Source organism: Tenrec ecaudatus, chromosome 16 (assembly GCF_050624435.1).
Source record: "Tenrec ecaudatus isolate mTenEca1 chromosome 16, mTenEca1.hap1, whole genome shotgun sequence".
In the NCBI taxonomy this organism is placed as follows: Eukaryota; Metazoa; Chordata; class Mammalia; order Afrosoricida; family Tenrecidae; genus Tenrec; species Tenrec ecaudatus.
In genome coordinates, this window is record NC_134545.1 from 78023347 (window position 1) to 78311704 (window position 288358).

At 44.3% G+C, this 288358-nt stretch overlaps 3 protein-coding genes and 1 non-coding gene across 5 annotated transcripts; 3 read left to right on the forward strand and 1 right to left on the reverse strand.

Moving 5' to 3' along the window:
- Nucleotides 1–40627: 40627 nt before the first annotated feature.
- On the forward strand, nt 40628–195784 carry EXOC6 (exocyst complex component 6). 2 transcript variants are annotated; one of them, XM_075534169.1, is made up of 22 exons: nt 40628–40748; nt 68901–69072; nt 70310–70357; nt 70451–70541; nt 74673–74718; nt 77170–77374; nt 80214–80366; nt 83927–83995; nt 85430–85513; nt 90116–90162; nt 90273–90393; nt 92216–92287; nt 95087–95184; nt 100159–100264; nt 103201–103310; nt 107602–107713; nt 109339–109473; nt 125799–125978; nt 146979–147120; nt 157472–157545; nt 193353–193465; nt 194566–195783. In XM_075534169.1, exons 1-22 carry the CDS (start codon nt 40648–40650, stop codon nt 194696–194698), a joined length of 2412 nt encoding a protein of 803 aa, XP_075390284.1. In that variant the 5' UTR covers nt 40628–40647; the 3' UTR covers nt 194699–195783. The 2 variants fall into 2 exon arrangements, with proteins under 2 accessions (XP_075390284.1, XP_075390285.1); XM_075534170.1 differs by lacking the exons at nt 146979–147120; nt 157472–157545 and having other exon boundaries at nt 194566–195784.
- LOC142429991 (U6 spliceosomal RNA) lies at nt 76751–76857 on the reverse strand. Its single transcript, XR_012780485.1, has one exon. It is a non-coding gene; the product is annotated as a U6 spliceosomal RNA (small nuclear RNA).
- A 1547-nt stretch (nt 195785–197331) lies between the features above and the next one.
- CYP26C1 (cytochrome P450 family 26 subfamily C member 1) lies at nt 197332–205996 on the forward strand. Its single transcript, XM_075533444.1, has 7 exons — nt 197332–197535; nt 198036–198260; nt 198936–199211; nt 200033–200188; nt 202149–202478; nt 205199–205559; nt 205677–205996. Exons 1-7 carry the CDS (start codon nt 197332–197334, stop codon nt 205994–205996), a joined length of 1872 nt encoding a protein of 623 aa, XP_075389559.1.
- A 3916-nt stretch (nt 205997–209912) lies between these two features.
- On the forward strand, nt 209913–213431 carry CYP26A1 (cytochrome P450 family 26 subfamily A member 1). Its single transcript, XM_075534027.1, has 7 exons — nt 209913–210126; nt 210315–210539; nt 210752–211042; nt 211127–211285; nt 211773–211907; nt 212503–212655; nt 212935–213431. Exons 1-7 carry the CDS (start codon nt 209938–209940, stop codon nt 213274–213276), a joined length of 1494 nt encoding a protein of 497 aa, XP_075390142.1. The 5' UTR covers nt 209913–209937; the 3' UTR covers nt 213277–213431.
- The last annotated feature ends 74927 nt before the right edge of the window (nt 213432–288358 follow it).

Consider the following 288358-nt stretch of genomic DNA (forward strand, 5'->3'; position numbering starts at 1 on the left):
AAACAATTGCATAATCCTGGTTAACGGTCACATAGGGTTGATTATCTGCCTAGTTTGCTTCTGAAGAATTTATTTGCATTAACTTAATCTCTCCAACAAATCAATGAGATTTTCCATTACATAGATAAGGAAACTCCAGGCACAGGGAAGTGCCCAAGGACACACAACTAACAGGGGCAGAGATTGGATTTAAACCCAAGCAATGCGACTCTAAGGCCTGAGCTCCTAACTGCTGGAGCAGAGAGAAGCCTCTTGCCATCCTGCCACCTGACTACATGGCTGGGCACATTGGGCCCATCACCAGGTTTGGAAGAAAAGCTGCACTGCCTGTGGGAGGTGCATCTTTCTCATCAGGGTTCCGTGTGGCCCGGAAAGTTGGACACAAGCACTCCTGTCTGCTCTAGGAGCTGGCAGGTTGAGTAGGACTGGGTTATGGGACATGTGTTTGTGTGAAATCAGGATAGCCATCCTGGCAACTATTTATACTAAGAGAAATGGAAATAACAGCGACAGTATTTTATTATCTAACTCCTTCAGTCCCCTGGGCAGGTCACTTCAGCCTCCTGTCATTCACTCATAAAAGGAGAGAGGCTCCGCGCCTGGGACTGGGTCAAAAGGCATGTCTCCTCTGGGAGTCTGTGGGTACGCCTTCAGGTGAGATCTGCAAATTCAAAAGCACGAGCTGCTCCACAGGAGAAAGGGGTCTCTACGCCCATAAAGAGTTACAGTCTCAGACACCGCGGGGTAGTTCTACCCTGTCCTAGAGGGTCACCAGGAGTCAGCATCCACTCAATGGCAGTCGGTGTTTTCCTGTGTGTGAGGGACTCACCATCCTGCCTATCCTCTGTGGTCCTGATAGGGAGCTCTATCAAGGCCCCTTGTGTGAAGTAGTCTGCATCTTTTAGTTGGTCCCCTATCTGAAGGGGATTCTGAGAGAAACAATAAAAAGAGGTGGGCAAAAGAGGCCCCCTACCATCAAGTGCAAGTACTGCCACTGCCTTAACAGGAGATTTGAATCCAAGATAATTGTTTAGGGTTACTCTAAAGAATTCACTCAGTCTCCAGGGGTCCTCAAACTGCGGCCCGCGGGCCACATGTGGCCCACCAAGGACATTTTCCGGCCTGCTGGATGTTTTTGCCCCGTTTGTTTTTTCACTTCAAAATAAGTTATGCGCAGTGTGCATAGGAATTTGTGGATAGTGTTTTTTAAACTACAGTCAGGCCCTCCAACAGGTCTGAGGGACAGTGAACTGGCCCCTGTTAAAAAAGTGTGAGGACCCCTGCCACAGGCTAACACACAATCAATCAACACATTCCTGATGTTATGCTTAGTGAATAAAGCCATTTTATTATTAGCGTTTACTTACATCTATTTATTAACATTTGCAGAAGAGAACCCACAACACCTAAACATAAATCAGATGAAGCTTTCTTTTTTTGATTAATTTTTCTTTCACCGAACAGGAAAATACTCATTAACAAAAGTTCTGAGAACAATGCAGTAACTGGAGGTTATTAATATGAAAATATTGCCGATTGTTCCTCCGGGAGAACTCTCCCGGGGCAGCCCACTTCCTGTCAAATGACTCAGCAAAAGCTCTCAATCAGGCTTGTTCATGCTTAATACAATTGTTCAGCGCAACATTTATTTCTTATCTATAACGCACCCCTGTGATTGATGATTCACGATTCCTTTCCCTGATGTGCTCTGAATACAAACTATTTCTTAAGGTAAACAAATGGCTTCAGTATTTGAAGCAAAACATTTCCGCTTGTTTAATACTATTTCCTATTTTGTGCAGGGGAAAAAAAACTCACCCCAAACTGTTTTTGAGGGAATTGTTTGTCTTTAAAAGAGGGGAAAGAAAATGACTGGAAGGTTGTCTGTGAGGGAGGGCGTGCTTGCTTGGGGCAGGCTGAGCACAGTGCCCTGGAGTCAGAGTGCTGTGCCCTCGTAACTAGACCCAAAGAAGGCGGTGTCCGAAATTCTGGTCGTAAGGGATTTTGCTTTCCGATTAGAGAAAAGTCTATTTTGCTTTGGTTGGCAATAGCCCTTGTAGCATGTGCGTTCCACCAAAGAGGATGAACGATGTCCAGACAATTGTCAAAAATACTCGAAGGAAGAAGACAAGATCTGTAATAATTTCTAGTGACATTTAGCAATTACGTGTACTAAGATATAGTCTTCAAAAGCCAAACTAAAACAAAAGAATTTTAATAGCCAGCTGCAAAGATGTACGTGACAGATGTAGGCCACTAGGGCGCGCCATAATCTAGCTCTGTGACAGCAGTGCTGAAACTTGCCTTTGGGGTCCAGGTGGAAACAAACACACACGATTGACTCTCGGTGAGAAGACTAGGAAGGGCAGCTTGAACGTTTCCAGTCGAACAGCCAACCTTGAAAAGCCGCAGAATTAGAAGTTTCAGGATTTACTTGGTTTGAGGATTTACTGTATTTCCACTGTAACAATTGTGTGCATTGAGGAGCAGCCACGGTAGATGATAGATGATGCGATTTTGGCCTTTCTCTCTGTAAAACCCCATACTTACATGAGGATTAAAGAGAAAGGAGAATCGTGGTTAATTAAAATGAGAAGCTCAGGGTTTGTTTTTCAAATTAGAAAAAAAATAGTCAATTGAGTTAAGCAGTGAACACTGTCTTTATCACTCTTCGGACCTAACTCGTCGATCCATTCAGCGATCAATCATTCAGTACACGATGCTGCCCTAGCATCGCGCAGGGGACTTGCAGTCTAACAAAGAATAAGGCACATTCCTTACTTTTGAGTAGCTCACAACCCAGGAAGGCAGATAAATATAAAATAAAACCAGCAGTATCAAGAGATAAGAGTTTTGATAAAGACATACACAAAAGAGTAATGAGAGAGAGCGGTAAATCCTACTACATGATGAAGTGACATTCGACCAGTATCTTGAGCGATATGTCATAATGAGAATTGACACTGGTGCTTACCAGTGATGGGTTACCAAATAAGCAAAGTACGTGCAGGCTTGCTTGTGCTTGCTCACTAACCTGTAGTGAACAGACGCTAGGCATACCTAGAAGCAGGATCTTCAATGTGGTTGGGGAAAAGAGTAAACCTGTTCACTGCAGATTAGTCACTAAGCACGAGTAGTCCATGCTTACCTTGCTCCTCATTGGGTAATTGCCCCTGGTCAGAGAAGGTACTACTCCCTACCTCATGTGATTAGTTGGTGCACTAATCACAAGAAGCACTGTTATGTCACAGAAAGAACCAGAAGATGGTTCACTTTATTATCATCTCTCCTCCCCTGGTTCTGGAGGTTGTGGAAATGACTCGTCCTCCGGCATTGACGTGTGTGGATGTTGCATTTCAAGACTACTGCTGGAGCTTCCAACAACCTGAGTTGTGAGATGATCTCTTTCTCCCTCTTCTGGCTCCTCAGAGGTGCAGTTTCTGAAGCCTGGCTCACGAAAGTGCTGCAGGAATCCAGATGGACCTGAGGCCTTGGATGAAGGCTCCGTAGAGTCCTCGTGGGGCCGGTGTGGGTGAGAGAATCAATAAATGGCCACCTTCATTTCTTATCACAAACCCTTGGGCTCCATGCCAACTCATCTCTGAGAGGCTTTGCCAGACCCTCATATAACTGAGCAAAGATCCATCCCAGAGGCCTGGCCGAGCTACCTGGAGGCCGCTGGATCACCAAAAGCCCAAAAGCAAGCCTACTGCCATCGAGTTGACTCCAACTCAAAGTGGCTTCATATAGTGCTTCTGAGGCTGTAAATCTTTAAAGGGGCAGACAGCCTCATCTTTCTCCTTCAGCGACACTGATGGGTTTGAACCGTTGACCTTGTGGCTTGCAATCCAGTGCTTACCTGACAGCCCCAGCAGGGCCTACAGATGTCCACAACCCAAGGACTGCCTATACTAATAAAACTAAAACAATTTTATTTTATTTTATATAGTCTTTCCAGAAAAACTGGTCTCATGATTAAATATTTATCAAGTGTCCTTCGCTTTTGTGCGAAGACGACTCGGTGCATAACTGTTACGGAGCCCCTATCTTGTGACAGCAGCGAGCACACTAGGTAACCATGGCTACACCAGCACTAGCAGCCCGAGAACACAAAGGGCCCGAACTTGGCTCACTTTTCTTTTTTTAAAAAACATTTTATTAGGGACTCATACAACTCTGATCACAATTCATACATACATCAATTGTATAAAGCACATCTGTACATTCTTTGCCCTCATCATTTTCAAAGCATCTGCTCTCTACTTAAGCCCTTTGCATCAGAGGTCCTCTTTTTTCCCCTCCCTCCCTGCTCCTCCTCCCTCATGAGCCCTTGATAATTTAAAAATTATTATTTTGTCGTATCTTGCCCTGTCCCACGTCTCCCTTCACCCCCTTTTCTGTTGTCCGTCCCCCCCTCTTTCCAACCCACTCACCCTCTACCCTCCTAGTATCACCCCTCACACCCTTGGTCCTGAAGGTATCATCCGCCCTGGATTCCCTGTGCCTCCAGCTCCTATCTGTACCAGTGTACATCCTCTGCTCTATCCAGCCTTGAAAGGTAGCATTCGGATCATGGTAGTTGTCGGGGAGGAAGCAGTTAGGAACTGGAGGAAAGCCGTATTCTTCATTGGTGCTACATCGCACCATGACTGACTCATCTCCTCCCCTAGACCCCTCTGCAAGGGGATCTCCAGTGGCCGACAAATGGGCTTTGGTTCTCCACTCTGCACTGCCCCCTTCATTCACTATGGAAATATTTTTTTTCTTCCTGATGATGCCTTATACCTGATCCCTACGATACCTCGCGATTACGCAGGCTGGAGTGCTTCTTCCGCATGGGCCCTGCTGCTTCTGAGCTAGATGGCCGCTTGTTTATCTTCAAGCCTCCAAAACCCCAGGCACTATCTCCTTTGATAGCTGGGCACCATCAGCTTTCTTCACCACATTTGCTCACTCACCCGCTTTGGCTTCAGCGGTTGTATCGGGAGGGTAAGCATCATCTCCACTCTTCCCTCAGGCCAGTATCCCCTTGCTCACCAGACCCAGCCACATCACCTGTCTCTGTTCCCTCTAACTTCTTTCCAAGTGACTTGCTCACGAGCCGTTTACCACTTTGGAACGTCTCCGTGGAACCCTGTTCTATTCTCCTCTCCTCCGCGGCTGCTTGTCTTCTCCCCCGAGCCTTCCTGGGATTGACATTTGTTCCTTTCTAGCACTCATTGTTGGGTTCCCGATCCAAGGAGACTTTGAAAAAATCGTGAAAATCTAGAATTAGAAGAGAATGGGCTTTTCCTATGGATTTTTGATCATATTAAAATGATCTAGGTTTTTATTCCTCTCTTTCCTCATCTGTAGCTGTATGCCTCATCATTCATCTACCTGCCCGCCCATTCAGTAGCTGTTTATCATCTTTCCGCGTGCTCTCCTATTTTCCGGGAAGAGTTTTATATGTACTGAGGCATATACACTGGTGGGCAAAACCGAAGTTGTTGCCTGCCTTGGTCAAGCTGGCATTTTTAAAAAGGAGACAGATGATAAAGGGGATTTTAAATGTGACATATACAATATGTTCAGAGGTGATAGCCCTCAAGACTCAAAAACCAAATGCACTGCCACTGAGTTGATTCTGACTCATAGCAACCCTGTAAGTGATGAGCACAAAAAACCAAACCCAAACAACAAGAAGAACAACAAAACCCCCACCAAACTCACTGTCGTCCAGTCAATTCCGACTCTCAGTGACCCTATGGGACAGGATAGAACTGCCCCTGTGGGTTTCCAAGACTGTAATTCTTCACAAGAGTAGAAAGTCTCATCTTTCTCCCAAGGAGAGGGCTGGTGGTTTCGAACTGCTGACCTTGATGTTAGCAGCCCAACTCATACCCACTAAGCCACCTGGGCTCCTTTCTCCCCATCAGGAGTACAGCATAAAGCAGAGGAGAAGGGGTGGGCATAGGGAGCGCTGAGTCAGGGTTAAGTGGTGTGGATTTGTTTACAGGGAAGGCACCGCACGTAAGATCTTTCTGAATCAAGGAGTCAAGGAAGAGAAGGAGCAGCCAAAGGGATTCTGGGGGAAAGAGAGCTGCAGAAAGAGGAGAAAGCAAGGGCCCCGAGGTGGGACAGGCCCGGCAAAGGCTAAGGAATATTGAAGAGGCCAGCATAGCTGGTGGAATGAGCAAAGGGTGGGCCATCGGAGGGGAAGTAACGGAGTGGGGGCAAGGGGGCATCATGGAGGGCCTTGGAGCAGTCTTAAAAGCAGGTCAATGTCTGAGTCATCTCTCCCTAACTCTCACGGTGCTGACCACAGCACCCGGCCCATAGGAGATGTGCCATGAATCTTATTTGGATGTACAAATAAATAATAGTCTCCTCTGGGTACACTCCATATTAATAATATATTTTTTAATAAATAATTTTATTGGGGGCTCTTACAGCTCTTATAATAATCCATACATCAATTGTATCAAGCACATTTGTAAACATGTTGCCATTATCATTTTCTCTTTTTTTAAAATTAAATACTTTTATAGGGGCCTCTTATCACAATCCATACATTCATCCAGTGTGTCAAGCACATTTGCACAATACTGCCATCATCATTTTCAAAGCATTTTCGTCCCACTTGAGTCCCTGATATCAGCTCCCCATTTCTTTCCCCTCCCTCCCCTGCCTGCCCTCCCTCAAGAACCCTTGATAAGTTACAGATGATTAGTTTCCTATCTTACGTGGTCCTCCATCGCCCCTCACCCACTTTTTCCATGTCTTTATGAAAGGGTGGCACTCAGAACAGAGCCTCCCAGTTCAGTATGATCAGCATGAAAAACGGGTGAGCTACTGTTTTTATTGCAGCATAGGACGACAAAGGGGGTGGCCTGGTGCACAACAGCTCTAAGCTCACCCACCCAGCGGTTCTGCCAGAGAACAAACTGGTGACCTGCTTCCATAAAGATGGTAGCCAGGAAGCCCCTCTGGGCCAGTTCTGCTCCTTCACGTGGGGCCACTGTGATTTGTCATCTGCTCACTGGCACACCTTCATCAACAAGCGGACCACATGCAGTTGGGTTACACATTGACTGGCAGGGCTTGTATTAACAGGTCTTGATTCAGGTCTCTGTTCATGTCATTCTCTCGGCCTGAAACACTTTTTCCACTTTCTGTCATTCACTGGGGAAAATGTTTATTTGTCTAGTAGCGTTGCTTTGACCTTGTATCTTCTAGAAATCTGCTTCTATCAGTGTTTGGAGAGGAAGGGATCTACAGAGTGGGTTAAAACCATCATGTCTTAGTTTACATCCTCTGGGTTTTAGTTCAAGTGCAGGACTCACATCCACCCCTTCTCCATATCACTGGGTATCACAGTTCTCTAGTGTTGCTATGACACAAGTATTATAAGAGGGTAGCTTTAACAAACAGTTATTTTTTCACCACTTGGGAGGTAGATGTTCAAATCAGGGTGCTGCCTCTGTGGGAAGCCTCTCCCGGTTTGATTTGGGGGAATGTCTTGGCTCTCTTCAGCTTCTGGGCCTCAGTGCCTTGCCAATCTTCTTGTGGCACGACATCTGGCTTGCTTTCTGGTTTGGTCCTTTATTGGAAGGGATTGACTTAAAACACACCCTGCTCTTTTTTAAAAAGAGGGATTGACTTCAAACATCAAATACACCAAACTCCCTGCCATCGAGTCAGTTCCTAGCCACTCTATAATACCAGGTGGAGCACCCCCTGGGGATTTTTCATGACTTACTTTTTTGTTTTGTTCTGTTTTTAAATCATTTTATTGGGGGCTAATACAACCCTTGTCACAATCCATACATAGATCAATTGTGTAAAGCACATTTGTACATTCATTGCCCTCATCATTCTCAAAACATTTGCTCTCCACCTAAGCCCCTGGCATCAGTTCCTCAGTTTTCCCCTCCCTCCCTGCTCCCCACTCCCTCATGAACCTTTGATAATTTATAAATTATTATTTTGTCATATCTTATACTGTCCAATGTCTTCCTTCACCCACTATTTTGTTTTTTATCCCCCAGGGAGGAGGTTATATGTAGATTCCTGTAATTGGTTCCTCCTTTCCACCCTATCCTCCCTCTACCTCCCGGTATCACCACTCTCACCACCGGTCCTGGAGGGATCATCTGCCTTGGATTCCCTGTTTCCAGTTCCTATGTGTACCTGTGTACATGCTCTGGTCTAGCTGGATTTGTAAGGTAGGATTGGGATAGTGATGGGGTGGTGGTGGGGAGCAAGCATTTAAGAACTAGAGGAAAGTTGTATGCTTTATCATTGCTGCACTGCACCCTGACTGGCTTGTTTCCTCACTGCGACCCTTTTGTAAGTAGATGCCCAGACTTACTTTTTATGGGAGGGGAAAGCCCACCTTTCTCCCTAGGGGCTACCACCCAATTCATAATCACCTTGCCAGTGGGGGTCCTTCAGATGCACCCTGACAAATGCTGCATCAGTGCAGAATTGACATTCCATCACAAAGAGGACTCTGGCCCCAATGCGGTTATAACCACAGGCGTTTCCCTGAGTTTCCCTGCCGTGGAGTGGACGCTGACTCAGAGCCACCCTGTAGGACAGGGTAGATCTGCCCGCTGGGTTGTTGAGGCTGTCATTCCACAGTATCTCTAAAGCCTCATCGTACACCCGAGGAGCAGGTGGTGATTTTGAACCGCTGACTTTGCAGTTAGCAGTCCAATGTATACGGGAACCCACTATTACTTCAGTTTTTTCTTCTATGATATGAAGACGATGATGATGACATCTCCTTTAAAAAAATTTTTTAAAACACCTACTTCTTAGGCTTGTTGCTTGGAATAAATAATTAGTATGTGTAAGGCACTTAGAACAAGTCCAAAGAGCCCTGGTGGCATGGGGGGTTAAGTGTAGGGCTGCTAACTGTAAGGTCATTGGTTCAAACCTACCGGTGGTCCATCTGAGAAAGACAAGTACAGCTGCTTCCGGAAGGATTTATAAACTTAGACACCCCGTGGAGCACCTCTGCTCTGTCCTCCCCGGGCCCATGAATGGGATTTGCCGCCACGGGAGCACGTTTAGGATTTTGGAATGATGTTTGGCATATGCCAATTACTACGTAGTTATTTGTGTAAAAATGCTTGTTATCTTGCTTGCATTCTAGTCTTTGTTGTACTGCTAACAGGGAAGTAAGTACATGTTAGGTAATTGTTAAACATGTCTTTGGCCACAAGTTTGGTGATCCAAGGCGCCTCCCAATTCTAAAATGCTATGATTTTAGGGAAGTGTGTGTGTGTGTGTGTGTGTGTGTGTGTGTGAGAGAGAGAGAGAGAGAGAGAGAGAGAGAGAGAGAGAGAGAGAGAGAGAGAGAGAGAGAGAGAGAGAGAGAGAAAGAGAGAGAGAGAGAAACAGTGATTATTTCTGTGAGACAAGAGAAGAGGGAGGGTTATTAGCCTGGGTTGACTGGAGTAGCAAATTCATAGACACTCATATGTGTCTAAGAGAGAGCTTTATATTAAAGAGTAATGGTATAGTAAGAAAACATCCCAGCCCAATCCAGATCAAGTCCATAAGTCCGATATTAGCCCATATGTCCAATACCAGTCTATAAATTCCTCTTCAGACTCACGCAACCCGTGCAATGTCGCTGAATGCAGGAAGATTACAGGCCAGTGGGTGGAAAGTCTTGTATATCCCGTGGCGGTGGAAGCATCTCAGTGCTGGCATGGGTCTTCACAAGGCTCCCCCAGCTCCAGAGCTCTGGCTCCATCAGCATAGCTCCATGTAGCTTGTCAACAGGAATGTCAAGCAGAGACAGCAGGGAGGAAGACAGGAGTTCCCAGAATCCTCAGGAGAAGGTCATGCCCACACAGAGGTACCATTGACTATGACCTGCTTGACAGGCTAGACTGCATCCCCTTGAAAGTTGACAGGAGATGATGTAACTGCCATAGGGAGGGAGGAATGAGAAACATCAGATGTTGCTGAAGATGAGAAGAGGAGACAGTAAGAAAAACAGGAGAGGCAGAAAGGTGCTAACCAAGTTGGCTCCCTGTGCCAGCCTTCAGGGGCAGTGCTGGCCTAGGAGAGTCTGATGGCTGACCAGAGAAGATGGCAGGAAGGAGGGCCATGTCAGATATGGCTCACCTTTGTGGGTGTTAGAAAGTGAGTTCTGTGGGGAGGAAGTGGCCAACATTTGTGCCCACACTCAGTCGTGTTCCAGCGCTTGAAGTTCCACTGTCAGGAGTGTATGGTTTGGTGGCCGGCACCCCTCTAGCAGATCAAAGGCAGATACTATTGTGTGACTTATGAAGAACTGCTGCTATCTCAGACATCACCCCTGGCCCTTAAATACAGAATGCCTGCCCATATACCAAAATGGTCTAAAAATATCAAGTGTAAAAGTTGAAGGAAGGTTGGTCTAGGTAACTGCCTGGGAGTTCACACACTTGGCTGCTACTGATTTTCTTATGTGTGTGTGTGTATTTTTTTCCATCTCATCTCACACGTCACCAGCTCAATGAAGAGTTTGGTAGCTTTCATGTCATCTTTTTGAAATCTCAGGCTTCGATGTTCTTTAGCATTTTCTGGTTTGTTAGCTGTGATTTTCAGTTGAGCGCTAGGAGAGTGCTTAGTTCTCACCTGGCAGCATAACAGATTCCTGGGTATTTGGTTTTGGTGCTATTGTGTGGGAAATTGATTTTTAAATTTCATTTTCTAATGGTTTGTTGTTAAGATAGAGACATACATCTCATTTTTAATCTAGAGGTCTTGCTAAATTCATTCCTTCATTCTCTCAGTTTATTGAGCCATTTAGATTTCCTAGGTTATACCATCATGTAATCTGCAAAGGTATTTCTTCTTTCTTATAGATCTTTATACCTTTTTTAAAAGTCCTGTCTTATTGCACTGGCTAGGATGTCTAAGGCAATTGCAAATCAAGTTAATGCCACTGAATAACCAAGTACGATGTTAGCAGTGGGTTGGGGGCAGATCCCCGTCTCAGTTGTCAGGTGACCTGCCGACCACAAGGTCAATGTTCCACCCACCAGGTACTCTGAGGGCCAAAGGTGAGGCGATCTGCCCCTGTAAAGAAGTGTGGCGTTGGGAGCCCTGTGCGGGGTGCTGTGAGTCATAGCAGACCCGGTGGCAGTGAGCTTCATTCTGGTGGTTGTAACACAAATTCGAAGAGTGGGTGGCTTTAAAGAACAGAGACTAATTTTCTGACAGTGCTGGGGTCTTCCCATCCAAATTAGGGTCTCAGCGGTGTGAATGCTCTCTGTGTTGGGAGCCCTGGGCCTGCCTTGTCTCCATGGCTTCTAGATGCTCCTCCCACCAGTGTTCGCTGTGTGTATCTGTGCCCATTCTGTTCTTTTCACAACTCAGATGTGGTTAGGTGTAGGCTCTGACCTACTCAAGTATGATCTCGTTAACATACTAGATAATGCCTTACTTCCAAACAAGATTATATGTGTGAGTATGTTGTTGCTAGTAACCAAAGCCCAAACCATTTAGTTGTCTCAAATCAGTTCCAACTCATAGCAATCCTATAGGACAGAGTAGAGCTGCCCTTGTGGGTTTCCAAGGTTGTACATCTTTACGGGAACAGAAAACCTCGTCTTTCTTCCAAGGAGTGGTTGGTGGGCTGGAATTGTGGACCTTGTGCAAAGCAGCTCAGTTCCTAACCCACTCTGCCACCAGAACTCCTTCTTGTTGTTAAGTGCTGCCAATATTGATTCCTAGTGACCTCATGTGACATAGTAGAACTGTACTGGACTATAATCTGGACTGTGATCTTTATGGGAGTAGATCACGAGGTCGTTCGCCCAGGAGCTGCTGGGTGAATTAGAACCACCAACCTTTTGGTTAGCAACAGAATGCCTAACCATTGCACCACCAGAGGGCTATGATTCCGGTACATCTTTGGGGCAAGGGTGCACACAATTCAATCTACAGGAATGCTCTTTATCCTTTTAAGGGATAAAACTATGTAGTTTGAGGAGATTATTTTTAATGGATCTGTGTTAAACTGGGCTGAATAAAGGAACAAATCATATGTGTGTAAGAGAGAGCTTTGTATCAAGGAGCATTTTAATACTGAGAAAGCATCCCAGCCCAGTCCAGATCAAGTGCATAAGTCGGATATTAGTGTGATACTAGCCCATAAATTCCTCTTCAGATTCACATAGCCACTCGCAATGATGTCGTATGCAGGAAGATCACAGGCCTGTGGGTGATCCAGTGGATCCAGTGGCAGTGGGAGCATCTCAGTGCTGGTGCGGGTCTCTCTGGTGGCTCCTGCAGCTCTCCACGTGTCTCAACCACAGGAAAGTAAAGCAGAAAAAGAGTGTGCCCCATCTCCAGGGAGAAAGAGAGGAGGTTCCCAGAATCCTCATGCGAAGGCTGCGCCCACAAGGAGGCATCATTGGGCTGGGGCCTGACTGACAGGCTAGACTCCACCCCTGCACCCCTATCAAGTTCACATGAAATTATGTAACTACCACAGGATCCATCAGCTATATAAGAAGCCCTGGTGGTGTTGCAGGGACCGCACTGAGTTGCGAATAAGAACATCAGGGGTGTGAACTCACTGGTTGCTCTAAGGGAGAAGGATGAGGCTGTGCACTCCTGTAAAGATTCCAACCTCTTGGAAACCCACAGGGACCAGTCTACTCTGCCCTACAGGGTTACTATGACCGGGAAGGCTGTGAGTGGCAGCAGAAACAGATAAGGTAAAATTAGGAGAAAAAAGAGAATTGCTTCACAGGACAGCAGAGGGTAGGAATGAGAGCGTGAAAGTCAGACTCCCCCATGGACTTGGACAGAGCAGGGGAGGGGGCACTTGTGCCAATGAACCTACTGCAAATAATCCTTCCTGCAAACAGTGCCTCCCACTGGTGGCTGGATCCAGCGCAGAGCAGCAAGGCTGGGGTTCTAGTCTTGATGAGCAAAGTGAGCAAAAAACTCAGGGAGTTTTATTTGCATGCAAAATCTACTTTTAAAAAAGTTGGTTTCTGGTCCTAGAGGAACTGGGGTCCTTGCTGGGTAAGAGACTTGATTCTAGAGAAGGGAGAAGAAAGGAACAGGGCCCTATCAGCAGCATCTCTCCGTAGCTTTCTAGAAAGAGACCCAGAGGCTGGGACTTCTTGGCTCTGGCTCTACTGACAGTTTGGGATGGCTCCATCTGAGATGTGGAAGCTGTGCTTTGCGTGGGAGGTCACTCGGCAGTATCTCTGGTCTCTTACCCACTAGATGTCAGTAGTATCTGCCTCCAGTTGTACACACACACACACACACACACACACACACACACACACACACACACACAGGCATTTTGCCTCAGGTTGGGCCTGAGAGGAGAGAGAGGATATCCATGTCTTTGAGAACCGCTGGCCTAGGACCTCTTGGATGTTTCTTTTCAGGGCTCTGACTTGATCCTAGGCTGGGTCCGCTGTTTGAGCATCTGCTGGCAGCCATGTCAGAGGTCGAGAGGGCAGCATTCCATCACGGCCAACCTCCTGTTTTACGGCCCTCCTCTTACAGAGCGGCTGTTTAAACCCGGCCCATTGCCTCCTTTCCTCTTCCTTATTTGGTGACGTGGTTGCCAGCAATGGGACCAGGGAGGCTGTTTTTCTGTGACTTTCGGGAGGAGATTCTCTCCTGTCCCTTCAATCTGTGCGGACTTCCGGCAGGAAATGGCACTCAAGGAAAAGTTTGATTAGAAGGAAACTGTTGGTTTGGTCAGTGGAAACAGGAAGTTGTTGCCAGAAGAAAGTCAGAAAATGCTCTTGGCAGATGGGAGAAGGGCAGAAGAAAAGGGGGGGGGGGAGCGGGAACGGAGGGGTGAGGGAGAGCTAAGGAGCCAAAAGGTCAAGCAGGTCAATGGGCCAGGGACTTTGAATCCCCTGGTGGGCTGGCTGGACCATACAAGGGTGGTGGCGCACTGCAGTGGGAATGAGTCATGTGGTAACAATGAGTCGAAGACATGTGATTGGTTCATTACATGATTTAAAATATACGGTTGTACTTTTCTAAGAGTGCTCTTTTTCCATCAATACCGTTTCCCCACCGGTGTATTAAAGGCACATGGCCGCATTGTAGAATCCTCTTGCATAAGCAGAGAGACAAAGACGGAAAGTCAAAGCAGCAGAATTCCCATGGCTGCCTGTTGCATTTTTTTCTCAAAAGAACAATTTGTCTATTCGAGAGTCAATTTTTTTAACTGCGTGACATCCACAGATGGATTGGCCATCACAGATATATGTTCGTGGGTGTGTGCAGCATCTAGGAATTTGCTCCCGATCATGGATGGGGCAATGGCTTCGATGTTACGAGAAATACAATTGTGAATCAGATAGACAGTCTTCTCTTAATCTTATCATTTAAAACTCTGGGAATAAATGACAACACAAGGTAGAAAGTTGATCTTCCCTCGCCCCCTTTCTTATCAAAAACGCTGGGCATAAATGACTTAACACCAGCTAGAAAGTTGATTTTTTTTTTTTCTTATCAGGCCTTCTTCGTGCTAGAGGAAAATACTCGGAGGCATATTTCCGTCCCTTCCATCACAGCAAACGCCCAATACTGTGTTAATCTGCCCTGGAGGAAGATTTGGGGTTATTGGTGAGGCTGAAAAAAAATGTTTCCTCCAAAGACTTGGCAGTGGTTGACAACAGCAATCACGTCTTAGTTTTTAAGTAATTTGTGTTTACATATCCAGAGCAGGACAGATCCCTCCCTCATTTGACAGTTCCTGGTTTATATATCCAGAGTAGGACAGACCCTCCCCCCATTGGACAGTTCCTAGTTTACATATCCAGAGTAGGACAGCCTCCACCACTATTAGACAGTTCCTGATTTATCCAGAGTGGGACAGACCCCCCCCCATTGGACAGTTCCTGATTTATCCAGAGTGGGACAGACCCCCCCATTGGACAGCTCCTGATTTATCCAGAGTGGGACAGACCCCCCCCATTGGACAGTTCCTGTGCAGTTTGTTCAGTGACACTGGCTGCATTCCTCACAGTGAGTTCTGATTCGCTCACTTTCTGTATGTTCTCTTTCCAGTGCTCCAGTTGCCCCAGCCCGTCTTGCGGGTTGAGACCCCTTTCGGGGGGCGTTGAATGACCCTTTCACAGGGGTCGCCCGATTCAGCACAGTAGCAAAATTATAGCGATGAAGTAGCAACGAAAATAATTCTCTGGTTGGGGGTCACCACACACGAGGAACTGTATGACAGGGCCGTGGCATGAGGAAGGTTGAGAACCACGCACTGCTCTAGAGTAACTGTTGGCCTGTTAGTCTCAAGATCTTGTTTTGTTTTTTTTTTAGTAGAGAACGCTGGGTCATGTTGTTTGCTTTGTTTGTTGCTGTGCTGTTTCACTAAAAGGTGGTTTCGGGATAGTTTGGGCTCAAGTTTTAAAGAGAATCTCAAGGGCACGGTGTCAACTGATGCAGCAAGTCTGGACTTTTTATGGACTTGAGTTCTGTTCTACAGTTTTCTCCCATGCTATCAGGCCTCATCTCATGTGGCCTGTTTAGACCAGTCAGTAGTGCGAGCGGGGCACCATCTAGTTCTTCTGGTTTGGGTTGTTGCTTGTGTAGGCAGTTAGCCATATAGATAAGGTTCTCTTTGAGACTTTGGAATCTTTCTTTCTCTTTTGCTCGTGAAGAGAAGAGGCCAATATTTGATCCTTCGATGGCGGGTCACAAGGTTTTTTTGAGCTCAGAAACTGCTTGCCTCACTAGGTGGCAGAACATGAACTCTGTGAACTATATTGGGCCAATTGGCTGAGTTGTCCGATGGAAACTAAGATGCTAAGCCTTCAAACCCAGAAAACCCACTCTCTGAGATATCTATCTATTGAGAGAGATATCTATTGTTGTGTACTTTATGAATATGCCTACACAAATCTTTACTTCTAGCATGTATCGATACATATACCTTAATACTTGTCCATACACCTGCATGGAGGTGGAGTGAAATTTCTGAATATGGCTTTTCTAGCCAAGACTCTGTAAATCCCACCAAATGATTGGGCAGGACTGTGCAAATAAGACACTGACACGAAGAAAGAGGAGCCCTCGTTGAAGCAGAGAGAGAAACCCTACGGCCTTGAAAGAGCACCTTCGAGAATTGTGTGTGGAGGCTGCTGAGACCAGATGCACGGAGACTGTGGGATGGACACTCAGAGGAGAAGCACTGGGACTGTGGGGTTCTTTCTCCTCATGTGACCTGAGACTGTGGGACGGTGGGACAGAGAACCTGGGCGGCTGCCTTCCTGGCCCTTGGAGGCCAAGGCCAAGGCCAAAGGACTGTGTGGCTAAGAGACTGAGGACCGGACACAGATTTGGCTACCATGTGGCAGAGAGCCTAAGAACCAGAGCAAGGGCCTTGGCTGCTGGCTGAGACCAGTGACTGTATCCTTACTGTTTGCTGTTCAGGTCTGGTGGTAACTTACCATATATATACACTTGTGTGTAAGCTGAGTTTTTCAGCACATTTTTTAATGCAGTTTTTTTGTGGTAAAATTAGGTGCCTCGGCTGAAATTCGGGTCAGCTTATACTCGAGTATATACGTTATTAACTTCCTTAATAAACCCCTTCCTTTCCTGTGAGCATTGTCTGTGAGTTGTATGTGGCCATGGCAAGGAATTCTCAACCCCAGCCCAGATGCCGAGTGGTGTGGGAGGAGCGGTTGGTGTCAGAAGGTCCGACTATGGAATGAAGGCTGGACCTTGGAGGCATGTCTGACTCTGGCCTTCTTACAAGAAGGAAGCCCGAGGAGGTCAGATGTGTCCACCTCCATTGCGGTTTGCTGCATGCACGCCTAGGCACCTACATGCGTGACCACATACTCACTCTGTGATCATTGCTGCCACTGTTGCCAACTTATCTCTGTCGTATTCTTTAGAACAAGAACCTTTTTCGCTTGAGCAATTCTTAGCGACAGTATTGACTTTGGCAGCAACCATTCACCCTTGCTCGGTGTCTGTGGGTCAGCTGGGCGTGGGTGGGAACCGTGATTTCCGGTTGTGGCAGCTGGAAGGGGCTGTGCTTCTCCCCGCAGGTCTGCAGTTTGGTGGGAGGACCCTGCTTCATATTTCTGTCATCTTCCTTGGACAGCAAGTTAGCCAGGGCTTGTTTTTCTCAGCGGATGTCAGAGATACAAGAGGACCAATAGAAGTCATGAGTCCTGAAAAGCAGCCTCGCTCTGGAACTGCCGGTCAGCTCCATTATCATTGGCCATCAGAAGTCACATGGCCATGGCCCAAACCATGGTTCAGGCTAGAGCCCTCTGCCCACAGTGAGGTATTGGCCAGGAAGCAGGAAGGCGTGGAAGTAGACATCATGGTGTGTGGTTTTAGTGTGGTTAACTTTGGGAGACAGACCCTCAGAGCTCCTTGGAGTGGTGGTTGAAAAACCGATAAACGAGTTTAAAAAATAGGTTCCCATTTTAAGCATGTCACTACCTAGCCCTTTAAATAGCCACTTTTTTTTTTTTAAGAATAGCTACTTTTAAGCAAGAGATTATGAAGTTAAACTCAGGGAAATACTGTGCCCATTTAATTTTTTAAGCCTCCTTGGGGTTGGCTGTAGGCCACATTTTCCCTTGTTATTTGGGGCATTTCGCTCCTACGCTCTTTCTTCCTCTCAGTGGTAATCAGTCTGCTTACCTCCTGACATTCATATGCCTCATTTCTCCCCATCAAAACCTATTTTTCATATTAGAGCTGACCAACCCATTCACATGAGGCATACTCTCTCGTGCGCCCACTACCATCGAGGTGATGCCGACTCATGGAAACAGGACAGGGTCGAACTGCCCCTGTTGAGTTTCCCAGACTGGAACTCTTTTTCTTTCTTTCTTTCTTTCTTTTTTCTCTCACACTATAACTCTTTATGAGAGTTGAAAGCCCTGTCCTTCTTCCATGAAGAGGCTGGTAGTTTCAAACTGCTGACCTTGTGGATCACAGCCCTATGCATAACCACTATGATACCACCTCACATGAGACATAAAAGGCAGCTAAGCAGTCAACCCTAACTGCTCCTAGGACCATTTGTATTTGAACAGGGATTAGAAGATAGAGACCCTGCCGACATTCGACACAACAGTGACAAGTGTGGAGAAGCAAAAGGGCTCACGGGGAGGGACAGGGAACATCTCCTAGATCGCAACAGGATTTCTCGCAAAAAGTACTGACTCCTGCCCTAAAAAAATAAATTACATTGAATTAGTTGTTTATTGTGTAGTAAGTCCAGTCTGTCCTGCCTATTTCGCATCTGTCTTTGAGAAGCAAGTCCATAAATCCAGCAGCCACTAGAAGGGAACTCTCTGAACTGTGTCAAGGTTAAGGATAAGTAAAACGTTACAAGTGGACACAGGACGGCAACAGCTGCACCACGTTCTTGGCAGCAAGGACATTGATAGCACGAAGACAGACCGTGAGCTCCGTTCTCGCCGCTCCTGTTGGTGAACAGAAAGTCCTTAGAGCAATTACAAGGAAAACGACAATTGTCTTTCCAAATACCCTTCTTGGCACGGAAAAGCTGATGGCTGCTGCAGGGGCGGCGGGGGGATGTGGAAGACAGTTGGAAGAAGACAGGGATCAGACCTATGAGAACGTCCTGGCTGAGATTCAGTCTTTCGAGCTGCCCATCGAAGCGACTTTACGGTAGGGCTCACTTATGTTTTATTGTGTATTCTGGAGGGGCAAGATGGCATTCTGTTTCCTGACTTTCAATGCTGTTCTCTGTGGCAGAGTTCAAACGAGGCTTTGGGAAGTCGTTCGGTGTACCCCAACCCAAAGTTTTCTTCTCCCTAGAGGAATTACAATAACCGAATAGCCACTTTGTGCGCAGTCTTCTTGTTTCCTTCAGGCATCAGCACAAGCCTGAAAGACACAGCTGAGATCCCAATGATCCAAGAGGGTCTTGTGTTGTCTCCAAATTGATTTTTACCCTGGTGATACGAGATTTCGATGGTTTGACCAAAAATACCACTTGGTGGAAAACTTCCAGAACAATTAGACAGCTCAATGAAGCCAATTTAACCAATTTACATTTGGGTGAAGGTGAACTGAAGAGAGAGAGAGAGAGAGAATATTTATTTGTATTTCTACTCTTGTCTTAGTGTCTGTGATGATTTCTGATATGTATATTTTTATTGCCACACAATCTCTAAAAATAGCTTCTTTGGTAATATGGGTATTATTTCTTTGCGCGGTTTAAAAATAGGATTAAAACGAAAGCCCATGTAGCTTTGTGTTAAAAGGCTGGCTCTTAAAATGTAATTCTCTCTGGTGTGCTGCCTGTATCTGACACCTATCACTGTGGGAAGACGGCAACAATCACTGAATGTGACAGTGACGTTCAATAAATATTTGTTGACTAATGTTTGTAGATCAAGTGAAAGGGTTTGAGTGTGTGCGTGTGTGTTGTCTTCTCTTTATTCTTAGAAAGGCACCAGAGTGCTTAGAAATTTGCTATCAATTACATCAGGATAAATATCTCCTAAATATTTTAGCTTGATTTTGCATTCAACAAATATTTGAATCTCTTCCTAGCACCGAGAGTAAGCAACTCTGGGGACATGGGACACGATTGAGATTTGTTGGCTGACGGTCGGAGGCCTTGCTAGAGATGTTGCAAAGCAACGGTGGCGATATCGATAGTTCACGTGCTTTGGACTTCTCTGGGTATCATGAGCATCCTGTGAGCAATGACAGGTATTTTTAATCGGAGGCAATCATTAACTCCAAACTCGTTGCCATCAAGTCAACGCTGATTATCGTGACCCGAAAGGACACAGTCGAACTGTCCTCGCGGATTCCAAGACCGCAGCTTTTTATGGGAATAGAAAGTCTCCTCCTTCTTCCCAGGAGTGGCTGTGGTTTCAAACTGCTGGCCTCATGGTTAGCAGCGCACCTTGTAGCCCACTTTGCCACCAGGGCTCCTTGTATGCAGTAACAGAAGAAACCCGGGCTCTTTGCCAAGGGGAAACTCGGGAGCACCCACCCCTCTCCACCATGGAACATGCAGGAACCACCATCCGCTAACACTTGGGCATTTGCCTGGCGGCTTGGTCAGCTGTTTAAAGAGAAGTCACAGAGAAGGGGCTGAGGATTGTTTTAGCTGCTGTTGCCTCTGGTGCCATTGCCATGTCCAAGTTCTCAGCCTTCCACCCTTGACCCGACTCATGTTTGCCCTGATGTCACAATCCCGGCCAACATCCACAAGCTTCATTTTTCTGGAGAACCATCCTCTCCGCTACTCTTGCTCTGGTTCTGACCCTGGGCCTGGGCCTGACGTTTTGCTTTGGTTCCTGGATCGTCTGTCCCCCTTTGCTCTCTCTGGGCAAATGATTTTCTGAAAGAAAAACCATCTGTTAGATCCGGCAGCCATAGCACTCCCTTGGCATCACCGCACAAATATCCCTGGTTGCTGTGTTGCCACCACCATGGCCAGGAATGTCCACTGTCAGCTGTGGCTGGGCTGTTTCACATGGGGCCAGGGCACTCTTCTCTGAAGGTCGCTGCTTGCTACACTGGAGCTGTGTTGGAGGGCACTGCAGAGTCACCGTGCCCGGAACTAACCGCGACCCGGGCCCGTGCTAGCCCCATCGGAGTAGGTTGGCATTTGATGGTTCTCTACCAAGATGAGAGGGGGCTTCAAAACGTTCCTGGAAAAATGACAAGGTCATTGGATTTTTTGTTCTGCCATCTTTGAAGCTCCCCGAGTACAGATGCAGGTCATTGATATCTCAATGTCAACCACTTATCTGTAACACATGAGTTAGTCCATGGGCCAAATATGAGGGTTGGACAAGAAAGACAGATCTCTCACTTTGGCTAAACAAGACTGTGTGGTTTGGTAATATACCTTGAGATTTGCTTCCTCCTGGTGCTTGAAATTCCTCCCCTTTATTACTCTTGGCTCTGTCTGTCAGACAAAATCCTTCTCATGTTCCCAAGACACAGCAGTTGTTTTTCCTGCAAAGCCACTCCTGACCCCCCCACGCCATGTGGGCACTCCTTTTGAAGTCCTAAAATAGTGTTTCCCAAAGTGTGGGTGACACCGCCTCCTAGGAGGTGCTGGGGTGATGGGGTGGAGTCAGGTGGTGCTGCAAAAACAGATACCTACACTTCATCCTGGCTTGTGGCTAGAGTATCAAAGTTTTTCACTGCCAGGGCGTTGCTGATTGATGTTTGTTTGTTTTCCTGAAAAAAGGGGTGGTAGGCCCAATAAGTTTGCGGAACTACGCCCTAAAGAATTCAGGGTGCTTATTCTACCTCACTTGTGTGTGAGCTGAAGATTCCTCAGAGTAGGTCCTGTGTCTTGATTATGTCTATTTTCCCCCTACCAAAGCTCCCAAAGTGTCTGCCACTGAATAGCTAGATAAATAGAGCTGGATTAATTTAGATATGCAAACTTGTAAGTCAACAGAAAGGAGGGAGTATAGAGAACAGGTTGTAGTTTCAGTACAGAAGAGGAAGTAGAGTACTTTAATAGTTCTAAGCTCTAAGGGGAGAGTGGACAACAGTGGGAGTGAGGTGGTGGCTGGAGACAGCACTGACCAGACAGACAGCAGGCTCTGGCCCCAGGTCCCAGAATGGATAGAAAGGGCTTTCCAAAGATGGGATTGGGGATACCAACAATCACACATTCCCGAGGAAAGACCTGCAGCTGTAAATTGTGATAGAAAAAAGTATTGGCAAGTTCTCCTGTTCTTTCTCCCCTGTCCTGGAATTGCATTGCTTCAACAAACATGTTCTGCGGTACAACTATCCATGGTCAGCTTCCTCTCCCTGCCCACCTCTTTCTGGAGGGAGGGAATCTGAGGGGCCCTGCTCAAGGTCAGGGTTTAATCAGGGCCAGGTAGGATTTGCACTTGGAACTAAACTGTGTTGTCGAGTTCCAGTTCTCACAGGTTTCCTTGTAGCTCGTTCGTGTTGCCAGTGAGACCCCCTGTGAAAGACGTCTCGGGCAGCTCTAGCGCTTGCATTGGGTTAAATCATTGACTTGCATGACACATGAGTTTGCAACTTGGGAACAAAATCCCAGGGTGAAGAAGTGGAAGTTGGTGTTTGCCACAAGCAGACGGTGATTGAACTTAGGAGAAAGGGAGAGTTTGAAGACAGGCCTATTGCTAGTGTTGGCATTACTCTATCATGTGTCAGCTTTGGACCTTCAAAATCTAGCTGGCAGAAAATCGGTAGGTGCAAAACCACCAGCAGGTGTAATCTGGGGAGGGCTTTGCTATCGTGTGTGTCATTCGTCCCCTCATGTTCTCATTTCCACTGGACTTTCTCCCTGCTTAGATTTCCCGATTTTTCACTCTGTTGCCTCCGTTTGGCCTAAGCGCCCTGATGACATAGTGGACTATGCCCTGAGCTGGTAACCGCAAGCTCGGCAGTGCGAACCCACCAGCCGTCCCATTGGACACAGATGAGGCTGCCTAGCAAAGATTAAAATTCTCAGAAACCCAAGAGGGATCATTCTATACGCTGAATAGACTCATTGGCTATGAGTTTGGATCGCCCCCCCCCTCCACCACCCCACAATTTGACTTAGATATACCCAGTTCTTTATAAGCCTTCTCTTCAAAAGTACGTAGCTGGACCTGGTTGGCTTAATGGCTGTATGGAGTCACGCTAAAGAAGACTACAATGCCAGTCAGCATTACCAAATTTCTTGACTGAAGATAGGCTGTATGTCTCAACAGCTTATCAACTCCAATAGATTGATAGTGATTGCCTGATTTCTCCTATGGAGGGTGATTCCGATGAATTCGCAATGGCGGCTATGGTCTTGGGGGTCCCGGGGAGGTGCAAATGGTTAGCGTGCTGGCTGACTCTGAGCTGGCTGGCGTCCGCCCAGAGGCACTGCAGTTGCAAGGCCGTGTGCTCCACTTCTGAAGAAGCGGAATGCAGTTCTCCCCTGACACCTGCGACCACTAAGCGTTGGAGCCCACTTGATGGCAATGGATGCTTGGCTGTGGCCCCAGGACAGGGCAGTGGCCATGTTCCTAACATGTGTTTACCATACTCGCACTAGAACTTCCTGCAGCCAGGCCCCACCTTAACTCTGATCTCCATGGAGACTGTCTCAGGCTTAGGTGTAACCTGGGGCTCATTACACTTCTTGGGGTGGAGCTAGTATGTTGTTTGCCCCTTAGAACAGGCCCGAAGTCGCAAATTGACTGAGCTAATTTGGCTTCAGAGGTCACAGCATGCCTTGTTACTGAGATAAGAAAATCTTTGGACACAGCCATGGGAGTTAGTGGGAGGTAAAGGGTGTGTGTGCGCATGTAAGGGAGTGCCTGTCCAAAGAAAGGCCTGCAGTGGGCTGGGAAAATAGGAGGAAAAGGGAATTGTACAAGATGACGTACCAGAAGAGATTTTTGTATTGTTTTATCATCACATAATTGTTTCACACTTGTATTCACAGACCTCTCGGGCTCTTTTCCAAAAGCTGACCATGAAGTTTTACCAGTTTAACAGCAAACAGGATATTGTATCTCTTTGATGCTGAAGTTTTTATGAGTGAAGATAGCATGCTTTTAGGAAAGGACAGAAGGCATTTCAAAGCAAAACAAAATCTGCAAAAAAAACTAGCCTCCCGAACCATGAAATGATAGGTGACATGCAACGCACGTGTGTGTGTGTGTGTGTGTGTGTGTGTGTGTCCCCTGGTGGCATAGTACTTATGTGTTGAGCTGCTAACCCCAAGGTCAACAGTTTGAAACCACCAGCTATTATTTCTTAGAAGAAAGACGAGACTTTCTATTCCTATAAAGATTTACAATATTGGGAAATCACGGGGGCAGTTCTCACCTGTCTTAGAGGGTCGCCAGGAGTCAGAATAGACTTGGTAGCAGTGAGTTTGTTTGTTTTTTAGATGAATTATGTCATGTAACCACCCCGAAGCTACTCAGCCCACTGCCATCAGAGCCTCAGGCTGACTGAGCCACTCACTCACTTCCTGAGCCACTCACTGTAGGTTGGGTAGGCTTGCTTGGTCATGGTGAATTTCTTTCTTTTAAAATTTTACTTTATTTGTTGTTGTTGCAAACATACACAGCCAAAGCACCTCCATTCAAATCTCTCCTGATGTGCTTCAGTGGTATTGACTGCATTCCTGGTGCTGGACAACCATTTTCTGAGTTATTCCTCCCCCACTCACAGCCATTACATTGAAAGGCCCCTAAGGCTGGTGTTAGGAGCCCTGGGAGCATCGTGGGTTGCGCCTTGGGGTGCTAACGCAACATCAGCAGTTTGTAATCATCAGCTGCCCCAAGGAAGAAAGATGAGGCTTTCTGCTCGCATGAAGATACAGAGTCTCAGAAACCCACGTGAGCAGTTAGTTCAACCCTGTCCTCTAGGATTGCTATGAATTGGAATCGACTTGATGGCAGTGAAATTAACTTCTATTAAGGAGCCGTGGTGGCCCAGTGGCGTAGACATTAGGCTGGGTTGCTGAGTCAGAATCTACTCATCGGCATCGAGTTTGGCTTAAGAATGTTCTTATTTGGAGCAGAGGATACCAGAATGATGTTTCCCTATATTTTATTGACTACTCAAAGTCATTAGACTATGTGGATCAGAACAGATTATGGATAATATTCTGTAGAATGGAGACTCAAAACACTTGCTTGTGCTCACGTGGAAGGTATGTATGCATGGACCAAGAGGCAGTCAGTCATTCTAACAGAACAAGAGACTACTCGTGGTTTAAAGTTAGAAAAGCTGTGTGTTAGAGTGAATCCGTTCACCATACTTATCCAATCTGTATATGCCGAGAAAATCATTTGAGGAACTGTACTATATGAAGAAGAATGTGCATTAGAATTGGAGGATGGCTCATTAGTAACCTCTTATGTGCAGATAGCACAGCCTTGATTACTAAAATCCTGGAAGAATTGAAGCACTTGCTGATGACAAAGACTACAGCCTTGAGTATGGGTTATAACATAATGTAAAAAAAAATCAAAATCCTCACAACTGGACCAGTAAACACCCGAAAATAGATGAGCACTGTTAAGAATTTAATCTTGCTTGAATACATAATGCTTGTGGAAGCAGAGATCAAGAAATCAGATGGTTGTATGGGTTGTGATAAGAATTGTCCGAGCCCCCAATAAAATGACTAAAAAAATTAAATGGTATATTGTATTAGGCAAATCTGCTTCACAAAACCTCTTTAAAGTGTTAAAAACAACAACAACATGGATGTCACTTTGAGAACTAAGATGAACTTGACCCAAGCCATGATGTTTTCAATCACATGTGCGTGGGAAAGCTGGACCGTGAATAAGGAAGACTGCAGAAGAATGGATATCTTTGAATTATGATGTCTGTGAAGACTATTAAATATACCATGGCTTGTCAGAAGAACAAATAACCCTGCCTTGGAAGAAGAACAGAGGTATGCTCCTTAGACACCAGGTAATGGTGAGACCTCGTATCACATAGTTTGGTCATGTTATCATCAGGGACTCATCCCTGGAGAACATCATGCTTGAGGGTCAGTTAAACAAAAAAAGACCCTCATTAAGATGGATGCAGTCCACCGGGACTGCAACACTGGACTGTGGATGGTGCAGGACCAGGCAGCACTTCACTCCATTGCACATCATGAGTAAGAACCACCTCCACAGCCCCTAACAACAAGAACAAGCTTCCCATCCAATCTTCCTAGTTGCTTTTATCAACGTGACCCCATATAGATAGATTTTAATATTGCATAATACTCACGACAGGTGCTCTTAACTGGTTGAGCTAAACATTTGTTTGGATTTAAGATGACTTCATGGGCTATTTTTATTTTAAGGTTCAGCTCCCTATTCCATTTCCTCGGGTTCCTGACTCCTCCTTCTGTTGCTCCTGACCAGGGTCGGCAAGCAGCAGCTCTCAAGCCATAGGGGGCTCTTTCAGTACGTACATTTGGCTCTGAAGTCAAATTGAAAATGAAAATAAAACTATCATAGTTTCCTGTCAAGGATGTTTGTTTGTAAAAATATATTTAGGGCTCTAGAATAATTTTTTTAATTGTTGTGAGGGACAGGATTGGCCTTTCGGTCTCAAGAGGCTGCTGACACCTGCACCAGGCAAATATGGACCAACTACTGTACCACGGCCCTTTGTCTTTCTGAACTCAATTTTATACCCATAATACATCGCATACTGAACCAGTCTCCCCAGAGGTTAAATGTGGTTATAATGCTGCATTGGTATAAAACACATTTATTATAGAACCCCACTCTAGGGGAATGAATAACAATTGCAGGTGAGCGAATACACTGGATGGTGTAAGTTATAGCAAATAATAATAATAATATATAATAGTAAGTGTTCTGGGGGTAGGGGAGGGGAAGGAGGAAATAAAGGGGACCTGATATCAAAGAGTTCAAGAAGAAAGAAATTTTTGTTTTGAAGCGGATGGGGGTAGCAATTGTAAAATGATGCTTGATCTAACTGAATTATGGATTGTTATAATATCTGTAAGAGCTCCCAATAAAATGATTAATAAACAAAATAAAATACATGTATTAGTAATTATGTTTAGGACTTTCTTTCTTCCTTAAATATTATGTATCTCAAATAAAAATTATACTACTCAACACTAAATGCTTGCTTAGAATTTCAAGATGTTGTGCGTGTCTATTTACTTCAAAGCTTTAATATATACATGTATAGGACATTTATGGAGGTCTAAATACAGGCATGTGCATATGTAAATATGTTTATATATAACAATAGGAAAACAGATCTATGTACATATATTTATGTTAAATATTAAGGTAGCAGACAGACATTAGGCCTCTACTCAAGTACTCCCTCATGCAAGAATACTTTGTTCTAATAACCTGGCATTCTGTGATGCTCACCTTCCCGACATGATTGCTGAAGACAAATGGGTGCATAAGCAAATGTGGTGAAGAAAGCTGATGGTGCCTGGCTATCAAAAGATACAACATCTGGGTCTTCGTAAATAGCAGCCATCTAACTGAGAAGCAACAAAACCCACATGGAATAAGCACACCAGCCTGTATGATCATGAGATATCGACAGGATCAGGTATCAGGCATCAAAGACCCAAATCAAAACAAACAAAAAGCATTCCAATGGGAATGAAGGGGAGAGCAGAGTGGAGACCCAAATGCCATCAGTAGTCAATTGGATATCCCCTGTCAGAAGGGCCAAAAGGAAGAGACAGCACACTTATTTATTTATTTAAAACATTTTATTGAGTGCTCTTACAGTTCTTTTTTTTTTTAACAATTTATTGGGGCTGATACAATTCTTATCACAGTTCATACATATACATACATCAATTGTATAAAGCACATCTGTACATCATTTTTTTCTCCTCTTTTCTTTTTTTACATTTTATTAGGGACTCATACAACTCTTATCACCATCCATACATATACATACATCAATTGTATAAAGCACATCCATACATTCCCTGCCCCAATCATTCTCAAGGCATTTGCTCTCCACTTAAGCCCCTTGCATCAGGTCCTCTTTTTTTTTTTCCCCTCCCTCTCCTTTCCCCCCTCCCTCATGTGCCCTGGGTAATTTATACATCGTTATTTTGTCATATCTTGCCCTATCCGGAGTCTCCCTTCCCCCCTTCTCTGCTGTCCCTCTCCCAGGGAAGAGGTCACATGTGGATCCTTGTAATCAGTTCCCCCTTTCCAACCCACTCACCCTCCACTCTCCCAGCATCGTCCATCACACCCTTGGTCCGCTCTTACAGTTCTTGTAACAATCCATACATCAATTGTATCAAGCACATTTGTACATATGTTGCCATTATTATTTTCTAGACATTTATTTTCTATGAGCCCTTGGTGTCAGTAAAGATATGGATAGAGGTATAAGCATAGGTGCGTACGTGTTAATACATTAATTCATAAAAATAGAGGTATTGGCCTATGCATTAGATACATTTTAAAACTTGCTTTACAAAGAGAAGGGAAAGAAGAATTTTAAAACTCGTTTTACAAAGAAGGGTGCGTCAGGGGGCGGGGAGAGACACACACACACACACACAGAGAGAGAGAGAGAGAGAGAGAGAGAGAGAGTTCCAAGGGTCAAAAGAGCAAGCTAAGTGGGGAAAGGGTGAGGAACAGATACCATGCAGTTCAGGATGATGAATAAGAGGTATCACGGTGAGAAGGCAAAAAGCATAAGTAGCCATGTTACAAACTGGGCGAAAGCATGAAGAAAAGTGGAGAATGGAAGTCAGAGAAAATAATATTGCTGTTTAATTGCCCAGTGGAATTGAAAATGCTGAATTTGGGGGTGAGCAAGTTCACAGTGCTTTCAGGCCATTGTTAGGTGGGCAGGATGCGCTACCTAATGCGCGGGGCCTAATGCAAACGAATTGGGTTAAACATTATTTAAAACGTCAAGATGGCGACAGCCAAGCATTCCACCAAAGCACCAGGCGCTTCTAAGTGTGGGTCCTGTGTGGCTGTCGCTACAGGCCGCCCGCCTGTCTGAGAGCGGAGCTCAAACATTGGCACAGAGCAGGCTTTCAATAAAAACGGCTGTTGAATGAACAGAACTTGGGGCTAATTGCTTTTGAACGCCTCTGGGGACTGGCCCATATTTCAGAAAAGCTGGTTTTATTTGGCTTTAATTTTTAATTTCCTGCTATTGTTTTCCGTGGGCTCCATGTCGCTATGGAACAGCTTTTTATGGAGATCGCTTCGCTGCAGAAATTATCTCCCAGGCCAGATGGGCTGCGGTTGCTTTGTTCAGATTCCTTTGCACTTACTGAGCATGGCCACTTGGGGTCACTGCACTAGCAAGGCAAGAACCACGGGGCTTTGGCAATGCACTTGGGAAATCAGTAGCTTATTACAGCCAACGGGTAAGGATGGCCTGTACTTTACATTTTGATATTTTTATAATTCTACATTAGACTATTGAAAAGTGTCTGAAGAAGACTAGCAGAGTTTTGAGGGTATAAAGGCCGGGGAATGTTTGCTTATTGAGTTCCTAGGGGTGGGGAGAGCTATCTTTTCCTAGAAATGTACCTCATTTCATGAGCTATCTTTTTGCACTTTTGTCATCAGAAGGATTTGCATGAGGGTGAGTCACTTAAAAGATATTAATCAGCCGATGCTAAGTACAAGCACACCACTTGTCAATCACTTTGTTGCCCTGTGGTGGCTCAAGGGTTGCCGTGATGCTGATACTGCCCCCCCAAAATAGAATCCCCCCGTTATGTAATTAATTAATTAAGTGATTGATTTTTTTCTTAACAAAATAAACTTATCATCTTCAAAGTACTCCCCATTTCACTTAATGCATTTATTAAATATGTGATTCCATTCTTGGAAACATTCTTCAAACTCATCTGTTTGGATGGCTGACAGCACCTCCTCATTTTTTTCTTCACGTCTTCTACATCATCAAATCACTGTCCTTTCATGTCCCTCCTCAGTCACAGAAACAAAAAGAAGTCACATGGAGTGAGGTCAGGTGAGTCAGGTGCATGGAGCAAGAGAGGCATGCTGTTTTTGTGTGAAAAACTGGTGCACGGAGATGACTGTGTGAGCGGTGCATTGTCGTGGTGGCAAAACCAGTCCCGTGTCTGTCACAAATCAGGCTCTTTTGGTCACACACTGTTACACAATCTCTCTCTCTCTCTCTTATGCAATCTTTTCAGAACCTCTAAATAGAAAGCTTGATTAAGAGTCTGACCTGGTGGAATGGAATCCAAATGCAATGTGACATGCAGAATGATTTGCCATAAATCGACATTTTAGCTCTTTGGAAATGAGGAAACCACTTGTACACTTTAGTTTTTTTTTTCCTCCATAGCGCTGTCCTTGTAAGCTGTGTTCAACAGTTTCTGCGGCATTTTTCCCAAGCAGAAACCAAAGTTTCATAGCCACATGCTGCTCTCTTAAATCGGCCATCACAAAAAACGAGGTTTGAGCAAAACTGCTTGCATGAAAAAATTCATTCTGACCAGAGAGAACCTTCCCAGGTGACAGCACTGGTGACCGAGAGCGAGTTGCTTGACGCTTGCCCAGTGGGAACAATGAGTGCTGTGAAAGCTCTACCCAGCAGAGCTTTATTCTATTTGATTTGGGGGGGTACCCCCTCATACATCACTGGTATTTTGAATACTAGCAAGGTCACCCAAAGTACTTTCCGACTAAGAACAGAGTACACAGGATGAGGCTGTTCCCTTCACAGGAATGAGCCACTGAAAATCTTATGGATAGCATCAAACAGTGTCAGTTAGCTAAAGTGTAATGATTAGAGACAGCGTTGTCAGTGATGGTGCCAGACCACGGGCCCCTTGGGCGGGAGGCTTTCCTAAAGCAGAGTGGACCATAAGGGTGCCACTGGGGGCAGAGCCTTTGTGGCCTTCATTTGACGATGGGGTGCAACTCAAAATGGGAAGAAATAGCTGTGAGCATCAATTAAAAATCAAAACTTGGAGTGTACAAAGTAGGAATCTGGAAAACTTGGCAGTCATTAAATGGGAAATGTAACACACCAAGGTATTAGTGAGCTGAAATGGACTGGCATTGACCTTTTTGAATCAGAAAATCATGTGGTTTACTACACCAGGAAAGACACAATCAAGAAGGATGGTGTTGCCTTCATCGAAAAAGACATTCATTTCAAGATCGATCTTGAAGTACAATGCTGTTTGTGATAGGATAATGCCTACCCACATAAAAGGAACCCAGCCAATACCACTATTCCTCTGATTTATGCACTAAAACTAGTGTTGCAGAAATAGAAACGTTTTGCCAACATCCTCGGTGTGAAATTGATCAAATATGCAAGCAAAATGTATCGATAATTATTGGCAACTGGAATTGAAAAAGGTGGAAATGAAGAGGGGGGAGCAGTCAATGGAAAATATGGTATGAGTGACAGAAACAAAACTAGAGATCGCATGATAGAATTTTACAAGACCAATGACTTGTTCATCACAAATACCTTTACTTCAACAACACGTGGATTTCTCCAGATGTAAGACACAGAAATCAAATTGATTACAACTGTAAAGATATGATGGAGAGGCTCAATATCAGCAGCTAAAATATACAAGGCAAGAAGCCTTGATGGCGCTGTAGGCACTGGGCTGCTAAGCACAAGATCGGATGTTCAAATCCACCTATCTCTTTGAGAGCATAAGATGAGGCTGTCTGTTCCTGTAAAGGTTTAAAGTCATGGAAACTCTATATATCAGTAGGTTATATCCAAGACAATGGGCGGACCTGCTACAATACCTTGTCCTTGGACCAGGCTCACGGACATAGAGTGCCTGGAAGTGGAGAGAGAGACTTGGCGATTTAGTCCCTGACCAACATATTTGTCCTAACCCCAACCAAGAGCATGTGATTTACAAGTTCAGGATTCAGGGGCCAAGAGTCAAACCAAAGATCTCGTCCTCTTTCCCCCTTCTACAGCGGTAGGAAATGAATTTTAGACAGTCTGCACTATGCAAGCATCTAGAAATCATGAGGTTCCGGGACAGAGCACCCTGATAGACAGTCAGGATATGCTGTTAATGATTAGAAAAAAGAACATCTATGTGTCATGTCTGCTTTTTAATTTGTCACAGAGGAAGCTGGGCCACCTGGTTGCATAACAAACAGTCCGATCATGCTAGACGCCAGGTTCGAACTCTTGGTTAAACACTAGACGTGTGTTATCTCCTGCTAATTGGTTGATCACTTTTCCTGGTGAGCTTTTATTGTCCTGAAGTCATACTTGAAGAAAATGAGGATTGGACAAGTTACGTCACCCTCTTAAAGCCCGACGCTTAGTAAGAGATGAGTTGGAATTTGGAATCAGCAGTTAAATGCCAAACCAGGACAGTTGTACTCTTCAGCTTCTTAAGGGAGCGGTTTCTCAAGAGGAGTTTTAAGTCTCTAGACCAGTGGCTCAGAGATAGAAGGTAGTAATGATCTTTATTGTCAGATTAAATCCTTACTGGCTGGTTAGTTCTGTATCTCCTGCCTTGCCAATCTTCCTGATGTCTTTTTCTCCTGCCCCAAAGTTCTGAGGTGAGATTATGAGATGGCTCTCTGGAACTCAGCAACCGCTGCCAGAACACAGCCTGCAGACATCTGCAGTGTGCGCTGCACCCCCGCCTCTTAGACCTCAACTCTTACCGTCACTGAGCAGATTCTGACTCACGGTAACCCTATAGGACAAAGTAGAACTGCCCCCTTATGCTCTTAAGACTTTAAATCCTTACCCAGCAAACACTTTCATTTTTCTCCAACAGAGTGGCTAGTAAGCTTGAACCATTGACCCTGTGGTTTAGTTCAGTGCAAGCCCACTATGCCACCAGGGTTTGACCTCTGGCCAGCAGGACTTGACTGATTAAATTATTTCTCCTTTGGGTAAGCCAACATTAGACTATTTTGTTTGTCTTGCTAATTACCAGGACTAACAGGGACTGGTTAATAGCTCCGTCTCTACCAACACTGGCTGGGTGGCCTTGGGCAAGTGACTTCCAAAACTCATTGCCATCGACTCAGTGCTGACTCATAGTGACCCTATAGGACAGGATAGAACTGCTCCTGTGGGTTTCCAAGTCTGTAACGTTTTACAGGAATGAAAAGACCTGTCTTTCTCTCTTGGAGTGGCTGGTGGTTTCGAACTGATGACCTTGCGATTAGGAGCCCGAAGCACAGCCACTGTGATAGCAAAGCTTCTAGCAATAAAATAAATAGCAATATGACTTTTATTTTGGTCGATACCCATTGTTCTTTATTTGAGAGCCTTTTAGAATGTATAATTTAAAAATGCTTATGTCTTTAAGGAGTCCTGGTAGCACATTACTTTAAGCGCTCCGCTGCTAACCGAAAGACTGGTGGCTACTCTGCAGGAGAAAGATGCGACACGCCGCTTCCATAAAGAACCACAGCCCGGAAGCCCTATGGGGAGTTCTGCTCTATCCTATAGGGGTGCCATGAGTTGGAATTGATTCGATGGCAGTGGGTTTGGTTTAAGTCTTTTACTCTATCCATTATTACAATCTACACAGCTATTTATTTAGGACTTTTTCATTTTGTTCACCAAAAAAGCCCCTTCGAGTTATAATGTAACTGTCAGCAGTCACAGAGGGACCATGCAGAGGCCGTTGGAGAAGGGAGAAGTGGTGAGCAGACTTCCTTCCACCTTGACCTACGCTGTGGGGAAGCTGCTGCTGCTGCTTATGTTGAAGTAATCTCCATGGGCAGGTGTCGACATTGATCTGGTACGAGGAATGCCTGCCCAGGGCTGGCTTCCCAGAGGGGAGGGAGGGGGTGAGAAGACTTGAGGCCGGGCTTGGATAGATGGTGTTAGAATTGGTGAAGAGAAGGGGAGGAGATCTCGGTAAGGAATACCAGAGAGGACTGTCTCAGCAGGAGGCACTTGTTCACAGAAACCTGGCCTGTGTCGTGCCCTGCTCTCCTCGCCTTCCTCTACTCTCCACCCTGAGCTCTGGCCAGGCAACAGTGAATATCCCGACCACACTGATGGAGCTACCCTAGCCAGCCATATCCCGCAGAGAGACCTGGCTTTTAGTCTTTATATATATATATATAGTTATAGTTGTAGTTATTTATTTATAGTCATCTTTGTAGGAGAGCATCAAACTCATCTTAAGTTCTTATATTTGGGGCTCAGATTCTATCTATAACAGGTTTATTATCCCCTCTCGAAGCTAAGTCTTTAATTGGGCCAGAGTGCCATCATGAGGGGTGTGTAGGGAAAGGGTGCAGACCTCGCTGGGTGACATTGTCACAGGAGGTGACAGCTAAATTGCTGCCTATCCAATCTTTTTTGTGCAGTATCTCAGCAGAAATTTATTATTTTTAAAATTAAAATATCCCTGTAGTTAGTGATCACAACAAAAACATTTTTCATAAGCCCAGCTTACATGTATCATATGGAAAACTGGTTGTTAATTTCCTTTTGGAAACTTCTGTAGATCTTGGCCCAGAGCTGTCTTTATTGTCCAATCACAGGGATGCTTGGAATCATGTGATCTTGTCTGCGGGCACACACTGCCAGGGCCACATATGTTTTCAAGACTATAACTCTTTTTTTCTAAAATTTTTATTAGCACCTAATCCTCATATCCTACAATTCAATAGTTCAATCATGCAATCATATCAAGAAAAACTTGTACATCTTTACAAGGTAGAAAGCCTCATTTTTCTCCCGTGGAGTGGCTTAGTGGTTTTGAACTACTGACTTTGCAGTTAGCAGCCCAAAGCAGGCCAACAGAGTTCCACCTTCAGGCAGTACAAATGTTTTTATTGTCACTGATTTTGTTCAATTTGTTGATGTTTTAGCAACAATATTGTGGAATGTCAGTATTAGTGAACTGTTAGCAATGGCTTTTTTTTTTAGCCTGGAGTAGTAATTAAAGGAAAAGGAGAGAGCTGAAGAAATACTTCCGCTCTGATACGAATGATGTTGTAACAAATAATGTTGTCATTCGGGCGTAGAAAGGTTTTGCAAAGCAGTTTTGTTGCTAGTATTCACATAATAATCTAGGAAGCAATTTACAACTATATTTAGCACATGCTACTCTATGACTAACGTTGATAATAAACATTACTAAAGACCCTGTATGATCTAGTGTGGGAGGAGGCTCTGGGGGGGGGGCGTATGTGTGACCCCATGAGTTACTGCTCTGCGGGATACCAGCATCCTGATACCGTTGAACCAGTGTCTAGGTAGGACAAGCGGCTAGTGATTAACTGCTTACCTAAAGGTTGGTGGTTTGAAGTCACTCAGTGGCTCCATGGCTGGAGCCCTGGTGGCATAGTGCTTATGCATTGGACTGCTAACCGAAAGGTCAGTAGTTTGAAAACACGAGCCCCTCTGTGGAAAAAAAAAAGACGAGGCTTTCTACTCCTGTAAAGAGTGACAGTCTCAGAAACCCACTGGGCAGCCGTTCTGCCCTGCTCTATAGGGTTGCTATGAATCAGAATTGACTCGATAGCAATGAGTTGTTAAGTTTGAGCAGGTCCATGGAGGACCAGGTCTGATGAACTGCTTCTGTGTAGCCTACAGCCCAGAACATTCTTTGGAGCAGTTCTAGTCTGTACCACATGTTGGGATGCAATTGCCAGGTTCACAGTTCCAAGCCACCAACTGGTCCTCGGGAGAAAGACGGGGCTTTCTACTCCTATAATCAGTTCCAGTCTCAGAGGCTCCAGGGGCAATTCTACCCCGCGTCCTACAGCGTAGCTAGGAGTTGGCATCGACTTGATGGCAGTGAGTTGGGTTTGGGATGTATAGGAACTGGAACTCCAGCAGCAATGCCCTTGACTTACCTCTGCATTTAATGGCACTCTATAAAGAGTCCGTTTGGAGAAAGCAACTTTTTGCAATTTAATATTGTTTTAATTCCTAATTGTTACCAATCACAGAATAATCCAAATACCTACTGGGGGAATAAATGACTTGGGGGCCAAGTGTGAGCTCTTCTGGCTTCAGTAGGGAGACGGTGGAGAATGAGAATGCAGCTTTACACGGGCCCAAGGCCAAGTGCTACAAGACAGATGCCACATCTACGTCTACCCTCCATCCTTTTCCCCTACGCCAACCATCCCTCCCACATGCTCTACTCTCTACTGCTTTTGATAATTCGTTGTAAAGACTACATGGAACGCGGGGACAATACTCACAGTTTCCGGGGTTTATTAGGAGAGTTGACAGGTTAGCACAAGTCAGGATCAGAAAACATTCGGGATATATAGGCTTTTGTCTACAGCAGTGCCTCTTCTCAGCCAGCAGCTGCACCTGTCTTGGATCTTCAGCCTCTCAGCCACGTGGTCCTTTGGCCTCTGCCTTGTTCCTTGGCTGAAGCCCACAGTCTCCGTGTTGCCCTCGGCTCTGCCTCCAGGTCCCAGTGCTACGACCTCTGCTGCTTCTGCTTAGGCAGGGATCTTACATGGGCTGTGCTGTGACTCTTCTTTCCTGCTGGTCACAGGATTCATCCCGCTCTGCTTCTGAGGTGGTGCTCGTATACCCAGAGGAAGAGCAAAACTGGCCAATCCTCTCTCTTAGTGTCTCACACACTATTTGCATGGCTCTCCCTGTTCTTTTGATGGGAGTGATTGGGAAAAGGATAGAAGAGCCACCACTGAGTAATTTCACTTCATCACCTCTACCTTATGTTCAGATCTGTGAAGCACTCCTTCCTAGCTCGCTCTGAATTATTTCTGATGGCTTTAGGGCTGTCACATTGTTTGGTTTCAAACGGTTTCGTTTCTCTAAGCTAGGTCCAGAACTCTATAAGGAAGTACAGGAAGTTACACATGTTTGTTTAAAAGTTATCTCTGAGTTCCAGGACCTTGTGATGTACCTGTGAACACAATAAGACCATAAACAGCACTGGTGAAGTTGGAAGAGATTGTGTATTCTCAAAGCACAGGAAGTGGGATTTCCCAGAAGTGGTCTGGATTCTCCTGCACAATAAAAACCCAACCAACCAACCAACTCTACCCATAGGGCCAAACTACCCCAGGGGGTTTCCGAGGCTGTAATCTTTATGGAAACAGATCACCATGTCTAGTTTTCTCTCCCAGAGCGGCTGGTGGGTTTGAACCAAGCACTTAATCACTGTTTTACTAGGGCTCTTTCCTGTACCAACAATCCAGTGGGAAGAGGGGTCAGGTTTGATTTCACCCTGGCCTTAGATAGACTTTCTGGTGGATGAGCAATTGGGTGTAGTAGGGATTCCATGTTTTTTCCAGGCCACTAGGGATTGGGAAATTGTTCCCTGTTTCAGGGGACAATTGTACAAAACCCCACAAGGGTATGAAAAGGAACTATTCGAAATGAGTGCGAACTCTTGAGCAGTAGATAAATGTGCAAATTCAAATCCGGTATCTTGGAGAAGGTTTTAATTAGAATACAGATTCTCAAATTGATTTGGCCGACTACCCCCTTTACAGAAAAGAAAAAAACAAAAACCACTCCCCTTGGCGATTCGAACCTTTTTGTACTCCAGCCCATACTCTAGGATAAAATGCAAGTATCTACTTTTGCAGCACCCTGGATCGTTCCAGCACCACCGCCCAGTTCTCCCACTTTGGGAAACACTGAGTTAAAGGAAGCTTTATAAAGGCGATACAGTTGGGGTTGAGCTCTCTGTTTTTCCAGCTTCTCATGGTCTTTGGTGCAGGTTTACAGAGCAGATCCTCAGCAGTCCATTCAACCGTTCATCTGCATTTTGTTTCCACTCATCCACTGCCAAGTCCCTCTGTGTACTTTTGCCTTCTTTGCTTTCCCTCTCAACTTTGTCATTGAGTAAATGCTGCCCTTGTGGTCTTGAATAGTTTTTTTAAGCAGAATATTCTAGATCAATAAAGTGTGTGTGTGTGTGTGTGTGTGTGTGTGTGTAACATTCACTGGGCCCTTCTAAAGTGTGATAAGAGAGCATAATGGCTTCCCACAGGGGTCCATACCCTAATCTCTGGAACCTGGACATATGTTACCTTACAAGCCATAAGGGACTTTTAAGATACGATGAAGGTTAAGGATTTTGACATAGGAGATAATCTTTGCTTATGTGGATAGGTCCAACCTAATCCCATGGGCCCTGCAGTGTGAAGTGAAAGTACTTGATATGGTTCTTCTTCCCATAGTCTGTGACCCCCACCAGATGATTGGATAGAAGCATGCAAACAGGGTGAATTGGATTCTCTGAGTGGATCGGGCAGTAGTGCTTTGTACCTGTGTATAAAGTAGATGAGCCCTGGAGGTGGTTTCATGTTGCGCTGCCAACTGAAAGGTCGGCAGTTTGAAACCACCAGCTGCCTCTCGGGAGAAAGATGGGGCTTTCTACTCCGTAAAGAGTGACAGCGGGCCTGGATTCGATGGCAGTGTGTATTTTTATGTTCCCTACCTCGGGGGCTGGATAAAGTGAACCATCTCCCAAGTATGAACAGAGACTCTCCTGACCACCAAGAAAGAAGAGCCACGATCCACGCGTGCCTGCAGAAGTGGCCCGAGACAGAGCAGACAGGTTTATAGCTGAGTGCCTTTGGTCAGGAGGCTGGCTTGTAGAGCAAGGTGCCCTTTGTGTACTTATCAGCACTAAAGGAATTTTGTAACACTTGCCAAAGCAGGGCAGAGGTTGGGGCTGAGGACCGGGCAGGGGTTGGCCTGGCTCAGAAGAGACGCTGTGGACAAAAGAACTAGATCTTTCACATTTCTGCTGCTGCTGGACCACCTGTTCACCTCCTTCAGCAACCCTGTCATTGTGAGGGTGATCTGTGAGCTCTGTGCAATGGGTTATCAGAGATGGCCAAGAAGTGGAGTGCGGTGGGAAGGCCGCTGGTGGCAGAGCGCGGTGAAGAAGGTCGGAGGGGGGTGAAGGCATGCTTGGTCTTTGCCTTATAGAAATCTGCTCGGCCTGATGTGGACTTGGATTCTTTTTGCTCCTTCGTGTGGCCAGGGGAGGGCAGACATAACCTCTCCCCACATTCCTTGAGACCTTAAAAGGGTAGAACCTTTCCTGGCTCAGGCCCGAGTCTGAGGGAGAGGTGAAAACAGCAGAATGATCGGAGAAATGTGATATTGGTTCCTTGAAGATGGAGGAAGGGGGTGACGGGTGAACCAAATGGGCAGCCTGTAGGGACTGGACAAGGCAAGGAACCCAGTTCTTCCCGAGAACTTCCAGAGAGCAACCGAATGCCTAGTGAGATCCATGTAAGAACACCGAAAGACAGTAAATCGGTGTTGCTTTCAACTGCGAACATTTGCAGTAATTTGTTACAGCAGCAAGAGAAAATCAATCCACACGAAACTGCAATATCAGGTAGGCATGACTCTTTTTGTCATTTACAATTGCTCTTGTTGGGTACTATGGAATCGATTCTTACGTGCAGCAGAGTGACGTAAAGCAGAATGAAATCCTCACATTTGTTTTCCTGTTTGAACCCACTCTGGCGGCCACCACTACATCAGTCCATCTTGTCGAGGGCCTTCCTCTGTCCCCTTGACCCTGCGCTGGACCAAGCACGCCATTCTTCTCCAGGGACAGATCATACGTCCAAAGGACCTGAGATGAAGTTTTTCGATTTTTGCTTTTAAAGAACATTCTGGCTGTACTTCTTCCAAGACAGATTTATTTGTTCTTTTGGCAGCGCATGGGACTTTCCATACTCCTTGTTAGAGCCATGATCCAAGTACATCCATCCTTGGGCCTCTCTTACTCATTGTGAATGGAAAACGGAAATACGGAGGGATTCCATTTTTGCCAATGTCATATAGTGAAGGAGCCAGGAATTAAATGGAGATCTGTCTTTAGAGCTTGTCTCTCCCCTGTCCTGCAATCTGGCCTCCACACCTGCCGGGGATTTTTGGCAGGGAGGAGAATGGAGGTCGTTGTCAAGGGAAAACTCACCAGAGTATAAATGATACCTTGTAGAGACAAATAATAAAGAGCTTGGTTGACTCAAAGGGAAAGTCAGAGACTGGGATTAAAGGATACCAGAGAATTGTCCCTGAGGCTGGGTTTGTACTGTGTTCCAGATTAATCTTTCTCTGTCCCTGCTTTGAACATGACAAACTGGGTTACTCAGCATCCTGCAAACATGTCATTAAACAGGACTCCTTTCTACACTGGTGCCTTTGCTCAGCCACCTCACCTCTTTCCCACGGGATGCCCCTCTGCTCTCAAGAGCGTCCATCCCTACTCAACCCAACTCAAAGCAATCTGGGGACCCTGGGATTCTCGGACTTCGGCATGAAATCACATACTCCCCACTGGACCTCCCATGATCCACTGCCATCTATCTCATCAGTTCTGACTCATAGCAACCTCCATAGCGTTTCAGAGGCTGCAAATCTTTACAGGGGCAGGAAGCCTCATCTTTTGCTCCCCTTGCAGCTGGTGAATTCCAACTGCTGACTGAATGATTACAGATGTAGGGCTCCCATAGTCGCTTTTCATTTCCTGTCATTTAATTTTTCGGGCGCCTGTCATTAATTCCTAAGTTGACTGGCCCGGGTGAACTTCCTGAGGGTGGGGACAGGAGCCCATCCACAGCAGGCCCTTCATGGGCACCTACTTCCTGGCTCATTCTTCAAATAAATCTTGTTACCACATACACTGGTGCTTTTTCTTGAGCGCACGTTTGCCAGTTCTCTGGCTCACCGCCCCCCACCCCACCCCACCCCGACCCCCCACATGGTGGTGAGGTGTCATCTGGTCCATCATCCACTGCCAGCGACCCCGGGTGACAGAGAACTACCCAGCAGGCTGCATTGTTCCACGCTCTCATGGCTTGCCTCTATATTCCTTGCGGGCGGTGGTTTTCTTGCCCACTACCCTCAAGCAGGGGGTCTGCCAGCGCGCGGCAGGGGGTCTGGCAGCAGACACCATCACATGGTCAAGCCCAAGGGGCCCCTTGCTAGAGGACGCCTAGGGGCCGGTCGGGGCGCCTGGCGGCGACCTCGGCCAGTGTCAGCGCCCAGCGCGGTCAGGACTGTGACCCTTCGCAGGTGGCGGCTCGGGCACGCCTCCGCGCGCCGTCCCCCGCGCGCCCCGCCCCGGCCACGCCCCGGCCACGCCCCCGCGCTCGCGACACGTCCCGCTCGCCCCCGCCGTCCGCGCGGCGCCGCGCCTCGCGCGCCCCGTCGCTGTCGCTTCCAGCCAAGATGGCGGAGAGCGCCGAGGCTCCGGGCGCCGTCCCGGAGCACGAGCGGATCTTGCAGGAGATCCAGAGCACCGACACCGCCTGCGTGGGGCCCACCCTCCGGTAACGCTCGCCTCCGCTCGGGCCGCCGGCCGCCCCCGCCCGCGCCCGCCCTCCTCCCGCATCCCTCCTCCCTCCTCCCTCCGCCCCCGGGCGGGGCGTCCGCCGCCCGCCGCGCTCCGGGCGGCCCGACAGGTGGTGCGCGCGGGGCGCTCCCCGGCCTGGGCGCCCCGGGCCGGGGCCGCTGTGAGCGGCGCACCTGTCGGCGCGGTGGCGGCGCGGCCAGGGTCCGCCGCGAGCGCTGTCACTGCGCCGGCGGTGGGTGTGGCTGTGGGGGCTCTCCCGGCCCGGGACCCCGGGAGCCCGGGGCGCCGCCCCACAGGGGCTCTCCGGGCCCGGGCTCCCCGGGACGCGCCTGGGGCCTGGCCCGGTCCGTGCCTGCAGCGGGGCGGCTGCGGTGGCCGGGCTGTCATCGCCACCCGGCGAGGGTTCCCCGGGCGCAGCCCCTTGGCAACCCTGGCGCGCGCGCGCGGGCCTGCGGCGGGCGTGGGAGAATTGACAGGGAGCGGAGCGGCCGGCTCCAGCAGCCCCCGCACGGCCGCGGGTGGGCGAGGAAGGAGCGTGGGCTGCGAGGGAGAGCCAGGGCTCACGGACTTGCTCCCCTGGGCCAGCCTTCCGAGGCCAGGACGCTTTCACTTATTCACGAAGGTTTCATGAATTTTGCATCCGTTTTCCGTTTATTTAAAAAAAAAAAAAAGAGCTCAACCTGTCCCCCTTAAGAACACGGTATTAGGCCGTCACTATTCCATGCCAGACTTAATACCTGCTGCCCTCACAGAGTTAGGCACCCTTCAAGAATAGACGCCAGGGGCTGGTCCAGTCCATTGGGAATGGATCCATGCGACCCTTATCTTGTACGTGGCTGTGAGGTTTCGGAACCGGATCGCCAGGCCTTTCTTCCAAGGTGGGCCTCCGGGTGGGTTACAACTGTCAGCCGCTCAGTTAGTACGCAGTGCTTACTCCGCAGCGCCACCCACGGAAGATAGCTCTGATCTTTAGCAGTGATGATGATCGATGACATGTATGATTCATTTAGTCAGGGCTATTGGGGCAGATTTTGTTCTGTTGTTTGGGTTTTCTTCAGCCTATGCGTCCACGAATAGTTTCTGGACCTGTGGGCGTAGTAGAGCAGTCCATCTTGCTCAGGTCCCCGTGCAAATTACCATGCCTTGGAGCCAGAGCTTCCAGGTGCTTGACTTGCCTCTATCCTGCCATGGTGGGCAAAACCATTGGACCTTTCTAGGTCTCATTTGCCTTATTTGTAGAACGAGGTGATGCCAAATAAGCCTGAGATAGTGGGAGCTTTGCCTGTTTGTACTGTTTCCAACACCAAGCATGTGTTTGGCATGTGATACATTTTCGTCATGAAATTCCTGCTAGGAAGCCAGAGTGTATTTCCTTAGTTTTCCAAAATACTTCTAGAAATTCTACATGGAAAAGAAGTGTTGTCCTACGGCATGGCGAGACTGTATCAGTACAGAATGTGGTACAGTTAGCCGAAAAGTTCATTTTTGAAAGTCTTATTGGTTGTGAAGGAAAGGCCTCATGCTGGAGAAACAAAATTAACACATCTGGAACAAGGTTTTGAAAGAAATTGAGACACTTTAGGAATACAGTCAATCTCTAGTTGTGGGTTCCGTATTTGGGAATTTACATACTAGCTAGAATTTATTTGTAACATCACAATGAAAACTGAACTGTCCTTTCATGGTCATGTGCAGAGTGATAATTTTTTTAAGTTACCTTAGACATACATTCCCAGCAGAGGTCAAGCAAAGCAGTGCTCTAAATCTTCTTGTTAACAAGTGCCCTTTACACTCTATTTATTGGCACATTGTTCTCAAATTTTTGTGCTTTCTGCTTTGGATTTTGCTGTTTATAATGGCCTCCAGGCAGGGTAACTGAAGTCTAAGTCCCGCCTAATGTTCTAAGCATACGAAGGCTATGATGGGCTTTATAGAAAAAAAATGTGCTAAGTATGTTACCAAACACTGCCATTGAGTTTATTTCAAAGCATAGTGCCCCTATGAGCTCTTGTGGCCTGCTGCAAGGTCGGTCCTTTGAACCCACCAGCTGTGGGAGAAGGAGGCTTTCTGTTCCTGTAAAGATTGACAGCCTTTGAAACCATGTGATAGATTGACTCTGTCCCATAGAGTTGCTGTGGGTAGCGTTCCCGATGAGTAGGGTCACTAGGCCAGCTAAGGAAGGGTAATTCGTTCAAGAGATGTAGTTCTGTCAGCAACAGTAACACACGTGAAACAAGATTTTGTTAATTTTGACAAAAAATGTTGCAGCCAGCACCTCACAGAAACCTAAAGTTGGGCCTCCCTCAGAGCAGTGGTTCATTATTTACTCTTCAGGGTTCAGGGTGACTTTCTAGACCGTGGCCGGTGTGAGGAATATAAATTGAGAGTGTCCTTCTGTTCTCTTTCGGCCGACAGTTGTCACCTGCTTACTTTGTGGAAAGCCATGCTTTCCTTTAGCGGACTCCAGTGAGTCATGCCTGCCATCTCATGTGTTCAGTCGCCGTCGAAGCGACCCAAAGCAGAGTAGGACTGCCCCAGAGGGTACCAAGGCTGTACCCTTTCCCAGAGCAAACTGCCGCAGCAAACCACCTGCCTTTCAGTTAGCAATGATCCTTAACCACCTCGTGTACAAGCAGTCGCTTTTCATACGTGCGTGAAAGGCACTCTGCTAGTCCTATCTGTTGAACAGTGATTAAGCTACCGCTGTTTCTCCCCTAAGTTTTGTTTAGTTTCATGGAGTCAAATCTAAGTATTACATTAAAAATAATCTCTTATTATGGAACATTTAAATGTGTGAAAGTGAAATGGGGTATTGGCCCACTGTGAACCCATTATCTAACTTCTGGGTAAGGTTGGATCTTTTCCTCTGCCCATTCTTCCTGGGTGATTTTAAAGCAGACCCCAGACATCAACTCTCCTGAAGTATTTGTGTTAACATTGTATTGTGGTTGCTATTTCCTAATCTTGTAGCTGGCTTGGTGGCCTATGGGTTAGGCATTGGCTTGCTAACCACAAGATCGGTAGTTTAAACCCACCAGCTGCCTAGCGGGTGAAAGATGAGCTGTCTGCTCTCCTACAGGTTTACAGCCCTGGACAGACTACGTAAGGGCGCTGTGAATGGAAACCCGCTCTGTGGCTGTGGGTGTGGCAGGCGAATATTACTCCCTCCTTCCTCCTGCCACTCCGGTGGCAGTCTTTTCCCATCTGATCTTTCATTTGTTTGTCAGATCTGACATGTTGGGGGACATGGGAGGGGTGTACATCATTGCACACACGTTCATTTTTCTTTTTCTCTCATTCCTCTTTTTAAGCTGCTTACTTCAAGATGATCAGTTCAAATCCCCCAGCCACTCTGCAAGCGCAAGATGAAACTATATGCTCCCATAAAGATTTGCAACTGTGCAAACCCTAAAGATAGGTCACTGTACGTTGGAATCGATTAGAAGGCAGTGTTTGCTTTTATGTTAATGTAAGAACTTACTAAGCAGTAATAGATTATAATTGCTATATAGTATTCTGTACCTTCACCATGTTACAGTTAAAATGACTGATACCCATTCCCTGAGTAATGGAGAAATTCAGGGTGCCTTCAACCCTCAGTGATTGCAGACAAAGCCATAATGAACATCATCGTCCATTTCCCCTCTGCGTTGTGGATGAGAATTTTTCTGGGACAGATCGTAGGAGCTGGGCGACTTTGTCTGTCTGTTGTGTCCCTACTGCCACACTAGAGGCCATCCTCTTTAACCTGGCTTATTGCACCGAGTTTGTCCTTCCTCCCTCCCTCCTTGCCCCATTTCCGTCCTCTCTCACCGTGCAGCCAGACTGGCCCTTGGGTTACACTAACCATGGTCTGCAATGGTCCGTAGGGGAACCAACATCTTCTCTCCCCTTTGGTTCAGAGTTTAAGTTCCTTTAAATGACTTTCAAAGTGTTTCATGAACCTATTCCTTCTTTTGCATTTGATGCTCTCATCATAATGATTTTTTTTCAGTTCCTTGAACACAGTTTTCTTTCAGCTCTAGTTTCACAGTACTGTTTCTTCTGCCTGTAACCAGTCACAAATATCAAAAACTACCTCTGGTCTGATCACTCTGGATCACAGAGTAAGGCTGACTTCTGGGAATTTATCCCTGGTTTTTATAACATCTGGGTCAATTACACCTGTCAATTGTCTTATAACAATTTATTGCTGCTGTTGTTGCTAGATACCATTAAGTTGGTTCTGACTCAAACCCCCCCATATGCACAACCGAGGGAAACCCTGCCTTGTCACATGACCCCACCCCATCCTCATCATTGTAGCTGCACTTCAGCCCATTGTAAAGCTACGATGTCAGCTCATCTCGCGGATCTTTCTCTTGTTCGCGAATCCTCTCCTTACCAAACATGATGTCCTTCTCCAGGCAGTGATCCCTCTAGATAACATGTCCTAATTAACATGAAGCGAGAGTCTTGCCTTCCTCCTTTCTAAGGAGCGTTCTTGGCTGTACTTCTTCCACGACAGAAGCTTTATTCTTCTGGCAGACGATGGTCCTTGCAATATGTTTTGCCAACTCTATAATTCAGGCCCACCTTAGTCCTCAAAATGACATTTTTAATCTTTAACATTTAAAAGAGTTCTTTTTGCAGCAGTTTTGCCCAGGGCAGTATGTTGATTTATTTCCCAATGGCTGCTTCTATGTGCCTGGGAGCCCCGGGGGCATAGTGGTTACAAGTTGGGATGCTATCCACAGGGTCATGAGTTTGAAATCACCAGTGGCTCCTTGAGAGAAGGACGGGCCTTTCTACTCAGGAACAGTTCCAGTGTCGGAAACTCAAAGGGGGCAGTTCTACCCTTTCCCATAGGATCACTATGAGTCGGCATCAACTCGATGGCAGAGAGCTTTTTGGTGTGGCTTCTATGGGCACTGATGGTAGAGTTAAGTAAAGTGAAATCCTTGACAACTTCAGTCTTTTCTCCATGTATCATGATGCTCTCTCTTGGTCCAGTTGTGGGGATACGGAGTTGTAATCTGTATTGAAGACTTCAGTCTTTAATCTGTCAGTAACTGCTTCGAGTCCATTTTGGTTTTAGTAAATACACTTGTGTCATTTGCAGGCTATTAAACGGCCTCTTCCGATTCTGATAACATGTTTTATTCATCTTGGATTATTTGTTTAAGATACAGATTGAATATATATGGTTAAAAGTTACAAACCCGATGCATGTCTTTCCTGATTTTAAATCATTCAGTATCCTCTTGTTTGGTTTGTACAGGTTCCACGTGAGCACAATGAAGTGTTCTGGAATTCCCATTCTTCCCAATATTATCTATAATTTATTAAGATCCATAAATTTGCATGCCTTTGCATAGTCAGTAAATTCCAAGTAAATATCTTCCTGGTATTTTGTGCTTTCAGTGAAGATCCAATGATGTACTCCATTCCACTTCCTCTTCTGAATAGTGTGAATATGGAAATTGTTGAACAGTATCATTCATGTATTAAAATTTTGCAGAACATACTATAAGAATGACTTTATCCATTAATCAAAGGGAGACTGCCAGAAACTCAATCCTGATTCAGAAGACGATGAGAAAGGGATGTCATTGCGGATGTCAGGTGGATCTTGGCTGAAGGCAGAGAATATCAGGAAGATGCTTATGCATGTTTTGTCAAGTATGGGAAGGCATTCAACAATAGGAATCATAAAAATTTAGGGATAACATGAAAAGTAGGCATTCTAGAACACTTAATTGTTTCTGCATAACTTGTACATGGATCAAGAGGCAGTCATTTGAAAAGATTGAGCAATTGTGGCATACAATTGGCAAAGGTATGCAGCAGGTATCCTTTCACCTTGCTCATTCAGTCTGTGTCCTATGCAAATACTGTGACAAACTATATGAAGAATTCAGCATCAGGATTGAAGGAAGACTCATTAATAACCTGCTATGTGCAACTGATTTACTCTGCTTGCTGGGAAAAAAAGATGATTGAAGCACTTAAAGGTGAAGGTCAAAGGTCACAGTGTGCAATATGGGTTACATCTGAACATAAAACAGAAACTGTCGGTCCAGTTGTGAGGATTTTTGTTTTCTTCACCTTGAGTTGTAATCCACACTGAAGGATGTCGTCTTTGATCTGCATCAGTAACTGCTTATTGTCTGGTCTGGTGACCAAAATCATGATAAACGTTGAAGAAATTGAAGTTGTCTAGGATTTCATTCTCATTGGATCCCCAGTCAATACCCACGGCAGCAGCAGCCAAGAGTTCAAGGGCTGCCTTGCCCCTGGAGAAGGACCGCATGCTTGGTACAGTAGAGGGCAGAGGGAAAGAGGCAGGACTGACAGTGGCTGCAACAATGGGCTACAATATAGCAACCGCTGTGAGGATGGCAAGGACCAGGCCGGGCTTTGCTCTGTGGAACGTACGTACGTGGGTTAGGGTGCGGTGAGTCAGAACGGACTAGATGGCACCGAACAACGTTTGGGTTAGGAAAATCTGCTGCCAACAAAATGAACGTTGTAGTCATTTTATTACGGTTTAGCGTGCAGTTTGTAAAACAGCAAAGGAGTTGTTTTAGAGTGGCTGCCGTTGTCTTAATGCGAGGGCACTCGCCTTGCTTCCTCCCTGCAGGTCTCAAATCCACTCTCCTTCTTTCCTGCCCCCTTTTGCCTTTTGGACTTTGTTTGGGGGCAAGTTCTGAGGAATAGGCTCCTCACTAGTACTCTTGTTCCCTTTCTAGGCTTGTCTCTGGCTTGGCAGCCAAGTGCCTCCTGGGGTGAGTTCCATTCCGAGTTTGAGGAGTGTCTCCGGGCCCCAGCCTCGAGATTCGACTGTGATGTTCATCGTGTTCTGCATTTTTCTCCTGTTCTGCTCAGGACCGTCCGTCGTCCTGCTCGAGCACTGGGTAGCGATACCCTGGTACCATCTAGTTCTTCTGAACTCGGGGTCACGGAGGCGATGGTTTGCATCGTCCCTTCGACCTTTGGACATCGTTTTTCTTGAGTTTTAACAGTTTTCTTCATCCTTATTTTCTTCAGATGAGGGAGGAAGAAATAGTTGCATCTTAGATGGCTACTCATTAGCTTTTCAGACCCTAGTGGCTGCTTATCACATCGGATGTAGAACTTTGTCATCATGAACTATGATACAACCCCATCCCCAAGACTGTGGTCCTAAACCCTAAACCCAGTGGCTCAGTCCCATCATTTTCTTAAGTTGTTTGGTTATGGCTAAGAAAGTTTCATAACTCTGCCACCTGTATGCTGTCCTATATGCATGGATATATTTACTCACCCACTGCCAGCAAGTTGATTCTGACTAACAGTAACCCTGTACAGGACAGAATTGAACTGCCCCTTTGGGTTTCCAAGACTATAAATCATTATGGAAGCAGAGCCTCTTGTTTCGCCCTCAAAGCAGCTGGTGGGTGAATTGTCAGTTAAGATGATAGTGGCTACCCGACAGCACCACCAGGGTTCCATTTGCATGCACTGTGAGAGCGAAAAGGCTTTCTGGACTAATAACTGCATACACCCACGGATTCTTGGTAAGACTTACAGCATTGTTCCTAGAGCCTCCCCCACGGGTATGGGGTTGTAAGAGTCAGAGCAATATATAAACTCACTGATTCAGATATCAAAGTCTTGATCTCAGTAGGCTTGACTGATTTGAGATCAAAATAGACAAACAAACAAGACTTAAAAAAACCAGATTTTTAAATCCATCTCTCACACAAGGGAGATCTGCTATCTATCTGTAAACCAAAGCAAACCTACTGCTGCTCTTCAGGTGATTCCAACCGATAATGACCATACAGGACTGAGTGGGACTGCTCCATCGGATTTCCGAGGTTGTAAATCTCTGTAGATGCAAAATGTCTTTCCTCCCCTGCATAGTGACTGCTGGTTTCGAACTGCTGAACTTATGGTTGGCAACCTAATGCTTAACCCACCGTGCTACCAGTCTTCTTTGGCATCATCTATGTATAAATAGTCCAGCATGAACATAAGCCTGTTACCTTCCAAACAAACAAACAAAACCCACAACAGACTTTTCTTCCTCTTTCCCACCATTTCCTGGTTACTAGTAATAATCTTTGGTTTCTGTACATTGCTTATTTCAGATAAGGGGCTCGTAAAGTGTTTGTGCGTTGGCAACCGATTTATGTTGCTGCGCCCTGCATCAGAACGTCAGTTCTGCTTACTGCTGCATAATACTCCATTGTTCGGGGCGACTGCCTCTTGTCTCTGTTCTTCTGTTCATGGATGGTGGTTCACTGGTTTTCCCCGTGTGGTCTTAGGAGCAGGGCTGCAGGGAACCTGGGTGCTATTTCCTGTTGGTGTTCCTGCGTTCCCATTTGCTAAGGATGTGTCGGGGATTGGGATGCTGGGTGCTGTCGTAATTCTAGGTTCAGGTTTTTGAAAAACTGGCCAATCCTTCTTCACAGTGACTAACATTTTGCCTGCCCACCAGAAGTGGTTGAAGTTTCCAGTTTCTCTGCAGTCTTGTTTTAGCTTTTTCGATCATTGCCATTCTCCTTGGGGCAAAGCGATATAGATCATTATGGTTCTGATGTGCACCTTTCTAATGGCTAATGATGGTGAGTAGTTTTTCATGTGCTTGTGGGCCATTTGAATATCCTCTTTGGTGAATTGTCTTTTCAAATCCTTTGCCCATATGCTGGTTGGCTTGTTGGTTATTTAATAGAAGGGTTTAGTTTTGAAATGGGGTTAATTTTCCAGATGTGGAGAGCCCTTTCAGTTTACATTTGTTGTTGTTACCCTTTCTGTTGCATTCTAGTTAGATTTTCTGTGTGCATTATTTGTATTTTGAAATCACTTAGCTTTTACTTGTGGCCAATACATGGTTAGCTTCTTAGTTTTTCATGTACTCCTAAAAGAAAGTGTTCTTTTTACTGGGCTTCAGAGGCTTGTACAACTGTACAACACGCCCCCCCCACACACACACATCCACATCTTATTGGTTAACTTGACTATGTGTAGCCTTTTTCAAATGTATATATATAACCCTTTTTGGATTATGAAAGATGTATTATAAAATGATTTTAAAAAAGAAAGATGTATTAAATTCCCTTTAGTGTTTTCCTTTTCCTTCATTTCCTGTAGTGTCCGTTTTGTGAAAGCTTAATGCTGAATTATTATATCCCTAAATATTAACACTAGGTTATATCTTTATTTTGAATTATACTTTTCAGCATGATAAAGTACACAAATCAGAAGTGTTATACTGAGACACAAATCCTTTGGAGAATTCTTAATGGAAGGTTATTACTCCTGGAAAAAAAGGAGCACTAGTGGTGCAGTGGGTAAAGCCCTCACTATTAACCTGAAGGTTGAGGAGTAGAACCGGCCAGGTGATCGCTGAGGGCAAGTTAAGGCAGTTTGCGCCCATAAAGGCTGACACCTGTGGAAAGCCTACGAGGCAGTTCTACTCTGTTTCTATAGGGTTTCTGTGAATCAGCATCAACTCCATGGCTAATGTCAATGTTGTTGGTGGCGTCAAGTCAATTCCAACTTACATGACCTTACGTTCAACAGAACAAAATGCCGCCCGACCTTGAGCCATCCTTACACTCATTGCTGTTTGGCAGCCACCCTGCTCATCTGGCTCACTGAGGGTCTTCCTCCTTTTTGCTGATGTACGGCAAAAAAGATGTCTTTTTTCAGGGACTGGTCTCCTAATAATATGTCTTATGTCAGTGAGACAAAGTTTTGCCATCTTGGGAGCATGCTGGCTGTATTTCTTCTAAGTCTGCTTTGTTTGTTCTTCTGGCAGTCCATGGTACTGTCAGTATTCATCACCAGCACCATGATTCAAATATGACAGCTCCTCTTCAGTCTTCTTTATTTCACATGCATCTGAGGCCATTGGAAACGCCATGGCTCGGCGGGTCAGGCGCACCGCCGTCCTCAGAGTGCCGTCTTTGCTTTGCAACACATTTGAGGTCAGGTGCAGCAGGGTTGTCTAACGCAACGTGTCGTTTGATTTTTTTTGAGTGTTGGTTGTGGATTTAAGCAAGATGAAATCCCTGAAAACGTCGATCTTTCTCCGTTTATCGTGATGCTGTGTATTGGTTCAGTTGTGAGGGTTTTTTTCTTCCCTTTACATTGAGTTGTAATGTATACTGAAGGCTGCAGGCCTTAATCTTCATCAACAAATACTTCAAGTCCTCTTTGCTTTCAGCAACAAGGTTGTGTCATTTCCATATCGTAAGTTTTAATGAGACTTCTTTCAGTCCTGATGCCATGTTCTTCAGTAACCCCGTTTCTGAGCTTGTTTGGTCAGCACACAGATTGAACAAGTATGCTGAAGGTATACGGCCTTGAAACACACCTTTCCTCATTTAAATATATATAGTATTCCCTGGTTCTGTTCAACTGACTGCCTCTTGGTCCATGTACAAATGCTACATGGGTAGAATGCTGGAACTCTCTCTCTCCTTTTCAGTGTTATTCATGCTTGGTTTTAATCCATATACCTTATGTACTCGTGTATAAGCCGAGTTTTCCAGCACATTTTCAATGCAGTTTTTGTGGTAAATTGGGTGCCTCAGCTGATTCAGGTCGGCTTATATTCGGGTCTATACGATAGGTGCATGTCTCTGTAGTCAAAACCGCACAAGTAAACATCGTGCTGGCATTCTCTGCTTTCAACAAAGAGCTATCTGACATCAGCAATGGTCTCTCTTGTGTGCCAAATCCTCTTCTGAGTCTGGCTTAAATTACTAGCATCTCCTTGTGGATACAGTGCTACAATCACTTTTGAATTATCGTCAGCAAAATTTTACTTGCATGTAATATTAGTGATATTGTTCAATAATTTTGCGCATTCTGTTGGGTCACCTTTCTTTAGAATGCATACACCTGGTTTCTTGGCATTGATGAGTGAGAGCTTCTAGTCCTTCTTTAGCTTGGTGGGACATTTTATTTGCTATTCCATCAATTCCTAGCTTTGTTTTTTGCTGATGCCTTCAGTGCAGCTTAGACTTCTCTGGTATCATTGGTTCTTGATCATACGCTACTCCTTGAAATGGTTGAATGCTAAACAGTTCTTTTCAGTGCATGACTCTGTGTATTCCTTGCATTGCTTCTCAATGCTTCCTGCATCATTCAATATTTTGCCCATGGGTCCTTCAATATGAAAACTTGAGGCATGAAATTTTTTTCAATTCTCTCAGCTAGAGATAAGCTGAGCATGTGTATGGCAATCAGTGTGATTTACCCCTGGAAAAGACCTTGGTAGGGCACATAGTTCATCTCATAAGCTATTAGAAAAAAAATCATGATGTTGACGTTTGATGTTTTTATGTGGTTTCTAAAGGCGTCTTGGAAAACAGCCCACACTTATGAACCTTAATCTACTTATTTTAGATGATTTTTAAGTTCATATTTTAGCAATTCAATTTGTTATTCTAAAGGTCAGTTAAAATGAAATAAATTAGGTGTTTCCATTTCTCTTTTTTCTTCTTTTGCATTTTACCAAGTAGGACAAAAGTCAACAGGAAGAGGTATCTCCTTGATCCAGAGGGTAAAAACAGGAAGAAGGACGTCCGTACAAATCTGTGTTAACTGCTGGTCAGTTCAGGCTTCGCCTTAGAGGATGGTCATGAACCATCATCAGTGGCTGTTTTGATATCCAGAATGGCAGAGAGTAGTTAATATCAGTAGGACAGAATGTTGACCCCAGATACAGGAAGTAATATTAACTGAAACGGGGCACTCGGTTCTCTGCTATGCATGGACAGGATGCTTTTAGTGAGAACACATCACAGAAATTGCACATAGGGGACAACAAAGAGCAACAAGCTAAGTGGACTGCAACTTCAGAAACATAGGGGAAAAAAGCTTTTATTTTTTGCTTTTCAGTCAGGTCATATGATCATTTTAATATATGATTTTAACTTCTTTCTTTAAAAATCATTTTATGGAGGGCTCTTACAGCTCTTATAACAATCTATGCATCAATTGTAACAAGCACATGTGTACATATGTTGCCATCATTATTTTTAGACATTTACTTGCTACTGAGCCAAAATCAGTGTGTGTCAATGCTGCCATTTGAAGATTGTTTAATGGGATGTCTTCAGTTGAATTCGACAAAGCACCTGGGAATTATTTTAGAAAGCAATTTAAGAGTATGTGTAGCAAACAAATGAAATATTCCAGGGGGAAATATGCAGAGGGTGGATATTTTATGTGCAAATTTCTTTCTGTGAGAAAAGAGATTAGACTCTGTGTTTATAATTTTTTCCCCTCTTTTGGTTGCTAGAAACTCCCAATTGCTCTCGAGCTATAGAATAACAACTTAATTGGGACACCCAATAGCAGTATCATAAGTTTTTTACATTATTGTGAATTCTTTATATACCAGCATAGTATACAGGCCTTAAAAAAATTTGCTGCAAAGTGGAATTAAAAGAGAACGGTATTTTTCCATGAACTTTTTGAATCCTCTCTATATTATATAAATTTTGGGAAAAATAAAAGGGTTGTGTGAAAACTAAATGATCCTACATGCACAAAAACAAGACAGAGCAAAACCAAGCAACAATATACAACAGAACAACAACAACAAACCACTGACAAAGAACAATACAAAGCACAACAAGAAAGAAAAGCTCGTAGTTAGTTCAAGGATCATGTGTTGCCTTTAGGAGTGTTTTCCAGTCCAGTCTGTTGGGGCACCACGTCTTGTCCCCAAAGTCCACCTTCAGCATTCCCTGGGGACCTTGCCGCTCTGTTCCCTTGCTGTTCCGCTGCACTCCCCCAAATGCTTTGCCTCAGGTTGGGCGCAATTCCCACACTGTGTCTCTGGTGCTGTCCACCACAGGGCTATGGGTCAGTGAGGGACGTCATGTCTCAGTGGGGCTGGCCATGTCTATTATGTCTATTATTTTTATGTCTATTATTCTAAAGACCTGGTTGACATTCTGTTTTCCTCGAGAGTCTATTTGCATATTCTTTGCCTTCAGACAGACTGGAAGAGATCCATATTTGTACACATTCCCCAAAAAAGTGACCCAACAAAATGCACAAGTTATAGAACAGTATCACTGACATCACATGCAAGTAGAATTTTGCCGAAGATCATCCAACAGCAGTTACAGCAGTACATTGACAGGGAGTTGTCAGAGCTCAGCCCAGATTCAGAAGAGGACGTGGAACAAGGGATATCATGGCTGATGTTAGATGGATCTTGGCTGAAAGCAGAGAATACCAGAAAGATGCTTACTTACGTTTTATTGACTCTGCATTTGACTGCATGGATCAAAATAGATTATGGATAGCCTTTAGAAGCATGAAAATTCTATAACATTTGGAACCTGTACAAGGACCAAGAGGCAGTCATTCAAACAGAACACGACAATATTGCATGGTTTAAAGGCAGGAAAGGTGGCCATTAGGGTTAAATCTTCTCACCATATCTATTCAATATGTATGCTGAATTATATGAAGAAGAATGTAGCATCAGGATTGGAAGAAGGAATTGCAGAATTGCATCTCCAGCCACTGTTCAAATAAAGGTTACGAACCACTGCTGTATGAGTTACCTTGCAATAGAGCTTCTAAGACTTACAGCATGATTCCTGATGTAAGGCTTCGAACTAACAGTTCAGTATGGGCAGCTTAAACGAGGGTAGCATCTGCACTGCATGGCAACGAAATCTCTTGTGTGGCTGTTAGTCTTCCTCCAATCCTGATGCTGTATTATAGTCCAGTGTCTCAGATTTTTACTCAACATATAGCTTGAAAAAGAGTGGTGAAAATATACAACCCTGACACACTCCTTGCCAGATTTTAAACCATACAGTAGTCCCATATTCTGTTTGTCTGACTGCCTCTTGGTCCAGGTGCTTAGTCCGCATGAACATAATTAATTGTTCTGGAATTCCCATTCTTTTTCATGACATCCACAGTTTGTTATGATCCACACAGTCTAATGTCTGCATACTCAATAAAACAACTAAGGCTAGGTGCATGAGCGTTTCCAGTGATTCATCGGCTTGTTGAAGCATTTTAATTGAAATTGAGTCAATTCTTGGAGCCTTGTTTTTCGATAATGCCTTCAGCTATAGCTTGGAATCCTTCCTTCACTGCTACCAGTTCTTGATCTTGTCCTATCTCTTGACATGGTTGAGCATCCGTGAGTTCTTTCTGGTACCGTGACTGTGTACCCATCTATCATCTTTTGATGTTTCCTGCCTAGTTCAGTGTTTCCCCCATCGAATCCTTCAAGAGGAGAACGCAGGGTGTGATTTTTCCTTCAATTCATTATTTGAGAAATGCAGAGCATGTTCTTTTCTTTTGATTTCTTAACTCAAGGTATTTGCACTTCTCATTATAATACTTCGCTTGTTGTCTTCAACTGCCCCTTGAGCTTTTCTGTTCGGCTCTTTCACTTCACTGCTTCCGTTTGCTTTTGCTACGGAAGAGCAAGCTTCATCGTCTCATTTGATATTCACTTTGCTCTTCATTTCTTTCTTGCCTTTTTAATGACCTTTGCTTTCTTCATATATGATGTTCTCGATGTCATCCTACAGCTTATAAGGTCTTCTGTCATTAGTGTTCAAAGCATCTCATCTTTTGAGATGTTTTCGAAATTCAGGAGGGATACACTTAAAAGTCGTAGTTTGCCTTGTTTTCATCATTTTCTTCTATTTCAACCTGAACTTCCAAACTCGGAACTCACTACCACGGAGTCAGTTCTGACTCCTAGCAACCCTATAGGACAGGGTAGAACTGCCTCTGTGGGGTTTCGAGTCTATAACGTTATACAGGATAGAAGCCTTTCATTCTCTTTTGGAGTGGCTGGTGGTCTTGAACTACTGACCTTGCAGTTAGCAGCCCAGTGTATAACTAGCCTGCCAAGAGGGTTCCTCTCAAACTCAACTTACATAGGAGTGATTGATTGCCTGTTTCCCGGGCACCCTTGGCCTCATTTTGAGCTGTTCCACAGTTAGCCCCTGGCTACTATTGGAATTCTCAGTAGGCTTTTCCCGCAGAAGTGGTCCATTTGATTTCTGGCATTCTATCTGACATAGTTCATGTATATAGTTGTCTTTTCTGTTGAAAAAGGTATTTGCAATGACGAAGATGTTGGTCTTCCAAATTCTGTCATGTCCTCCCAGCTGCCTTTCTATCCCCATGGTAGTATTTTCCAACTACTGCTCATTTCTTCCTTTTTGTTTCCAACTTTCGCATTCCAGTCACCAATAAGTATGGGCGCATCTTGATGGCATGATGATCCATTGCATGGTGAAGACGTTGGTAGACTGATTTCCTCACCATCAGCCTGAGTGGGCTTGCTACATACATTTGATGAACAGTTGCATTGACTAGGCTTCCTTGTGAGTGGATAGACATCATGCCATCACAGACAGCACTGTCTTCCAAGGTAGATCTGAACCTGTTCTTTCGGATGGTGCATGCTATTTAATTCCTCTTGAATTTGTCAGTCTCCATATAGTAAACCATATGATTGCCCTACTCAAAATGTCCAGTCCCAGTCCACTTCAGCTCACTCACGCAAGGATAGTGACCTTCTTGAGTTCCATTTCATTTTTGATGCTGCTGTTCCTCCCTCCCCTCCCCTCCCCTTAGAAGAACCCAGTCCCCACCACTGCCCAATAGGGATAGGCCAATACTCCTCCAAGCCAGGCTGTCCAAGCCGTATCCTCCTCTTCAGCCCTGGGTTGTTTTCCTCTCCTGCCTTCACTGTGTTTCCAGGATGGGTGTCTATCGCTCAACCCCTAATGATCCCAAAACACCCTTCATGGCTTTGTTGGGGACAGGGGTCTTTCGGTCTTGTGGATGGGAGGGCCTGGGTGATGCAGGAGTACATGCTGCTCACTGGGTTCCCCCCATCAGTCCCTCATGGGGCTGTCCTTCCCTCCTATGCCCCCATGTTCCCATGAGAACTGATAAATCAGTTTCTTTGGGGTCCGGTCTGGTCTCTGTCCTTGACTTTAAATTGTAGCTGCTGCTGGCTGCTCACCAGCTGATCCCACCCACTCAGGTTGCTCCTCTCTTCCACCTGTGCCTGCCCAAGCAGGGGCATCAAGAAACTATAAAGGGCTGTATAGGTGCCAAGCAGACATGGCCATCTGGGGGCCCTGGGTATCTCAGTATCCCACCTCAGGGTTCAGCCTTCCTGTTCCTGCTGGGTCCAGTTCCTGGGGTCCTGCTTCCTCCCCAGCTCAAAGAGTAGCCCCCTTTTAGGACAACAGGCTGCCAATGGCCTGGCCTTCCTCTGTGGGTACCCAGAACCCACCAGGCAGCCCTCCTTCCTCCTCCTCTCCATTCTGCCCAGAACCGTGTCTTGGGGAGCTGGCAGCCCCCGTCTCCCTAGCAGTGAACTACTGTCTGAGCAGCCTGGACCACCTTTCTTTGTGTCCCAGGGGTCATAGATCAGTGACCCCGTGCGGACCTTGGTGTGCATGACTGCTAGACTTACATCTGTATCAGTGCGCATAACAGCACAGCAGACTTTTACTACTGTCGAAAACGCACAACAATGCATAGTCAATAAGCGAGGAGACGGCATAAGCAAGCCCACCAGCCCCTCTGTGGGAGAAAGAGAAGCTGTCTGTCCCACCTGGGCGTCTAGTCAGAGAGCCTCGTGTAGGGTTCCCGTGCGCCGGATGGACTCGATGGCAGTGTCTGTCACCCCCCCACCCCCAGGTGTAAGATACCTGCTCTTAATGTATTTGTTGTAAATCCACTGATGCTCAGATTTTCTTTAGTAAAATCCTTATTATATGTGTTTCAGCATTGGAATGCCTACTGTATGTCAGACACTTGTAATACATAAAAGTGTGTACTTTGGAAGATTGCCCCTGCTTATGCATAGGAGCCTGAGATTGCTAGAGAATTTCTAACGTATATGGTTCCGTTCTACTTTTTTCAACCCTTTCAATGGCGCACTGGTTAAGTGCTCAGCTGCTAATCACCGGGTGAGTGGTTTGAAACCACCAGCCACTCCATGGGAGAACAATGTGCTAGTTTGCTTCCAGGTTTACAGATTGATAGTTTGTCCTATAGGTCCCTATGCGTTGAAATGGACTCGGTAGCAAACATTTTTAATTAAAGCATTGAACAATAGGATAAAGCTTATTTTTAAAGGGAGGAAGGAGTCTTCCTCTTGGCTTTGTAGGTATTTAGTTGCTAAGTAGGTTGAGTATAAAAGTCACACAATTGGAAGTGGTGCTCAGAGGCAAAATTTTGGATTTTTCAGAAATTAACTTTTGGTGTAGGGTGCCCTCTAGTGGACCTATGCACTGAGAGCTGGGTCCTTTCTTGGCACAGTGTTTGGGAATTGAAGACAGAAAGAGAAGACGTCTCTATTTTTCAAGGAAGTAGGAGATAGAAAAGACACTACGTAATTTTAAAACAAGTTTAATGCTTCCTACAAATATATAAAAATAGTCTATTGTATGAGAAGACTTCAAAAAGTTCATGGAAAAAAACTATTACCTTTTAATTCCTTTTTCCCACAAACTTTGGGACGTTCCCTGATAGACTGTATAGTACATATGTGGGTAATTAAAAAACAAGCATTGCCAAAGCATCATCAAAACTTTTATTAAACAAAAATATAAAAATAGGAACTTACTGTTTCCTGACATCCCCTCCATGTAGGGCTCTGGAGGCGATCTTTTCATCTCTCTAACCCAGTGGTTCTCCACCTTCCTCATGCTGCCACCCTTTCATACAGTTCCTCATGTGGTACTTCATCACTGTAATTTCACTACTGTTATGAATCGGGCGACCCCTGTGAAAGGGTCATTCGACCCCTCAAAGGGGTCGCAACCCACAGGTTGTGAAGCAGTGCTCTAACTCTTTCCAAAGACTTCTGCACCCTTCAATTTCCACCACGTGAAACAGCAGTTCTGACATCCTCAAGGGATCAATCATGTTTCTTTTAATGGCTCACTGAGCTTGGGGGACAAAAAGTGGTCCAAAAGGCCAAGACCAGGGCTGCCGTGTGGATTGGGTAAGGTTTCCCACGGAATGCCATTGGGAAGCCCATGAGCGGGTGCACTGTCATGATGGGAAAAACCTGTTTTCCCTTGGTGCAATTGGCCTGGCCTTTTCTCACCAGTGCAGGTTTCAGTTATCTTAACACTTCTTCCTAATAAGCCTCCGTGATAGTCCTGCGCCCTCAAAAATTTTTATTAAGATTACTGCTACCCATTTGGAATGGAAAAAAAACAACAAACCCAACCCAGACCACTCACATCATCTGATCTGGTCTGTGCCTTGAAATTAATTGGCCCAGCAGAACCCCCTCAGGCTGTTTTGCGTGGACTGATTTTTGAGGCACCTTAACAAGACTTAACACAATATATTACTGAGGAAACTAGCCTGCAGCCATGCGTTGATCTCAGACACCTTGAAACACGTTTTGTTGGGACTAACCTTAATGAATGTATTTTTTATATACCCTCATATGATAGGATAGCCTAGACTGTCAGAAGTTGAAGCTTGATTCAGAAAATGACATGGATTGAGGGAGATTATTGCTGGTACCAGGTGGATCTTGGCTGAAAGCAGAGAATACTAGAAAGATGTTTGCTTATGTTTTATTGCCCATGCCGAGGCATTTGACTGCGTGGATCTTAGTAAATTACTGGAGCAGTGTGAAGAAGAACCTGTCCATAGACCAAGAGACAGTCATTCATACAAAACATGGGGTTACTGTGGGGCTTACAATCTGGATAGTGTGTCGGGGTTGTAAATTTTCACCATCTTTGTTCAGTCAGTAAGAGAAACCAGACCATCCTAGGGAGAATGTAGCATTGGGATTGGAGGAAGACCAACAGCCTTTGATGTTGGAAGTGAAGAGGCCTTGAAGTGCTTTTTGACGAAGCTCAGACTCCAGCCTTCAGTATGGTTTACACCTGAACATAAAGAAAACAAAAATCCTTACAACTGAACCAACAGACAATATCATGATGAACAGAAAAGATTCAAGTTCTCAAGGATTTCATTTTGTGTGGCTCCATAATCAACATCCGTGGATGTAGGAGTTAAGAAATCAAGTGACATGTCACATCGGGCAAATCTGTTGCAAAATAATCCTTTAAAGTGTTAATAATCAGATGTCATCTTGAGGATTATGATGCACCTGACCAGTATCATCGTATTTTTATTTATTTATTTTAGATTTTCTTTTTCTTTCAACAGTTTTGTTGGCCTATAACTCGCGTATCATACAATTCAGTAGTTCAGTCATATTAAGGAGCGTTGTACAATCATACAGTCATTTTAGAGCATTCTCTTCTTTCTTATACTCATTGTTCTTAGCTTCTCATTCCCCCCACCCCCAAGGCTCCTCTGCCCTACCCTCAAGAAACCCTTAATCCAGTTATTGTCTCTATAGATTTACCTATCCTGGATGGCATTTTTAATTGCTTCATATGCCTGGGAAAGCTGGAAACTGAGGAAGGAAGACCACAGAAAATTTGATGGCTTTGACTTATGTTGTTTGTAAAGACTATCCATACTGTGAAAATAATGCACAATCCCATATTGGAAGAGCAGCTAGAAGTCTCCTTAGGAGTGAAGACGGCAAGATGCTGTCTCTTTTACTTAGGACATGATATCAGGGAGGACAAGTCCCTGGAGGATCAGTGAGGAAGAGGGGCCCTCGCAGCGAGATAGATCGATACAGTAGTTGCCACCGTGGCTCAAACACAGCCACAGGGGTGAGGCCGGCTGGGATGGGACAGGGCTTTCCTCTGTTGCACATATATTGCTCATAGGGTCTCTAGGAGCTGGCGGTTACATTGGGCTGCTTACCACAAGGTCAGTAGTTCAAAACCACCAGCAGTTCAGTGGGAGAAAGCAGACACTTTCTATTTCCGTGAAGATTTACAGTTTCAGGAACCTACAGCGGTGGTTTTACTCTGCCCTGTAGGATCCCTCTGATTCAGAATCTACTTGATAGCAGTGAGTTTGGTTTTGGCTTTATATGTAATAGAATTGGAGACATTTGAAGTAACTGGATATATTACTCAATCTGGAATGATCCAGAAGGAACTGTCTGAACTGACATTTGAAAGAAGTATAAGATTAAGTTTCAGGCATATGGAGGAAGAAGATTATTCTGGGGGAGGGAAAAGACGTTAAGGACAGTTTGCGAAAGGCTTGGTGTTAAAAGCAAGGTGGGGGGGTGGAGGGAATGAAGAGGAGTGACTATCCTGGAAAAAGTTTAAAATTGAATATAATTTAAAAATATGCTGTGTAGATTTATAAATTGTGTGGGTGGATGACTTGGGGGCTCCAGTGCAGGTGCTGTTAGTGGGTTCTGCTCGCTATCTGCTGCTCCCCCCGCCCCCCGGTGAACTGGGCTGGACCGTCCGGGTGGCTCACTCGCCACTCCCATTGTTGGCAGGTGATGTCTCTGACAGTTGGGAGTGTCTTGAGGGTAGCCTCTCCTGAAGACCAAGTTCAGGGTAATCAGTCATCTTATGTGACAGAGACTGTCTAAAGAAGCCCTGGTGGAAGTTGTGTAGTAGCATGTCCTTCATATTCTCTTGGTCAAAGTAGTCACAAGCCCGTGCAGATCCAATGGGCGGGGTGTGGACCCTGTCTCCCAGTGGATATCATGTCAAACAGTGTTGGGTTTACATTATGAAATTACTCGATTTAGAGACTAATTGTGTTCCGTATTAAAATGGTGTTTGTATACATCTGTTTCCTGCACTTGAATTAAATGTCCGTGGCAAATGGTTGCTGCTTACAGAATATTTGTTTGAAAGAATTCTTCTTTTTCTTTGGGGCGGGTGGGGGGGTGGTAATGCCTTGCTTTGAAGTGATGTCATTTCTTACTTGACCCCGGATTCAGAGTACCAGGTAGGACGGTTTGTTATTTGTGCTGGTTCTATTTGATTAAATGGTCCGAAGGATGGTAAAAGTAATGGATGGACCTTTTGCTTAGTAACTCTAGTTACATCAAGATTGAGTGGCTACTTTGAGCAAGTCTATGGTTTTTTAATCTAGAAGGATAATGTCTTTCCTATGTGTTGTGTAGATGAATGTGAAAGAAAATAATTCCAAGTCATCTGATTTTATTTTAAAAGTTTTTCCCCCAAATGATAATAATTTGCTATCTTTGACCCGTATTCAGTTACATCTCTTTTAAAGATGAGGCTGTTGGCTCCCATAAAGATTTTTCCCATTGGAAACTATAGGGGACAGTTGTTCTGCTTTATAGGACCAGAGTTGGAATTGAGTAGATGGCGGTGAATTTGGTGTCTCTGAAGACTACGGCGAGAGAGCGAGAAGTCTCATTTCTGACTCTCTTGAGGGTTTTAAGTGAGCTATAAATTGAGAGATGAAGAGATTGCCCCACTTAGGGGTTCCGTTCAGTGTACATTGCCAAGGGTACGAGAGCGTACCAGGAACAGAGCAGCCACTCCGGTGGGAGCAGAGGCAGCATACCTGAGCTTCCCGAGCTTTCAGGGTTGGGCACGGTATCAAGAGAGACCACTCTTTGAAAACAGACCTCTAGTTTGCTGAAGTAGAGGGTCTGCCTCTTTTTTGCTGATCCTCCAGGTGGATTGATACAGTGGCTGCAGCAATGAACATAACAATGTGAGGACAGTACAGAGCTGGGCAGTGTTTTGCTCTGTTGTATATGGGACCGACTCAGTGGTACTCAACAACAATGACAAGAACAACAATAGTACCAATCTATTCTCTTTCTTAAGAGCATTGATGGCATAAACACTGGTTGGCATAGAGCTTATATGATCATGTAATTATCAACACATATTAGTTGATTGAGCCATCTCAATCATAATTCCTGATCATACTGAGCCATCTTACTTTGGCTCTCGAGTAAATGCTCTATCCTGAATGAACATGGGTAGGTGAGAAAGGCATGTCGTATGTTATATATATTACAACTGGCCCAAGTCATGGTATTTTCAGTCGCCTCATATACATGTGAAAGTGGGACTGTCAATAAGGAAGACCACAGACAAATGGATGCCTTTGAATTACGGCTTGGGGAAGAATATTGAAAGTAGAAGAACAAACAAATCGATTTCAAAAGGACAGCTGGACTGTTCCTTACAAGCAAGGATGGCAAGACTTTGTCTCATGTACTTAGGACATGTTATCGGGAGAGACCCGTCCCTGGTAGAGAATCAGTGAAAAAGAGGAAAACCCTCTCGAACAGTGATTCTCAACCTGCGGGTTGTGACCCCTTTCAGGGTCAAACGACCCATGCACAGGGGTCGGCCGATTCATAACACTAGCAAAATTACAGTTAGGAAGTTGCAACAAAAATAATTTTATGGTTTGGGGGGGGGGTCACCATAAGATGAGGAACTGTATTAAAGGGTCGCGGCATTAGGAAGGTTGAGAGCCACTGCTCTGGAAGATGTATTGACAGTAGTGGATGTAACAATGGGCACAAGTGTAACAATAGTGAGGATGGTGCAGGACCGGGCCGTGTTGCCTTTCGTTGCACCTTGTGTCACTCGATGGTACCTAACAAAAACAACACGAGGGGCACAGAGAACCGTTGATGACTTAATCTGGTCACTAGATCTCAGAAGCTGTTTTGCTATGTTATTGCTCTGCTATACTTTAAGGCTTAACATGTCCCATTCTGAAAGACCTTACAGTAATAATTCATTTGCTTCTGTTTAAGGACATTTTTCATATCTTGGCTTTAGATCACTTTGTCAAATGATTGATTTGATCAGTTTTCTAAATGTATCAAACTTACAGACTTACCAAAAGCCTGGATTTTAAAAAACTTTTTAAAGTAGATTGCAAGCAATTTGTATTGCATAGGATAATTTGTAGCTTTTGAAAAATAGTAATAATTTTTCATTACTTTAAATGTTCTTTGAGAAATTTAAGGGAAGATTTAATTTATTAAAAGCTGATATTCATGGACTAATAAACTTAAAAATATATTTAGTGTTCAGAAAAATATCTATAATCAGTATTTAAATTTTTAATAATATTAACATTGGTTCCTAGAACCCCAAAAGCATTAAGTTAAAATAAATTTATGAATAATTTTTATAAGCAGTTTAATTCATGAGATATACAAATTTGGTAGTTGCTAAAAATAAACAAAAATTAAGACTGAGGTACTAGAATTTAAGCTTCATATAGGTCATTTGAATTGGTGAAACGATAGTAAAAATGCTCATAGACTGGGAGAATAAAGAATGCTCAAAATGGTGCAAAAGCATTTTAGAAAGTATAGGAGACGTGAAATTCAAGCTACTATGTGATTTGTGAAAGTGGCAATAAAAACTATGTCGTTCATGTTAGAAAAGGAATTAGAAAATAAGTACCAGGGCAGTCATTCTTAAATGGGAAAATAAGTTTTGTTATGTAAAATTTCACCAAAAACACACAAAAATATTATCTTTTAAATGAAATGACTGAAGTTCCTCAGTTAAGACATCTGATTTGATGGCTCAATTTCAGTGAGCCAATTTTAAAATGAAAATCCCTTTGTATTTTTATCATATTACCACTAGGTGGAGCCCTATACACACAATTTAAGATGGCCTGCCTGAAGGAGCTGTGCGCGCCATAGGCCTGACATTCTATATGATAACTAATATTTTAACATGTTGGTTTTACTTTGGTGTAGAAGATTAGATATAATGAAAATAGAACATGTATTTGTTCTTAATCTACATTCTTGCTAGTTCTATCATATATGCAGGTATATATTTATAGGAGCTTGGCATAGACTTGTCCAGTAGACATAAACATTTGGAGGATATTTTGGGAGAAAAAGTTTTTTTTTTCTCTAAAGTTTAGGACAGCAATCTATTTGGCCTGCCTAATGTATTCATTGGATACAACGGTTAACTCATTTAGGGCTCATGTAGTGCAGAGCGACATTTTCCCTGCATATGAGAATTTTACAGAATCATGATTATCAGACAAAGACAGAAAAAGGAAAACAGATTATTCAGAGTCCTTTAAGCCGAGGTCTTTGTTTCATATTTTGCTGCATTTGTAATTTCATGTCACTCGTTACCGTCAAATCGATTCTGACTCCTGACGACCCTACATGACTTAATGCTGCTTAACGACGAGCTACGCTTCAGTTCCCACCCTTCTCCCGCCGCTGCGTGATTTCACCTGATGGATGCAGCAGTGCACACCAGGGATTCCTCAGTGAGTCAGCAGCGGTTGTTGGTCTTAAAAGGTGATCCAGTGGGTTGCTCGCCCCAGAACTTCCTCTCTGCATTTCATGCTACTTAGTGACTGTGTCAGTCTGGGTACATTAGAGAAACAAATCCACAGAAACTCATATGTCTAAGAGAGAGTTTTAGATAAAGGGTAAGTGTATATCAAGAAAACATCCCAACTCAGTGTTACCCAAGCCCACAAGTCCAACATTAACCTAAATGTCCAACACCAATCCACAAAGTCCTCCTCCATCTCACAAAACACAGGCAATGATGCCGACTGCAGGAGGAAAGCCGAGTCAATGAACATGTAAGCACCTCAGCGCTGGCTGGGTCTCCACACAGCTGCTCCAGCACCCAGGGCTGCATCGGGGTAGGTCCATGTGGCTTCTCCTCAGGGATATCTTACAGGAAGTAAGCCTTGACAGCTGAAGCAGGGAACTGGCTAAGTCAGCGGCACCCTGGTCTGACCATCAGAAAGCAAGTGATCCAAGAACTCAAGAGGTGAGGCTTACCGAGCCATTTCTCTCGCCACCCTTCAATTAACCCCACATGTGTTTATCGCCAGGTTTGCACAATAAACCTTAACTCTCTCAGTCACCATTGTTGCTTGGTGAGTCTGTTGGTCACACTGGGTCTGAGCACTGGCTTGGGGCCAGCTAGACCGCGGGTTCAATACTGGCTCTGCCGCTGGTGCTGGTACTGCTACAGGAACCCCGGTGACATAGTGGTTAAGCGCTCACTTGCTAGCGAAAGGTCCACGGTTTGAACCAGCTACTCGGTGGGAGCAAAAGATCACAACCTAGGAAGCCCTCTGGGAGGACCAGTGCTGACCGGGACGATGTCTTCATTTTCTCAAACGGCATCTATGAAGATGACAAGAGGACCTCCATCATAAAGCCATGGTGAACATCTAATGAGCTAGTGAATGAAAAACGCAGAGTGCACAGTAAGTGGTTGGATGTTTGTTAGGGCATTTTTATTATCACCATCATTTAAGCACCAGTGACAGACCCGACTGGCTTCTCTCCCGGACCCGTTTAGTCAACGGGTGGGACAAGTAGTGTAGTGTACATCTGTCTACTCTCCATATCCTTCCGCTTCCACCATCTCTCCAGATGATTTCTGTGATTAAACATAGCCCTCTTCCGAGAAAAGGAGGATAATTTCTATGTTCATCTGCGCCAACAGATTTCTGGGGTAAGAGTTGCTTTTGCTTCAAGTCTTCGCGTACTTATCTGCCTGGTCTGCCTTTCTCTGTTTACTCAGCTCTTTATTATTGGCCTTAACTAGCAAATCCTTAGACTAGTTACTTTGAATAGTATATTTCCTCAGAATGCGTAAAGGATGAAATCAACTAGATGTAGCGACCAATTCCATTTTGTGTTGCATCTATTAAAATGTGAGCGTCAAAACTAAAAACAAAAAATCCCCCAACTTTTGAGGGTCCTTCCCAAAACCCATGCTCTGCCAGTTGAGGGATTTTGGGATTCTGGCCCTTGCTTGACCCTTCAGTCCTCCCCCCACCCCCCAGCACGTTTCAGTTGCAATCTATCCCTGGGGTGTAGAACTTTCCTGCACCTTGACTTCATTATTTCTGTGAACTTCTGCTTAGAGTGACCTTGATAAGGATTGTGGGTGACAGGTGATTGGGATTTAGTTTGTGTTCCTTTCTGGACCAGCAAATGGTTATCAAGGGTCAGGAGACGGTAGTTTAGGGCATAATCTCTCATTTGCAGTACTAATTCGTTGAAATTACCTTTATTTTTAAAATTGGGACTAAAGATTCTATTTTAATAGGAGAAGGCAAGGTACGTAAATAGTTCACCTGCTTCAGGCTTCGGTTTCTGCCAGTGGAGGCTGGGTACTGTGACACTCTCATCTTCTGTTTCTCCATGCTGTTCCATCAGCAGCAAAAGAGGAGTCCCGTAAAGTGCTCCAGTAGACGCAGTCGGAGCCCTGGGTCACTCTAAAACAGGATCGTTTGCTTTACAACTCTGGTTTCTTCCTCTTTCCCATTACCATCAAGTCGGTTCCCAGTCGCACAGGCAGAGTGGAGCTGCCCCTGTGGGTTTCCGAAGCTGCAAATCTTTACAGGGCTTGAGAACCCCACCTTTCGCCTGGAATGTCTGGTGGGTTCAAACTCTGGACCTTGTAGCTAATAATTGAGTACAAGAATGAATAAAATCTTCTAAAACTGATCATGGTGATGCTTGTTACTATTCTTGATGTGATTGAACTATTGAATTGTGTGATATGAGAATTATGTGCCAATAAAACTCTTGGGAAAAAAGTATTTGGTCTATGTAGGTAAATATATATTTAGTATATATGTGGGCCATATGAATAATGATACAAAGTAGTGTATGATTACATGTCAGAATACACATACATTCTAGAAGTTGACATGTCCTTCTGATAAAGAGATTACTTGTTGTGAAAATGGCTGGGGAAGACCTTGTGGAGGGAAATGGAACTTGAACTAAAGCATAAAGCAGCAGCAGCTGGAGGAGTACAGTGGGGGTGGGGTGGGGACAGCAACACTACCAACCAAGTTCAGCAATTGGCTTGAAGAACTCACGGAATTCAACATAGCTGTTCGTGCTCCTGGTTACTGTTTATTGCAGCCAAAGGATACAGATGAAAAAGATCCAGAAAAGTGCATAGCACAGGTTCCGAGAGCATTCCAGGCACGAGCTTCCAGTAGTCTCCCAGTGGAGTGGTAGAGGCAGTAGTTACTTCTTCTGTCAAAGTGTGTGGCAGCCATGGAGGAGCGCGCCAGCCTACGTGGTCGCGGGGTGCCGAAGGGATCAGTTATCAGGCATCAAAGACAAAAAAGTCATACCATTGTGTGCTCACCTCCACGATAGGATCATTGAAAACAAATGGGTGCATAAGCAAATGTGGTGAAGAAAGCTGATGGTGCCCGGCTATCAAAAGAGATAGTGTCTGGGGTCTTAAAGGTTTGAAGGTAAACAAGCAGCCATCTAGCAGGGAAGCAACAAAGCCCACATGGAAGAAGCACACCAGCCTGTGCGATCACAAGGGGTTGAAAGGATCAGAACAAAAAAATCTTACCACAGTGAATGAGGGGGAGAGTACGGAGTGGAGACCCAAATCTCATTTGCAGGCCACTGGAGATCCCCTTGCAGGGGCATTTTTGGGAGGAGACAAGCCAGTCAGGGTACGATGTAGCAACGATGAAAAATGCAACTTTCCTCTAGTTCCTAAATGCTTCCCCCTCCCCCACTATCATGATCCCAATCCTACCTTGCAAGTCTGGCTAGACCAGAGGATATACACTGGTACAGTAGGAATTAGAAACACAGGGAATCCAGGGCGGATGATCCCATCAAGATCAGTGGTGTGAGTGGCGATACTGGGAGCGTAGAGGGAGGGTGGGTTGGAAAGGGGGAACTGACTACAAGGATCTACATGTGACCTCCTCCCTGGGGGACAGACAACAGAAAAGTCGGTGAAAGGAGACGTCGGACAGGGCAAGATATGACAAAATAATAATTTATAAATTATCAAGGGTTCATGAGGGAAGTGGGGAGGGAGGTGAAAAAGTGAGGAGCTGATGCCAGGGACTTAAGTGGAGAGCAAATGTTTTGAGAATGATGAGGGCAATGAATGTACAAATGTGCTTTACACAATGGATATATGTATGGATTGTGATAAGAGTTGTATGAGCCCCTAATAAAACAATTTTAAAAATGTGTGGCAGCATGCAGGAAGCAGGGCCCTTGCTGGCCCGAATTTAGCAAATGAAGGACGTTTTCACCATTATTTCTAGTCAAGGTAATACTGTCGACCGTCATGATCTGCTCGAAGGTTTAGTTTAAGAGGCCCTCTGTGGCAAAGATTGGGCTTAGTAAAGAATACGTGTGGGTGCACTGGGAGCTTAATGTTGCCGTCCCTGTGTTATGTACTTCCAGGTCCGTGTATGATGACCAGCCAAATGCACACACGAAGTTTATGGAGAAGTTAGAGGCCTGTATCCGTACTCACGACAAGGAAATTGAGAAGATGTGCAATTTTCACCATCAAGGCTTTGTTGATGCCATCACGGAACTACTTAAAGTCAGGACTGACGCGGAGAAACTGAAGGTAAGCGGCGTGGTAGGACTCCTCACCTTACGGAGGCGTCAGTCGGTACTGCATTTGTACAAACGTGCGCGCCTTATTCAGTGCGCTGCTCAGGAGAAGGAGTCTGGTGTGTCTGTGAGGCTCTCTCAGCACACTTGTTTTGCTTATGTAGCGATAGTCTCTTCTTCTCCTAAAGCAGTGACTCAATAGGAGCTCTTTCTGTGTAGGAAAAGGAGCTTAATAAAAAATGCTTACAGTCAAAGGCTCTTTTTGCAGATTTAGATTTTTTATTTAAATGGAAATCTAATATCGATAAAAAGCTATATTCAAAATATTTAAACACATTATAAAAGACTGTGTTCCCAAAACAACTTTTAAGTGTTGGGACTCTGTTTTTAGTTGAACAGCAATGTACAGTCTTGTTTTTAAAAATTGGCTTGCATTTCCTGCCAGACAGCAAGTGCAATTATTTGTTAAATGAGAGCTGGATTTGTACTGTTACAATAGAAAATATTTAATTATAAGAATTGCCCTGTTTATCATTCTTTACATTTGGTGAGCTTAGCCAGCAGAATGGCTTGGTCTCCCAAAGGTTGTGTAGAAAACCATTACATAGAGGATATTCAGATAACAAGGGACCAAATACAGCATCAATGAGGTCACTGAGCATCTTTGTTCCGAAATTAATGAGATTTTAATAAAGCAGAATGAGCTTCCTTACTGTGATGACCTAATGAGTCACTTAGTATGTGGGAAAATTCGAGGTTAAGCTCTGCGTGCACCTGCAGCACGGACATGTGGCTGCGGCTCGCCGTTTCCGTGTTTGATGTCAACCAGCCACCCAGTGTTTGCATTCAGCAAAGTATGAATGTTTAATTACCAGAAAATGCAGTCACCATTTCCTACAGACAATGAATGGCACATAGACCTCGTTGAAACTTATCAAAAAGGGACCAGTGGTCAATTGGGTCAGTGATTTGAATTGTTTGACAGACTTAGAGAAGCAAGAAAAGTTCAAAAATCCTGAGTAAATTTGAGAAGTTTGCCACAGAATCTGTTAAAAAGAACTGTCATAAGTAATTGAAGTTAACAAAAGCCCTTTTCAATCAAAAGTTCAAGTTCAAGCTGTAGAGTTAATTTGAATTTGCATTCCTTTGTTCCAAGTTTCTCATGAAGCATGGTCTGATTACAAGGGTGAGCGGTTACATCAGGGCAGTTTTATGCATATTTGTCTAACTAAGGTGAAATTATTTTTAAGGTGCAAGTTACTGATACCAACCGAAGGTTTCAGGATGCTGGGAAAGAGGTGAGAAAATGGTTAACTTTGTGTGTGCGTGCGTGCTTAATAGAGAATGCAAGTGAACCGTTCCTTTCAAACTGTGAACATTGCTTTTCCAAGGTGATCGTGCAAACAGAAGATATTATTCGCTGTAGAGTCCAGCAGAGGAATATTACAACAGTAGTAGAAAAATTGCAATTATGCCTTCCAGGTGAGTTAAACTTTAATATGTTTGACTTGGTGGAATTTAAGGATAGCATATTGTCATCTTTTATTATGGGAATTTCAGATTCTTGGGCGCCCTACCCAAACCTATTATCCTCTTATCTTCCTTCTTCACCCACCCCACACACACACCCCGGAATTTTCCTAGTTCGCCTGCATCGTCAAGCCCCTCTTAGACCATCGGTTGTCAGTCTTCTAGAATAGCTTCTACCTTTCATTCACCTCTGCCCGTGACCCGTCTGTCTCTGCTCTGCTTCCATCCTTTCTCCCCTCTCCCATGCCACCTGCTTTTTCCCCCTCTTGGAATATTTAGCCATGAGGATGAGTGTCTTTTTATTACGTGTCTTGCCATTGTCTAATGCCTTGTCTAATCCTGTTGCTTTCTGTTTGTCGCTGAAGCATTATTTTGCTTTCCTCATCATTTCATTTTGCCGACAAGGTAAGGAAGCATCACAGAGTGGCTGTCTGTCTTCCATTTCCCCTCTTGACTTTCCTCCTGTATTTGGAAAGACCGCTAGATTTTTGAGGTTCTGGTCTCTGTTAGGGCACAGACAGTACTGGGGCATCAAATAAATCCCGAAGAGACTAACCAGGAGTGTCTCTACCTGGATTTAATATTCTTTTAAGTTGGATGCATCCTGTTCAAACAACAGGAGCCAGTAGATGTAATTTTTTAATTAATATAGTAAGCTCAGTCCACCTCAGTGCCTCATATACTCCCTTATTTATTGTTTTAAGTAGGAGGTTAAAACTCCGGATCTGGGAGAATGGAATGAGATGCTTTGTATAATATTTGTGTGAGTTTAGCTGACCATACAAATTATGTCAAAACGATCAGCAGTGTCATTTCACCAGCCACTTAAAAAAATACCACATTATTGTTTTTTGACTTGTAAGAATAGCTTTTCATTATCTGAGCTTGTACTCAGTTTAATATCTGACCAACCAGGGCTGCTGTAAATTCTGAAACCAAACTCACTGCCATCAAGTTGATGCCAACTCATAGCCACTCTATAGGGTAGAGTAGGACTGCCTCTGTGGGCTTCCGAGGTTAATTCTTGGTGGGAGTTATTGTAGGGAACAGCAGGTGGTTTCGAACTGCCGACCCAGCAGTTAGCAGTCCAGTGCATAACCACTAAAGCCCCAGGTCTGCTGTTTGCCTTGAGTAAGTAAATAAAATGTCTGTGTATTCTGTTAGGTTTCAGTGTTGCGATACCTCCGGTACCTACAGCCGTAGAATGATGCTTAATCAGAAACATACATGGGAATAGTCCCAAAGATAGCCTCTAAGTTGGAAAGCTTCCCTCCTGGTGTGGTAATAAGCCTGAAAAATAAGGTAGCGATGGAATGAAAACGCTGAATTCCATGTGTCCCTGGTGGTCCTTTTGAAACAGAGGAATGAGAGGAAGTAGAGGTTGCTTTTGTTAGTGCTGCTTGTTTCCAGGCTGAGCAGAAGCTCTGAGTCATGTGAACGTTGTGTGCCGAATAGCCATGTCCAGAGCTCCGTCCTTTTGGCTCTCTCCTTGTACCCAAATGACCATTCTAAAACAGACGCTTGTTTCAGGCTTTGTGGTAGGGAAGGAAAATGTAAAGTTGGAAATGGCATACACCTGGCTCTGAAGGATCCCACAACCTACCTAGTGTGAATAAAAGATAAGTTAACCTGCCTACAATTGCCCAGTTCTGCCCTGGCTTAGGGAGACTGTGAGGGGGATATAAGAATAGTCCTATAGGATCGAAATAAGGACATCTATAGATATAGGAGACTTCTTAAAGAAATGGTATGTTTTACTAGTGCATTCATTTTACATGGCCGTTTTTGAGGGAGACATTTTTACATGAAAATAATTATGACAGGTGTGACATTTACATGCACTGTGGAGGTAAAGCCAGGAGACTTTAAAATAATTGATTAATTTATGTATCCAAACCAAACCACCTCAAGCCCATTGCACCAAGTTGACTCCTGTATAGGGTTTCCAAGGCTGAAAGTCTCTATGAGAGCAGCCAGGCTCAACTTCCTCCTGAGAAGCAGCTGGTAGGTTGAACCCCTGACCTTGTGGTTAGATGGTCTGTTGCCTACCCGACCGTGCCACCTGGGCTCTTTAGCTCCAAGTTTTATGTTCACCCTAAAGCTTTGGCTGCAAATGTGAGAAAAGTTGCATTGCGATAACCAAATCCAAACAGTGCCATCAAGTCAATTCCCACTCTCAGGGAGCCCTAATGAGGTAGCCTTCTGCTACCAGCCATAAGGTCAGCAGTTTGAAACCACCGACTGCCCCGAGAAAGAAAGACGAGGCATTGTGCTTCTGCAGAGTTACAGTCTTGGAAACCCATAGCAACGCTTCTACCCTGTCCTGTAGGATCACTGTGATACATTGCAATATAGGGGTTCCATGAGAGATAATAATAGGGTCCTGTGAAGTTTCTCTCATTTCCGACATGGAAACAACACCTTTTGTAACTTAAAGACCTGGGGAGTCGCAGCGATGACTGTACAGAAGGCAGGGAAACTGCTCTCTCTCTCTGCTGTATGACAACATGAGCTGCTTAATCAGCCAATAACAATGTAGTCTTCACTTTATGATGGGAAATTCTGAGGATCAGTGAATCTACATGGTTACATTAAATCCTTTTTGGTGTCAGTTTGTTATTTTGTTGTAACTTATGCTTTTTAAATAATTACATTTCTGGGTCTTTGATAATAAAATGAATGAAGATGCTTTATCATGTTTAGTTCATTGTAGTGATTCTCATTATAATTCACACTCTGCTGTAAGCTTAAAGTTTTTAAAATGGTGGTAAAATATATATATATAGCAATAAGTTTGCGTTAGGGCCATTAAAAATATATGATTCATGACATTAAATACATTAGTCATATTGTGCAACTAACAACACTATTAATTTTCATTACCTCAAACCAACTCAGAGCTCCTTAGCAGAAATGCATCATCCCAGCCCTCACGGCCTTGTTTTTGTTGTTGTTAAGTGCTATTAAGTGGGTTCTAACTCAGAGCGACGCCTGTGTACAGCAGAGCACAACACCGCCTGGTCCTAGCCATCCTTACAGTCGTTGGCATGTTTGAGTCCATTGCAGCAGCCAACTGTGTCGATCTCTCTGGTCAAAGCTTTCTCTTTTTCAGCAACTTTCTAGTTTACTAAGCATGATGTCCCTTGGTAAAAATGGAGATGATGAGAACAGGGCCCTGTGAGACCAGAACATAGGAGCTGGTTGCAGATTTTGACATTTAAAAATATGTTTTGTCTCTCTGCATGTGCCTATTCTACATATTTCTTATAAATGGGATCATGTAATAATGCCCTTTTGCATCTGACTTACTTCACTCAACTTAATGTTTGGAAGATTTCTTGCCTACCTCTGGTAACCACTAATAAATTTTGGTGTGTTTCCATTTGCCTATTTCATATAAATGGGATTGCACAACATCTGTCCTTTTGTGGCTGAGCTGACATATTTCATGCATCATGTTTTCAAGGTGCCCCTCTGTCGTAGTATGTATCCGAACTCCATTTCTCTTAAGGGCAGAACAATATTCCACTATATGGATATATCATATTTTCTCCATTCATCATTTGAAAGATGTGGGCCATTTGTCATGGGCTATTGTGAATACTGCTGCAATAAACATCGGTGTACACCTATTTTGTTGTAAGCTTTTGAGGTTTTTCTTTCCTATAAAATTCTATGACTAGTGTTATTTTACTTGGTATATTTTATCAAACTCAATCTGCCTATCCAACTTTTTCTTTCAACTAACTAAAGCCTGAACTCCCATTTCGACTGCAGGGAAGAGGTGCTAATTAGCTCTAAATATGTGATGCTTGTGTGCTACTGTATGAATTATGACAGCTTCTATCAGTGGATTCTGATTCATAGGGATCAGCCACATACAAGTGCCACAAGTTTCTGCTATACTGTTCAGTGTAGGTGGAAATTGGAAATTAAAACCTAATTTCATTTACTTGAAATGCAATATTTATAGTGTTAGTAAATTCTAATTAGTTCATAATATACACCTCTGTTTGATTTTCATGTCTTAAAATATTTCATTTCTGTTAGAAAGCTAAAATATGTTATATATTTTTAATGCAGTGTTGGAAATGTACAGTAAGCTCAAAGAACAAATGAGTGCAAAAAGGTAAGTTGGTTTCTTTTATAATTGTTTTTAATAAAAATCTTTCTTTTTAATAACTGGAAAACAAAAACATACCAAAAAACTCACACCTTAATTGTCCAGGTGACATACTTGCTTTTTAACACTTGAAAAAGTACTTTTTCCCAATGCAATGTGTCATTTGGTTTCTTGACTGGAAATTGTCAAACAATATTACCGACATCACCTTTGAATAGATAACATTTGGCTGGAACTAATTCTAAGCCAGTTGCCTCAGCCAAACGAGTTGCTGGCAGAAATTCAAGCTAGGTTCAGCAGGAGACATGGAATGAGGTGCGATGGAGTCTGGCCGAAAGCCGAGAATAGCACTTCTCCTTGCCTTCTCTCACGGCGTGGTTTCCCCTGTAAGTGCCAAGGAATAGATCCATTCTTTGAAGTGGCAACAGGTGCATTTAAGGGGAAGTACAGGTTCACTTACTGGGTTTTCTGACTCGGATCCTTCTGATGTGGCTTATGTAATACGAATGCTCTATACCTTGAGAAGACAAAAATCTAAAGTCCAGGGCCCTAGGTCACCAAGGGCTGAAAAGACATTCACTTCAGAAGGCATGATTGGACCTAAGGAACACTTTAATATTGCAACTCAAGGTTTGAAAATTTTCTTCACTTCTTGCGGCTGGAGGAATGCTGAGTGGATTCTTCCCTTTAGGGCTTTGTACATCGCAATAAAGGGCTTCGTCTTTTTGAGCTGTCTTTTGAAGCCTCTTGCTCAGTCCTCATCATTTCCTTCATTCACTTTGGCCACTTTACATTGCATGGGAAGATGTGGAGTCTCTTCTGACATTCGTTTTGGCCTTTTCTCTCTTTCCTGTCTTTTAAATGACTTCGTATTCTCTACGAGTTTGATATCCTTGATGTCACCCCAACTTGCCTGGTGCTCTGTCATTAGGGTTCACTGGGTCACATAGTCTTCTTCTAAGGCAGCTGTGCGTGGATTTGAACGTCCTAAGTGCTGGTTAGTAGCTGGGTACGAAACCATTCGTACTGCCCAGGGGTCCTTATAAATCCTTCACACAGATGTCTACTGTCGGATATGATTTGAAGGATGCTGGCAACTTTGGAAACGCTCATTCTCGTTTTAAGCAATTATGGTATCCTTGCTACTAAGTGATTATGCTAATCATGGTCCCCTGGGGTGTACCGGGTAAGCATTGGACTGCTAACTGCAAGGTCAGCAGTTCAAACTCACCAGCCACTCTACAGGAGAGAGATGAGGCCGTCTGTTCTTGTAAAGTGTACAGTCTTGTCTTGGAAATCCAAAGGAACCATTCTTTTCTGGCCTCTGCAGTCATTATGGGTTGGAGTAGTGCTTGTTTTTTTGTTTTTGTTTTCGGTTAGTCAAATTATATGCTTACTCTGTGTTTCAATTTTAGAATATTAATAATATTACATTATAGAATATTAATATTAATAACTTCCATCTACCTCATAAAAGCCTAAAGAAAGAGTTTGTACCTGAAAGCCTGTGCAGGTTCTCTATTGCACACACGTAATTTACTACTTGCTGTGTGCTTAGCTTGTCACATTCACGGCCATCAGCTGACTTCCACTCATTATGACCCTGTAGGGCAAGAGTAGAACTGCCCCCTAAAGAGTTTCCAAGACTAACTGTTTATGGGGTTAGAAAGCCTCCTCTTTGTCCTGTTGGACAGCTGATGGATTCAAAATTCTGACCTTGAGGTCAACAGCCAAACTCATAAGCCGCTACGCCACCAGGGCTCCAGAGCTCGCCACCCAGTGCCGTATAAATAGTAGGCATTCTGTGAATATTTGTTGAACTGAAAAAAATGCTCTGCCAGTGCTTTTGTGCCTGATTTTTGTGACACTTAATAATGATTCTAATTCCCTTAAATAGTATTTTTAAGTCCCTTTAAGTAAATTTTGCTATAGTTAGAATTAAGTGTGTGCTATGCATTTTTGTTGGTGGTGTAGGAGGTGGTGATACATATATGGGAGAAGTATTATGAAACCACACATCCAATAACTAATTTATTTTTAAAATATGGAACGCTTCATGAATTTGTGTGTCATCCTTGCACAGGGGACATGCTAGTCTTCTCTGTATTGTTCCAATTTTAGTATATGTGCTGCCGAAGCAAGCACCAATAACTAAATATTATAAATGCATATGTTTAAGATATTGTGATGATTATGAAAATGCTTTTGATATTATAAACTTAGATGACTTGAAGTAAGTAAAACAGGAAATTAAATATATTCATGTAATCCATGAATTTTTATCCTGTAATTTACCCATATGGTTTATAGTTTTTGTTTATTAGATATAAGTAACTACTAATTTTATTCATTTTTAACTGTAACTGTGTCTTTTTGATGGGAGTGATGAATTAATTAGTTGTGTGAGCTTGTAAAATTAATGTAATAACTTTTAATGTACTTCTTAAACTTCAACAGATATTACTCTGCTCTGAAAACAATGGAACAGTTAGAGAATGTGTACTTCCCGCGAGTTAGTCAATACCGGTTTTGTCAGCTAATGATAGAAAATCTTCCTAAACTCCGTGAAAATATTAAAGAAATCTCCATGTCTGACCTCAAAGACTTTTTGGAAAGTATTCGAAAACATTCTGACAAAATAGGTGAAACTGCTATGAAACAGGTGAGATTTAAATGGCGAATGTTCATTTAAATGCTATTTAGCATTCTAGAAAGTTTTATTCTCTTATTTGCATAAAATGCTTACTTTTACCCATTTCTTATCTTTCTTTGTCTTTTTTTAGAGTGGATTTTATTAATGTTTTTCTTTAGGTGACCATGGAAGTAGTAGTTAAGAAACCAAATGACATATTGCATTGGAAAATGTGACCAAAACCTATTTAAAATATTACGAATCCAAGATATCACTTAGATGCTTAATTTGCACTGGACTGAAACCATGTCTTTTCTATCACCTTAAATGCCTGCAAAGCTGGACAATGAAAATGGAAGACAGAAGAATTCAAATCATGTTGATGAAGAAAATTGAATGTACATGAACTACCAGAACTGTCATAAATTTAGTCCGGATTCTGAAGAGGCTGTGGAACAAGGGATATCAAAGCTGCTGTCAGATGGATTTGGCTCAAAGTAGAGAATACCAGAAAGACACTTATTTGTGTTTCATTGATTATGCAAACTGTGTGGACCAATTATAAACTGGATCACCATGAGAAAAACGGGAATTCCGGAACACTTCATGGTGCTTATTTGGAACTGGTACATGGAGCAATGGGCAGTTGAGCAAACAGAACAAGGGCATACTGCATTATTTAAAATCAGGAAAATCAGGTGTGCATCAGTGTTGTATGCTCTCCCCATACTTGTTCCATCTGTCTGCTGAGCAAATCAGAGGTGCTGGATTATATGAAGAAGAGTGTGGCATCAGGATTGGAGGTTTGTTAACAGCCGATGATAGGTGGATGGCAACCTTTTTGGCTCAAAGTGAGGAGGAATTGACGCACTTGCTAATGAAGATCAATCATTGTAGGGTGCAGTATACATTACAGCTCAATATAAGGAAGACCAACATCCTCACAACTAGACCAATAGGTGACATGATAGATGGAGAAAAGGTTGAGATTGTCAGGGTTTGGTCTTACTTTGGATCCACAATCATTGCTCACGGTAGCAGCAGTCACGAGATCAAAAGACATACTGCATTAGGTGCGTCTGCTGCACCAGATGTGCCGTGGACTGTGAAAAGAACACACCGGTCTGTATGAGAAGAAGTAAGCTCCAGAGTGCTCCGTAGAGGCAAGGATGGCAGACTTGGTTTACATGCTGTGAACATGCTGTTAGGAGAGACCAGGCCCTGGAGAAGGACATCCTGCTTGGTAAAGTGGAGGGGCGGTGAGAATAGAAAGGCCTTCGACAATACGGACCGGCACAGTGGTCGCAACAATGGGCTCAGACAAAGGAACAGGGCAGTGTTTCAATCTGGGTGGGAGCCGACTTAATGGCACCTACCGCCCCCCAGAAGAACAATTGAACCCATTTTAGAGGAGGTACCGCCAGTATGTATGGCAGAGAATGTGCCTCTGAGTATTCTGTTTACCTAGGCCGCCATTCCCCAGCACTGCCTCCATGGCCACTGGAAACAACAACCACCCTTTGTTCAAGTTAATTAAATACTTGGTTGAAAAAATCAAGATCTTTATTTTCTGTTCTGCTGACTTTAGACATGTCATCAGGAAAGACCAGCCCCTAGAGAGGGCATCATATCTGGTAGAGTAGAGGCTCAGGGAAAACAAGCCAAACTCCACATGCAGTGATTTGATACAACAACTGTCTAAGCATGCTCTCACACGCCAGGGCCAGGCAGAGCTCCATTCTGTCAGGCACAAGGTCCCGTGAATCAGAGCCGCCTCAAGAGCCACTATGAACAGTAACAACCGTTTGTGCAATTTAATCCAATAGTTGGTTGGCAAAATCAAGACCTTTATGTGCTGTAAATAAACAGAAACGACAAAATAAGGTCGAAGTCAAGCTCGTGTGAGTTGCCAGTGCGTGCACTCTGACTCGTGGTGTCCCGTGTGTGTAGAGCCGAGCCGGTTCCAGAGGGTCGTCAAGATTGTGCCCTTTTGCAAGCAGATCACCGGTCTGACTGCCGCGGTGTTTCTGGTGGCCCCAGCCTCCAGTCTGTAGGCCAGTAGTTCAGGTGCTTCCCTGTGTCACTGTGGGACTGGGTCCTGCTGGCCATCCTCTGCACACTGGCCTTAGGCCATTTTCTCTCTCGTGGGAATAATGATGCCTTAGGTGTGGGTGGAAGAGTAGGAACGTCAGTGATAGGGTGGGGTTGACATATTAAATCGGTAGCCTGCAAAAGATAAAGACGATGCGTAAGTTCCAACGTCATTGCGTTGATGTCGATTCATGACCCCAAAGGACGGGGAAGAATTGCCCTTGTGAGTTTTGGAGACTGTAACTCTGTATGGGGGGCTGGCAATTAGGAAGCAAACATCTACATACCCCATGGATCCATGAGGAAAGCACAGTTGAAATCAGAAGGTATTTTGAACTGACTTATAGAGAAAATAAAGCCTATCAAGGTATATAACATACAGCAAAAATTGTGTCAAAGGTATATTTACAGTCTTAAATGTATAAATTAGAAAATGAAGGCTGAAATGAATTGTCTATCCTTCTCCAGCAGCTAGAGGAACAATAGCCAATTAGACAAAGTAGAAGGGAGGAAAGAATAAACATAACACATAACTACCTGATAAATAGAAAACAAAATAGGGAGAATAAGTAAGCCAAAAGTGGGGTCTTATTCTCGCAAATAAAACTGATAAATCTCAGAATATTTTTAAAAAGGAAGAATCATGAATTTAAAAATGTATCACTACAGATCCTATACCAATAGACATTAAAAAGAGAAGTTTTATGAACAAATTTTGTAACCAATTTTGATCTTAGTAAGTGTTAAAATAACCTGAATGTCTCTTCTTTCAAAATAGGCACAGCAGCAAAAAACTTTCAGTGTGGCTTTGCAGAAACAAAATAATGTAAAATTTGGGAAGAATATATATATAAATGATAGAATTCCAGAACAGAGGCATGAAAATGTATTAAAGCATGCACTTGAGGAAGAGGATGAGAATGAAGAAGAGGTAATAGAATTTATCTATTTGTTATAATGTACATCTGTGTGATTCTCTGTCTTCCCATGTATAAGTTCAACTTATTTTTTATGAGTTTTTACCACCATGGAGTTATGTGAAATATTAGATTGTATCACTTCATAGCTAGACAGACTATATTGTCGATTATATGTATACGTCACAGATAGGTGAATCTAGGGGGTTTACCATAACTAGCAATACAAATATAAAGCTATTGTTTTTTTTGTAGTGGTCACACATTTATTACATTTAATTTTAATTTTGTGATAGTTTGACTTTGCTATTTGGACTAAATCTGGATAGCCGACCATTTAGTTTCTATTGGAGGTGAGATACTATGAAGTAATTCTAATATGATTAAAATTAAGATTGATTTATTTCTTAAAATTAGGTTCTAATAAATACGTTGTTGTTAGGTGCTATTGAGTTAATTTTGAGTCTTAGCAATCTCATGCCGCAGAGCTGAATGGTCCATGGGGTTAAGGCTGTCATCCTCTTGGCAGCAGATTGCTAAATCTTTCTCTTTCGGACTCACCGAGGTGGGTTCAAATGGCTTTCGGTTTGTAGTTGAGTGCCTTCAGGCTTCTGAAGGGATTTCGTTAAATTGTCCTTAAATGGATATATTTTCTACTTCTATTACTGCTTTTCTTCTCTCCAAGAAGTCTTATGTTGAGCTCTCCTTTATCTTTTCCGTTGAAGTCACTTGGCATCCCTATTACTGTATATGTGCCAGTTTTCTGTTTACTTATGTTATTTTCCATATAAATTTGTTTTCCATGCCTTACACTGACCAGTGTCTCCCTTCATCCACTTTTCTGTTGTCCGTCTCCCTGGGTGGGGGTTATATGTAGATCCTTGTGATTGGTTGACCCCTTCTCCCCTTACTCTCCTGGTATCACTACTCTCATTATTGGTCCTGAGGGGTTTATCTGTCCTGGATTCCCTGTGTTTCCAGCTCTTATCTGTACCAGTGTACATGCTCTGGTCTAGTTGGGTTTGTAAGGTAGAATTGGGGTCATGATAGTGGGGGGAGGAAACATTAAAGAACTAGAGGAAAGTTGTATGATTCTTTTCTCTCTCTTTTTTTTAAGTCGTATATTTTATCAGTGCTATATTGCACCCTAACTGGCTCATCTCTGCCTTGTGACCCTTTTTTAAGGGGATGTCCAATTGTCTATAGATGGGCTTTGAGTCTCCGCTCCGCACTCCACCTCATTCACATTGATATGATTTTTTTTGTTCTGAGTCTTTGATGCCTGATACCTGATCTTATCGATACCTCATGATCACACAGGCTGGTGTTTTTCTTCCATGTGGGCTTTGTTGCTTCTCAGTTAGATGGCAGCTTGTTTATCTTCAAGCCTTTAAGACCCAGATGCTATATCTTTTGACAGCCAGGCATCATCAGCTTTCTTCACCACATTTGCTTATGCACTCATTTTGTCTTCAGTGATCGTATCAGGAAGGTGAGCATCACAAAATGCCAGGTTATAAGAACAAAGTGTTCTTGCGTTGAGGAAATACTTGAGTGAAGGCCCAATTTCCATCTACTACCTTGATACTTAACATATAAATATATGTAAATAGATCTGTTTCCCTATTGTTATATATAAATATATTTACATATGTACATGCCTGTATTTAGACGCCTATAAATGTCCTTTGCCTCCTAGTTCTTTTCTCTATTTCCTTTTCCTTTCCTCTTGTTCCACTGTCATGTTTGACCTTCATTTGGATTTCAGACGAGATTGGGCACATTCAGGGTGGTATGGCCATAGACTCATGTGGACTTCAGTAATTCTTCTCAGCTACATTGCCCTTGATCAAGCCCCACCAGGCATCCTATACACTCTTTGCCATCAATTTTAATCACTTGTGTTCCCTTGTCCCTGGGTTAGTTGACACCCCTCCTGCCTACCTCTCTCCCGTGGCCCCCCAGAACTATTGGTCCCATTGTTTTCTCCTCCAGATTGTTTATCCTGCCTATCTTATCTGGCTAGACATGCAGAAACAATAACACAAAAACAAGACAGAGTAAAACAAAGCAACAAAAGAAAACACCCCCCCCCCAAATAAAAACGACAACAACAAAAAACCAATGACAAAAAAAAAAAGACTATAAATAGTTCCAGGTCTGTTTGTTGACCTTTAGGAGTGTTTTCTGGTGGAGTCTGATGGGGGCCATGCCCTGATCCCAGAATCTACTGTTGGTATTCCCCGGGGACTTCATCGCTTTGCTCCCCTTGCTGCTCTGTTGCACGCTCTTAGCATTTTCACCCCAGTGTGGTGGAGTCAGATTGGGCACAATTCTCGCACTGTGTCTCCAGTGTTGTTCCCCATAGCGCTATGGGTCAGTGAGGGACGTCGTGCCTGGTGGTGGTGCCGGCACTCTGTGCATTGGCTGCTCTGATCAGGAGTATCGTCTTCAGGGCTTGGTGGGCCAGGATATGTTCCACTCTTTCTCTTTCCCTCTTCTTTTGCTCCTGTGTGCCCTGGTCAGACGCGCCCCTTGCCCTGAGCTGTAGCTTGGTTCTGTCCTCAGAAGTGCATTCCTCTTGGGGGTGGGTGAGTATCCATGTAGTTGGGATTGGGGCCGCCCCGCAGACCTCTCTTGGTTCCCTGCTTCACGCCGATATGTTGCCTTCACATCTTGGTACCCCTATTGAAGTCTGGTCCCTCTCGCCTTCCCCTCTTCCACAAGCTTTTTGAAACTCCCTTGCAGTTAAGTTATATTATGAAAATAATTTAAGTCCACTTTGGGATTCATGAGAACAGAAATATGTTCCCTTAAAGGTGCTCTTGTATTCTCGTTTGGCCAGCTTTATCCTGCTATACTCCATCAGTCCAAGGTGCAGTTTTTCACATTATAACATCTCATCCTTCAGGATACACATTACAGTTGATAGTTTCCATTGAGAGCGTTTATTTCTGTCTCAGCGGACCATTAAGTAACGATGCTGTTCACTTGAAGTTGATGGAATGGCAGGAAATCTCGTTATTTAGCTACGTCGGGAACGGGGAAAGAGCCCTGGTGTTACAGCACTCTGAGCTGCTGACTACACGTCTGTCTGTGGTTGGAACCCACACGCCACGGTGCAGAAGGAAGACGGGCTGTCTGCTCCCGTAAGAAACCTCTGCTTACAGGCTTGGCTGCTGCTGTTCTTTTAAATCTTCATGGAAGCAGATCTCCGTGCATTTCTCCCACAGAATAACTGAGTATATTCAAACCACCGCCCTTTGAGAGGACAGCCAAGCACTTAACCATTGCACCAATAGGGGTCCTTCATATTACATATAATATGTACCTTATTACTTTATAATACGCACCAACAATAGCGATAACCCTGTTAAGAATGAACTGATCAAAAGTAAAGGCAAACTTAAGAAGACTCTGTGTTTATATTGTGCTCTCCGTGAACTTGTACAATAAATGAATGAATTTCAGTGTGTGGTTCAGTCATCTCCTTGTCTGTGTTTAACTGTACATTTTCCCATAAAGCATTAGTAGTTCTAACTTATCATTTTAAAACAATGGTTTTATTTTTCAGGTTTTAACTGTTCAGGATCTTGTTGATTTCTCCCCTGTTTACCGATGTTTGCACATTTATTCTGCTTTGGTAAGAATGTTTTTTGACATATTAAAAGAACATTTATACCTTTTAGGCTTATTTTCAGTAACCTAATAAGGCTTATTTTAGGCAAACCATTTCTCAAAAAACTGTCAATTTTCACGCAATAACTGGTTTTTTTGAAATATTTATTGTGTGTGGGGTACTTACCTTAAAAAAAAAAAACCTCATCAGCTTCTGCTTTCCAGTGATATACCACTTAGTGCATATGATAGCAGGAGCCCAGGTGGTGAAGCCACCAGCCTCTCTGAGGGAGACAGAGGAGGCCGTCTCAGAAACCCCCAGGGCAGTTCTACTCTGCCCGAGAGGGCCACTATCACTCGGAATTGACTTGATGGCCGTGAGTTTTGGTTTCCTTTGGTATTTTTGTTTTAAACTGGAAAGAGGAAAATAATTAAGTCACAAAAGAGTTAAGTTGTATATACTTATTTATATATATGTAAATCATTTTATTGGGGATTATACACTCTTATCACAATCCATAATACATCAGTTGTGTAAAGCACACTTAGACATTTGTTGCCCTCATCATTCTCAATATTCGCCTTCTGCTTGGGTTCCTGGAATCAACTCCTCATTTTCCTTTCTTCCCCTCCCCCTGGTATTTTGTTTTTAATATATTGCAATAACCTTAAAATACTATAATTTTCCCCTTCCTGCCTCTGTGCCTTTTGGGGATATAATTGAATCCATAAAATTAGATCTAGTTTAAGGGGTTAAAGCCCCTCAAAATTCATGCCATTTCCATGTCTTTCACATTCCTTCTCTTGCCATTTTCCTTAAGCTGCATTATCCACTCCAGCATCAGATCCAAAGTACAAAAATCTCATCTGAAAAATGTAAATCCATGATGGATAAGATCCTAGGTCTGTTACATTTGGGGTAATCTTTTCCCCCCAGCGATGGACCTATGAAACCCAGGTTACAACTATTCTGCTTTCAGAGTGCAGTGATGGATTGGGTACCAGGCAGGTATTTCCCTTCCTAAAGGAAGAAGTGGAAGGAAAGAAGTCATGGGTATAGAGTAAGTTTTAAGACCCAGTAGGGAACAATCTCACTAGCTCTTAAGGCTTGAAAATACTACTCTGTTCTTCAGGGCATTGAAGTCCCTCCGCCCTGGGGTCAGCCCCATTTTTCAGGGCCACTGGGATGAGGATCCATCCCTTGACTTTGGGTAATTCTATTAACCTAAGTGATAATTTGAGTAAATGCCAAACTGTTTGCATTTAACTTCAATCTTGCTAACAATGGTCATGATACCAAACAAGATGACTCTCTTTGAAGTATAATGTCAAAGCATGCTTGGGGATCTTTGGTGTGAAGCGGCAGTCAGCGTTTATATTTCAGGTGTTAGAAACAGAATCCCTTGAAGTGTGTGTGTTGTATGTTGTGCTTTTCATTATCCAACTGATTTTATTTTAGGGCAGTGAGGAAACATTTGAAAATTATTACCGAAAACAACGAAAGAAGCAGGCAAGACTGGTTCTGCAGGCCCAGTCAAATATGGTGAGTGTGTGAGACTTTTGAAGTGATCATGTTGTCACTTCACCCTTTGCCCTGCTTTGATTTTGTTACAGCATGAGGCACGATTCATTCGACAACAAATATTTATTGTACACCTACCATGTCTAGCCTTTGATTCGGGTACTGAGGGTGTAGCAGTGAACAAAGCTAGCGCCGTTTCTTGGGGCTCTTCCATCCTTTCAGCGAAGATAGACAGTGAGCTTATGCAAGAGACAGCGAATAAATAAAAAGCTAACAAGAAAAAAGAAAATAGACAAACTGTCGGGGAATGGTAATTGCTATGAAAAAGAAGAGATTTGCTTCTGAAAACATGGAGTCATCTGGACCGTGGGCAGCCTTCCCACAGGAAAAATAAGGTTGGCTGCATAAAATATTGAACATTTCTTAAAGATCTCATTTGTTTATTCATTTACTTCATGTAAGTGAGATCTAGTCTTTGTCCTACTGTGACTTAATCTGCTCAGCATGAAGGTTTCAGGGTTCATCTGTGTTGTCACAGATGTCAGAATTTCATTTCTTTTTTGTGGCTGAGTAGTATTTCATCGTGTGGACATACTACACGTTTTATTCCCTTATTTATTGACGGACATTTCCCATGTTTCCGCCCTTTGGCTCTTGTGAAAAATGTGGCAGTGAATGTAAGTATTCAGGCTTCTGTTAGCATATTCCTGCCTTCACTCTTTCTGTGTGTGGACTTGGCCTTGGCGTTGCTCCCTTACGTGGTAGTTAGTGGTCAGCTTTTGAAGAACTGTCAGACTTTTTCACAGTAACTATGACATTCCCATAAGCAGTTAGTGAGGGTTCTGGTGTTTTCACAGCCTAGCAACCTCTCTTGCTTTCTGGGTTTTTTTGTTTTGTTTTGTTTTTCAGTCATTGCCATTCTGATAGGAGTGAGGTAGTATTTAATTTGTAATTTTGATGTGCATCTTTCTAATGGTTCCTTGAGAGCCCCGGTGGTGTAAAGGGTTAAGCATAGGACTATGCACTGCAAGATCAGCTATTCAAAACCACCAGCCTCCCATGGAAGCAAGGTGAGGCTTTCTACTTCTGTAAAGATTAGTCTCAGAAACCCATCTTCCTCTGTCCTGTAGGGTCACCATGAGTCGAGACGGACATGCTGGCAGGACTTGTGTTTTTAGTTTAGTGGTTCCTTAGAAGAGATGAGAGTAAGGCTTGGCTCACATACTTTGGGCATGTTATCAGGGGAAACCAATATCTGGAAAAGGACATTATTTTTGGTAAAATAGAGATTCAGTGAGAAAGAGGAAGGACCCTAAATGATCTGGACTTACGCAGTGACTGCAACACCCAGCACGATTGTAAGGATGGTCTAGCATTGGGCAGTGTTTCATTCTGCTGCACATAGGATCCTTGTGTGAGGCAGGGTTCTCTAGAGAAACAAAACCAGGACACTTATGATTTTATATGTATGTATGAGGATAGGTTTATACAGCGAGAAGGAATCTAGCATTTAATTAGTCCACACAGTAGGACAGAGGGTTCAGTTCAACTCATTTCAGTGGACTAGTTAATAAATTGGAAGTCCCTTGACTCATGTGGACTGCTGGGCCCAAGGTCAAGGAAGCCAACAGCAGAGTCCTCCCTCAGGGAAGGCAGGCAGAGTCTGCCCACAGGCAGCAAGCAGCAGGGTGGGTCACCAATAGCAGTAGCTTGGGAGCTTAGCTAACAGGCCCTGATGGGGTTTCGAACACAAGCAATGCAACGTGACAGGATCCACCAGCCTCTAGCTCACGCAAAGTGCACACCAGCAGTGTGGTGAAGCAGGTCTCAAAGGAGCCTCAAGCCCTGGCGATAGGATCCATGATCCACAGGTTGGCCTGGCCCACAGGCAGTGTAGCTCACAGGCTGCACCAGAGAACTAGCTAAAACAGCCACATGCTGCAGCAGCACACCAGAGAACAAGGGGGGAGCAGGCCCTGCAGAGCCATTTATCTCTTTGCCCTCCAATCAAACTGCAACCTGATTAATCCCACATGTTCCTATTGGCCAGGTTGGCATAAGAAACCTAACTGTCACAGTCGCTATGAGTCAGAAACAAATTGATGTCACCCAACAACGATGACTGATGAGGGCAAGCCTCTTTTAATGTGCATGTAGCCTTTTGGGTACCCTTGGTAGTGAATTATCTTTTCAAGTATTTTTGAGCATTTAAAAATCGAGTTATCTTTTAATTGTAAATTTTTGACAAATACTGTCGACCTAAAATTTTATATCCAGTGAAGTGGGAGCAAAGATAGATATTTTCAGACAGGAGCAGTTTGACACAAACAGATCCTACTAAGGAGACCCTGAAGGATGCACTTCAGGCACGAGGAGGGAAGCAAATGGAAATTTGACATCCAGGCTTTGACTCAGTTCTTCTCAGTAAGGCCTGGCTAATGAAGTGACACCAGAATGGCCCCAAATTTATAAAATGTGGGGCTACAAGGGATGATTGCCAGAATGGGGAAATGACAGGTCGGTGCTCGGCTAGAAACTCAGATGCACAACAAGCAAATCTCTTGAACAGCAGAGTAAAAAGCAGTGGTGCCCAGCTCAAAGCTGAGTGGTGACTGTACCACTTTGAATGTATGTCGTTCTCCACAGCCTTGGGGGTAATGTTGGCTTTTGCATCAGGCTTGTGCAAGCATTCACTACCTCTCCCAAGTCCCTCATAACAGGGCACTGCCCCTCAAATTTCCCCATTCTGGTTCTTGTTGCTCTGTACTCACATTTTAAGCTGTGTGTCTGTCCCCGTTTGCTGCATCGGCTGTGAGGGACTTGATTCAGACCAATTTGAAGCTCACTGCGAGATACAGGAAGAAGTGAACAGCAGAGGAAGTGGCAATATGTGGATAAATCTGTTTTGACTCTATAAAATATCAGTAGTTTTGTTGGTCTTAAACAAGATAGAATTAAAATATACAACAACATGTAAACATTGGGTGGGATGCAGATTAAGGAAACTAGATTATTCTAGTTTCAGAAGTGTCCCGAAGAAGAACAAAAATACTAATTTTAGAGTCTGCTTACCTGTATATAATACATTTTCCAGAGTAACTTCCAACAGACTAGAAACAGCCTATAACTTTGATATAGTAAAGCGTACAAGGATAGAATGATAAATACTCATGTACCTTAAAGTTATCAGTGCCATTGAGTCGATTCCAACTCATAGTGACCCTCTAGGACAGGACAGAACTTCCCTTGGGTTTTCAGAGGCTGTAACTCTTTACAGGAATAGAAAGCCTCATCTTTATCCTGCAGAGAGGTTAGTGGTTTTGAATTGCTGACCTCGTGGTTAGCAGCTCAGTATGATAATTCTAAACCTGTAAGCACTTAAAAACATTGACTCAAATAGTTAAAGCAAACTTTACATAAGTACAATGAGAAATCGAAAAATCTGCTAGTAGATTTTAACATAATTTAATTCATTAACTTATGCACTAAGCAGACCGATAATCAGTAAGAAAGAATACAGGACATTGTTAACAAACTTGGTTGGATGGAATATATCAAATTCGGTTCCTAGCAACTGCGGAGACATATTCCTCTTAAGCACAACTACTAGAACATTCTAAAAATCATTGCTACACACGGCATTATAAAGCAGCTATCAAGAAAGGTCAAAGATGTGGTGTCATTTAGACACATATCCTGTTCGTAGGGGTTAAGCTAAAAAGAAATCACTCCCTGCCCTCGAGTCGATTCTCACTCACAGCGACTCATAGGACTGATGAGAACTGTCCCTGGGGGTGTTGAGGCTGTAAAACTTCGTCAGAGCAGGAAGCCTCATTTTCTTCTGAGGAGCAGCTTGTGGTTTAGAACTGCTAACCTTGTAGTTAGCAACCCAACTTGTACAGGGCTTCTTAAAAAGGAATAACCCCTCTCAAAAACGCAGAGGAAAAAACTCTCATGTTTGAAATTTGTGATCATATTTATAAAACATATAAAAAAGTAACTTATATTTAATATATGTGAAATTAGTTGAAATGAAAGATTTCATGTAAATATTTATTAATATAAGTCAAATAATCACATATTCTCCTAGTTTGCCTTTTGTGTAAGTGGTGAATACTTGTCTGATGCTCAAGTTCTAGACAGTAAATAATTGCAGGCCATCTTTTAGGAGTGGCCGGGACCAGAGGAAAGGCCACTAGAGAGGTTTCCACAGAAGCTATTAAGACCTGATTACTACTTTTAAAATATTGCTCTGGCTGCTATGTGGGTAAGAGCCTGTACGGGACAAAGGGGGAAATTAGCGAGACTAGGTGGAAGGATAAAGTAATTGCCCAATTGAGCCCCAGATGATGGCTTGAACTACGTAGTTTATATTGAGAATAGGGTTCTGAAATCCTAGTTACTCGTTTATTACCTATCTACTCCTTCAAATGCAGGTTCCACAAGGGTAAGACTTCTCATTATTTACTGGCGCTTCCCTCATGCCTACAAAAGTATACACCAGGCAGAGTAGGCCTGTATTAAATATTTGTTAAATGAATGAATGTTATGGTGACTTGGAGCTTACTTTTTATGTCACTGGTATTTGTTTCATTTAAATTAATTTCTATTTTTTATTTAAAGCATGAAACAGTTGATGGCTATAGAAGATATTTCACTCAAATTGTAGGGTATGTATCTAATATGTAAATTACTCTATCATAATTTTATATTAAATGCCAGCAATATTTACTTTATGTGACTTTCTATAAGCATGTTATGTCGGTTATAACTCTTTTAGGTTCTTTGTGGTGGAAGATCATATTTTGCACGTGACTCAAGGTCTGGTCACCAGGGCATACACTGATGAACTTTGGAACATGGCCCTCTCAAAGATAATTGCTGTCCTTAGAGCTCACTCCGTAAGTCAGACAAACGGTGTTTCCATCTGTTCAATTCAGTTCCTCCAAGAACTTCTGAAATGCATAGAACCAGGAAAACACGAGATCTTCATCATGCTGTGTTTGTTTGGTAATTACTCAGATTTAGTAATGCCAGACTTTGGTTTGTCCAATACTATCAGGCAGCTTTGCAACAGACTGGGAAATCCCAAGGTACTTTTCGTCCATTTTTTTTTTAAATGAAGAATTAAGTTGGGCTCATCAGTCTCAACTGACCTCTTTATATAATTGAACAGCACGGTACAGAATGGGTTTTTAATTATCATTTCAAATTCTTTGTTTCGAAAATGAACCCCACAATTAAAACTCAACAGAATATGTTTCCGATATGTACAATTTGTTTGCAGTAGTACCCTACAATTATGAATTTCTTTGAAATTGTCAGAATTTGAACTTATTTTGATATAATCCATAATCTTTATGGATTAAGGTAAAATGACCGACTGGTTTTCAGTGTGCCCGTTGGAAATAATGAGTATGCTGGTAGCAGAACGATTACTGCGATGAAGACTTGCTTCATGTAGACCTTTCCTTAGGTGTTTTAGTAGTTTCCCTTAAAAATGTTCCCATATCATGATCTTAATATTTATAATAATGTTAACATTTATAAGGAATTTAAAATATTTTGAAGGAAGATTGTTTTACATGACATCTAGCTGATAACTATATGACATTGTTATTTAAGAAATGTGAACTCTCGATACCACTGTTTCTCCAGTGGACCACGTTTTTCAGTGGATAAGTGTTTTCCCACATATTGCTGAAAGAATGCCTATTTTACCATGATTTATATTCAGTTCTGAATATTTTAGTACATCCCAAACTATAGTATACTCCCAAAAACCTACCCACTGCCATCGAGCAGAGTCCGACGTGGAGTGACCCGATAGGACAGAGAACTGCCCCCCAGGATTTTCAAGACTGTAAATCTGTACAGAATCCAACTTCCACGTTGTTCTATGGAATGGGCTACTTAAACAATAGTGTACTTCTTATAGTTCAATAAGGTCACAGCAAATGTAAGTAACATTCTCAAAAGTTTATGCTATTCTTGAGTATAGAGTAGGTTTTACTATTCATTTGAAATTAACAATCTTTTGTGAATTACTCATACTTAAATATGCTATTCCTATATAGAAAAAAATATTGAGAGTTTCAGAAAACTCTGGTAAAAGTATAATTGAAAGTTAACAGAAATTTTTCACAAACTTTTGAAGCCCCTTAAACTTCCAGTGTCTTTTTATTCATAACTTTTTGAAGTCGCTTGGCATGTGTCTCTTTTCTACATTTGAGAACCTGCCTAAGTTCTGCAAAGTTCTCGCCACGATGGTGGGAAACTTGGTCATAGTAATGGTGCAGGTTGTACAACACGATGACTGTGATTGGGGTCCCTAAGTCGGACACAGGAAAGTGTGGTATTGGCCGATGTGTTAGCTATATTTTTAAAATTAAAAAAAATACATGGACTATATAGAAGTCAATTTTTTTATTTTAAGAAAAACTCTTTCCTTATACTCTAAAGACTCTTAGGACTATAAGTATCATTGCTTTGGCCAAAGTTTAGTATCTTCACATTTCAAGAAAAACTTCCGTATGATTGAGTTACTTTAGGTATGTCATGCCATGATTTTTCCCTGAGAGTGTTTCCTGAATATTGAAAACTTGTTAATGATCTAAGTAGATTTATTTTAAGTTTGGCAGATTACAAAAAAACATTTTTTACACTTTAATTTCTTAGTTGCTTTTTAAACAAATGCCTTTTTCCCTGTATTTTTACATCCAGTCTTATTGCACGGACCCTGATCTTGTTTTGGAGCTGAAGAATCTCATTGTAATATTTGCAGATACTTTGCAGGTGGGTGATATTCTTACATTAAAACAATAGCTATCTTGAGCACTTAAAGATACACCAAATGCAGACATATTTTACCTCACACACCATTCTCTGCTTTTATTTCACTGTCTTCTACGGCACTCTTTACTTGTTTATCTACCTGGCTCTGTAATTTCAGTGCAGTGGCCACACAGACTCACAATGTTCACAATTCATAGGGTTTGTGAAGGATGTCAACAGCTTATAATGCGTGTGAGCAGTGCTCAGGACCCAGGTGCTCAGTCAGGACATCTTACAAAGTTATTTCAGGCCTGTTAATACATTCCCAAAGGGCGTGCTACTTCACTTCAAGCCTCAACCCAAAGGTTCTCAGCTTCTGCTCCATGCATCAGCAAACCCCATTCCCCCAGAAGCACCCAACTCCACAAGCCGGCCTCCTGCCCAAAAGCATTCAGCTGTACCGGCTCTATGGGCTGGGCAGTCCACCACACCACACTCTGTCTCATGCTCCTGGCTCTGCGCCTGCTCCTCTGCCAATCCTCTGATGTCACAGTTGTCTGTCTTCGGGATCGAGGAGGTTCGCTGCACCAGGGATCTTGGGGTCAGAGGCTTCACTCTTGGCTTTTGTTGGTGGTACAATCCCCCTCTGCTTCTCAGAGGGCTCATTTTATACTCAGATTGATGGCAATCACAATTAGCCTTGTTAACAGTTACTCACTGGTTAATCCTATTGGTGTCGTCCCCCACCTTACTCGGACCCATGCAGGAAAAGGTTGTTTGGTGGGAATTACAGAGACTCACTTGAATTACTGGAATTAACTCACTGCCCCTCTAAGAGCGCAGATGTCTTTTTTATATTCCTGATGCCCTTGAGGCCGTCTGCCGCTCCTCGGATCTTCAGTCTTTAGTATTCAGTGAAGCTCATTGATTCTTGAGATGTTCTCTAATTGCAGGTAGGGTAGGGTATACTTTGGCTCTTGTGGGCTCGTTTTAATTTTTCTTCGTTTTAACTTGAACTCACTTATAAACAATCGTTGACCCGTTGGCCCCTTTACCTTGTTGTGACGGAGGATATTGAGTATTTTATTGACTATGGAAAGGCATTCATGTGGGTGAAAACAAATTATGGATCATATTTTGAAGAATGGAAATTCCAGAATGCTTCGTTGTGTTCATGCAGAAACTGTACATAAACCAAAAGACAACTGTTTGACCGGAAAAGTGTGTGTATCAAGGTTGTATCCTTTCACCATACTTATTCAATCTGTATGCTAATAAATTATCTAAGAAGCTGAACTATAGTAAGGTAAATGCAGCATCAGGATTGGAAGACAACCTGAAACATGCAGATGACACAGTCTTGCTTACTGAAAGTGAAGGGGACTTGAGGTACTTACTGATGCAGATTAAAGACGTCAGCTGTCAGTATAGATTACACCTCAACATAAATAAAACAAAAGTCCTCACAATTAGACTAGTAAGCAGCATCATGATAAATGGAGAGAAGATTGAAGTTGTCAAAGATTTCATTTTACTTGGACCCACAATCAACGTCAAACATCAAGACATCAAACTGAGTGTTGCATTGGGAAAATATGCTGTAAGAGAACTCTTTAAGGGGTTAAAAAGCAATGATGTCACTTTGAGGACTTAAGTGCACCTGGCCCAAGCCATGATATTTTTCAATTGCCTCATTTATGTATAAAGCTGGGCAATGAATGATTAATGCCTTTGAGTGAGGGTGCAGGTGAAGAATGTCCACTATACCCTGACCTGCCGGAAGAACAACCCACCTGCCTTGCAAGTCTAGCCAGAATATCTCACCGTTTCTGACATGTTACCGGGGTGGGCTAGACCCTGGAGCAAGCCCTCGTGCATGGGGGTTACTGAAAAAGAGGAAGGCCATCTATGGGGTAGACTGACACAGTGGCTGTTACAGTGACTCACAGCGAACATTGGGCGGTGGTACAGAACAGTTTCATTGTATTGTACATAAACTAGTCATGGGCTGGAACTATCTTGATAGCCCTGTGTTACATGGCAGTATAGTATGTGGGTTTTTAAATCCCGTAAATGTTATGACAGCGAGTCTGTAATACTCTCTCTGCAAAACATAACCTTTAAGGTTTTGGGTAAAAACAAACAAAAACAAACTTCTGCTAAGTATTTTATTCTTTTAGATGCTACTGTATCTGGAGTTATCTTACTTTCCTCACTTCGAGCACATTTTAAGGAGCCCTGGTGGTGTAATGGTTATGGAGTTGGGCTTTGGACCACATCATCAGCCATTCAAAACCACTAGAAGGTCCTTGGGAGAAAGACTGGGCTTTCTGCTCCAGTAAACAAGCAGTGTCTTGGAAACCCACAAGGGGTCTACCTATTTGAGTCAACATTGTCTCAAGGGCAATGAGCTTGGGCATTTTTTTAGGACCTTTTAAAGGCGCCTTCGCTGCGCAATGATCAGAGGCTCAGGTGCTAACCTGCCCTCCCCAGCTGCCCCTCAGGAGAAAGAGCATCGTGATCTATTCATGTAAAGATGGCCGCCTGGAAAGCCTGTATGGCAGTTCTCCTCTGTCCCACAGAGGTGTTGTGAGTCAAATGAACTCCGTGGCAACCAGCAACAGTTATAAGAATACATTTGAAGGCAGAAATTGTAGTCTCGACTATAACGAGAGGCATGGAAAAATGATTCCTGCCCCGTAAAACTCTCCAGACCCTTCCTTACCTCATGAAGATTCCTTACCAGATGATTCTTCGATAGTCTCAACATTTAAAATATGTTTTCATATTCTTGACTTAATGACTTCTTATTTATTTTAGGGTTATGGTTTTCCAGTGAATCGACTTTTTGACCTTTTATTTGAAATAAGAGATCAATACAGTGAAACACTGCTTAAAAAATGGGCTGGAGTTTTCAGGTTAGTGTCAACTGAGGTACCTTAATATGGTGATTAAATGTGACACACGGTCAAATAATTGCTTTGCATTTAGCAGTAAAAAGCTTAATATCAATTTTTAATTGTTCTCACTTTTAGTTCTAAAGAGACATCTGTACCAAAGTTATATCAGTTATTTCTTGTTTTGTAATTTATTTTCAATATATGATTATATTTTCATAAGATTATAAATATTCAAAAATGTCTAGGGTTAGAGTATGGTTTTAAAAATTTTTTGTGGCCAGAATGCTGCTTTGCAAAAAACATAATTAGGTTTTTAAAAATCTCACATCATCTAATGAGGAAAATCACTTATCCCCCAACCATAAATAACTATGTAACTTTGAATTGCTATCAAAAGAAAAATACGCCTTTATAAAAACTTTGATACTTCTGCCTGTCTGCTGTCTGCCTTCGATCAGGGACAAATTCCAACTATACGATTGGACTTCAGTTCAATTTCTTCCTTCTTCTCTTTCTCCCTTTAGGAAAACACAAAAACAAAAACCTGTCTTGATGTGCTACATCCAAGCCACCCAACATGTCCTCTGTCAATAGTTGATGAAATTGAAATTAAAAATGGTTAAATTATTTGGCACCATCGTAGCTTTTACTTCATCAATTTTCCAAACTGGAGGTCTGACCTAACACTTTTATCATCCACTCCATAAACCCTCATTAGAACATTTTGTATGCAGACAAGTATAACTATCATTGATTTTAGAAACAGAGGTAGTATTTCTTGATATGATTAGCACTCTGCAGTATGTGTATCATGATCTAATATGTTGATATAATAGCAAGGTAAGTAAAAAGGTATTGGTATTAGTTCATTTCACTTCATACATGCACAAGTTTATTACAAACAAACCATGTTACTATATCGCTGGGATCATTGGATAGCTGCAAACAAGTTCTCTCAGTATTATACTTGCTTTTGTCTCCTTCTCAAAAAACAAACAAACAAACAAACTCACTGCCATCAAGTTGATACCAACTCATAGCGACCCCATAGGACAGGGCAGAACTGCCCCTGTGAGTTTCCTGGACTGTAACTCTTTCCGGTAGAAAGTCCCATCTTTTTCCCTAGGGCGCCTTTAAAAAACATCCACTGCCAGTCAATTCCAACTCTTAGTGACCCTGTATAGGACTTCCCAGACTAAATCTTTAGGGAAGCAGTTAACTTCATGTTTCTCTTGTGGAATAGTTTATGGATTTGAACTATGGACCTAAAAAAAGCATTGTGAAAAAAAAATCAGTGAGCTTAAGGAGCTGGTTTTTCCAGAATTTTTTTTTAAAGCAAGATGGAAGCTACCGGAAGCAGTGGTCGTAAATGAAGCATAAGTGGATCTGTCAACATGCTCCAGAGACCAAGGCCTAATCCAGACAGCAGCTTCCAAGGGCATCTCTTCGGCTAGTTAAACTCAAGGCAGAAAGGTCATCTCAGACGGTTTGGGTGATAGTTTTTGGAGATCCCCAAAGGGACAATCTGGATAGATTGTCTCTGAGGACACAAGATGATCACAGGACTTATTAGAGAACATTTTAGTCAAATTGGAAACTATATTGGTAAGAAAAGGGTCACGTTTCCCCCATCACACAATACACTTAATCATTCTTTGAAGGTAGTAAGGACTGTCTTATGAGAATTTTATAGAGAAAACTTACTCTATCCACCTCAAAGCCCTTCTCTTTCAGACTTCTCTCTTCTCCAACTCCTCCCCTTCTCCCCCCAAAAAACACATTTCAAAGGAATACGAGTCGAGCCCCTCAAAGAGCACAAAATTCTCTAGGGCAGGGTTAGAGAGAACTGCCTCCTTAGAAGTATGTAGACGTAAATAAACAAAGGATAGGACAGGCACAGTGGCTTCACATTAGGGTATTTTTGTTTAATGAAGATGCCGGCTTTGTCACAATACTTCTTTACTTACCCTTCTGTGATGCTCTTCAGAATGTATGGTGCTAGCCTACCCGCAGTGAAGGATATTTTTATTTTTCCAATGACTCCAGTTTACTAAGTCAGCCTTTTTCGCCTATCTCCCTAAAGACACCTATTAGGGAAATTGTTCTAGAAGATTGGGGAAACCATGAGACATTGTTCTCTGGGAAGCTAATGGGTTCGTTCTCCATAATAAGAGCGGTGGGGTGAGGTGGGATGGGGAAGCAGTGATACCACTTTAGTTGTAATACATACTTTCCAAATGGCTACCTTCAACATCCCACTACACCAAGCTTGAGGCTTTGATTTTTTTTTAACATTTTATTAGGGGCTCATACAACTCTTATCACAATCTATACATATACATATATCAGTTGTATAAAGCACATCTGTACATTCTTTGCCCTAATCATTTTCTGAGACTTTGAATTTTAAGTAGCAGAATTGAATCTTCCTTTGTCTCTGATCTAGGCCTTCAAAGATTTTATCAGCATTGAATTGACAACTTTTAAATGAGGGAAAAGTAGAAGTTATAGTCAATATTGAATAATTAAACTTTATCTACTCCTGTAATATACTTTATCATCTGTCTACTGTCATAGTTTTTTATGTGTATTTCTCTTCCACTGTATACTAGAATCCATATTTTATTTTATTTTTTTGTTCTTGATTTCCTAGCTCGAGTACAATGTCCTTTACATAATATGAAGTCAATACGTGTTGTAGACGTCACTTCAGTAATCAGATTACTAACAATAAGCCATTAGGTGCCTCCCAGTCAGGTCTACTACCTCCTAGCAACCCGGTGTGCCACAGAATGGAGCCCTGCCTGGGCCCGGCCATCCTGCCCTTGGGGTCTTCTAGCTTATTCCTATAGCCACTGTTAGCCAGCTGGTTGAGGGTCTTCGTCTCGTTCATTGACCCTCTACTTTGCCAAGTCGGGTGTCCTTCTCCAGGGACAGATCTCTGCTGATGACTTGCTCAGAGGACCGGAGAGAAGGGCTCGCCGGCCGGGCTACCGTTTTAGGGAGCAGTGTGGCTCTGTTCTCGCGGGACTGATTTATTTGTTCTCTGGAAATCCATGGTGTTTTCTGCATCCTTCACCAGCACCATAATTCTTCCTTACTCGTTGTCTAGCTTTCATATTCCTACTACAGGATAGAAAATACCATGGCTTCGGTAATATGCGCCTCCATCTTCAAAGCGACATCTTTCTTTTTGATTATTTGAATGTATCTTTTGCATCAGGTTTTGCCAATGCCATTTGTTTGATCTTTGAGCAGCAGCTTCCATGGATGTTGATGGCGAGTCCAAGTCAGAGTTCTTGCGCTGCTGTTGATTGGTCTAGCTGTCAGGAGTTTGGATGGATGGGTAGAAAATGGTTTTAGATAGATATGTAATCAATTATGAAGGCTATAATCTTTGATTCTTCCTCACTAAATTCATCACATTCTCGTCACTTTTAGTGAGCAAGTTATGGTCTCTGCTAATGTCAGGTTGTTAATAAGCCTTCCTCCAACTCTGGTGCCACGTCTTCTCATAGGCCAGCGTCCCGAGTGCTTGCTTGGCATGCAGAGTGAGTAAGTACGGTGCAAGGATGTAACCTTGGCATCTACCTTTCCTGATTTTAAACCATGCCATAGCTCCTGTTGCCTTCAAGCGAGTGCCCCTTGGCCCAGGAGGTGTAAGTTCTGGTCTTTTCTTTATCTTTTTAATGACCTGCTTTTTGATGTTGTTTTTCATGTGTGAGGGCCTTGCTATCACTCCACAGTGTACCTCCCTTTGGTTTGGAATGCTCAGTGCGTCAAGTCTACTCTTGAGATGGTCTGGAAATGCAAGTGGAATATACCCAAGGTTGTGTTTTGGCTCCTGTGGACTTGTTTGGATTTTCTCTTGCTTTAGCTTGAACTTGCAATTGCTGACCTCTTCACATTTGACCCCATGCCTTTGTTTTGGGTGATGATACTGAACTTCTCCATCGTCTCTTCTGCAGTTGTAGTTCATAGATGACGTCTGTGTGGTATATCCAGTGAGGATGGAACTGTATATTCATTGCTTATGTTGCTGAAAAAAGATATCTCCAGTGATTAATTCGTTGTTCTTGTAAAATTCTATATGATTCCTGGCATCATTTCTATCACCAGAGTTGTGTTTCTACCTGACAATCTTCTTTATTTCCAACGTTCTCATTTCAATCACCAGTAATTATCAATACTTCTTGATTGCATGTGTAATAAATTTCAGACTGCCAAAGTTAGTAAAATCTTTAATTTCCTCACCTCTGTTATTAGTGGTTGGTGCATAAATTTGAATAATTATCTTATTAACTGTTCTTCCCTATAGGCATACGGCTAGTGTCCTATCACTGACAGTGTTGTATCTCAGAGTAGATCTTGCAATGTTCTTTTTAACAGGAATGCACAGCTGGCAGTGTCTTGTTCTGTGTACCTGGGATTACTAGGCGTGGGAAAAACTCCATAGACTCGAACAGAGCCACAGCCCTTGCATCAGGCCCATGTCGGAAAGCACAGAGCTATTTTGTGATTAGGAAATGTCTCCGCCTTCCTAATTTTAAAAGGTTCTCTTCCAGTGAGAGCACTAAGAGTGATTAAGCCAATAGAAGACCTTGCCTTGATCTCCGAGGGGGGTATCATCTAAAGAAAAAAGACACACAACTAGAGAATTGTCTCTTCTCAAGAAAGATGATTGGAATAGACTTAATCTCATGACTAGATTTGATTTTATAGGTCATTTTTTTTAGCTGTATCATCCGCGAATTGTTCTAGAATCGGAAACAAAGGAAGAGATTGCACATGAATTGCAAGGAGCAATTTGGTGTTGAATAATGCTGTGTGATTATAATGCTGTGTGATTAGCCAGTGTTTTCTTATTTGAACCTCTCATTAATAAATGCAAAACACTTTTCGGAATAGCTTTTTAAAAGAAAAATTCCGTAACACTTCAATGATGCATTTTTCCATCGTTAAGTTTTCTACGTCTCCCTCCTATTTTAACAGGGATATTTTTGAAGAAGACAACTACAGCCCCATCCCTGTTGCTCATGAAGAGGAATACAAAATAATCATCAGCAAATTTCCCTTTCAGGATGCAGACCTTGAAAAGGTACAAGCTACTTTTTCATTCAAGAACTTCCATGAAAATACATTTGTATTAGTTAATACTACATAGCATTATGAGCGTGCCTCCCTTTCCCTGGCCATCTTTTTGGTGGCTGTGATTTGACGCCTTCGAGCGGTTTGGTTAGGGTTGAAAGACCGTGTCACCATCTGGACAAGCATTCCTTCCTTTTGGTGAGATTAAGAAGGGCTTCTGGGTGATGGCAGGAGCAGTGTCCTGGAGATTGGGTGGATTCCCAGGGCAGGTGCCACTAATAGTGGGTGCGTTCCAAGGAAAAAAGTGTATTCCAGCTAAAAAGATAAGCCTGCAGCACTCTGGAAGATTTTTTATTGACAGCTTCGTTCTAAAAGTACATTTCTTGTTTGAAGAAGGGGTTTCTGAAGTCAGTAGCTCCCTCCAGAGGTAGGAAGTACGTGGTTTTGGACTTGAAATGTCTGAGCCACAAACGTGACAGAAAAAGGAAGTAGACAGGCATGCAGGATATCTGTGCACATAGAATGCACATGACACATGGGTGCACACAGGCACATACAGCCATGTCTCGCTGGTGTATATGTGGACTCATTTCACGGAAAAAAGGATATGTTTATTTCCTGTTACCATAATCTGTTTGCTTCTTTATTCTTGTTTAATCCCTATATTTCTTTATTCTTTTTTCCAACTTTTAATAATTTAGTCCTTTTGTACACGATTATCTCTTCTGAATGAATAAGACTGTGACTTGTGACTATAATTTTTGTTTTGTATTTTTAAACACAAACTAAAAATATTATGTGTAATAGATACTGAATATAGAAGCATGTAACTAAATGCATAACATTTTGATTATAACACACTTAAAAATTATAGCTTATCAATTATAGCAAACATTCTATTGCCTTGTAGTTGAGTTTAATACACACAAAAGACCAACATACGTATTTTTTTTAATTAACAGAATGTTCTCTATTTGGACTTTCACATCTCCTCTGTCACTGAAGAAGTGGAGCAAAGTTATTTTTAGTGTTCTTTCCAATTACATTAAACTATCCTGTTTGTGCAATTACAAAGATGTTTAACCTTGCTGGAAACCCAAAATATGCAGTACTTCTTAGAATTAAGCTCATTAAGGGTTGTGTTCATTTGCCCACATAGCACTCAGCATTAAAATTCTCACTGCCATTGAGTTGATGCCGACTCCTCTCGACCCTGCAGGACAGAGTAGAACTGCCCCTGTGAGTTTCTGAGACTGTAACTCTTTATGAGAGTAGAGAGCCCTGTCTTTCTCACATCGAGTGGCTACTGGTTTCAAACTGCAGACCTTGTGGATCATAGCCCAAGTAGAACCACTGTACCACCAGGGCTCCTTAATAAGGTAAAAAAATACATGGAAAATTTAAATGTGAACATTTAAAAATAAATCCCCCAAATTATTTAGTAACCTTCTCTTAGTTTTATGTATTTTTAGTTTTAAAATAATTAAGTATAATTTTCAGTTAAGCTATAGAAAACGTAAGACAGCCTCTCATGTAACTTATTATTTTCAGAGTAAATTATGAATAAGAAGGACCAAGACGAACATTTATGCAGAAGCCTGTCTTTTTTGCAAATATCTATGCTAGTTTGATTAAAGCCATATGGCTAAAATAAAATTTTCATACTCTGTTTTTTAATGTCATTGAAATAAATTCTCAAAACTGAAGTGCCTCAGACAGTACTGGGCTCCCTCCACATAAAGGAAATTGGAGGTGAGTAGGCACTTACATTGTTATGAGCTGTTGTTAAAGGACATTAGCTCTTCAGTTACAGGATCCTCTGAAGTTGGAAACCAGCTCTGGTCGGAGAGGACTCTCCACATCCATTGTCATTGCTGCTGCTTTGTGTGGGCCTCCTCGTGGAGTCATCAGTGACCGTATGGGACCAAGGAGGATTGCCCCCTAGGATTTCCTGGGCTGACCCCTTTCCAGGAGATCACTGGGTCCTGTCTCCCATAGCGGGGCTGGTGGCTTCAAACTGCCAACCTTGCCGTTAGGCGCCGAGCGCTTCTCCAGTGCACTGGCTGGGCTCCTTTCCAGTGTACAGTTGTGTATTCCCATACCGCTCCTCCCCCGCCACATACACGGCACTGCGCTCTGTGCTAGATTTTCAGTTTTTACTGAGAAGAAGCGTACAGTCCAGTGAGTGAGAGAGGAAAACGACAGTTCACCGAAGCCGGCAGTGCTTCCGATGGAGACAGTGTGCTCAAAGACTGTGCATCTGCAGTAGGTGGACGTGGATAGATGAAGCTGGAGACAGAAAAAGGGCCAGATTTTGGTAACCCTGGTGTAGTGTCAGTGAGTTCAGCCTATTTCCTGAGGATTATTAGAAGTCAGCAAAACGTTTTGAGCAGTACAAGCATCATCACATTTGTGCTTTCAGAAGATTTATCCGGCTACTATGTGGAAAATCTCTCTCACTGTCATCAAGTCAGTACAGACTTATAGTGGCCCCCTGTGGGTTTCCCAATCTGTTTATGGGAATAGAAAGCCCAGTCTTTCTCCTGAGGAGCGATTAGTGGTTTCGAACTGGTGACCATGTGATTGCAGCCCAACGTGTAACCACTGCACCAGCAGGGCTCTAGGTGTGGCGAGTGGGGAAGAATAAAACCAGTGACAGAACTATCATCAAAACACACAGAGGCATGGGCAGGGAGATGCTTTCGTTGCTTGTTAGAAACCTGGCAATGTGATTAAGAAATGGGTAAATCGCCGTCATAGTTCCTCCCCAAATACTTCTTTTCTTTAAAATCTCCCAAACAGCGTGCAAACTATAACAAAGTACACTTTGTGATGCAGCTATTGGCTGTGGATTCAAATATGAAACCAGTTGGTTTTCTCTATATCATTATGTAATTAAAACATTGTTTCCTAAATTTAAAAAAACCCTTTTTTTTTCTTATGCAGCAATCTTTCCCAAAGAAATTCCCCATGTCTCAGTCAGTGCCTCATATTTACATTCAAGTTAAAGAATTTATTTATGCCAGCCTTAAATTTTCAGAGTCACTACACCGGAGGTAAGTTTACTAATAAGAAATGTAATTTTATTCAATTTATTAAACATGAATGCTATTTTTATGCCATGATTCTTTAATAGATGATGCCCTCACTAGGAAAATATGTATATTTTAGTGAAATTGAAGGTAAGTTGCTAACAATCTGATCATTTATTTTTACTGAAGTATTTTAAAAGCAAATTCTATAAATAATGACATTTTATCCCTAAACACTGATGTGTTTCTAAAATCGATAGAGACATTTTATTTCATGAACACACTTAACATAGCAGAAGGAAAAAAAAGCAAAACTTACTGCCATCAAGTCGATGTTGACTCACAGCGACTCTATAAGGACAGGGTCCAACTGCCCCCGTGAGTGGCTGAGCCTGTGACTCATTATGGGAGTTGAGTGCACCTGCGAAGCAGCTGGTGGTTTCAAACTGCTGACCATGCAGTTAGCAATGCAGTTCATTCTTTGATATCAATTCCCTTGTCATTGCTGGTATTTTCTGTTTTCTCAAATTATCCCCAAAGTGCTTACTGGTAGTTTATAAGTTTGTTTTAGGATCTAAATAAAGTTAACTGTTTTTACCAATTCTCTCTCTCTTTTTTTTTTTAAATTTTTTTAATCCTGCATGAGGAGGGCGGGCAGCACACACTCTGACAGTGTGCCCTCCCTGGGAACCTGTCTGCCACAGTGCCCTGGCCTGTTCACAACAGCACCACTGCTGAGGAGCCAGGCCAGCACAGTTGGCCAGGCCGCTGACCCCACTCCAGCCAGAAGGAGGGCACATGGGAGAGGGAGGCCTGGGACAGACAGCGACCTGGGCTGCAGACAGACACCAGGAGTGGTGATGTTCAGAGCAGACAGCAGGGCAGAAATTAAGTCCACTACCAATTCTCTTTTCTTATGGATGTCATTGACTTGTTGACAATCTGATATTCTCTTTATTTAATTATTTTTATTTTTAAATTTTTATTATTTTTTAATAGTTTTATTAGGGGCTCATACAACTCTACATACATCAATCGTGTAAATCACATTTGTACATTCTTTGCCCTCATCATTCTCAAAACATTTGCTCTCCTCTTCAGCTCCTGGCATCAAATCTGATATTCTTAATAGTTTTACTTGGTCTTCGCTCAGATATATCTGAAGTGTGAAGATTTATACAAAATCAGCAAACTAGTGCAAGGTAGCGGTAGCAGATTGGCATCCTACTTAGTAAGGGAGCGTAGCTTGGGCAGCTATAGTTAACTTGATTCTGTTGGCAAATCTTGTGTGATAAAGTAACATCCACATTTCTGAAGATAGAGAACGTGATAACCAAACTAAAAACCAATCACACATCCATCAAGTTGATTCGGACTCATAGCAACCTGATACCAGGTTTTTGAGGCTGTAAATCAAGAGAGTGGAGAGTCTCAACATTCTCCTGGGGAGAAGTTTGACCCACCAAGCTTGTGCTTAGCAGTCCAGGGTGTATTGACAGTGTCGTCGGTGCTCTTTAAGGGAATGTGGTAGTATTCCTAGTTTGCTGACAAGGAACCTGAGGCCCAGTGAGGCTATATCCTTTGTCCAGGATAGCCTAGTTAGCATGAGAGCGGGGATGAAAGAGTAGGTCCCATGTCCATAAAAATGCAACATTGAAGAAGAGAGCAGTAATGTTGGTGGAACCTTACTCTTTATACCACACTTTGGTCAGGCTCCCTCGATGGATCCTGCAGTGTAGTCAGAGGAAAATTTCTGATTAGGAGAACTCTCTGAGTAGTGAAGCTAGGTTTTATGGCGACTGCCTCTCAGGAATCCATTCTTCCAAATATAAACACTGAGCAACATGAGAAACTCTTCTGAATTTCAAGTGGAAAAAAAAGGCTTGAAGTCTGAGAATTCTTTTTCAAGCGGAACACGATGGTTGTATTTTACTTTATTGTATCTGTGTTTCTTATTGTAAGTTACTACAAATCTTTTTTGATTTAAGCAATGTACAGATTAATGGAAAATGAAATGTGCGTCCCACCAGGGTACATCGATGTTGGATCACAGGAGTGGGGCATGGGAGGAAATACGTAGCACACACATGCCTAAAGCACAGCATGTGTTGTGATCTGCGGTTTCCATAAAGCAGAGGTCCTCGTTGTGTCAGCAGCCGTCACACCATGCAGAAAGTGGTCAGAAATGCAGCCGCTGACCTACGGAACTAGAAACTCTGAGAGGGGGGGCCCACAGGCTTACGAAACCCTTCAGATGATTGTGATTCAAGCTCAAGGTTAAGACCACTTCCTTGAGCTTCACCACATTCCACCGCCAGCCTTTGGTCTCAGCATCTCTAAAACGCTATTTTAAAGTCAACCAGCTTTTGACCTCAGTCATTAAACTAACTAGAGATAGTGTATTCTGCCTAGTGAACAACATGACACACTCATGTAATCTAGCATATGTAAAACAATTAATACAAATGAATGCTAATTGAAGAGAAATAGCACAAAACAAGTGATATTACAAAGGTAGGTTTCAGTAGTCGATAGCTCTTGGAACTCAAATGGTCTGAGAACCACCCATAATTGATGCCTACATCATTTTTCATTTGACATTCTGAAGTTTGATCTAAGACATAGAGATGTAGAGGTCAAGGTCATAAGCGTCCAGCTCTGACATATCCTACTTTGAGTCTTCATGCTGACACTTACTAACTATAGCAGGATTTGGGGTAAGTGACTTGATTTTTTTAAACCATCAGACTGTTTTGTGCATTAGTGATGTACATCTAGTAGTAACAGGTACTAAGGTGCCAGGCAAGAGCAAAGCTGGCTGTGATGGATAAGGTTCTGGGTCAGCTTAGCAGGGCTGTGATCCTACAGTTATGGAATATTGTGTAATGATATGTAGGCATTTTCCATTTTGTGATCTGCTATGGGCATTCTTCATTTTTACATAAAGCCAATTTTCCCACAATCGCCTGGGCTTGGGAGCTTCACCATGCTGCTAAGTGAGGAGTGAGTATATTTGTGAACTCTCAGATGAAGACGTTAAGGGCTAGAGAAATGTTGGCTTACATTTTGGATGGACTTGTTTATGTACTCTCTAGTAGAGGCTCCAGTTGAGAACATTTAATTCTCTGTTGCTGATGAAATGAGCAAGATAGGTGCTTTCATCTATTATTTTGAGGTAAATATATACAATCAAAAGAAGAAACATTACAAAAAATCTCCCCTTAACAGTTATCTTCTATAGGGATCCAGCCTCCCCACAACCAAATGGGTCTAAGAGGCGGTGTGTAATTGATAGTTAGTTAAAATGACATCAGACAAGATAAAGTATGCAAGGGCTCACCTCCTCGGAGCCAGGTCCAAGCAGAGAGAGCGAATCATGTAATCTCATTAGTTATATAATCTGGGGCACGCAGGCTAGGTAAGCACACAGGAAGGGGTTGCTCAATAGGCATGCACGTAACAGGAGGGGGCGCGAACTAGGGGTGTACACGCAATAAGAAAGGGAGGCACTAGGGACACACATGTGACAGGAAGGCACAAATGTAACAAGATGGTAGGCTCTAAAGCCAAGATGGCAGCCTATCCTCGGTCATCTGAGTTGGCTTGACCTTAGGAGTCGTTGAGGTCTTCTCCAGGGGAACAATCTATGATCCTTAGCAGAAGGGAGTGGGCCCTACTTAGGGTGGGACAGACAGTAGGGTCTGCTAGCTTTTGATGGCAGACAACCTTCAGGCAGTTGACCTCCATGTGTATAGTCAGTGGCCATGTGTTTGCAAACAGCACCTTAAATTTGGCATTATTATGGGGGACCTCATGGGGAATAACTTTTACTTAGGAGAATGTGCGTGGGACACATCACCAACCCACGACCTTGAAGATTTCCTCTACGGGAGGCTTGGCCTCCCAGACTCCTTAACGTATGAATGTTGAGAGTTTGTCCGCATACACTCTCTTCCCTTTTCTGTTCCCCACCTTCTTTCAACTTGGCTTAAATGGAATAAAATTGTATTTAAGGATTATACATTGAAGGTACATTCCTGGACGTACAACATTTGCCTCTCCTATCTTCCCCTTTAAATGTAAATTAGGCTAGCAACCTTGGGAAGCCACAGGGCAGTTCTGTTCTGTTCTGTAGGGTTGCTATGGGTCAGCATGGACTCAATAGCAGTGATTTTGAGTTTTAGGTTTTAATTTGTTTAAAGATAAAAAGAAATGAAGCAATTTTTTAAAGTAAGCTTTGTTGAATTATTACTTAGCATTGCTAACTAAATTGTTCCATTGCAGAAAGCTTAGTGATACCAACCTTTGTTTTTAGTTCAACAGAAATAGATGACATGCTTAGAAAATCAACGAATCTGCTGCTGACCAGAACTTTGAATAGCTGTTTACTGAACCTTATTAGGAAACCTCACATAGGTTTGACAGAGGTAGGTTAAAAAGATACTTAGAACCAAATATTTCAATGGAAAAAGCAACTGTTATAAATTAAATTATTGCTGGGTATCATTGCTGAGCACCATCTTTAAGCCAGTTCTGTATTTTATATTTATAAATACAAGTGAATGTTTTAAAATAAAACATTTGTAAATTCAGTAACTGTCAAATAAAAGTGTCTACATGGGAACAGTATATCCAGGCATACCTCAGAAATAGTATAGTTGTGGTCTACGAGGGGGTACCCCCTTCAAAAAACAGAGAAAGCTCTGCTGGGTGGAGCTTTCGTAGTACACATTGTTCCCTATAGGCGAGCATCAAGCAACTGGTTTTGAGTTAGTGCACCCAGTGGCATCACCTGGGAAGGTTCTCTGTGGTCACAGTGAATTTTTTCATTAAAGCAGTTTCCCTGGAACCTCGTTTTTTGTGGTAGCTAATTTAAAAGAACCTGTGTGGGGCTGTGAACATTTTTTTCCTGCTCAGGAAACATGCTGCTGTGATGTTGGACAGAGTTTATAAGGACAGTGCTACGGGGAAACTCAGGTGTGTGAGTGTCAGTTGATGACAAGCCTTGTTTTGATGTCCATCAACTTTCTGAACGGATGAAATTGCCCACAAAATCCATGCACTTGTGCTCAAAAACCCACAGCCACTATTGAAGAGATGAGGAAGTTATCTGGACTGTCTTGGAGCTCGGCTCAACAAATTGTAACAGACTATTTGGGAATGAGAAGGGTCGGTATGAAATGTGTGCCTCGGTTCTGACTGACCAGGAAAAAGCATCAAGTGGAAGCATGCTGCACTTTGAAAGAACAGCTGAAGCGACCCAGACTTTCTTTCCCCTCAGGTCAATGCTGGGGACAAGGCATGGTGCTATTCTTATGACCCTGACAGTAAATGTTAATCAAGCCAGTAGAAGACGCCATTGTCACCTCACCCTCCAAAACTCATTAAGTGAAATCAAAGATCAAGGCAATGCTCATTTGTTTTTTGTTTTTTAATGTGAGGAGAAGAGTGCATTTGGAGTTTGTTCCACCAGGTCACACTGTTAATCATTCTTTTTGTTTAGAGGTTCTGAAAAGATAGCATAACAGTGTGTGACAAAAAAGGCCTGACTGATGGCAGAGAGGGACTGGTTTTGCCACCGTGACTGCACCTGCTCATGCAGCTTCTCTGTGAGCCAGTTTCTGGCAAAAAGCAGCGTGCCTTTCTTGCCTCAGCACCTGAGTCACCTGACCTCCTTCAGTGTGACTTCTTTTTGTTTCCGCAAGTGAAGAGGGACATGAAAAGACAGCGATTTGATGACATAGAAGAGGTGAAGAAAAAAAAAAGGGAGGTGTTGTCAGACATCTAAGCAGATGAGTTTGGAGAAGGTTTCCAAGAATAGAATTTAACAAATATATTAAGTGTAATAGAGAGTACTTTGAAGGTGATAAGACTGTTTTGTAAAAAAAAGTTAAATACATAGTTTTGGGGAAAAAAACTTTGTTTCCTTTTGGGTACCCCCTCATATTGTATAGTAACAGGGTACTTCTGGAGTAGTGATCTTGTTTTTCAAATTCAGAATACTTTTGATACATGTGGCCTGTATTTGATCAGATATATTTGTGTTTTCTAGCTAGTGCAAATCATCATAAATACAACACACTTGGAACAAGCTTGTAAATACCTTGAGGACTTTATAACAAACATTACAAATATTTCTCAGGAAACTGTTCATACCACAAGACTTTATGGACTTTCTACCTTTAAGGTATGTAAAATCTGAAGTTTTACTTCAATCACTAGAATCCTACTTTTAAAAATTAAAGACACAATCTGTTAGATATTTGATTTCATTATATTGTTAAGAAATGAGAATTACAAGTTGTTATCATTGACAACAAGTAGATAAATATTTCCTTTTTAGCATTTTAAATCTTTTATAAATGGAAAAAAGTACTTCTTTTTCACATTTTGTACGTATTTTAGAGATCGTAGTGCTGACTTAGATTAATTGCCTTTCTATGAAGTCTCATTTTTCTTTTTTTAAAGTCTCATTTTTCAATAATTAATTTTATACATAATGTATATGTATGTGTGTTTGGGAATTAAAAATCCCACAGCTAATTAAATATGTATAAGGTTGCATTACATTTTTATTGACTCTGATTTGAAGCAAAATGAATGTTGCCACAGTCCATGTCATTAGAGTCCTCTGTTTTCTGATTGGAAAGATTTCTACTTATATTATGGGATTTTCAAAAATATTAATAAATACTTTAAAATAAAATGTAAACGTAAATATTATAAATTTATAAAATATTAGATTACGGATTTGACATACACAGATTAGACACAAGTAGTTTGGTAGTATCCCTTTGCATTAAATATTTTGTTAAACCAGTGGCACAATGTCAAATAATAGGTGAGTCAACGGATTTATAAAATTAGCTATTAAGTCTGAGACGGAAGCCTGGACAGGATTTTATATTTTAATGAACCCTAGTTTCCTCATCTGTCCAATTAGAATAACAACATAGCACTTAGCTCCCGTGTTTATTATGAGGGGGAAAGGAGGAGGTGTCGGACACAGTTCCATCATTGCATATCATCTTTGCTCTGAGCATTCCATTAGGTGCTAAGGGGACAAAAGTGTGTCCTTGCCCTGAAGAAACTCATAAGGCAGGGGGAAAAAAAGTATAAACAAGAGGGTCTGGTAAGTACTAATGCACCCCAAGAGATTCCACACAGTTTTTGATATTTATGCATCGTAGGACAAATTGCTGCCTGTCATCAAAGCATTGAGCTTTCAACCTTGCATTAGGTTTACACAGCCTCCTTTTTTGCTTTCTCTCTCCTGGGTGTTACGTGTGCTCTCTCAAGAGCTTTTGTAAGGCTGAATCATCAGCATGTTTAATAGTTAACATTAAATTAATATGCTGGTACCCTTTCTGACTAAAATATGAATTGTGATATCCAGTGTATCAGGGATCTACAAGAAATTTTCCTGGTCATTTATAAATTAAAGAGCATAATGCTCTTAGATTCAGAAATCTTGGAACTGTATTTTAAAAAATCTGCCTGTTGGGTGGGAATATATAGAAATGTCAGATAGTTTATCATTCCATTGATCTCTTCAGTTGTCAATAATAGTTGAAACTACATCAGACATATCATACCTCTTGATGGATTTCCTTGGAAATCAGGAAATCAAGTTTTACTCTAAATGTAATGGAATAATCTTTGTTTTTAAGGTTTTTTTTTAAGTTGTTGTTTTTTTCTTGAAACTTTAAAAAAAATTTCTTTTTTTATTTCAATCATTTTATTAGGGGCTCATACAACTCTTATCACAATCCATACATACATCAATTATGTAAAGCACATCTGTACATTCATTGCCCTCATCATTCTCAAAACATTTGCTCTCCACTTAAGCCTCTATCATCAGCTCCTCATTTTCTCCCTCCCTCCCCGCTCCCCCTCCCTCATGAGCCCTTGATAATTTATAAATTATTATTTTGTCATATCTTGCCCTGTCTGACATCGCCCTTCACCCACTTTTCTGTTGTCCGTCCCCCAGGGAGGACATCACATGTAGATCCTTGTAATCGGTTCCCTCTTTCCAACCCACTCTCTCTCTACCCTCCCAGTATCACCACTCACACCCGTGATCCTGAAGGGATTATCTGCCCTGGATTCCCTGTATTTCCAGTTCCTATCTGTACCAATGTACATCCTCTTGTCTAGCCAGACTTGTAAGGTAGAATTCGGATCATGATAGTGAGGGGAGGGGGAGGAAACATTTAGGAACTAGAGGAGAGTTGTATTTTTCATCAGTGCTACATCGCACCTTGACTGGCACATCTTCTCCCCTAGACCCCTCTGTGAGGGGATCTCCAGTGGCCGACAAATGGGCTTTGGGTCTCTACTCTGCACTTCCCCCTTCATTCACTATGGTAAGGTTTTTTTGTTCTGATGATGCCTTATACCTGATCCCTTCGACACCTCGTGATCACACAGGCTGGTGTGCTTCTTCCATGTGGGCTTTGTTGCTTCTGAGCTACATGGCTGCTTGTTTACCTTCAGGCCTTTAAGACCCCAGATGCTATACCTTTTGATAGCCGGGCACCATCAGCTTTCTTCACCACATTTGCTTATGCACCCATTTGTCTGCAGCAATTGTATCATGGAGGTGTGCACCCAATGATACAATTTTTTGTTCTTTGATGCCTGATAACTGATCTCTTCAACACCTCTTGATCTTACAGGCTGGTGTGCTTCTTCCATGTGGGCTTTGTTGCTTCCCTGCTAGATGGCCACTTGTTTATCTTCAAACCTTTAAGACCCCAGACACTATATCTTTTGATAGCCGGGCACCATCAGCTTTCTTCACTACATTTGCTTATTCACCTGCTTTGTCTTCAGCGGTTGTGTCGGAAGGGTGAGCATCATAGTTTAATAGAAGAAAGTATTCATGCATTGAGGGAGTACTTGAGTGGAGGTCCAATGTCTATCTGCTACCTTAATTCTAAACCTATAAATATAGGCCCATCGATCTATTTTCCCATCCTCATTTATAATCTTTTTTGCATATGTACATGTCTTTATCTAGACCTCTATAAATGCCGTTTGCCTCCCAGCTCTTCTGATTTCTATTTGATGATATGGGAACAAGAGTTGTTTTGAGTTCAATATTTGAAGGTCACGTATTCCTCAGGGTTGCTTTTTGTTTATTTCAAGAGAAAATTGTCTCAAACTGTGCTATGAGACAGTGCTTAAACAGGGAGAAATGTTAAGTCAATATTAAAGTGAATGGTTGAGAATTGGGAAATTTTCCTTCATGAGTCCAGTGCCTATTTCAGAGATGATTGGAACAAGTGTTGACTACAGCCATTAGTGTGGATGCTCAGATCACCTCTTTAGGCTAATTCTTTTCAATCCAGTGATCCTACACAATATATTGTTAATTAGGCACTTATTATAGAAATAAGCACTTTATATGAACCCTCAACCCACATGTCCATTTTCCCATTCTAAAAAAAAAATCACTATGAACACACAGAGGGCCTGTTCTTGTGTCATGCTTTTTACTTTATGAAATAATGCATAGATTATCTTGTTCGCTTGTCTCTTACTGTGCTGATTTGGTTAGTAATACAGAATAGGTACAAGTGGTTCTCACTCTCGAACAGTATCTCAAATGTAAACTAAATCCCCCCCCCACCACGAACTACTTAATGTCAGACTTCTCCTAACTGAACATATTCGAGTCAGAGTGGATGGGGGAAATGGGAATATTGTCTCTCTCTCTTTCTTTTTAGATGATGTTTTTCAGGCCACACAATTTCCCTATATTTATATTCTTTGTTTTTTTGGCTTTTTTTGTGATAAATGTGTGCAACATACAATTTGCCATTTTAATAATTTTAAGTGTACAATCAGTGGCGTTCATCACACTCACCCTATTGTACAACTGTTCATACTATTTGTTTTCAGAACTTCTTCACACACACGCCCCGCCCCCAACAGAAGCTTTGCTCTCATTAAGCGATTCCTTGCCACTCCTGTGCCCCCCAGCCCATGGTGGCCATTCATCTGCCGTCTGTATCTATGCCTCTGTCTGTTCCCGGCTTTTCATATCAGTGGCATTGTGTGATATTTTTTCTTTTGTGTGTCTTATTTCATGTAAGAATTTTTTAACGTTTTATGGTGAATTGGGTGACGGTTTGCAAAGCGGATCAGTTTTACACTCAACCATTCCTGCACACTTTGCTTTCTGTGATCGATGACAAGCCCCACAGCATACTGTCACCTGGCCTCGTAGCGCTCTCGTGTTCTGTTGCCATTCCTCTTTCTTTCCGAATTCTTCTGAACGTGGTCCTTTATGAATGCTGCCCTTTTAAATCTCAGATGTTTGATGAATCTACAGTGTACATCCCTTCCTAGTGTTATTGTTCTTTGGAGACCTGTCTGTTGTTAAGCTGAAAACTGAGCCAAGGAGGTGAATTCCATTCCAGACCTGAAGGAACCGGCCGGGAAGTTCCAGGACTCTTTGCAACCAGCAAGCCTGTCCCTGTGATTCTCGCCAGGAGCTTCTCCCAGAACCCCTTCAGAGCCATGTGTAGTGGTCGCCGGGCAACATCTAGTGCGTCTGCGCATAGGCTGGTGGAAACCGATGTTCTCGAGGTTCATTAGTTTAGTGGACCAATTGTTTCCATGTCTCTGATTTTCTTCACTCTCCTTTTCTTGGGGAGAGACCAGTAGTTAGCTGCACCTCTGATGGTTATTTTCAAGCGTTTAAGATCCTAGTGGAAAGAAAAAGACACTCGTGGATCCTCGCCCAGTAGGGGCAGAGCACTGTCTGTGGACTAGGGGAGCAAGGTTTTCAAGGTTCACTTAGATCACAGCGCGTATTAGAGCCTCATTCTTTCATGGCTTGATGATTCCATTGTATGCATATACCGCTTTTTTATTTTTAATTCCTTCCTTTGTTAATGTACACTTAGGTCATTTCTACCTTCTGCCCATTGTAAATGCTACTACCAAGAACACTGGTGTACACCCTGGAGTCCTTCTTTTGAGTATATGCCCAGGAGTGAAATGACTGGGTTTCACTTCCTGAGGGGCCAGAGCCGTTTTCTGGGGTGGCTGCTCTCTCTAGCATGCCCGTCAACAGTGCACAGGGCTCCATTGCGCCCACAGTCTTGCCACACTTGCTGTTTTCCGGTCTTTTGTTAGTGGCCATCTTCGTGCTTGTGAAGTAGTGTCATTGTGGCTTTGATCTGCGTTTCTCTGATGACTGCTGATGTGGAACATCCTTTTATCTGCTTGCTGGTGTCTACTTACCTTCTTTGGAGAAAAATCTATTTAAGTCCTTCGCTTATTTTCTGATTGAGTTGTTTATCTTTTTCTTGCTGCACTATCAAAGTACCATTCCTTTGTGACTCTGTCCAGGAAAGAAATAGCAGGGTTCTTTGTCTCTGGGCTGCTTCTCTACTTCGTGGGGCTTTTCCCAATATTACGTCCCTGAAAAAAATCTTTTGTTTTGAACCCTGGCAGTGATTACAACCTTTGAAATGCCTAGAAGGCATTTTATTTTTGACACTTATTTTATCTGCCTTTTTAAAATCTGCTGTGACCATCTAGCAAAGCTTTTTAGGATTGTATCTAAAGAGACGGCAGTAGAGAGAGGGGGGGAGTAGGAAATGAAATTGTCCTTGCTTAAAAGCCTGAGATGCCTGCCCATGGAGCAAAGACATAGCATATGGACTTAAAAATCTCTTAGTGGAGCGTAACATACACATGTAAACATGCACTAATTATACACATAGATCTCACTAAAAATGAGCACCCCAGGAAACTGTGAGCTCACAAATAAGGCATTTACTAGTATTGTGAACCATTCAAACCCACCAGCCACTCTGGGAGGAAGATGGACAGCCTACACCCTAAGGATTTGTAAACTCCCTAACTTTTTGGAGCCAGTTCTCTGTCCAGTATCAGAGTTGACTAGACAGTAGGGAGTTTGGGGTTTTAGTGTTGTGAAAGATTTCCTTTGGAACTGGAAACACAGGGAATCCAGGACAGTTGATCCCTTCAGGACCAGTGGTGAGAGTGGTGATACTGGGAGGGTGGAGGGAAGGGGGGGTAGAAAGAGGGAACCGATTACAGGGATCTACATATAACCTCCGCCCTGGGAGATGGACAGCAGAAAAGTCGGTGAAGGGAGACATTGGACAGTGTAAGATATGACAGAATAATAATAACTTATAAATTATCAAGAGTTCATGAGGGAGGGGGGAGAAGGTAAAAAATGAGGAGCTGATACTAATGGCTCAAGTAGAAAGCAAATATTTTGAGAAGGATGAGGGCAACAGATGTACAAATGTGCTTGACACAATTGATATATGTATGGATTGTGGTAAGAGTTGTCTGAATCCCCAATGAAGTGATTATAAAAAAAGAAAGAAAATAGAAAAATAAAAGAGAGAAAACAAATCGCTTCAGTGCTGTGAGTGATTCCAACTCACGATGGAGCTAAGACAGCCCGCAGGGTTCCCAAGGCCGTAACCTTGATGGAAACACACTGTCACACATCTTTCTCCTTCGAAGTTGGTGGTGAGTTTGAATTGCCAGCCTTTTCGTTAACATCTGAATGCTTAATTACGGAGTGACCAGGGGCTCCTTCTATTAGAGATTATTAAAATGGCAATGTTTAATAAATATGATTTAAAATTTTTTTAAAAAGAAAAAGATTTTCCTCCCTCTTCTCTCCAATCCTTAGTTCTTTTTCCTCGGTACCAATACTTTAATGACTTATAACAATACAAATTAGTTTTGTCATTTTTAAGCTTTTAAAAAATGGAATCATATAGAGTATTTTTGGGTCTAACTTTACTTCTTGGACTCAACATGTTTGGGGATATATAATATGTTGTATGTAGCTGTAGATTTTTTTAACTCAGTATAATCCATTATATAAATATTATTGGTACCTGAATTACAGTATAACTTTTGGCCACTCACAGACATTTTTTTCTTCCCTGGATTTTTACTGGCTGTATGACCCCTGAACAACTGATTTGTTATTGTGCCAGTAAAATCGAATTTTTATTTTCTAGTAGTAAAATTATAAGTTCAGAACCTGATATACTCAGGAATTTTAAACTGAGAAGGTCTTACAAACACAGTTTTATAACCTCTTATTTTAATTATAATTGTTATGTTATTTCACATACATATAAAGTCGATTTATTACTGCTTTATGAGAACACTCACAATATTGCTTTCTGCAAATTTGTATTTCAATTTGGATTATTTATATGCCTGGTATGTAGTTATCTTTTGTTCTTTGTGGAGTGATCCTTTGTAATACTTCTTGTTTTGCTGTCATTATGGTTAAGGTAATGGATGTGACATTTCTATTCATCTCTGACTTTCTCCCAGGCTCATCTTGCCCAGTAGAGGGGGCCACTGTCATGCTTATAGCTGATTTAATACGTGTAAATGACATAAGATCCCCCCCCCCAAATAAATCAGAAAACTGTAAGAATAAAAAGATCAGGCAACAAATATATATTAACAAGAAAGAATAATTTTTAAAAGAATGAATAATTAAATTGCCTATGTAATGTAAGAGCAGAAAATAAAATAAGGAGATGCTAGTTTGCCATAAGCAAGAAAATCGAACAGAAAAGCAAATACATTTTTTCATTTGATGAGCAGAAATGGAAGGTCAACAAAATGTATACACTCCCTCACCCCCAATCATAGATTAAAGTGCTCAGCTTTCTGTAATTTGTCATCAGTAATCAGTTAATTATAGCCAGTGCCACTTGTAAAGATGGTGGAGAGCAGAAATAGAATAGGGAAGGAAACGCTTGGGGAGTAATTTAAAAAGCTATTTATATCAATGATTTGCACACCTGATGACAAGCAGCCCGGGCTACTTACGGAGTGGCAGATGCTACTGCATAGCTGCTCGGATGGCTTCTGAGGTGCAGAAACTCCTGCGAACTTGAAAGGTGAAACTGCAGCCGCTCCCGTCAGCTGGGGCTGCACATGAGGAGCGGCTCTGCGGCCACACAGCGGCCCAGCAGCCAGGGCGTTTGTACAGCAGCGGGGCCACCCTCCGGTCCCAGAGAGCGAGAACTGGGTTTGCATGATTCCGGATGGGGTTCAGGCTAAAAATGTGCACTCTCCTTTCCTGACTGTTGCTGTAAATGGAGTCGCTAGCAGGTGGCTCCATGAGGACTTAAGACGCTTATTTTTGAAGGTATTTGAGACTGGCCACCTTGCTAAAGAGCAAGAAATAAAATTCTGCCTTGTCTAAAATAGGGTTTTGATTATGTCCCAAAAGACAGTCCTGTGTAGGAAGTAATAATTCCTTAGAAGTTTTCATGTACAATAACAATCATTTTAATGTACCCTTGGGGGTACATTAAAGTTAGATTTATTGTAGAGAAAATGTATGATACTGTGCTAGGTGCTAAAGGAAAGATGTGGAATGGTTCTTAGCCTCTCACAAACTAACTCACTGGTGATTTATGGTCCACCCCCCCCCCCAAAAAAAAGCCTATCTCACTGCCTGTGTCAGTTCCAGCTCATAGCAGTCTATATCATAGATCAGATAGAGCTGCTCTGTGGGTTTCCGAGAGTGTAATTCATCCTCTCCTAAGGAGCGGCTGGTGATTTCGAACTGCTGACCTTGCAGATAGCAACCAACACATAACCACTGAGCCACAATATGTAACAAGTAGATACACTTAAATTTGTAAATATGTTTGGTTTGCAATTGCAGTATTTCTAAATATTTTCAATTTGAACATCTTAAAATGGGAGTTTGACTTTTTAGGACACTGTGTTTATTCTGCTGTGGAGCCTGAAGGTATAGAGGGTTAAGAGTTAGGCAGCTAACCACGAGGTTCACAAACACAAACTCACTGACATTGAGTCAACTCTGACCCATGACGATCCTATAGGGCAGGTAGATCAAAAACTCCGTGGAAGAAAGGTGAGGTTTTCTACTCCAGTAAAGAGTGGAAAGCCTCATCGCTGTCCTGTGGAGTAACTGGTAGTTTCAAACTGAGGACCTTGTTGTTAGCAGCCCAGTGTATAACCACTGTGTCATCAGGTCTCCTCCGTGGATGACAATAAGAGCAAACACATCTCTCTGGGAAGAAGTACAGCCAGACTGCCTCTTAGAAGTGAGCATGGGGGAGAGTTTGTCTCCACATATTGTAGCCACTTTCTAGAGAATGGTGTCATACCTGGTAAAGTAGAGGGGCAGTGACAAAGGAAGACGCTTGACGAGGTGGATTGACACAGTGGCTGCAAAACAGTGGGCTCAAGAATAACTCTAATTGTGAAGATGGTTCAGGACCTGGTAGTGTTTGGGTTTGTTGTACACAGGGGCGCTATGAGTCAGAACTGACTTGAAGGCAACTTACAAGAACTTTTTCCTCTTTGTCTCTAGGAATAGCCCTTGTATTGGATACTATTTACAGTTTAATTAACCTTTAGAAATTTCTGCATCAAGAACATAAGATTTCTGTGTTAATTTTTTTTTTAGCAAGAAGTAACCTAGGAAAGGTATTTTGACAGCCCCAACTTCATCTGCTTAGATAATTAAGGCCCAGAAAAATGCCACTGCTAGGTTGTGGTTGGCGACTTCCTGATGCCGTCCCTACAGGAGCAGCTCACCAGAGCTTTCTCCTGCAGAGCCACAGGGAGGTTGAACTCACCCTCCTTTCTGCTAGAGCAGTTTCGTGCTTAACCACGGGGCACTGGGGCTCCTTGAAAAATGCCCTAGGAGTTACCTTGTTATCCGTTTCCCCCCACAGTGTTCAAAGAAATGAATGTGTCAGATAAATACTTATTTGGGTTAGGATAATTGACAAAACCAATTCAAACTATCTTAGACAATCTAGGGAAGTCATTGACCAGCATAACTGCAAAGCTCGGGAAGAAGGCAAATTTCAGTTGAGGATTGCAGCCAGCCACTAGCAACAGTCACGAGCATCTAGAGGTCTTCCATCTCCCAGGCCTCCTGCACTTTCAGTTTCAACCTCAAACTCCACATAATGGCCCAGAAGCCTCCAGGCTTTTCCTGCTGCCAGCAAAAGAGGTGCCTGTCACATCCCAAATCTCCGACTCCGGCCCCTTCCACCCTGCCTGCTCTGGAATTCTCTTTGGGCAGGAGGGTGGGAATTGCTCATTGTTTTAAGCTCCTCAAGTTCCATCATTGGAGCGGAGGCATCCCTTGAGTCCTTCACAGACCACAGTGCTGTGACTATGGGCAGGGCGCTTTCCAAAACCTAGTTGGAGATTGTTCCGGACAGTAAGTCACAGATGTCTACCAAAACATTTAGTTAATGCTACTACCCTTTTCACCAGAACACACAGTAGGTCTGGGTGCTGGCGTGCATGCGTTTGTTTTAAAGAAATATTTGTCCGGTGTTGATAGCATATATTATCTATCATTTAATCCTTGCTGAAACCATTCTCAAATTTTTCTGGGTACGTCTCTACCTCCAGAGGGCACTGTCGCCTTAACAACAAAGGAAGAATTCATTATAAGATCTTTGAAAATTTAATTTAGAAGTGAGTTGATATGTTCTTAACCCCCTAGTAAGGTCACAAGAATTGTGAGGTATGTAGAATTCAACTGAAGAACTCCCAGGAAGCCCAAAATTAATTTTCTTAGCAGTTTCTTTAGAAATGCCTTACCAAATAATTTAGCATATCCTTGTGTTTAAGCATCAGGAGGGGTTAGAGTGAAAACCTTTCCCTTTCTCTCCTTTAAAAATAGAATGCAGTACGTTTATATGACTGGAAGGATCAGAGTCACAGGTTTTTTCCCCTAATGATTATGTTTGTCTGAATTATTAGGCAGAGTATTTAGTCCTCGGGAAAGTCCTGTCAAATATTGATTTTAAAACATGTTCTTATCCTAAACTGTTGTCTGAAATTTCCCTTCATATTACACAGCCACCGACTCTCTGGCTTAAACTTCTTACCGTGTTGTGATAGCTTGTGGGAAGCATTAATAAACTTCTGAAAACATGCTCTTTCCCCGTTTTTTAAACCTGCGAAAGTGAAGTTTTTCTCAGTTCAGACAAGTTTATGAGAAAGAGGACCTGCACTTAGTGCCACGTCAAAATCTACAAAGTTGAGCAAAGCTGCAGAGCAAACAGCAGAACAGGACTACAGACTTTCCCCCTTTATTTTCACTCAGCCTCTTCCAGAAAATTAGTATTTTCTGAATTACTTATCACTGAATATGAACTCCCGCAAGCATATACTTATAATTAGTTCATTTGACTATAATGTGAATAGTTTCATCATCATTTTTGTGATTTTACTTCCTTCACCAATTGATGTAAGGAAATTAACTTTTTGAGTGCCGCCTAAGTGCCACATACTACATGTTGCACATTGACTGTGTTGTAGTTGTTGGTGCGGTTGAGTCGGTTGGACCCATTGTGACCTTATGCACAATCGAATGAAGCATCGTCCCGTCTTGCTCCAGCTTCACAGTTGTTCCTATGCTCCAGCCATCGTTGCCCGTGATGTCACTCCATCTCCATGAGGACTTCCCTCTCCTTCTCTGCCCCTCCACTTTACCAAGCATGATGTCCTCCTCCAGGGACTGGTCTCTCCCGACAACAGGTCCCAAATGTGCAAGACTGAGTCCCACCATGCTTGCTTCTCAGGAGCACTCTGGTTGTTGTTGTTCTAAGATAGATCTGTTTGGCATTGTAGTCGTCTGTGGTACTCTCAGTATTCTTCTCCAGCACCACAGCGCAAACACCCAGTCTTCTTCTGTCGCCTTATTCAATGTCCCAACTTTCACACGCAGACGACGCAATTGAAAATACCCTGGCCTTAATCCTCAAATTAGCATGTTTGCTCTTCAATATGCTCACGAGGTCTCGCCCAGATGTACCGAATTAAACTCATCTTTTGATCACATGACTGCTGCTTCTGTGAGCACTGATTGTGGATCCAAGCAGGATGAAATCCTTGACAACTTCAACTTCGTCTCCGTTTATCATGATGCCGGGTCCAGGGGTGAGGATCTTGGTCTTCTGTACATCGAGTTGTAATCCAGACCGAAGGCTGCAATCCTTCATCTTCATCGGTATGTGCTTCAAATCCTCTTTGTTCACTTGCAGCAAGCACGGTTGTGTCATCTGCATATCGCAGGTTGTTAATGAGCCTTCCTCCGACCCTGAACCGCGTTCTCCTTTTATAAGTGAGCATCTCTGAGGATTTGCACAGCACACAGCTCTCCGAGTCAGTACAATGAGAAGATACAATCCTGATGCACATCTCGTCTGCTTTTAAGCCGCACAATATTTCCTTCCTCACAGCACTGCCTCTGATCTACGTACAGATTTCACGCGAGCACAGTGAAGTGTTCTGGAATTCCCATTCTTCTCGAGGTTCTCCATAATTTGTCATGAGCCACACAGTCGAGTGCCTTAGCAAGTCAATAAATGCTTCTTGCATCACCATCGTTTTGTACATAGAATCTTTCGAGATTGCGACTCAAGGCTTGAATTTTTTCGTGAATTCTTTCAGCTTAAGATATGTTGAGCGATAAATCCCTCAGGACCAATAATGAGAGTAGCAATACCAGTAGTGAGGGAAGATGGGGGGAGAAAGGGGAACCGATCACAATGATCTACATATAACCCCTTTGAAGGGGGATTGCCACTGCTTCCCAAGACCTGTGGCTTCATCATGCTGGGGAGCCAGGCGGCTGGAAAATGGCTTGATGCAGAGAGCCTCAGTGTGTGATCTGCCCAGAAGGCCAGCCCCACTGGTGCATGTGGCTGATGAAGTCAGATTCCCCAGCGTCTCGCTGTCCTTAGACAACCACTGCTTGTCCAGTGGCCACTTAAGGACGCCATCGATCATGCGTTTCAGCTCAAGCACGGTGCTCAGCTCCTTGGCGTTGGTGAAGGTGGCGTGGGCTTGTGCACCTGCCTGGTCACGAGGGACACTTGCATCATGACAGCCGCCTTTCCCTATCTTTTTGTGTTCTTCTGGTGCTCCCGCCATTGTTCAGTATTTTCAGCATTGCAACTTGAAGTTTGAGTGTTTTCTTCGGTTCTTTCAGCTTAAAAAATGCTGGCGCATTTTTCCCTTTAGGTCTTCTAACTCCAGATCTTTGTGTATTTCATTACAATGCCTTGGTTTTATTATGGTTCTTCGCAGTGCTAGTTTACGCCATCATTTCTTCTCGTTGCTCTAACTTCTCTACTTTCCAGAGTAAAGTTGAGAGTCTCCTGTGCTATTTATTATTTTATTCCCAGAATCCTTCTTCAGTAGTGGAACTTACGACTTGTTTTTCGACAACGTGATATTAATGATATGTTTGACCAAATTGCATACAAATTTAGTATACAGCTAATGACAACAATGATAGTTCAGTCTCTTCTTAGTCAAAGTAAAAGTCTAAATGAGTATTTGTTTTGCTAGAAATATACTGCATGTCACCTCCCCCCTCCAATAAAATGAAGTAAGAGTCTCAAGCTCCATTAACCAGACTTTCCAGTTTTCCACCCACCTTAAAGTGGAACAAAGAATTTCAGGGCCTGTGAATTCCCCCAAACCAAAGAGAAACCTAGAGGTCTTTCTCATTTTAATTTCCAGTATGCTCACCATCCCAGTTTATGGGATCTCTCCCAAAGAATCTCTTGCTTTAGCTATCAGAGTCCCGGTGCCTAGTCTTCAGTCCCCCAATGTCACACATGCTGTTCCCGTAGCGTGCAGTGAGTGGGAACCATTTCTTTCTTTATTTCTTCCCCCACCCCACCCCTGTTCCCCCCCGTAGTTTGTTGAGGGAGAAGTTTAGGTTCTTCAGTTATTTTTTCTTTTTTAACATTGCCATGTACAGCTTTAAATTCCCCCGAGCGCTGCTGTCATTGCATCCTGTATGCTTTGTTATGTTGTGTTTGTTTTCACTTCTCTCAGTGTATTTTCTTATTTCCCTTGTGATTTCCCCCCCTGATCCGTTCAGTACTTAGGACTAAATACCCACATATTTATGAATTTCTCAATTTTTTTCTGTTACTGAGTTTTAGTACCAGTAGTACAGTGTTGTCAGAGAACATATTTCATTTGATTTCCGTCTTTGTTAGGTTTATTTTAATGACCTCACTTGTGCTGTCTTCTGGAGGACTGTGCATGTGCACTTGAGAAAAGTGTGTATTCAGCTGTTGTTGAGTTGAGTTTTCTAGAAATGTCTGTAAAATTTAGCTGGCGTATAGTGTTGAAAATTCTAGTCTTCTGTTTCACCTGCCTGTTCGTATCTGTTTCAAAACTCCCCCAGTGCATATTTCATTTTAGTTATTGTACTTCTCAAGCCTCGATTTTCCATTTGACCCTTTCCACATAAATCGTTCCTTTCTCTTTATATACCCAGTTTGATGAGATGTCAGACCCGTATTTTCCTTTAGCTGTTTAGACATGGTTACCTTTCCTGTTTGAGCATCATTTGGATAGCTGATTTAAGTCTTGTAAGTCCAACCTCTCAACTTCCTTGGCGTGATCCCCCACCCCCACTGCACAGTGTACAGGTCATTCTATCTTCTTTGCATGTTTTGTAATATTCTGTGTTGAAAACAGGAAACTTTAAATAATATATGTGTACCCCTGGAAATCAGAATCTTCCCTTCTTCAGACTCTACTTTTCTTTCAGTCTTGAGGCATTTGTGAACTAATTCTGTAGAGTGTGCATTCTTAGTTAGCTTGATGGTCAGCTAGTGACAATATAAATTTGCTTACAGCATCTGGAATCAATACATCCACTCAGCCTTTGTTGAGGTGGGGTGCGTGTGTGTGTGTGTGTGTATGTGTGTATGGCGTGTTGAGACATGCTTTTAACACTCAGCCAGGCAGTTGACAACTCTGCCTTAGCCTTCATATCTTGCTTGTTCAAAGACTCAAGGTCAGCCAGAGGTAAAAGCTTAGGACCATCCAGATCTTTCTTGAAAAAGTACACAACCCTAAGAACAGTCGTGTCCTCTTCCAATTCCCAGAAATCGTTTTGAGCTTTTTAGAGTCCCTGTGGACATCTCAACTTTCTTGGATGATGCAGTTTGCTTTTGGCTACTAACCTAAAGATTAGTATTTCGCACCCACCCACTGGTGCTATAGAAAAAAGGCCTGGCAATCCACTCCTTACAGACTACAGCCAGGGAAACGCCGTGGAGCAATGCTGCTGTGTCTCACACGGCTCCCTGTCAGGTGAAATCTATTCTCCAACAGTGAACTTGTTCTTCAGTTTTATAGATGGCTCCTCATTCCCCAGCTTTGCCTGCTAAGCTTGTTGGTCAGCCTCTTTGTACCAACATTTATCCACTGCCTCAGCCATCTGTTAAGTTTAAAAACCCCGTCTGATCCTGGAGACCAGGTTTTGGGCTCTTACCTCAAGTGCTGGATGTTGCTTTTTCGAGGACACCCCAAAGCTGGCATAGGTGGGCAGGGATGGAAATGGGGCACATTAACATGTCACAAAGTTAATTTTTTTTTTACTGAGATTCAACTTCTTTTAATAAGTTGTTGCGACTCAGTGCTGTCTGGGTTACTGCACCTTTTGATTAATTTCCCGAGTTCTGAAATGTTTATTTTGAATATAGATCTATATTTTGCTAGCTTTCTTGTTGCTCTTATGGAGAAGAGAGAGCTTTGAGATCCTTACTCTGGCATTTTCGCTGGCTTGACTCCGTCATGTCTGTCCTCCACAAAGAAGTGATCCAGTGCGTTGTACTGTTCAACTCAGAACCCCAGCCGTTACTCCATTCTGGGATCGGTTCTCACTGCCATTGAGTCAATTCGGACTCGTGATCCTATAGACAGAATAGAACTGCCCTTGTTGGTTTCTGAGACCAGTTCTTTATGGGTGTAGAAAGCCTTGTCTTTCTCCAGTGGAGCATCTGGTGGTTCTGAACTGCTGACCTTGTGGTTAGCAACCTAATGCCTAACCAACTTAATTCCCTTTATTGAGCCAAAGTATTAGTAAGAGGGTCTTCTAGATTCTTGATAGTTTTTGTTTTTTCCCCTTATGTTTCTCTTAAGGGTCTTCTGAGCAGTATGAGAATAAGTCAGGGATTGATACAAGTGATCTTATCATAAAACAGAAAAAAACGTCCGGCTGTTAACCGAAAACCTGGTGATTTGAACCCATCCAATAATTTATAGGAGAGAGACCTGGTAATCTGCTTCCAGAAGAATTACAGTCAAGAAAACCCTACGGTGCAGTTTTTCTCTGTCCCATGGGATTTACTCACTGGCACCCAACAAGAGCAACAAAGTTAGGAAAGAATAGAGAAAAGATATGATGGACAAGGTACTGCCAGGAAGCACACTTACACACACACACACACACACACACACACACACACACACACACACACACCAAAACAACAACCAACACCCCAAAAGAGTTTTCCTATACTTTTAATCAATAGCTAAAATGTTAAAGAGAAATATAAGAGAAAATTTAGAATTTAAGAACATTTATTATATGATCTGTTTCTGTACTTGTTTCTTACTTTTTTGCCCCATTATTGTGTCCCTGGTTAGGATGCCCGACATGCAGCTGAAGGGGAAATATATACCAAACTTAATCAGAAAATTGATGAATTTGTTCAACTCGCCGATTATGACTGGACCATGTCTGAGCCCGACGGAAGAGCTAGTGGATATTTAATGGATCTCATTAATTTTTTGAGAAGCATCTTTCAAGTGTTCACTCATTTACCTGTAAGTATAAACACATTTCAAAAGATTATTTTATAGTGTTGCTTATTAAGGATTATTTTTAAATTTTAGTTTTCCATTTCCTTGTTTGAAGCAACTTCCTAGTTTGTACATTTTTCCATTATTAGAACTCAAATTTGTAAAAAATCATAACCTTGTCAATTATTTTAGAAGCTTTGCTTTACCTTTTAACCAAAAATAACGCCAATCCTCTTCCTACCAAAAGTAAACCAAAACCAAACCCTGAGACTGACTTTGTAGACTTCAAGAGGAATAAATTCTACTAGGCATATTCAGTGGCATTTTTCGTTAGAAAAGATCAAGAAATTATTGGGCATGTTTAGGAAGGAAGGACATTATTTACCCTGTTACATCGTCATAATATCTGCATCTTAACCAGTCTGTGGATGGTGCATTTAAAACAAAAAAATATAGCAAAGATTTGGATGTGAATAAGCTGATGCATTGAGTTCTTGAGACAAGGATACAAAGACTAAAGCCATTGCAGTGGATGAATATATTTTTAATCACCGTACTCAAAACTAATAGAATTACTGAAAATATAAACATTATTGATTTTTTTAATCTCACGATGAGATAAACCAAACATAGAAATAGTTATTTCATCTAGAACATATCTAGTTGCTGTGAAACTATTGTTAGAAGTGGGAACACAACGTTATTCCCTTTGCTCATTTCTCTGCCCCTCCCTAACAGGAGTTTCCCCAAAGGGCTAATTAGAATAGCCGAGGGGAGGCGCCAGTACAAAAAGGAAGACTTCTCTAAAGAAGTGCTAATAGTGGATCTGTGCCCAAGAACTCATGACCGCTCCGCTAAGGACGATACTGCATTCCTAACTGCTGCCCCAGAACTGAACAGGCTAGAGTTGCTTCTTAGAGCGTCTGCACCAATAATTGTTTAATTTGTTTGAAGTCCACTCCTCAGAATAAAACTCCATGCTTCCAGCCCAAAGCAGCAGTGCTCACAAAATCACACACATACACATACACATTCTGGTTTTATGTTGAAATAGCTGCTTCACAGGTGGTACAAGATGATGGGGAGGAATTTTATGCATAAATTGGGTAGGATGAGAAGAGGTCATCAGGCTAGAAATGTTTGAGGTAAAGACCTTATCTTGGGAGGCGTTTTTCCCGGAGAAACTCTTGCTTCTTCACAGGACACAATCAGATGAAACTGAGACAGGCTACTGTTCTAACGAGGGCACTCGCCTGACCTATTATGATATTGTTTATGATTGAAGGTCAGTCTCTAAGAGCTATTTTGGACTTTTGTGTCATCTAATAATGGATTTTTCTACAAAGAATATCGATTCAACAGATTCAACAATAACTATAGGACATGACCAAATAGCATATAGTATGTCACAGCTAAGAAAAGAGAAAATAATCGTAGTATATTATTATTCAGAGTATGTCTTAAGATCACAATTCTCAAGAGGAAAGATTAAATGACTTACTATGATGTATTTTAGCCAGTTGATAGTATTGTCTTTGTATATTAAATTTATGCACTACTTAAATTAGGTAAAAGGTTTGACTAGATTGCTTTCAGTCAAGGAATGTTGGCAGTGTTATTAAATATATTATTGTTCTAAGTAAAATAAGAACATTTCATAGGCTGCCAGTTTTATTTATAAATGTTATAAACTGAAAATCTGATCCCTTTGTTTCTAGTTACCTTTAGTCCCAAATAAAGAGAGGGGCCAGGTCAGGACTCCCTTGCCTCTAAGAGAATTTACAAACATATTTATTTACTAGCATGCCTGCCAGTTGTCCTACCGATAGACTTGAAGAGTGTGTCTAGTTTTAGCTGTGCGCCCGATTTGGGGTTTGGGTAATGTTCAGGACCAGTGGGCTAAGTCAGAGACAATGGATATTAGGAACCCAAGAGCCACTCTTTCAGACGGGTTAAGTAGTAACAATAGTGGAAGTGATGAAGACACGGAAGCAGACTTGGTGAGTCAAGGTGGTTCTCCCCCCACTCCTGAAAGTACCTAGGGCTGACCCCTAGAAGCTTCAAAGCTCCACTCTTAGCTTCACTGCCTTTTCTACCATTGTTGAAAACTGTTTCTACATCAAAGATTGTTATGCTCTAAAATCACTGATCAGATTCCCCAGTGAAGTTCCGTTGGTTCTGGGAAAGTGTTAAGTCTAGCCAATAGAATTTTGTGTTCTGTTCACACAGGTATGAGGACAGTAGAGGTGAATTGAGAGTGCTTTCCATATGCCCCAGAGAAGACCTCTGTCCTTTCACTGTGCTTCTTCAAATTGTAGGAGTGGTCAAAGACATGCTTTCTCTAATGACATTTTAATGTGATTGGATATTTTTAAAGAAAATCGTCACCTGGTTATAGTTACATCTCACTGTAGGAATTAGATATCTGGAAGACTGGTTATAAAAGGAAGGGGGAAAAAACTCCAAACTTCTATTAATAGACTCGTTCTCTCAGTATATTGTACAATTAGAGATGCATTCTACAAAAATAAATGGCCATAAGATCATATTGAGGAGTATAGACTTTGAAAGCTGACTGAGCACACCTCTCTCCAACAGCACATCCATTGGCATCACAGTGATACCCACAGTAGGAACAGTGAGAGCATGGAAGTCATCACGTTGTAGACCAAGGAGTTTTGTGCCTAGAGAGTCATTGGGTGAACGTTTAGTAATCCGCCTTTGAATATAGTACAACTTTTGGAATCATACCATTGAAGAAAAATTATTTACTTTCTATTAACTTACAAGCTAAATCAGAGAATATGTTCAATAATAATTTTTAATATTATAGCAGCATTTACATAGGGAGAGAAATATGGTATGTTTCAAATGTTATTTGATCTTTAAATTCAATAGCCACTCCCTCATCTATCTAGCTTCCTTGTAACATATTTCCCATTTTACATGTTTCTTTTAAAGAACTTCCCCCTCTCCACCTTGGCTTAATTGTCTGCTTAACTGTTTGTGGTATGTTGGTGTGCCAATGTAGCCTCTTTTGTAAATTCTTTATACTGAGAGCCCTAGTCTCACTTTCCACTCAGAGTATCAGGAACCACTAAAATCTTAATTTGTTCTTTGTTTTTCTACAAATAATTTTAAAACATACTAATTTTAAGAGAGGAACAAATATATATCCAATAATAAAGTGAACATGCATGATGTGGATAGAAATAGTACGTAACTTTACCAAAGATCCCCCCATTTTTGTTTTCCCTAAAGGTCAAGCACTGTGCTGATACTTTTGAGGTTTGGGTTCTAGGCTCTGTTCTTCTCGCTAATCACCACTGTGAATGTGGAGAAGCCATTTCACCCTCTGGCTAGTTTGCTAATGGCTATTTTATTTCTTGAAGCCAAAAATGAAGGTTGTTTTGTTTATATATTTTTTATCCCAATGGACACATGGAGATGGCAGGAAGTCAAGTGGCCCAGAGGAGTCTGGGAGGGGAAGTGGCTGTCTCCCTGCCCTTCATCCCTCCCTTTCTCCAGCCTTTGTTTCCGTCTCTTCTGCCAGCTGCCCTCATAGAAGGTGCCGGAGACGTAGGTGAGCACAGCAACCGCTCCTTTCCCTGTGCTTTCCCACGCGGCGGTAGTTACACCGTTTTTACATTTTTTCTATTTCAAGCATAAAGCTGTCCTTTTCTTTCCAGCTCCTTCTACAGTAGTCCGTATCTTAATTTTCTTTGATATGAGGTGCTCTGCTCTGTCAGTTGTACTCTCTTACTGCTCTGCTGGTAGTTTTACTTTCATCGGGCTATTATATTTACATTCTGTTCGGCAGCCACAAATCTGTGCTTCGCCCTGCGTTGACTTCCTGAGCTGAAAAACCAGTAAATGGGGCTTCCTCTGCTATGGTGTGGTCAATGCTTCAGCAACATGTACGATGCTCAGATCACCTCGTTCTCTCCTTCTCCCCCACCCCCTTCGTCTAGTTTCCTAAATTCAATGATACTGGAAGGATGCTTTCTCTAGCATCTTCGCCAAATCGATTTTTAAAATTATACTGTATTATTTGCTAAGAAGGAAACCACATTTTAATTGGCTTCATGTTTGAAACATTTTTTCCTTTGTGGGCAAATGGATATTGTATCAGCGTCATATCAAATGTTTCTAACTTGCTGTTTATATGTTTCATCGTGTCAAATTCCGATGTATGGGGAGTCTGTGCAGCAGATTAGAACTCCCTGGATTTTCTTGACTATAATCACTTACCTCTTCTAGTCATCGTATGTTGGGTGCTGCCTTTTGTTGACTTGTTTACTAATTCTTCATCCTGCCTTTGTGATCATATCTCCTCATACCGCTTTACATACATTTTGAAAGAGTATATAAAAGTGGTTTATAGTAAACTATTGCTGTAGCCAGTCATTTATATTAAATCAAACATCAAAAATATTTTGACGTTAAATCTATACTGGATTAACGATTACCTAGGGTTCAGTCCAATCCAGAAACATCAGTTGGCTGGCGAACAACCACCAGCCCCTGCTTACTGCAGTGAGTGGGGTGTGCCTTGGCTTGTGGGCTCTCCCTCACTCACTGGGTTTGGTTAAAGAGAACAGCTTCCCATGCGGAGGGCACGCTTGGTGTAGGCTACACCAGAAGTTCAGCTTCCATTAGTCAACAGATTTTCAGTTTCATTTTGACCCATTATGGTTAACTCCATGCTTCTCTGGAAATAATGTTTTCTTTAAAACATCAAAAATCAAACAGGGCTTAAAATTTACATGAGTACAATTTGGGAAGTAAATTAGGGAACTTAAAAATTAAGCAGTATTTTAATGATAAAGCCATTAATATATGATTATAATAGAAGTAAAACCAGAGTTTATACTGTATATACTTGTGTATAAGCTGAGTTTTTCAGCACATTTCTAATGCAGTTTTTGTGGTAAAATAAGGTGCCTCAGCTGATACTCCGTTCGGCTTATATGCGAGTATATACGGTATATATTTAAATTGACATTAACGATTTTATTTTCACTTTGCCTTGCCATTTACTTCTTAGAGAAACAAATAGGCTTAAAAATTTCATAATATTTTAGTGCCCCATATTTCCTTAGTGAATTATATTAACCAAATACAGATAAGACAAGTGATTTACCTGTTCTAACCACCTTCAGAAGCATGTCTTACGTGCAGTGTTATTTGTTCTGTTATTTGTAAAGACAGACATTTTATTTCTTTGCATTAGCGTTGCCTGGGGGAAAGAGATAGTTGTTAAACACTGAGGTTCCAGTTCTTAACTGTAGTGGTAGTAGATAACATTTGCAGGCCTTAGACAGCTGCATAGTTTTGGCCGAAAGCTTGCGAACCACTGCTCTGGCGCAAAGGTGCCTGCTGAGAGCTGATGCTTTCGAAATGTGGCCATTCCATAACTGCTCAGTCTGGGACTTCTCTGCTAACGAGACAACTTGATTAGGTAGACAGAACTTTGGAGAAGGATTTCCCTGACTAGAATGGATTTTGTAAAAACACAGATGAATCTTCAAAACAAAATGCTAGCACATGTATGTGGTCAGCAAATGCCTTTTTAAAATCAGAGCCTCGCACACAGCCAACTTGCTCGTTTTACAGTGTTACTTGCTTTTGCTACTTTGAACACTGCTGCGCCATGACTGGAATACATTGTGCTCTTTTATTTTATTGCCTTGCTGACTCCTTCTCAGACTAGCAGCAATGATCACGCAGCCATGTCGGTAAGTAGATGAAAGCTAACACGAGCATGCGCATTAGAGAATAACGAACTTCCTGCAGGCTTATTTTTCTCTGCTGAGGTATTTAAATTAAATTCTAATTGTGTCTAGAGTAGGTAGTGTCTTCCTAGAGTTGTGGTTTGGGGGAAATGTATTTTTGGAAAGTAGCGGCCATTGCTTTGGTGAAGCAGTTGGAATTCCCTGGGGCTTGACTGAAAGTCAAGGGGATGGGGCCGCTGTGGGGAGCGCAGTGCTAGTGCCCTCTCTGTGGCTGCCCGTGACACGTGCACCGGGCAAGGAAGGCAGCCCGGTGACCAGCATGGACCCCAGAGACTTGCCTGCAAGTTCAATGAGATCGTATATGGAAAATGTGTAGAATGCTGCCGGGCCGTTCGAAAATATGAGTTGTTATTACTTTGAAGACTTTTGATCCAGATTTGACTTTAGAAATCTGGCCCCAATACACGACCAAGTACAATTTGTGACCCAACGCAAGTAAGTTTTTCCTCTCGCACCTCATCCTAGTGTTGCTTCCCTGAATTCCCACAGCGTTTATCCTTTTTAATGGCTTTGTCACGCTGTGCTTTTTACTAAATGCATTGTGCCTTTTCAACCAGTTTTTGAATTCTTGAGCCAGAATAAGCACTCACAAATATTTTATGAATGTATACATTTCAAAAATTCTTCTTATCTTAAAAAAATAATGGAACCTTGTGTAGCATTTGAAATTTAAATGTTCCTAACCATTCTCATATGGAGCCCCGGTGGTCTAGTGGTTAAGCGTTGGCCTGTGATCTGCGTGGTTGGCAGTTCGCAACTACCAGTAGTAGCTCTTTGGAAGAAAGATGGGCTTTCTACTTCTGTTGGTCTCAGTTGGTCTCGGAAATCCACAGCATTATCTCCATGTCAGTGAGTTTTGAGTCGAAGCTTTCTCATATTATTTCTGTCCTTGATGTTCAACTTTTGACTATTGTGATTGGTCTCTGCCAACAGCCTCACCTTACTTAAGTCCACCCTATAGACCAATTCCAGATATTCTTTCTAAAGCATACAGTCTTACCTTATTATTTTTCCTATTCAAACACTTAATTCAGTTATCAAAAAAGAGCTCAGCGTACCCTTTCAGATACATTTCAGAATCACCATGTGCGTCCTAAGTGGCATATGGTGTATCCATCATGTCCTGAATCGACATTGGGCTTTCTGCTTTTGTTCTACTGTGAAGTCACTTGTCACCTCAAATATCCTGGGTTTCCTCCAAAGGTTATCTCTGTCCCTCTTTTCTAATTCTGCTAATACTTTATATTATATTGCAGTACAACTATACATTTGTAGATTTGCTTTCTTTCCCCCATTAGTATCTGATCTTTTTACTTACTTGAGATACTAATGTATTAACCTTTTATCTTCTGTAACAGAGCACCAAACACAGTACTTTACACAGGGTAAATGCCTAATATGTGTTTTAAAAAATTAATATGAGAGGAATTGTGAAGAGTATAGGACTACAAGTAGGTTATATTTCTTATTTGTATGGAGAGTATAAAAAGTATATTTCAATAAACAAACCCAGAATTGTCTAATCAAGAAATTTGTTTGTTAAATAGGAGAGACTTCCTAGTTTAAGAGTGAAAGTTTGCAGTCTGTTATTCTCAGTTGGAATTTTGGACAATTTCTATATGGAAGTTATTTGATAAAAATGTTCTCAGTACTGATTAGCAATTGTATATTTCCTGTACTCCTCCTATGAACACTTCTAAGAAAGAGAATACATTGATTCAAAAGCACAACCTGTCTAGATTCAAGTCTAAATTCAGTAGTAAGTTAGAGAAAATAAAATTAATAATCAAAATAAATCTATTTCTGCTTTTTAAAGTAGAGGACAAAAAATTGTTCCTTTTGGACAACAGGGCCATAGCTACTGTGAATATATCTATATACTGATTAGTATATAACTTTTTATTTGTAGGAAACAAGGTAAAAACTTAGTTTTTAAAAACAATTACTATCACAGTCAGTTTCCAAACATTCTTTTTCTTCCTCGGCTCCTTGACATCCTCTCCCTTTTAACCACTCCCCACCACGCTTATACCCCCTCCCTGAACCCCTTCTTCTACTTGCTGCCCCTATAGGTTCATCAATTCTGGGTTTCATAGACTGAAAAACAGAAAAACACCTAACATACCTTCATGAGGGTGACATACCACCGCTGAGATGCACCCTAATACGAACAAACAAAAATACAGAAAGTGTTGACAACCAGATCAGGTCCAGCATGCCTCAGAGTGGGGATCAGCTGACAAGGTTTTAACTGTTCAAGTCAGGTTTATGTATTTGATAGATTTTAAGATTGGTTTAAGGTAAATTTGCATCAGGAATTTTAGAAGGTTTGGCACTTTACTGCCCTTTAAAAAATTCTTATATTGCCTAGTTCTTTCTATGCCAAATAACATGTTTTGACAATCCTTCAGCATTTATAATGAGATAATTCCAAGTTCACAGAAATCAACATGAGCAAACCCGTTACAATGTAACATTGCATTGGAGAGAATAAGGAACTTTGCCAGAGAATGAAAAATGAAAAGACTAAAAGTACCAAAACCCACTAAATATTAAATATTTTATTGCAGTTTCAGTGAAAGTTGACTCAACAAATTAGAGTCCTATTTGACAATTTGTATATAATTTCTTTAGTGACAGTAAGTACATTCTTCACAATCAAGAGCCCACTAGTAAAACTCCAATTTATATTTTCTTATTAAGCTTGTTCTTAATGTTGCAACCTCAAAAACAGCAACTAAAGGGAATCTTTCCTTGTGGTTGAAAATGAAAGTACTTGTTTGATTTTAGATTCTTTTAGGCATTTATTAAGCTGATGTATGAGCTAAAAGCTGACCATCCTTCGACAGGAATGTAATGTCATAAATTTTAAGTCTTACATATCCATCTGGCATAGCACACTTAAATATTGCTTTGTTGTCAAAGGTTTTAGAAAACATTTTTAATTGCTCTTGATAAGGGCAATTTTTGTGAACACTACTCTTTGTGGGCTTAGTTGAGAGAAGTAGTTGTAATGAAAGGGCTTTTAGGAAGAAACTGCATAAGAATTGTAGTAGAAAGCCAGTGGATTAGAGAACTACAAGACCCGACCTGTAAACACATCAGATTCTATTGATATCTATAAATAGAAGTGGTTGAATTGGGTACTTGTTAATCTGTAGATTACATATATATTTTTGTACTTATGTGCACATGTGTAGCTTATAAGTTCCCTCTTTAATCGTGCTATCGGTGAAGTAGACTAGATGATCACTTCCTTATGAGCAAAGTACCCATGCCATCTAACAGTTTCAGAACCCATGGTTAGGAAGTCACTTATGTTTTCTGCAGACACGAGTGCCAAAGTACCCATGCCTTATGAGCAAAGTACCCATGCCATCTAGCAGTTTCAGAACCCATCGTTAGAGCGTCACTTATGTTTCTGCAGACATGAGTGCAAACTCTAGGAGTACAAATGGCATCTTCCTCTTAAACCTGTGGTTCTCAATCGAGAGAGACGCATGTAAGGCATTATTCCCCTCCCCCAAGTTAACTGGATAAAGTTGAAATGGGGGGAGGAGGGACTAAAATATATGATTAAGAGGTTGAGTTGGAATTACCATTTATCTTAAGCTTAATAAAACCAAAGAAGGGGATCAGATTCCCCTGGAGAGGAAGAAATGAAATTGTAGGGAAAATGTTGGTGATTCCAAGAGCCTAGATTTTCTCCTCCCTGTAGGTGTGGGGGTACAGGACTGGCTGGATTCAATGGATCAGGCCCCAGCCTAGGTGCATCTATATTTATATTTTCGGGTCAGCTAGAGAAAACAGAAAGCGCACCAAGCTGAGATGCTGATATATCATAGGGCTTCAAAAAGTTTTTGGGCAAATGGAATTGAAAAACAAAGGATTTTTCCCCTGTAATTTTTGTAAAGCCTCCTTATAGTTTTACAAGGTGATATTATACCAAAAGGTCAAGAAATTAGACTTTGCAAAGTGTAGTTGTACCAAAAGAGCTTACTCAGACTGGGACTGCATATGGGGGAGACATTCAGAATATGAGCAATGACTTAATTTTTTTCCCTGTGTGGTAAAATAAAACAAACAGGCTCCTATTTGAACCATGTTGAAGTATGCAGTTGAGGCAATGGTCGTCTTCACCATACTGCACTGCTTGCACCGCGGCCCATGCCCGTGTGTCGTCTCCCCCACGAGCTCGGTGCCCCTGCAGCAGTCTCCTCCGTGCCCTGCTGATCACACTAACCCTCTGCCTCCATGCCACCTGTGCATGATGGGGACTAGATAATCCTTGTCTTGGGGGTCCTGACTTATTTAGCATATTTCCAAGGTTTATTAAGACTGTGACATGTATCATAACTTCATTTCTCTTTATGACTGAGTAGTGTTTCATCATTTTTTTAAAAAACTAAATCATTTTATTGGGGGCTCCTACAACTCTTATCTCCATCCATCCATCCATTGTGTCAAGCACTCCTGTACATTTGTTTCTCTCATCATTCTCAAAACATTTGCTAAAAAAACACAAAAAATTTTGCTTTCCACTTGAGCCTCTGGTATTCGCTTCTCATTTCCCACTCCCTCCCTGCTTCCCCCTTCCCCATGAACCCTTGATAATTTATAAATTATTATTATTTTGTCATATCTTATACCATCTGACATCCCCCTTCACAAACTTCTCCGCTGTCCACCCCCCAGGAAGGAGGTTATATGTAGATCCTTGTAGTCTGTTCCCCTTTCTCCCCCACCTTCTCTCCACCCTCCCAGGGGTTCATTTGTCTTGGACTCTCTGTGTTTCCAATTCCTATCTGCACCAGTTTACATTCTCCAGATTTGTAAGGTAGAATTGGAATCATGATAGGGGGACGGGGGAGGAAGCATTTAAGAACTAGAGGGAAAAAAAAAAGAACTAGAGGAAAGTTGTGTTTCATCGTTGCTACACTGCACCCTGACTGGCCCTTCTCCCCGCAACCCCTCTGTAAGAGGATGTCCAGTTGCCTACAGGTGGGCTTTGGGTCCCCACTCCGCACTCCCCTTCATTCACAATCATATGATTTTTTGTTCTTTGATGCATGATACCTGATCCCTTTGGCGCACCGTGATCACGCCAGCTGGTGTGCTTCTTATATGTGGGCTTCGTTGTTTCTCAGCTAGATGGCCGCCTGTTCATCTTCAAGCCTTTAAGACCCCAGACTCTATTATCTTTTGATAGCCTGGCACCATCAGCTTCCTTCACCGCATTTGCTTTTGCACCGGCCTTGTCTTCAGTGATCGTATTCATTCATTATGTGCACATACCACATTTTGCAGATCCGTTCGACTTTTGATGGGCATTTGGCTAGTTTCTACCTTTTGCTTTTGTGAACAGTGCTATAATAAACATTGGCATCCATGTGTTTGTTTCAGCTTGAAAGAAGTGAAATTACTGAGTCCTATAGTAATTTAATGTTTAGCATTTTGAGCAATGGACAAACGATTTTCCACAGGAGAAGCCCAGTTTACATGCCCATCAGCAACATAGGAGTCTCAAGTTTCCAACATCCGTGTCAGCACTTGTAGTTTCACTTTTTCTGTTAATAGCCATCCTAGTAGGTGTGAAGTAGTGTCTCATGTTTGCATTTCGCTAGTAATGAACGGAACTCTGGTGGCATAGTGGCTGAACACCTGACTGTGACCAAAACAAGCCTCCCAACTGCTCAGAGGCAGAGAGATGTAATCCACTTCCCTAGAGATTGCCACCTTGGACACCCGATGAGGCCTTTCTACTCTGCTCTCTAGGGCTGCTGGGAGTTGGAATCAACTCAGTGGCAATAAGTTTTAATGAATACCAATGGCTTTTAGCATTTTTCATATGCTTGGTGATACATGTGCTTATTTATATATAATTATTGAAGAAATATCTATTTGCATTCTTTGCTCATTTTAAAATTAGGTTGTCTTATTGAGTTATAGATGGTTTATTCTGGATATTATTCTGGCTATTAACTAATTTATTAGATTTTTATATATTCTTGATATTAACTAACTTATTATATATATGATTCTCAAATATTTTTCCTGTTCTGTTAGTTGCCTTTGCATTTCTTAATAGTATCTTTGAGGCACACATTTTTTTATTTGGTCAATAATCCATTTACTTTTTATCTTACTGCTCTTGTTTTTGGTTTTGTGTCTCAAAGTCTATTATTATATAATTTTCCAACAGTCTTATTAACAACTAATTCACATATCATATAATTAAATAGTTCAATCGTTCATTCAATCATATCAAGGGGAATTGTACAATCTCCACCTCATCTATCTCAAAGCATTCCTTCCCCCCACTCTCCATGGTTGAATCACTTTTAAAATGAGTTGGGCAGTCAGGATCCATTCTAGTGCTCCCTTCCCCCTCCCGCCTTCATTATTTATTCCTGAAACCCCCTTTCCCTCCCTATCTCCCATTCTCACCCTGGCATTCCCAATAACACTTTGTATCAGTTATTGTCATTATACATCCACTCCTCCTGTGCTTCACAGCTGGGAGAACCAACAGAAAACAATGAAAAACAAATCACACTCAGGTGCTAAGGATAAGATCATACTAGTAACTAGTATAAAGACAAAAATACAAATAATGTGTCAGTGGGAGAAGACGCCAATCAACATTCAAAAAGTCAGGGAAGGAATTTGTGTCATGGAACCGCTAGGAGCTGTGTGGACCCAGTGCAAATTCAGGTCATGCCTATAGGGAGCTCGACTGGCCAAGTAGTGAGTTCAAGCCAGCATAATCAATATTACAGGGGTCTCTGCCTGATAGTAGCAGGGCTGTTCGGGACTCTTGCTTTTGGGCATAGCGGTTCTGCCAGTGGCTGATCTGAATGTATCCTTTGCAGATGGGTTCCGGGCTCCCACTGCCCTCCCTAGCCTTCTACAAATTGGATGTTTTTCATTTTAGCTCTGATACTTTTCTGTTCACCATATTTGAGTTTTTTAGTTGTCATCTTTGGGTGGTGTGCTTAATAGTCCTTTATGAAAAACAAGGTCTTGAAGTTTTACCCCTATGTTTTATTTAAAGAGTTCAGTGGTTTTAGTTCTTACATTTAGGTCATTGATCCACCCATGACCCATGAGTTAATTTCATATGTGGCGTGAGGCATGGGTCCAACTTTATTCTTCTTATATGGGAATCCAGTTGTCCTAGCAACCTTTTAATTTTGGAAAAAATCGACTCAGTGGTCATAAATCTCTTTATCCCCTATAGAAATCAATGTGATAGGTGAGATTAGAAAACATTGTCAATTCTTTGGAAGCAAGTGGGGATGGTTGACAAAGACCCACATAGATGTCTATAAAGATTTATCCGCTGGAGTGTTGTTCAATGTTGTATGTTAAATTTTCTATAAGAAAAAACATTTTTAAAATTTTAAGAAAAAATGTTAAGTAGATGGTGTTCCTTGATTGCTTGTCTGTATACACTTATGTACATACATTTTTAATATATGTCCTCCCATATTCTGATGTACTTTCCTTACTCCCTCCGAGTCCTCTATCAGCTCCTCCCTCAACTGAGATGACTGACATGTCCACCTCACCCTCATGACCACTGCGTGGGGCTGGCTGTTGTTAGTTGCTGTCACGTGGCTCCGACTCAAGGTGACCCTATTTTGTGTCAGGTCCTGTGTTGTCTTCATGACTGTCATGTTGTTGAGTCCACTGTGGCTCTTGTTTCAATCGATTCCATGTGTAATTGAAAACTCTAGGTTTTAATGAAAGTGATTGTAAAAAAAAAAAAAAAGAAAGTGATTGTATTCATGGGAACTAACATGACAATAGAGCCACAGGAAGTTGAGAGTTGGGACTTTGACTAGATTCCATTTCTGAGCCATTCTCCAAGCCCTTCAGGCCCATTTCACAGAAAGTGTTATTCAGATGAGTGCCTGTCATTCCCAAGTGGTTGGAACCTAAATATACACCTTTAAAGGGTAAAAAGGGTAAAGGCCTACCTGGTGCTACCTCTTCCTTTCTGGCTATGTTTATAATATGTCAGCTACCTCGCTGATATAGAGGGCCCCTTCCTTGGATCCCATTTGCCCATTGTACTGATGGTCATGTGAAAACCACCTCTAGTTCTTAGTCAAGTAGAAATTCTGGGAATTTCTTTGGAAATTTTAGGTTGTAATAGGGGTGTGAAGTAGTAAGTTTTATTTATTATATGTTCCTGTTATACTAGACTGGATGTATGTGAGGCAGGGTTCTCTGGAGAAACAAAACCAGGACACATGATTCTTTGTATATAAAAGGGTAGGTTTATATAGCGAGACAGAATACAACATGTAATTAGTCCACACAGCAGTTAGGAGTGCTCAGTCCAACTCACTTTCATGGGACAGTTAATATACTGAAGGTCCTTCCAACTGAAGCTGGTCACTGGTCCAAGATCAAGGAAGCAGACAGCGAAGTTGCAGAGGCCAGTAGCACAACAGCATAGAGAAGCAGGTTGTGATGGAGCCTCAAGATGTAGCAATGCACCAAGATCCACGGGTTGGCTGGCCCACAGGTAGCGCAGCACAAGGTTGAGGCACAGCAGCTAACTCAGGCAGCAGCTCACTAGTCCAATCAGGGAGAACAGAAAGGAATACTCCTTGGAGAGCCATTTATCTCGCTTGCCCTCCAATCAAGCTGCAACCTAATTAACAGGCTAAACTCCTCGCACATATTCCTACAGAAGTCATGTTGGCACAAAAAATCCCTAACACAGGTTGCTTACATAAAGAACTAAGACTATGACTGCTGTTACAGAGATACATCTTAAATAATGGGTTTACTCTGTTTTACTTTTTAAATCTCAGTTCGGTGGCTTGACCGAAGTACTGAGAGTCACCCTAAGGAAACATGTACCTTTTGGGGTCAGTTTTTGTTGGTTTTTGCTTTTCACACATTTGCCAGGTGAGAAGGGTCACTTCTGAATTTAAATATATACCACATGTACTCGTGTGTAAGCCGAGGTTTTCAGCACATGTTTAATGCAGTTTTTTGGGGGGTAAAATTAAGTGCCTCAGCTGAGATTCGGGTTGGCTTTTACTTGAGTATATACAATACCTAGCTACTGAATTTGCTGTTATTAAGTAGATTTAAAATTTTGTAATTATCCCAGCCAGCCTCCATGGAGCACAAATGCCATCTTTCAGAGATTCTGGGAAGAAGTGTATGTAAAGCATTCACCAGCTTCCCCCTTGATACAGTTTAAGAACCCTACTATCTCATGTAATTTCTGCTAGAAAATACTGTTAAGTGTAATAGAAACTATAAGCCCTAGTGAGAGTTATCGTGTCCATGGGAACTAACAGGAGGGGCAGTAGAGCCAGAGTAAGTTGAGGAGATTGAGAGTTGGAATAGCTTAGAACTGGACCCATTTCTTCCAAACCTTGACCACATCTGCATTTTTTATATAATCATTTTATTGGGGGCTCATACAACTCATATCACAATCCATATATACAATCCATACATACATCAATTGTGTAAAGCACATTTGTACATTCTTTGCCCTCATCATTCTCAAAACATTTACTCTCCACTTAAGCCCTTGGCATCAGCTCCTCATTCCCCCCCTCCTTCCCTCTTCCCCCTCCCTCATGAACCCGTAATAATTTATAAATTATTTTTTTTATAAATTATTACTTTGTCATATCTTAATACTGTCTGACGTCTCCCTTCACCCACTTTCCTGTTGTCCATCCCCCAGGGAGGGGTTATATGTAGACCCTTGTAATCGGTTCCCGCTTTACACCCAGACCTCATCTGAATGTACTAACTGCCTCATCTCATATTCTCTCTCTGCCCACTCAAGATAGGGTGAGATTAAAGGTACAAGAATGCCTTTATAACACAAAGTTACTTGCAGAAAGATTAAAGTTCTCCATACCATTTAAAGCCCTGCTCAAAGAATTGTTTTCAAAAAACAACACACTGTCAAAGGTTGACTTGTCCTATGGTTAGTCTGTGGATGTTTTAAACAACACACTGTCAAAGGTTGACTTGTATATGGACGTTTTGGAGAGAAAGGAAATGTACTCTTAGTGCTTTCCCTGTTTGGGAGGTGTTTTATTTTTTAAATCAGTATTGTTCTGTATAATCCGTGCATGTGCAAGCATTTGGTGCGTGCGCCAAAATCAAGCGTTTGTGTTATTGTTCTACATCCTTATGGCTGGAAATTGTTAGAAGGAGAAAAAGCTGAGGAGGGAAGAACAGGATTCAAAATTAACCGTGGAGAATGTGGATCTGATAAAGGAGCCAACTTTCTGAGGTAGACGGGGTAGTTAGAAGAGGTCAGGGAGTGTAAGAGGAACGAATATAAAAGAATAAGTATTGGGAGTAACCTTGGGGTGGTAGTCTTTTTGATAGAACTATGGATTTTCTTTTACTGAATTTACAAAAAGAAATCTGTATTAAGGAACTGTTAAAGCTATTATTAAAACCAACTATTCATCTCGTTAGTTAAATCTTTATAACTCATATTACTCTGTATTCGTCTGCGTTCTTCAGAACCTGATGTTTGAGTGTGTACTCACATGCAGAATGTTCAGCCAGAAACTATACTGAAATCCGTCCTACAGCTACAGGGCTCCTTGGGCCTTGCTCATCATGCTGGGGACTTCTCATAGTTTACATTATGTCTGGAGGTGTTATTTCCCTAATTTAATAACATCTTATATTCGAGCAAGGTATCATTTCATATAGCCAGACATTAGATTTGTGGAAGAACAGTTTCTAGAATGGGCATACCTGTCTTCCGCTAGACATCTTTTTTCCACATGTCAATTAAGAACTTCTTATGTGTTGTTTAAATGTTCACCTAAGGTCTGTCTGCATTGTAAAGGACTGGAAGTTGTAGCTCTTCCTGAGACTGACCAGTTCATTGGGGAAACTTCTTTCTCCCCCACTGGAAAGACCATTTCACTGTCTCATAACCTACATGTATGCAGCAAGCTGAGAAGCAGCGAGCCTGTGCAAAATAACCATATTTTTCTGCTTTGATTATAAAGAAATGTTAAAAACCACACAAACTCAGTTAATCGGTGACTGACCAAGGTTCGATCTAAGATTCATAGTGGTCATATTTCCCCCCTTTTTTTCCTGACAAGGTCTACACAATCACTTGCAGCAAAATATTGATTTAAAAGGGTAGTAGATACGGTGCACCACGCTTGCAGCCTGGGCCTTTCTTTGGGCTGAAGACAGGAGGTCCTGGGCGGACGTGACCTTGCGTGGGGACAGACATGAAAGAGTAAAGGCTCTCCTCTGATCATTGAGGAAGAGGAGACCAGCACCGAAAGCATGGTTATGATTTCAGGAGCACATTTTTATGTTAAATGCACTTGACAGAATGAGAGCCGCATTGGGAAACCTTTCAAATAATTACTGTTGAAATCAACCCTTCCTTTTTATTAGAGCTTTGAAATAAGAGACTGGCGTGACAGAAAGGAAAACTTCAAATGAAAAATCTGAAGGTGCCAAATTGGTTTTGGGGTAGTCCGTATTTCTCCTACCGTGGCATTACCGGGCAGCCCGAACAGTGAGCCGTAGCCTGCGAACGTGTGAGAGGCTTGTTAACTGTGCCATGCTGCCGTGCTTCAAAGGCAACCGGGTACCTTCAGCCTAATCTCTAAGAGTAAATTATTTTGGAAAATTGGCTTGACATACAAACAGATGAGTTTTCCTGCTTCCTTTCAGGCTGAGGGCTGGTGGCTTGTGGCTGATTGTTCCTGTGATTGGCATTAAAAGCCTTATTTCACAGCTTGCAGTTGGGGACTATTGGGTAAAGAGTGACTGCGTTCCTGAAGCTAAATTCAAAAAGTGTCAATCAAGGTCTCCCATAGGTTACTTAGAGAATGAGTTTTCTTCCTGATTTCACCAAATGTCGCCTCATGCTGTCTTTGATTGGCACAGCCTGGCAGGGAGGATGGATGAATCTGTCACCGGCTGGTTAATTGTGTTGCCGTTCCCAGTCTGACATCAGGTCTTTGACTCTTAAGTGGCTCAATACAAAACAAATTAGCAGATTGTAGTCATATTTCTCATTCTATATGCCTCGACTTTGTTGAATGCAGTCCATAAATCATATTGACTGACACACAAGTAAATGATGAAAGGTGCTTTTCAGACGTGGCTCTGGAAGGCAGCACTGCGAGGGTGCCGTGGCAGGACGCATATGGCTGACCCTCTGGGAATTGCCTAGGAGCCGAATGTCTCTTTACCACAATTGTTCTTAAAAGAAAAGCTGTCGGTAATGCAGAAAGGATCTAATATGTCAGCAGATTCTCTTTTACAAGTTCCTTTGAAATATAAGAAGTTTGTCTAAGGGTTTTCTCTCTTTACAAGTTGTTTTTTCAGCAAAATGCTAGAGCAGAGCAAAGAAGTTGTTACCTTTAAAAGTTTAGCAGGTGTTTTCACTTATTATTATGATTTTTTTTTTAGCTTTGTGCTGTTCAAGAGAAAGAAACCTGAATCAGAGTTGTAATTCGTTTTTAGGATGAGGGCGGCAGAAACTTCTCAGTGCCTGGAATGTATTCAGCATGCTGTGTTTCCTCAGTCGTACTTCACTAAATTAATTTGGCTATGTTTCTTGGAACATTAAAAAACAAAGCATCTCTAGGGGAAAAGGGCTAGTTTCTAAAGATTATTTCAAAAGTACTGAATTTTTTTAAATTCCAGAAGGCATACAGTATTAAGAACACCAGCAATGTTAGTAAAAAATGTTGTTCTAAAAGATATTTTGGGTCTATCAAAGGTGCCAAGGGCCACAAGCATGAGAATTGAAATGCTGAAGCTTTATTTGAGTGCTGCAGATTTTTGGAGCATTAAAAAAATCCTTACCTGAAAATAAGCAGCAGCTGAAATTTAAGAATAGTGGTACACATTTTATACTTAGGTTGCAGTGGTGTTTTCTTTTAAGTGTAGCAATAGCTTACAGAATGACTTTTTAAAAATTGAAAGACTCTGAACCTTTGCTATTCATTTGAATTCTGAGCTCTGAAAAGGAAGAATTTATTTCATTTGAAGATTTATAAACTATTTCCTAAATATTTTAAACTTCTCCCTTTGAGAACAATAAGCCTGTGTTTAGTACTGTCTAATCAAAAGAAATGTACTGTTAGGCTTTTGTCATTCTCTGTGTCATGGATGCACGCGCACGTGTGTGTGTTCATTACTGCGCTATTTCCAGCAGGTTTATAAACGACCCTGGGTTTCCGTACTCCTCGCATCACTGTCACTTCCAGTACTGTGTCTGTGTAGTCATTTGCAGCTCTTGAACTTAAACGAAAATGTCTAAGTTTCTTTAAAATAATGCCACTTATATTCTGCAGTCTGTCTACTTATAAAGCACATTTAATCACTAATTTTCCTTCCCATTTGTATTAGTTTGCTGTTACAATTGTACAGTTGTACATCCGAGTGGCAACATGAGTAGGACATGGAGCTGATTTGGTGGAGAACTACAGAAAATGAAAATGCACTGCTTGTTCCATTAAGTCAAAATGACATTTCCATTAAGTATTTTCAAGCCTGTTACAATGTAATTAAATGACATGCCATTGATTTCTTCCTTTTCCGACCCCCTCCCCATTCATATTGTTATGATTCTGCTTGGGGACTGGAACTGCATGTCTCCCAACGAATTCCTCTGGGGCTTGGGACCCTGAAGCATGCTGAGTTTGCATTGTTTGTTGCATTCCTTTTGGGCAGTTCATCAGTAACTGTCAAATATATTGTTTGCACTGGCTTTTATCTCCACAGTTTTGATGGAGAAATTGACATTCCATTTCAGATATGTGCATAGTGTCTAAATGCTAAAGACTCATTCATAAAATTCCTTATTTCTAGCCTGTCTTCATTACACTGTAATTTAAAGAACAAACCTTGTCTTAAACACATCTTGAATATGCGTTCTTCCTTTCTAACAAAGTAGTTCTGTGTAAGCACTTTGTACTAACTTATTACGGCATTTATGTTTGAAAGACTTTTTTTTCCTTATTCTGTAGCTCTGTTGGCCTTTATGATAAGCAGCAAATCACACGATTACCAACTACTGGTGGTGACAGTTTGTTAACACCAGTGAAGCCAGTGTAGCATATCTTCTCGAGCTGTTGAAGGCAACGCTGCCCTGGAAAGCTTGACCTGAGAGTGTTTATAATACGTGTTAAACTAGTTAGAGAAGCTGTTTATGCTAAAAATGTAGTGGTGTGATTCAATGGTGTAATCTAGAAGGTAAACGTTTTTGTCATTTCCAAAGAAAACAGTGAACATTCATACAGAATTGTAAGAGCTTATTATAGTGGAAAATATGGTTCGATATTGTCCATTAAAAACAAAAATTTTAAAAATAACTGCTATCAAATAGTTTCCCACTCATAGCTACCCTTCATAGGGATTCTGAGACTGTTCATCATTTTGGGAAGAGACAGCTTCATCTTTCTCCCCCAGAAAAGCTGGTGGGGCTGACCTGCCAGCCTTGCAGTTAGTTAACTTAAGTCCAGGGCTTGCCAAAGTGCCATCAGTGAATGATATCCTGTATAGTGAAAGAAAATCACAATCTTTATACTTCACTTAACTGCATATTTCTAAATGATCAGATGGTTGTAAAATCTAATTTCTAAAGCTAAATACAGGTTTGTTGATGATTTTGAAGTAGCATTTATAGGCAAGTCTTTCATTTTTCTCAATTGAATTTGCTGCACATTAATGTTCTGATTAGAAAGAGGATCACTCAAAGTAAATTTAAAAGTTTTGCAGTTGAAATAATTGTGCTGTTTGTTAACTTATTTTCTTCTGGTTTGGCTAACCACAGAAAGAAGGGCTCGCAGAGCGCTCTGTGAGTCTAATGGTCAGGTCTTCGGCCAGCTATTATACGCTGGAGTACCGTATTTTCATGTGCACTTTAAAAACATGAGGCATTTTAAGATATCTGAAATAATAACATTTTAAAATCTATGTCTTAATTTTGTGTAATGAGAGCTCGATGATATTTATATCTTGAGAAGCATGAGTGGATAAGAATATTAAATTTAATTCTTGTGATAAAGACATAACCACTCAGTATCCAGAAGCAGCCAAGGTGATCAATCATTATTGTGCTGAAAGCAACAACAGGAAGAATGCTAGGTGTATGTAGTTTTCCTGAGACTTTATGATGTGTTTCTGTGTTTTTTATTTGTTTTTTCGTTTGGCTGTTTGTTTGTTTTTTTAACAGGGGAAAGTTGCCCAGACAGCTTGCATGTCAGCCTGCCAGCATCTGTCAGCAGCCTTAATGCGGATGCTGCTGGACAGTGAGTTAAAACAGATAAGCATGGGAGCTGTTCAGCAGTTTAACTTAGATGTCGTGCAGTGCGAATGTAAGTACTCCGTCTTGGCTCACTCTCTTGGGTTTCTAGGGTCTCTGTTGTCATGCTGTGGGGGAAATATTGTATGTAGCAGAGTTGTTGGGCAAGGGAGGAACAGGCCAGGACCCCCTACACTGTTCAGCAGCCTTATCTCAGCTCCCCATCGAGAGCCTCCAGAGAGGCACTGAGGTGGCAAGCCAGATTGGAACCATGTACAAAAATCATTCATTTTCCTCATGATTTCTTCCTTTGATTACCCATATCTTCCTGTGAAGATTCTCCCGAATCTTGTCATAAATAGATGAAATCATTCTAAGTTTGTCTTTCTTCCTTCCTTTTCCTATAATCTTTGAGATCTGTATGCTAGGAAGATAATTTTAGGATCCAGTATTCCAAATGGAAACCCTCTTTATGGTCTGTTTGTTTGTTTGTTTGTTTGTTTCTCTTCCTCAAAACTTTCTCAAGCCTTTGCCTTTATCATTGTTTTTCTTTTAATTTGTTTAGTCAGATTTCATAATCTAATGTTGACACTCGCTAATCAGCTTCAAAATGGGATAAATTATATGTTCTTCTGGCGATGACTTTCATCAACTCCGAGATCATAAGCTACACTCAGCAGCCACAGAGCATGAGTGTATGTGAGCAGCCTCCCCCGGTTCTTTCAGATGGCCGGTGCGCTGATAAACGGTGGAAAGCTCTGCTAGGCAACTCTGCCCACTCACCAATGATTGGGGCACAAGGAAAAGCAAACAAACTCATGCCATCAATTTAATGCCAACTCATAGAGACCCTAGAGGAGGGGGTAGAACTGCCCCTGTGAGTTTCCGAGACTATAACAGAAGAAGGATTTCAAAATACTCGAATGAGGGAAACTTTGAAAAAATGTATTCAATTTTGAAGGAGTAATTGTCAGCTACTTGAACCTGAAGCAGGAGTGACAGGTATCCCCTACCCCCATAAATATGTGTATGTGCCCACTCTATGTAAGGTTGCTGCTCGAAAGACATGATTAATATTAAAGAACCTAATTGGGTAACCAAAAGAACATAATTTGATCAAGGTCAGTTATCAAACATGAAAGAAGCTGTGGTTTTTTAAAAGCATACATTTTCTTTGAACAATTTGGGGGAAATTCTCTTAATGACATCAATCCAGTGGTGTTACTTTTATAAACATCTCTCATAAGTGTTGCTTGAGACATTTTGCATTATTTTGTCTCTGAGGGGGTTTCACAGTAATGGCTTGGCATTTGCCTGTGTCTTCTGAGATGCCTTGCTTGCGATGGCACTTACGATTTGGTTTGGCTGCATCGGGGGTCTCGGTCCTCCCTCTGTCCTCCCTTCTCTTTATGAAGGGCTTGTTTTGGAAGTTGCCCCTGACTCAGCTCAGCTAACAGCGATCCTGAGCACTGAGAGAGGAGCTTGGGGGGAGTGGGGGGGGGGTCGTTCACCTTGTGACTCGGACTCGGCTCAGTTTGGGCTTTGCTGTACTGTAGTATGAAGCACTGCCTAGGGCTCACACTTGCTGTGTGCGTGCCCATTGTTGCAGCCACTGTGTCGGTCCAGCGCATCAGCCACCTTCCTCCTTTTCACTGACCCTCTACTTTACCAAGTGGGATATTTTTTTCCAGGGACTGGAAGCTCCTGATAACAGGACCCTCTGAAGGGCTGTCCTAACTGAAGGAGCCTTGGTGGTACCGTGGATTAAATATTGGAATGCTAACCAAAAGGCCAGCAGTTCAAACCTACCAGCCACTCCCTGTGGGAAAGATATGGCAGCCTATTTCCATAAAGATTTCCAGTCTACGAAACCCAGTAGAACAATCCTACTCTGCCCTGTAGGGTCACTATCTGTGATTTAGAATCAGCTCTATGGCGGAGGATTTGGTGTTTTGGGATTTGGGGCAGATTTACTAAAGGTTCTTTTTAAAAGGCTGGTGTTTTCTTAAAAGGCGTATCTCTTGAAAGAGACGCAGAGTATGAGGGATAACTCAGGGAGATCTGCGGTCAAGCCCGAGACAGGTAACCCTGACCAGCGCAGCTAAGGTTCCGGTACAATAGCCATAGGAGAGGCAAGGGCTCAAAGACACAGCACACGCGGCGAGCAGTGCGTTATTTCATCTCGCTTGTCTTGGCCAGTCTGTGTAACTCCCACCAAAGGATGCTTCCTGGTGGTAAGAGAAAGTGGAGGAAGAGCAGTTGTTAATAGGGTTAATGAGATAATGAGAAAAACTTGGCATTCAAATGTCCCAGTTGTCATTTTTACCATCCTGCTGGGAATACAATGAGCCATCTCAGCAGCAGGAAATGGAGACTGCCTTACCACCAAGAAAGCAGAACCAGGAGTGGATCTTGCCCTCTGGACCCCAGCCCCCGGGTTTAGGGGCAGAGAGATGTGATGTCTGTGGCAGCAGATTTGCTCAGTGCAGTGTGTGTTTGATGGAGGGAGGGAGGAGACCCGGTGAGGACAGAGTCGAGCTGCCCCTGGGTTTCCAAAGCAGGAGGCCCTCATGCTCGCAGGTCCTTATGTCTTTCTCCCTCAAGCAGCTGGTGGGTTCAGACTGCGGGCTTTTTGGCTAGTGGCCAAGCTCTTTAACTGCTGCATGGCCCGTTTCTTACACGCAGTGCTGCTTATGGGCCAGGCTTCCCTTAGTGGGCCCAGTGTCCCTACAAATCTATATTGTGCCTTTGTGTACATTAGAGAAATATTCCCAGTGAAAGAAAGTAAAGCCTTACAGAAATGTACCCGCTGTATGAATTACAAGACATCCATCCTGCTTCATCTAGACTCAGCTTCCACCAAGGCACGGGGATCGCAAGAGAACTGTGAGCTGAATCTCTGCCCGCATGCTGTCCCCTGCTCTCCCCAGGTGGCAGCCACGTGTCGTGAGCAACGTGACAACTCTGTGGCATTTCTGCTTAGAGACATGCAGAATTCATCCAAATCCTCATCCATTCGTCCCACTCTTATGCCTCTGTGCTTTCTTAAGGCCACATGTCCACAGATTTCCTTTGCTCATGCGATACAATTTTTGCCCCATTTAACATCCAGATTGTCTTAGAACAAGTTGATTTGACTTCATTCTGCTCAGTGACGACATCCAGAGTTGAATACAGAAACACTCAAGTTTGGGGAAGCCAGTCATATAAGTGGTACTACCAAATACATTGCTCCGTCTCCTCTACTTTACTGTTATCATCAGGTGCAGCCGAGTACATTCCAACTTCTAGCAAACTCTTGTGGAGTAAAACAACATCCTGCTCACAGTCACTACTACATGAGGGGGTACCCCGCCCCCCAAATGGAATTTTTTTCAAAGTTAAGTATTTAAATTTTTTTACAAAACAACCTTATCACCTTCAAAGTATTCTCCATTACACTTAATACATTTGTCAAATCAGTTATTCCATCTGGGAAACATTTTTCAAACCCATCTATTTGGATGGCTGACAGCACCTCCCTCGTTTTTTTCTTCACCTCTTCTACATTATCAAATCGCTGTCATTTCCTGTTCCTCTTTATTTGTGGAAACAAAAAAAGTCACATGGAACGAGGTCACGTGAGTAAGGTGCATGGGGCAAGGAGGCATTGCTGTTTTTTGCCTAAAACTGGCTCATTGAGATGGCTGCGTGAGCAGGTGCATTGTCGTGGTGGCCAAACCAGTCCTCAGTCTGCTGCAAATCAGGCCTTTTTTGTCGCACACTGTTGTGCAATCTCTTCAGAACCTCTAAACAGAAAACATGGTCAACAGTGTGACCTGGTAGAAGACACTCCAAATGCACTATGATTCGACATTTTCTTCCATTCAGGAAGTTGATGGACATCCAGAGTGAGGTTTGTCATCAATCAACATGTCACCTTTTTTGAAACAAGAAAACCACTGGTCACTTGAGTTTTTCCCAAAGCGCCATCCTTGAGAGTTGTGTTCAGCATCACAATAGTTTGTGAGGCATTTTTCCTGAGCAGGAAACAAAATTTCACAGCCACATGCTGTTCTCTTAAATTGACCAGCACAAAAAAACGAGGTTCAAGCAAAACTGATTTCATGAAAAAATTCACTGTGACCAGAGAGAACCTTCCCAGGTGACACCACTGGGTGCACTAACTGGAGCGAGTTGCTGGATGCTCAGCTAGTGGGAAAAACACATTCTACGGGGTGAAATGTACTATGAAAGCTCCAGAGGAACTTTTTCCCGTTGGTTTATTTTTTTCAGTACCTCCTTGTATGTCAACCCATTGTTTCAAGCCCTGTGTCAGTCCATCTACGTAAGGGTCAGCCTCTTTTTCACTGACCCACTACTTCAACAGTGTGTTGTCCTTGCCCAGGGACCGGTCCCTCCTGATAACATGTCCAAGTACACGCGACAAAGTCTGGCTATCCTCACTTCTAAAGAGCTTTGTGGTTGTACTCCTTCCACGAGAGATGCCCATTCGAGCAGTCCATGGTCTGTTCAATCTTCTCTGCCAACACCTGAACCCAGAGGCATTAGATCTTTGGTTTTCCTTATTTATTGTCAAGCTTTCACAGGTAAGTAAAGCAATTAAAAATCACCACGGGGTGGGTCAAAAGCATCTTAGTACTCAAGGTAACATATCTCTGCTTGTCATGCTGGAAAGATGTTGGTTGTAGTGGATTTGCCTTGCCTGTCTACACGGATATTGATGGTGGATCCAAGTAAAATGAAATTCTTGACGATGCCGTTCCTTTGTCTGTTTATCATGATGTTGCTTCTTGGTCTACTTGTGAAGATGTTTTTCTTTATTTGAGGTATAATTCAAACAGAAGTCTGTAGTCTTTGATCTTCATCAGTAAATGGTTTAAGTCCTCACCATTTTTAGCAAGCAAAGGCGTATCACTTGCATATCACAAGTTGTTAATGAGTCTTCCTCCTATCCCGATGTTGCGTTCTTCGGGGACTCCAGATTCTCCAGTCATTTGCTCAGCAAATAGCTTGAATAAGTATGGTGAAAGGACCACTCTGACACACACCTTTCCACACCCTGATACACACCTTTCCTCACTTTCCTCAGTGTGTCACACTGAGGGGATATCTGAGTTTGTTCATGTGTTCAATGGCAACTCAACTATCAGATTGAGCGTACTTGTCCAATGTTTAATTCCAAGAAGGTGAGAAGACAATATTGCTTTATAGGAAATTGGGATTCTGAATCTAAAATGTCAAAGGATAGTTGGTCCTGGTGGCCTGCTAACAACCACTAACAGAATATAGGTTTAAAAGCCAAGAATTCTGAATCGGAGGACACGCCCCCTCCCTCAAAGGCAGTTCTTCTTTCCACCACCAAAATAGCCACCAGATGGCAGTCTCTGATGACATGTCTGGTTCACGCTGGGTCTTTACGTAGAAGAAATTTGAGTTCTCACTTACAACTCTGCCATGAAGTTGATTCTGACTCATAGTGATCCTATAGGACAGCTTAGACCTGCCCCAGTGGGTTTCCAAGAGTATAAGTCTTTATGAGAGTAGAAAGCCTCATCTTTCTCCCTCAGAGAGGCTGGTGGTTTTGATCTGCTGACCTCAGGATTAGCAGCCCAGCACGTAACTACTACACCACCGGGGATCTTCTGAGTTCTCATTAGCTACTTTAAATCTTCAGATCTAGCCAGGGTTGGAATTCTAGGCAATCTCTTCAAGATGCAGACTCACAAGTATTCATATTACAGACTGCTGATATTTATATTCAGTTATTCGTTTAGTTACAAAATTACATTATTTTATATAAACTTGTCTTGTTATCCATAAGCAGGGTTTTTAGATTTAAGCCTTGCTTCTTTTCTTCCCATTTAATGTCTGATCTGACTTTGAGTCGATTTGCTCTGAGGCTGTGGGCAGGCTTTCTTCCCCTCTCCTAAGCCCCTGACAGTTCTAGCTCCCACATTTTCTCATGCGGATTATTCACATTCCCTACTTTACCTTAAAGGTAACTGCTTTAGACCTTACTCCCTGTGTGTTTGACTTCAGGGCAGGCTAAGCAGTTGTGATTTGACTTCTTAGGAAAGAAGTCATACCCCACTCTGTACATCTGTGTATAGACCCTGAGGACAGGAAGGACTTGTTTTCCCATTTTAAAACAAACAGAAAAGCTTTGTGTATGTGGGAATATGCATAATTTTTGTATATGTATATATATTTGTGTATAAACATATATATATATATATATAAATAACTCATGCTTTTGTTAACAGCTATTTTTAATTCTCTTAAGATTATAGATTGCAAATTTGGAAGACACTTTGTTATTATCCCACTCACAGGCTTACACAGCATGTGTTGGATGTTCAGCCTGGTGTAAGTCTAGCACAGTTTTACTACATTGTTATCTTAGGGGACATTTCCAAATAAGATCTGGCCATCTTCCTCTCCAAGCTCTCTTTTCTTCCAATCTTTCCTAAAGAGTACTTCTAAGGCAATGCTCAATAAATCCTTCACTCACACAAAAAAAGAGTATTTCTAAATATTGAAATCATTAAGTTAAATAGGCTAGTAGAAAATTAGAAGACATAATATATTATGACATTATTTTGTCTTTGTAAAGGAAATGGCCAAGTTGGAAGCCTTAAGAGAGAAAGCAAAGATTTAGAATAATGTAACTTAAAACAAAACAAAGAAAACATCAGAAGCCTGGAACCTATTTCTAAATATCTTCTTAGAAGACCAGACTCAATGGCTGGCTTTTTTCCCCCGTGTCCCTAGTGTAAGGTGACCAGATTTTTAACATTGGTAAAGCAGGACACCAGCGGGACACCATTGATAAAACTCATATCCTGGCGAAATTGCCACATGGCAGCCGAAAACTGTATACCCTAGCTTGTCAGGCATTCTTTCCAAAAATCAGGACTTTTAAAAAAGATCATTTTATTAGGGGCTCTTACAACTCTTTTTACAATCCGTACATACATCATTTGTGTCCAGCACATTCGTACATATGTTGCCATTATCATTCTCAAAACACCTGCTTTCTACTTGAGCCCTTGGTATCAGCTCCTCATTTTTTCCCCTCAGGACTTTTTTGAAACGCCACCGGACGTGGAAAAAATTGTTAAAAATTGGGACTATCCCGCCAAAAGCGGGTCGCATGGCAGAGGGGAGCCCTGGTGGCAGAGTGGTTACGAGTCCACCAGCTGCTCCTTGGGAGAACCATAAAGAGTCACAGTCTTGGAAACTCGCAGGGGGAGTTGATGCCAGTGAGAATGCCACAGCTAATTAACAAGCACAAGGATACAACGGTAGGGAATTAGGCTTTTTTTAAAATTATTTTTTTAACTACAAAGCTAGCTTAGGAAAGACAACCTCAAAATATACAAAATGAGAATCTGGGCAAGCCAAGAAGGGTTGTGAACACAGTAACTTCACGGGATCACAACAATTAGTCACCAGCTCTTGGGCAACTTCTGAGGTTTGAACTGACCTCAAGAATTCTTGGGTGACAATGGAGAAATAGATTTATGTGCATATATTTATAAGTTTAGTACTAAAGTAGCAGATGGACATTGGGCCTCTACTCAAGTACTCCCTCAATGCAAGAACACTTTGTTTTATTAAACTGGCATTCCATGGTGCTCACCTTCCCTACATGATTGCTGAAGACAAAGCAGGTGCATAAGCGGGTGATGAAGAAAGCTGATGGTGCCCGGCTATCAGAAGATATAGCATCTGGGGTCTTATATGCTGGAAGATAAACAGGCGGCCATCCAGCTGAGAAGCAATAAAGCCCACATGGAAGAAGCACACCGCTTGTGTGATCAAGAGGTGTCGATAGAATCAGGTACCAGGCATCAAAAAACAAAAAACAAAATCGTCATTGTGAATGAGGGGGAGTGCGGAATGGAGATCCAAAGCCCATCTGTAGGCAACTGGACAGTCCCTTACACAGTGGCTCTCAACCTTCCTAATGCTGCGCCCCTTTCATGCAGTTCTTTATGTTGTGGTGACCCCCAACCATAAAATTCTTTTTGTTGCTACTTCATAACCATAATTTTGCTACTGTCACCCCTGTGAAAGGGTCATTTGACCTCCAAAGGGGTTGCGACCTGCAGGCTGAGAACCACTGCCCTTACAGAATGGTCACAGGGAGGGGAGGAGGCAGTCAGGCTGCAATATAACACCAATGAAACATATAACTTTCCTCTAGTTCTTTAATGCTTACTCCCCACCCACCCCACTACCATGATCCCAATTCTACCTTACAAATCTGGCTAGACCAGACATGTACACTGGTACACGTAAGAGCTGGAAACATAGGGAATCCAGGATGGATAAACCCCTCAGGACCAATAATGAGAGTAGCCATACCAGGAGAGAAAGGGAAAGGGGGAGGGGAGGAGAAAGGGGAAACTGATCACAATGATCTACCTATAACCCCCTCCCTGGGGGACGGACAACAGAAAAGTGGGTGAAGGGAGACTTTGGTCAGTGTAAGACATGAAAAAATAATAATAATTTATAAATTTATCAGGGGTTCATGAGAGAGGGTGGGAGGGAGTAGGGTAAATGAGGAGCTGATACCAAGGGCTCAAGTAGCAAGAAAATGTTTTGAGAATGATGAGGGCAACAAATGTGCAAATGTGCTTGACACAATGGATGGATGGATGGATGGATTGTGATAGAGTTGTACGAGCCCCAATAACAGGATTTAAACAAGAGGAGAACTCTTGGGACCACTGTTGTTGTTAGCTCCTGTTGAGGTGTCCAACCAGTGGTGGTGACCTCACACCCAGCAAAATAAAGCACTGCCCGGCCTTGTGTTACCCCCACAATCAGGGTACACCTGTTAGGGTCCAAAGGGTTTTCACTGGCTGCTTTTCAGTATATCCTAATTACAAGTATAATTGAAATGAGTGAATTTTTGGCCTGATATTTGAATTAAATCATACCACATTATAAAATCAAAGCAAAACCAAACCTACTGCCATCAAGTTCATTCCAAAAGTGTCAGTCTTTACAGGAGCAGACAGCCTCATCTTTCTCTCAAGTGACCACTCCAGGGAGAAAGATACGTCTTTGTACCACAATAAAGTGTTACAGCCTCTGAAACAAACTCACAGGGGCAGTTCTCTGCCCTGTCTTATAGGGTCATTATGAGTTGGCATCGACTCAATGCATGAGATGAGAGCGGTTGTGGCCCGGAGCCCTGTTGGAGCTGCCCACCACTAAGCATTGCACTGCTAACCCCAGGATCCACCTAAACCCCCAGCCAGTCCTTGGAATAAAGGAGAGGCAGTCTACTCCCGTAAAGATTTACAAAGAATTCAACACTGAAAACGGCTCTTAATACCGTAGCAGTTCCTGAGAATTCCACTCTATTGTAGAATAAAATCGAAGTGGCAATACAGAGTATTAGATTTAAATAATACTTAGTATTATCTTTTTTTAAAGGCTAGAGACTAGCATACGCTGTAGAATTACATTATAAATACTTAAGAATGCCAACATTGAAAATAACATGGAAGCTCCTAAATTTAACCCTAGAATTACTATATGACCTTTCTTGTGAGCCAGAATTCTTTTGTCTTCAAAATAACGAATACTGGAATTGTCTTTAGCCTAAAAGTACTAAGATTTTTAATGCACAAAAAGTAAATTTTTGAAAGAAAACATTTTTAAAATCATTTTATTGGGGGTCGTACAACTTTTATCCCAATCCATCCATCCATCCATCGTGTCAAGCACATTTGTACATTTGTTGCCGTCATCATTCTCAGGAAAGACAGTTTTCATAAGGAAAAGAAAATCTTGTCGTAATTCGCCATTTTTGTTTTTAAAAAACTAGAATTTTTTTGTTTCCCCAATAACTCAGTTATTAAAAGGTGTAAACAGACATCCTGGTATTACCCTGGCTTTACAAACAGAGAACATTTTGCCTGTTGCCTGCATGTGAAGTGGACGTCTTACCTTGCGGTCTCTTTCTTGCATTGCTGTTAGCTAGAAGGGGGTTTTATAGAGCATATGCTACAGCCAAGCAGATGTTTAGAAATACAGTGACAACCGTGAAATTGGTACAGTTTCAAAATGCTTTTATAATCATTCGCCTCAGGCCAACAGTTAGAAAGCTCTTCTTGATTGAAGTCTGTTACTTCTCTTGAACTTTATGTAGCATAAACCTTCTAAATATATTATAACTAAGGATTACCGTGATTAACGGGCAGATTAGAAGTTTAAAATTATTAGAACAGTTGTGGTGGTGGGTGTGGAGCGCATTCTCAGCAGTGGGAACTGATGGTTTTAAACAGTCTTCATGTGAAAGGGTTAGGTGAAATATATGTGTCCTGAGGAGAAACTCATTGAGTGCTTAACTCCTTGTATGCTTTGCCATCTTTATTTTTATTATTTCTTTTTTTTAATAGTGTTTGCCAGCTCTGAGCCCGTCCCAGGATTCCAAGGGGACACCCTGCAGCTGGCATTCATTGACCTGAGACAAGTAAGATGTAATAACGCACGCCTTCCACCTCTTACTCTCCCTCCACCTCTCCCTTTTTGAAGCTCCGAGAGAATGTGCGTTTGCATTGAAGCAACTTGTTTCCTTGGTACCTGTGCAATGTGTTCCAACGCTTCTCTCTCATCCTCTGTCTAGCCGCCCTCTCGCCTGTACTTTTCTCATTCCCACCAGTGACGGTTTAGCTTAGTCATTGCTAGTGCTAAGCACGCAACTGAGTCAAACTTTGCAGTTTGGTTTAGGGATCCCTGAGGTTTTTATTACTACATAATGATCTCATGGCTGTGTATGAACATTGGTGGTAGTAACCTTAAAATCAGAACCCAAGTTAAATGTAAAGTATGATGACCTAGAACGGAGTTTGGGGCTTAAAATTTCAGCAAGGATAAGGAAGGCTATTTTTATAAATGGTTTGTTTGCTTCCAGGGGAAAAAAAAGGATAAAACTGACTTTTAAAGGGCAATTCCTTACAATCCTTTCCTGGTCACATAAGTCTGAGTCTAGAGAAAGTGGGATCGCTTTTTAGCTCTTCACTTCATTTTACTACTTCTTTAATATCGCTGCTTTATTATCATTTTTCATCCCTTTACCCTCTTTTCTATCAACTCTCAGTTTTTTCTTCTTACTCCTTTCTTCATTTCCCCCTTCCCCCTCCCCTTCCTTTCTTAATCCTAGGATTAAGGGGGCTTAATCAAGCAGGGAGGCACACCAGTGTGGAGGAGGGGAGGCTTCTAGTAAAGGGCTCAGGAGTGCTAGAATTCAAAACGGGAGCCCCTGCTGCCGGTGGCAAGAAGAGCCACATGGAGATAGAATTAAATGAAAGCCACTGTATATGAGTGAATCTATGCATGGGACGATTTCCTTGGGGGGTGGATACAGCTGGGGCGGGGGCTCCACCATCGCTATGAGTGGGCTCTACCAGTGTGTTGTTGAGGGCAGGACCGGTTGGAATAGTTAAGGATCTCTGACCCCGGAAAGTGCTTGAGAATAAAGCTTTTTTTTTTTTTCTTTGCTGTAATTCCAACCGTCTTCAACAAGTATTTATTGACTATTACACATTCATTCTTGGGAGAGGAAGAATGAGGTTGAAACCAACACAAAAAACAACACAAAATTACGATGAGATTGTTTCATCTTCTGGTGCTTAAAGTTTGTTCAGAGAAGCAAAAGACCCACAATCTTAGGAAGGCTTACTTATAAGACAGTGGACCTTTTGTTGTTGTTCTTGTTGGTAGCCTTCTTGACTCTCTTGTTATGTATTTTTCTGTTTTTCAGTATATGAAGCCTAGGATGGCTGAGTTTATAAAGACAATAGCTAGATTAAGGGTTCCCTGGGGGCGTGCAGGGGGCCTGGGGGAGCTGATATTAAGGAGTACAAGAAGGGAGAAAATGTTTTGAAGATGATTGTGGTAGCAGTTGTACAAGACTGCTTGACAGGGCTGAACTATTGAATGGTATGACACCTAGATTATATCCTAATAAAATGGTTTGAAAAAAATAAGACTGAACCACATGGAAATAAATGGTTCATGTTCAAGTCAGGTGTAGAAGGAAACTAGAAGAGTCATTCCTATCTCTCTATTTCTGAATATTTGAAATATATTTCTGTTTGCCATTTTCCCATCAATCTTCAGATATTACACCAAATAAGGAACACTGTTTTGGATGATCTAGACTCATCCAAACTTTTTAAACAGGGGCCAGTTCACTGTCCCTCAGCCCCATTGGAGGGCCGGACTATAGTTAAAAAAAAAAACTATGAACAAATTCCTATGCACACTGCACATACCTTATTTTGAAGTAAAAAAAACAAATGGGGCAAAAACACCCAGCGGGCCAGTTTGAGGATGCCTGATCTAGATCATAGGTTCCCAGACTTACTTGCTCTACTGTCCCTTTCCAGGAAAAAATAATTACTAAGCTTCTTGGCAATTTTTTTTGTACTATAGCTCACAATCCAGGATAAAGTGTAGGCATCTGTTTTTGCAGCCCTCCTGGATCATTAAGGACTCCTGTCCTCCAGGGGCTGGAATTGCCCACTTGGGGAAACACTTAGCTAGATCTATAGATGATTAGCCTTGCTGAGTTAAGAAACCAAAAAACCAGTTGGTTCCAAATCATGTGCCCTATAGGTACAACAGGATTTCCAATGGCTACTTTTTTAGGAGTAGATCACCATACCTTTCTTCTAAAGCACTTCTCAGTGAACTTGATCCTCAAACTTTTCTGTTAACAGTCAAACATATTAACCCTTAGAACTACCCAGGGACTCCATGAGCTGAGGAAGGCAGTAGAAACTGAAGGCAGTGAATGCTCAATGTCCTAGCACAGTGGTTCTCACCTTGTAGGTTGCGACCCCTTTGGGGGGTCGAATGACCCTTTCATAGGGGTTGCCTAAGACCATCAGAAAACACGTATTTCCGACATGCAGATCTGCTGACATAGGAGCATCCAGTGTGAGACCGTTACCCATGTTCCACCATGCTTCAAGACAAAATATCATTTATTTGTAATTAGAAATAAATATTTCGCAATATATAGTTACATATTGTTTTGTGATTAATCACTATGCTTTAATTATGTTTAATTTGTAAAAATGAAAATATATCCTGCATATCAGATATTTACAGTATGATTCATAACAGTAGCAAAATGACAGTTATGAAGTAGCAACGGAAATAATGTTCTGGTTGGGGGTCCCCACTCCATGAGGAACTCTCTGTAAGGGTCGCGGCATGAGGAAGGTGGAGAGCCACAGAAGAGATGTTGCAGGTTTCTATAAGAAAGAGTTGCCTCTGTGGTAGGGCAGTTTCCCTGAACAGGATGATCTCATAGAGGGAACGGAGTCTTCCACCAGTTTGGGAATATGTGGTTGTGTACTCACTTCCCAGTGGGATGTGGCCGCTTCCTGGAGCGAGTCCCTGAGAGTGGGCACGTGGTCACAGCCCGAGCCCAACTAGGGATGAGTTGATGTGAGGATAACACCTGCTATCTACAAATAACGTCACAGGTAATCTGAAGCTTACGATGTGATAATTTTGCATAAATTTGGATTCTCTAGTTTGTATGATATTAATGAGTTTATAATCTCATCGTAGGATCGTGAATACGACCACATCGTTTTTGTGGTCAATTTCCTGTTCTTTGATATATTCAGAGAGATGGCTGGCTCAATGTATACTGACACTCTGATGCCTGATACTTTTTCCTTCAAAGATAATTATTTGATGACAAAGAAAGCTTCTCATCATAAGCATATAGCTCAATTGGGATTTTTTCACTTACACAGATTTAATAAATATGAATAAATGTCTTTTTGATCAAATTTACTTTTCAAATATATAACAGAAGGCAACAAGTCCTGGTTGGCATATAATTTCTTTAAATGTAATTTCTTAAGACACTTAAGTGAAACAAATATATATTATGAAACATGGAGAATTGTATAATATGTAGAATTATTAAATTTATCAAAAGATGTAGAGTTTCCAGAATAAAAGATTATCTAGGAATAGCTATATGTGTATGTATGGATTGTGATGAGATGTACAGAAAAAAAAAGAGTTGTACAAGCCCCCAATGAAATGATTAATAATAAAAAATTTTAATTTTCCAATAAAGAAAAAAAACTATGTATGTGCAAAACACTTCGAAAATATAGTAGTCAGTGTACAGTTGGAAGTGTCTCGAGAAAAGAAAATTTTGATAAGCCAGTTTTTGACATATTAATTTTCTCAAAGGGCTTAAAAAATTTCCCATGATAATTAGTGCTAAAATTTAATTATTTTCAAATGTTGTATATTCTGAAATGAGAATATGCAATTAATTGTTATCTTATCTACTCAACTTTTGTAGCCTAACTTGACAACTTGAATTTTATTATTTCAGAAACTTAGACTTAATAAACTAATAATAAATTTTTTAACTATCTTTGTTTTTCAACTAAATTAACATTTAAATGGTGAAATGCCAAGAATGGGAATAAAATCAGTCTTGCAGATGACTGTGAAGCCTTCTGTGAAATAGCCCACGGTCCTGCTCCCAGACGTCAGTGATTGCTTAAATAAGGGTGCGTTGCAGTTCCTGAGGTGTTTTTATGCTCCTGGCTTTCCAAAGCTGTTTCATAGGATATTCTTGTAATGCTTTTCTATGAAGAAGCATATTATTGACTCTAATGGGGGTGCTAACACCTTTCTTTGCATTGCAGTCTGTGTCTGCGTTTTCTCCTTTCTCTCAGTCTGTGATCCATTTCTGTCTTAATAGGGGGCTGACAGTTCGTTTCAAGTGTACTTAGAAAGGCAAAGGGCCCTTTCATAGCGCTTATGAGGGGTCACGCTTCTGGTTTTCAGTTTGAATTTGATACTGCTTCATGAATTGCAGGGTATGAAGGATTAGGAAGTAAGTCCAGTGGTCATATTTTACCTGCCCACCCGGACTTTGCCCCGAGGTCAAGCTCCTGATATTTGCTGTTCTGAATAGAGGAGCTGATGACAAGTGTGAGCTGATACAAGAGGAAAGTTAGAACCCTATCAAAGCTGAAGGCTAGAGAATCGGGCCTCAGTGAGAGGCCCGGCTAAAAGATGGATCCGGATTGCCCTCTTCTAAAGGAAAGGAAATAGTTGACCTGCCAGTGAAAAGACGATCATTCTGCAAATCACTGACTTGCTAATGGAAGCCAGTTATCTCAACAACATCTTGAGACCTACTGCCCCAGTAGACAATGAGAAAGATTAGCAAGCATTGCTACTTCATTTTGTGACCACATTGCCTCAGTCCATTTTAAATGTACTGCTTGATGAACGCGATTGGTATGTGTGCTTTTTTTAAACCAAGTAAAGCACATTCCTCCATCCCTTTTTAAAATTAACTCACTAAATAATGAAGACTTAGATTTATCTATACGTGTCTGTTTTCTTGTGCAAAAACCATCTATTAAGTGAAGCATAACCTTTCAAGTGGATTTCAGATGAGTGTGTGAAAACTTTTTGATAATATATGAAAACTTTAGAATTTTAGTCATTTTTATAAGATTATTCTGGGTACTACCTAACATTCAGTGATAATTGTTTATAATTCATTCTTAATACATAGAAATTTCTCATTAAAGATTATTGGAAAATATGATCTATATAACTGAATTGTCCAGGTAACTAACGATTATTTTTTTAATCAGCAAATCTTTTCTAAAATAGCCATTTTCATGGGGGAGGGGAAACTCTGTCCTAGCTTCTTAATAAGTATCAAGCTCACAGTAGATTGAGCATCTATTTAAATGACCCTATTTCACTTTGTGATAAGTTCCTTACTTGGACTTGACATCACTCCACATTTGGCAATATCTTGACCTTCCTTTAACAAGATGGAGACATTTAGGTTGGTTGGCAGATGGTGAGTTAGATGTGTTTGCTGCTAACAAAGCAGCTTCTTGTCCAAAGAATGTTGGCTAATATATCACATCACCCTAGATTAGTGGTTTCAAAATTCCTTCCAGGAACATTGATTTCTCAAAATTATCTTAGAAAAGACCAAGGTCAAGTGAGTTTGGAAACTCTTTCCATACATATACTTGCCATAACACCTTCTCAGCATCTTGCCATGTGTCTTAGGATGTAAAAACGGAGAAGTCCTGCAAAAACCCCATTTCCCAAACTTGTAGCAGACTGTCTCCCTCATTCATTTTGGGAGGTGTTACATGGGACACAAGGAGCTGTGGTTGCTCTAGTAGATACGCATTCAATTGCTAACCACAAGGTCAGTGGTTCAAAACCACCTGCCACTCCAAGGGAGAAAGATGAGGCTATCTGCTCCTATAAAGATTTAAAATGCCTTGGAAACACTAGGCAGGGTCGCTATCATGTTTTTGGTACATGGGACATCTTTGAGATGTACTTTCTGTAACCCTTAAGGAAGACTGTGAACAACTTCTGACATCTGTCTGTGATGGTTTAGGATCACTTTTTTTTAAAGGAATGACTTGTATAAAGGCATAGAAAAAATATGAATTATATATGCAGGAAACTAGAACAGTCATTTAGGATAACAGAAAATAGAGTCAAAGTATACTCAGCAGGCTTAAGTGATGGGCCAAAGCCAACAAGATTAAATTTAGCAACGAACACTGAAAATGCTATACTTGAGTTTTAAAAATTAAACTTAACAATATACAGGCTGTAGGAAATCTGGCTTACCAGGTAAAGATCTGGTAGTTTTCCTTGACTCCCATGGAGCTAGGAGTGTGCAAGGAATTCTTAGACTTAATAGAAGGATAATCTTTGGGTCCACCTCCACTGAGCTCTGGGGCTGTTAGACTGTGCCTGGAGCATTGCCTCATTCCACAGGCACTCACAAATTGGAGCGCACACCAGAGGGAGTTCCAAGACTGGTACGGGATCAGATCCTGCTGTCATAGGAAGAGACTGTGAAGAAATTGGGCATCTTTAGTACAAAGCCCCGAATTTCCCCTTATTGAGGAAAAGCACGCGTGTGGTTCTTATTAGCCGCGGCATGAGCTAGGTTTACCATTTTCTTTTTCTGATTATCGTCATGTGCCATGATCTTATACTTCTCCTTTCCCCGCCCAGGGTTAAGTCCTGTTTTGAAGTCATTGGCCATGAGCAAACCAGGGAAGAAGGAGTGAGGGATCATTTCTCTAAATTCTAGCATTTGAACTGTGTAAGATATATTTGAATCTCATAGCAGATGTGCTTTATTGAAGTGTAGCATATGTTCAGGCACATCGTCTCTGTAACACTCAGATAAAGAGAGAATGTTACCAATATCTCAGAAGAACCCCTCACGCCAGGCCTCTTTCCATTACTCATCCCTGCTTCAGAGCATAACCTTTTAACTTCTGACACCACGGAGAAGTTTTGCTGGATGTTGAACTTTATATAGATGAAGTCATTCAGTATAGCTTCTTGGTCCTGCCTGCCTTTGCTATGTACATGACCAGTTTTAATAAACCCAGGTATGCATCACCTGACATCCAAAGTACCTTCTGTGAAATAGGATATTCTATGATTTGGATGTTGTGCCAACACCAGGTTACATATAGTATATATGTTTGTGTGCATTCGATACACATATCCACATAGATCAAAAGAACCCCGTTAGCTCCTGGGGCCATAGGGTTCTCAGAGCAGCCCCAAGGAGCCTGTTCGGTGGTTGGGCAGGACACACCTGTGGCAGTCTTGGAAGGCACATCAGGTGGGGACTGCAGGTAGCGCTGTGTTTCTGGAGCTAGCTCAGGGGCTATGGTGAGTCATGACAGCTGAGAGACCCCATCTTTGGTACCACAAGCTCCACGCCCATCCTCCTCATTCTCTTCCAAACAAAGCTCCCTGCGCGCCCCAGGCATATGTGTGTAGGACATTGCCCAGTGGATGTTACGTGGTGCAAATCTGTACTCGAAAGCCGTTTTCCAAAACAGTTGTGCACGTGTACCCGTCAGCGAGAAGTGTAGCAGCGTTCCCGTTGCTTCACATTCTTGCCATCAATTGATGCTGTCTTTTCTGTGTCAGTCCGTTCGGTGGGCGGTAGTGGTTTTCCACTGTGATTTTAATTTGCATTTTCTTGACCACCTTTACAACACGTTCATCAATCATCTGCATGTTTTTGTGTGGTTGAATTATCTGTACAGGTTTTTGCCAGATTTTTTACTGACTGATAGACTCTCTCTTTATTCTGGATATATAAGTACCCTGTCAGATATACAAATGGTAGGTATCTTCTCCTGAGCGACATGTTTGTTCACACCTAGTGTGTCTTTATTAACAGAAGCTCTTAATCTTCATGAAATCCAATTTGTCATTTTCCCCCTTAGTTTTTTGTGTTTTGAACGGCCTGTTTCAGAGAATGTTCGCATACCTCTCGTCCTGCCCTGCTGAGATCATAAAGATATTTTTTTCTATTTTTCTTCTAAGAAGTTGTATTGTTTTACCATACATATTTCAGTTTACAGTCCATCTGGAGTTTATTTTTGTGCATGGTGCGGGGTGTAAGGTTCAAAATTCATTTTGTTCCATATGGTTACCCAAATGAAAAGGCCTGTATCTCATTGCATTCGAATATAAAATATTGTAAAAGACAAGGCTGTGAGACATGAATTACATGCACGTCTAGTGTAGGAGCACAGCCATTTCTCTTTGTCGCTCGGTCTACCATCGGCCTGTAGTGCGTTGTTCGTACTCCTCATGAGCACATTAGTGACTTGATTGTAGATTTTTTTCCACTTTTGCACCAGCCTAACTATAATCTCTCCGCACATCAAAGGGATAAAACAATGCAATTCTAGAGTACTTAGAGCAAAGGAGACTAGAGGCAATATAAAAGGAAAAGAAAGAACGAGGCACAAACTCATGAAGCCAAGAATTTAAATTTATTTGTTCACCACTTATGCCCATTGCCTACCAGGTTGAGTGAATGGATATAAATCTTTGAGCTATATGCAGAAGCCTTCTTTGCTGTTAGGAATTGAGAAATTCCCCTTGTAATGGTCCAGAAGTAAGTGTTCTTTAAAAACACCGATGTGTCCTACGCCGTTGCTTGGGACAGTGACTTGTGAAGAAAGTAAAGCATGCGCAGTGCCCACGTTCCCTCTCTCATCAATTTCACCATCTCATTGCCCTTGAAAGGTTTTGAAAAGACATAAAGTCAAGTGGGTGATGCGAAGGGCTGGCAACCAGCTGCAAGGTCAGCCATTCGAACCCACCAGCTCTCTGCTGCTGCAGAAACCCAGAGACGGCTCGACTGGAAGTTCTGATGCAATGTTCACGGCAAGCTCCAGAATTTTCTCTTTGGTGTAAAGAATGCTTCCTCCTGTGAAAAAGGAAATGCAGTATTAAATTACTTTTTCTGCAAGATACTTGCACCTTTCCTTAAGAAAGACAATTTAATTCTTACCAAAATAAGATCCTTAAAAAAAATTAAATAGTACTACTATTTAATGGAACAAAAAAAATGCGATTTAGGAGATAGACAAGGCTTTCTATTCCCGTAAGGATTTTCAGCCTTGGAAACCCGCAGGGCCAGTATTACTCTGTTCTTACAGGGTGTAAACTATGAGTGGAAGTCAACTCCATGGAAGGGAGTGAGAATAAATGTAATTAAAAAGAATTTTTTTTTCGTTTCTGAAGTCCTTCAGAAGATAAATAATTTTTTTTGCCCAGACACCTTACTTTCCACATGTTTGCCGTAAATAACTGTGGATCCAAAGGCGGACCTGGGCCAGTGGGGGGGGGGGGGCACGGTGGTGATGGTGGTAGTGGTGGTGGTGGTCTGTATGACAAGATAAGATCTACTTGGTTCAGCTGATCTCTCCTACCTGCCATCCAGTTCTTCTTGCCAGGCACAGGAGGAGACACTGAGTAATTTGTTTTTCTTTCTGACAACATGGCAGGAATGGCCAGATAAGTTTGGAAACCCATGGTCTAGTCTATGTCCGTTTTTAATGGAGTGGCTCATAAAATGACTCTTCTCTGATTTGATTTCTTTCATAACAAATTACAAATGTTTGCCATATTGGTGTCCCCCCCACCACCACCCAGCCTTTGCGTCTACAGGCAGGATTTTAAAAAATGATTATGTTTTATTGTAAATTAGATGGGGGTTTATGATCGTCAACCCTGAATTGAAGAGTTTAAACTCTAGTTTACCCTTCCCTGCTCCTTGATTTCCCTTCGCCCTCCTGTGGACTACTTCCTTCCATTCCACCCAGTTAACATCCGCCCCAGTCCAGCTGTGGGCAGAGATGGAGAGTATCTTGAGGACTTGCGGTTGGATAATTTAGGGGAGCTATGTAACATTTTGCTCAGATTTGTATTTTTATAAGATGAGGGCCCAGAATTTCCAACAGATTCCCAAAGACAGCATGTGTGAGTCAAAATGATCCACTCACTGCCACTGCTGGGAAGAAAGTGAGAAGCGTTGATGCGCCTGGATCACTGGGGAGGTGCGCATCTTCAGACATTTACTCACCGGTGCTAGGCATTGCGCAAATACATCAATGATCGAGATTGCCCAGAGAGATCTCTACTCTCTCAGGTCGTTTTTTGGTTGGAGGGAGAACCACCCTAAATAGCGATCCTTTTAAATAGCGTTAGATTATATGAGAAGTATAAAACAGGTTAGTATGCTATTGATTGGGGGTGAGGAATGGCTGGATGATCAGGGAAAGCCTCTTGAAGGAAGTGATATTTGAGCAGATAGCTGAAGGAAAAGGAGCCAGCCTTGGGAACTCTGAGGAGAGTTCAAAGGGAAGAGCACCGCTAAGACTTAAGGAATACCAAAAGTGGATTTCAACTCCTACGGGACAGGGTAGAACTGTCCCTTTAAACCTGTACTGGTGTGAATAACTTCATCCTTCTCCTGCAGAGCAGTTGGTGGACTCAAACTTCTGACCCCGCAGGTAGCAGCTTAATGCATAACCCACTAGGCCACCAGAGCCAATGCAAGCATGGGGAAGAAAAGTACAAGCATGAAGCTCTTTGAAGACCTTAAAGAGTTTGGATGTGGTTATGGATTGACTGCTGGTGGTCATAATCCCATTTGAGACTGGCTCTTGGTTATTATGTTAATGAGATAGCCTGGGGTGTGTTTTAAATCAATCTCGTTTGAGATGTAAAAGACCATAATGAACTAGCAACCAGTGAGCAAGCACAGTGGAGGGATAGCTGCCCCAGTGGGGGAAGATAGATGCCCCGCCTTACCCCATCTTCAAGAAACAAACTGAAAACAGGGCCTGGGGCTTCCCTCAGAGCCCACAGAGCTGCACCCTGAAATCGGACTCATCGGCTCCTACGCAGAGAGAAAATAACTGTCTGTTGGTGACGGCCGCTCATGGCGCGTTCCTTTTCTAGCAGCCTCTGCATCACCAAGACAGATGCTAGGTATGCTGGAGCAACAGGCAAGAGATTTAGGCAGGTCATGCATTGATTTAGATTTTTTAAAGATGATTCTGGTTGCTTTGAGGAGACTAGATTGCAGAAGGACAAAATTAGAAACAGGAAGAGCAATTCGAATGTTATGTAGGTAGTCTGGGCCACAGATGACTGAATTGCTAGTGCTTAATTACGGATTATGTAATTCACTATTTCACAGTGGCCTCTTCCACGAGGACTAAGAAATCTCAGTTTCCAGTACTAGAAATAATAGTATCCTAAGCAACTGGTTGGTTTTTAATCTCAAAAATACTGTATAGTCTATAAAAAACCCAACTCAATGCCATCGAGTCACTTCTGGCTCATTGCAATCCTGCGGGACAGGGTAGAACTGCTCTCGTGAGTTTCCAAGCCGAACTCTTCACGGGAGTAGAAAGCCTCGTATGTCTTCAGCAGAGCAGGCGGTAGTTTCAAACTGCTGACCTTGTGGTTAGCAGCCCAGCTAATTTTACTTCTTTAATTTGCAGCTAGAAATCTCAGGGCTAAATTTGTAATCCATTTCTAGTATATAGGACAGTCTCACACTCAATTATCCACTGCCTTCTTCCTCTGCTCACCCAACCTGCCTGCCCTGACGGTACCCAGTTCACGTGTGGCATTTATGTTGTATGGATTTACGTAAGTTGCCTTAAGCCCTCTTAGAAGAGTGAAATGTAAATACATTTACTAACTATTTTTTGTGGAATCCTAAAAATGTTTACAGCAAAACTCATCCATGAGTTGATTTTCGTATTTACTCATTCATTTTTTGAAAAACAAGTGCTTACTGAGTAGCTTCTGTTCCAGATCCTGGGGAAAAGATTGTGAACATCAGACAATATTATCTGAAAGGTGATAAAGCACTACGGAGGGGCGGGGAAACAAAAGCAAGAAAACCGAACCCATGACTATTGGTCACGCCTGACACCTAGTGAGTGACCTTGTAGGACAGGATAGCTAGAACTGCCAGCGGAGTTCCCCAGAACAAGGAAAACAGGGTGATTGCAGTTCTCAATAGTGCAATCAGGGAACACCTCATCAAAAAGGCCATCCTGGAGCTCCAAGAGCTGAAGGTGGGGAGGGAGGGAGGGAAGGAGGGAGGGCAATGCGAGCAGTTGTGGGAAAAGGGTGAGCCATGTCGAAAACTGAGGTGGGAGTACGCTTTCTGTGTTGAAACATCGAGGGAACTGGCATCTGGAGAAAAGTGAGCAAGGCTCTGGCCAAACTCACTGCCTGCTGTCCCATCGATTCCCTCCCCTGGCAAGCCTGGAAGGATGGGTGGAACAGCCCCATACAGTGCGTTTCAGAGACCACCTCCTCTTTTCACCATAGAGCACCTGGGAGATCTGTACCACTGACCCTTCAGTAACAGCTCAGCACTGACTCCACTTGGCCATCAGGGCTCCTAAGGCTTTGGTGTTTGGTCTAAATGAGCTAGGAAGCTTTGAGCAGAGGAATGACATGATCTGACTTAGAATTAAAACAGAATCCTTCTAACCACCATGTTGAGAAGAGACAGAAGAGCCTGAGTGGAGGAAGGCAGCAAGGAGATTGGTTTGGAATCTGTTGCCTTAAGCCAAGAAAGCAGTGTTTGTGGATTGGGCTAAGGGAAGATCGGTAGAAATGGAGAGAAGTGGTTAGATTCTGCGAGGCGCTTCTCTCTGACTCTTCTATGGTCTCTTTCTCGTATATTTAAGGGTTGTTGTTCTCTCATTTAGTTAGCTTGACATTTTGTTTTTTCAATTAAAAAATTATATTAAATGAGTATTCCTGAAAATTCTTAAATAAATCTCCTACCAAGTCAAACTCACTGTAGAAAATCTGCCTTTGTGTTTGACCATTACTCCAGTTAATACTTACAGAAAGATTTGTTTCTAATTTGTCTCTTCTTTAAAAAAAACAACAGAGATGGACACATATGTCTATTCAGATAGATGAGAAAATGAAGCCATGTGTGCGGCTGAAAATAGCTTTCATGAATAGGATTGAAATTTTCTTGGTTAATTTCACCTGCTAAAGCATCCCTAGTGTGCTAAAACTACATTTAACTTAATTGTCACGTGGATTATTTCCATGCAAAGGAAATCGTTGCCTATTGAATTAGTATCGTCTAAATGCAGAAATTAATTTATCTGGAGACTTAAGAAAAAAAAGTACTTACCGTGCTTAGAAACTTCCTCACAAAATCTGTGAAAGGATTGTATAAGGTGTTTCTTAAAAACAATTAGTTTTCGAGTCCCTAAATATGAGTGACGTTTGGGGATAGACATTCAAAATAAGAGATAAAGAAGATGGAGGATTAAGAAAAATCACTTGACCTTATGAGAAAGAGCAGCGAGCAAGAGAAAGAACGAACTCGGAAAAGTGAAGGGAAAACAAAGTCGGTATGAACCAGCGGCTTAGAACGGACACTGAAAACATGACAACAGCGAACGCAAAGAAATGGGACCTGGGAGAAGCAGCAGCAGGGAGAGTAGGCGATTAGCTCAGAATTATAACAAGGTATCACGAGACTGATAAAGACGGAAAGCAAATCTATGTAGGCAGGTTTCCCACCCCAGAGGGTGGGCAAACTGCAGCTCGAGAGCCATTATCGGGCTTTTTGGTACATTCATGTGGCTCTGAAGTAAAGCTGAGAATTTGTAAAGCATGATATTTAGATCATTGTGATTGCATTTGTTTGTAAAAATATATTTATGGGTCTGGAATACGTTTTAAATTGTTGCGAGGGACAAGATCGGCGATTCGTCTCCAAAGTTTGCTGACGCCAGCCCTACACTGGTGTGGAAAATAGGAACCTACCAAGTTCTATTTGTAGGAAGATATTATATAACAAACACAAACAATTTGGAGCAAATGGTGGAAAAATCTTCTTTGTTGCAATGGGAGAAAGTCCCTCTTAAATGTAAAACCTTTTTGATGCTTCTGGAGTGAAATAATTTTAGATCACTGACAGTCCTTTCCAGGTGGAAGGGTGTCATTTTATCTTAGACTCGGGGGCTTGTTCTTTACTTAAGAATAAGCAAACTGGGGACAGGAGAGGGAGGGGAAAATTGAGGAGCTGATACCAAGGGCTCAAGTAGAAAAGTAAATGTTTTGAGAATGATGAGGGAAACACATGGACAAATATGCTTGACACAATGGATGGATGTATGGATTGTGATAAGAGTTGTATGAGCCCCCAATAAAATGATTTTTAAAAATGCAAATTGTTAGTGCCCCCCTCCTGTGCCTGTACTCGACAGGAGAATATTGTCTAGTGATTGTGGTTTGAGGTGTGTTGAACCTCCTGAGAGAAAACTCAACGATGTGATCTTTGGGAATTTACTCACAAGGTGGTTTTTCTTTTTTGACATCAGTTTCTCTTGGTAAGCCCATAGCCATCTTCTACTTTGCAAGTTGCTGCTAAAGCTTTAAAGTTTCTAATGCCTCTTTTTAATCCCTGTGATTGTGAGGAGACAGAACTGTGCCAGACAAACAAACCTAATAAAGGAGCTCATGAGGACACCTACCCCAAACCAGATTCTGTCCACCCGCAATGCTTCCTGTTCCCCAAAGGGGTTTGCCTCTGCGTTACCGGGTTTACAATCTGATTCTTAAGAGGAGAAGGTGAGGTGAGTTTTTAAATAAGTCTACTGCGTTTCTAACGCCACTGTAGGTACCGTCCATGAGCCATGTATCAGTTTCAATGCAGCACTCTTAGCTGTAATTAGGCATGGTAATGCCACTAGCGCTCATTTTCTCCTTTGTAGATATTGTAATTTTCTATTTGTGTTTTCCTCACATAAAAGTTCTAATATCAGTGACTCCGAGAAAAACACTAACTCATTCTTAAATTTTATTTTCCATTTACAGTTCTGTTACCAAAGTAATGTGTTTAGTAATGCTTGTTCCAAAAAGGAAAATTAAAACAGGCAAGCATAGAAGATATTTTAAGTAAAAACCAAGACATACACATATATATTCATGGTCTGATTCTAAATATACAGTATTTTAAAATTTAAAGTTATTAAAAGCATAAAATATATTATTTTTTTACATGAAAGGAAACAAGACATCCATGCTTCATTCTTACTTAATTCAGGAGATAAGATGGTGTTGCCATTGCATTTTAATTAGGAAAGAACATGTTACAGGTTTCAGAAGGAAAGGTGTTTGGGAAATAAGTAATACATCTTGGGAAGATGGGACATGACTTACTGAAGTGACAGTTTGAGAGATGGGTTGGTTGGCATTCAGGGAGATAGAGCTGGAAATAAAGACCAGCGCATTCCGAGAGACGTCTTCCTTGAAGGATAAAAACAAAAGAGTGAAACAAAAAGGCCGCCAGAGCTTCAGGGTGATGTGCTGGAGAGAAAGCCGGCTGCAGCGTGGAGCCCTGCTTCCCGTCATGACCGGGCACAGCCTTGGGAAGTTGCTTGTGTCCCCAGCACTTTCAGAGATGCATGTTAATGGTGAGGTGAATTCGGTGAGGGAAAAACATATGTAGTTCTCTTTTGGGTAGACCTTCGCCGTAGTGTGCTTTGTCTTCATTGTCCAAATGAGTGAATTGTCGGAAGAAGCCTGTGTTCACATTCCCTGCCATCAGATCCATTCTGACGCACAGTGACCCTGTAGAACAGGGCGAACTCCCTCTGTGGGTTTCTGAGACAGTAGCTTTACACGAGTAAAAAGCCTCGTCTTGCCCCTGAGGAGCAGCCGGTGGTTTCAAACTGCTCACCTGTGGCTAACAGCTCAACACAGAACCACGGCATCACCAGGGCATACAGAAACCCTCAATTGGTCAAATCAGCAGTTCCCGTTCTGTCTGTACATGGTAAGGTCAGAGGGATACAAGGCTGGCGTGTCAGGTCTACATCGTGGTGAGCTATGAGGAGCTGACATGGCCTTCAGCAACGTTGCTTGGGAAAGAAGTACCCCGGGTTCTTATCCCCCTCATGACTTTTTTCCAACCCTTTTACTTGTAGTCTTCTTTGTTGTATCATTCCCCCAAATGATTCTAACCTGTAGTGGGAAGGTTCAGCTATACTTCACCAGAGAAAGGCAGGGAAACCCTGAGAAATACATACCAATCTTTCCCTCACAACTAACCCAGGGTTCCCTCGGAGGGACATGGCCAAGCTTTGGGAGTTCCGAAGGAGGAATTGTTTGGCTATAATTCTTGCCACGGAGACTGGGCGTCTGCCAGGGCTTTACTTTGAAATATCTGTCTTCTGCTTCTAATCTTAGGGCATCATAACATGCAATTCTTTTACCACTAGTCCAGTGTATTCTTTTATGATGAGGAAGAAGACACTTTTAAATAACAATTATTTCCACTATAATTAAACAAATCTTCTTTTGTTTGTATTATATTTGTTACTATATTGTATACACACCCTGCTTGCTTAAACTTGTCCTGTGACTACTTCACAGGAACTTTCTTTAGAAGTTTTAAAGTCTTTGACTTCTTAAAGTATTAATGGGATTTGCCCAAGTTGTAGTATCCGAATGCTTGTCTAGATATCGTAGCAGGACAATGAGCTTGTTCACACAGCTCCTCCAGCAGGCATTTTTTCCGTAGACAATCCTAAGTTCATTTGAAGTGCCAAAGAATTAAAGAAAGATGCAGTGGGGTTTACTCTGCATATAACAAGATGAGACATCTCACAAAGCTTACCTTAAGGTCCAGATATTAGAAAAGTATGCTGCCCTTTGGGAGCGCTTAAATGATAAAGGATCAGCTTAAACCTACATGCCGTTCCCTTTGCTCTTTTTCCCTTTGCTCTGGTGTCGCAGTTCTGGGACTTTATGGTTTTTATGCTTCAATATGTCCGTGATTTGTGTGCATGCTTTCAGTTACTGGTAGAAATTGTGAATGCATAATATTTTGAAAGAGTTTAAGACTTAAGACTAAGGTTAGAGCTATGTTGTAGTTTAAAAATTATCCTTAAAATAAAACTCATCCTTTAAAAATTACTTTAAAAATCATTTTATTAGGGGCTCATACAACTCTTATCACAATCCATGATTTGTGTAAAGTATATTTATACATTCGTTGCCCTCATCATTCTCAAAACATTTGCTCGCCACCCAAGCAAAAATGACTTTTTATGAGAATTAAAAACAAGCAAAAATCACAAAATTACAAACGTACGATACATACCAACTTTTTTTTATTAAAAAGTGTTTAAAACAACTACAGATTTAAGCAGTTACAAAAACAGTACAAAAGAACCCATGTATGTTGTACCTAGCTTTATTCCATGTTAATTTTTATATATAAGTATAGTACTTATGAAACCAGGACATGTTCAGTGTGTTGGTTACAACAAATAAAGCATGGAGAAGTGTTTCTAGAGGAAATTTTAATTTACATATTTTTCTCCTTTTAAGCTTTCTTCCTAGAATAATTGATGTGTTTCCCTCCAGGTCTCTTATATTCAAACACACTCACACACGTTAACACAAATGTATCATATCCTATGATTTTTTTTATTTAACAGTTTTTATTTTGTTGGTAAATATGAATCTGCTTCATGCTTTTTTATTTCATTGAATTATTCTACAGTAAACATACTGTAGAATTATTAAACAGATTTACTTTTGTTAGATTTACAGAATCTACAGTCATCCAACAAAAATAATGCCACGGTTAACATGTCTACACCTACAAGGGAGTTTCAAAGTGTTTGTGGGAAATTTTATTGTCAGATCGTATTTTTCCATGCATGTTTGGAGGCCCCATTGAATGTACTATTTATTTAAACCTTTCTGTCGTCATCTAGAAGTTGAATCATAAACAGTCCCCTGGTTATGAATACGACTTTAAAGATGTGGCTCTAAGAATTTGTAGATCAGTCAGAACAGGTGCAAGCGTTCTCATTTAGCCTTATTTCAGTGCAAGCGAAAGCTTGAAGCCTTTTCAGTGACTTAAGAGCTGGACGTCCACCTGATGAAAGTGACTGTGGTGAGACATACCTCATTCCTTTCACAGTGGGGGCAAATTTACCTGAGCATTGAGTAGCTCGGGAGCCCAGGCAGTGCTCAAAGATGGCCACAGATTGACTGCTGGGGTTGTTCAGGACTCCACGCCCTGCCAACAGTCCGGTTGCATGCATCAGCTTCCTGAGAGGGCTCACTGTGGCTCCTTCACTCCTGGCCTTCCATCCATTGTTTTCCCATCATGGTCATCAGGACGAGTCACCCAAAGTGTAAAAAGATGTGGCATGCCACTTCCATGAAGACTCACAGTCTTGAAAACCCACGGGGCAGTTCTTCCCTATCCTAGAGGGTCCCCAGGAGGCAGAACAGACGCGTGGCCGTGAGCGCCAATGTGGGGTTTGACCGTGACAGACCAGTTTGAAAACCTCCAGAGCCCAGCCTCAAAGGTAAAGGGGATTTGGAAGAAGACTGCAAGTCAGACAGTAATATAATTCATAACCTGGGGACTTCTCCTAGTAATTACTCAATTAAAAAAAAAGTTTGGATAGAAATGTTTCCCTGTCTTCATCGTATAGGTTTCTTTGAGTTTGAAGGGTAGTTATGGAAAATTTATATTTAAAAGAAGAGAAAGTTTATATCATCCGTCAAAAGCAACAACAATGCATGTTCGTTTTACACACTGAGTATTATAACCAAAAATATCAGATGCACTACCAGGATCTTCCTAATATAAAGCAGTATTCCCTACACTGCCTGTACTCTATCTGCCATGTCTAGTGTGACTTTTACAATATATTTTTTTGTTCAACAAAAATTTCTTTAAAAATGAAAATTCCAAAAAAATGAAAATTCCCCAGAAAAGACACAATTCTTAAACTTTTATTTTCCAAAGTGTTCTCTGAAATATAATTTTGTGTATAGTTTGACAAACGTTTACTCTGTGCCTTAAGGGAAATATAAGAGCATTCATCTTGACCCTTGAAGGACTCATAACTTGGTTGGAAATGAGAACAAATATAACCAAAAAATTAGACACGTGTGCATATTTCAAGCTTTAGGAAGTTCTTAATGACTTACCTTATCCTCCATTTAGATGGTGCAGAGAATTCAGCATTACTAACACTGCTGCCACTGGAAAGGATTGCCTCCATCCTCCTCTATGAAATCATTTAAAATAAGCGTGGGCCTTCTGATGATGGGCTGACCAGGTCTAAGATCCCAAACCTCCCATCCAAGCACTGTGATGGAAGGGGGAGAGATTAAGACAGTAGAACAATTTCCTATCAGTTAAAAGATACTTTTGTTTGGACACCCCGTTATTTGCTAAAATCCTTTGCTTGCTTTATTGAGTTCTTAAACAGTTGAGATGACCAATTTCCATTTGGTTTTCACGGTGTACTTTGGTTTGTATTTTCGGAGACGGGACCAGGTCTCTGGCTCCAGAGTAAGTAAGGCAGACGTCATTGGCAGGCATTCTGATGAGTCTAAGAGCTGAAGGACTGATGTTTTGATAGGATCTGATTCAGACCTCACACAGGGCACAGAAGAGAGCAGTAAACAAAGACGGGACGGGACACTGTGACCACCAGAGAGTTTCATGCAGGAATTAATGCTTTTGAACGCACATTGTCCATGGAGGAATTGTGGAAAGCCGTATGCATGGAATTGTATTATCTTATTGTTCCAACCTCAACAGAAAAATCACAGGGCATACAGAGAAACTAGAAATGCTGGCTTATACAAAATAACAAGACTGTCACATGGATAAACCTGGAAGACATTGTGCTGAGTGAAATAAACACAAAAGGACCGACATTGTATGGTTCCATTTATATGAAATATCTAGGAGAGTCAAATGCGGAGAGGCCAGTGGTTACCAGGAGTAAGTGGAAGGGAGTAAACATGAGCTATTTATAGGCGTTTCTGGGTTTCGACTAAGGATGATGCAAATACTTGCAAATGGTTAGTGATGATGTTTGCCTAACTTGGTGAACATAATGTCACTGAACTATACATAAAAAATTGTTGAAATGACTAATAGTTTGTGATATCTGTTTTCACAGTAAAATGACAAGAAGAGATTTAGCTATTTATCTTTTTTAGGTCATACTGACCTCTTAAGCGCCAAGTGACTACATAGTCACGATGAACATTTCTGCTCATCTAATTGGAAAGGATGAACTCTCTGAAGGATTATGTGATTTGCGACTTGAGCATTTATAGTTGCCTAAGTTTCCTTCTTAGATACAGATTGCCATACTCGGTGGTACGTAATGTCAGGTGGCAGAGTAGTCCCCAGAGTGTTTTACAGTTTGTATTTCTCTCCTTCCCTCTTTGGCTCTTTCTGTGTGTTCTCAAATGACTGAGCAGCTGCCAATTACCGTCAGCCTATGATTTCAATGATTTTTAAGTGCTTGAAATCCTAAGATTGAGACTTGGCCGGGGCTTCAGAAAACATCTAAACATTTGACCCAGCCTCCTGGAAGCTCCTCTCATCCCCGAGCCCTGGCTGCTTCTCCGGTTGTCTGCCCACAGCTCGGTAGACCGAGGCTTCTTGCCACTTGCCCGGTCTCATGGCAGCTTCGCCATTAATCTCTGGGGCCTGGTCGGACACTGCCATTTCTGCCCCTTCCCCGTGTGAGCACTTCCCTCCTTCCCACCTCCCCACCATGTTCCCGTCTCGTTTCCTCGTTGCTCTGTTGACTCCATGTTGTTTCACTTCCTCTAACCCAAGGACACTGTGCCATCTGAAGACCCTTCCGTGTAAATGGCCCGGGATGCCCTGCTCACCTCCTGATGGGCGAACTCTGAGGCTGCTGCGAAACCCGCAGCCCTCTCTAGTGGCAACCCTGTGTTCTTTCACAACATGCACACTGGGCATTAGGGTCATTTTCCTGGTGACCCTCGTCTATTTGATAGACTGCCCCTTGAGTGGAACTTTGTCCTGCGTGTCATTCAGGCTTGTCCCAGCCAACGTTTTGTCCGTCTCTCTGTACTTGCTCCCATCTTCACTGGCTTCTCCTCAGACCCACGTGACCCATGACCATTGCTAATCCAGGCGCTCTCTCGCTGTGCATGTCCTTGAACTCATCTCTTCTAAGTGATTGTACATCGTTGCTCATCGGCTCTTCGTCTGCAATATTCTTTCCCAAAGAATCTTAGCCAAAACAAAACAAAACAAAACCATGTTCTAGCCTCTCCAATCCAAAACAGAAAGAGGGAGAGTCTTATCTCATTCTAGTTATCTGCTTAGTGTCCACAAAATAATGATGCACGGAATCCTTAGATTCCATTAAAGACTGTCATATGATTCGTTATCCTTATTTCCTCCTCTTCCACCAATTCCTGAGCTCAGGGCATCAGCCTTGCCACTCGCCAGAACCAGTATTCAGGTAGACCACCAGAGAAAGCCAGCAGCTCTTTCTAACCCTTTGTCTTGCTAGTTTTTTCCTACTGCATCTGAGAAAATGTTGATCACTTCCTCTTTAAAACCCATCTCCCAAGGCTTCCACCTGTGGGAACATTCTTCCTCTCTTCTCTGTGGCGTCTCCTTGCCCGCCTCTGGCATGCTGATGTCCAGGGAGTGGCTGCCCCTCGAACATGCTCTCTGTCCTTTACCTGCGTGCGCTCAGCTGCTGCCATTGTAATTCAGTACTTCAGCACAAGTTGCTGAATGCCCCGGGTGCATGTCCACGTACTCGGTAGACAACCCCCTTTGGAAGTATGGCTCAATTGTACACGTGGCCACAGCTGTCAATGAATACTCGTATCTCCTTCCTTCCAGTGTCCTTTATTTTGGTTGGTGGTACCACCCTCTGCCATGTCCCACATCGAATCCGTCATCATGCCCTAAAATCTTTCTTCCAAAATATTTCTCAAACACCTCCTCTTCTCCCCATCCTAACTACCCACCTGTGTGGCCTAGTGTGTGCCACGATGGTGCACAGTCTCTTAACCAGCCTCTCGGCCTTTCGTTTCCTTCTCGATTTCATTCCTCACAGAGCTGCTTACGTGGAAACTTCCCAGTGGCTCCTCGCAGTTCGGAATCTGATGTGTGTGCACTTTTAGGATCTGCCCGCCACCTCCTTCTCTAGCCTATCTGGTGCTGTTCCATTACCCACATTCCACTGGCAAGACTGACGTTTCGGGCGCTCCCTCCCCGTAAGCACACGGATTGGTTCTCCTTGTTCTTTTTTTCATGCTGTGTCACCTACATGAAATACTGCTACCTCTCCTTCATGAGTTCCTTCCTAAAACTCAGTCTGGGTACCGACTAAGAGCCCTGCCAGGGGTTTACTTTCTACGCCCCTCCCACAAGATTTCATGTCCACTGAATAATAATCTGACAGCTCCCTGCCAGTGTGACCACAGGAATTCGTCCATATGTCTGTCTCCTTACACCTGTGAACCCTGGAGCCCAAGGACTGGCTCACGGTCTTTTCGTTGTTGGTGTCAAATCCAGGGCTTGTCATTTTTAAATACAATCCCCTCGCTTTGTCGAAGCTGAGCTCGAGAGGTCACCGACGTGGGGTTTTGAAGGCGGCAGAGCATTCAGCGGAATGAGATAGAAGTGCACCGCCGGTGTCACCGGGCGTGCCCGCTCTGAGATGGCTTCATTCTTTTTCAAGTGACATCTCATCAAATAAATATCCGTAGAGCATGGATTAGGCGAGGCAGTCATGGAGCTTAGTGCATTTTTTAACATTCTGAAACACCAACCAAGTGTCCGATTTTTCAGATCATTGGGCTACTAACCATAAGGGCGATAGTTTAAACCTACCAGCCACTCAGAGGGAGGGAGAAGTTGCCTGTTCTTGGAAAAACTTAAGAGTCTCATGAGCCCTGGCCTCCAGGGTCAGGCAAAGAGTTGGAATCAACTCACCGGCAGTGGGTTTGGATTGGTCAAAACTGCCAACTTATTTTAAGTTGTCCTGTTTGTTAATTTTTTTCCTTAAAATGGAATAATCTCTTAATCTCAAAGCCTTACGAAGAAATAAATTGTAATTGTTGATGTTTCATGAATTTGTTTCCACCCCATCTGCAGACACCGAAAGCATGCTTCCCACTGTCTTCTCTGTGCGTTACCCTTCTCTCCTCTCTTTGTCCTCCTCCTAATTATCACCCACAAACTTTTCCTCCTCGACTATGGGAAGGGCACTAGGCCAGACACTATTTGTAAGTATTACAAAGAAGAGAAGCTATGGCTTGATTTTTTTCCCCTCTCTGATGGCCTAATGTGAGATGTTCATGCAAAGTATAAATGGAAACAATTATCCTAACAGGATGACACAGCCTCCTTTACTTAGAAATGTCTTGGTTCCTGTTTAGGTTATCCAGAGGTCAGGTCGGGATTTCCTCTTGCGCTCCCCTCGCGCAGATTCACATCATGAAAGCCCTATGGGACTTAGAACACAATCCATTTAATTCCAGTGACTGCATTTATCTTCCCAAGAAAATAAGTCCTTCTCCCGCTGTTCTTGTACAGCTTCCCTTTTGGTGGGAGAAAGAAGGGGCTTTCTACTTCCATAAAGAGGGACAGCCTTGGAACCTCGCCAGGGGCAGGTCTACCCAGCCCTGTAGGGTCACTCTCAGTTAGCATCAACCCGATGGCAGGTAGTTTGGTCTTTGGATTTCCCTTTGTGTCTCTTTGCTGGAGCCTGTCAGGAAAGATGTGATCCCGATAGCTGCATCTTCAAGTTCATCCATTGTCCACTTTGGAGTGCATGCAGAGACCTGCATCGGTCAGAATGTGACCGTGCTTGCCCTCAGAGAGCTGTGACTCAGCATTCAGGCGAGCTTCAGGCCCAAAGGAAGCCTTGACTCCAAGCCCAGAGCAGAGTCCCTGCCATCGAGTGGAGGCCGACCCCCAGTGACCTTATAGGACAAGGTAGGGCTGCCCCGGAGGGGGCGTTTCCAAACAGGTCACTGCGTAGGGGAGGAGAAAGCCTCTTTTTGAACAGATATGCTGCGAATCTCGGCCGTAGTGAAACAGCTTCGGTATTTGATAACCGCCCGTTTCATTTTTTGTTCTGCGCATTGTGCCTCGAGGCTGTGGAAAGATCACATTTATCCGTTGGAACAGACTAAGCAGTAAGTGTTCTGACATGCTTACTGAGCAAGTGATCATACCTGACAAAAAGGTAATTACATATACAGCCAGGGGTGGAAGTAACTGGGTAATTAAGGGTTAATAAATTGCTTCGTACAAGCAAAATGCCTTTTAGATTTGAAGAAAGTTGTTTAAAGTAAATGCAGTCTCGTTTTCATTATGCAAACTCTGTTGTCAGATTTGGAAGAAAGCCATGATCGAGGATGCAAGCCCCTTTATCTACAAATAAAACCCACCGCTGCCCAGTCAGTCCGACTCCCAGCGGGTTCCTGAAACAGTCCATCCTTAGGGAAGCTGAGAGCCTCCTCTTTCTGCCTGCAATCTGCTAGTGGGTGGAGCATCCAGGAAGTTTGACCCACCAGCCTTCCTGTTAGCAGCCGAGCCCCCACAAGTGTGCACGCTCTCCTGGATATTGCAAGGCGCCTTGTTTTTAACAGAGAGTACAAAGACGGCTCTTTCCTCGTTTCCATTATGTTGTTCTATGTATGGTAGTGTAGCCAACTTTGCATTCCTTTGGGAATCCCAGGTAAAATGATGAAATCTATCTGTTTACCCTCTAGGACATCAGACAGACCCTATCTATATCTGTCTATAAGAGACATGAGTCTGAAATTCAGTTTGGCACATCAGAGACTAGTTTGGCACTCCCAAGGACTAGATTGGGGGTCTTTACCTTTTCTTACACCTGCTGAGAGGTTGTCATAGAAACAATCTATTCAAGGTGGGGGGGATGGGGGAGAAAGGGGGAACTGATCTCAATGATCAATGTACCCCAAAGGGGACGAAAACAGAAACATGGGTGAAAGGAGACAGCAGATGGTGTAAGATATGAAAATAATAATTTATAATGTATCAGGAGTTCACAAGGGTGGGAGAGTGGGGGCAGGTTGGGAAAAAAGAGGAGCTGATACCAAGGGCTCAAGTAGAAAGAAATGCTTTAAAAATGATGATGGCAACATATGCACAAATGTGATTGGTCCAATTGGTGTATGGATTGTTAAAGAGCTGTAAGAGCCCCCAATGAAATGAAAAAAAAAAATCCATCCTACCCTTCCTGAGACAGTGGGGAGTCAGTGGTGTTGGTTGGTTTCATATAAGTCAAATGGCCTGGGTTCTACTTTTTAAATTTCACTCAAATTATTTTTTTAACTTAAAAAAATTTATTGGGGACTCATACAATTCTTATCACAATCCATGCATACATCCACTGTGTCAAGCACATTTGTTGCCATTATCATTCTCAAATCATTTGCCTTCTACTTGAGCCCTTAATATTGGTCAATTTAGGTTTTATTTTAATTGTTGGAAAGGTTTTATTGTGTGTGGGGTAAAGGTTTTACAGAGCCAACCAGTTGTCCACTCAGCCATTCACACCTGTTTTGTTTCACGTCGTGGACTGTGATTCCCCACAGTGTAACGTCACTAGCCCACGTCCTCCTTGTATTTCCTGCTTTCAGTCTTCCCCTCTCCTAACCCTCCCTGTCTTTGGAACCTTGTCCTGGGCAGCTGCTGCCCTTCTGGTCTCAAATGGCTGACTGTTCTCGGGAGGGCTTCCCCTCCCTGGTGTTGCCGTCTATCTTATAAGCCTGTCTATTGCTGGGCTGGAAATTGAGACACCAGGTGAGTCCAGTTCCCAGGCTGACGAGGGTGGCCAAGGGGCATCTGATCAAGCTTTTTAAAAAAAATGATTTCAGAGTTTTGTTTCCCCCTTTCTTCCCACTCTGTGAAGACCCTTCAATTATGATTCCTTTCAGAGCTGAGCTCTCTCGTCTTCTAGACTGGGGCTAGGAGGCTGAGGTCTGAGTGGCCCATTGGACTACTAGATGTTTCCATGTGTTTTCTTTGAGGATTCTCTTCACTCTTCTTTGCTCCACACAGGGAGAGCCAGGAGGTGCACTCTGGATGGCCACGCACAAGCTGTTAAGACTCCATTCACTCTGTGTTCCGCGTTACAGGACAGTAGATCCCTCTACCGTCTGAGTGTTAGTGTAGCTTTTTGTTTTTTCCCTAAGCCTTTTTGTTTATACTAGTGACAAATTATAAGTAATATGAATTACGTGACTTACTAAAATTTTAAAGTAAACATGTGACTGAGTTTTTTGGAAATTAAGTTAATCTAATTACTAGAGTCACCGAGTTTTCATTTACCTGACTAAGGGAGGGATTCATACTCAGATTCTTTCCATTTTCCTAAAAGCAGTTCTTTCCTCCCCTGTTCTTAGCAATTGCACGGCAAGGGCTACATAAAGAAAGCCCAGCCTAGTCTAGTGTCATTCATTCAAATGACTCCTGCATTCTGAAGACACGTTGGCATGCTAGCTTTCTTCATAGATAATCCATATTGTTTTCCTTTGTTGCTTGAGCTCTTCCAAAGTCAATTCCTACGAGAAGACCCTATTTCTTCATAGCTTAAATGAAGCAAAATGACTCATCAGGGGGAATTGAAAGTCTAGTGAACACAGCTTGAGTTTCAAGCTCTAATATCCATAGGATTGGAAGGCTTTGAGTTTCTTTAGTGACACCATTGCTTAACTGTTCTGTAATTGTAGCAGATGATGAAATGAACCTGAACAGGAAACTAAACACAGGACTCCAGAATGTTTATGTAAGGTATTTCATGGTGGTATTTACTCAGAGCCCTGGTGGCACAGTGGTTAGGTGCTTGGCTGCTAACCGGAAGGTTGGCAGATTGAACCCTCATGGGGAAAGATGCGGCAGTCTGCTTTCCTGAAATTACAGCCTTGGAAATCCCGTGGAGCTGTTCCACCCTTTCCACTAGGTGTCGCTGTGAGTCCAAATCAGCCAGACAGCAAAGGAAATCGTTTTTTGTTTGAATGGTGGCATTTCCAGTTTGTAAAAGGCAATCGATCTCAGGAACAGATGATCACTTTTGAAATATTTTAGTATATTCCATGGCACAAATTCAATAAATATAAAATCTGGCTTTCAGAATCTTTATTAAGACATCACTAAAAATTCTGTGATGATGTGTGCATTAGTAAAAGTTCCCGTGTAAAATAAATCAGCATCTAAATACTACAGGCTGTAGTTCAGTTTGGGTTAAATTCTGTATCTAAAGATAACAGGTGCAATTCGGCTCAACAGACACTTGACCTGTTGTCCTCTGAACCCCGGGTCAAATGTGAAGATACAGATATTAAGTCAAGCAAGGGCCCAGTTGTGAGGTGTCTACAGACTGTATTCTTAAAAAGTGCTACAACTTTTGGGATATTGAAGAAAAACAAGGGCTGGGGTAATCATGAATCACCCAAACTAGGAAGAAAGTGTTTAATATTTGATTTTAATAGATAAAGAGACACCTTAACATGCAGTGCCAATAAAATGTAAACTGTACTGTGCTAGAGATACCAGGGGGTACAGCGAGGACCTAACTTCCCTAAGGCGATCAGCGCCATCTGCCGAAGTAGAGTTTAGAGACTAAGTAAGAATTAGCTAGGTGAGGAAAGAGAGGCCAAAGACTCTACACTGCGATGGGACTATCAGTATTTTGGAGGAGAAAACCTTATGGTCTGTAAGGAAACTGGAATAGTTCCTTGTTGAGGAGGCTAAATTACCAGACAGGGGAAGCAATAATAATAACCTAGTTAAGGTATGGGGTAAGGTTTACAAGTCATGTAAGGAACTTGACATTGATCTTGTAGAAGTTGGGAAGCCATTGAGAGTTTTACGTCAAGGGAATGGTGTGTTTGGATTTGTGGTTAAGGTGGATCTACCTCTCTGGCAGAGGGTAGAGTAATGGAGGGGATGGACAAGACCAAGCACTCAAGGGAAAGCCCCAAAGTGAAATGACTGAAGTAGGCCAGTAGGAAGGAGGAGGGCTGGAGAGTAAGAAGCCAAGGAATTCAAGAATCCACTGCCTTGAAGTCACTTCTGATGCCTAGCAACCGTCGAGGGCAGAGTAGAACTGCCCCTTCGAGTTTCCCAGGCTCTAGGTCTTTACAGGAACGGAAAGCAGCGTCCTTCTTCCGCAGAGCCACTGGTGCGGTCAAACTGCTGAGGCCGGGCTTGGCATCCCCTCGCCCATAAGCCGCTGCAAAGAAATGTTGAGGTGGGTGGTTAAACTGGCACACTGTGGCATTACGTTAGATACAAGAGTTGTAAGAAAGGAGAAAAGGCAAAGCAGAGGAACCCGGATTGCTGACTTGGGTAAGTAGGTGAGTTGTTGAAAGCCATCACGGCGATTCCAGTTTATGGTGACCCCAAGTGTGTGCAGCTAGCCCTGTGCATCATCGGGTTGTCATGGCCGTGTCTTTGCGGAAGCAGATTGGCAAGCCTGTCTTCTTTGGAGCCTCTGAGTCGGTTCAGGCTGCCAACCTTTCGGCTGATAGTCTAGTGCTTCCTCTGTGGTTGCCACCCAGGGACTCCAAGAAGATGAGCCACCTTCCAAGTCAGTAAGCTGAACCAGGTACTGGCAGAGCTGGGAAAAACCCAAACCACATGCATATAAAGGTGCTTATAAAGGTGTTAGGAAAACCAAATCACATTCAAGTATTTGGAGTAAATCTGTTGAGGAAACAATCTGAAATATTCTTTCTTTGGATAATTATAGGTTGTTTCTTATAAACGGAGGACTTAAAAAATTTCATGATAGGAATTTATTTACGTTTGTATTCGTAAAGAACTTTCAGGGAACTTCAGTCAAATAGCTATTGTGACTTGGACATAAATACATAACATAAATGAGTGAAGGGCCCTGGGGCTACCGTGGGGTAGGCGCTGGCCCGGTCACCAAAAGATCTGTGTGAACCCATCCAGCCCCTCTGGAGAAGATGTAGCATCCGGCATCCATAAAGGTGTGCAGCCTCAGAAACCCAAACGGAGCGCCTGTACTCAACCCACTGATACCCAGCAGGCTCGCCGTGAGTGGGCACCGACTCAGTGGCAGTGATGGCTATAGATCCCAAAAGAATCATGTTAAAATGCAAGGGCTAATGTCTTCTAGTATTACTAAGTAGAATGTGCAAAGATCCTGTTAAATAAAGTTCACCATAACACATTCTGCCATGGACACCCCTCGACACAAAATGTTCAAGCTCACCGGTACACACGCGTGCGCACACACACACACACAGATGGGAGTTGGACAGGCTGACTGAGTGCGGGTTTGGTAAAAGGGACAGTTGGAAGATGGCAGACTGGGGTGAGGAGTGGAGTGTTATCAGAGGGCCAGGCAGGAAATACCCAAGCGCGCACAGCGTGAGCGGAGCAGAAGCAATCCTGGCTTGCCTCCTGGCAGTGTGTGCCCAAGCCTTGCCCGGTTGCTGCGTAAGAGACGCCTCCGTGGAGGAGGCCCCGTGGAGCTTCCAAAGACTGTGTTTCAGATCGCTGGAAAAGGAAGAGGCAACGTGGGTTTAAAAAAAGAATCATCTGGACCTCATCATTTGATTTCGACATCTATTTATTAAAAGGGCTCTATCTCGTCCCAGCCGCCTTGTGGCTGATTTTTAGTAAGCGCCATTTTCCTTGAGTCCCCAGTGCTTAATTACTCAGGATTTGCTTGAAGGAAAAGTATTTCTTTCCGAAAGCCATGTTAGGGCTTAGGAATTTGTTGTTGTTGTTGTTGTTTAAATTTCCGAAGCGCTTCTGAGCTCCTTGCCTCACTCCCCCTTTGCCTCTCTGGAGGAAGCGAAACTGATCTCCTGGTTTACTTTGGGAGTCTGAAAAGCAATGCTGAGGTCCCAGGTGGGTTTTGTGTTTGGAAGAGGGAACTTGGGGGGCTAAGTGTGACCCCAAGCCTCCAGGTCAGTGTTCACATTTACAAAAAGCAGACCTGAGATCCCCAATTGCTTTTCTCTTGGGGTTGGCTTAACTTTATTTATCTTCGGTCTTGGGTCACTGCCCCTGAGGTGCTTCAAAAGCAAAACCCAAAGACCCAAAACAAAGAAAGCTAAACCAGATTCAAGGAAAAAATGACCTGGGACTCTCTGTGTTCACTTTTACAAAGACACATCGTCACTGCAAGGGTTCCAAAGAATGGCTTCAAGCCTCCCTGGATGCATTGTGCAGCGCACACAAAGTCATCTCAATAGGCCCGAGACCCCAAGTTCCTGGGGGATAGATGCAGGATGAGACTGTCGGGTGGGAAATTGCCAGCAAGCTAAACACATCGACACAAACAGACTGTGAAGCGCTCCAACTGCTTTGAGCATATAAGTGGGACCACCCATCTCACCACTTCTTTCTGTAGGCTGATCTTTTTGTTTGCTGGACACACGGGAATGCTGAGGAAGTGGCGCTTTATAGCTCACGCACAAATCGGCACAAATCCGCTTCATGCTGGGAGATTAGATATGAAGGGTGGTTTTGAGTCTTTGGCAAAAAACCCCTAAAATTTTAGAATACTAATTTCAGATAATCTTCTAAATTGTGATGACACAGAGCTGAGGAGCATTGTTTTGCTCTTCATTTTCATGTGATCCATACTTTGCTCACTTCCCAAAAGGATTTGAGGTGGAATTACTTGACTTGACTATTGGAACAAAACCCATTAATCCCAATTTCTCATTATACTATGCCTGGCTTTATCCTTTAATAAGTGATTGTAGAATTGCTCCTGGATAGTCTGGGGAGGTTTTTGTGTTCGTTTGTGTTTGATGTACCTCAGTGAGCTTCATGTGTGCGTGTTCACCAGCAAGCTCACCTGCTGAGACCCCATCTCGGTGCTTGTTTGACAAGCCGGCACGAGATCTTGTGCAACTTAGAGTGAAGATGTCATGTGTGCAATGCCGTCGGAAGGAAGCAAAAACCAGCAATGGAGAGCCGAGGCTTCCTGTAATTTAGATGCTAGTCCTAAGAACACAGTGAGACCTGCACTGTTGTGAAAGGCCACCGTCTCCGCGGGCGTGCAGTGTGACCATGAGTGTCAGCGATGGTCCCTGGGAGCAGCCCAGTTCCCTCCTCCCTCCGGCCGCACTCTGACGTGCCCTTCCCATACCGTCTGGACTGGAGGACGGGGGTGCTGCAGATGGTCACGCCACCGTCCATCCACTCACAGGAACCCACCCGGAGGTGCCTGGGAAGCAGGGCCCAGAGATCTGTTTTTGAAAGGGCAAGTTCACGAAAGCCCTAAGAAATGTACTTCTATTCGGCATCACTGGGTCACCCTGAGTCAGAATTGACTGGCCAGCCACTGGTTTAGTCAGAGTCCAGGGGCCGCGGTGCCTGGTCAGACTGGCTGTGGGTGACAGCCTGACGGAACTGGGATCAGCCCGGGAGAGCTGGTTTGGCATGGCGTAGGGTGGGACCCAGGAATAAAGTCCCGGTTCCCTGATACATATCTTATTCTGGGAAATGAAAAGGAACCATATGGAGGAGGGGGGTACCTTGGTCTACCATTCAGAAATATTGGCGCTTCTTTTGTGGGCGGCTGTTTGACTCCGTGAACATTAGACCTAATCCTTTATCTCGAGGAAATCTCTCCTGTCATCAGTGCCCCAGTGAAGAGCCTGGAGAGACAGAGAAAAGTCACCAGCGGGCAATTTGTTCGCCGGGCAGCCCTGGGCTGCTCTAGAGAGCCATGGTCTGCTCAGTTTCCACAGGCATGAGGCCGAAGAGAAAGGCGCCCTCCCAAGTAAACTTGGACAGCCAACTGCCACCATCAGTCAGCTCATGGCCAGCGGGGGGCCATGCTGACCATGTCTTATGAGTTTTCCTGACTGACCGTGTCAAGCTCCCATCTTTTATTCGTGCCAGCAAGCAGTGTTACGCTTCTGGAATGTCCTTTGTGCACCTGGAACCAAGAAATCAGGATCTGAGAGCTGCCTGTTCACGGCCCTCTCTGCCCTCTTTGCCGCTGCAGCCCATGGATGTACCTTGGAGCGGTGCTCAGGTATCCAGTCACTGAGTCATGAGCTGAGAAGAATGAGCAGGCGGTTAACCAACCCATGTGTAAACCAGTAGGAGCTCTGGGGGCGGGGTGGTGATGCGTCGGCCTGCGAACCACAATGCCAGCAGTTTGAAACCACTGTGCGTTTGCCTAGAGAAAGAGGAGGCTTTCTAGTCCCACAAAGAGTCACAGTCTCAGAAGCTCACAGAGGCAGATCTACCCTGTCTGATGGGGTCGTGACGACTTGGCACCCACTCAATGGCAGTATGTTGTCCGTTCTTTTTGTTACTTGGTTTTCACCTCTAGGGTGAGCCTGGGGGTTAGGCATTGGCCTGCTAACTGCAAGGTCAGCAGTTCCAGCCCACCAGCTGCTCTGAGGAAGAAAGATTAAGCTGGCTCTGCCCTTAGAATCATGTACAGTCGTAGAAACAACGCTGAGGCCGTTCTGCTGTCATGGGACATTGCTGTACATCAGAATCAACCCACTGGCAGTGGGGTTGGGCTTACGCTTCTCCTCTGTATTTCAAAGGGTACAGTGCTAATGTCTTTTGGAAAGGAAGAGAGATTTCAGCTAGGATATGAACTGGTTACTTTCAGCTGAGTTTGTGCATGCATACATATGTGTGTGCATGCATATATGAGGGGACTTCAAAAAGTTCATGGAAAAATCCATTGTCTTTTCATTTCATATTTCCATTTTTGAAGCTCTCATACAAACTCTTCAGAAAGAAATCCCCTCAGAATGAGGCTTTTGCTGGCAACAATTTGAGGAGTGTTCATCATAGAAATATATTTTAATATATCAGTATACAAGCTTTATCTCTAACCATAGCATTAGCACAGGCCAGGTCTAGGATATTAGAAAATTAAAGAAGAAAATAATAATTAGCTATAATTTCACTATATAAATAACCATTCTTAATATTTCCCCAAATTTTCTTTTACTAATGAGCTTTTTTATGTATTGAAGTAGGAATATTTATGTTAAGAATCTTCCTAAATTATTTAAAATGCTTAAGAGGTATGAGTTTTAATAGCTACACATTTTTTGTCCTCCAGATATGTCTCATTACGTAACCACTCTCTTAATTGAGGATACAGGCTGGTTGTCTCAAGTTTTTTGACACTACAGGCATCGCTTTTGCCGGTTACTATCTTTACACGTCAGTTTTTGATTCCATTTATAAATGTTTCCTGAAGTTATAGTCCTAAAAGTGGGATTACTGAGTTAAAGGGAATGGTCATTTAAAGAAAGATTTTAAAATACGGAACTGCAAAATCACATTCCTGACAACTTCCATACTCATCATTGGAGCGTATGAAAGCAAGTTTGTCTCCTTGAGGCGGGAACAATGTACTTCCTGGCAAACCATAGTTAAAAATGACCCTGAGCCCAAGCCCCCTTCCGACAGTACAGGTTCCCCCACTCTGCAAATAAGGAGTGGGCCTCTGCACCCTTTTGTAAGCAGAAATGGTGCAAAGTCAAGAGGCAGCTTTTGAACGGCCCTGACTTAAAAATAACATACCAAATCATACCAAAAGCATATAAAGCAAGAATGAGAACTACACAGCCTACAAACTCCCTGCCGTCGATCTATTCTGACATGTGGAAATAAAACCTACATCCAGTATAGTGCGAAGGGAAGGCTGCTGGCAAATCCACTGTCATCGCTAGCGACGTGTGCTGTCTCCTGGATGCCCCCTAAGCAAATGCTGAATAGCTAGTCTTGCAGATTTCTGTAGCTTACTGATAAAGGTATGAATGCAAGGGGGTTTGGTTTTGTTGTCTTAGTAAAAGCCAACTAACATAAAGTGAACTCAGAAAGAGTAGAATATACTTAATAACATATATATTTAAAATAATTTTATTGTTGGCTCATACAATTCTTATCACAATCCATACATACATTCATTGTGTCGAGTGCATATGTACATTTGTTGCCATCATCATTCTCAAAACATTTGCTTTCTACTTGAGCCCTTATCGACTGCTCGTTTTCCCCCTTCCTCCCCACCCCCCTAACTCATAAACCCTTCATCATTCATAAATTATTATTATTTTGTCATATGTTACAATGTCCAACATCTCCCCCCGCCCTCTTCTCTGCTGTCCCTCCCCCAGGGAGGAGGCTATACGTAGATTCTTATAATCAGTTCCCCCTTTCTGCCCCACATTTCCTCTACCCTCCAGGTATTGCCACTCTCACCACTGGTCCTGGAGTAGTCATCTGTCCTGGATTCCCTGTGTTTCCAGTTGCTATCTGTACCAATGTACATTCTCTGGTCTAGCCAGATTTGTAAGGTAGAATTGGGACCATGAGAGTGGGGGGAGGAAGTATTTAAGAACTAGAGGAAAGTTATGTTTCATCGTTGCTACCCTGCACCCTGACTGGCTCATCTCCTCTCTACAGCCCTTCATTAAGGGGGTGAATATGCATATATTTAAAAAAATAATTTTATTGGGGTCTTGTACAACTCTTATCACATCCATCCATGTGTGTCAAGCACAGTTGTACATTTGTTGGCCATCATCATTCTCAAAACATTTGCTTTCTACTTGAGCCCTTGGTATTAGCTCCCCATTCCCCCCTCTCTCATGAACCCTGGATAATTTATAAATTATTATTATTTTGTCATATCTTTTACTGTCCGACATCTCCCTTCACCCACTTTTCTGTTGCCGGTCCCCCAGGGAAGAGGTTATATGTAGATCCCTGTAATCGGTTCCCCACTTCATATATTTTTTAACATAGCCTCAGAATAGCTTCTGTACTACTGTTGCAACTTTTGGTATGGCTTAAAATGTTAACTTGTCCCAAAGAAAATAGCTAATATTTAATTTTTCCACTCTAGAAAATTCTATAGAGTAATTCTTTTTTTCACAAGAAAATCTTTAATGGCAGCTATAAATTAGATGGGGAAAGAATCATGCATGTCCCTTCCTAAGGAGGAGCTACTTTTGTAACCTTCCCCCCATTTTTATTCTTTATATAACCTTTCTTCGGGTGGAACTTTTATCCTTCTCAGAGTTGGCGGGTCAGTTCACAGAGCCTCTGAGTAACTGCAAATGTTTCTTTCATTTGAAAGCAAAATCAGTAGACTTCTTAGTTACATATCAAGTGAGTTAAAACCAAAAAGAAAGAATAATATAAAAACTGAAGGGAGGTAGTAAGTAAAGCATTTAGCTTTCCGAGCAATTCAAAAGGGGATAGGAAGTCGGTTTTAAATGGCTTAACGGGGATTAGGGTCTTAAAGTTGGCTCAGGAGTTGGGTGCATTGCTTTTAAGAGATTACTTCCATATTTGACAACAGGCCTCGCTGGAGATTATACTCGAATGGTCGGTGTGAAGGCACCTCAGAAAACAAGCGGGGTGGTTTTCCTTGTTGTTGTTTGTTTATACAAAATGGTCATGAGTGCTAGCAGGCTGGATCCGGAAGCCCTCATTTTATAAGAAGGAGGATCTATCAGCAGGGAGGATCCAGCAGAGGTGGTTTAATGCACTTAATTGAGATTATCTGAGCTTTTGGTTTAAGTTACTTTGGGAAAAGTCTAGGTGCAAACAGCTTTTTTGAAAGGTAAACATACTTACTTACCCCTAAGGAAAAAGGTTCCATTTAAGTTCTTTAAAATTCCTCCTATGGCTAGTGGCAACAAACACCGCATCCCCTGAATTGTGGTAGGCTGAATGATGTAGAAAAATAAGTCGGCACACCTCAGGGGAAGGGTTACTGGGACCCATTTCCGCTCTTTGACAGTGCTTTGAAAAGGCAGTCCTGTCTTGTTAGAAGGCATCCCCTGATGATCTTAATAACCGCAACAGGAAAAGATGGTGGAACGTGTCGTGAGCGCAGGGGTTTGAATGAATTTATTCTCTTCCCCTTAAGAAACAGCTCCTCTAGAGCTGGATGGAGGCTAGCACATGCCTGATGTATGTATTAGCTGGAGGTCAGTAACCAAAGGTCGTATCCACCGTTGTCCTGTGTCTTCCTTCCTCAGCTCCTTGACCTCTTTATGGTTTGGGATTGGTCCGCTTATCTTGCGGATTACGGACAGCCTGCTTCAAAGTACCTCCGAGTGAACCCAAACACAGCGCTTACTCTTCTGGAGAAGTGAGTATAGTTTGAAACCTTATTTTATTTTTTGGTATGACATTGTATTTTTGATTCAACAAAAAATGAACTAGAAATTTCCATCAAAAGATAAATGGCGCTTAAAATCCCAGTCCATTCTAATGAGTCCCATTTTTTCCTGCCCTTCCGGGTTGGTGTGATTATCTATGTGATTGCTGATTATGTCCATCGGAGTGAAACATGCTTTCCTAGTGGCTTCTGGATAGCAGGCTCAGTTGGCCTTGGAAAGAAGGAGATGTAAATGAGAGCTGGGGCTCATGTTTGTCTGTGTGGTACAGAAAAGGTGTGTTTTAAAATGTGCTGGGAATTGGAAGGCCTGCTGCCAGGGCTATCGAAATCCTACCATTTTGACTTGGGCTTTTTCAGGTAGAGAGGTAAGTGCTTTGGAAATAAAAAATAGTAAAAACGGAGGTAATGGGACTTTCACTAGTACAACTTACCCAACTAAAACTCACACACTTTTATGGATTATCTTTCCTTCTCACGTGGCACATTTTCTCTCCGCTTGCTACTATTCCATTTTAAGTATCCTCGTAAAGTTGTCATTCTGGAGTAAAATATATTATTTTCTCACATTTCAAAATATTTGCAGCACCTTTGATTTGAGAGGACAAAGGACCTGTTTGGAAAGAATGTAAAAAGTATTTTTTTATATAATGCCATGAAATGCCAGAGGCCAAAAAGAAAAAAGAAAATGACTGTCTCAGATTTTCTAATGTTATTTTTCCTTTCCCTTCTCTCGCTGGGAATGTGATTCACAGAGTCCACAGGGGGTATGTATTGTAGCATACTGTACGGAACGATAGTAGAAAACAATATATGACATGAGACTGCATGCATGGTTTTGATTTACATGCTGATACAAACGCCACTTTGTAGTACGGAATGCTTTAAAAGGCTGCTAATTTTTGTCCAGTTGCTTTAGTTGTCAGTTTATTAGGATCTGTTTTTTGAAGTATCTTTTTCCAACATCGAATCTATGTGCTATAATTCCAAGCATGCCAGGATCTCTTATTCGTGACAGTCTTAAGTAACTAAATTGCCTTTTACCAATCTCCTTTATTCACGTATGTTTCCAGGATGAAGGATACTAACAGAAAGAACAATATATTTGCTCAGTTCAGGAAGAACGATCGAGACAAGCAAAAGTTGATAGAGACGGTCGTGAAGCAGCTGCGCAGCTTGGTGAATGGGATGTCCCAGCACACCTAGACCTCCTGTGACTGAATTCATTCAGGGACAGCCGTTCATGAGTCTACACTGAGCACTAACAAGCATTAGCCACGATGCAGATGTCTGTTTGCAGAATTCAAAATACAACAGAGAAAAGATGCCATTGAGGGCTGAAACAAGAAACAGTAATAAATCTCCTTTGTACGAATTTTTAAATAATTGGATACTATTTTATATGCATATATGTAATGTGATTTTTTTCACTTTTAGGGGGAAATGGAAAAACTAGTATATAAATCAGGTCAAAAAGTATATATGAAAATTGACTGTCAAATATATTGACTGTCAATATATTAGATGTATGCCTCTACCGATCATTTGTCCTTGGGCTTTGGGCATTGTTTGGCTTTTTATTTCACTTTGAAAGATGGCTTTTGTCCTCAGTGTCTGGCTCTGGAATGTAGCTGTTGTCTGTTGCAGGAATGTGACTCCCTGTCACTTTCTGACTTTCCACTTGTTTTACCTACCACTTCAGTTCACAGCACTAAAATTTCAAATTTCCCCGAGTCTGATGAGGTAATAGACACCTCTTTAAAAGACCCCGAAATCAAATGATATGACTCTGGAAGAGTCCCCGCGGGTGGGCGCATGGCAGCCTTCTGAATGTGAAGGAGGTGGCTGCCTCCTCCTTCGGAGGCTGAGGCGTGGTTTCGCTTCACCAGGGTTGATGTTTCTAATGGTGATGTTACAGCTGACCCCACTCTAGGCTTTGCTGGGCTTGGTGGGGTTCAACATAGAAGGCAAATTTGACAGCTGGGGATGAGGTGGCTGTGTCTCCACACACAGGAGTTAGCTTCTGCTAACCCATCTCAGTCCTGGGTCCTCACTGTGGCAGCAAGCCAAGCCCAATGGACTCTGCAAAACTGAAAGCAATCGACCGGTTTCCTTTGTGTACCTTTCTGGAGGGCGGCTTTCATCCCATCCATCGCATCCTTATTGTCTCATTATCGTGTTTATGCTTCCCCCGTTGGCATTTTCAGGATTTTTGCCTGTAAGAAACTTATACTTAAGGTTGTATAATAAGTGTAAAGAATCTTATGTATATGTCTTGATTTTGCGATGAAGTATTAAAAAGATTGAGCAAACTGTTGGAGACCCTTTGCTATTCTCTTTATTCAGAAGAACTTCTTGATGTCAGACCACTTATGCTTCAGAATAAGCCAACTACTCTGCTGAAATGACAAAAATCAGTTATTGGAATGAGTGCCACCAGACCAGAGGATGTAGCCTGCGTTCTCGTGCCCTCTCTCACCCTAAAGCATTTCACAGTGTGTGTGTGTGTAACAGCAGGAAAACCTGGGCACAATACAATCTGAAAGTTGAGAGAGAAACTCTCTTGGAAGACTGGAATGTGGCTCTCCCCAGAGCCTTACCGAGCCCTCCAGGACATCCCCCAAATGGAAGAGCCACTGGTTTTGTGCCCCGGGAGCAGCCAGGCCTCAGCGGGGGTACCCGGATGGGATTCATTTTGCTTCTCCTGATAGTTACACCGCCCTCCAGGGACCTGGTGGCACTGGGAGCTCGCAGAGCGGGAGGACACAAACACACACAAAAATAAACATCCAAGTACACTGAGAGGTGGGTTCCCTAGCGGAGAGTGGGAAGTGGTTGCGTTTGAGACCGGACAAGCACCCAGGTTGTCCCTTCTTGCAAGCATTGGACTTCGTCCCTGCAGGGATGCTTTGGGCAGCAGTGGAACCACAGACAAAAAAAAAAAAATTACAGCATTAAAATATCTTTTTAAAAGATTCCCAGAGTGATAGATCAGAAACGGAGAGGCCAGGGGAATCAAGTCCGGAGAATCCGGACTTTGCTAGACATGGACAATAATCCGTGGTAAGGTTTTTGTCGATTTGTGTGAGCCCAAGAGAGAGAAACCAGAACAAAGAGAAAAACTCCAGCCCTTTAACCTTGAGGCAGCAGAGGGAGGGCACCTGGGATCCCAGAGAGAGCCAGGGCTGGGCGGGGGTGCAAGTCTGCATCTGCCCAGCCGGCCCAGTGCAAACCCCCCACCCATCCCCACCCCTAGCTCCTGCAGAGAGCCGGGAAGTTAAGGCGGGAAGCCCCAGATCCCGCCCGCAGATCTGCCCCCCTTCTCTGCCTAGGCTGCCACTCCCATCTAGAGCCCCTGGGTGAGTATGCTGCTGCCACCACCTCCAATCATGACTCGGCATGGAGTGCTTTAAATATGCATAGGCTCCGCACTTGGTGATCCTGATCGTCCATAGGGAGGGGGCCAATAGCTATATAAATGTGCCCATGGCTCGCTGAGAGGGTTATACTGCGGAAGGAAGGAGCAAGGCAGGGCGGGAGTGTGCAGCCCCCAGGGTCAGTTGGTGGTTGGGGGACTGGCTACTCCTTCTTTTGCCCACCTTTGCGGTTTCAATCCTGGCTCGGGAGGGGGCATATTCCAGGCTCAAGTGTGAAGAAGGATAAGGTGGGAGGTGCCCACGGGTGACAGCTTGAGAGCGATCTTGAGGAAACCAGCACCCCTTCGAGGGACTGGTATTTGGGCCCAAGAGCAGACTCCAGGAAGTGTCCGTCGGGGCCCTTTCCGCGGGAACAGGTGAGCCCGTGCCCTGTGGGCACCCTCTGACCTCTGCTCAACACAGATGCTCCCCTGGGGCGAGAGCTGTTTGTCGGTGCTGGGGGCGGTGGGCACCGCTCTCCTGTGTGCTGGCCTGCTGCTCAGCCTGGCACAGCACCTCTGGACCCTCCGCTGGACGCTGAGCCGGGACCGGGCCTGCGCCCTGCCCCTGCCCAAGGGCTCCATGGGCTGGCCTTTCTTGGGCGAAACGTTGCACTGGTTAGTTCAGGTGAGCAGCCTTCCCCACCAATCCGCCCCTGCTTCCCGGCTCCCTCGGCAATTGCCGCAGTGATGCTCCATGCTCTCGGACTTAGTAGCCCCGCCCAGAGCTCCGCGGGACACCGCCCTCCCTTTGCCCAGATGCCCTCCGTGCCTTCTTGGGCACCGTGAGGTTGCCATCCCCAGAAGTCTTCCCAGTGCAACTTAAACCTTTTCCTGGCGCGAGGTAGGAAGGAAGGGCTCTAAAGTGCAAGACCCGTTTTCCCTGCAAGAATAGAATCAGAAGCCAGGGGCGCCTCTCAGCCATGAGCCTTGGCACACCAAGACAGCTCCCTGAGTCCCGATTTCACCTCACTACTGGGAACATGGAAGTATCTCCATCTCTCATAGTCTCCGAAGGACCCTGTACATGCTTGATAAAGTCACGCGCCTCCCTCGGGCGGGGACTTCTTGTCCAGGGGCGATTGGAAGCCCCGGCCAGAGCCCGCCTTGCTCTGCCTCTCCTCGCAGGGCTCGCGCTTCCACAGCTCCCGCCGGGCGCGCTACGGGACGGTGTTCAAGACGCACTTGCTGGGCAGGCCGGTGATCCGCGTGAGCGGCGCGGAGAATGTGCGCACTATCCTGCTGGGCGAACACCGCCTGGTGCGCAGCCAGTGGCCGCAGAGCGCGCACATCTTGCTGGGCCAGCACACACTGCTCGGTGCAGTGGGCGAGTCGCACCGGAGGCTGCGCAAGGTGAGCATCGGCCAGGGAGGGGCTCTGTGGACCTCCGCCCCGCCAGTCCCCTGCTGTAGAACAGGTGAGGGCCAGGTAGTAGTAGGGGGACATTGCCAACCTTGCTGTGTTGGTTTCCTCACTATGCTTTGGACTGCTAACCATAAGGTCGACAGTTCGAAACCACCCACCGCTCCACGAGAAAGACACGGCTAAAAATATAGGATCTGTGAGTCGATCCTGTGAGTGAGTGAGTGAGTGAGTGAGTGAGTGAGTGAGTGAGTGAGTGAGTGAGTGAGTGAGTGAGTGAGTGAGCGAGCGAGCGATGCCAACCTTGCTGCGATCCCTAGTTAACAACCAAGCGACCTTGGACCAGCCCCTTACTCTGTCTCACTTACAAGGCCAAGGTTGGGACTAAAAAATTCTCCCAGGGTTCAGCCCTTCTGTGACTGGAATGCCAGTAACGGGAAACTCAGACCTGATTGCCTTCTGGGCAGACTTCCTGGAGGAGGTTGCAGTGGAGCCTGGAGGGACGTGGGGGGCTTTGTAAATCAGCAGAGCCAGAACCAAAGAGTGTAGACCTTGGCCTCTGGCAGGCCTGGGGTGGGGTAGGGATTGTCCTTCTGGCCCCTTGGGGATGGCGGGGCGGAGCAGGCCGGGCCGAAGCCCCAGCTGAGCGCGCGCCCTCCCCCGCAGGTCCTGGCGCGTGCGTTCAGCCGCCCGGCGCTGGAGCGCTACGTGCCTCGTCTGCAGGGGGCGCTGCGGCGTGAGGTGCGCTCCTGGTGCGCGGCGCCCGGGCCCGTGGCGGTCTACCAGGCAGCCAAGGCGCTCACCTTCCGCGTGGCCGCGCGCATCCTTCTGGGGCTGCGTCTGGACGAGGCCCAGTGCGCCGTGCTGGCCCGCACCTTCGAGCAGCTGGTGGAGAACCTCTTCTCCTTGCCCCTGGATATGCCTTTCAGCGGCCTGCGCAAGGTACCCCGGGTTCCAAGAGGCCCGAGTCACGGGTCCAGCCTCCGCCCTGACGGGCTGGGTGACACTGGGCGGGCCACACAACTTCTCTGGTTGCGCGCTGCGGGCGCGCACTCCAGCCCTAGCAGCTGGGCCTCTTCCGAAGCCGCAGGGGCAGGAGCTCGAGGGTCACAGATGCCCCTCAGGGCCGGCCAGCCGCCTGCTGGGGTCGGAGAAGGGTGGGTGTTAGCTTCCAGACCTGTATTTCCGGATCAGAACCACCACGGCCTTGGCTGTCCAAGACAGGGCCCCAGAGAGCAACTGGGTCCCATCCTGCCCTCTCCCCTGATCTGGTGCTTCTCCCAGCTGGTCCCCTCATTTTCGGTCGCCTGAATAAAATGAATAAATGTGTATAAAGGTGCGTGCTATGGGCTGAACATCTTACACACTGCCTAGTTCACGGCTTTCAGCCCGCTGTTATTATTTTTTTAAGAATAAAATGGGGCATCGAGGAATTAAGTGAATTACTTGAAATAAAAAAATTCTGGAGCAAAGGCAGGACTCGAACCCAGAGCTCCCCTGGCTCCAAAACCCAGGTGCTCAATGACACTGCTTCCCAAGCTGAGACAGTCTTGCTTTTACTGCATTTGCTCCCTAAATTTTTTGGTCCACATCCCCTTGCTAATGCTTAGGGCATTCGAAGATGCCAGACACAAAAATAGGCTGAAAGAGAGTTAACACAGGAACTTGGGTAGAGTCACTCCAGAAAGCTTTGGTGTAGGTGCCCACAGCTGGACCCCTGAGCCATATGATCCAGCTTCCCCTCTCTCCTTGCTGCTGCTCAGGGCATCCGGGCTCGGGACCAGCTGCATCAACACCTGGAGGAGGCCATTTCAGAGAGGCTTCGGGAGGACAGGGCTGAGGAGCCAGGGGACGCCTTCGACTTGATTGTCCACAGCGCCAGGGAACTTGGCTGTGAGCTCTCAGTGCAAGAACTCAAGGTAGATGCGGGGTGTGATGGGGTAGCCCTGGCCTCCCCTCTTCTGCCCTCCCATTAGGCCTCTACCCACATTCTGCTGCCCAAGTTACATCCTGGTCCCAAGCTGAGCCACCCGCCCCCCCCCCCAGGATAAACAGCAAGAGGAGACCTGGGTTCCAGTTTTAGCTCAGCTTCACTCAAGACCTGTGTGGCTTGGACCAAGCAGGACCCCTCTGGAGACCCCTCTCTCATAAACATCCCGCCCCCTTCTTTGTCACTCATTCCACTGCTTCGGCTGCTTCCTTTGTTAAAGCCTCCTCCTTCCTTTGTGGTCTCAGGGTCACACTCCACATCCTCCTTGAACTCCCCCACCCCCCAACCAACACTGCTTCCACCTTGGCATCTGTTTACCTTTTTTTGAAAACACCTCAGGCATTCAATGGGACTAGGCAGAATCCCCAGGAGAATTAGTGGTGCAAATAGTTAAAATGCCTAGTTGTTAACCAAAAAGTTTATACCAAGTTGTGGCAGCAAAAAGTCCTGGCAACCTGCTTCCCCCAAATTAGCCATTGAGAACCCGACAGGAGCACCGTTCTTTCTTGTGAGGTCACCATGCATTGGAATGGACTCAAAAACAACTTGTGGTTATGCAGACATAGAACACCTGTAGGTAGGAAGGAAGGAAGGAAGGAAGGAAGGAAGGAAGGAAGGAAGGAAGGAAGGAGGGAAGATTTGTGTAGCCCCCAGGGCTTGCTGGAGAACTTGCAAAGGGGCAGAGGATTTGATGGGCAGGGCCAGGTAGAGTGGGGGTGGTGGAGTAGAAACGGGAACCCCTTAGTCCTGTGGGAAGCAGTTCTCCAACTCCCACCCTTTCCTTCCCAGCCACCAGCCACAGAAGGAGTAGGCTCATCTTTCTCCTCAGATCATCTCTGTCCTGAGTCTTGTGGGTTGTGAAGTTGAGAGGAGTCAAGCGAGCTAGCAGGAGGGAGGGAGTAGGTGGGAACAGCTCTGAGCTGTGAAGGGGTGTGGAGGGTCCTAGGGTGTGGAAGGGAAGGGGCCCACTGGTCATAAATCTTCAGTCTGGTCTGGATGTCAGCAGGAGGCTCTCCCTCTTGTCCATGACCAGGTGAGTGGTTTGGTCATTCATTCCACACATGTCCCTCTTTGGTGCCTGGCTCCATGCTGGTACTGGTGACATGGATTTGGCCATGAGCAAGACACAGGCCCTGCCCCTGAGGTACAAGGAAGAGAGAACCACAACTTAGAATCACACAAGCAGTGTGAAAACCAGTGTGAAAACTGGTCACTGCCACCTTGCAGGAAGACAGAGGGACCTGGGAGGATAGAGGCAGGGAGGGTGGGCTGATGCCTGCCAATCAAGGCCTCCAGGTCTCTCTGTTGTGCTTCTGGAGCAGAGCTAGCAAGGAAGCAACTGAGTGACTACCTGACACCATCCCAGGAAGCCTGGAGCCCCAGTCATAGGTTTGCTTCAGTGCATGGCTGGGGCTGCTGTTGTGGTCCCTCTGATCTGCTGAGGTCAATCACAGGATGCCCCAAGATGGTTAAGAACAGGAGCCTCCCTGGCCCGATGGCTGGACTCTTGTGCATGTGACAATGCATTCTGTGGCCTGTTCCCAAATCTAAAATCAGGATGGTAATTGTGCCTCACAGGGCCCAGCTGAGGTTTGAACAAGTGCATAGATTCAGCGCACTGATACCAGAGCACTGAGTAGCTTCCTAACACTATCTTTGGACTCCTCCAAAGGGATATTTCTGTACCCCGTGTTACTATATATCACGTTCTCGGGTGGTGAACTTGAGATTCAATCAACACTAGCTAGGATGGCTAGTCCCCACTCCCTTGCCCAATGCAGAGACAGGTTAAGTCCCCCCCACCCCCACCCCGCCCTGCAGTTGGGTCTTGTTAGGGTGGGGTCAGGCTACCAGTGACAGGGCTGAGCCCCCAGGGGACTGTCTTGTAGGAGTCGGCTGTGGAGCTGCTCTTCGCTGCCTTCTTCACCACGGCCAGCGCCAGCACGTCTCTCGTCCTGCTACTGCTGCAGCACCCAGCGGCCATCGCCAAGATCCAGCAGGAGCTGGAGGCTCAGGGGCTGGAGCGTGCGTGCAGCTGCGCTCTGGGGGCTGTGGCAGGTGACGCGGGGCTCGGGTCCGACTGTGGCTGCGAGCCGGACCTCAGCCTCGCCGCTCTGGGCCGCCTGCGTTACGTGGACTGCGTGGTCAAGGAGGTGCTGCGCCTCCTGCCCCCAGTGTCCGGTGGCTATCGCATCGCCTTGCGCACCTTCGAGCTAGATGTAAGTGCGCCTCTGAGCCCTTGCCTCTGCCGCCCTCCTGCCATCTGCAGTGGGGCTGTGGGCAGGGGGCCGCTGGGGCAGGCGGCAGGATCCAAACGGCCAGGCCTCTCCATGTCCTCTCCCAGAGCCTAGGCTTTCCCACTCAGAGAGTAGGTGGAATCCCGTGCCACCTCCTCACCCCCCCAGGATCCCACATTGAGGGATGAGAAAGGCTGGGGCCTAGAGGGTCAGCAGAATAGAGAACCTATTGTGGAACCCCAGGTCCATTCAATGAGAGTTGTGTTTTACGATAAAATCATACTTTTCTCCTAGCAAACAAGCCCCTAGCCTAGCCAGTGAGTCTGGCTGCAGAACAAACAGAGCCTTCCCCACTATAGCCTGTAGCCCCCTCCTCTGGCCTCCTCACCTATCAAGGACCTTATCAATCACCTGCAAGTTGGGTCACAGGGAGGTGTGGCAATTAAAATGTGGGTGGAATCTGACTCAGCTTGTTGGAGGCTGGGCAAGGATAAGGTCTAGACTCCCTCTGTGTGTGTCTGACTCCAGCCAGGTTCCTCCCCAGAGCCTGTTTTAGCCCTTTCCCTTTCTGACTCTTCCAGGTGAGGCTGGGGCTATGTGTCACAGTGGCTTCCTCGTCGGGGAGTGGCGCCCTTGAGCTGCTGAACTGACAGTGTTTGCCTGAAAGGTTGTAGGCGCGGTCCTGAGCCTGGACTGGAGCTCAGGGCGGGGTTGCTGGGCTGCTCTAGGCAGAGTATTGGCTCCGCCTTCCCTGGTGTATTACACATCAAACTGCCAGGAGTGCCCGCAGGCCCAGCGACCTGAGGGACTGGGATTCTGCCCTGCTTGAATTGGAAAAGAAAGGGAGAAGGAGAGGCATAGCTACATACCCTCACCCCAGTTTTACCCCAAACTGTGCTTCAGAACAGGAAAACATTTTGAGCATGGGCATGTGTTCTGGGGCAGGGGAAGAGAGAGAAGACAGCCCAGGCAGACGTAGGGAGATGAGTAACGTGCTCAGAAATCTCTTGGGTGCTGTGTTTATGAAATTCAGACTTCATTCTCCAGGCACTAGAGCGCCCACAAGACCTTCAGGAGAAGAGTGCAGATCATAGAGGGCAGGGCAGGGCAGGGTGGAGCAAAAATCTTAGCGCCCCCCCCCATCAACCCCATTTCACAGATGGGGAAAGTGAGGGTCCAGGGAAAAGAGAGTGTTCTTGGGTGATTCCAAAATGTTCTGCCCATCTCTTGAGAGACTCTAGAGACATCCTGAAGCCACTTGAAGAAAGGGTAGAATAGTCAGGAGGTTGGAAACCATGTCCCAAAGAGCAATGGTTTAAAAGTTGGGGAGAGGAAAAAAGAGTTGGGGAGAGATGGCACATGAGAACTGCCTCCCAACACTTCAAGGATGCCAAGTTTCCCATGGGGACCTTCTTACAGTGTGGTTATCAGACCTGAGTATTACTGGCCAGCTTGGACTGCTAAAGGCAAGGTGAACAGTTGGAAACTACCAGCCACCCTAGGCCGGAGGGAGAAATGTGGTCCTTTCTACTCACATAAAGAGTTACAGTCTCAGAACCCACATGGGGAATTCTTCCCTGTCGTATAGGGTTGCTATGAGTTGGAATCAACTTTATGGCAGAGAGTTTGGTTTTGGGTTCTGGAGTGGGTGAAGCCCTTGGTTTCTGCCAGGCTGCTAACCTAGAGGCTGGCAACTCAAACCCACACAGTGGAACCACAGAAGAAAGTCTTGGCGATTTGCTCTCCAAAAGAGAACAGCCAAGAGACCATGACCCTTTCATACAGTTCCTCATGCTGTGCTGACCCTCAACCAGAACATGATTTTCGTTGCTACTTCGCAACTATAATTTTGCTACTGTTATGAATCGGGTGACCCCTGTAAAAGGGTTGTTTGACCCCCAAAGGGATCTCCCCTCACAGGTTGAGCTCTCGGGAGAAATTTGACTCTGTAGCACAGGGATGTAGTCAAGAGCTGGATGGCTGGAGGTTTTCTTTTTTCAGTGGATAGGAGGCAATATTCCATTCAATTCAATTAAAAAAACCACAAAACCCCAAACTGACTGTCATTGACTAGATGTTGACTCTTAGTGACTCTGAGGGTAGAACTGCCCCTGTGAGTGTCCACGACCATAACTTCTTATGAGTGTAGAGCGCCCCATCTTTCTCCCGGGCAGCGGCTGGTGGATTCGAACGCTGACCTTTTGGGTAGCAGTCCAATGTGTAACCATTACGCCACCAGGGCTCTCTGAAGTCAGTGCAAAGAAGTTTTACAGCTGAGTTAGCCATAGAGAAATCTGGGCACCTGTCATTTTGGTTGTTCCCAAGTAGGCAGGACTAGTATTCAGGTAAGGTGCAGAGTAGGACTCAGGTCTCCTGAGCTAATATAAGAAAAAAAAAGAAAATACATACAGGAAAATAAATAATATTAGATTCCATTCACCAAACATTAATATATGTGCCAGGTCGTGGTTCCAACCCTCACAACCACAAAGTGAACCTTTTGACCCTCACTTGATCACTTCGGAACCTGAGGCTCAGAGATACTAAGTGGCTAGCCCAAGGTCACACCGCTAACTGCAGATGAGCTGGACTGCCACTCCAGAACAACCTCCTGGCTTCGGCTTGGTAGCACGTGATGCACCCGGAATGGAGGGTCCGTCCAGGTGCCTCCTGGGTAAACCGCTCTCCGCGCCTCCCCACAGGGCTACCAGATCCCCAAGGGTTGGAGTGTGATGTACAGCATCCGGGACACGCACGAGACCGCAGCGGTGTACCGCAGCCCGCCCGAGGGCTTCGACCCAGAGCGCTTCGGCGCGACGCACGAAGATGCGCCAGGCGCCGCGGGCCGCTTTCATTACATCCCGTTCGGCGGCGGCGCGCGGAGCTGCCTCGGCCAGGAGCTGGCGCAGACGATGCTCCAACTGCTCGCGGTGGAGCTGGTGCGCACCGCGCGGTGGGAGCTGGCCACGCCCGCCTTCCCCGCCATGCAGACGGTGCCCATCTTGCACCCGGTGGACGGGCTGCAGCTCTTTTTCCACCGCCTAGCGCCCCCGGCGGCGCCGGGTGGGTCAGGCCCCTGACACGCGGGACGCGCCTGGGCCAGCGGCTGCGGGTCGCCAGCCGCACGCACGACCCGCGCGACGGCCCCGTGCTGAGGCCAGCGGCCACGCCCTCCCCAAGCGCTCGCCCATTCCGTCTCTGTGCTGGACTCTAAGGAGGCCCGGTCGTGGGAGCAAGCCCTGCGCTTCCGCCACTACGCGGGAGACGTGCCCAGACCCGAGCAAAGGTCCCTCCTGCGCCCCGCGCCCCCGAGGCAGGAGACCTCTGGAGCCAAGCTTCCGAAGCCCTTCCCAGGTCGGGAACCGACCTCCACCAGCAACTCCTGGGCCTCGCCTTCCCTGGCCAGTTCGGGGACAGCGCCAGACTCCCAGAGCAGCAGGAAGGATCGCGCCGCCACGCCAAGTGTGCCAGAAACCGCGCGCCGGTGGCAGGAGCTGTAAACCGGCAGGGAAGCAGGGACTGAGGGAGCGGGCCTGGTCTGGCTTTGAGCGTCAGAAAGAGGCATCCAGGAGGGCTCCTAACGCAAGGCCCGCAGGCAGCTGGCCTGGGGTTTGTGCGCCCACGCCGCTTCTGGTCTTAGCGGAAACTGGGGGCTCTAAGCAGCGACTTCTGCTGGAGACGCCTTCCTACCTCAAGGCGCGTAGGAATGGACACCCCAAGGAGCCTGTAAGGCCGGGTTGTTTTCCTGCAGATGGAGACATTATCAGAGAGGTTTGGGATATTTGTACTAAAAATAGACAAAGGCTGAGAAATCGTTTCCTGGCAGCGACTGAGGAAGGAGGCGAGAAGTTTAACTGGGCGGCTACTAGAGGGTGGCAGAGACCTGGGGAGGGACCCAGTCCAGCGTCTGCACAGAGAGGATTGGGGCCGGATGTCGAGGTGATTTATCTCCAGGATAGCTGGCTACAGGGTCCTCCTGGATGCATGCCTCAACCCCCCTTGCGGAGGGAAAAACCAAGGAGTAAGAAATGACTCGCTGGAGGAGGCAGCAATGAAGGCTCAGGCTCCTGGACTCCACAGCCAGTGCTCTCCCCAGTCCCAGCCTGGGCCTGTGGCTGCCTTGTAGAACTGAGCCCTCTCCTCCTTTCACAGTGAGTGTTGGCCTGGCCGACTTTTCTAACACTGAGATGATGTCCATCTACACTCCTTTCATTCAAAACCCAGAGCCATTCCAGGCTCATTTGCAACCTGCCACCCATCATCCGACAGGCCCAGGCGGCTGGACATGAAGGTCGAGCCAGGAAAGTTGCAGCCTAGGCCTGAGCTCTGACCCTTTAGTGAACCAGAAGGAAGCCTGTGCCCTCCTGACCTTATGCTTAAGGTGGATCCCAGGGCCAGAAGGAAAGGGGGACGCAGTCAGCTCAACAGGGTCAGTGGCCCTTCGGAGCTCAGCTCTGACACCGCGGTAACCCCCATCCAGGGCAATTCATCACCTACTGCCGCCCACTGGCCCGCGCCAGGCCCTCAACTCAGCGGGTGCCAGAGGCAGCAAAGGCGGCAGGACCACTGCCTGCTTTCTGGGCGCTCTTGGAGATGCTCAAGGGAAGGGGTTGCTTTGGAGCAGGCCTGGGGGGAGGATGGAGGGGCAGAGGGTGACAGATTAGGTCTGTGCCAGCTGACCAGGCTTACCAGTTTTGCCCTCTGGATCAGGCTATAAATCCTTACAGGAAGGACTTAGGGCCTTGACCATTACTCGAATTTTCCACTGATATATCATGCTTAGTCATATCAAATAATATGGGTGCTTTAGGAACTCTGGAGGCAGCCGGGCTGGGGAGCAGCAGATGTGCTTCCTGGCCTTGACAGCCTGATGGAGGAGGTGGACGAATAAAAAAGCAAATACTAGAGCCAGCCAGAATCTGTCCTAGGATGGGGGTGGGTGCCGAAGAGGCCTTAAAACAGGAGATGTGATTCTGAGAGGCCTGGGCGCTGTGTGTGTGTGTGTGTGTGTGTGTGTGTGTGTGTGTGTGTGGCCAGAGAAGACTTCTCTGAGGCTGTGACATTGGACTCTGAAAGAGACCAGCCAGTGGGCCTGGAAGAAGGACATCTCCATCTGAGAGAGCGACCTGAGCAGAAGTGCTAAGGCCTGACTCAGTTTATGAGAAGGGGGTTGAGGGGAAACCAGTATATGTGTGGGGTAGGGGTAGGGAGGGGGTAAGGGTACTCTGACAGGACCAGCCACCATCTTCCCTCCCCATGGAAAAAGCTACTGTTCTCCCTAACCCTTAGAATCAGGGATGCTGTTCTGTAAATATTTGGGAAACATATGATTTTCCGGTGACCCCCCAAGCCCCTTCTGACCAGACCACTGCCACTGCAGAAAGTTTGGTTCGGTTCCTAAGACCAGAGTTCTTATTGAGCTCACAATCTAGCAACCCCCGCCTGCCTCCCCTTCAAGAAGCGCTTTCCTGGTAGCTGTCTCTCAGTGCCTGCCGGTGTATCTTTTGCTGCCCCCTGGACGCCACTCACCTCCCCCCACTGCCGAGCTCTAAGGGCAGATAACCCCCCACCCCACCCCCACCCAGTGGCTATTTCCAGAGATCAGACTCTGCTCATCTTGTGACCCGGCACGCGCTGAACTTGGCGAGGTGGCCTCACAGAGTTCACTCGGATGTCATGGTCCGGTCTGCTGGGGTCACAGGCCGGTCAGACCGGAGGATTGGGAATGGGCTGTAGGTCACCAGCTTTGCTCATCGGTCAGCTGCACTGTCCAGAAAGGGGCGGGTCCAGGGTTTGGGAGGATAACCGAGGTCGAGGGGTGGGCTCACACTGTTCACAGTGACCGGATTATTAGAGGAAAGAGCAGTGGCAGAGAAGGCGCCACAGAACCTCAGAAATACTCCTTGGAGATCCTGGGCTGGAGCACGCAGGCGTGGTCCAAGACCACTGTGAGGGGACCACGGTCCTTAACAACTCTTAGGGTCAACGAGTTTTCTATCGGAACGTGACATGCCCCCCACTCTAAATGGTGTACCACTTTAAACAAACATACACAATTCCGTTTCGTTTTCGGGGCTGGCTGTGTGTTCCTAACCAAACCAGGGGAGCTCGTGACCCTGACTGTCCCTTGGCGGCACAGTTCCGTCAAGGCAGGTGCTGGCCCAGCAGTGTCGGGGCTCCAAGCATTGGCTGCAACAGAAATTGATTGTAGTTGGGAAGCGGCCAAGAGACCCATACCTGCGCCCACGTTCCCCCCCACCTCCCAAGCTGCCCATTAACTGTCGGGGAAGCTCTCGGGTGGAGGGCTGAGTACTCTGCCCCCTAAGTGGGGGCAGTGGTTTTGAGCTGGATCAATCCTGGAAAGGGAGGAAGGTTCCAGCTTGTCAGCGCCCAAGTTTCCCAGGTAACGCAGTCTAGGGTGCTAGGTAGGAGTGGGGAAGAATATTTGCAAGGAAAGGCCCCTTTGGGGAATTCACAACCACCCGGTGTAGACAGGCCGGGCCAGAAAGCATTGGCCCCATAGGAAAGAGGACTATGATGTTTGATGACTTGCCCAATGTCGTGCAAGTAGAGATGGAGTGGGGTCTCAGAGCTTCCCATCTCCTGCTAGGACTGGGACCCTCTACCAAACTCTCTACTAACTAAAGGCGGGGGTTGGGGCTCAGAATCCTGCAGACCACCAGCTCGATCACCGAGTGCAGCGTAGTTTGTAGAGCCTCGAGAGAATCCTCGTGGAGATGTCCCAGTGGGGCATTAGGGCTAGGGGCACGTGGAATGCAGAGGGACCCCCAAGTAGGGTCTCCCAGGACTTAATGAGTGTGGGTCCTGTTGCGGGGACTGGGGAGCTAGGATCCAAGATCCACCCAGTCATGCCTGGCTCCCTGCCTGAGTCCAGGGAGGGTTGGGATGCCAGCTTTTGACTCCACGTTCAGAGACGCAGTTTCCTATCTTTAGGGAAAGTCAGCTAGCCAATTTCGAATGCACTTCCCCAGCAGGTGGCCGGGAGCCGACTCGGCTCCGGTCCACACACCGTCGGAGGAGGCGGCGCGAGGGATCCCTTCTAGATCTCCGGGAAAGGTCCCGGCTTGGAGAGCTCGCTCCGGAGTCCCGGGACCACAGGGTCCGCCCGGGAGCTCCGCACACCTGGGGTGGGGGAGGCGGCTAGCTGGCAGCCCTGCGCCCCAGGCGGCATGCTCCAAGAGCAGCCGCGGCCGCACCGCCTCTGCCTGCGTGCGGAACAAACGGTTAAAGATTTTGGGCAGCGCCTCGCGGGGGGGAGGAGCCAGCAGCCCAATCCGCAATTAAAGATGAACTTTGAGTGAACTAATTTGTCTGACCAAGGTAACGTGGGCAGCAACCTGGGCCGCTTATAAAGCGGGCGCGCGGCGGGCCGGGGAGCGTCTGGGGCGGCGGCAGGTGGCGCGGGAGGTCGCGGCGCGCCATGGGGCTCCCCGCGCTGCTCGCCAGTGCGCTGTGCACCTTCGTACTCCCGCTGCTGCTCTTTCTGGCCGCGCTCAAGCTCTGGGAACTGTACTGCGTGAGCGGCCGCGACCGCACGTGCGCCCTGCCCCTGCCCCCCGGGACCATGGGCTTCCCCTTCTTTGGGGAGACGCTGCAGATGGTGCTGCAGGTAAGGGAGCTCCCGGAGGGACCTGACGCTTCCCGGGAGCCGCGCTCGGCTCTGGCTCAGAGCTGCTCCCTTCCGAAGCCAGGGGGGCGCTCCCGGGAAGAAGGCGGCGATCCCCGCGAGCCGGGTTCGCGGGAGACGGCGGCGCTCCCCGGCGCCCCCTGACGCCGGCCTCCGCCTTCTTCTCGCAGAGGAGGAAGTTCCTGCAGATGAAGCGCAGGAAATACGGCTTCATCTACAAGACGCATCTGTTCGGGCGACCCACGGTGCGCGTGATGGGCGCCGACAACGTGCGGCGCATTTTGCTCGGGGAGCACCGGCTGGTGGCGGTCCACTGGCCCGCGTCGGTGCGCACCATCTTGGGTTCTGGCTGCCTCTCCAACCTGCACGACTCCTCGCACAAGCAGCGCAAAAAGGTGAGGGAGGGCTCGGGAGGGCGTCCCCCTGCCCTGCCCAGGTGCCAGCGGAGGGGCCGCACGGCCCTGGCGGGGAGAGCACCTGACCCTGGTGGAGCTTTTGCACCGCGACCCGCCTCCGGTCCTCCCCGGAGGCAGGGGTGGTCCGGAGGGGGCCGAGCAGGGCGCGCGCACACGCGTCTTTAACCCTTCCCCTCCTCGGCGGCGCTCAGGTGATCATGCGGGCTTTCAGCCGCGAGGCGCTCCAGTGCTACGTGCCGGTGATCGCCGAGGAAGTGGGCAGCTGCTTGGAACGCTGGCTGAGCAGCGGCGAGGGCGGCCTCCTGGTCTACCCGGAGGTGAAGCGGCTCATGTTCCGCATCGCCATGCGCATTCTGCTGGGCTGCGAGCCGCCTCTGGCCAGCGGCGCGGAAGCCGAGCAGGAGCTGGTGGAGGCCTTTGAGGAGATGACCCGCAACCTCTTCTCTCTGCCCATCGACGTGCCCTTCAGCGGGCTGTACCGGGTAAGGGCGCCGCGCGGGTCCTGGGCGGCGGGAGTTGCGCGGGAGCCGGGCGTCTGCTGACCGAGGCGCGCTCTCTGCGCCCAGGGCATGAAGGCGCGGAACCTGATCCACGCGCGCATCGAAGAGAACATTCGCGCCAAGATCTGCCGGCTGCGGGCCGTGGAGGAGGGCGGGGGCTGCAAAGACGCGCTGCAGCTGCTGATCGAACACTCCTGGGAGAAGGGGGAGCGGCTGGACATGCAGGTGAGGCCTGGCGCCGCCGGCGCTCCTAGGGTCGTTGGGGGTGGGGTGGGGGTGCTGGGGACCGGAGCGCGCCTTGCTTCCCTCCGGTGGCACTGGAGGCTGGGAGGGCGGCGCAGAGCTGTGGCAGACAGAACCGCAGAACTGGCCGGGTCCCGCCCCGCCCCGCCCGGCTTTCACAGGCTAAGCTGGAATATGCCAAATGTAAATAATTCAGCTTTTACGGATTTTAAGAAAAAAGCGACTGCTTTAATTCCGGGGTTCCTGGAACAGTTGGGCTCTTGCCCTAGCTGAACTTAAGAGACTTGGCATTTTGCTAATTTGGGCCAGTAAAGAAATACATGGGCCTTAGGAAGCCCAGCGTCCTTTTGTCAGCCAGCACTACTTGGATCTTCGCTAGTCTTCCTTTGGAAGCTTTCAGTCAACGGCGGGCGGGCGGGCGGACGGGTAATCTTCCTGTAGAAACGCTCCGCTCCGCTCTGTTCTCCAGGCTCTACAGCAGTCTTCAACCGAACTCCTTTTCGGAGGGCACGAAACCACCGCGAGTGCAGCCACGTCTCTGATCACTTACCTGGGGCTCTACCCCCACGTCCTCCAGAAGGTGCGAGAGGAGCTGAAGAACAAGGTAAGGCGCCTACGCCGGCCTTGGCCTCCGGGTGGCTCCCAGTTAGCTTAAGACATTCCGCTGCTTCAGAGCCTACGTCCCGGAAGGACGTTGAAATACTATCTCCTCCGGAGGATTTTGAAAGTGCAGAACCCAGGGGAGGACGGCCCCGTGGGAAGAGACTATCGGTTTTGTGAATAGCTAAGAAGTCTGGTCCCATCGCCCAGTTTGACCTTGGCCCCCCCCCACCCCTCCCACCCCTGGAGATTTCCAACGGGTACTGTTTTCTGCGATTTAGGCATTACTAGGGGCCTCTGGTCAGTGATAGAATTGTCTGGGTGCGGGTTTTCTTTCTTTTTCCCCCTGATTCCGTGTGGGCGGTGGTGGGGATGGGGAGAAGCTTGGCCAATACACTCCTGGAATTGTAAACAGTGGATTTGGGCGGGGTATTGGGGTGAGGGAGGCCAATGGTCACTAACTGTTCCCAGTTTCCCCCTCAGTCTCCCATCCTGGGCCCCTTTGCATTTCGCCACCACTTAAGCCCTGTTTACCTCCGCTGGGCTGATTTTATTGGCTCCCGGGCTCAGCGGCCACCTCCATGCCACTGTTTCAACAGGACTTACTTTGCAAGAGCAACCGGGACACCAAGTTGGACATGGCAATGTTGGAACAGCTTAAATACACTGGGTGTGTGATTAAGGAGACCCTCCGACTGAATCCCCCAGTTCCAGGAGGCTTTCGGGTAGCTCTTAAGACGTTTGAATTGAATGTAAGTTTCTCTCCCGCCCTCCTCCACCCCTCAACCCCTTTTGTTATGGCTGTAAACCCCACCCCCCACCTGGCTTCTCTGGGCAGAGGCTTAAAGCCCTTCCGATTTTGATAACACTGCCTTTCCCCACGTGGACTCTTACTTAGGCCACCAAAAGGTCACATTGTGTCTCTTGTTGTGAGTTCATCGTTCCCTAAAGGACAACAGGGGTGGCTTGTTTTCTTGCTGAAAGTGAAATCCCTAGTCAGTCAGCTCTTGGGACGCCATCATGTTTTTCAGGGATACCAGATTCCCAAGGGCTGGAATGTCATCTACAGCATTTGCGACACTCATGATGTGGCAGACATATTCACCAACAAGGAGGAATTCAATCCCGACCGATTCATGGCACCTCACCCCGAAGATGCAGCCCGCTTCAGCTTCATTCCATTCGGAGGAGGCCTTAGAAGCTGTGTAGGCAAAGAGTTTGCAAAAATTCTTCTCAAAATATTTACAGTGGAGCTGGCCAAGCGTTGTGACTGGCAGCTTCTAAATGGACCTCCTACCATGAAAACCAGTCCCACCGTGTACCCTGTGGACAATCTCCCTGCAAGATTCACCCATTTCCAGGGTGAAATCTGATCAGTGTCAATGCCCAAACCTCAGACTTATTGGAAGTGTACATAGGAGTTTTTTTTATATAGTGTCCTCTACTGACTGTATTGTATTTAATTCTAAAATGTATATTATAATATTTATGTCTCTACTCTAGTTCTACTGTCTTCAAATATTAAAAGAGTGGATTTGTATAATTTCCAAATAAAGTACATTGCTAAGGCACTTCTTGTGCCTTTAAGACGCCTCTCAGGGAAAATGTCTCAGTTTAATATTTGTCCATCTGGGATTTAATCAGGTTGCCAAATGTCAGTGTGGGTTTACTTGTCCTCAGTGCCCATCTGGTTTCAAAGGTACCTTTCTAAGTTGTTCTGTGGTCCTTTAGAATCCCGATTTAGAAAAGCTATCAAAAGTTCATTCTATCTGAGTTTAGCTTTTGTTTGCTTTACTTTAAAGAAGGATGAATCCACAAGGTACCAACAAGTTGCCACTCTGAAAATGATCAAATATAACACTTCTAGTTCCTCTCATCAATAAACCCAAGTGGTTGGAGAGTGCCCAAGTGATTTTTCCTATGTTAGCAGGGTTTAGATTCGAACATCCCCGGTCCCGCCAATGATTGACTGCTGCTGATGAAAATAAGGGCAAAAGGAAGAAAAAAAAATCACCAGGGCTCCACAGTGACTCAGAAGTTGCAGATGAAGACAGGATTGGGAAAGACATGGCTCTGCTTTAGATAAGCCAGTCCAGATTTTCTTTATTCAAAATAAGACAAGAGTAGATTTAGCAAACTGATAGATAAGTATTTATCTGTCCCGGGCAATAGGGTGTGAACCTGACATGACTGATAAAATGGCCCAGTCATGACCCTGTGAACCTTGGCTAACCTTCCTGAAAGCGCAGTTTTGTCACAATTCTGGCCCTGGTATAGCCACGTTCTGAACCAAAGGCCAGACTCAATCCAGAAATGTTAGTAGTCCCCATGCCTTGCTGATGCCAGCACGTTTCCCATTTTGAAATGTTACGTTCTGCTCGCTGAAAACCTCTTTGAGGAGGCGTAGGGTTTGGACTTTTGGCTTCCCGTGACAACTGAAAATCTGGCAAGGCTGCAGAAGCCGGGTGGTCTACTGAGGTCGTTTAAAAGGGGGTTCTCTCTACCAGATTTCAGGTTTCCAGATTTCAGGTTTTTGTTTTATGTTATACTTATTGTTGAATTCCTGGGCTTTTTGAAGGGGTATTTACATAATAACTGATCATGCCCTACAATATGTCTTTGTTTTGAAAGTGAGTTTTTTTTAAGAGGCTTATTTTGTTCCAGTCAAAGCTTTAGGGTACTGTATTGTGTAAACTCTCAGCCACTGTCCATATAACACGCTGGGGTCACTTCAACTTGAAGGACGGTGGCCTTCAGGCCATTGCATCACAGAATTTATAGAGACCTTAAACATTTTTTAATAAACGGATTCAATACTTTTTATGTGGCTTAAGGACAACTAGGCTTTTAAGAAGATCTCAGTTGTCTAGTGCTGTTAAAATAGAAAGACCACAGTGGGCGACTTTAACAAACAGAAATATATTCGCTTACATTTCCAGCTCAAGTGACTGCCATGCAGCCCATGCTGACTCACAGACTGAGTGGGACAGGGTAGATTGGGCCGTGTGGGTTTCTGAGACTGTAGCTCTGTCTGTAGGGGAGCAGACAGCCTCGTCTTTCTCCCGTCTCACCGTTCAGGAGGCAAGAAGTTCGAATTCAGGGAGAGGACTCCAAGATAGGCTCGCTCTCTGTGGCAGCTCTGGAGGAAGGTCCTTGTTTCTTCAGGCTCTGCATCCTCATTCCATGAAGATTTCCATGTGTCTTACGTAGCCTCTGCCTTACCCCATCAGAGCACTGCTGGATGGTCTCGACTCCTTTCTACCGCAAAGGGTACCCTATACCAGCCCTGCTTCCTAACATAACAAGAACAACTTATTTTTCAATGGGTAACCAGAGGAATAGGGGTTAAGGTTTACAAGACGTATTTGGGTGGGTGGGAGCGGAGCAACAAATAACGTCTTTGGTGACACCGGGCACAGGTGAGCATAGTGTGGTTAAAGAAAATGTAAGCCATTTCAGCACATAAGTTAATTTTCAAACACACTTTCATTGTTTATCTGAAGAACTTTGGAGAAAGTGTTCTGGCTTGTATTTCCCCAGTCTATAGTGAACCCCAATTATGATCAATTATAGACTAGTACAGAATCCACCTAAAAATACACTAAAAATACAATCTTCGATAACATGCTTAGTGCCGGATAAAGACAAATGACAAGTGGGTGGTCACAAGGCTGAATTTGGCTGTGATGTTGGAACCAAAGTGGGGCTGGGTCACACCGAGTTTATGGCACAGGCACCTCGGGGCCAGTGTCCACCCGGCACCTAAGAAAAATGCTTCTGGATGAAGTCGTAGGGCTAGATGGAAACTCCACCAAATTGGGGACCTGGTTGGGGTAACCCTTCAGGCCTTCGAGGGCAAGGCATGGTGAAAGAGGTGTGGGCCTGCCAACCTGGTCTAGTTGATGCCCTTGGCTTTCCTTTCAGGCACCTCTCACCTCCCTCTCCCACCAGAAGTATGGGCCTACGACAGACAGACCACCAAAAGGGCAGAGTCTAGGAATGCTGGGGCTTGGAGGTTTCTAATCACACGGATTATCTCAGTCCGTGGGGGCTCAGGGAGGGACGGTGACTTGTTTGAGGTTACATAGCCAGTGGGAGACCCAGGGTAGCCCCTTGCTCCTCTCTTCCCTGTCTTACGCAGCTAGGACCAGTACTAGCTACTGTGGGGTGGATTTCGACTCATGACGGCCCTGTGTACGTTCCATGGGGTTTTCATGGCTTTGGTCTTTCAGAAGTAGATAATCAGACCCTTCTTTTGAGTGACCTGTGGGTGAGTTCAGAGTGCCTATCTTTATGGCCCCTACCCCTAAATATGCAGCAACTTGGCTGGGTCATGATTCTCAGTGATTTGGCAGTTCCATACTGATGTAGCAATCTCTAGTGAGGTGATCTGATGTGATCAACTGATCAATTGTAGGGAGATTAAGGTAAGAAGCTGCACAACATCTCTTGAAAGTGTTGAAGAGCAAGGCTGTCATTTTCAGGAGGAAGGTGAGCCACGGTAAGTTCAATATATGCATGTGAACATTGGACATGGAATAAAGATCAGTGAAGAATTGATGCGTTTGAACTACAGTGTCGGCGAAGAAGGCTGAAAGTACCACGGACTGCTGTGAGAACAAACAGCTTGCCATGGAAGGAGCTCAGCCGCACTGCTCTTAGAAGCAAGGATGGCAAGACACTGTCTCTCGAACTTGGACCTGTCAGGAGCAATCAGTCCCTGGAAAAGGATATCATGCTTGGTAAAGTGGAAGGACAGAAGAGGAAGGCCCTTGAGGAGATGTACGGACAAGGTGGCTGCAGCCGTGGGGTCAAACCGAACCCAACAAGGATGTAGATGGCGCAGGGCCTGGCGGTACTTTGTTCTGTTGTGCACAGGTGGGCTATGAGTCAGAATCGACTTGACCGCCCCTGACAACAAGTTGGAATGTAACACTCTAAAGGTCACAGCCCTGCTCCGATACAACACTGAGGGAACGGGAGTTTCCCTGTGGAGTGGCCTGATCAACTTTTATCTCGTCAAAGATAAAATGAGAGAGAAGTAATCAGGAGGAGGAGCCTCAGCACCACCAAGACAGAGGAGAAGGGATTGAAACTGGACCTTTGAACCTGGGGTTCCTCCCAGACCCAGGGGAAGAGCCACACCAGAACACAAGGAGATCTCCAAGGGATGCTGGGCCCACAGACGTTGAAAGGAGGCCAGGGATTTCCCCAGAGCTGACACAGAGAAAGCCTCCCCCAGTGGGACTTCTAGCCTCCTAACTGTGACAAAAGAGATGTCTGTTTGCTAACGTCAACCACTGGGGTATTTCTGGTACAGCAGTGCTAGATAGCTATGACACCAGTCAGTTGAGTGCCAAACAGCTAATCACACCTGCAAAGCACCTTTTAAAACTCAGAAGCTATTACACTAAGGACTAATGTATTAACCTGACCAAGCCAGGGTATTTCCCATGGCCTCCTATGCAAGCGAAATTTGAGCAATGAATAACGAAGACGAGAGCAGAATTGACACCTTTGAACTATGGTGTTGGAGAAGGGTATTGAGTATACCACAGATCGCCAGAAGAACAAATCGGAAAGTCTTGGGAGAAGTACAGCCAAGTGCATTTTACAAGGGAAGATGGTTAGACTCCGTCTCACATATTTGGGGGCAAGTTACTAGAGAAGGTTTGTCCCTAAAGAAGGGCATCATGTTTGCTAGAGGGTCAATGCAAAAGAGGAAGACTCTGAACGAGGTAGATGAATACATCGACGGCAACAATGGGCTCAAACACACCAACAGTTGTGAGGATGTCGCAGGACGGAGCAGTATTAATCATTCTGCTGCCTATGAGTCAGAACTGACTTAAGGGAAATTTCTCTTCAACGCTCTCTTGGAAGATTCCTGAACCCTGGGATAGCCACTTCTTGACTTTCTTGCATGCTCCCGTTATCATTTTTCTGTCACCCACCAGCACAGAGTCATTCACTTCAGGACACCAGACGCATCTGGAGAAATGGGAGCAGTGAGACAAAGTGGCTGCTCTCCTGGCTCTGCCTCCCAGGTGATTTTTGCACCCTGTCACTCTCCAGAGGTCCACAAGGGGGCGGACTTCTCCCTTCTATGCCTAACGCAGGGCCCAGCAGTTTCCCCCCCCCTGTGTCCATGAAATCCAGTGTCCACAGGTTTTGGCTCAGGGCTTGTTTTTAACCCAAATAATAAGAGGGTACAGACCACACCACACTTAGCAAGTGCTCAACTTCAAGCCTCGTCAAGCCTGCGTGTTTTCTCTAGAAGGGGTCCCCTGGTGCTGCCTTGAACTGGACAGTCAGTTCCTGAAGCAGCCACCATCCCTCTGTGCTCCCTGAGGTCAGCAGATCAGGTCTCCAGAGTTGCCCATATTGCTCATGATCTGTCCTCTGTTGCTCTCAGTTTGGGGGTGAAGAGATGCCTTTTTTTCCCCCCAAGGACATGGGGAAACCAATCAGTGTTCAGATGCCCAGGAGTCATTGTGGAAAGATCTAGACACATTTAGGGAGGTTATGCTAGTTTTCTTCAGGTAGTTAGAGGCTATTGTATTAATCAGACTCCTTCTCCAGAGCAGTGTCGACTTACAGGGTAAGTCAGAGGTAGACCAAGTTCAAAAAACCCAAACTTCCTGCCATCGAGTGGATGTGGACTTGTAGTGGCTGTATAGGACAGAGTAGAACTGCCCCTTTCGAGTTTCTGAGACTGTAAGTGTTTATGGGACTACAAAGTCCCATCTGCCTTCTAAGGAGTGCCTGGTGGTTTTGAACTGCTGACCTTGGGGATCACAGCCCAATGTTTAACCACGAGGACTCCACAGAGGAGGTCAATGTGACATAAATAAAACATGTTGGGACAACCAGAACTCTGATGTCTGAGCAGCCTGCCTCAGGAGTAAGTGACTTCCCCATCAACGAAGGCTTCCCACGACGAGATCACTAAGCCACCACAGGGATTCTGGCATGGAGGGAGAAATTTGGTTCAGGGTCTCCCAAATTTCCCTCCCAATTAAGCATTTGGGATGTTCTAGGAGCAGAGTCTTAGTCATTCAGCTCCTCAGATACCCCCTTTACTACAAAATGCAGATGACTCCATTCTAGGGGACAGGACATTCTCACGGCCTCTCCCAGTCCCAACGGATGGCCCTGGGGGCTATTCTACCAAACTTCAGCGTCTGATGTGGAGGTCGGAGCCCCTGGGCTCTGACAGGTGACTCAAGAGAAACCCTGAGGCCTCACCCATTTGCCCCACCTGACCATTCACTTGACTTCCTCTCCCCTTGCCCTCCTCTGACCTCCTGCTGTGCCCTCTTCTGGCACTGGGCATGCGTGGCCAATCGATCTGCCCCCTTTCTCCCCTCCTGCAAGACTATTCAAAGACAGTGTCTGATTCTCCTCAGTTGCATCTTGAAGCTCCGTTCCACTCTCCCCAAGCACACCCTCGGGGACACGAGCTAGGTGTTCTTTGGGAGAGAATGTTCCTTGGGGCCAATTGCCATCATTTACCCCATGTGTCGTTGGCTTACATGGTGCCGTGTTTTTCTTAGAAAAGCTTGCAGGGCTGTGGTTTAGCAGCATGTTACATTCCTGACACCGACGCACCACGGGTATTTGGCTAAACCAGCTTTCTTTCGTTTGAAGTACGGTCAACTCCAGGCAGAATCCTGGGACGGGGCTGCGAGTTTAGCCCTCGATTCCGTGGTGGGGTTTCTGGGCGAGAGTGAGCGTGTTACAGTGTTCATAATCACACACCCTCCGGACAGAAGCTGACACCCATCGCTGGGCTGTCTTACCCCCGCCAAGCGAGCCCTCCCCAGGTCCCCGAGGGGGAGAAAGCGAGGCACTGGTGTCTGCTGAAGTCCCTAATGGGTTCACTTCACTCAAATGCAGCGCAAAAAGAGACCAACGTGGTTTGCTTAGCACAGGTATCTGTCGAAGTACCGGACTCATTCAGTACAGCCATATTGTCCCATAGAACAATGGCTTGCGGAATGATCGATGAGGGGACTCACTTTTTCTGAGGTGGAAAGTTTGCTGAATGTCCATTAGTCATCGAGGTTCATAGAGCCGGGAGAGGGATTGTCCACAGCTCACTGAAGCCCCTCAGTCACCAGGGAAACAGCCGAGGGTCAGAGAGGGAGGGTCACTGGCTAGGGCTGCAGTGAGAGGTAGAAGTTGGTCTTAGCTCTCCGTCACACTGTAGGGTTTGGACCTCAGTTAAAGGGGGAGATCTCTCTCTCTCTCTCTCTCTCCACACACACACACACACACACACACACACACACTTTATAGATATAGTTTAATGTATATACACATGGGGGAAAAGGGGAACGTGAGCAGTTTATCTGCTATCCAAGGGCTCCCAGGTTCTTATTCCTGTCGGTGCCCCTGCAGCCCGCCAGGTCCTCTGGGTTACTGTGTGCCCATAGCTCCCCTGACGGGCTTGACAGGGAACCTGGCAGAGGCACAGGTGGGTAGGGGCCGGGTCTGTAAGCAGAGTCGGACCCTCGGACCTTTTGAGTCCCTCAAGCTTCTGAGTGGCTGTGAAAATGCGTCCACCCTTTCATTAACGCCTTTTCTATCTTGTTTCCAAGGCAGCCTGCTGTGCAAAGGCTGCTGATTGAAGGGTTAGAGGTTCGAAGCCCTCCAGAGGCTCCACTGCAGGCCGCTCTCCGGCGATCCGAATGCCACAATGCTAACAGCTACAAAGCAATACAACAGATTACACTAACTGGGAAAAAACAAACACCCCCATGGGGCAGGCAGTTCCACTCCATCCCAGGGGCACTAGGGGTCCAACACCAACATGGGGACACATGGCAATAACAACACCAGCCCCAATAGCCCTTCCAGGGAGCTCCCCAAGGCCAGGAGAGTCTACTCCCTTCTTTCTTGGTCAAGTGTTACGTTACAGGGAAACTAAAATGCATGGGAATGCCAATGAAAAATCTTTGTCATTCATTCCTCCCCCAACCCCCAAAGAGCATAACAGACTTGCTCTATGACTCTTAGTATGAAAAAGAATAAAATTACAGACACTGACTTTTGATTTTCCAGGTAATCAGATAAGGACTACACGTCCTAACTAAGAGAAAAGGGGAGGCCTGGTGGCTCTGCGATTCAAGTGCACAGCTGCTAGCCAGCCGGTGGGGACCCTCCAGTTGCTCCGTGAGAGAGAGATGTAGCATCTTGTTTTTCTAAAAGATTTGCAGCCTCTGAGACCCTGTGGGGCTCTTCTGCCCTGTGCTGTTAGGGTCGCTGTGAGTCAGCACATGAGTTTGTTTGTCTGGGTTTCCACAATCTGGGTCCTTGAATGGAGCACATAGTTCATGTGCTCGGCTGCTAACTGAAAGTTTGGAGGTTTGAGTTCAGCCAGGGATGGGTGCCGCCGAAGAAAGGCCTGGAGATGAGAAACCAGCAACGAGGAAAATAGCGTTGGGCAAGGAGGAACACAAACCCACTGGACCACAAGAAGGACGTCCTATTTCTGAGCAGCCCTTGATTTCTAGTCTTTTTACTGTGACCCAGCAGCGGGGAAGACATTGGCTGCCATTCGGAAGGCTGACCTGTAGAATTTCTCAGCTGGCTGGAGGCTGGGGCGTCAGCGGGACCAAGGCTTCAAGTTGGATGCTCTTGGGGAGAGTCTGACTGGTGGGTGTTTAGGCTCTTCTGTTTATCAAAGCGTCCCTTCATTCATTATCTGATATTTCAGGCCTGGTCCTGCTCTCATTGACCATTAGACTGATCAAACATTCTGACAAGACTTTCAGAAGGAGAAACCGAGCATCCTGGGGACACAGGGATCAGGAACCCACCATGTCATTGGAGGGAATATCCCATTCAGGCAGCGGAGGGGAATGGATCAGCTCCTTCCAATGAAAAGTGTGGTTGAGAGACCAGCAGCCTGTTTGCTTGTCAGACATGTGTCTTCTTAGCCCCACCCACTGGCTCAGTCTGCATTTGAACCAGAATCTCAAGTAAACCAGAGCTTGGGGTCTCTGAGGTTTCAGATTTGCTGCCTATGTGGGCCAGCTAGCCCTAAAAGTGACCCGCTGGTGCTACGCTCACTTCATTTGGACAAACACATCTTGGAGTTTTTTTCCTGCCTGCTTTGCCCTCTCCTCCTAATGGAAATGCATATAACATTTCATGGCTGAAAGAAACTTAAAAACCCCAACCAACTCTCACCTGGGTTTGAATCACAGAAACTGACCCGCACCACAAACAAATTTCCGTGCACGATACTGCTAAGCAGAGCTGGCTGGACATTTAGGGGATTTTCAGTTTCTGCAGCAGCTGCAAACCCCTGCAGGAAGCGCCTCTGGCCATGCAGCGCCCACACAAACCGGGGCTTCCTTGCCATGGAACCCATTCTTACCCGGAGGTTGCTGACTCAATGCCAACTGCAGGAGACCCTCACAAAGCGCCTGTTCCAAGAGGAGGGGTTGAGAAAAGAGGGGACATGCTGGAGTCATAACCGGATGGGTGAGGAGAGACATCTGCCGCCCTTGGGGCTGGCTTTGACATAGGAGGAGGGGAGCAGCTTGCGCAGGACCTGGCTAATTGGTGGGAGAACACGAGGTAGGTATTGGCCAGGGAGAGAATTCACACTACTTTGGATTGAGGTGTGCGCCCCCTCAAAATATCTGCTGCAGACGTGTTAGGCACAGGTGAGTTGGTTCCGACCCACAGTGGCCCCACACGTACACAGTTCGAAACACTGCCCGGGCTTGTGCTGTTCTTTCAATCTTTACGATCTTCGATTGGAGCGGTTGTACTGTCACGGTGTCCGTTCATCTTGCTGAGAGTCTGTCTCTGTTCCGCTGGCCCTCGGCTTTCCCAGACACAGTGCCGTCTTTCTCCTGGGACTGGCCCCTCCTGGTTGGAAGGTGACCAGATTTCAACATTGGTAAAGCGGGACACCATCGTTAAACCTCACCTCCTGGCGAAATAGCCACATGCCAGCCCCAAACCGTCTACCTTAGTTTGTCGTGCATTCTTTCCTCAAATCAGGACTCTTTTAAAACACCGCGGGACGCAGGAAAAATTGTTAAAAATCGGGACTGTCCCGCCCAAAGCGGGACGTCTGGTCACCTTATTAATGGCATGTCCAAAGTAAGTGAGATGAAGTCTTGTCCTTCTTGTTTTGAAAGAGCTTCCTGCTGGATTTCTTTTAGCAGATAGGTGGGCTATTTCTTCTGGCAGCCCATGGTATAGTCAATAGTCTTCTTCAGCACCATAATCCAAACGTATGCATTCTGCTTCTGTCTCCTTATTCATCGGCCAGTTTTCCCATACCTGTGAAAATCCCCTGACGGGGGTGGGGGGGCAGCCCGCCTTAGTCTTTAAAGTTACATCTTGGCTTTTCGACGCGTGCGCTTCTTTGATAGTCCCTGCGCTCTGCTTCCGCGGATGTTGATTGTAGATCTCAGTTGTAAGTTCTGAACACCTCGATCTTGTGGACATACCCCCATTTGGGAAAAGGACGGGTTTTGTTATGTTAATTCGATTCCATCAGTGGAGGGTGTGTCTTAAGCTACCTTCCTATCACCTTTGAGATATAAAACGATCAGCTTAGGCACAAAGAAGGAAGCGCACATGGAGAGAAAGCTATTCGCTACAGGATGATGGCCAAGGAACGGAGGATCCGAAGATGAAAAAGAAGAACTTCCTGGAGAGCACACGGAGAGAGCTTTTCTCTGGAGCCGTTACCCTGAATTTGGACTTTTAGCCTCTTAAGTGGTGGGAAAGGAGTCCTGGCAGCTACAAGGTCAACAGTTCGAACTCACCAGTTGCTCGAATTCACCTGCTGCTCTGCAGGAGAAAGAGGCCGGAGTCGACTTCCACGATTGACAACCTTGGAAACCTGATGGGTCAATCGATTCTACTTTGTCCTGTGGGATCACTATGAATTCGAATGGGCCCCAGTGCCACTGGTGTTTTAGTTAAACGGTGAGAAAACGAATTTCTGTTTGTTAAAGTTACCCCCTTGGGGTCATTCTAGTACAGTAACCCCCAAAACCAAACTCACCGCCCTCGAGTGGATTCTGATTCATAGTGACACTACAGGACAGACCCGAGACGGTAACTTTGTCCGAGAGCAGAAAGCCTCATCTTTCTCCTGAAGAGAAGCTGATTGTTTTGAACTGCTGACCTTGAGGATAGCAGCCCAAAGCCTGACCCCACTGTGCCACCCACACTAAGAAATTTAGACACAGACTTTCTGACTGCATTTAGGATAGCTTCTTCTATAAATAGTCTGGGTTGGTAGGGGGGCTTTGTGGGGAGGGAGGGGAAAATTGAGGAGCTGATACCAAGGGTTCAAGCAGAAAGCAAATGTTTTGAAAATGATCATGGTAACAAATGTACAAATGTGCTTGACACAATGGATGGATGGATTGTGATAAGAGTTGTTCGAACCCTCAATAAAATGATTAAAAAAAAGTCTGGGTTGGGTTTGCCATTAAGAATGTAGTCGGGATTAAAAGTGGAGGTGCTGTGTGGGCATGGGGGGCAAGATCACATGCTGTCTCTTCTTTGGTCCCTACCCTTCCCACCTCCACTCCTCCCTCCATTCTTCATCCTCCCTCTGCTTTCAGACCTGTGCTTTGGAGGCAGGCTCCCGGCTGCCAGGTGTGAGCATTTGATTGACTGGGCTCAGGGCATGTGCTTACGGTGTGTCTGCCATTTTCAGGGACCACCTGCTTAGCTGGGGCCATTGAGGGCATCGCCTCAGGTAGCAGGTGTATTTAATGCTGTTTGGCCCCTAATTAAAACCCAAAGTGGAAATTCTTATCACGAAACCTCTTTTGAAAAGCTCCACGCAGGAGTTTTTAAGGAAGAGTGTGAAAGTGAAGGAAGAACAGAGCTGGTTACAGTGGAACGCTGGTACTGGACCACATCAGTACACAGCATGCTCGGATTTCGACGCGAAATGTGGAGAACATTTTGTATCGGAGCTCAAACAAAACATCGGAATCTGACCTGACTCATGTGATTTTTGTCAACAAGGGCAGTTCACGTTTCGGTCAGTGGGCGTTAGTTAAGGGGCCTTGTTAGCATGCCTTGTTTAAATCTCTTGCGGCTGCGTTCCAAGAAGTTTTGCTATCATTTTCTTAGTTGCTGTGGCTTTTGGTACTGTTTTTAGATAAAAACATGGGTCCTAAGAAAGAGTTTTTTTTAAAAAAAATCATTATGGTAAGGAACTGCTTAACCGTGTTATTGATAGTGTTGATGAGAGTTTAGTAAACCCTTTTAGAAAACAGCTAAGGAAATGCCAACAGCAGACCACATGAGAGAGATTGTACTTTTTAAGAAAAAGCCAGCTAGTTCCTAGTGTAAAAAGGCAAAGCAGGGAAAAATCTCCTGAAAAGCAGCTACCAGGCGATTTTATGAAAGGGGATTCCCCTTCCAAACAGTGACTCTCTCTCCGTACCTGCTCTCCACCGATCCAGATCCTCATCAGCCTCAAGGTATGGCCCATACGGTAGTTGTTAAACACTTTTTTAATGCCATGTTTCTTATTTAAATTATATTATTTAACTCTAAACTTATTTACTTTGAAATTTCTGTGTAATGCTTTGTGTAAAAAGGCAAGGTTAGGATAAAAACTTGGTGGTTGAAATGGACTAATCCGTTTTCAGTTATTTCTTATGGGAAAAATTGATGAGAAAACTCTCCTGCATCGCATCTCCACGCCCCTCCTAGAACGGACCAGTGTCGAGGTCCGAGGTTCTACTATATTCATTGGCCATTTATTTAATTTCTAAGCACTTCACACTGTCTGATTTCATTCACACAAAAACTTTGGTGGTGTGGGTACATCTTTAAAATGACCGTTTTTTAGATGGTGTCACTGAGGCCAGAACGAGTCTGTAAGCTGCCCATAGGCACACAGCTAGTAAGTGGCAGATCCAGGAGTTGAGCCCAGGAAGTCTCACTAAGCAGTTCTCATCCTTGTGCTATACTGCCTGCATTTGACTTAAGGTGCTGGTGAGGAAGATGGAGAGAACCAGGGGTGCTGTAAGTACTGGCGGCGCCGTGCTTACAAGTTGGGCTGTGATTCTCATGGTCAGCTGTTCAAAACCACCAGCAGCATCGAGGGAGAAAAATTAGGTTTTCTAGAAACAGTTACAGTCTCGGAAACCCACAAAGAGGGGGCCCCGGGGAGGGGGGCCCAGGGAGGGGGGCCCGATGAGGCGGGCAGTTATCACCGTGAGTCAGTACTGACTCAGTGGCAGTGGGTTCAGCTTTGGTTTCCTCTTGAATAAAAGTGCAGCCACAAAGTTCCTTGGAAGCCAGGATGGATGGCAAGACTTGGTCTCACATTCTCTGGACATGCTGTCAGGGGAGGCTGCTCCCTGGAAAAGGACATTGTGTTTGCTAGTGTGGCGGGTCAGCGAACACGAGGAACCCCCTGGATGGGACGGACTGGCACAGTGGCTTCGGCGATCATGGGCTCTAGGAGCAGTGAGGGGGAGGATGGTGCCGGCCTCAGCGGTGCTGCCGCCTGAAGCCCTGGAATTGGAGCTGACAAGGTGAGACTTCACAGAAACAATATCTAGAAGCCTCCTGGCTTCTAGGATTAGCATGGATTTTATCTGGAATAATGATGATTCCTGTTTTCACTGAGCAGTCAGTGCAGGCCAGGCACGCTCCTCACTGCTGTACCTGCTTCAATTTAGTTCATCCTGTAATAACCCCAGGTTCACCACATCCAGACTCAGAGGGAGAGGCAGTTTGCTCAAATCTCTCAGCTGGCAAGGGACACGGTGAAGAGGTCAGGGCCAGACAGTCTGTCCAGAGTCGATATACAAAGCTCAACCTTCAAGGAGCATTTGTTTTTTAAATTATGAGTATTCTAATGCATTCTTTTCTCCTGTATTGCTATGAAGGCAGTTACCTTGGGGGATGTAGAGCCCTGGGAAATTACCAGGGTGATTCAGCTGTCATTCTGAGGCTGATTTCCAGTTTCAGCTCATTGTGACACTGAGGACTTAGCCCTAAGCTGGTCAGTAAAACAAGGTTCATAAAAGCCGACCTCGGCATTTTACGGGTTTCAATGGGAAAGAAGTCTGAAAAGACAAGATGGCATGCATACGTGAAGATGATTAGGTGGTTCCATCATTAGGAATTTCCGTTATTAAAGAGATGATGGAAATGGAGAATAATGGGAAAAGAGATCAATAGCGTTTTCTTTGTTAAGTTGCTACACATAGAAAGCACAAAGATGGGGTTATTTTCTGAGGGATGGATTTATTCCAAAGGGAGTTTCATTTCTCAGGGAAAATAGCCTATCCTCAGTTTGAAAGGCAAATTCTTCCAAAAATAGAGTGGGGAGCACAGATAATGCCCAACAGCACTGAGCTCTTTCTGCTTTCTTTTAAAAAAATTTCCGGAGAGAAGTTGGAGCATGTCATAATTATATTTTTAAACGCAGGACGTCACCTGACCTGTATATTTTAGATGAGTTTGATAATTTTATGTAATATTAACTTGGTTTAACCAGCCATCTCAATCACATTGCTGTAGAACCAACCAGTCAGATGCCCAGTGACGACACATAGGATTTCCTTTTAAAAAAAAAACCATTTTATTAGGGACTCATACAACTCTGATAACAATCCATACATACATCAGTTGTGTAAAGCACATCTGTACATTCTTTACCCTCATCATTCTCAAAGCATTTGCTCTTCAGACATAGGATTTCTGACGCTGGAAACCTTGCAGGAGGCAATGACTGGCTCATCCTTTTGCTGATGTGCATGCAGCTGCTTAGCAGCCCACACACTTATCCCAGAGGGCCACCAGGGAGCCTCCACTCGATCTAAGCTCAAGTTCACTGCCACGGAGGCGATGCCGACACATAGCGACCCCTATAGGACAGGGTAGAACTGCTCCTGTGGGTTTCTGAGACTGTGAACTTGTTTTTCTTTTCTTGCTTTCATTGGGGCCTTTTACATCTCTTATCACAATCCATCCATTCCTCCAGTGTGTCAAGCACATTTGCACATATGCCGCCATCATCATTTTCAAAGCATTCTCTTCCCACTTGAGCCCCTGATACTAACTCCCCATTTCTTTCCCCCCCTCCCGCACCTGCCTGCCCACTCTCATGAACCCTTGATAAGTTATAGATTATTTTTTACATATCTTACAGTGTCCTCCGTTGCCCCTCACCTACTTTTCCATTATTTGTCCCCCTGGGAGGGGGTTCTAGTTGATCCCTTTTATCGATTCCCCCTTTCCCACCCACCCTCTCCTAATCCTCCTGGTATCTCCACTCTCCTTGTTGGCCCTGAGGGGTTTGTCTATCCTGGATTCCCTGTGTTGCATGCTCTTATCTGAAGCAGTGCGCACCCTCCAGTATAATCCTATGTGTAAGGTAGAATTGAGGTCATGATAGTGGGGGGAAGGAAGTACCAAAGAGCTAGAGGAAAGTTGTATGTTTCATCAGTGTTATACTGTACCTTGACTGGCTCGTCTCAGTCCCTGTGACCCCTCTGTGAGGGGATGTCCAATTGTCTACAGATGGGCATTGGGTCTCCACTCCATGTACCCCTCCCCCATTCACCTTGGGTATGGTTTTATTCTTAGATGCCTGATACCTGATCCCATTGACACCTCATGATCACACAGGCTGGTGTGCTTCTTCCATGTGGGCTTTGTTGCTTCTCAGCTAGATCACCACTTGTTTATCTCCAAGCCTTTAAGGCCTCAGATGCTATATTTTTAATAGCCGGCACAATCAGCTTTCTTCACCACATTTGATTATGCACCCATTTTGCCTTCAGGATCGTGTCAGGAAGATGAGCATCACAGAATGCCGGATTGTTAGAACAAAGTGTTCTTGTGTTAAGGAAGTACTTGAGTTGAGGCCCAATGTCCATCTGCTACCTTAATTCTTAACATATAGATATGAGTACATAGTTCTATTCCCCTCTCATTATATATATATATTTATATATGTACATGCCTGTATTTAGTTCTCTATGAATGCCTTTTGCCTCCTGGTTCTTTCCTCTATTTCCTTTTTACTTTCCTCTTGCCCCACCATTATGTTCAGCCTTCATTCGGGTTTAGTAATTTCTCGCTGATACATTGCCCTTGATTAAGCCCCACTAGGAACGCTATGCCCTTCTCTCCATTGATTTTAGTTCACTTGTTGTTCCCTTGTCCCTGGGTTGGTCCCCCTCTCCCTTCCTTTCTCCCACCTCCCTTATCCCCCCGGAATCATTGGGCCCATTCTTTTCATCTCAGAATTATTTATCCCGGCTATCTTATCTAGATAGACATGCAGAGACATTAATAAGTGCAAAAACCAGGCAAAGCCAAATCATACAATAAAGGAAGTAAAAACCAACAAAATAATAACAGCAGCAAAAAGCAATAACAAAATAACAATAACAAAAAGAAAGCCACTGACAAAAATGGAAAAGCCTATAAATAGTTCAAGGTCTGCTGGATGGCCTTACGAGTGTTTTCTAGTGGAGTCTGATGGGGTGCCACACTCTGTCTCTGAAGTCTATTTTTGGTACTCCCCAGGGGTTTCATCAGTCTGCTCCCTCTGCTGCCCTGCTGCACGCCCTCAGTGCCTCGCCCCAGCGTGATGGGGTCAGACCAGGCACTATTCCTGCACTGTGTCTCCAGTGCTGTCCCCTGCAGTTCCATGGTTCAGTGAGGGACGCTGTGCTGTGTCCCGTGGTGGGGCCGGCTTTATGGTCCTCCCCGTGCTTTGTTTGCTCCAAGCAGGAACATTGTCATCGGGGCTTGGTGGGTCAAGATATCCTCTCCTCCCTCTCCATCCCTTTGCGTTTCTCCCGTGTGCTCGAGTCCAGTGCACCCCTCTCCCCAAGCTGTAGCCCCAGTGCTGTCCTCTGAAGTGCATTCTTCTGGGGAGGGAGGTGTCCACACAGTCGGGATTAGGGCCATCCCCACGGACCTCTCCATTGGTTCCCTGGTACAGGCCAGTGTGTTGTATTCATGTCTTGGTGCATCGGGTTGAAGCCTAGTCTCTCTCTCCCTCTCCTGTGGAGATATAAACAATACCCTCCCCTTGAGTAGATTGGCGCCCTGCCACTGTAAATTCTTTAGGGGAGTAGAAAGCCCCATCTTTCTCCTGCAGAGTGGCTGATAGTTTTGAACTGCTGACCTTGAGGTTAGCTGCCCAGCACCAACCTCTATGCAACCAGGCCTCCTTCACTTCATTTCCAATTAGGGACGGGATGGGGTGGGGTGGGGGTGGGGTGGGGTGGGGGTGGGGTGGGAAGAGAAGACAAGCAACCCCTTTGCAGCTGGGTTGCTGGAAGCAGATAATTGCAGGGAGTGTTTGGCAGACAATGAGTGCAGACATCAGATGCATCTCCAGGGGACATCACACCAGGAGAGCAGGCTGAAGAAAGGTGGGGGCGGGGGGGGGGTGGAAGATAAGAGAGAAAAATGAGCACTTGACTCTGCACTAGGCAATGGTTTGTAGCGTTTATACATTACCACAGTTTATCCTCGACCGCCTGTTGCAGTGGCCATCTTTAGACTCCTTTTTCAGCTATAATTGAAGCTCAAGAAGGATCTGTCCAAAGTTCCTCAGGCAGTCCTAGTTGTGACGCTGCCAGAGAAGTTCAGGTGACAGGAAGCGAGGGGATTGCTAGCTCGTCAGAAACTGGCAAGGTGGGGGGGGGAGGTGATGAGTGGAAGGAAACTGGTGGGCAGCTTCAACACAAATGAGGGGGAGATGGACACACACACACACACACACACACACACACACACACACACCTCTCTCTCTCCACAAAGGAAGGGGAAGGGCAGAATAAAGCACATTTCTTCGTCCGTGGAAGAGACCAGAGATATTGGGAAGGAAGACAGGAAGTTTATACAACCCCCACCGTGACTAAATAGACTCCTGAGTTTGGGGTCTGAATCAAGAGCGTCAAGTCTGGGGTCTGGGTTGACAGGGTTCTAGAAAATGCAGACCCGGAAGGAGGGGCCACTACAGAGGACCAGCCCACAGCAGAAGACCTGGCAGAAATCCCGCCTTTGGTGGGAAGTCCACCAATAGCCACATGTACTGTCTAGCTTTACATTTTTGCCTGGTCTTTTACACTAGCTAAAAAGGTCCTCTGGGCTCATCTGCCCCACTCCACTTCCCACCCCTGCTGCCAAAGTATCCCCCCAAAGCATCCCCCTTTAATAGCTTCATTCTTTCTGTTCAAACCCTTTCTCTGACTCTTGTCCAAACGTGGTCCCTTGACTGATCTATCTATCTTTTTCTCTCTTTCCTTCCTTCCTTCCTTCCTTCCTTCCTTCCTTCCTTCCTTCCTTCCTTCCTTCCTTCCTTCTCCATCTTCATCTCCCTCCTCCTCCTTTTCCTCTTCCTCCTCTTTCTTCTTCTTCTTTTTTTTTCTCTCTCTCTCTCTCCCTCTCTCCCTCTCTCCATCCCTCTCATGAGCAAGACAAGAATCGGAGTGGAGAGGCTTGAAATGATGAGTCTCCTCCCAGTAACAGTGTCAAGGCCGGAATAGGAGGTAGGAGGTAGAGGCACTTTGGAGAGGGACAGGCCAGGGCTTGGGGACTCTGTGTACCAGGGAGGGAAGAAGCAGGGGAGCCTGACCTTGAGATACATCTGACTGTGCCCAGGCGAGGTCCCTGTGAGAGATGGGGAGCAGACACTGATTTGAAGAAGGGATGCGCAGATCTAAGTGTGTGGAATTTGTTGTTCGGTGCCGTCCGGTCAGCTCTGCCCCTGAGCGACCCGACACACACCGGAAGGAATCGCTGCTCAGTCCTGTGCCATCCTCTCCATGGTTCCCCTGCTCGAGCACATTGTTGGAATCCCGGGGTCAATCCCTCTTCCTTTTGGCTCGTGACCAACTGTGATGTGTGACATGCGGAAACCCAAGAGATAGCAGGTGGGGGCACATGCCAGGTAGGTTTGCTTCTCAGGAGAGCTCCGCATGAAGTCAGGCGTGGAGAGGCAGCAATGGCAACTCTGGTGGTGTGGAGGAAGAACAGTGGGTGCAAAGGGGTTGGGAAGAGAGGGAAACAGAGAAAGGGGGGGTGGGGGGGCTGGGATCATGGAAGCCAAAGCTTTTGTGTTTCTCTTTTTCTTTGGTTTCTTTCAGGTTTCTCAGGAGGTAACGCCAAAGGACACAGCATTGGAGGAGGGGGAGGGAGGGAGGGAGGGAGGGAGAGAGAGAGAGAGAGAGAGAGAGAGAGAGAGAGAGAGAGAGAGAGAGAGAGAGAGAGAGAAAGAACAACAGGGGCCATTACAAACAGTGAAGTAGGACGTGAGATTTCCAGCAAGTATGCTTTCGTTATTTAAAAACAGGCAAACAAACAAATATAAGACCTGGTTTGGTCTTCTTCTCTGTCATTTTAATGGATATGGTGGTCTTTGTGCATGAGTGGGAACACAATTTAACGAAATGATGTTTTAGGAGCTTGCAGGGAGGCAATGGGTCAACCAAGACCCAGAAAGAAAAGAGAGAAGGACATGGTGCACCATGGCAGCTCTGCTGGGCCAAGGTCTGGGTCATCCAGTCCCCAACAGTCTTTAGGGTTCTGTCTGACACGTCCCACATAGCCCAGCAGGAAAGCTGGGCGGAAGAATGGCTTAGGAAGGGGCCATTTTCTTGGTCTGTGTCTTATGCATCAAAGGCTGTCCATTTGCCACCAGTGTTGCTTCCTAAGCCATGGGGAAAGCAGCAGGAATGTCCCAGAGGACATGACTTTTAGCAGCTCCTTGGGTCCCAGTAGCAGGGTAGACAAGGGCTGGGGGCAGGACAGGTTTTAGAGCTTTCTGCAGAAACTTCCGGCTCACCCCTCTTGATAGCTGTTTCCTTGGAAGTGGGCTGTGTGAGTGTATTCAGGGGATACTCAAGAGGCAGCTGGGTAAATAGCATCATTTAACAGACCTTTGGCCCAATTAAAACAAAACCCCAAAGCCGTTTTATCGACATAAAATTCACGTATGACACAATTAAATACTTCCATCAGTTTAAAAAGAGTTGTACAATCATCACCACAATCGATTTTAGAACATTTTTCTTCCTCCTTGTACTCAGTAGCTCTCGACACATGTGAGCTTACTGTGAGTAAAAGGCAAAGACCAAATCCTCCTGTAAGTCGTTCTGAAAGAACATTAGCAACATCTTCCTGCCCCACAGAACCTCTGTCTCTGTTTGAGAAACCAAGTGTGCTGCCCCTACAATCCCCCTCTACCCGACCCAGGAGAATCTAACCTCAGGTGGGGTGACAGTCTCCCTCCCAGGAATCTGGATTGTTTATCAGAGTCAGCAAGTCAATGGAAGGAGGGATCCTTCCCAGCGGAAGCTCTGGGCAGCCACGTTGGACCACACAGTTGGGGAAGTGAAAAATCTACTGAGTCCACAGGATGAATAAGCTTCTTCTGTGGGTTCCAGGATGCCTGCCGGTACATGTGGCCTGTGTCTTTACAGGAGTGCGGTCTAGTTCTCAGGACCTGGAGAAGCAATTCCGTCCTCCGGACCAGGAGCCCTCATGGTTCTGTGAGCTCAGCACTGGCCATTAGAATCCTCCAGCTGCTGCAAAGGCGCAGATGAGGCTGTGTGCTCCTGTAAAGACGGGCTGTCTTGGAATCCCTGTGTCTTACAGGGTCATTGTGAGCCTGGATTGATTTCATGACAGCTTATGATTTTTGGCCTTTCCAGTTTTTTGGTTTGGACCTATTTTCTCTCCTAGAAAACCACAAAAAGTGCCTCTTCTGGGTCTGAAGACAAATGCAGTCCCCTCAATGTACCATTGCTTATCCCACTTCCTTCTATCCATCCCTCCAGCGTTCCCAATCCTCTGAGCTTTTGGAAGCAAATCTCCAGGCCTTGCTCCCTAGGCACCCTTGGTTGGGCTCCTGCTCCACACTTTGAGTTAGCAGCCGAGCATGTAGGCGGTTGGTGTGCAGCACCCAGGGACTCTAGAAACAGCTAGAGGAGTTGTATTACTTTTTCTATTATCTCAGGAAGAGAATATATAATTTTTACCCTCAGCAGGATTTCATAAATGTAATGATCTGTTTTTCATCCTCATTGGCATGAACAGGTGTGTGATGGTGCTTGGAAAAAAATGAATGGCAAAGGCAGCCTCCAATCGGCATTCTCATGAATTTTATTTTCCATTTTAACTAAAAAAAAAAAAAAATTGAGTTCCAGAGAAAGGCATGGAATTGCTAGGTATTTGGGAGCTCACAGAAAAGAATGCTGTTATCAGGCACAGTCCGGTCAGTCTCAACTCACGGTGACCTCATGTGACAGAGCAGGACTGTATTTTTATTTTTCCCATGTTACAAAAATGACATCACATCTATTTAAAGCCATCCCATCGCACCCAGCGACTGTGGATATTTATTGACTCAAGATAAATGAAAATGTATGTTCCTGAAAGCTTATAGGTGACTTTTTTCCCCCAATGTATAATTCACAGAGCATACATTTCCAGAAGCCCCGGTAGCGTAGCGATAGGTGTTGGCCTGCAATCTGCAAGGTCCATAGTTTGAAGCCACCAGCCGGTCCGCAGGAGACAGATGGAGCGTGTTGATTCCATAGACAGGGACAGTCTCTGAAACTCACGGGCAGTTCTGCCCTGTCCTCTGGGGTGGCGGTGAGCCGGCATGGACTCCCGGGTGGTGAGCATGGATTTGGGGGTTTACCATACATTTCAAGAGTTCAGTCAGGGTGATCGTCAGGTCTTCCCCCTACTAACCACCGACCAACTACACACCTTTTGGTTAGTCCCCTCTGGAAGGGAATAGAGTGTTATTCTTGCTTTCTTTTTCTGTTTTATGCAAAAACGTATCTCTGGTAGAATCCATAGTGATAGATGCAAATCCCTCTCTCTTCCTATCACACTTCAGGTATTGCCATGCTGGGGCAGCTTAAAACCATTACTGATGGGCTTTGAAGTTCAGCCCAGGGCAGGAGCTGCTGGTGCAGACTACTTTCACCCGGGCTAACCCCCCCCCCTAACACCCCCCCCCACCGCCCCGACACCGCCCCCCGGCACAGCCCCCCCCCATCGTCCTCACACCCATGTGCCCCTGCTCAGGCTTCTCACACATGGGGCTTGAAGAGGTTATTGGCGTATAATTCACATTTGTCAATTCAATAGCTCAACACCTCAAGCAGCGATGTACCATTATCCCACCAGCACCTTTAGGCCATTTTCCTCATTCTTGTATTCAGCGTCATTTCATTAGCTCCTTACTTCCCCCAAGTCTCTCCCCTGCCATGTCCCCCTGAGCCATTCATCCAGCTACTTACTGTCTCCCTGGGTTTACTGATCCTGGATTTGGAACACAGAAAATCATTTGCTTAAAAACCCTAATTATTATTATTATTTTTTAACAATTTATTGGGGCTGATACAATTCTTTTCACAGTTCATACATATACATACATCAATTGTATAAAGCACATTTGTACAGTCTTTGCCCTAATCATTTTTTTCTCTTTTCTTCTTTTACATTTTATTAGGGACTCAAACAACTCTTACCACAATCCATACATATACATACATCAATTGTATAAAGCACATCCATACATTCCCTGCCCCAATCATTCTCAAGGCATTTGCTCTCCACTTAAGCCCCTTGCATCAGGTCCTCTTTTTTTCCCCCCCTCCCTCCCCATTCCCCCCTCCCTCATATGCCCTTGGTAATTTATACCTCGTTATTTTGTCATATCTTGCCCTATCCGGAGTCTCCCTTCCCCCCTTCTCTGCTGTCCCTCTCCCAGGGAAGAGGTCACATGTGGATCCTTGTAATCAGTTCCCCCTTTCCAACCCACTCACCCTCCACTCTCCCAGCATCGTCCCTCACACCCTTGGTCCTGAAGGTATCATCCACCCTGGATTCCCTGTACCTCCAACCCTCATATGTACCAGTGTACAGCCTCTGTCCTATCCAGCCCTGCAAGGTACAGCCTCTGTCCTATCCAGCCCTGCAAGGTAGTTGGGGGGAGGAAGCATCCAGGATCTGGGGGAAAGCTGTGTTCTTCATCGATACTACCTCACACCCTAATTAACCCATCTCCTCTCCTAAACCCCTCTATGAGGGGATCTCCATTGGCCGACACTTGGGCCTTGGGTCTCCACTCTGCACTTCCCCCTTTATTTAATATGATATATATACATATATACACATACATATATACATATACACATATATACACATACATTAAAAAAAACCCTAATTAACAACAATCATGAAACAAATAAAAAATCTCAATGGAAAAGAAGGCAGAAAACATGAAAAACCAGAACAAACTTAAAACGGGTCAAAAAGGACATCAAATGATAGGGCATTAACGTTTCACTGAACTGCAGCCGCAGGGATCCACCTTCCGATGCACCCTGCAAGGTAGCAAGGCGATGCCCGTCTCACGGGGCTTTTGCTTTGGCTCCAGACTCTATGGATTTTCCCTCCCCGGCCCTTGCGCCTAATGCGTGGTTTCCTAAGACTGGAATACTCTTCTTACCGCCATTCTTGGGGAGCCTGGGTCTTGAGCGTCACTTGTTTGGGACACCGTCCCAGATAGTCTCTACCAGCACTGTATCTTTCACAGCATTCGATATCAACGGTATTGACTTTGGTTGTTGGTTAGAGGATTGGTTGGCCATCTCTCCTACCGAACTGCAGGTCCCTGATTGTCTTCTTAGTGGCTCTATGTTCAAGTACCTGTTATGCAGAAGATATGCACTATTTGATGAATGTATATTTAGATATACATACACACTTATATATGTGTTTGTATGTATTTGTGTCCACACATATACATATATGTATATATGTATTTGTGTACACACACACACACACACACACACAGGAGACTTGGTGGTTGTAGTGGTGATGCATTGGGCTACAATCTGCATGGTCAGCAGTTCGAAACCACCAGCAGCTCCTCAGGAGACAGGCTGAACTTTCTACTCCCCTAAACAGTTACAGCCTTGGAAACCCACAGGGGGTCACTATAAGTCAGCATTGACTTGATGCAGTGAGTGTGGGATTTGGGAGATAGGATAGGTAGATAGATAGATAGATAGATAGACAGATAGACAGTTAGTCAAAGGTCTGTTTGCCTGAAGCGCAGCTCATTGGAATGGCCTTAACTTTCTTGCCAGTCATTCCATACTCCACGTCCCTGCCTTCCGCTGGGCCGATCTGTTTGCCCAGCCACAGCCCACCTTCTGCGTTCCTGGCAACCACGTGCCTCTCCCCTCTTCCTCGTTCTGCCTGATGCATTTTTTCATGCAGCTTCAGCTGCTATTAGACCCAGAAAGTCAAACAGAGCATTCAAGAAAGATTTATTGGAAGTCAGCATTTGATCTGGACCCACTGGGGACCCACTTGAGGCAGTCTCACTTCTATATTAATGCCCCCCCCCCCCCGGCCCGTGTGCTCTCCCTTGCCCAGCCTGAGTGGTTCTTTAAAAACGAGTGCTAGGCTGTTGGACTCTTCCCCTCAACACCTGCAAGGGGCCCTCATCCTGCTCCTAGTAAAAGCCAAGTCCTTACAATGACCCTATCTGATCTGGAGCCCCCTGCCCTCCTCACCTTTCGGTCCCCATTTCTTACTAGTCTCCTCCTTGTCACGGTGTGGGAGAAAGATGGGGCAGTCTGCTTCAGTGAGACCCACAACCTTGGAAATTCTTTGGGGTGGCTTTCCTCTGTCCTGTAGGGTCACCACGCCTGCACTGAGTCACCGGCAACGGTTGCTCCCTCTGTTTTTCCTCGGCCATTCAAGTCCCACTCCTGCCTTAGAGTCCTGAGACTGTTGTTCCTCAAATAGCAGTGGACGCCCTCTCCTGACCCCCCTCTAGCCTTCCTCTCGTCTCAATTCTCTTCATCTGTTCATGGACCTCTCCCCAGCCACCTCACCGGACACGGTTTCCTTCCTTCCTCCTACACCAGCTCTGTTTTTCTCCAGGGAACTGCCTCATGGCTGGGAGTGTGAGCAAGCCCTAATGGCAGGGTGAATTACGAATTGGGCTGCTAACCACAAGTTAGCCACCAACTGCTCTGTGGGAGAAGTATGAGACTTTCTATTCCAATAAAGAGTTACAGTCTCAGAAACTCACAGGGGGCAGTTCTAGCTTCTCTGATAGGATCTGAAGGGTTGGAACTGACACAATGGCAGTGAGTTCCGTTTGGTTTTGGTAATAGGCCTTAGGATTTACTTATTTCTCTTGTTCACAGTTCATCTTCCTGACTGATTATCTGCTCTTTCAGGACAGGGACTTGAAATATTGTTTGACACTGCCATATCTTTGCTACCTAGATAGTGGCCCATTGTGTTCTTGAAAAAACACTGTTGAATGTATGAATACATATGTTAGCCCAAAGAGATCTCAGAAAGAGTTGGAAATCATGTTCTTCAAGTTCAACAAGGTAGAGTTTCCCTAGCTGCAGACAGGGAAGGCCATTTCCTCGCTATTTGTTGTAGTGACCCAATCTCTGTCCAAACTTTGGCCCAGGAGTAAGAGTGAGCTGATGGATTACTGATTTTATGGATTAGGAAGAGGATATCAGGGTGAATGAGCGGAAACCCTGCCTTTTATTACGGCCCTTCCACAGCCTGGCCTGGGAGCAACACACATTCAGAGCAGATTGATTGGCATCTGTCTTTGAGTAGTACACAGCTGTCCCCACCCCCCTCCCTCAAAAAACCAAAACAAAACAAAAATCAAATTCACCACCTTGAGTCAATTCTGACCCATAGCAAACTTATAATTCAAGTAGAACTGCCTCTGTGTGTTTCTGAGATGACTCTTTACAGAAGCTGACAGCCTCCTCTTTCTCTCTGAGAGGAACTGGTAGGTTTGAGCCACTGACCCTGCAGTTAGCAGCTCAATGCACACCCCACTGCACCACCAGCCTCCGGTTTGAGATCGTTGTAACAGCCACGGTGTCAGTCCATTTCCCTTGGGTTCTCCCTATTTTTCTTGGCCCTCTACTTTACCAAGCCTGATGTCCTTTCCAAGAGACTGGTTTCTCTGGACCACATGTCCAAAGTGTGCGTCTAAGGAGCCGTCTGGCTGTGCTTCTTCCAAGACAGATTTGTTTGTTCTTTTGGCCATCCACAGTATTTTAGATGTTCTTCAACAACAACAATCCAAATGCATCAATTCTCCTGTGACTTCCCTTATACATTGTCCAACTTTCACATCCCTATGAGGCAACTGAAAAATAGCCTGCCTTCGGTCACATTCACCTTCGTCCCCAAAGTGACATTTTGGTCTTTTACATTTTAAAGAAGTCTTGTGCAACAAATTTGCCCACTGCAGTGCACTACTGATTTCTTGACTGCTGCTTCCATGGCATTGGATGCGGAGCCAAGCATGATGAAATCCTTGTCAACGTCATCTCCTCTCCATTTGTCGTCATGTCGTCTATTGATCCAGTTGTGAGGGTTTTGGTTTTCTTTACATCTTGTTGGAATCCCCACGGAAGGCTGCAGTCTTCTTTTTCAACAGCAAATGCTTGGAAGTTTCCTTGCCTTTAGCAAGCAAGATCGTATCATCTGCACACCCACGGTTGCTGATGTGCCCGCCTCCAGTCCCGATGCCGCATTCTTCTTCTTATAGGCACGGCTTCTCAAAGGGTTTGCTCAGCATGCAGATTGAAGAAAGGATTCCTCCTTTCTTGTACCTTTCTTGATTTTTAACCCAGCAGTGTCCCTTGTGCTCGTCGAATGACCGCCTCTTGGCTGATGAGCAGCGGCCAGAGAACGCGGTAAAGTGTCCTGGAATTCCTGATCTTCTCAACACTGTCCATGGTTTGCTAGGATCCACACAGCCAAGGAAACACACACAAACCCTTTTCTGGTATTCTCTGTTTTCAGCCAAGGTCCACCTGACGTTAGCAAATGTAGCCCTTGTACTACATTCTCTTTGGAATCCTGCTGGAAATTTCTGGCAGCTCCCTGCTGATTGACTGCTGCCACCATCGATAAAGTGTCTTCAGCAAAAATTTACTTCTATGGGATATCAATGATATCGTGCCATAATGTCTGCATTCTGTTCATCACCTTTCTTTGGAATGGGCACAAATAGGGATTTCCAGCCCCCCCCCCCTACTTTTCCAAACACCCTGTGCAAACAGATCTGTGTGCTATGCTACACAAAGCCCTTGTTTCTGACGACCATTCCTGAGCCACTTTAAACGGGCTCCAAGCTCTGAATCCAGCTCAGAGCGATGCGATAGGGCAGACTAGAGCTGGCTCGTCGCTTATGCACGTGGTAAGCTTTATGGGAACAGGCGGTCGTATCTTTCTCCCAAGAAGTGGTTGGTGGGTTCAAACTGCAGGCCTTGCAGGCGAGGGCTTAGCCACTGAGTCACCAGCCTCCCTTTCCTGCTTATACACCGTATATATTTTCCCCTGGACTATCAGAGGGACTTGTGACCAGTATTGGGCATGGCATTCATGATCAGGTGACCGTGATTAGGTCAAATTCACCACAGTCCTCAACGTGCGACTCCCTAGCTCTCTAACCCTTAAAGAAGCGTATGCAGCAAATTTGGCCACTGCAGTACACTATTTGATTTCTTGATTGCGGCTTCCATGAGCATTGACTGTGGATCCCAGAAAGATGTGCAGCAGAAACAGAGTAGTGTAGTGGCCTACACATTGAGCTGTCAGCTACAAGGTCAGCGGTTTGAGCCCACCAGCCCCTCTGAGGGAGAAAGAGGAGGCTGTCTATTTCTATAAAGATTTAGAGTCTCCGAAGCCCCAAAGGGCCATTCTATTCTGCTTCGATGATAGTGAGTCTGGTTGTTTGTACTTCTTTTATTTGTGTGTCCCTAATTTCGAGTTAATCAAAATTTCTTTTCAGTTGATTTTTAATCAATCATAAAGGAGGATTATTCAGGGAGACTTAACTTAATCTGGCGAGTCTTTAAGAGGGACTAGAACCTTCTTAAAGGAGGAGCTCTGAAGCGGGAGCTTGAGAGGATGTAGGAAGCAGGCCAGGTCACAAGGACTTGAGGGAGTCCCTCAGCAGATGAGAGAAGTTGCCAGAGCAGAGCAAGCTGGGGAACAGGACCCCAGTGCCCTAACGGCAAGGAACTGAACTCTTCCAACTGTCTAGAAGATCCTGCAAGAAGATGGAACTCCAGGTTAGAAGGCAGCCTGATTGACACCTTCATTTTGGATTCTTGAGACCCTGAGCAGGGAACCTAGGCAACCTGATATCTCACTTCTGACACACCAAACTGACATATAAATGGATGTTGTTTTCAGCTGCTAAGTTTATGGTAATTTGTGTTAGCAATAAAAAAACTAATTCAGTCATAAATCTGTACTGCCTTTAGTGGCATTGGCTAGGTGGTAAGGATAGAGTAAGGGACCACATAGACATGGCTCTAAGCCTTGGGAAGCTTATGTTCTGATCACGAGAGAGTAGCCACAAGCCAATGGAGAAATGGGGCCTCCACAGCTCTAGAAATGAGTCAGATTGCTCCAGGGGCAAATTCTGGTTTGGCCATTTGCTCCCAGTCCAACCTTGGACACATCACTCAATTTTCCTGTGCCTCCATTTTGTCATCTGTCAAGCAGGGACAAAGGTAGTATTTATTTTGAAGATATGAAAAGATTATGAGGAATAATGTAAGCAATGCTCTCAGCATATGCCTGACATATAATAACAGGATAATAAATGCTAATTGGTATTAGCTGAAGTCCTACTCTGGGACCAAAGAGGTAAAGTGGCGGGAACTCCAGGCAGTTAGTCTAGCCCCCAGCAATCTAGATGAAGGAACTGAGGCTGGATATGGCTTCCTCAGGCTCATAAGCCAGGCTGAGGCTCAGACCTGAACCTAGGAGTCCTGAGCCCAGGCCCGTGTTCTTCCTCTGCTCCAAACCTGTGCCTAGGCTCAGAGCCAAAGGGCTCAGACATCCCCTCCCCAGTTCTCCCTGCCGTTCAAGTACTGTCGTTGACCGTCCAGTTGACTAGGAGTTGAATTGGCTTCATCGCAGTGGGTTTTTGGTTGGAGGAAACAAGTTCTAGCCTGGGGATGCTGTGGGTTATTCTAGCTTTCCCAGAAATGCCTTTGGTTTTTTTGATCATTGTCGCTGAATTAAGTAGAAGTTGGTCTTGCTCTCTTTGCCTCAGACTCCTTTCTGCTCTGGGTCTGGCTCCAACTCTGCTGCTATGGAGGGATGCAAATTCCACTGGGAAAGGTTGGACTATGTTGAGCCCTTAATGAATCTAAATTTTATTATTCATGTGGCAGATTTTGAGCCACTCGGATTGCTTAGATGAGAAGTGCTTTGTATTCTAGTCTGGATGAGGGTGTAGGGAGTATAATTGGATTCATTATTCTTGGGGGACAATCTTGGCAACATGTATCCAAAGCCTTGAAATTATACATATGCTTTGACCTAAAATTTTCAATTTTAGTTTTTGAGCAAATATGAGGATAAGTCAGAAAGCATTGCTACAGAATCATAGAAAACTTTATTAAGCATAAACAAACAAACAACACCCCTCCCACCGGAACGATTGTGTCTTGACACCTCAAGAATGTCTACACTTCTGCAGTAGGGTTTCCGTCGCTCTATCTCTTCCCTGAAGAATTCTGCACGTTTCCATTTCCACCCTGCCAATGGAGCCGTTTGGGCATCATTAAGAGCGTCTAAGTCATGTTCCTTGTAAATGTTTGACTCTGGGGAGCAAAAAGAAGACTGAAGGAGTAAGGTCAAGCCTGTAGGGTAGATGGGATGAGCTTTCCCAACGACGTCTCTTAGGAAACACTTGGTATCCTTGAAGGTGAGCAGGTGCACTGTTGGGTGGGAAAAGATTCCTTGATACAAATTTTCCATTTGTCATCCCCTCTCCCAACCCCCTTTGCTGGCCTTTTTCACACAGTGCCCTTTTCCGTTTTCTTAGAACTTCCTCATGATAAGCTCCTGTGGCTGTCCTGTGTCCTTTCAGAAAACCTATTAAGATGACTCCTTTAAAGTCAATGCTAACAGTTACCAAAATCTTCAGAGGTGATGTTTCTGCCTTGGGTCTGACTGGCCCACGAGCTCTCCTTGGGAGCCACCGTTTTGAGTGAACCTTGGAGGCCTGATAGTATTACTGAATCTGAGACTCATTCCTGGTTATGATTCGTTCCTTAAAAGCTCCTTCTTTGGCTTTATCTTGCTTAAAGGACTGGATGGAGAGATCGGTTCCTTGCCCCAGCTGATCTTCATTCAATACTTTTGGGACCCATGTGGCCAAAGCCAAAAACTTGCTGAAGCCAAGATTTTCACTGGAAATGGAAAATGCAGAACCATGTAAGATTTCCACCTCACCGGCTGTCGCGATGGTACGTCTATGATCTTCATCCACCGGACCTGCACTTCAACCACAGCTTCCTCCTTCTTCAAGGTAAACTGTTTCCCCTCTCTTGGCTCATCGTTGAGGTCTTCCTGACCTTCCTTAGAATGCTTGATCCATCTAAAAACGGCTTCTCTATGTGGGACAGGGATTCCTTAAGCTTGTTGCAAAGTTTTGATGATTTGGGGTGATGATGACGTGAGTTTTGTTAAAAAACTGGATAGTAATCCTGATCTCAAATTCACTCATTTTCCCATGGCACAAAAATCCATCCCCATCCCCTTGAAAAAAAAAAAGAACCCTAATGAGACTGATAAGTGTATTACTGAGAGAACTTGTCTGAAGACACTCATTGGTCACAGAGACATATTTAAACATGTTTTATTTGGAATAGACCCATGCATGTATGAAATAGAATCCTAGTGGTAATATTTAGCTGTACAGTCTTTTATTTGGAAAGCTTACTGTAGACAAAAATAAAAAAGAAATGTGTTCTAGGCTACCAAAGAAATCCCATTTCAAATATAACTGAAGGCGAATATTAAGTATTAAAAGAGCCAACGACAACATAAATGATGTAGACACACACCCAGGATGAGGGAGGCCATTAAGCATGAGTTTAAGGTAGTGTCCAAGGGTTTGTTGAGATACCCTACTTTGAAAAAGGACGCAGGAGGGCAAAGGAAACTGTCACAGCAGCATGACTGGTAGCAAATCAAGACGCCACAGTTACAGGTGGGACTAGAGAAGCAGGACCAGGACAGTAATTGGGACACACACATTAGACAGAAGGACTGCCTGGCCAAGACAATGAAGAGATCAACAGCGCGTGACTCATGACTTGGTCCCCAGTAGGGTGACCTCCATTGAGGACACTCCAAGGCAGGCCCCCTAAGAGAGCATGCCCCTCCCTGGGCTGGCTGGAGAGAGGTGGAGGTAATCCACTTTCCAGAGCCTTCTGCCTGAGGGCAGGATGATCTACGTCCTTGGCAAATCACCCAAGAGCCCGGTGGCATAACAGGGTGGCATGACAGAGAAGTATGGAGTTATGCTTGCGCCGCTGACTTCACAAGGTTAGTAATTTGAAACCACCAGCCACTCTGCATGAGAAAGACCAGACTTTCTGCTCAGTAAAGAGTTACAGTCTCAGAAACTCACAGGAGCGGTTCTACCTTGTCCTATTGGGTCACTGTGAGTTGGCATCGACTCTATGGCAGTGAGTTCGAGTCTTTTAAGAAGTCCCACTGGCACAAAGGTTTTAGTACTTGGCTGTGAACTGGAAGGTTGGTCATTGGAATCCACCTGAGGTCCCCAGGAAGAAAGACCTGGAGATCTGCTTCCAAAAGACAACCAAGAAACCCCGTGGAGCCCGGCGAGCAAAAGACACAGCGTCTGGGGTCTTAAAGGCTTGAAGATAAACAAGCGGCCATCTAGCTGAGAAGCAACAAAGCCCACATGGACGAAGCACTCCAGCCTGTGTGATCATGAGATGTTGATGGGATTAGGTATCAGGCATCAAAGAACCAGAACAAAAAATATCAATGTGAATGAAGGGGAGTGCAGAGTGGAGACCCAAAGCCCATCTGTAGACAATTAGACATCCCCTTACAGAAGGGATAAGCCAGTCAGGGTGCAGTATAGCACCAACGAAACATACAACTTTCCTATAATTCTTTAATGCTTCCTCCCCTCAACTATCATGACCCCAATTCTACCTTACAAATCTGGCTAGACCAGAGCATGTACAGTGGTACAGATAAGAGCTGGAAACACAGGGAATCCAGGACAGATAAACCCCTCAGGATCAATATTGAGAGTAGCAATACCAAGAGGGGTAGGGGAAGGTGGGTGGAGAAAGGGGGAACCGATCACAATGATCTACATATAAACCCCTCCCAGGGGGACAGACAACAGAAAAGTGGGTGAAGGGAGACAGTGGTCGGTATAAGACATGAAAAAAATTATAAACTATCAAGGGTTCATGAGGGAGGGAGGGTGGGGGAAGGGAAATGGGTTGATACCAAGAGTTCAAATAGAAAGAAAATGTTTTGAAAATGATGATGGCAACATATGTACCAATGTGCTAGACACAATGGATGGATAAGAGCTGTAGAGCCCCCAATAAAATGATTTTTTAAAAGAAAGAAAGAAAGCCCTAAGAACGAAGCTTTCCTCCACAGTACAGGAACTGCCAGGGGCGGGACTGGACTGATGGTCAAGGCCAGTTACCACTGGCAGCACTGCCACCACTAGTACCACCATGTCATGTTTGTGCTTAAAAACTGGCATTAAAACAAACAAAAAAACCCCAGGGAGGCATGAAGCAAAACGGTAAAGGTCTAGTTTTCTTCCGTGCTCTGCGCTATCCTTCCATTCAGAATGTGAGGCAATAGACTGGAACTACCTTTGTGAAAAGGAAAAAATATCCCAGACAGAGAAGGAGAAAGAAACACTGTCTTGAATTGGGCTAACTTGAGGGCCTGCTGGCTCCTCCTCAGCCCCAGCTTAGAAGCCACTGAAGCTGGGCACCCAGGGGAGAGCGTGTGTCCTCCCCACACCGGAGACAGGCAAGTCCCCAAATGGCTCATTTGTCGGCCTCTTATCAGCTCTGGAGCCAGGAGGAAGGAATGAGAGGCCTTCCCCAGCCCCTCCAACCCAGGCTGGCCGTTCATTAGCATGTGTGACAAACTCCTCCAGCAAACAGAAGCCCTGAGCAGAAGCCAACTGTTTCCGGGCTTCCCGGATAACCGCAGAGTTTGGGGTGGAGGAGAAGGATGGCAAGCTGTCTGAGGGGGCTGGGGAGGAGGGCTGGGGGATTAGGAAGGGCCCTGGAAATGTCCTCAGTTTGGGACAAAAAGACAAGGGCCTGGAGCAACAGGAAGGGTCCCCCCATGGGAACTCTGTAGACCAGCTTGGCACCCACTGACCAGCGCAGGAGGGCAGTTGGAGGCACAGGGGAAGCAGGAGGGCATGCGGGTTGACTAGCGGGTCTGTTGGGGTTGACCAGCGGGTCTGTTGGGGTGTTGCTGAAAAGGTGTTGGGACTCAGAAACGTAAAGAGGGTGGGGACAAGGATGACAGGACTACTGTTCTAGTCCATGACAGACCTGGGCGACAACTGGAAGCCATTTCCCATTCTTTATGTTACAGGGGTGGCCGCAGGGGAGCGGAATATAGTCCACCGTTACAGTCTCAGAAACGCACCCGGGCACTTCTACCCTGTCCTAGAGGGTCGCCCGGAGACACTATGGTGTCCATGGCAGTGGAGTGTGTTCTTTTTCAGGCAGCTGGGAGCAGGAACGGCCAGGAACAAGAGCTGCTGTGAGCGGTTCTGAAAGAAGTTCCTGGTGGCAGGCAGGGTTTTAGAATGTCTTAGGGATGCACTCCCCCCACCCCCCGCTCCCCACCCCCTAAGCCCTGGTGACTCTGTGGAGTAAGCACTGGCTGCGGACCATAGTTCTCCAGCACTGCTCCGTGGAAAGGTGCAGCTGTTGGCTCAAAATGACAGCCGCAGACAGCCCCCCACACACACCCTACACACAGAGGTTCTCCATGAATCCGAAGCCACTGGAAGGTAGCAGGGTTGGTTTTATGTTTGGGTATGGATTTTTTTATATCAAAACTTTATATGAATATAATTCATATCCTCAAAATGATACCTGTTTAAAGCATCCCATTTGATGAAGTTGGACCTCTAGACAGCCCCTACTGGCTCTAGCTTTGATGGAGAGAGGGGGACTGTCCATCTGCCGCCAGGTTCCCTTGGGCAGCTCTACAATCCCTCCATCCCGCTCCGGCTCCTGCTCCCGTTCCTCTCATTCTCAGCGCCATGTTTTTAGAAAATGATCCTTTTTCTCACAGACTTGCCTTTGCATTACTGTCAAAAAGTCAATTATAATATACGTGCAGATCTGTTTCTGAACGTTTTCACCCCCTCAGAGTTTCTTCATGTCTGTTCGTTCTATCTTCCTAAAGAATCGTGCCTCTTATTATTATGAACTAAGCTTTTCTATCTCTTGCAGTATGCTACTTTATGTGACATGATTGGCACCTTTTCGAAATTCATATGTTGCTGCATGGTGTGTCTTTTTCATCCCTTATTTTCTATGCATTGTGTTATTGCTTATCTCTTTCAAGTTAAATATGTTTGATTCTTGCTCTCTTAATCCAGTCAGACAACTTCTACCTTTTCTTTTAAAAATTTTTACATTTGAAAGAATTATTGGTACGACAGTGTTTATTTAGTCAATTCCTTGCTGTTTATTTTTCATTTGTTTCCTTTATTTTTTGTTGTTTGCCTCTCAGCTGCTCCTTGTCTTCCTTCTTTTGCAGTAATCAAATATTTTTCTGTTCTATCATATTTTCTCAATTTGTTTCTTAAGTTTGTCTTTTAAAAATTACTGTTTTTCTTTTGAAGTGGTAGTTCTAAGACTTACCCAAAGCATCCTGAACTTACCAGCTATCTTTCAGCATTTATTTGACCACTTCAGAATCCATGGACCGCACTTCTTCCTTGACGCTTCACACGTCTGAATGTCAACTTCGTCAATGACCACTAGTTACTGTCAGGTGGTCCCAACTCATGGTGGTCCCATGCGTGCCAGGGTGGACCTCCTCTCCATAAGGTTTTCGATGGTGATTTTATTGCCAGACAATCACTAGGCCATTTTCTTACCTCGAAGTGTCTGGGTGGACTTGCCTCTTCATCCTCTGGGTAGCACCTGGACTCCTTAACCATGTCCCCTCTTAGGGTCTCTTGTAATGACTTTAGGACAGTGTGACTCTACTCTTCCATCCCCAACACCCATTATTAGGAGCTGTCTTTTTTTCTTCTTCTTTTCTCAAATAAGCATTCAGGACTTCTTGCACTGAGCCCGAGATATTGAGGCAGATGCGCAAAGAATTGTGCCGAAAAGATGGAGGGGGGAGAGAGAAGGAGAGTCAGAAATAGGGGCCGGAAATGACTTCAAGGAAAGACTGAGCAGATCTGATCAAAGACATTGGGATCCAGGCAAGCTTCATGGGGAAGATGCTAGAAACGGGCTTGCAAAACGACTGATGGCTTACCAGGTACAAAAGAGAGGGAAATGGTGCCAAACAGGCATAGGACATTGCCCGTAGCTTGGTGTGGCTGGAGCGGGCAGTTGTAGCAACTATGGAAGAGTGCCGAGCTGAGGGTAAAGTTTGGGGCATGTTCTCTGGATAAGGGTGGACTTTCGGTGTCCGGCCAAGTTCTGGCTTTAGTCCACGGGCAATGTGGAGCCACCAAAGTGTTTTGATCCAGTCAGAGTTGTTTTCGGCAGTGGAGGATGGGTACAGTGAACAAGGCAGGATGGCTGGGAAGGGAGTTCTTAGGAGAATTTGACTGTTTTTGTGAGAAGCCATAGAGAGAAGGGCAGGAGGCAGTATTAGGGAGTAGAAACCCAGGGCCTTGTAATCAACTTGATGTAGGAAATGAGAGTGAAGGAGTTTATGTAGGAGAATAGAGGTAGACCTAATAGTCACTGGGACAGAGAATGCAGAGCATGGTCAAGGTCAGGAAAGGAAGGGAGGAGGATATGTTGAATGCGGGGGTGTCTGTGGGAAGGTCAGTTGAGAATGTCTTGATGGTAGCTGTGAAGATGGGATGCTGTTTAGGTGAGAAAAAAACGGAATTGAGATTCATCAATGGTGGGGGGGGAGCGAGGGGCGTGCGTGGTGCTGTGATTATGGATGGCACAGCCCAGGCTGAACAGGTAAGTCAGAACAAGAGGCAAGAAGGAGCCTCGGAAAGGGATTGAGGGGAACCCGTCCAGAAGTGATGGGCTTGCCAACATTCCAGGCTCAGAGGGCGCATTACTGCTTTCATGCACTTGTTAAATGTTCCACTGGCCTTTCTGCTTAACCAAAGAGGAGATGCCACGCGAATCAAGCATGTGGAGCTTTCATTCCCTGATTCATGTACCCATACCCGCTTCTCAAAATTCTGGCTCTGGGTTACCTGACCCAGCTCAATGGATCCCAACCCCTGCCATTGTACAAGGCAGGGGTGGGTGAGACTCATCCTGCCGCCACCACCCCTCTGCCACCCCTGGCCCTCCTCTGCTCTCCTTCTACCTTTTTCTCCCTCTGAGCCTTGCATGGCAGGCATTGCCTCAATAAAGGTGAAAGAGAGACTACTGTGCGTCCAGCATCGCATAGGCCATTTGCTGACATTACTTATCCTTCAAAGCTCAGCAGGGATATGTGAGGAAGCAGTTAATTCATTCTACTGGTAAAACACTAAACGCTCAGAATTGTGGAATGCATTTATGGTCTGAAGGGTTTGCCACATTAAGCTTTTTTTATCTTTCTTTTCCATTCAGTATTTTTCCAACTCAGGGTTCGCCCATTCATACAGGAAGTCTCCCCTGTGCTCCTGCACTCAAGGTATCTTTGAAACAGAATTTCTTGGCTTTTGTTCCCAAGAGCTTAACATTTTAGTGAAAAATAGTCTTTGCAAAGGGAAGAATTTGACTCGCACTAAGAAAAAATTCTCAAGGCTGGAGCTGGGAGGGTAGACCAGTAGATCTGTCTCTTTCCCCACCAGAGCCCCAGGGGAGGGAACTAGGGCACGCCCATAGAAGGCCCCTGCTCCAAAGGTGTCACAGCAGAGGAAGGAAGAGGTCTTCAGGAATGCCTTCTGGGCAAGAGCATGGGTTACCTTTGGGGTGACCTGTGTGGAGCCCAGCCTAGGCCTGATGGGCTTTATTCCATGACCATTCGGCCTCCTCAGACACGCCCACCCCGATCTTGCTGCCGGGCCCCGGGAAGGAGAGGGAGCCAGTGGGGCATAGCTGAACTGGTTCTCAGGAAGAATAGGAACCAAAACCCCAGATTGGTGGCAGTCGTTGGTGCTGCGATGTACCTCTTCCCTCCGTTGCAGATTTCAAGCTGTCACCATGAAGTCCCTTGATGTAGACATGGAAAAATTGTGCACCATCTGCTCTCGCTGGCTGGTCTGGAACTGTCTCTAGCGCATTCCTAAAACCCGTCTGGGGAACCCCTTAGAAAAGACTGGAATTATTATTTCTTGTCAGCAAAATAGAGTTAAGTTTTTTATGATAAGCTACTTTGTCTTTCTTGCCCACCTGATTTGTGGTTAACTATATGTTAACCTAATCCTAAACATCAAGAAGGAGCAGCCTAGCATTTGAACCAAGGGCTCGCTGGCTACAAGGCCTGCCAGCTTTCTGACTGGCTCTGTCCGCCAGGCTGGGGCTCTGTCTGGGTGCTCAACTTGTGCTGGTGTCTTTGTTCACCAGTCTTGCTTACCCGTGGGCCTCTAAGTGGACTACCCTTGGCTGTGGGTAGTCTAAAAAGCCAGGGGCACCCTTCTGAAGCATTCCTATCTTTGCCCCAGTCAACTGTTTCTTTGGGAATGACTGAAAGCCTGGAAGACCATAGGCAGCACCCAGTGAACACAAGCATTACATTCGTTATCAGTGTAATTTCCTGGGCTAGCCCATGAAACCATAGCCTTAAATCTCCAAACCAAAGCCCATGAGCTACTTTCGCACAAGCAACCTCAGCAGCAGCTACTTAAAAATTATCATTGAAAATATGTCTATCACACAACTGACACCAATTCACTTTTTCACAGGTCTGCTGGTAACAATGAGTTGGGCAATCCTACTTTTTATCAATGTAATTTTCCATTCACTGTACGTTGAAATTCAGTACTCATAAGCAGTAATCCTTCCCCCTTTCTCCTTCTTCCCTTCGCTGGTAACCACTAAATGTTGGTCTCGACATACTTGCTTTCCCTTATCAGTGAGATATACAACATTTGTCCTTTTGTGATTAACATTGTCTTTAAGACCCACCCACATTGTAGCACATATTAAGAATGCCAGAAATTAAAGTTGGATTCAAGAAAGGGTGTGGTTTGAGGGATAATATTGCTTGTGGCAGTTACATAATCTCCTGTCAACTTGAGTGGAGGGGGGGAGTCTAGCCTGTCAATCAGGTTGTAGCTTGATGACCTCATTTGGAGGCAAAAGGAGACAAATAGCTCACTGGAAGCCAGACCCAGTCTCTGCCTCTCCTTTCTTGCTGTTGAGATACTCAGCAAGCTGGAGGAGACACATGGAGACCTCTGCCAGCATTGAGATGCTTCCACGGCCACTGGATCCATAAGTCCTTCTATCCACTGGTCTGTGATCTTATTGTATTTGGCATCATTGCATGTGCTGCATGAATCTAAAGAGGAATTTATGGATTAATATTGTACATATGGGCTAATATCAGACTTATGAACTTGATCTGGACTGGGATGTTTTCTTAATATGCAATTGCTCTTTGATATAAAGTTCTCTCTTATACATAATATGAGTGTCAATGAATTTGTTTCTTTAGTCTACTTGGACTAACATATTGCTGCTATCATATGGATTTTGGCAGAAAACAGCAGAAAGATATTTTCCTGTGTTTTATTGACTATGCAAAAGCATTCAGCTGTGTATAATTGGATAATGTTACAAAGAATGGAAATTCCAGCACACTTACGCATGCACATGTGTAACCTGTACATAGACTAAGAGTTATTCAAACAGAATAAGGGATAGTACCGGGTTCAAAATTAGAGAAGGTGCCCATCAGATGGCATCTTCTCACCGTACTTATTCACTGAAACTGCATGTTGAGCAAATAATCCAGGCTGTCGGACTCTACGAATAATCCGGCCCCAGGATTGGAGGAAGACTCATTAACAGCCTGTGGTATGCAAATGCCACAGTTTTGCTTATTGAAAGTGAAAAGGGCTCGAAGCACGTACTGGTTCTAGATCAGGAGCTATAACTTTCAGTATGGATGTCTCTCAACATAAAACACAAGTTCTGACAACGAAATCAGTAAAGCAACGTCATGATAAATGGAGAAAAAGATGGACGCAATCAAGGATTTTCCTTTCACTTGAATCAATCACTGCCTATGGAAGCAGTAATCAAGAAATAAAACAATAAATTGCATTTAGCAATTCTGTTGCAAAAGATGTATTTAAAGTGTTAAAAAGCAAAGATGTCATTCTAAAGACTAAAGGGTACCATGACCCAAGTCATGGATATTTTCTTTTTTTTATATCATTTTTCTAGAGGCTCATGCAACTCATCACAATCCATACATCCATCCATAGTGTCAAGCACATTTGTACATTTGTTGCCATCAACATTCTCAAAACATTTGCTTTCAACTTGAGCCCTAGGTATCAGCTCCTCATTTCCCCCCTCCCTTCCTGCTTCATCCTCCCTCATGAACCCTTGATAATTTATAAATTATTATTTTGTCATGTCTTATGCTGTTCGGCATCTTCCTTCACCCACTTTTCTGTTGTCCATTCCCCAGGGAGGAGGTTATATGTAGATCCTTATAATCGGTTCCCCCTTTCCACCCTACCTTCCCTCCATTCTCCTGGTATCGCCACTCCCAGCACTGGTCCTGAAGGGATCATCTATCCTGGATTCCCTGTGTTTCCAGTTCCTATCTATACCTGTGTACATGCTCTGGTGTAGCCGGATTTGTAAGGTAGAATTGCGATCATGATTGGGGTGGGGGGAGGTGGAGGAAGCATTTAGGAACGAGAGGAAATTTGTATGTTTCATCATTGCTACACTGCACCCTAACTGGCTTGTCTCCTCCCCAGAACCTTTCTGTAAGGGGATGTCCAATTGTCTACAGATGGGTCTTCGGGTCCCAATATGCACTCCTCCTTATTCATGATGATTTGATTTTTTGTTCTTTGATGCCTGCTACCTGATCCTTTTAATACCTCGTGCTCACACAGGCTGGTGTGCTTCTTCCATGTGGGCTTTGCTGCTTCTGAGCTAAATAGCCACTTGTTTACCTTCAAGTCTTTAATACCCTAGATGCCATATCTTTTGATAGCTGGGCTCCATCAGTTTTCTTCACCACATTTGCTTATGAACCAGCTTTGTCTTCAGCGATTGTGTCGGGAAGGTGAACATCATGGAATGCCAGTTTAATCGAACAAATTATTCTCGCATTGAGGAAGGACTTGTGTGGAAACCCAATGCCCATCTGCTACCTTAATACTAAACCCATAAATATATGCACAAAGATCTATTTCCTCACCATCCTGTATAAATATATCTACATATGTACATGCCTTTATTTAGGCCTCTATAAATGCCCTTTGCCTCCTAGTCGTGGGTAATTTCAGTCACTTCCTAGACACACAGAAACCGGACAGTGAATAAGAATGACTGGCAAAGAATGGATGATTTTGAATTGTAGGGTTGGCAAGAGGATGAAATACATGTGGACTACTGGAAGAACAAACACGTCTGTGTTGTGAGAAGTACAGCCAGAAAATGCTCCTTAGAAACGAGGATGGTGAGCCTTCATCTCACGTGCTCCGGGCATCTTATTAGGAGAGAGCAGTCCTTGGGGCAGGACATCATGCTTGGAAGAGGGTTAGTGGAAAAGAAAGCTGACAATTAAGAAGCTGGATTAACATAGTGGGCACACCAATGGACTCAAACACAGGAACAATGTAAGGATGACAAGTACGATCAACCCGTGCTTTGCTCTCTTTATATACAGGGTAGCTATTGACTCCGTCACAACATCAGAATTTCCTTTGTCCTCCTGGCTAAGTAGGTACCATATTTTGTGTAGAAACAGATATAGTCTTTATTTCTATTATATTTATATGACCTACAAACATGTATTGGTTGAGATGTAAATGTGTAACTACTTGGTTTTCATAACCCTGTGAAGTCAAACCATTTTTCTTTCCCCAAAGGAGCCATTGGGTGTCAAAGAAAACCAAATAAGCTTCAGGTCTTCTCATATCAACTAGCTGTGCTACCTTGAGGGAGATTAATGGGCATCCTCTAATGTGTCTAGTCTCTGATGTGCTCACATTTAGAACGATCTACTTTGACCAAATAAGGGAATTTCTCATTCTGATGGCTAATTCTAATGTGGCAGCTTGTCTGGGCTGTGGTGTCTAGTTCTTTGGTCAAGCACAGATAGCTGTTTCCTGGTGGTCTACTGGTTATGCACCGGGGTTGTAACAGCCAGGTCAGCAGTTGGAAACCACCAGCTGCTTCTTGGGATGAAAAAGGAGGCTTCCTTCTCCTGTACAGAGTTACAGCCTTGGAAACTCACAGGAGCAGTTCTACTCTGTCCTGTAGGGTCTATAGAAATCGGAGTAGACTTGATGGCTGTGAGATTTACAATGATTAACATGTAATTCGGTTGACCTTAAGGAGAGCAGATTTCCTTCCATGATGGAGATGGGCCTCATCCAATCAGTTAAAAGCCTTAGAAGCAAAGTTGAGGGTTTTCCCAGAAAGAAGACTCTGCTTCAAGACTGAAACATACATATTATGCCAAAATACAACCTTGGGGCGATCCCACCCGAATTTCAAGAACATCTCAAGAACAGATTGTCTGCATGGAATACTAATGACAGAAGACCAGATGGGCGTGGGAAGACATCAAGACCATCACTCATGAAGAAAGCAAGAGGTCATTAAAAGACAGGAAAGAAAGCAAAGATCAAAGTGGATGTCAGAAGAGTCTCTGAAACTTGTCCTTAATCATAGGGTAGCTAAGACACATGGAAGAAATGATGACGTCAAAGAGATGAACAGAAAATTCCAAAGGGCAACTTGAGAAGACAAAGACAAATATTATACAGGCATGTGCAGACCTAGAATCAGAAAACCCAAAAGGATGAATGCACTTAGTGCATCTTAAAGCAGAACAAAAGAAAAAATTTAAGCCTCAAGTTGCAATCTTGAAAGATTCTATGGACAAAAGATTGAACGATGCAGGAAGCACCAAGAGAAAATGGAGAGAAGACATAGAGTCACTGTACCAAAAAGAAATTGCCACCATTCCATCATTTCAGGAGGCAGCGCATGATCAAGAACCAATGGTGCTGAAGGAAGAAGTTCAAACTGCACTGAAAGACTTAGCCAAAAACAAGGCTCCAGGAATTGAAGGAAAACCAATTGAAATGTTTCAACAAGCCGATGAAACACTGGAAGCACTTACTCATCTATGCCAAGAAATTTGTAAAACGCTACTTGGTCAACTGACTGGAAGAGATCCTTATTTGTACTCTTTCCAAAGAAACGTGACCTAAGAGAATGTTCAAACTGTAGAACAATATACTGATGTCACATGCAAGTAAAATTTTTCTGAAGATCATCCAACAAGGATGGCAGTAGTACGGTGACCGGGAGCTGTCAGGCCAGATTCGGAAGAGGATGTGGAACGAGGGATATCATTGCTGAAGTCAGATGGATTTTGGCTGAAAGCAGAGAATACCAGAAAGATCTTTACTTGTGTTTTATTGACTATACAACAGCATTTGGCTGTATGGATCATAACACACCTTGAGATGAATATGAATTATAGAACACGTCATTGTGCTTTTACAAAACCTGTGTATTGATCAAGAGGCAGTTGCCCTTAGAGAACTAAGGAATACCGCATGGCTAAAATCAGGAAAGGTGTGAGCATGGTGCAGCATCAGGCAGAAGTTTGTTCTGTTGTGCATAAAGTTGCTATGGGTAGGAACCAACTTCGTAGCACCCAAGAGCAACAACAATTAGGAAGTCCCTGGGTGTCTCTAGCTTCAGGACAAGGGTTAAACTAGTTCCATCAGGATGCTGGTCCTACCCTATTTCTGCTTCCCTTTATTCTGTGTAACTTCCTTCTCAGTCAGGCATTCCTCACACCTGAAGGGCTACCAGTAGTCCTAGGTTTTCATGTTACCAGCTTGGCCATCTCACTAGAAGGCTAGAGCATCTTTCTTGATAGCTCCTGAAAAATGCTGTCTGTCTACCCTTACTGGCCAAGTGTAGGCCACACACTCATCTTTGAACATGCTCATTATGGCCAGGGGGATTGAAAATATTAATTGGTCAGCTTGACCACCAAGATGAGAACTAGAGCAGAGCAGAGAGATTTCCCAAAGAACATTGGGATACTGATGCTAGAAGAAAGAGAAATACATGCCTTCCCCCCTATTGACATGTTAGCTCCCAAATGCCAGCTGGTTATGCAAAAATTGGCATGATGCGAACATGGAATGTGGCCACATCAACTCACCAAGTGGAGGACGGCCACAACACGACATCCTCACTTAGTTGCCAAAATCTGAGAATCAGTGACCCCACCTAATTGACACATAACGTCAACCTTAACAGCCAGTGTTTCTCTTGCTTCACACCTTAGTCCACTTAGAGTCAGATATCCACCATTCGAGCACAAATAGTTGGCTAGTCATTTTGTTTTTACTATTGTCACAAATAAGAAATGTTAGATAGCAAGATAGTCAATAAGCGAGGAGTGGGTGTGTCCTCAAAAGAAGGACACGGTATTAAAAATGACCACATGCTCTACCATCTAGATGAATGATTAGAGAACAAGCTATGCTCAGACTACGGACACACTGTTCTGAGTTCAGTGAAACTCAGGGTCACTCAAACTACCGCACATACGGTACCCCTCCAAGAAGTCACAGGGCTTTGCCAGTGAAGGATTGAACCGGAGCAGGACCCACCTGGGCACTTTCTACCAAAGGGCCATTGTCGACCAGAAACAAAACTGTCTCTACAGTACAGATTTAATACAGCTGACATTACCAGATAAAATAAAATAAAATAGGACCTGTGGTAAACGTAGGCCAAGTGAATTGTTCTTTGCAGAGTCCTATCAGAAACCAGTTTTCACACACTCAAATAGCCTGCATTACGTGTTCAGGGTACACAGGCCTACACACTACAAGCTAGCACGGTGTAGCCAGTGCTTCTAGAGTATGGGCCTGGAATCAGCTGGGTTTGAACCTAACTGCATTAGTTATGATCTGTGTCACTTAGGTCAAATTATTGAACTTGTCTGAGTCTCTGGGTCCTCCTCTGTAAAAAGAGACTAGTAATCTAGGACGTGTCCCCCTGGCACCAACCCCCATGCTTAGGATAAACATAACCCAGTGGAAGAGGAGCTCAACTCATGGGTGGCGTGCAGCTCACAGTGGAACTGTGCTGGCACAGAGTCCTCGTAGCCACAGGATCCAGAGTGCTGTGTCATTGGAAACACTGAGGCTGTTACAAGTGCAATCACCTTATGTCCCAGGGGGATGATTGACAATGAATGTTAACTTTCCTGTCTCGATGGGTTTTTGTTTTCCCGTGTTTTAGTGTGCTTGTTTTTGTTAGTCTGTTTGTCTTTTATTGTCTGCTACTTGGTTTGATGCTGTTGTTAGGGTTGTCGGTCTTATTGGAGTTTTGAATTTGCCATACTATGACTGCCAAAGGAAACTAGAGTCATGCATATCCCGGGGACAACCAGGAACCCTTAGTCCTGATCACGTGGCCCTGCTCATACTCACCTTCATGAAAGGCTCAGGAAGATAAGGATGCTACAGCAAAGTGTGGTGAAGAAAGCAGACGGTGCCCGGCTATCAATCAGAATAGTGTCTGGGGTCTTAAAGCTTTGTATTCAAACAAGCAGCCATCTAATCAAGGAGTCAACTAAGCCCACACGGAAGAAGCACATCAGCTTGTGTCCTCTAAAGAAGACAATAACAAAATTAAAATATGACTTAGGGAAAATTAGGAACACCCAATTTCTAGTCAGAGTAAGCCGAGGGCCACAGGCTAAGGTCTTGAACAGCTTTACCATGCAGTGGGGATCATTATAATCGTGATTAGACTGATCGGCCTTGTGCTGGGTTAGTTGACTTCCCTCTTGACTCAACCTGAAATTCTTCTAGGTGCAAGTATTTTTTGCTGGTTCTATGACAAAAATGTCCCCGTCCCCGGCCTTTTATATATCCACAGCAGTCTTTTCTTTCTTACTTACTCTTTGTATTTTTTATCTTTGTATTATTATTATTTTATCCTTACCACTTGATTTCGTTTCTGTTTTTCTTGTTGTTTCTGTTCTGGCTTTCCAGTTTGGGAAGCACAGAAGGAGTCGATGCACAGAGATAAGAACTGATGCAAGGGTTTGTAGGGAGGCAGGGGTGCGGGTGGGAGATAGGGAGCATGAGGGGGCGGGGGTGGGGTGGGGAGCAAACAATGTATGTGGGAGGGGGAAGGAGCACTAGAATTGATGGTGATTACACAAATCATTTAAACAGTGATTTAACCTACGAGCCAGTCAGGGTGCATTGTAGCAAAGATGAAGCATACAACTCTCCTCTAGTTCCTAATGTTCTCCCCCCCACCCCCCCGCACTATCATGATCCCAATTCTACCTTACAAATCCGGCTAGACCAGAGGATGTACACTGGTACAGATAGGAACAGGAAACACAGGGAATCCAGGACAGATGATCCCTTCAGGACCAGGGGTGAGAGTGGCAATACCAGGAGGGTGGGGTGGAAAGGGGGAACCGATTATAAGGATCTACATATAACCTCCTCCTGGGGCACGGACAGAAAAGTGGGTGAGGGGAGATGTCTGACAGTGTAAGGCATGACAAAAAAATAATTTTAAAGTTATCAAGGGTTCATGAGGGAGGTGGAGCAGGGTGGGAGGGGGAAAATGATTAGCTGATGCCAGGGGCTTACGTGGAGAGCAAATATTTTGAAAATGATGAGGGTAACGAATGTACAAGTGTGCTTTACACAATTGATATATGTTTGGATTGTGATAAGAGTTGTATGAGCCCCCAATAAAATGATTTTTAAAAAGTGATTTAACCATGGGGGGGTTTAAAATTGATTGTGGTGATGACTGTACAACTCTTCTTGATATGACTGATATTATTGAGTTGTGTGGTATGTGGATTAAGTGCCAATAAAAAAATTTTTAAGACTAGCAACAGTACCCATCTCAGGGGTAGAGAGGGCACTGAGAGATTTCTTGCCTTGCGAGCAGGAGATCTGTGTTTGCTTCCTGGTCAACGCAGTTCCCCTGCCAGTGGAGGCTTGTGTGTTGCTGTCACATTGAACAGCCTTCTGTGAAATTTCCAGACTAAGACTGGGAAGAAAGGTCTGGTAGTCTACTTCTGAAAATTAGCAAATAAAACCTCAGTGAGTCACAACAGTCCTATTTGCAACCCGTCACGGAGATGGCTCAGGACCGCTCGTGTTTGCTTGTGCATGAAGCTGTCGTGAGTGGGGGACCTACTCCAGGCCAGGTGACACCACAGTTTCAGGGGTTTGTTGGAGGAAAGAAATCTGTGTCCCTAGGAACATAGTCAATGCTCAATAAAGGCCAGTTATCTATTAATCCCATTGTTGACATACCTATGGCACCTGGTGGAACCTGTGGCTTGGCCTTGCCCCAGGCAGTGTTCAAAGTCTGGATTTGGTTGTTCTTTGGTGATGTGAGTAGGAGGGCCTCTGGACAGGGTGACTAGGCTAGGGACCTGCTCTAGCTCCAGCTGCGTACCTGCTCCAGGCGTTTCTCCTCTGTGACCAGCTCTTTTGTGGCCTAATCAGGGAATCACAACCCAGCCCCCACCAAGTCACCTGGCAGAGTGGCCAGTTGGTGAGTGTGGCACAGGCTTTACGATGAAGGGTGCCGATGAAGGGTGCCGGCAGGGATTTTACAGCATCTCTGGGGAGTGCTAAACTATGGGGAGGGGGAAGAACTGTGTGAAGGACAGTAAAAAATGTCATAAAAACCAAGTCAAGCCATCACTAAGTCTCTGTAGTTCACAGTGCTGAATAGTGCTAAATTCCAAACCAAAAAGGGGAGAAGGGAGGGAAGGGGAGGGGAGGGGAGACAGGAGAGGACCAAATATTTGTAGCCTAATGTCTGTGGCCTCAGACACCTGGTTTGGAACCCCATCACCACCTGTGTTGCATTCAACCTGCGAAAAAGCCCAGGAAGGAAATCCAGTGGAGGGGGCCAGAAAAGGGGGGGCTCCTGACCCCCTCAGGTCAAACAGCAGGCTGTAAAGGACTCTCTTCAAAACAGACATATTACTTCCCAAGATTGAGGCCACCTCAAAGGAAAGGCCACGCAGCGGTTGTTCCCAGCAAGGGTTATACTACATGGCTATTAGGGGGAATGGGAACAGCTCACGATTCTGGCCAATGACAGGAAATAAGGTCAAGTAAAGATAACAGGTCTTTGAATGAAGGAGGCTTTAAACACTCATCCTGGCCTCACGGCTTAGCAGCAAGTAAGAATTATGGAAATGAAGCCTTGGGTTAGCTTGCTCCCTTTAAGCTGGACTCCCCAAACACCCCCATCCCCCTGCCCCCAAGCATGTGCCAGAGGCCCGGGCCCCTGGTGAGGAGCGCACCTGCTTCCTCCCACCTTCCGCTTGTTGTGTCCACTCCTTCTCCATGGCCCTTGCTGTTGTGTCTAGTGAGATCTGCGCTGGGGTCGTCTGGCAAGGCGCGGTCTTGCCAGTAGCATGTTTGGTCACTTGGGCTGTAAATGTGTGTAGCTTTGAAGGTCAAGCTTGGATTAGTCCCGTCTGAATGGGGATGGGAGCTTGGAGACCCCGGCATTTCTACTTTACCACAGTTCTCAAGGATGAAAAGGCTTGACTTAATTCAACAAGACGGCCGATCAGTTTGGGGAGGGAGAAGACACAACATCAAACGGCTGTTTGCCATTTGGAAAAACACCTGGCGGTTAGCCTGGTCACTGTCCCTGTCCCCCCCTCCCAGCTCCCGCTTCCCAGGATGGGCAGACGGATTGGACTGTGTATAAGCAGCTCCTTTGCCTCCCTGCTGGAGGGCAGAGGAACGGGTGCAAGAGAGAGAATAGAGAACTGAAGGGGAAAGGTAAGCCAAGCAATCAATGATATCAGTAGAAACTGATCAAGTCAGTCAGCCAACTGGTTATTCCACAAATAGCCAGCTGGTTGACCACACGCAACCTTTTTGATACCTGCTGTCCTTGGTCTGGGGTCCTGGTGATGTGCCTGGGTACCGAACTCGGCGGCCAGTGCTCATCTGCTAACCACAGGTTGGAAGTTTGAATCCACCCAGAGGTGCCTCAGGAGACAGTCCTGGAGGTCTACTTTGGAAATATTCACCTTCGAAAGCCCCACCGAGCAGTTCTACCCTGACACGTGAGTTCCACTGCGTTAGACATTAGTTTCTGATGCGCACGACGGTGGATGCAGATTAACAGCTGGAGAAAGATTCTTTGTGCTCTGGGAGTGCTTCTTTTTTGTGAATTGACATTTAAAAAGACCTTGATTCTGACCGTTAAACTAGGACTTGGTCTACTTGTTGAAAGCGTTCAGCAGTTCAGCAGAGCATGGCACTAGCTGTTCGGTGCCATTGGTTCTGACTCCTGTACCACATAACGAGACACTAACCAGTCCTATGACATACTCATAACGAATCTGATGTGTGAATCCATTCTTGCAGCCACGGTGTCCATCTGTCTTGCTGAGGCGCTTCCTCATTTCCACCCACCCTCTACCAAGAATGACGCTCTTCTTCAGGGACTGGTGATAACATGTCCAAAGTACATGAGGTGACATCTTGCCACCCTCACTTCTAAGGCACATTCTGCCAGAACCTCTTCAAACATGGAGTTTTTGGGTTCTACTGGGAAGCCCATGGCACATTTAATATCCTTTGCCAACACCATAATTCAAGGGCATCGATTCTTGTTGGAGCTTTCTTGTTTATTGTTCACGTGTCACATGCACATGAGGGGATTGAAAAGACTATGGTTGGGGTCAGGTGCACCTTATTCTGCAAAGCCACATCTTTGTTTTTTATAAACTTTAAAGAGATGGGATGCACGTTTGCAGCTATTTCTCTTCATTTTGAGTCATACCACATTAGCAAATGCAGATCTTTACCCCATTCAAGTCGTTACGGTCAGCTCTGCTTTGAGGAGGCAGCTGGTCCTTCGTGGTCTTTTGCAGGTTTTCCAGCTAGATGGGCTCATCTTTGGGCACCGTATCAGACAGCGGTCCCTGCTGTTCATTAGATTTTCACTGGCCGCTCTTTTCAGAAGCAGAATGCCAGGTCCTTCTTCCTAGTCTGCGAAGTGTGGAGGCTCTGCTGAACCCTGCCCGCGCGCAACTGGTGAGCCTGCTGCTGTTCGAAATACTGATGGCATGGTTTCCAGCCTCGCAGCAACGTGCAGGCCACCACAGAACTCAAACTGACAGATGAGGGACGAGGTGGGGGAGGGGGGAGGGGGGCGGGCACTTACAAGAGTCAAATTAAAGATGCTGAACCTGGGGTCAGGCTGCCTGAGTGTGCCTCCAAGCAGTTTTGTGTAAGCAGCTTTGGCAAGTTGCTTTCTAATCTTTTGTTTTCTCATCTATAAAATGGGGTAATATCTTAGGCTGGGCTCTGTAAAGAAGTAAAACCAGTAAAACACACACACACACACACACACACACACACACACACACACCGTGGACTTGGGAATTATAATCCTCTATAACCATATGAGATATTTCTGAGAGAGAGAGAGAGAGAATGAATGTGTATGAATGTAATCTCAAGAGAATATCTCACATGGTTTAGAAGCTTGCAGTTCACATGCATCTGTAGGATAGTGGGCTGCACACAGAGCTGCTAAGCACAAGGTCGTGAGTCAAGGCCGCCAGCCACTCCGGGAGAGAGATGAGCCTGTCTACTCCTGTGAAGATTCCCAATCTCAGAAACCCAAAGGGGCAGTTTTCTCCTATCCCATAGTGTCACCAGGAACCAGAATGGGCTCTATAGCAGTGAGGTAGTTAGCTCTCTTTGAGCCCATGGGCACAGGCTCCAGATTCTGCACGTACATGAGGCAGGGTTTAGTCTGTGGTGTGGCAGCATGGAGGAAGATGTGCTGGAATGGGCGACGCTCTCTCCATCTGCGTAGCCTGCATATACGCTCGTTGGTGTCGAAAAAGAGCCTATAAACTCAGAAGTTTCCAAATTACTGATAGTATTTCTGTTATCTGGAGCATTATCTGAAACCCTGCTGAGTTTCCTTATTATGGTTTGGTTTTAAACAGATCTTTGGTTTCTGTGAGTTTTCCCTGGATTCAAAATATAATCCCAGGATCTTACGATTCTGGAGTATTTAAAGATTTTTAATATACCCCAATAAAATGATTAAAAGAATAAAGATTTTTAATATGAATAAAAAAGCAATTGGGCCTCTACTCAAACACTCCCTAAATGCATGAATACCTTCTTTTATTAAATTGGAACTCTATGATGCTCGCTCTCCCGACACAACGGCTGGAGCCAAAGTGGGTGAACAAGTAAATGTGGTGAAGAAAGCTGATGGTGCCCGGCTATCAAAAGAGATAGTGACTGGGGTCTTAAAGGCTTGAAGATAAACAAGCGGCCATCTAGCTCAGAAGCAACAAAGTCCACATGGAAGAACACACCAGCCTGTGTGATCGAGTGGTCCCAAAGGGATCAGTTACCAGGCATCAAAGAACAAAAAATCATATCATTGACTGCACACCTCCATGATAGGATCGCTGAAGACAAATGGGTGCATAAGCAAATGTGGTGAAGAAAGCTGATGGTGCCCGGCTATCAAAAGAGATAGTGTCTGGGGTCTTAAAGGCTTGAAGGTGAACAAGCGGCCATCTAGCTCAGAAGCAAATAAGCCCACATGGAAGAAGCACACCGGCCAGTGCGATCACGAGGTGCCCAAGGGACCAGGTATAAGGCATCATGCAAAAAAAAAAAAAAGATATAAGTGTGTGTATGTATGTGTATATATGTGTATATATATCATATTAAATGAAGGGGGAAGTGCAGAGTGGGGACCCAAGGCCCAAGTGTCGGCCAATGGAGATCCCCTCATAGAGGGGTTTAGGAGAGGAGATGGGTTAATTAGGGTGTGAGGTAGTATCGATGAAGAACACAGCTTTCCCCCAGATCCTGGATGCTTCCTCCCCCCAACTACCATGATCCGAATTCTACCTTGCAGGCCTGGATAGGAAAGAGGCTGTACACTGGTACATATGAAGGCTGGAGGTACAGGGAATCCAGGGTGGATGATACCTTCAGGACCAAGGGTGTGAGGGACGATGCTGGGAGAGTGGAGGGTGAGTGGGTTGGAAAGGGGGAAGTGATTACAAGGATCCACATGTGACCTCTTCCCTGGGAGAGGGACAGCAGAGAAGGGGGGAAGGGAGACTCCGGCTAGGGCAAGATATGACAAAACAACGATGTATAAATTACCAAGGGCATATGAGGGAGGGGGTAATGGGGAAGGAGGAGGGGAAAAAAAAGAGGACCTGATGCAAGGGGCTTAAGTGGAGAGCAAATGCCTTGAGAATGATTGGGGCAGGGAATGTATGGATGTGCTTTATACAATTGATGTATGTATATGTATGGATTGTGGTAAGAGTTGTTTGAGTCCCTAATAAAATGTAAAAGAAGAAAAGAGAAAAAAATGATTAGGGCAAAGACTGTACAGATGTGCTTTATACAATTGATGTATGTATATGTATGAACTGTGAAAAGAATTGTATCAGCCCCAATAAATTGTTAAAAAACAAACCAAAAAAAAGCAATTCATGTCCTTGAAAGAAAGTGAATGAGTATTAACCAACACAATAAAATAAAAACTACAGGTATTTCTACTCCTTAGAGATTACCATTGTCCACATGTTGGCGAATTGCTGTATGCTTTGCAACTTTTCGCCTAATTACATATATCAAATGGCTTTTGGCATCGTTCGCCATGCCGTGTCATGTTTAATGGCAACAGAGCCTCTCATTGACGGGGCCCCTAAACAACCCTCCTGTATGGATACTCAGACTGCCTCCGAAGTTTCCACTTTTAAATAATATCATTGTTACATCATTCACATCCCCAAACGGGGTTTCCAGCTTTGGGACCTTCATGTCACATCTGCTGAAACCTGTAGCTTTCCCCCTCCCCTCAATGAGAACGTCCTCTCTGCCAAGGATACACTTTTAAGAGATCGGGATGTTAAACCCCGCTCATTGACCAGTGGGGTTGTTTCCACGACAGCTGGTTGTGTGTGTGTGTGTGTCTGTGTCTGTGTGTGTGTGTGCGAGGGTGTGTGTGTGTGTGTGTGTGTCTGTGTGTGTGTGTGAGGGTGTGTGTCTGTGTGTGTGTGTGCGAGGGTGTGTGTCTGTGTGTGTGTGTGTGTCTGTGTGTGTGTGTCTGTGTGTGTGTGTGAGGGTGTGTGTCTGTGTGTGTGTGTGTGTCTGTGTGTGTGTGTCTGTGTGTGTGTGTCTGTGTGTGTGTGTGTGTGTGTGTGTGTGTGTGTGTGTGTGTGTTTCAAAGAGGCCTTCTCATCCTTTTCCCTTTCCCCTTTGTCGCGGGCAATGTCTTTACGGCAGCAGGGTCCCTACTTTTCCCAGGGTTCCCAGACAAGGGGAAGCTTCACGTGCTCTGGCCAGTCTCTGAGCCCCTTTGGACACTGGTCCCCTCTGGTGTTGGGAAGAATGGACCAGGCGTTTTCCTGGGTCACGGGGGTGAAGGACTTCATTTGCAGTTGAGTGCAGGTGGTGGAACACAGGCGTGGGAGGTCAGTGAGTTCCAGAAGCATCAGGTCAACGGCTCAGTAAAAAGCAGCAGCTCAGGAGAGGGCTGGGAGGGCTCCCGGGGGGATTCTGGCCTGCTTTCCCAGACCTTAAGACCTCGGCTGGTCCTGTACAAAATTGCCAAATTAGTAAAGAGGATCTTCAGGACCCTTTTTTGCCCGGGTAAAACATAGGATGGTCATACATTTCCTGGGACACCTGGCTCCCATTGAGCTAGGTGCTCAGACCATAGTTTATTTAATGTATTTTTTAAAATTAATCATTTTATTGGAGGAGTTCTTACAAATCTTCTAACAATCCATCATTCAATAGTATCAAGCACACTTGCACCTATGTGGCCGTCAACAGGCCATTATAGAGAGAAGGTGTCTGGCTAGAGCAGTGTGTGCTTTTCTACTAATCTACAGGTTGGTGGGTTGAGCACATCCAGGACTTACCAGTGTCTTCTAAGAAGAAGGAGCTGGGAATCTGCTTCTGTAAAGCTTCCAGCCAGAAAAATCCCGTGGGACACTTCTATTCTAGCATACGGCTGGCCACAAATCAGACTGACTGTCCATGGCTGTTGTTTTTGTGGTTGCTTGTTTACATGTCGTTGTCCTCCCCCCATTGTTAGCTAGATATTGGCCCAACCCCTGTTAGTAGACAGAGGTCAGCAAGGAGACCATGATGATGGCAGGGGTAAGAGTCTTTCCTTTGCGCAGAGCTGGTATTTACAGATGGCTTAGACAAGACGCATCTAGATCAGGTGTCAGCAAACTTTGGAGACTGAAGAGCCAATCCTGTTTCTCACAACAATTTAAAATTCACTTGAGAGCCATAAATATATTTTTACAAACAAATGAAATCACCATTAGCTGGATCATAACCTTTAAAGATACTAAATTTTACTGCAGAGCCACATGTAAGTACTGTAAGAGCCGCATATGTCTGAGAGCCCTGATTTAGATGAAGCACCACTAGTAAAATTACTTGTTAGTTCAGGATCCTGTATTAATATTTGCTAAACCTGCCAAACCCAGAAAAGTTGGATCAGGCATAGCTGGAGGCTTTGCCTAGCTGAGCTGGAACTGCTGACACGCTGTTAAGCAAGAGGCACTTTGGGTTGGCTCTCTGTTGAGTTCTATGGTGAAGGTAAAATTTAATAGGCCCAAATTCCTGGCCCGGTACTGTGATGGCGAATCCATTCTTTGCTGGAGTCAAAAGTCTCATCTTTTTTCCATAGAGAGACTGATGCTTTCTAACTACTGACCTTGTGGATCACAGCCCAACGTATGACCACGAGGCCACCAGGGCTCCTCATGCCCGTCCACTCTTTACCACTCAGCTTGGAGGAGCCTCAGGGGGACTTGAGCTCATGGACTCTGTTTAATCCTTCTGTCACATGCTCTGGTGGCCTTGTGATTTTTTCCCCTTATTATAAAGGTTGTGGCATGATTTTCAGTTGTGTTTGTCTCTCCTGTGGATTGAAAGCTTTAGGAGGCAGAAACATGGCATGCCTGTGGCCAACACAGAGCTTGGTACTTGGTAGGGACTTGGCACTCGGTAAGGACTCACTGCCCACAGGATCAGCACTGTGACTGTTTTAGGTGGGATCACTGTCCATCTAGGATTGCACGTTCTGGTTGCTGCCTACTGCCCTGGTAGTATTTAATATGTCATATTGCAGTAGAAATATATATTCGGCATTTGCCTAGTCAATGTTTTTCCCATGTACAATTCAGTGACATTAACCAGTTGTGTAACCATCACCAGACTCTGTCCCTTGACCGGTCAGTGCCTCCTAAACAGCGACTTTCCCTTCACCCCTCCCTCCACCCTGCAACCTGGAATAAACTCTGATCTCTCCCCACATGCCTACCATGATTATTCATAGCCCCTTTCACTCTCAAAGAATCCGAGTTCTATGCTCAATTATATTGTCACCCTTTGATTTTCTCATTCTCATTCTCATGAGGCTAGCTCTGTTCAGGGACTAGACTTAAGCCCCCACCCCCACCCCTCCCTCTCTTTCCTTCCTGTAGTGGAGTAACCAACATGGCAGTCCTCATCTCTTGAGTTTCACTTTTAAAAATTAATAAAATGGCACAAAGAACGCATTCATTTTATAAAGAGCTGTACACAGAAAAATAAAGAGAAAATAATTACCTAGCATTTTACTACTCAACTACCATTAATGAAGTCAATTTGGCCTATGCTCTTGAGATATCTATTTTCATAAAATGGGATTATGCCATTCATATTATTTTGCAATATGCTTTTTTTGCAATATGCTTTTTTATATCATATTTTCCCACACTAATAAAAATACTTTCCAAGTCATTTTTGGTGATCGCCTGGTAATTTTATTGTACAGAAATGGAACAGAAACCCTTTAGCCAGTTGTGATTGGTACTGGTGTTGGTTCATTACTCAGAAAGTTAAGTCAAAGAATCAGGAAAAAAAATGAATGATAAAAAAGTAAAAATGGATATGACAAAATAATGATTTGTAAATTATCAAGGGCTGGTGAGGGAGAGGTGAGGGAGGGGAAAAAGAGGACTTGATGCAAAGGGCTTAAGTGGAGAGCAAATGCTTTGAAAGTGATTAGGTCAAAGAATGTACAGATGTGCTTTATACAATTGATGTATGTATGGATTGTGATAAGAGTTGTATGAGTCCCTAATAATAATAAAAAAAGAAAATATTAAAAATAGGAATCACTTAAAAAAAGTAAAAATGAAGTGGGTGAATGGAGACATTGGACAATGTAAGACATGACAAATTAATAATAATTTATAATTATTAAGGGTTTGTGAAGGAGGGGGTAGGGAGGGAAGGAGTAGGGAGGAAGGAGAAAATGAGGAGCTAATATCAAGGGCTCAAGTAGAAAGAAAGCGTTCTGAGAATGGTGATGGCAACAATTGTACAAATGTGCTTGACACAATGGATATATGTGTGGGTTGTGATAAGAGTTGTATGATCCCCCATTAAAGTGATTTTTAAAACAAAAAGTATAAATAATTAAAATGTATTTTAACATCAAATTTTATTTTTTGGGTAAAGCATTTAAATGTATATTCATGCTTCAATTTTTCAATGTAGGTGTCAGGGCTCTCTTTAGATCTCAATATTGGAGTTGTGGGTTCATGTTTTCTTATACCAATCATTCAGGAGCTTATTCACGGGACCTCTATGAAATGCCTTTCCTAATCCGGGTCCCGGGATGCCCTTCAGCTAGTAAGTATTCAATAAACGGATGACGTTGTTGTTGTTCAGTGCCATCAAGTCAATTCTGACCCCCATCAACCCTGTGCACAGCAGAACAAACACTGCCTGGTCCTGTGCCGTCCTCACAATTATTCCTAGGCTTGAGCCCACTGCTGCAGTCACCATGTCAATCCATCCTCATTTTTGCTGCCCCTCCATGATGTCCAAGCACGATGTCTTTCTTCAAGGACTGATCTCTCCTCACATGTCCAATGGGTAATGAACACAAATTTTTGCTTATACCATAGAAATAGGCTCTTAACCGTTTACACCCTCCGCCCACACCCATACCCAAACTGCTCTACATATTTACACATATGAGTGAGCAGGTTCGTGGCTGGCAGGAATGAGAAAGATGAAGCAGGGATTGCCATAACGGAGCCCATGGAAGATTCCCAGAGGTCAGAGGCTTTACTCATGGGGCCATAATCCAGGGAGAGAAGGAGTCAGTGAGAACTGTCCGCTGGCCTGAATTTGTGTCCCAACACCACCTCAGACCACCTGTTAGATTACTTCTGAGCCTGAATTTTCTTTGTTGTAGGCTGCGGTTATAACTATATCTACTGAGGGTGTCAGACAGTCAAAAAAGGAATTTCTACAATGTCCTAAGTAAGAACCAAACAACAACAGTATCCTCAATCTGTGATCCCAAGAAGACTGTCAGTCTGGTTGGGTAGATGGATGTCTCCACAGCCTGACTTCACTAGAAAAGTCCAGTCTTCAGTAAAGGAGCCTCACCAGGTAGAAATCTTCTAAGACAGGGTCCATGATGATGTGGGTTCAGCAGTCCACGAGGGCATTTCTAGTCTGTCCTGTCATGTCACTGTGACTCAGTGGACTCGGCGGCAGTGAGCGAGTGAGTGCAAGGGGCCACAGTCATCCACGGCAGCATCCGCTTTGCTATGGAAGTGTAAACCTCTTAAATGATCTGGAAATTGGGAGCCTGCTTGTGTGAAGCAAAAACCTGTTTGAGGACAGAGGCCAACAAAAGCGCACAACAGGAATAATAAACAAAATAAACTTGATACCTTTAACGATGTCCAACAGGTAGAGTCAGTTCTGCTTCCAAAGACAATGCATCCTCATTCAAAGACCAACAAGTATAATTTTTCATGACTTCAGAGTTTCAACTTCATTCTAATTTCCACCTATTCAGCATGCTTCCTGGATATACCCATTTGGAGCAGCCCCTCCCGATGTGAGCAGCTAACATGAGATGAGAAGTTAGGGGACCAGGAGGACATTAGCGGTGGGCTCTGGAGGCCACAGGCTATGGAAAACATGAGTGAACAGGGGTGAATGGTACTTTCAGAGTGAGAACCTAGTAAGTCTATCCTTTACATAGAGGGTGGAATTCCAGGTGAATCTTTGCTAGGTCCAAGCCCATGGCTGGACCCACTCCGAGAAGAAGAAGAAAGTGTTCTTCATGAGGAGAATGAATAGGACACAAGGTTGCAGGCCATGGACTTGCCTTGGCTTGCCCATCTTCTCGGCAAGACAAGCGGTTATTAGAGATGAGAGGCTGGCGATGACTCTCTCTGTCTGGGGACAGGTTGTCTGCATTTCTAGGAGACAGCTCCTTCCCAAGGGGAGAGAAGAAGGTGCCAGATTGCGGAAGAGTCCAATTATTGGCAGCTCTGTTTTACAGCATGCTTGTCTTTGAGTGAAGGATGTGTTATAGAATTAAACTTGGATACTTTTAATTAACATAAAAGAATCTCAGTTCTCATGTGCTGTATGCATGTAAAAAAGGGATGATTTTTTACACACGTCTTAGGAAATGGCTTCCTGGCTGCTTTGATGTTTCGAGTGTCTTCCTGGGTCCCACGGAAAACTGTGAACACTTGATTGCAGAAGTAGGCTTCTCTAATGAATTTGTCTTTTGAATAGTTTCCCTCTCCCACCCCAATTTCTTGGAGTTGCTGTCAGGTGCTGTGGAATCGGTCTAGATCCAGAGTAACCGTACATGCGTCACCTTCACGACCATGTCTGTGTTTGAGTCCAAGGTTGAAATCACTGTGTCAGTTGATCTCATTGAGGGTTCGCTGTTTTTCATTGGCCCTCCACTTTACCAAGCATGATGTCCTTTCCCAGGGACTGGTTCTTCCTGATAACAGGTCAAAGAATATGAGATGTAGTCTTGCCATCCTCACTTCTAAGGAACATACTGGCTGTATTTCTTCCAGCACAGCTTTGTTTGTCCTTCTGGAAGTCCATAGCATATTCAATATTCTTGGCCAATGCTATAATTCAAAGGCATCACTTCTATGCTGGTCTCCCCTATTCATTGTCCATCTTTCACATGCACATGAGACATGACTGGCAATATCAGGGCTTGGGTCAGGTGCATCCTAGACTTCAAGGTGACATCTTTGATTTGGAATATTTTAAACCAGTGTTTTCCTTCCCAGTGAGGAGGAAGGCAAAGGGCCAGAAGACAGAGAAATTTTCCAGTGTCTCTCTGAAAGAAAGACCACACCCCAGGAAGGCAGGTTGGACTTCACTTTCACACTGGTTCAAGTTGACATAAAATCTAACCACCACAGGTTGATCATGGGTCCAAATAACATGAAATCCGTGATAATGTCAATCTTTTATCCATTTATCGTGTGTAAGGATTTTTATTTCCTTAATACTTGTGGTATAATTAAAATGTTTCAGATTAAAAAAAGAAAATCCTTAATGTTACTATCAAAGGTAGCTCTTTCCACCAACGTGTTTTTGTGATCACATTGGAGAGACTGACTGGGCCATGGCCTTCTGTGTTTTCGGCTGCCTCCTAAGATTTTCTTTACCTTGTTATTCTGAATTTGTTGAAGGTTTACAAAATAGATAATCAGTTTTACATCCAACAACCATACACACTTTGTTTCACTATAACCCTTGCAATGTCCTCAACGACATCTCCAATGTCACTTCTCCCTGGTTGCAGTTTCTGTTTCCCCTTCTCTCCTAACCCTCTGAACTTTGCTCTTGAGCAGGTGCAACACCTCTGATCGCAAATGACTGATAATTCTGCCTCAGGAGTGGGGTTAGTCCACTGTCTCAGGGGTCCCACTTGTCTCTATGAGACCAGTAAGCCTAGTCTCTTGTGATGTTGATGTTTTCCTCCCACTTTATCTGGGACCTTCTAACATGGTCCTTCCTAGTGCAGTTGTTGGTGGAAACTGGGCACCGTCTGATTCATCTGGTGTCAGAGCTGTGGAGAATAGTGTTTGTGGGGTCAATTCGTTCATTGGACTAATAGCTTCCACATATCACTAAATGTCATCCCGCTTCTTTCCTGTAAATGGGGAGAGACCATAGATGCCCTTAGATGGCTGCTCAGGAGCTTCGAGGACTCCAGTTGATACTCACCGGGTAGGATGTAGACTCTGTCTTTGTGAACTATGTTGCGGCAGTAAACTTTGGTGTCCTCTGAGACTAGGGTCCTGATCCCCCAGGTCCAGTGTTTCATTCCCTCTAGGGCAGCGGTTCTCAACCTGTAGGGGTTGAATGACTCTTTTACAGGGGGTCGAATGACTCTTTTATAGGGGTCGAATGACTCTTTGGGGGTCAAATGACTCTTTTACAGGGGTCACCTAAGACCATCGGAAAACACATATTTCCAGTGATTGGGGGTCGCTTGAGGAACTGTATTAAAGGGTTGAGGTATTAGGAAGGTTGAGAACCACTGCTCTAGGGCTTTGGTTATTTCTAAGAAGTTGCCTCCTGCCCATAAGGTTTTCTTGGCTGCAGTCTTTATAGAAGCAGATCCCTGGGTCTTCCTCCCAGAGAAGGCCTGGTGTGATCTAATTGGTGACCTTTGGGTTAACAGCTGAAAACTTGTTTTTTCACCAGGGCTCCTTGTGGGCATTTTACCAGGGCCAAATCCCTGTGACAGGAATGTTCTAGGTGCTTCAGATATATGTAAAGCCCAGCACTTGAGTGGTTCTGTGCTTGATGGCTAATGGTTTGGAGGACTATTCTGATCTTGAACTTTTCGTAAACCAATGAGCTAATACCATTAACTCAGGACTGGGACTAGACCATCTGGTAAGTGGGGTTCCCATTCAAGTTCTAATCTGAGCTCTGCTGTAGGCAAATTGTATGATCCCCAGAGTAAGCTAATCAATCGTCCTGTGGAGAAATAAGCCCCTTTTCAGAGGACTTCGGGTGGAGAATAAAATCAGCTAATGTGGATAAAGTGTCAAGTGGCTGATAGTGATCCAATTTCTTCCATCCCCAGGAACTCACCGCATTTTAAAACAAACACCAACAAACAAAGCAAACAACCTGAAGATGCTACAGGGACTCACATCCATTTGGATACTAAGAACAACTTGGTTCTCTTGAGATAGACGACAGAACTTTACAAGACCATTGACTTCCTTGCATCAAGTATCTGGTTTTGAACAATCATAAACGGTTACTGTACTGAGTAACTTGGCCACGGATAATATCCTTTCCAGGGACTTTTCCCTCTTGACAAGTTCAAGAATATGAGACTAAGTCTCTCTATCCTTGCTTCTGAGGAACATTCTGGCTATGCTTCTTCTAACACAGGTTGTTTGTTCTTGTCTGTGGTAATTAAATTATTCATCAACGCCATAGTTCAAATGAATGGATTTGACTTTGATTATTATTCAGTGTCTGGCTTTCACACACATATGAGGAGATACAAAATATGGCTTGAATCAGGCATACTTTAGTCCTCAAATTAATCTCCTTGTTTTTCAACAGTTTAAAGATGTCTTGTGCAGCAGATTTACCCAATGCAATGTGTTGTTTTGATATCTTTTAAAAATCATTTTATTGGGGGCTCATACAATCGTTATCACTATCCATACATACATCTATTGTGTCAAGCACATTTGTATATTTGTTACCATCATTATTCTGAAAACATTTGCTTTCTACTTGAGCCCTTATTGACTGCTCATTTCCCCCTCCCTCCCCACTCCTCCTACTTCATGAACCCTTCATCATTCATAAATTATTATTATTTTATCATATGTTACACTGTCCAACATCTCCCCCCGCCCTCTTCTCTGCTGTCCATCCCCCAGGGAGGAGGCTATATGTAGATTCTTGTAATCAGTTCCCCCTTCCTGCCCCACATTCCCTCCATCCTCCAGGCATCTCCACTCTCACCACTGGTCCTGGAGGAGTCATCTGTCCTGGATTCCCTGTGTTTCCAGTTGCTATCTGTACCAGTGTACATCCTCTGGTCTAGCCAGATTTGTAAGGTAGAATTGGCATCATGATAGTGGGGGGAGGATGTATTTAAGAACTAGAGGAAAGTTATGTTTCTTCGTTGCTATCCTGCACCCTGACTGGCTCATCTCCTCCCCCCAACCCTTCAGTAAGGGGGTGTCCAGTTGGCTGCCGATGGGCTTTGAATCTCCACTCTGCACTCACCCATTACCGATGGGCTTTGAGTCTCTACTCTACACTCACACATTTACAATGATATGATTTTTTGTTCCTTGATGCTTGATACCTGGTCCCTTCGGCAGCTCATGGTCAGACAGGCTGGTGTGCTTCTTCCATGTGGGCTTTGATGCTTCTCAGCTAGATGGCCGCTTGTTTATCTTCAAGCCTTTAAGACCCCAGACACTATATCTTTTGATAGTCAGTCACCGTCAGCTTTCTTCACCACATTTGCTAATGCACACATTTTTCTTCAGCAATCATATCGGGAAGGTGTGTATCCTGGAATGCCAGTTTAATAGAACAACATGTTCTTGCATTGAGTAAGTGCTTGAGTGGAGGTCCAATGTCCATTTGCTGCCTTAGTACTAAACCTACAAATATATGTACATAGATCTGTTTCCCCACACTCTTACATAAATAAATTTACATATGTACATTCCAGTCTTTAGACCCCTGTAAATACTCTTTGTCACCTAGTTCTTTCCTCTATTTCCTTACACTTTCTTCTTGTTCCACTATCATGCTCAGCCTTCATTTGGGTTTCAGTAATTTCTCTCGGTTACCTTGCCCTTGCTGAATCCCTACCAGGCCTCTCACACACTCCTTACCACTGATTTGGATCACTTGTTGCTCCCCTGTCCTTGGTTTGGTCAGCACCACCTCCTTACCTCCTCCTCCCCCTCTCCCATGTCCCCCTGGAACCATTGGTCCCATTGTTTTCTCCTCCAGACTATTCATCCAGTCTATCTTATCTGGATAGATCTGTAGGGATAATAATATGCACCAAAAATCAAGCCATAGCAAGATAGGCAATGGGTGAGAACACAGCGATGACAAGAAAGGAAACCAATTACCCATAGAAGAATAAATTAATTAAAAGAAAAAATTTAGAAAGAAAGAAAAACCTGTAAATAGATCAAGGTCTGATTTTTGATCTCTAGGCATGTCCTTCAGTCAGGTCCAATGGGGTATCATGCTTTGACCCCAGAGTCTGTCCTTTGTACTCCCTCAGGGACTCCCTGCTCTGCATCCATGGTTGCTCTGCCGCATGCTTTTAGTGGTTTGTCTCAGTGTCACAGGGTCAGTCTGGTCCATTCCCGACACTGAATCTCCAGTGTTGTCCGCCTTAGGGTCCTGGGCCATCAAGGGATGATTTGTCTTGTAGTGGGATAAGCCATATTGTCCACTCTACCCACTGGCTCTTCAGAGTGGGGATATTGTCCTCCAGGCCTGATGGGCCAGGATGTACTCCACTCTCTCTTCCTCCCCCTGTTTTGATCTCTTGACTGCTGCTTCCATGAGCATTGACTGTGGATCCAAACAAGAGAAAATCCTTGACAGTGTCAACCATTTCTCCACTTATCATGATGTTGACTATGGATCCAGTTTGGAGAATTTGGATTTTATTTACACTGAGTTGTAATCCAGACTGAAGCCTGAGGTCCTTGATTCTCATTAACAAGTACTTCAAGTCCTCCTCAAATCTAGAAAGTAAAGTTATGTCATCTGCATACCCAGAGTTATTCATACATCTTCTTCTAAGATTGATGCCACATTCTTCTTTGTAAAATCCAGTTTCTCTGATTATTTGCTCAGCCTACAGATTGAATAAGCATGGGGAGAGGATACAATCCTGACACATCTTTCTTGATTTTAAACCTTGCAGTAGTCCCTTGTTCTGTTCACACAATCGTCTATTGACCCACGCGTAGGTTGTGCATGAGTTTAATCGAGTGTTCTGGGATCCTCATCCTTCTCCAAGCTGTTCATAGTGTGCTATTGTCCACACAGTCAAATGCCTTTGCACAGTCAAGAAAACACAAGTAAACACCTGTCTAGTTGTCCCTGCTTTCAGTCAATACCCACCTGCTGTTAGTGGTGATATCCCAGTTGCACCTTTATTTCCTAACTAAAGCCCGACTTTGGGGCAGCTCCCTGTCAGTGTGCTGCTGTAGAAGGGCAGCAAAGGGGAGGAACGGCCTCGATGAGAGGAATGGCTGCAGAGGCCGCAGCAAATGGGCCCAAGCAGAACAATTGCGAGGATGGTGCAGGACCAGGCAGTGTTTTGTCCTGTTGTACACAGGGTTGCTATGAGTTGGAACTGACTCAATGGCACCTAACAACCACAACAAGAATGGGTTATACACTGGGTGGCTAACCACAGGTCAGCAGTTCAAAATCACCAGCTGCCGTGTGGGGGAAAGGTGAGGCTTTCTACTTACTTAAAGATTTAATCTCAGAAACCCACTGGGAAGTTCTACTCTGTCCTATTGGGTTGCTATTAATCAGGATCGACTGGGTGTAGTCAATTTTTCAATACCCCTGCACTTCACCAGATTGAACGCACAGGAATTAGATCAACTATATCTGTGAGGGGCAGCTCTATTGTGTCCTGGTCACTGAGAGGCTATGAGTCGGCACAGACTCAAAGGCAGTGAGCTTGCTTTTTGGGTAAGAAGGAAGAGATTGTTATCAGCCAAAATAGGGCCAAGGGTCGACTATGGGTCGGACCATCAGTTGCTCATATGCAAGTTCAGGTGGAAGCCGAAGAAAATTAAAACTAGTCCACGAGAACCAAAATTGGACCTTGAGTCTATCCCACCTGAATTTCAAAAACATTTCCAGGACAGATGTCACGGATTGAACACTAATGACAGAAGACCTGCTGAACATTGAAGAACATCATACACAAGGGAAGCCAAGGTCATGTACAACAAGGAAGAAAGTGGAGACCAAAGCAGATGTCAGAAGAGAGGCTGAAAATTGCTCTCGAATGTCAAGGAGCTAAAGCAAATGGAAGAAGTGATGAGGTCAAAGAACTGAAAAGAAAATTTCAAAGGGAAGCTCAAGAAGACAAAGTGAAATATTATAATGAAATTTGTGAAAGCCTGGAGTTAGGAAGCCAAAAAAGAAAAACATGCTCAGCATAGCTCAAGCCGAAAGAACTGAAGAAAACATTCAAGCCTTGCGTTGCAATATGGAAGGGTTTGGTAGAAGGAATGTACCGAAATCACTGTACCAAAAAGACTGGTGCACATGTATCCATTTCAAGAGGTAGGTAGCATGTTATCAAAGACGTATGGTTCTGATGAAAGAAGTGTTTCAACATCTTATTCATTAGTGTCACGAAATTTGGAAATTTGGTTACCTGGCCAACTGCCCGAAAAAGATCGATGTTTGTGTCCATTCCATAGAAAAGACACGCCAAAGAGTGTGAAAATTATCGAACAATATCGTTAATATTACATGCTGGTAAGGTTTTGCTGAAGATAATTAAAATATGATATCAGTAGTAATTAACAATACATCAGAAGAAGCTATAGTGTGAGAGATATCTTTGTGACATCAGGTGAATATAGGTTGAAAGCTACCAGAAATACGTTTACTTCTGTTTTATTAATTATGCAAAGGCATCAGACTGCATGGCCCATAACAATCTATGGATAGAATTTCAAAAAATGATATTTGCAGAACACAGTTCATTGTCCTCATGAGAACCTGTTCATAGAATAAAAGGGGAGTCATTTGAATAAAATGAGAGAATATTGCGTGATTTAAAATCAAGAAATGTGTGTGTCAGCATTGTGTTCTTTTACAATGCTTATTCCATCTGCGTGCTGAGCAAATAGTATTAGAAGCTGAAGAAGAAGGTGGCATAAGGTTTGTAAGAAGGCTTATGTGATAGGCAGACAACATACTCTTGCTTGCTGAAAGTGAAGAGGACATGAAGCATTTACTGATGATGACCCCAAACTATAGACTTCAATATAGATTGCAACTCAGTGTTAAAGAAACAAAAATTCTCCCAACTGGACCAATAGGCAATATCCCGATAAACAAAGAAAAGATTAAAGTTGTCAAAGATCTCACAATCAATGCTCATGGAAGCAGTAGTCAAGAAACCAAATTATATATTGCACTGGGCCAACCTGTTGCACAATGCATCTTTAAAACGTGAAAGAGCAAAGACGCCCCTTTGTGCTCCTGACCTCAGCCATGGTATTTTCAGTGGTCTTCTATACAGGTGAAAGCTGGACAATGAAGAAGGAAGACTGTGGAAGAATCGATGCCTATGAGTTCTGGTGGTGTCCAAGAACAGTGACAGTTCTGTCGCCTGCCACTAGAGCAAGCAAACCTGTCTTGTAAGCAGAATGCACCTTAGAAATGAGGATGGCGAGACCGTGTTTCACAACCTTTGGCCTTGTTGGCCGGAGGGACCGATCCCTGGGAAAGGGCATCGTGGAAGTGGACATCGAAGGCTACGGATCGATGCTGTGGCTCTACATGGGCTCCTACAGAACAAAGGTGAGGCTATAGAAGGAGGCAGTGCTTCCTTCTGTTGGACACAGGTTCACTATGAATCGTAACGGACTCAACGGCACCTGACAATGACAATTCTTTATACAGAGAGACAAGTGATTAACAATAGGTATATATTGACATTTGGAAGGATAAGGGAGGTTCAAAAGATTCATGGAAACATTTTATTTTCTCATAATTTCATTTTTCCACAAATGTTTTAAAGACTCCTCATATTACCTAGAGCGAGGCTGTACTGACTGGTCTGATCCCACATTTTGTGTTGTCGAGCTTCTGGGACTGTGTAACCTTGGGACAGGAAGGCTGTTGGCTCAAAGACTGCAAGGGAAAGTCAAGAGATGGGAGTGATGATGATTTACTCGGTTGTTAAATTCTCAAGTGCAAGAAGCATGTGCCTTGCATCCTTGTAATTCCAGTTCCTTATATAGAAATATATTTGTTTAGGTCAACTAAATGTAGAGTTGTACAAATGCCTTTGCAGTGGTATCTGGCCAATTTTCTTTCTTTCTTTCTATTTGTTTTAAATCATTTTATTGGGGGCTCATACAACTCTTATCACAATCCATACATACATCATCAATTATATAAAGCACATTTGTACATTTATTACCCTCATCATTCTCAAAACATTTGCTCTCCATGTAAACCCCTAGCATCAGCTCCTCATTTTCTCCCCTCCCTCATGAACCCTTGATAATTTATAAATTATTATTTTGTCATTTCTTACACTGATGTTTCCCTTCACCCACTTTCTGTTGTCTGTCCCCCAGGGAGGAGGTTATATGTAGATCCTTATAATCAGTTCCCTCTCTCTACCCCACCATCTCTCCACCTTCCTGGTATCACCACTCTCATCACTGGTTCTGAAGGGATCATCCATCCTGGATTGCCTGTGTTTCCAGTTCCTATCTGTACCAGTGTACATCCTCTGATCTAACCAGATGTGTAAGGTAGAATTGAGATCATGATAGTGGGTGGGGAGGAAGCATTTAGGAACTAGAGGAAAGTTGTATGTTTCATCATTGCTATATTGAACCGTGACTGGCTCATCTCCTCCCCACGACCCTTCTGTAAGGGGATGTCTAGTTGCCTACAAATGGGCTTTGGGTCTCTACTCCGCACCCCTCCCCCATTCACAATGATATGATTTTTTGTTCTTTGATGCCTGACACCTCATCCCCTTGACACCTCATGATCACACAAGCTGGTGTGCTTCTTCCATGTGGGCTTTGTTGCTTCTGAGCTAGATGGCCACTTGCTTACCTTCAAGTCTTTAAGACCCTAGATGCTATATCTTTTGATAGCCGTGCACCATCAGCTTTCTTCACCACATTTCCTTATGCACCCGCTTTGTCTTCGGCAATCATGTTGGGAAGGTGAGCATCATGGAATGCCAGTTTAATAGAACAAAGTATTCTTGCATTGAGGGAGTACTTGAGTGGAGGCCTAATGTCCATCTGCTACCGTAATACTAAATCTATACACATATGCACATAGATCTATTTCCCCATCCTCATATATAAATATATTTGCATACGTACATGCCTTTATTTAGACCTCTATAAATGCCTTTTGTCTCCTAGTTCTTTCCTCTGACTTTCCTCTTTTCCCACTATCATGCTCACCCTTCGTTTGGGTTACAGTAATTCCTCTTGTTTACATTGCCCTTGATCATGCCTTACCAGGCCTCCTATACCCTCCTCACTACCAATTTGGATCACTTGTTGTTCCCTTGTCCCTGGGTTTATTAACACCACTTCCTTTCCTCCCACCTCCTCCTCTCCCATGTCCCCCGGGAACTGTTGGTTCCATTGTTTTCTCCTTCAGATTGTTCATCCAGCCTATCTTATTTAGACAGACCTGCAGAGATCAAAACATGCACAAAAACAAGACAGAGAAAAACCAAGCAACAAAAGAAAACAAAACAACAATAACAAAAAGCCAATGACTAAACAAAACAAAGCAAAAAACACAACACAAAAACAACAAAAAAGAAAAGCTTGTAGTTAATTCAAGGACTGTTTCTTGGTCTTTAGGAGTGTTTTCCAGTTGAATCTGATGGGGTGCCACACCCTGGCCCCAAAGTCTATTTTTGGTGTTCCCTGGGGACTTCGTTGCTCTGTTCCCCTTGCTGTTCTGTTGCACTCCCTTAGTGTTTTGCCTCGGTGTGGTGGGGTCAGATTGGGCACAATTCCTACACTGTGTTGTTGTCCCCTGTAGGGCTGTGGGTCAGTGAAGATGTCGAGTCTCATAATGCGGCCACTGGCCAATTTTCAAGTCTGTCTATATCTTAGTGAACTTCCTAAACGCTGGGATTCACTCAACTCTTAACATTAAAAATCAACAAGCAATTAAAAATAGGAAAGTATATTTAAATGTGATAAAGAAGCACTATATAACATATAAATGAGATAAACCCTATATAAGTATATATGTACACTTAAATGAGCACCATTCTATGTCTGCTTAATTGCAAGAGAAAGCGCTAACAGTCTATGTCCCTAAAGACAATGGCACGGGAAGCCCTATAGGGCAATTCTGCTCTTCGTCTTGGGGCAGTAGGAGTCAGAATAAACTCAAGGGCAACTGGTTTGATTTCAATTGAATCGAGTTCGTGTATGTCCCTCTCCCTCTCTCTCTTGTCCTAGATGTTTGGTGTGGGGTCTCTTTGTCTCTGGGTCTGGTCATAGATTTGTCCCTGAATGATAATGAAGTCAGAAGTCATGAAACCTGCGAGGGCAGCTACCTGCACCCTCAACTGTCAACCTGGCAGAGCGCTGGAATTCTGGAGTGTACCAAAAGAGGTCTGCAAGGAGAAGAAGACTCCTTGGGTCTGAAGATGACTGACGAGCTTTGTCATTTTATCGAAAATGTCCTTCCACTCGCTCTCTCTAGGTCACTGTATTAGCACTGTCCCAAGGTGGCGCACGTACCATATAGCTTCTGACCATCGCGGTACAGATGAGCAGCAGGTGGGCTTGCTTGGCTGGCAGTGGTTTCAAGATGGAAACCAAATGTCACACTTCTCATTCCATTCAATGCGTCCTCCATCAGGTGACGACCACACACCGAGCCCTGCGCTGAGCTGCGCTGAGCACGGGAACAGGGCAGTGTCCCCAGGGGCCGTGGCTTCTGGGAGGTTGCAGACATGGAAGGAGCGATCAGTAAGGGCAGCTGGGTTTTCTTCCTTCCTCGTCTGTTTTCTTCTCCTCTCGGCTCCTTCCCGAGAGTACAGAAAAGGAGACTTTGTGACGAACATAGTATGGCCACTATTAGCAAGAGAAGTGTTTGTCTGTATTGCGGAGGCGGACTCTGCGCAGCATGAAAGAAATGAAGCCCTCAACCTGGGGGTCGCATGGCCCTTTCACAGGGTCGCCCGATTCAGAACAGTAGCAAAATGACAGTGATGAAGTAGTAACGACAATAATGTTATGGTTGGGGGGGGGGGGTCACCACAACACGAGAAACTCTATGAAAGGGTCGCTGCATTAGGAAGGTTGGGAACCACTGCTGTAAGAGGACCTTAGGGGTCTGCCCTGCCCTTCCCAATGGAACCAAGACTCTGACTCATGGTGACCCTGTGTGTGTGTGTGTGTGTGTGTGTTTCAAGGTCAAGCTGTACTTCAGAGGCACAGGGATTTTCCTGGGAGGCACACCATGGGAGAAAAGACTGGTGTCTGTGAGGATGGGAGGAGAAAAGAGATTGAAGAAGGGACCAAGGAATCAGGGCAGGACTCCAGTCCCTCTGCAGTTAGTAGGGGAGTGTGGCCTCCTTGGGAGCTTGGAGAAGCAGTTTCCATCCTCTTGGGTGCCATGGATGGGGCCCAGGCCTATGGGTTGACCTTGGGCCATACCTCACTCAGTCTGATTTCATCGTTCCCTTTTGAGCTATTGATTCCCCCAGACATCTGCTTCCAGTTGCCTCTGACTCACACCACCCTGGTCCTGTGACTCGGCTGAGCTGAGAAGGGTGGGGCCAGGAAGCTCTTTGGACTGGATTTTGAGTTTGCAGTTCGGCTGTTGATCTGGCTGAGGGTCCCTGAAAGGCAGCCGCTCCCTGTCCCCAGCCCTGCTGACTGCCTCATTCCCACAGAGGGGGTGAGAGGGACTGCTATACCCACACATTTAGGGAGAACAGAGAGGAGCCCCAGGGTGCAACCCTTCAGTACTAGGGCTGTTACACAAATGGCGGGCAGCTCAGACTCACCCAGCCATGGGGGAAAGGTCTGGCTATTTTGTCCCATAAAGATTATAGCCTAGAACCCCCTACAGGTGCTCTGCTCTGTCCTAAGGAGTGGCACCTAACAACAATAGCAACAACAACAACAAGAGAGAGAATAGGAAATACTCTCCTAACGAGGATGGCACCTTCTTCTGTGAGCATCGCCTTTGTAATCAAACTGTTAGGGACCTTATTCAGGCCCTGTCAGCTGTTGGCTTTATGACTTGACATTCCTGGTATTGGGAAGAATGGATTTTTTAAGAGTGAACAGAGGGACAAAAGGTCCACCACACTAAGGGTAGAGGAGGGAAAGGGAGAAGTAAATGAAGCTAAACAATCATCAGAATCTGAATTTATGAAGTCATAAGAATGAGAAGAGGAGATCTTTCTAGTTTCATAAACCAAGGCAAGGGAGGATGGCAGGAATGTGTATCTCCTAGCGGCCCCATGATGCCAGGTGGTTCCGAAAGAAGGATGAGAAGAGTGCTGTGGGGATCAGCAGAGACGATGGACGCTGAGGGTGTGGAGACAGGGAACAAGGGCACTTCTTATTCCTGGGGTATGAAGGGTCAAGACACCTTTCCCCAGAAAGACACAAATGAAACATTTCGTTCTTATGTTAGGATTTATGCTGCTTCAGTTACAATCAGGTCCTAAGATCACTAATAATCCCCTGCTGTAAAGTTGCCTGGCTTGCGAAGGAGGTGTCAAGAGTCTCTCAGAATTCAGCTCTGCATCAGGCTGCATGTGTTTAGATTCGGGCTCTCCCACTTGCTGGCTGCAAAATGAGGGGCAGCTGATTTTACATCGCGAAGCCCCTCGTTTATCCTTGGAAATGAATAGCTCACGTCCTGATGAAAATCAAAGATTACATAACCTTCAGTATGAATTAGAATTCACTGTAAAGAAAACAAAAATCCCCCCAACTGTACCAATAGACAGCCCCCCGGTGAGCGGGAAAAAAGAGCACCTTACCTTTGCACGGCCTCGTACGCATGTGAAAGCTGAGCTGCGACTAAGGAAGACGGGAAAGAATGAATTCATCTGAATTATGGTGTTGGCCAAGAATATTAGCTACGCCACGGAATGCCAGAAGTACAAACAAATCTGTCTTGGCAAGAGTTCAGCCAGAACATTTCTGGGGACCAAGGCAATGAAACGTCATCTCCTGTTACTTTGGACATGTTAGGAGGGACCAGTTCCTAGAAAAAGACATCATGCAGGGGGCAGGGAAACAGAGGAAGGCTCTTGGCAGGACAGCTGAACACAGTTGCTGGGACAATGGACTTGAACACCACAGCCATCGGGGGATGGTGCAGACGGGCAATGTTTCATTCTGTCACACAGGGAAGCCAACTCAATAGTGCCTGCCATCCACCACCACCACCACCACCACCACCACCACCACCACCACCGTACCAACTTGTATTTTTCCTAGGAGAATGAATGGAATAAACTAGCATAGGAAATGCCCAATAAATAGTAGATGCTGTTACATATCGAACACCAAGTTTTAACATGACCAGGTGCTTATCAACACCCTTGCATGGATTAGGTCAATCATAATTCCTGATCATACGGGGCTACCTTGCCATGGCTCTAGAAGACGTACTCTCTCCTGGGTGTGTGTGAGTAGCCGCGGGAGGAGGCAAGGGTTTCTTTGTCGGAGGCTGTGTCAGAGATGACAGCACAGGCCTAGACCTCTGGGGAGGCCTCACGCCTACGAGCCTGCAGCTGTTTCGACACGGGCTCGCATGTTTGGGACCGAGGTGCAGGTAATCATCTTCAGAAGGCTTCTGTTTGCTGTTGGCACAGGGGTTTCTTGTCATATTGTTCGGGAAATTGTTTTTTTAGAAAAAAATTTTTCTCTCATGGATCATTTAGAATCACTGAACGAGGGTTGAACCACATCTTATTTGCCTGGGACTGAAATACGTTTTGTTTACATGGGGCTTCTAAGTTCTGGAGGGGAGGTTTGAAATCGTCTCCCAATTCAGGTTTGGACGGTCTGGGGAGGAGTTTTCCAAAGGGGACCGGGTTGGACGAAGGGTGATCGAGTTTCTAGAAAGCAGGTCACCTGGAGGGTAAAAGTTGAGTGGGAACAGGTTGTTACAGAGTAGGTAAGAAGATTGGGGGTTGCAGGTTGCATTGGCTCTGTTCCATCCTGGCTGACTCTGACCCTCTCCCGAGAGAACGCTTCCCACCAGCCTGTGAGAACTGTCACTTAGAGCTCAACACCTCTTCTGTCCAGGCAACAGGAGGATCTTAGGCCAGAAAAGCTGCCAGGAGGCAGGAGGTCAGGAGGAGGATGGCAGCTCAGGAAACACCTGGTGGGAGTCTAAAACACCCAGCCTCCAAGGCCATTTGAGGCAGGGCAGCTCTGAGCGGAGAGGCTGCTAGACTCTTCCCATCCGAGGGGAAAGGAGCGCCCTGCGGTGCCTCCCTCCTAGATTGCTGAGAGCCCAGGACAGTGCCTGGCATGTAGGGGGCGCTCTGTCATGTTGGGCATTATTGTCTGAGTATTGTCTGAGAGGAGGACGCCAGAGAAGGAGCAGTCCATTCTGCTTCCAGGCGGGCAGGGTAACACACTCATAAGATCGGCTTCACCGTCAACGCTCCTCAGCTCATCCGGGAGAGTTAGCTCCAGAGAAGACACTGGTCTGTACAAAAGGCCTGGCTGATTTGCCTGCGCCCTGACCTGTTGAAACAGTTTCTTCAGGAGTGCGAAGGCCACTGGGAGGAGGTCAGTGTCTCTCAGCAGCCCTGCACACTCCCTTTGCTCTGCACATTCCCTTTGCTCTGCACACTCCTTTGCTCTGTACTCTCCTTTGCTCTGTAAACGTCGCTTGGCTTTGTTTGCATTTTTTAGTGGGAAGAGCGCCCACTCTGCATCTCCATTGGAACTGCTGGCATCCTCTTCTTGCTGAGTTTTTCCTCATTTCAAGGCCCGGCTCACATTGAAATACATCATTCCTTGCTCCAAGGATTCCTTATTGACACATTACCCTTCGTCATGAGCCCAGGCCATGATAAGTTCTTTGAAAGACTGATTGTGTGTCTTAGTTATCATTTCATCCACAACAGGATCGTGTTACTAAGATGGATATGAATCTCCAGGTAGTAGGCACCACCTCTCCCTCATGTTGCAGGTGAAGACCCTGGGCCTTTTGGAAGACGAGTGCGTCGCTCAGGGCCTCACAGCTGGTGGGTAATAGTAAAAATCCAGGCAATCCAGTGTCCCAGGTTCCCCTTCCACTCTCCCACCTTCCATGGCAGGCGCGTCACTATTTGGTGGGCTGAATACACACTCAGCTCTGCAGACCTTGTTCTGAAGATTATCTACAATATTTAATCTTGTCATCTGGGGGCACTATTTCCCCTTCAGAAATAGACTGTGGCTAAAAGACAGCCAAGATTAAGATCTTGAAGTACTTGTCGTTGCGCAAGAAAACACTGCCAAAATATGAAAAAAGAAAGCCTCTGGTGACAGTCTTGCCTCATGCTTAGTATCGATGGGCAGCCTCTCTTGGGATTGCTAGCGCACAAGTCATTTCTCAAATCATAAGCCCTCCAACTTGAAAGATTTTTTAATAAGACTACCTCTGATCAGCAAGAAGACCAAAATCCTCACAACTGGACCAATAAGTACCATCATGATAAGGGGAGACAAGATTGAAGTTGTCAAGAATGTTGTCTTGCTTGGATCCACCATCAATGTTCATGGAAGCAGCAGTCGAGAGATCAAATGACACATTTACACTGGGTAAATCTGCTGCACAAGACCTCTTGAGTGTTGAAAAGCAAGGATGTTACTTCGAGGAATAAGGTGCACCTGACCGAAGTCATGGTATTTTCAACTGCCTCCTGTGTCTGTGAAAGTTGGGCGTTGAGTAAGGAAGACCAAGGAAGAATGGATGCCTTTGAATTATGGTGTTGGCAAAGAATTGAAAGTACCACGGACGGCCAAAAGGTTAAACAAATCTATCCTGGGGGAAGTACAACCAGAATGCTCCTTAGAGGCAAGGAACATGACCGGACTTCATCTCAGGTGCTTTGGACATGTCCGAGACACCAGTCCCTGCAGAAGGACATGATCTCTGATAAAGTAGAGGGGAAGTGAGCAAGATGAAGACTCTCAAGGAGATGGATTGACACGGTGGCTGCAACAACAAGCTCACACATAGAAACTATAGTGAGGATGGGGCAAGACAGGGCAGTGTCTCATTATATTGTGCATTGGGTCACCATGGGTCAGAACCCAGGGGACCACACTTAACCACAATCATGTGATCTGCACTTGGAAGGTTTTTCTTCTACCTTTCCTAGGAGCACAGTGCCTCCACCAGAGTCATTTATCGTGGGGCATTAGTATATAGGGTCTATTCATGTCTTATGAAAATGCTCTAGTAATTCATTTTCCCTCTTCTGTTAAAGTCGTTGAGTTGAATCGTCCTTTCAATGAAGTGCTCTTAAACCCCATTAATGAAAGTTTGTACATTAACAGAGTGCCATGAGATTCATCTAGATTTAAATACGTATTGGACAAACAGGAGAAATGATTAATCCTCCTTATGAAAATCAATCAAAAGTGCCCCAAAGTCCTGTCTTGTTAATAGTGTCACATACCAGCTACGCTCACCTTCTCATCTGCTATTTTGGCACTCATTTAAGTCAGCTGAGACCGAGCTACCATGTAAGGAACAGATTAAACTAACATCCATCAAGGTGAAAGATAATTATTGCTTGTGTCAGACAACACCTGTTTTTGTAGCATTCCTCAACTTGGTTAAACTGGAGACAGGCTAAACTTTCCACCGAATTTTCCATCTGACAGTTGCTTCAGGCAGTGTGTCTGCAGAACACCCTTGCTCTGTTTACATTTTTGAGGCAGATTAAAAATGTCATCTGTGAAATATAACCTGAAAATCGCAAACTGTAATATATTAACATATATAAACGTAGGGCGGCCCGGGCAGCCAGCTGAAGGGGCAAGGTCCACCCGGAGCCCCTCCGGAGTAGAAACCTTTCACCATCCATCTTTTGTGATGTTAGCCCACACAGGTCATCCACAGATAGTCTTCCCCCTTCACATCGTGGGTTCAAGCTCTCTTCCCTTTGCAGTTAGGAACCCATTCATCATTTCTTAACAGCGTGTGCTAGTTTCCTGCCAATGGAGAGCCAGCAGACAGGTGCCACTTGGAATCGGTGATGACTGGGTCTCCATTGTCATAGTCACATCGCAGGGCTGATGACGACGTTTTTCCCTGAGAAAGGAATCCCTGACCTGGGGCCAATGATCTGAAATGAAGTGTGTGTGGATGTGAGTGTGCGCGTGTGTGTTTAATGGGAAAGTGACAGCGGTATGGCTACTGCAGAAGCGCCAGTGTCATTGCCGAGGGTGCCCCTTGGACTGTCCCTCGATGGTACA

Coding starts and splice junctions, on each gene's coding strand:
- EXOC6 (XM_075534169.1), top strand. CDS start 40,648: ATGGCGGAGAGCGCCGAGGCTCCGGGCGCCGTCCCGGAGCACGAGCGG. Junction 74,719..77,169: donor GAACAAATGAGTGCAAAAAG/GTAAGTTGGTTT, acceptor AAACTTCAACAG/ATATTACTCTGCTCTGAAAA. Junction 77,375..80,213: donor GTGAAACTGCTATGAAACAG/GTGAGATTTAAA, acceptor CTTTCAAAATAG/GCACAGCAGCAAAAAACTTT.
- CYP26A1 (XM_075534027.1), top strand. CDS start 209,938: ATGGGGCTCCCCGCGCTGCTCGCCAGTGCGCTGTGCACCTTCGTACTC. Junction 210,127..210,314: donor CGCTGCAGATGGTGCTGCAG/GTAAGGGAGCTC, acceptor TTCTTCTCGCAG/AGGAGGAAGTTCCTGCAGAT. Junction 211,043..211,126: donor CCTTCAGCGGGCTGTACCGG/GTAAGGGCGCCG, acceptor CTCTGCGCCCAG/GGCATGAAGGCGCGGAACCT.
- CYP26C1 (XM_075533444.1), top strand. CDS start 197,332: ATGCTCCCCTGGGGCGAGAGCTGTTTGTCGGTGCTGGGGGCGGTGGGC. Junction 198,261..198,935: donor CGCACCGGAGGCTGCGCAAG/GTGAGCATCGGC, acceptor CCTCCCCCGCAG/GTCCTGGCGCGTGCGTTCAG. Junction 200,189..202,148: donor TCTCAGTGCAAGAACTCAAG/GTAGATGCGGGG, acceptor ACTGTCTTGTAG/GAGTCGGCTGTGGAGCTGCT.